The sequence below is a fragment of the Mauremys reevesii genome, linkage group 9 (assembly GCF_016161935.1).
Source record: "Mauremys reevesii isolate NIE-2019 linkage group 9, ASM1616193v1, whole genome shotgun sequence".
NCBI lineage: Eukaryota > Metazoa > Chordata > Testudines > Geoemydidae > Mauremys > Mauremys reevesii.
In genome coordinates this window covers 27,317,763-27,588,735 of record NC_052631.1, presented here as the reverse complement: position 1 = coordinate 27,588,735, position 270,973 = coordinate 27,317,763, and the positions used below count along the sequence as shown (strand labels likewise).

At 42.4% G+C, this 270,973-nt stretch overlaps 5 protein-coding genes, 2 long non-coding RNA genes and 1 pseudogene across 9 annotated transcripts; 2 read left to right on the top strand and 6 right to left on the bottom strand.

The window, feature by feature from the left end:
• Positions 1–2,480: 2,480 nt before the first annotated feature.
• LOC120372611 (ceruloplasmin) lies at positions 2,481–40,453 on the bottom strand. Its single transcript, XM_039489855.1, has 19 exons — positions 40,257–40,453; positions 34,274–34,518; positions 30,134–30,346; positions 28,089–28,262; positions 27,092–27,346; positions 25,591–25,756; positions 23,762–23,901; positions 22,807–22,947; positions 22,460–22,671; positions 21,658–21,808; positions 19,211–19,423; positions 17,197–17,404; positions 13,652–13,791; positions 10,871–10,999; positions 9,338–9,444; positions 8,359–8,575; positions 7,508–7,647; positions 6,663–6,825; positions 2,481–2,765 (listed from the first exon to the last, which is right to left on the bottom strand). The coding sequence occupies exons 1-19, from the start codon at positions 40,409–40,411 to the stop codon at positions 2,704–2,706; spliced, it is 3,231 nt and encodes a 1,076-aa protein (XP_039345789.1). The 5' UTR covers positions 40,412–40,453; the 3' UTR covers positions 2,481–2,703.
• A 7,199-nt stretch (positions 40,454–47,652) lies between these two features.
• On the bottom strand, positions 47,653–55,726 carry TM4SF18 (transmembrane 4 L six family member 18). Its single transcript, XM_039486883.1, has 5 exons — positions 55,339–55,726; positions 53,268–53,357; positions 52,448–52,590; positions 49,474–49,654; positions 47,653–48,035 (listed from the first exon to the last, which is right to left on the bottom strand). The coding sequence occupies exons 1-5, from the start codon at positions 55,513–55,515 to the stop codon at positions 48,021–48,023; spliced, it is 606 nt and encodes a 201-aa protein (XP_039342817.1). The 5' UTR covers positions 55,516–55,726; the 3' UTR covers positions 47,653–48,020.
• An 8,219-nt stretch (positions 55,727–63,945) lies between these two features.
• On the bottom strand, positions 63,946–72,355 carry TM4SF1 (transmembrane 4 L six family member 1). Its single transcript, XM_039486968.1, has 5 exons — positions 72,059–72,355; positions 69,454–69,543; positions 69,215–69,363; positions 65,888–66,068; positions 63,946–64,727 (listed from the first exon to the last, which is right to left on the bottom strand). Exons 1-5 carry the CDS (start codon positions 72,233–72,235, stop codon positions 64,713–64,715), a joined length of 612 nt encoding a protein of 203 aa, XP_039342902.1. The 5' UTR covers positions 72,236–72,355; the 3' UTR covers positions 63,946–64,712.
• An 8,666-nt stretch (positions 72,356–81,021) lies between these two features.
• LOC120372066 lies at positions 81,022–107,909 on the bottom strand (annotated as a pseudogene).
• Positions 107,910–124,364: 16,455 nt separating this feature from the next.
• TM4SF4 (transmembrane 4 L six family member 4) lies at positions 124,365–134,190 on the top strand. Its single transcript, XM_039486969.1, has 5 exons — positions 124,365–124,752; positions 125,039–125,128; positions 127,915–128,048; positions 132,826–133,015; positions 133,732–134,190. Exons 1-5 carry the CDS (start codon positions 124,579–124,581, stop codon positions 133,747–133,749), a joined length of 606 nt encoding a protein of 201 aa, XP_039342903.1. The 5' UTR covers positions 124,365–124,578; the 3' UTR covers positions 133,750–134,190.
• Positions 134,191–145,010: 10,820 nt separating this feature from the next.
• WWTR1 (WW domain containing transcription regulator 1) lies at positions 145,011–267,685 on the bottom strand. Of its 3 annotated transcripts, none has more exons than XM_039488953.1 (7): positions 267,546–267,685; positions 263,306–264,632; positions 194,371–194,507; positions 168,167–168,372; positions 152,848–152,981; positions 151,769–151,881; positions 145,011–148,732 (listed from the first exon to the last, which is right to left on the bottom strand). In XM_039488953.1, the coding sequence occupies exons 2-7, from the start codon at positions 263,719–263,721 to the stop codon at positions 148,548–148,550; spliced, it is 1,191 nt and encodes a 396-aa protein (XP_039344887.1). In that variant the 5' UTR covers positions 263,722–264,632; positions 267,546–267,685; the 3' UTR covers positions 145,011–148,547. The 3 variants fall into 3 exon arrangements, with proteins under 3 accessions (XP_039344887.1, XP_039344888.1, XP_039344886.1); XM_039488954.1 differs by lacking the exon at positions 267,546–267,685 and adding an exon at positions 266,458–266,483; XM_039488952.1 differs by lacking the exon at positions 267,546–267,685 and having other exon boundaries at positions 263,306–264,719.
• LOC120372143 lies at positions 176,815–185,668 on the top strand. The gene is made up of 3 exons (XR_005584744.1): positions 176,815–177,020; positions 182,610–182,744; positions 185,587–185,668. It is a non-coding gene; the product is annotated as an uncharacterized LOC120372143 (long non-coding RNA).
• On the bottom strand, positions 210,331–228,836 carry LOC120372142. Its single transcript, XR_005584743.1, has 3 exons — positions 228,781–228,836; positions 227,728–227,845; positions 210,331–210,665 (listed from the first exon to the last, which is right to left on the bottom strand). It is a non-coding gene; the product is annotated as an uncharacterized LOC120372142 (long non-coding RNA).
• Positions 267,686–270,973: the final 3,288 nt, after the last annotated feature.

Below are 270,973 nucleotides of genomic sequence, written 5' to 3'. Positions count from 1 at the left end.
TGTTGCTAGTGTACTAACAACTAGATATTTACATAAATATATTCCAGCTAGTACAGATAGAGCCCAATCTAGTACAAGATAAGCTGGTTTGACAAAATAATGAATAAGGATGTTTTATGCAAGATGTAATTAATTACATAAGGTGGTATGTAAACTATATTCCAATTGTTTCTCAGCCTATAAATATCAGGATACTTTGTCTAAATCCTTTGTCCAGCTGAGGGGGCAGCTGAAAGTCCTGCTGCTGATTTGAGCTGGGTCCATTATAATAGGCATACACGTGTGAGTGTACCTGTAACCATGGAGCCTGGGCACTAGTTCCATTCTTCATTGACAATAACCTTGGCTGAGCGCCTTCGTCACTGATCTGTGCCTGTGGTCTTTATGAGTGACATCAAGCTCTGCTGAATTAACATGTTGCACTGTCTCCAAGAAACAGAAAGCACTGAGCAGCCATAACAGCGTTACCGAGGCAACAACATTCCAGCCTGCAGCACTTAACAACACTGGGTAGTACTATCGAGGTCTGCTGAACCACCTATCTGTGCAGAGCTGGACAGCACACTGAAAGAACACACACACGAAAGCCAACTGACAACACATGTAACCAGTCTCACAAAAGCACTGACGTTGCTTAGGGCTGGTCTACACTGAAAACTTACATTGACATAGCTATGTCTCTCAGGGGTGTGAAAGATACAGCTGTCAGGAGTGTGAATTTTTCACACCCCTGAGAGATGTATCTGTGGCAACCTAATCCCTGGTATAGACAATGGTAGGCTAATGGAAGAATTCTTCTGTTCATCCACCTCCCTAAAATGTGGTAGGTAGGTCAACTGCAGCAACGGGAGAACCTTTCCTGTTACTGGAGTGAGTGAGTCTCTACATTGAAGCGCTACAGTGGTGTAGCTGCAGCTGCACCGCTGTAGTGTTTTAAGTGCTGGTGTACCCTTTGACTCCTAAATGGGTATTAGAAAGTATCCTCCAGATTCCAAATACTTAACTTAGGGCTTGTCTACATGAAATACTTCACTGCAGCAATGGGAGGGGCTCTCCAGTTGGCGTAGGTAATCCACCTTCCTGAGAGGTAGTATCTAAGTCAACAGAAGAATTCTTCCATCAGCCTAGCACCATTTACACAAAGGGCTAGGTCAATTTAACTACATCAGTCGAGTGTGTGGATTTTTCCCAGTCACATAGCTGGGTTGATGTAACTGCTGAATGGAACCCAGTCTAGTAGGTGCCCTCTGAGTATGCCTGACAGATTGAGTTCTGCCTGTCATTTCGATAGCTGGAATGCCTTTCTTCCCTGGGTGTGTGGATAGCTCTGAGGCTTAAGTAGGAGATAGGCACATGGATGCCTAGAGGGAGAAAGATAGGCACCCATGCCTGCTCGTACCCAGAAGCAGAAAGATAGGCACCCAGGGACCTTTTACCTTGAAAAACTTAGGTGCTGAGTGAGTTTAGGCACCTTCAGTGTTGGATGGGCATTTTGTGGATCATAGTGGAGCCAAAACTCGGAGTTAAATGCCTAAGTACTTTTGTGGATCCCACCTCACCTGCTTCTTTGTTATCAGTTCATTTCCAGTGATGCCTAAGACACCCGTGACTCTTGAACTCTGGTGAAAGCAGCTAGGACAGAACTCTGTGAAACAGATTTTATGTTTTAATTTGTAATCACACACTGTGGTGGGGTTCACCCCACACCAGGCCCTGAAGGGGTTAAGGTGGCTAGGTTGGCCAATTAACTGCCTAGCCTGCACCTGGAGGAGGAGCCAGGAGACATGAGGACCAATGAAAGGATGAGGCTTACCTGGACAGGAACAGCCAGGGCTTGTATAAAGCAAGGTAGCTGAAAGCAAAATGGGACTGCAAGGAGGAGGGCTGTGGTCTCTGAGGGACAGAGGGGAGTCTGGCCCAGAGGGAAGGGAATACCTGGAGGAGAGTGGGGAAAGAGCTTGAGGAGCATTTTCAGAAGAAGTCCAGGGAAACAGCAGCAAGGTGTGGGACAAAGCAGACCTTAGCTGTTGGTTGGGTTTCTGGGGTGGAACCCAAAGAAAAGGGTGGGCCTGGGTTCCCCTACCAGCCACTAGGAAGTTGCACAGGCTGGGCAGTGAATTGAAAGATTGCCTGGGACAGCCAGCACAGAGAGACTTTGGTACACACTCCGTGCCGCCTCCTCCCCCAGGGGCAAACTACAGTGACCTGGCCAAAGGGCCAAGCCACAAAGAGGGAGCCATCGAATCCTGAGACAGAGTGAGCCCCCAAAGGAAGAGGCATCAGACTGGCAGAGCTAATCCCCAGCCGGAGTGCCCCAATGGTGAGTAGAGCATGCTGTGACGCAGATATGCTGGGAGTTGTGATAAGTGCTTGTTTACATATGCCAGTTATTCAGGTGGTAAATGACAAATGCCATTCTTATGCAGAAGTAACAGAAGCAGCAAATGGCTGTACCAGGAACCTCTTTGAATGTTCAGTGGTCAATTATACAAGAGGGTTTTTTATTTATGCAAAGAGTAATTTATAGGCTATGTATTCACATAGCTGTTCCAAACTATGGTCCATGTATTACCAGGGTTCTTCTTGGTGGTTCAAATGAAGCCTTTTGTGAACCAAGTTGAGAAAGGAAGTGGTCCAGATGTCCTGTCTTAAGAAGTGCTTCAAGTGAAGACTTCGGAGAATCCTTGTGATGAGCCAATTCCTTCATTCTGCTGTGCTTTTTTGTGTGAACTGCTCAAACATCCTTGGGAAGAAAGACTGTTTCTCTGCAAAGGGGAAAAGTGTTTCTGTAAAACCTCATATCAATGCAACAAGCTATTTTTTGTGTGTAAGATAAGCCTAACAAAATGATTTCTCTCAGCGCACCCATTTTTGAGAGAAGTTAGGATCCAAATCCAAAACCCCACCTTAAAGTGCTGGGAGTTCAAATTGACTCAAGTCATAACATACAACCCAAACGCTGTACCATTATGAGGAATCCATTTTAGGGTAAAACAGATTTTACATATCTCACAGTATATTATGTAAATCAACTTTTACTTGCTGTACAGGTTTGGTATAAGCTATACTTGTACTCTGTTTTCTAAACAAGATTTATGTACAAAAGTTAGATGCATTTTCTGGTATTCAAGCTAAATCGTACACATTTAAATATCTCAGAGTGGTAGCCATATTAGTCTGTATCAGCAAAAACAACGAGGAGTCCTTGTGGCACCTTAAGAGACTAAGGGCTTGGCTACACTTGAAAGTTGCAGCGCTGGGAGTTACAGCGCTGGTCGTGCAGCTGTGCAGGAATAGCGCTGGTGTGTGGCCACACTCACAGCTACCAGCACTGGTGTGTGGCCACATTTGCAGCGCTGTTGGGAGTGATGCATTATGGGCAGCTATCCCAGTGTTCAAGTGGCAGCAACGTGCTTTTCAAAAGAGGTGGGTGGAGTGGGGTCTAGTGTGACAGGGAGCGGGGCGAGAGAGAGAGTGGATTTTTGGAGCCAACACTGTGTGTTTAGCTTCCTGCCTTGAAAAAATCAGAAAATGTTTCCAACCCCTTAGTCTTAACTCTTAATTGCAAACAGCCTGCATCCAACACGACTCCCCGCTGTTTCACTCACTTCCTGCCTGCCTCTCATTTGATTGTTTACAGCCAGGTACAGATTGATCACAGCAAACTGGAGCTCTGTTTGTTTTTTAGATAAGCAGCACCGGCAACGGAGCTCTGCGTGGAGCTCGTTCACAACAAAACAAAGAGAGGCTGCATAACAAAACAAAGAGAGTAATTTAGTTAAAAGCATTCTGGGATATCTCCTAATACCCTGGAGGCCAATTAAAGCACTGGTGTGTGTCCACATGCTTATTCCCCAAGCAGACCAGGTGTTCAGCCAGCGCTGCAGCCAGGGAGTTGCAGCGCTGGATGTGCCTTGCAGGTGTGGACAGTTACTAATTGCAGCGCTGGAAAGCCTCCACCAGCGCTGCAACTTGCAAGTGTAGCCAAGCCCCAACAAATGTATTTGGGCATAAGCTTTCGTGGGCTAAAACCCACTTCAGCAGATGCATGGAGTGAAAAATACAGACAGCAGTGTATATATGTTTTATAGCACATGAAAAGCTGGGAGTTGCCTTACCAAGTGGGGGGTCTGTGCTAATGAGGCCAATTTAATTAAGGTGGAAGTGGCCTATTCTCAACAGTTGACAAGAAGGGGTGAATATCAGAGGGAAAATTACTTTTGTAGTGCTAATGAGGCCAATGCGATTCAGGTGGCAATGGGCAACATCCAACAGTTGACAAGATGATGTGAGTATCAGCAGAGGAAAAATTACTTTTTTTTAGTGACCCATCCACTCCCAGTCTCTATTCAGGCCAAATATGATGGTGTCCAGTTTGCAAATTAATTCCAGTTCTGCAGTTTCTCACTGGAGTCTGAAGAAAAAAAATTCTTCAACAAAAAAAACTTCAAAAACAGACTCCAATGAGAAACTACCTACTTTCTGGTATTTTTGATTGCCGTGTTTACTATAAACTCAGCATCTTTTATCCCTTTCTAGCACAGGAAAGTTTTTAGGAGTGCTTTTTAAAAAATGGTGCTCATTTGATTTCAACATAAGATTTAATTATTCCTCAAATATCTATTCATGGTGTTTGTTTTAAATAGGAAAACTTGTTTTTAATGAGGGCCCATTCTGCAAACTCTTTGTCTTTTGTGAGCAATCACACGTGAGACAGATTTTTGTCTGAAGGCTCAGATCTCAACTCTCATATACTGTATCTGGGGAGGGGAGGGGAGATAGGAAACTTCCTTTTATTATGTTGATGGCCAGCCTTCTCCTTAACTAAAATACCCTCCCAAGCATAAGAGATTTTTCCTGTTTCTTTGATCTGTTCTTCTGCCCACTGTCATATCCTGTACTTACAGATCCCTCCCAGACAGTCATTTTCTCCAGTTTTTTTTTTGGGGGGGGGGGGGGAAGGTTGGGAGTGGGAATTGGAATCAGGCTTTTCGTAAAACAATTGTTTTAAAAGTTCTATATTTGTTACCTTCCAGGCCCAGGCTAACCTTTTCTAAATGATTAACACTCCCTTATGAAAACTTACTACTTTTAAAAAATATATTTTTATAGGAGCTTTTCAATTTTACATAACAAGCTATGGGAAAAAGATTTATATATATTCATGAGAGGGCCTGTAATACTATAGAAATGGCATTACTTAGCTATTGCAGCATTCTGTCTCATAAATAAGAGTGAACACTGAAGGGATAATGTTTTTATTCTCACTTTCACTGACATGAATCTGGTTTAATTTGACTGCCTATGGTCCTAATTCTTTAAACACTTCAATGGAATTATGCATGCATGTAGGTAAAGGTCATGTGCCTTGGTAACTGCAAGAACGGGGCCTTTGCCGAGATTCAAAAGTGTAACTGAAATGATGATCTAAAGTGTATTTTTACACTTTAGATCATAATGTGTGCCCTATTGTTTGTTTTGTATTACTGTAGTAACCTCTCCCTTTGATGTCCATAAGAGTTAGCAGGAAGATTTTGATAAACCTTAATTGTAAAAACTTCATTTAAGAGTTTGGATTTTTGTTAGAGATCATTAGAAACCAGGGTAACATTTTCAAAAGGGCCTAAATCTCACTGAAAATCAATAGGATTTAGGTGTCCAAGTCATCTAAAACTAATCAGCAGTGCTCATGTAAATACCTTTAAAATGGCACGTTTTATAAGACAGTTCATGAATTCTATGTGCTCCACCCAAATATTTGACTTTCCAGTTTACAGTAACTTTTTTCTTTTCTTTTGGCTTAGAACATTAAGATGTGAAAAAAATTATCTCACACTTGGGAATAAATAAGATATCGATTGATTGAAGGTTTCTGGTACAGGGCCAAAAATAGAAATATAAGTTTGTGGCCAATGGAATTGTACGTGTTCAGCTGCTTGTGGAATCAAGTCTTTTATCAGCTTTAGTTGCCCCTGCTTACACATGGAATGAGATTCTCATCCCCACTCTGGGCCTTTTAATGCCTGAAAAGACTGTCAGAAAGGCAAAAAGAGGTTTTAAAATCCAGTGATGCATCGGGGAATTCCTCCCTGGAAGTGAGAACGCCAGCTGCAGGCTGTGTTCCAAGGCTGCCCGTGTAAGCCTTAATGTAGGGGTTGTGCTGGGGCAGGGCCTTGGCATGTAGAGCTGTGGAGATTCTGGGCAGTGTTACCCATACAGCAACCCAAGGGGGCGGCTGTAACTTATTGTTGGTATGATAGTGCCTAGGAGTCCATATTGAACTAGGCACTGTACAAACACAAAATAAAAAGGAGAATCATTGTCCCAAAAAGTTTACATAACCGCCCCCATCTCTCCTAGGCTGTGTACATTACAATGGGGGCTGACCTGGCCCAGGTTTCTGGAGCACTCCAGAATCAGGAGTGCAGGGGTCGCTTAAAGCTACCTTTTCTCTGGTTGTGAATTCTGTGCTACACCTACAAGAGCACAGAATTTCACCCAGGGCTGAATTTGGTCCTTTGTAATACACTTAGGCCTTCTCATCTCTCTTCTTCCCCATGGGCCTGATAACCTGCTGCTCAGCACCTCTCGGGACATACCCTATATTCAGTAATGCATCCTTAAACATGTCCCTCTGATTGATCTAGGTTAGACATTCTTACCTTCTTTGGGGAGCACTGTGTAGGTAGTTTCCATGCCACCATGGATATGGTCAGTCACATGACAGTGCAGTAACCAGGTGCCAGGGTACTTTGGAAACATTTCCACAGTTTGAAATGTGCCAGGGAAAAGGTCAAAGACATCGGCCCGGTAAACTCCAGTTTGCTTCAAGGGGAAAAGTAACAATAGCAATTACACCTATGTAATGGATAAATACACAGTGCTGCATCAATAGACGGCTGTACAATGGGCTACATTCTCCTAAAATATTGCACAGGTGCTCACTCTCTCTCAGAAGTTATTCAGTGGTCTTAACAGTACTTCTAATGGGAATAAGATGACAAAATTTTGGCCCAGGATGTTAGAAAGACAAGGTGGATGAGGTTATATCTTTTCATGGACCAACTTCTGTTGGTGAGAAAGACAAGCTTTAGAGCTCTGTGTAAGCTCATTCTCCAAGTATGTCAACTCCAGAGCAACCTCACTTCACAGATCCATTAATTCATATGTTCGTAGATCTTCCTTTCAAAATTTCTAACTAAAAAAATGTAACTAGGACAACTGTGTGAGGGGGTGGGGGAAACAATTTTCATATCATGAGTGTGGCAACTTGGAGATAAATTATGGAAGTAGCATGAGACATGTACCTATACTAAATCCCATTATCAAACATTATCTAGCCTTCCCTCATATAAAGGTATTTTGGTCTGAGCAAATATTATTTTTATATATAAATACTGTAACTTGAATTTACAGGACTGTGGTTTAAGATTGTAACATCTCATTCTCTCATAATCCTCATGAAAAGAGTGAACACAGTAAGAAATGAACATAAAAGGAATTTTACCTTGTAATCAAAGCTATGGCCATGAAAATGTGCTGTATGCATGTCTACTTCATTCCCCATTCCCATCAGGTACCAGCTTACTTTATCTCCAACATGCATTGTAAGACCATGCAAGTTTCCAAACAGTTTTCCATTAATGGCTGGGGAGAGAGTGATACAAAACACATTTTGTTTTATTGTTATCTAGGTTTTAATGGCAGAGGAATTTGAGAGTTTAATGCTAGTGGTAGGCAACCAGAACTACTTTGATTGTCCCTTTAAAAAAAATAAAGGCACTGACTGAATGTACTGTCCCTATCAAATAAGGAAACCTATGAGGATAGGATCTAATGATATGCTACATCCCACTGTTGCTCAGTGGGAAAAGAGGCTAGAAGAGTGCTCTACCCTAGCATGGGCCTGATACTGCGAGGTCTTGTGAATCTTCAGCTCCTGTGGAATACAGAATCGAAGCTATCAGGAGATGCTCAGTACCTTTCAGGATTAGGCCTTATATTATCACTTGGCCCCACATGTTTGTTCGCTGATGAAATTTAACAATTTATGTTGATTTTAGGGATTAGGATTTCAACCTAGATAACCTTTTTATGGGTAAAAAATTAGAATATGATAAAACCATATTTTATATTTCAGTATTTTAATTAAAATGGAACTTAAGCATATGTTTAAGTGCTGTCCTGATGAATAAGGGTTCTTGCCTGTCTGAGTAAGGCTTGGGCCCGATAACGGGGCATCCATTAAAGCTTGGAAAGTCACATATACACCCAGAACCAAAAGATCACAAGACTTCAGAAACAAATTTGACAGCCAGAGATTTCAAAGATACAGTGTAATGAAATTGGGAAATGTACCATGCATTTTATTGCTTTCAATAAAGTCCTCATCTTCTTTGTTTACTGTGCCTGGATTGGCAGAATAAGTTTTGATATTTTCATCCAAGTACCAAGACTCGTTTTCATCAAAAACCATAAAAAGAAGAGCAAATTCAACTCTCTTTTGCAACAGAAATGTGGGCAAATACTTCTTGTGACAGACGACAAGCGTCCCTATTAATCCACTGAAGGTATCCTGAAAACACAAAAACAAAATTCTCATGGGTGCTTTATCTAAGTAGAATGAGCTTTAATAGCTGACTGAAATACTCAGTAGTAACAGCATCACTACTGAGAATGCATTTTTGGCATTTGGTAATTGACAACTGAACAAGGAAATGTCACAGATAAAGAGGAGGGTTATTCACAAGGTGTGTGGGGCAGCACAAGGTGCAATACAGCATAAACAGCAACTGTTTCTTCTCTCCGTATATTGTAATTGTTGCTAGAGTTAATGTTACAAAACAGCTTCAATTTTAATCCTGGTTTAACTTGCTTGTCTCTTTCCAAAACTTATTAGAGATATTTTTTGTACTTTGTCTCCATTCTAGGGTGACTTCAACTAAACACATATGCAATAACCTCTGCTTTCAGATTATTTTGTTGTTGTTTTTTGGCACCATTGTGCTCAATTTGCATGTGGCATTGTGACAGTTTTCCATGCAAATGACCAATTACATATTTGCTCCGTTAATTCTTATCAGAATTAATCAGCTCTTTCGCTTTCAAGGATTTTTAGGATGGTTGCTTTAAATATTAGTTTAGGCTAACCAGTACATAATAACAGGAATGCAGTGACTCAATATGGAATTATTATGCCCTTTAAAGTAACAAGTCTGTCTAAATAGCAGCAGTCACAGGGGCTTTGATTTTAGCAGAGAAAACAGAAAATGGAAGAGTTCAAACTCCTTTCCTTTTCACTGTAAAGGAATTTATTTAACTGTCATTAGAAATGTACCTTAACTTTATCCACAACTGAGTAATAAGCCCAAGGAATACAGGAGGGATCTCCTTTCCCAGAACCAGATCGGTCAGGGATTTTCCAGACATATGTTCTTGTTTCACCTGAATTAAGTAGATATTAGTGTATTTTAAACATGTATTCACTTTGTTCACCCTGTCCACAATTTTATTTATTCAAATAAGTTGATGGCAAGTGATTCAAAGGATGTTGTCAAGGATTTTAGGTCTAAAAAATTGACCAAGTTGATGGGTTCTCCTCCCCCCACCCTCCAGTTGACAATCAAATCATGCTTCCCAGGACATTTTAACAAACAACCTAGTGCAAGATACAATTCATTGCCCTTCAGGAAAAGTTATCATCTAAGAAGTAGTCCTGAAACAGATGGTATTTTAATTTTACAGTTTATTTTTGCATGAACTTCCTCCTCTTGAGTGCAGCTGTGGCTGACTCATTTATTGTTATTTCCCTTCTGCGGATACCTGAACTCTTGCTCAAATCCCTTTGTGTGATGGCACTATTCAATTCTGCCACTTCTTAGCAAAGTAACTCTGTTTTCTATGAAGAAGACAGAGACCCCAGAATAATTTTTGAAATAATATAGAAATTGCATAGGCAAAACCATGTTGTTCTTACATGGCCAAATCTCCCATTTTTTTCAATGGGAGACTTGCCTGTTTAAGGACTGTGAACTGTGACTGCAGGATCTGGCACTGTACTTCTAAGGCCAAGTCTACACTAAAAAGTTAAGTTGACCCAGCTACGTTGCTCAGGTTGTGAAAAATCCAAACTCCTTAGTGACATAGTTAAGCTGTCCTAACCCCCGGTATAGATAGCACTAGCATGAGGGAAAAAATCTTCTGTTGACCTAGCTACTGCTTCATGGGAGGTGGATTAACTATGGCAACAGGAGAATCCCTTCCATCACTGTAGTGCAGTGGTCCCCAACCTTTTCTGTGGGGCGGGCGCCAGACGACTAGCTGCCGAGGACCGTGGCTGCTGGACAAGCAGCCGCCGAAATGCCGCCGTGAAGCAGTGTTATCAAGAGGTGTCACCACCGAAATTCAGCCAGATTTCGGTGGTAGCCCTTCTTGACATTGCCGCTTCTTGGAGGCATTTCGGCAACTGCTTGTTTGGCAGCCAGTAAGCGAGCACGCATAGATGCCCCGGCGGGCGCCATGGCACCTGTGGGCACCGCATTGGGGACCCCTGCTGTAGTGAGTGTCAGCACTGAAGTGCTCTAGCAGCACAACTATAGTTGTCCCACTGTTGCATTGTAAGTGTAGCATAGCGTAAGATACAGTGCAAGAATTGTAAATGAGGAGCATTACATGCTAATTAACCAATAGTTCTATGAAAATATTATAACTGATTGTATTTTCGTGAAAGCAATACCAGCTTAGTAAAATTGCAGTGGCTGAGCGGAAGAAGGTTTTTTTGTTTGTTTTGTTTTTGTTTTTTCCCATCCTAAGCCTTATTAACCAGCTTGAAGTTTGCTGTGAGCACAGTAGAGTAAGTGATATAGTTTACCTGGCTGAGTTACAGCAACAGTGGAACTGTCCGTTTTCACTCCGTGGGCATGTATTGAATAAGGTCTCGTGGCCAAATTCTTAAAAACAATTGTAACTTTGTCGCCTACGTTTGCAAGAAGCAATGGACCTGTTGGGTTGAAAAGAAAGACAAATCTTTCCCAGCTCGAAAGATGGTCACACCAGTAAAAAGGCCGCTTCTTATGTTGTGTGAACATGCAGCAGAACTAGGCACGAGGTCTCCACTCTAATACCTAGCCCAGGAAAACTGAGTCAAAATCTGGTGAATTATTCATTACGGAAAGAGTAGATTCAATAAGCACAAATCATGTGTGTATAATAATTGTAAATTGTTTATTAGACTCAGATTAAGGCCAGAAGGAACCATCCTGATTATCTAGTTTGACCTCCTGCACATCGCAGGCCGCAGAACCTGTCCCATCCACTCCAGCAATAGGCCCATAACCTCTGGCTGAGTCACTGAAGTCCTCAAACCTTGATTTTAAAGCTTTCAAGTTACAGATAATCCACCATTTACACTAGTTATAACCAGAAAGTGACCAGCGCCCCATGCTGCAGGGGAAGACAAAAAAAACCAGGGTCTCCACCTGTCTAACCTGGGGGGAAATTCCTTCCTGACCCCAGGTATGGTGATCATTTAGGCCCTGAACATGTGGGCAAGACCTATCATTTGGACCCCCAAAAGAATTCTCTGTAGTAACTTGGAGCTCTCCCCATTGTGTGTCCCATCTCCAGCCACTGGAGATACTTGCTAATAGACACAAATGGTATATGCCACTGTAGGGAACCTTATACTATCTCCTCCATAAAACTGATCAAGCTCTGTCTTGAAACAAGTAAGACTTTTTGCACCCTCTGACCCCCTTAGAAGGCTGTTCCAGAACTTCACTTCTCTAATGGTTAGAAACCTGCATTTCATTTCAAACCTAACCTTGCTGATGGCCAGTTTGTATCCACTTGTTCTTGTGCCAACACTGGCCCTCAATTTAAATAACTCCTCTCCCTTCCTGGTGTTTCTCTCAGATGTATTTATAGAGAGCAAACACATAACCCCTTGGCTCGCTGAGCTTAAGTTTCCTCTAGTAAAGCATGTTCTCCATTACTCTGATCATCCGAGTAGCACTTCTCTGCACCTGTTCTATTTTGAATTCATCCTTCTTAAACATGGGAGACTAGAATTGCACGCAGTATTCCAGGTGAGGTCTCATCAATGCCTTGTACAGTGGTAACAACACTTACCTATCTCTACTGGAAACACCTCGTCTATGGCAGCCTAAGATTGAATTAGCCTTTCACGGGCACATCACATTGGCAGCTCATAGTCATCCTGTGATGGACCAGTATACCCACGTCCCATTGCTCCTCCTCTGTTGCTTCTGACTAAGTCCCCAGTTTGTAGCAAAAACTCTTGTTGTTCATCCCTAAGTGCATGACCTTGCACTATTTAAATCTTATCCCACTTCTATTATTCCAGTTTTCAAGGTCATCCAAATCTTCTTATATGATATTCCAGTCCTTCTCCATATTGGCAATACCTCCCAACTTTGTGTCATCTGCAAATTTTATTAGCACATGCTGTCTTTTTGTGCCAAGGTCATTAATGAAAATGTTAAAAAGATTGGCCCTCAGACCTATCTTTGTGTAACTCCATTAGTAACCTCCTTCCTGACAGTTCACCTTGCAGTATGACCTACTGTTAGTGTTACCAGGTGTCCAGTTTTCGAGCCATTAAAAGTCCAGGTGGCAGGGCTGGCAGGCTTCCTACCTGGCTGCATGCAGCTCCCCGCAAGCGGTGATATTTGCCTTGGCTCCTAGGTGGAGGGATGGCCACCCGGGCTCAGTACACTGCCCGGCCCTGAGCACTGGTTCCCATTGGCCAGAAACCACAGCCAATGGGAGCTGCAGGGGTGGTATCTGCAGGTCAAGGTAGCGCACAGATCCACCTGGCTGCGCCTCTGCCTAGGAGCTGAGGGACACTTCGCCACTTGCAGGGAGCTGCCTGATGTGAGCACCCCCTGGAGCTCACATCCCTCACCTCCTCCTGTGCCCCAACCCCCTTGCCTCAGCTTGGAACCCTCTTTCACACTCCAAACTCTTCTGCCCCAGCCCAGAACCCCCTCCTGGACCCCAAATCCCTCATCCCTGGCCCCACCCCAGAGCCCGCACCCCTAGCTTTTGCTCCAGCCTGGATCTACCTCCCGCAACCTGAACCCTCATTTCTGGCTCCAACCCAGAGCACGTACCCCCCCACACACCACAACTGCACCCAAAAGCACAGATTATAATGTAATGTGATAGTTGAATGTGTACGACAGCAGCTTAAGCTAACTGATAATTTCAACTAATGGACATAGCTGATGTATTACTCTGACCAATATTTTCAAACTTGTGTCTGAAGTGACTCACCTAAGTCGGTAGCCTAATTTTCAAAGGTGCTGAGCATCTGCAGCTCTCATTGAAATCCGTATGGATTTAGCTGTCCAATCTTAGGCCAGATTTGAAAATAGTGCTGTATATACCTTAAATATAATGCATGCGTTCATAAATTGGGATTTCCTCTTCTACTGCAAACACAGGTCCAATCTCACTTACATCTATGTAAATCAGGACTAATTACATTCAAGTCCTATGGAGGTATACTAGTGTGAGTAGAAGCAGGCCCGCTGTTGTTTTGCCTACTCTCTAGTTTGTCTTGTAGTCTGGAAATCACTGTATTCTGATAGATGAAGTCTGCATTTCTGTAAATTTATTATGACCATACCTAAAATTTCCAGATGCTGCTGCTCCTCTGCCCTTTCCTTGGGCGTGCTGAACGTCCTGTCGGTGTATTCTCTATAAACAACTTTCTTGTACTTCGAGCCAATGAACTTTTCTTCTTTATTTAAAAATGGATTTCCAGGGCTAGAGGAAAGGAAACAAACACAGGAATTCAGTAAAAGCCTCTTTCTGTGTTCCTACAGCATCCTTCACGAAGGTGTGTCAGAGCCCTGTACAGTTAACCATAATAAAGTTGCAAACACAGCTATATGCTACAGTAAATGTACCACTGAAATGGCTGTTTCTACTGTACAAATATGTTTTGTTGTGATGTGCCTCTGGCCCATAAAGAAAACAGCCACTGGGAAGAAGCTAGAACCTCAGCAGAGATTAGGAGGCCTACAACCACAAAGGTTCAAATTCAGCAGGTGCACATTGACTTAAATGGACCTGACCAACTTGTGTATTTAAACATTAGGTCCCTGCCCATGTATCTGGCTGAACTGAGACCTTGGTTATTTTGTGTGGGGCTAGGCTGATACAGAAGCTGTTCTCCCCAGAAGTGGCTTTGGCACCTAAACCGCCTCACTCTAGGAGGGGGGATTCCCAGCTTTGGATCACAAGCAGACATGGGTGCTGCCACATCCCTGGTTTGAAGTGGTTTCCATCATATACAGGGTTTACAGTTTGGTTGAATGGCTCTCGGCACCCCCACAATGTAAATTGTTCCAGCATCCCTACAAGCAGAGAGAGGTGCCTCACTGCAGCCTGCAATTTGGTGCCTGTGACACTTTCTCAGGGTATCCTGGACTGTGGGTCACCATGTCCCCCCAGCCCTCCGCCTCAGCGAGAGAGTCTTGCTGGTATTAAACTTAGGGTAGGTTTACACTTACCTTCCTGGTCGACGTGGTGAGTTCGACTTCTCGGAGTTCGAACTATCGCGTCTGATCTAGACGCGATAGTTCGAACTCCGGAAGCGCTGCGGTCGACTCCGGTACTCCACCACTGCAAACGGCAGTCTGGACGGGTGAGTAGGTCGAACTAGGGTACTTCGAATTCAGCTACGCTATTCACGTAGCTGAATTTGCGTACCCTCGTTCGACCCCCCTTCTTAGTGTAGACCAGGCCTTAGTGTATCTCTTAGCTCCCTGACAATGTCTGTTAGCCACCCAAACAAAAACTCCTCGGGGCTCTGCGAGCCCTTGCTTTGCCTTGGAGATTAACACTTGGTGTACTCTGGGCCCCAGACACCTCAGAAGTGTCTCTCCCCCTGTTGTGTCCAGTCCCCTCCATGGACACACTCAGTAATAATCAGGTTTGTTAGTATACACACACCAGCTTGTTCGATTCCATTATAACACCTCAGCACTGTAATCTGTTTATACTGAAAGCAAGTATAAGTTATGAACAAAGGTTCAGATTTTAAGAGTGAGACAGGGTAATACGTTACAAATAAAACAAGTATAACACACTTCACTAGATTAAAAATCATAACTCCTAGACAAGGTTAGCTTGTTAAAGCAAAGTCCATTGTCTAGAACCCTCTGTGGTTCTAGTCTCCAGTGCTTTGCATACACCATGAGCAGGTGGATGGGAGACTTAACTTACAATGCTTAATTTACAATTGACTGAGAGATGCACGTCTTACATTCTGTCTGGGAAAAGACCTGTTTGTCAGCTCTCCCCGGTTAGACTTTAAAGTATAATTACAGTATTTATACATAACTTTTTAAATATCAGTGCATGCTTTTCACAACAATATCCATGACCAGTGTGATACCAGCTTTCATTTGATACCTTACAAGATGCTATTTATGGATGAATGCCATGAAAGCAACATGTTGGGTGTAGTGAGTTTGTCAGGCCAACTAGGAGTTGCTGACAGAGTAATGCAGTTGGCACCAATGGGCCTCTGTGTCACAGCACTGACCCTGTGGGAGAAGCCAGGCTTAGGACCCCCCTGGTGGCATCTCCTATTGGCGGGCTTAGATGGCTCCCCACCTAGCACACTGGCTTTTGTGGATCCCATACTTAAGTATCTATCTCTTCCCATTCATTGTACAGGGAACCTGGGCATCTATAACTCAGTCTTTGTGGATTACAATAATTTTCAGGTATCAGAGGGGTAGCCGTGTTAGTCTGGATCTGTAAAAAGCGACAGAGTCCTGTGGCACCTTATAGACTAACAGACGTATTGGACCATGAGCTTTCGTGGGTGAATACCCACTTCGTCAGATGCCAAAAAGGTGCCCAAAAATTAGGTGTTGCAATTCTCAGTGTTCCAGTACCTAAATCCTTTTGTGGACCCAGACTCAAGTGTCCCCAAGGATAGGAAGAAACCTGCAGAGCTCTGCAGGGACTGAGAACTGCTGGAGGACAGGATAGTTAATTGAGAAAACAATAAAATGGGGGACAGGGGAACAGCTGAATGGAAATATGAACAAACTAACAGGTGTAAATATAAACAATTACTTAGTGTATTTCATTAGCCTTGCCTGGAACTGGAAGCTGGACAATTTTTAGTAGGCAGTGAATACCACGGCTGGGACTCAGTCACAAAACACCCTCACTCTCAGTGACATGAGCTCATAACTGGGGCAAAACAATCAATCAGCTGACTGAGACAATAATAGTAGTAGTAGTAATACATCTAGGCTAAGGCCTCATAGTGATGCAGATCTGGTTATGGGGTAACAGTTCTCCTTAAAATAAAGGAGTTTATACATATGTGGGAAGTAAAGAAGAGAAGGGTAATTAACCTTGGTAAATGTTTACCATCTAAACCCTGCGTGAGGTTCTCCAAGCAAGTAGGCAAGATGTTACATACAAGTGTTTGTGGCACTATATACCTCAACACCCCCATATTCACCACTGTCGTGTAATCATGATATGTTTTGTACAAAGTATGTCGTGAGGTATTATAGGAACAGTCATGATCCGCTGAAACCCATTGTTCGGTCAAAATATGTATATTATTAGTGGGTATGAAATTCAGATTTTGCTGTAGGGTTGTTGAAATATGTTGTAAGTTTGGGAGTCTCCATTGCTAGTTCTTTAGTGACAACAATGGCGGTGAGCCACACCCCACCAGGTGTTACAGGACCATTAATCAGCACGGGAGTTGTAAACAAGGGTTTTTACAATTCTGTCAGAGAAGCACCACACAATTGGGATTGCTCAACCCTGTGACTCAGGGCCCACCAGGAGATGCCAGGGCTAGTTTCCTCTGTGTCCCCCCCCCCCCCCCCACACACACACAAAAGTTAGCCCATGTCTACACTGGCAATTTACAGCGCTGCAACTTTCTTGCTCAGGGGTGTGACAAAACACCCTCCTGAGCGCAGCAAGTTTCAGTGCTGTAACATGCCAGTGTAGACAGTGTCCCAATGCTGGGATCCGTGCTGCCAGCACTGGTAGCTACACCCCTCTTTGAGGTGGGTTGTTGGTTTTTTTTGTTCGTTTGTTTTAGAGCACATTAGCGTTGCTAATGTAGACGTGCTGTTAGTCTCAAATATGTTGGTGATGGGGTTTTTGGATATTCATTATTACCTTTCCTCATGGAATTCATGCCTCTCATGTTCCCATGTCCTGTTGGGAGAATAATCCCATTCAACTTCCACTGCTGCAATATAATAAGTCTTTTCATGCAAATACAGCGATGGAGACAGATTCCACCAACTGCATTTTTGCACTTTGTATTTCTGTTTCATGCCCCCGGTGTAGTGATCTGTTGTCAAGCACTCCACTTCAAAAACCCCTAGAGCGAGACACACACATAAGAAGCAAGGAGATTAAAAGGAGATGACAAATAGGTTGAGGGTTCCTATGTCTGTGCTGTATCACCTGTGTTGATTTAGACTATAAACTATTGAAGCACAGACTATAAGCTCTAGCAACATGCAAGGTGCTTGTCCAATGGTCCTACTCATACTAGTAAACATGTGTAAATACTGGCAGAATTGAGGCCTTAGATTGTGCTGTCCTTCACCCCTCTCAGAGAAATAGGCACTGAAGGAAGGTGCCAATCTCTCTGTTTAGCAATTCCCAGGAGAGAAGTCAGTCAAATTGGGCACCTAAGTAACTTCTCACTCCATACACAACAGCTGCACGTGGCGGGGGTTCCCCCCTTATTGGTTAGAGCAGGTTGCCTAGGCTGTGGGAGACCCCGGTTTAGTTTTTACCCCTTCTCTGCCAGAGGCGGGGGAAAGGATTTGAGCAGGGGTCTCTGACCCCTCAGGAAAGCGCACTCACTAATCACTGAGCTATGGGATATTCTGATGTGGGGCTCTCCCAGTTTGTCCTGGTAAAGCTCTTTCCCTATGGCTAAATAATGAAAGAGTGATTTGGAGCAGGGGTACTGGAGCCCTTCTGAGGTACTGGAGCCCTTCTGAGGTAGATTTCCTAACCACAAAGTCATTTTTTCTCTCTCTTTCTGAGACCCAATGAGTGTTCCATTGTGAATAAATACTTAATAGCCAGAGGCTGCCTACCAGATCTGGCCCTGTGTCCAACATAGGCAGCTAAATGCCTGTCTTCCCCTGGTTTGTGGATTGCTCTGGGGCTTAGGTGGGAGATGCCTGGAATGAGGTACCAATGTTCCTGCCCAGAGACAGAAACTTAGGTACTGAGGGAACTTCTATCCTGACAGTTAGTCACTAGAGTTTAAGAGTTAATTGTGATTCCAAAAAACCCTGCTGGAGACAAACTGGGATTTAGGTACCTAAACCCAAGATTTAGGTGCCTGAATCTGGGCTTTAGGTGCCTGAATCCGGGCTTTAGGTGCCTAAATACCTTTGGATTTGGGCCAACATCTAAAACTGTTCTCAGCTTTACACCTTCTTTCAGTCGTCCTGTTCTGTAGTAAGCAATGCTCCCTAAAGTGGCGGTCCTCACACTTTCATTCTGGGGAGCACTTTGGAACAGAATTACCTTCTCTTTGCCTAGCAACTCATTGCTTGGCTCAAATTGACTAGATTGTGGCCTGACCTACACAGCCAGCCAGGCAAGGATACAAGGAGATTCCACTTCCTGCTCTTCTGTGTTACTGCATAACCTCCCAGCACCTTGGGTTTGGAATCAGAAGGACCGGCACACCCACTACCTCCCTCCAAACAAGAAGGCAAGGAGTGGGTAGAGTTTTGATTCCAGCTATGTGCTGGCCAGCACAGCCTAGCTGGCGCAGGGAGAAGTGGGGGAAGCAATCTACTACTAATAATGGGCAATAGGGAACAGGGAAAGACTTGTCTGCCTGAGGTATGATTCCTTCCCTGTACTGCTTCTGGGAAGCAAAACTACCCACACCTTTCACAGGGCATAATGTACAAGCATAATCTAGTGCTAAAATGTGTCATTTTGCAAAGCACTGGGAGGGCTCCACTGGCTACTGGTGGTCCATGGTTCATTGTCAGAGAACTACTGCCATAAAATGATCAACAATGAATTTCCTGGTCTAAGCTGCTAATATTACATTTGCTACGGTAGATGCCTATATCAGAGGCAATGCTACAAAGACCTGAGTTCCCACGCTAAAGGGGAAGCACAGTAAGGATGGTCATTTATTCACCTTCAGAGTCAGGCGTCATAATAGCTGTAAGAGTGGTGTGTGGAAACAGGTTTGTTGTGTCCCTTCTTCTTCCTTTAGTTAGGAAAGTGTTTTCGGAGAAGTAGATCCCATGGATATCAACCTCCGATCCCAAGCCAATCAAATGCCAAGAAACAGTGTTTCCTTTACACATCTCAAGGCCAGGCTGGTTTCCATACATATATCCATTAATAGCTACAGGAAAATTGTGAAAGCCAAAAGTATTCTGATTAGTGCATGTAACACATTTTCTGTTGCCCCCATATTTGGTAACACACGTTGGATAATGTGGTTTCCTAGTCTGGCAAAATGTAACCTTGTCCTCTTCTATTATTGTCAGAACATAGCAACTTCTAAACTTTCTATTTTTTTTATAAATAAAATATTCAGTAACTTTGAATTACATACTTAATTTTCTTTGAAAGTATGAGTCTGATGAAAAGCCACTGGGGAAATAGGACCTTTCAATTCAACAGATCAGCTTCCTCTGTGTATTCAGGAACCCATTTGCAGACTTTACTGACTAAAATACAGTTTCACTGCTTTTTACTCCTGCTATCACTTCAGGGCTAATACAGCTAAGAGAGAATGAGATGGATTCTATTCCGTCTTGGGTATTAAACGTAATTAAGTGTCAGCTACACCTGTGCAAACCTAGCAATGGCAATAGAGCTGCACAAGTGTCACTGACGGCCTAATTTCAAGGCAATGGGGGTTGCACAGGTGTCAATGAGACCAAAACTGGGCTTCCTGAATTTGGTGATGAGGCACAAAAAATAAACGAATGCTTGATGCCCAAATCCCAGCTAGAGTGTGCGGGGCTGGTAATTTGGGGAGGAGGAGAGGAACACATCTTGAAATCTGAATGTATTTGATCTAGACAATAAGGGACAATAAGCATGAAACTCCATCATGCCATTGTTAAAGACTCAGTTTGTGGAGTAGCCTTCACTTTAAGGTGAATTTTTAATGCTGTTGGAAGGTGCCAGAATCAGCCCTTGAAACTAAGATCCTTCATTTATCCACATAGCTGTCTGCCTCTGCTGTATGTTTTCTCACACTACCCAATCCATGTCCTTCAGCCCACCCTTGGAAGGACACCCCTTAGGGCACTTCACACTTCATGCTCATTCAGTCTTCTCTCTCTCTCTCTCTGCCGAGACTGCCATGAGGGGTGCATATCAGTGCTAGTAGTGGTGTAGATGCCTGTCTAGAGATCATGGACTTGTTCCCTGAGACACTGAACAACTGTCAGCTGGGGCTGAATTGTGAAGCGGTGGCCTAACAGCTTATTACTGTACATGAGGGGAGTTGTAGACTATAACTGAGTACAAACACATCCTCAAACTGTTACTTAAGTGACCTATATCCACCATACAATGGATCCACTATAAATCCTCAATGAATGCTTAATATTCAGTTTGCATTAATTAGTATACAATAATATTCTTCATATATCTACACCAGTTAGTTGAACTGTACTAAGCACAATCTTGTCCCTTGCTGCAATCTGCTAGGGCAGAGGTGGGCAAACTATGGCCCACGGGCCACATCCGGCCAGCGGGACCGTCCTGCCCGGCCCTTGAGCTCCTGGCCCCTTCCCCGCCAGTGCTCTGGGTAGCAGGGTTGCTTGCTCCTGCCAAGCAGCACGGCAGCGTGTCTGGCTCTGGCCGAGCGGCGTGGCTGTCAGACATGCTGCTCTGAGCAGCATGGTAAGGGGACCGGGGGGGGTGGATAAGGGGCAGGCAGTCCCGGGGGGCAGTCAGGAAACAGGGAGCAGGGGGCAGTTGGATGGGGCAGAGGTTCTGGGGGATGGTCAGGGGATGGAGAATGTGGGAGGTGTGGGGGTTGGATAAGCGTAGGAGTCTCAGGGGCGGGGATGTGGATAGGGGTCAGGGGACTGGGATCAGGGGGGTTGGGTATCGGGTGCGGTCCTGGGGGCGGTTAGGGGAGGGGGCTCCTGGGAGGGGGCAGTTAGGGGACAAGGAGCAAGGGGGGGTTGGATGGGTCTGGTGTTCTGAAGGGGGCAGTCAGGGGGTGGGAAATGGGAGGGGGCAGATAGGGGGCAGGGGCCAGGCTGTTTGGGGAGGTACAGCCTTCCCTACCTGGCCCTCCGTACAGTTTTGTAACCCCAATGTGGCCCTCAGGCCAAAAAGTTTGCCCACCTCTGTGCTAGGGAGACATTTTTCACTATATTTATACACTGTTGTACTGCAAAAGAGCTTGTTACAAGTAATTCCTTAAAAATAATTAAACCACATTTTCAAAATAGTCACAATGCAGCCTCTAACTTTCTACATAGAAACATGTAGCAGTGTAATTCTGCACACAATAGAACTTGCTTGAACTGAGATAAAGGTGTGTGTGATACTGACAACATGCTATATAAAGAATTTGCCTATTTAGTTATAATAAAATTAAGTCCTTACAGTGCATCTTATTGGACTCCTGGAAGTCCTCATCTTCCTTGTCAATGTCATTAGGATTTATTAGAAACATCAAAATGTTGTCATCCAAATACCAGCTCAGATTCTCATCAAACACTGTAGCAAGTAGGAAAAACTCCTTGTTTACATTTTTCTGTGGATAAGAACCAGCACACACAGAAAAAAAAATGAGTAAAATAAAGGACATCAAAGGGCTTCTATTGGTAAATTGCTTTGTGAATATATTTACCATAAAGGAGGCATACATAAATATGGATGGATAGATAGAACCTTTCATCTGAGGAACTCAAAACTCTCTACCACCCGACCTGGTCTGTAGCTACTCTTCTGCCAACCTGTCTCATTACTGACCTGCAGAGACCACCCCTAGAGATGAGGGGGAACCTCAGTATCTGTATCATTCAAGTCCCTGGCCTCCCTGCTGAGATTTGCCAGCCAGGATGCCATTTGGTGCCAGTGGCTTTGTGATATGTACATCAGCCCATCAGGGACTGGACTAGAATCCTCATTTCATACTGTCCAACAAACACCCATTAAATAGTGACGACAATCAATAGTCATTGCTTACCATGATCTAGAAATAGCTCATTCCCAGTTCTCTACTGAATAATCCCACCACCCCAAACAAAAAAGACACACATCTTCCCACCCACCCCACAAAAGCCCCCTCCCAACCCCCAAGAAAAGCATGTTTAGCCTGGCAGGCTTTTAAAGTCACAGTTCAGGAGGGGAAAGCAGATTGGGTTAGAGTGATGTAAACACTTTCACTTTCTCCCTGAGTTACCTGTTTCCCAGAGGGAAGCAGAGTTCCTTTCCTGCATACTAAGAGAGGGCCCACAAGGCCAGAGTTGGTGTCTTTGACTGAATCTGCAGCTGAATAGTAAAGCCAGGTTAAGCAGTTTGGATCTTCCTGGGTGGGACCCACATCTTCTGATACCTTCCACTCGTACATATATGTAGCACCAGGACTCACGTGTGACGAAGGAGCTTCAGTGCCTGTTATAAAATCAGCATTAAAAATCAAGTTCAATAGCTAACCTCCCGGTCATAAACACAATTACTTTGATCACAAATGCATCAAACTCTACAACTGCTCGTTCTCTGCAGGAATCTCCTGGTTTCCATAGTCACCTCCAGAGATGGTATGGTACAGTGCACCCTCGTTGCCCTTGCTGTAGCTCACACCATGAGGCTGAATGCTGAATGGGTGGCTGCCATTGTTCTTGAAGGTCACCCTGATGATGTCGCCCACTTCGGCCTTGATGACGGGTCCTTGTAAAGAGCACAGATTTCAATGGTCAGACTGTTTTGATCCAAATGTACCCTGATCTTAGCCAATTGAAAAGTGCTTTGGGATCTAGAATACACTGCTGCACATACAGCTGCAGGGGGCACTGTACTGGAGTCCAGTACAGGCAGCTGGGTTCCAGCTTTCGTTAAGGGAGAAGCTATGGGGACTGGATGGTTGTGGGGACAGAGAGAGGCTACTTATGAAGGAAAGGAAGGCAGAGGAAACTGAAGGGAAGATGGGTACAGCAACAAGAAGGGTTGTGGCGAGTATTCTCTTCAGCTAACCATAGCCCTAGACAGTACAGGGAATGAGAGAGGTACGGTCTGACCCCTCTCTCTTTTCCAGAAGGTGTAATTTGTCCTAGGCAACAGCACATATAACCCCAACCCTATAATCCTTTTGCTGCCCGAGCACATCCTCCATCTCCTGCTGGTATCCTGCCCATCACAGACATCAGCTCTACCGCAACCTCCCCCCATTAGTTCATGTACTTCTTCACTCACCCCTCAACAGAAGTAACCGAGTCAATGAAAGCACCACCTGCTCTCCTACCATTCATTCTTTTACTCTGTAGCAGATGCCAGGCACCACCTCCCTGCTCATTCATGGAGCTGACTTAACCCTCTCAGTGCCAGTATAAATGGTCATTTCCACCCTTTCTCCCATATGAAGCCTGTAGCATTTATAAGCTCTGCCAGTCAAACCAGTCCTGTTCAAGGGGCTTACAAATGCTGCAGGTTCAGAGAGGTACCAAACTCCACCAGCTTTGCCTTAAATTGTTTTAAACAGTCTCACCCAAGAGTCCAAGATGTTCTTCCTCGGGGAGCCTTTTCTTACACTTTGTGAAGGTGCCATCTGTGTACTCCTTATAAACTGCTTTTTTATAAGAACCGCCAATTCTTTTTTCATTTTGTTCAAAAAAAGTCTGAGATTCACTGTTCAGAAGAAATTTGATAGAAACAAACTACTTTTAATAACGCCGTGCTCTTAGCTAGTGCTTTCATCAGTCGCTCTCAAAGTGCTTTACAAAGGAGGGCAGTATCCTCCCCATTTTACATTTGGGGGAAATGAGGTACAGGGAGGTGAGGTGACTTGCCCAAGGTCACCCAGCAGAAGCAGAGCTGGAAATAGAACCCAGATCTTCTGAGTCCCACTTTAGTGCTTTATCCACTAGATCATATTATAGCTTGGTCCAGCAATTAAAGAATCATGAGTATGCAGAAAAAGCCTAGCAGACCCCTACATTAAATTCTGTACAGCCTGTCTTTCTTTTCTGAGATCCTGCCTTGTTACTCTTCTGTACACCGTGCATTAGGAGACCCACAAACAATAGTTTCTGGCCAGTGCTTTGTAATTTTTAATTTGGTTTTAGGAAAAAAGGTATTTTTATTATGAGTTACACAGGAACGCAGAGAAATAAGATGATAAAAACAATTCAACAGTTTGCAGATTTCATGAAAGCTTACTCTGTGAGGTTTTTTTAAATTATTCTTGCCCTTTTCATTCAATGATCTCACAGCACTTCACAGATTTTAATTAATTAAGCCTCAGTCCACGAAGGTAACAAAGTGTTGTTAAACCCATTTGACAGATGAAGACTAGAGATGTTAAATGACTTGACTAAGGGTATGTCTTCACTAGCAATGGCAGCGAAGTAGTAGTCGCAGCAGAGTGCAGGGAGAGAGCTCTCCCAGCACTGTAAAAAACCCACCCCCATGAGGGGCGTAGCTACTAGTGCTGGGAGTGCGACTCCCAGTGCTGGTGCACTGTCTACACTGCCACTTTACAGCGCTGAAACTTGCTGCGCTCAGGGGGGGTGTTTTTTCACACCGCTGAGCGAGAAAGTTGCAGCGCTGTAAAGTGGCAGTATAGACAAGGCCTTAGTCTTAGTTAGAAGAATCATATATAGAACAAGGGGTAGATTTGCAGCTGGTATATGTTGTCTGCTGATCAGGGCTGCCCGGGCAGGGGCAAGTGGGGCAATTTGCCCCAGGCCCTGCCGGGGCCCAGCGAGCCCTGGCTGAGAATCCTTTCTCTGGCTGAGAATCCCTTCCCGGGTCATCAGTGGCAGTTGGGCGGCGTGTCCTTCAGTGCTGCCGAAGACCCAGAGCAAGTGAAGGACCAGCCGCTGAAGACTCGGAGTGGTGAGTACAAGCAGTGCAGCGGGTGGCACCTTTTTTATGTTCTGAATCCTCTGGGCGGCCCTGCTGCTGATTTCAATAGACCTGTGACAACTTACACCAGCTGAGGATCTGGCCTCTGATTCGCACTCTCTTACCACTCTAGACTGATGGATGACCAGTCCTGAAATTTTCAGGGACCCTGACTGTTGTCTATATATGGTGACACAACATTTCTTTGTTCCAGTGTAGTTATTAATGCTACAATGAAACTTCCTTCAAGGTCTCAAGGGAAGTAACAGGCATAATTGTTATGGGCTATATATTGCAATCAATGTTTAAGAAGCACTGAAAACAAGGGGGATTTTTTTCCCTTAAAAATCAAGGGCTCTTTATGGCTGTGTATATTTAGCATGTTCAAACTAAATCTGTTTTAGTAAACAAAGATTGTTCACTTGTGGCCATAGTCTATAGCTGCTGTCTTATTTAATAGGAGGTATTTACCTGTCAATAATTAATTGTTGTCCTGTAAAATGGTTTATTGCAGATGGACCATAGTTCCAGATAATTTCCTCAGCTGCAAGGTAGTAATGTCTTATATTTGTATATTCATTGTGATCTGTTGTAGGTTTTTTACAGTCTTTTACTTCAAATATGGCCTGCATACCACCTGGGGGAGGGAGAAAAAAGGGAGATACAAATACAACAAACCTTAAGTGGCGAGGGAGGGGATTTTATGTGAGCCCTGTTTTTTTTCTTTTCTTCTTCTCCCATTTGCAATTGTCTGTTTCCTTCCCCTGGGACTCACTGTTACATGATATAAAAATCACAGACAAAAGCAAACTACATGAAACACCACACCCAAGCCAAATTAGTGTGTAGTATGCAATACAGGCTGCTATGTGGTGGTAAAGGATGTCTTTGTTTTATGAAGGTACTGTTCATATTAGTGACAAGATTATAATTGAGTGAAAACAGACTGTCAGATATGCTTCAGCTTAGGCAAAATGCTATTAGATTGGCTCTGCTTTCACTCAGAACTTAATCAGTGACTCATTTGTGAAATTCCTAGGCCTTGTCTAAACTAGAAACAGTTTGCAAGAATAACTGTACCGGTAAACCCTCCTACTGTAGATGGAGTTTATATCAACAAAAGAACTTAAACCAGTTCCCTGAAGAACTTAAACCAGTGCCCTGAGTGAAATAAGCTATATTGACAAAAGGATTTTTTGCCATTACAACTGCATCTACACCAGAGTGTTTACAGGCATAGCTACATCAGTTAAGAGTCTGTGGGGTAGGTTTTTTTGGGAGGGGGGTGTCTTCCCCCCCCCCCACACACCTGACATAGTTGTGTCAGCAAAACATTTAAGTGTAGACCAGGCATTAGATGGGAGAGAAGAAGGCACACAATGGGCCGTGCGGTATGGTATAAATTACTATGGCCTTGCCTGAACTTGGAATGAGACCCAATTCAGCCACTGGTGGCCAGCAACCAATGTAAATAAAAGAAGCTACGATTCACACTGGCTGAGGTTATCCCATTTGCAAGCAGAGGCAAACTTATCCAGTGTAAATCATGACTTTGCTCATCTACATTTGGAATTTGCACCAGTTCCTGCCCACATATTACTGAACCCAAGTAGTGACAATATGTCCATGGACTTCACTGGGCTTTGGTTCAGCCCTTAATGTAATGCATTCCTAGATGAGCTACTGGGAATGTGAGGCGGCTTTGTTAACTAGACTGTGATATATCAGATGACATTCTTCCTAATGTCAACGTTCATGCAAAAGTGACTCAGTAAAGGGTAAGCTCAGGCACAATTAATTCAAATGGTTAGATCATTCCAATTCTGACTGGAGTCTTGTATCCACTTATATAATATTTACTGTGGCTCTTCTGGTTTTTGTATCATGATTATGGCATGCCAAATAAAGCACTCAGGTATGCCGCATTCCCCTGTAGATTATAAAATACGATAGACGGTAACTTATTTCACACCTTCTATGTGATCGTTGACTTGGCAGCTAAGCAGCCATTCCCCAGGATTCTTCGGTACCATAAGAGCGTCAACAAAGGTAGCAGGGAAGAGGCTGATGGAGTCAATGCGGTGATTCCGTTCTGTAAAAACCTGTCCATGGAAATAGGCTGAGTGGACATCAGCTTCATTACCCATGCCAAAAAGATGCCATTTCACTTTGTCTTCTGCACACATGGTGAGATTGGGAAGATATCCATACATGTATCCATTGATTGCTTAAAAAATAAGAAATGCTATTTATTATATACTCACCATCACAGGGCTCATAGACCTTTGTGCAAAAACTTATCTTGCCAACCATGTAACACTAAAATAACTGCCACTATACTATGAGGTAGAGATGAGCTCTAACCAAAACTCTGATTCCGAGCACCCTTCACATTAGGCCATTGGGTTCCAAAACCTGAATCCATATCTGATCTGCATGGCTAGTATTTGTACTGTGGTTATCAGTCCTTTTCATGAATGTTTAGTTCAGGCCAGATTTAAGGCTAGCTTCTGTGGTGACACTAAGCAGCACAGACTATGTTTTGGAGTATAGTAGAATGCTTAGGGGGAGGAAACAAACCTCTGCCTGCAGTGGTCTGGGAAACTATGCTAGTACAGATTCAACAGCAATTTGAGCAGCCTAATAGGTGACTCAGACCCACTGTATATGCCCTTTGTCACAATTACATGGTTTGTGACACCTCTGGTCCGGCCAGATACTTGCCCTTTTCATTTCTAATATTAATAAGTATTGCCCCCATCCTGATCACACTAAAATCAGTGGCAAAACTTCCATTGACTTCACCAGGAGCAGAAGCAGGCCCTAAACCTTCACTTTTATATAAAAACATCTAAAAAGAATAAAATGCTTAATTAAACAAACAATCTAGCTAGAGCTCACCTTTTAAAGATTAGAAAAGGAATGTTAATGGGATACAATGATGAATAGTACTTTAAAAAAATTCTTACAGTGCATTTTATTGCTCTCCTGAAAGTCTTCATTCTCTTTGTCAACTTTGGCAGGTTCGGAGCAATATTTCTCAATATTGTCATCCAGATACCAGCTGAGATTTTCATCCATCACAGAGAACATAAGGATAAATTCAGCATCAATGTGTTTATCGCTTCCTCCATCCAGTGTGCCTGAAAAATAGTCATTTTCATACACTGGCTGGTGAAATGCTCCTTTCCTCAATTCTTAACTATAGTAATTGTGATGTTGCACTCTATATGTTTATGGAAATATGCTTATGAGTATGAATATAATGTAACTGAATATGCTTTATGCAAAAGGTCTCTTGTAAGAAATCATTACAAAGCTTATAATCTACTGAGTGTGTTCATCCTATTTGTATGTATGTATTATTCTTGTATCTAAAGCTAGAAATATGAAATATTACTCTGATGTCCTATTGTAATTATGCAAAGAGTGGGCCATTAATGGTGGTTTAGAATCTTGATAGATTTCAGTCTGTGTTCCATTCTATGCATCCGAAGAAGTGGGCTGTAGCCCACGAAAGCTTTTGCTGAAATAAATTTGTTAGTCTCTAAGGTGCCACAAGTACTCCTGTTCTTTTTTTAGAATCTTGATGGTTCCCATTGACTAGGACAATGAACTATGAATGGGTTTGTTTACCTACAAGCCTTCCTATGTATGTGTCTTCCAGCTACTAGGTAATGAAGAAGATGGTCTCACAGAACATGTGAACATGTCACATGATACCGGAATCCATCTTAAACCTGGTGCTTTTCCATTGAGAAGGAGGGGTGGGAATCCAGGGAGAGACAAAGGATTTCCGCCTTGTGCCAAAGCTATAAAAGGGGTTGGAACAGAACAAAGGGGGCTGCAGTCCTGAGAAATCCCCTAGTTACTATCTGAGCTGGAACTAACAAGGATTGTACTGGGGAAAGGATTGGGCCCAGACCAGGAAGAAGTCTAGTCTGTGAAAGAAGCCTATTGGAACATCTCTAAGGATAAGATTGACCTGTATTCAGTTTCTTAATGTATTAGGCTTAGACTTGCATGTTTTGTTTTATTTTGCTTGGTAACTTACTTTGTTCTGTCTGTTATTACTTGGAAGCACTTAAATCCTACTTTTTATACTTTGTTTATTGATAAACTCAGGTAAGTGATTAATATCTGGGGGAGCAAACAGCTGTGCATATCTCTCTATCAGTGTTATAGAGGGTGGACAATTTATGAGTTTACCCTGTATAACCTTTATACAAAGTAAAACGGATTTATTTGGGGTTTGGATCCCATTGGGGACTGGGTGTCTGGGTGCTAGAGACAGGAGTACTTGCTGAGCTGTTTTCAGTTAAGTCTGCAGCTTTAGGGGTGTGGTTTAGACCCTGGATCTGTGTCACATCAGGTTAGCATGTCTGGCTCAACAAGACAGGGTTCTGAAGTCCCATGCTGGCAGGGAAAATGGGCTCAGAGGTAGTTTCAGCACAACAGGTGACAGTCCCAAGGGGGGTTCCATGACTGAGCCCGTCACAGTAATATTAAGGTAGATTTATATTGGTTTCCTTTAAATACAAGTTGGTACGTCTGTCTCCTATAGATTTTTCTATGAGGAAGATAATGTAGAGTGACACTACCAAAAGTGTTTTGATAACAAGTTATTGCTCATTACTAAGGCCAAATACGATAGGAAACACCTTTCACCAGATTTTGCTTTTAAAAAAAATATCAAAATAACGTATGTGTAAGTGGTAGGCTTCATTTTACATTCTATATATGTGCAAACCCCCACATTCAATACCTTATATTCATATTATGCCTTTCATTCCAACTTATTCCAAAGCACTTCACAAGCTATATCAATTATTCAATATGCACAAATTCTCTATACCCAGGAATTCCTACTCAAAGGCAGCTGACTCTGGGATGAAATACAGTTGCTATTTAAAAGCATATAGTAACGTTACACAGCAATATCTATCTCTTATGAAAATAGAAACCAAATTTCACTCTTCTGCTTCCTGCTGTTTACATATTTTATATCTCTTACCTTTCCTGCAAGTTATCAAAGGTCCAACAAGCCCAGAGGCAACATCCTTTGGGGCATCTGTGTGTGAGTGATAAATCCTGGTTATACAATTACTATCTCCCTCAGCTGGACCATGATCTTCTGTCACATCCCATTTGTAAGTATACAGTTCTCCAGGCTTCACGGCATCATCTTTCTTTAGCAAATCTTTGGTATTGTCAGGATAAAAAGCACCTAGGGTACATAACATGCAATGCAGTCAATGGTAACACATCTCCTTCATGGTTTGGAATGAGATTGACAGGTTACAAGCAGGATTGTGTGTGCTTTAGGTAAAGCTACTGAAGATGACTCTTGGACATCTTGCACTCTGTAAAATGGAGCTTGTGCATGATTTAAAAGAAGCTGGTAACAATGCACCTGCAGTGCTTTGACATTGATTAATTGTGGCAATAACATAGCCCAGACTTGGAAATAAATAATTCTCAAAAGAGCAGATGAATACATCGTTTTGCTTAAGGGCCTAATCCTCCTCCCTCTGAAGTCAATGATAGTTTTGCCATTGACTTTAATATAACCAGGGACTAGTCCTGAGTTTATTAGAGGGGCAACGTGCTCTTCTGTTTGGAAAAATAACAGCTCAAAAACTTGTTAACATCTGTTACATATGACTCGATATGGCTACTCCAAATCGCATCATTTTTGCCCATCCCCATAACTTGACTCCAAGTAACAAAGCTACAACTAAAATGAGAAGAAGTAAATATTGCTTTGAAAATGACCCAAACTGTTATATAACTCACTGCTCTGCTCATCTGGGATATGTCTAAATCAAACCATATGCTAAGTTTAATGAGAAATTTCGTATAATAGAAAGTTATGGCTGAAGGGAATATCATTAGTGTTTTTGAATGAAACACCTGAGAGAGAACAGCATATTCACTTATAGCTTCTCACCTAGTTTATTCTTAGGGTTCACTAAGAATCTGGCCCTAGATAATGCCACTGTTGCTCATGTTGAATAGTACTTTACTCAAGTAACCTTATTGAAGAGAATGAGACCACTCAAAGTGGGGAACTTAGCAGAATCTAGCCCTTAACTTCTACAGCTTCATCACTAGCATGCTACATTATAGAAGTAGCTTTGCAAGGAGGAAGCCAAATTAGGGGCTAAGTATTATCCTAAAAACAAGTTCATATTGCCTTGAGGTGAATGTTTCGAATTCTGACAACTGACATTTATATGTGCTAATCAGGAGAGGGTCCAGAGAAGAGCAACAAGAATGATTAAAGGTCTAGAGAACATGACCTATGAAGGAAGGCTGAAAGAATTGGGTTTGTTTAGTTTGGAAAAGAGAAGACTGAGAAGGGACATCATAGCAGTTTTCAGGTATCTAAAAGGGTGTCATAAAGAGGAGGGAGAAAACTTGTTCACCTTAGCCTCTAAAGATAGAACAAGAAGCAATGGGCTTAAACTGCAGCAAGGGAGGTTTAGGTTGGACATTAGGAAAAAGTTCCTAACTGTCACGGTGGTTAAGCCCTGGAATAAATTGCCTAGGGAAGTTGTGGAATCTCCATCTCTGGAGATATTTAAGAGTAGGTTAGATAAATGTCTATCAGGGATGGTCTAGACAGTATTTGGTCCTGCCATGAGGGCAGGCAGGGGCGGCTCTAGGCACCAGCAAAGCAAGCACCTGCTTGGGGCAGCCCATTTGCAGGGGCGGCAGGGATCCAGCCTGGGAGCTGAGAACCAACAGGGGGCCCTGGGAGCTGTAGTTCCTTGGTTAGCTCCCTGCCTATAGAGCCAGCCCTGGAGCAGGGAAAGAACTACATTTCCCAGCATTCCCTTGGCCACTACCAACTGGAAAGGAAGGAGGGGGACCTCATGCGGCAGCGTGCTGTGAGTGCTGTGAATGGTAGGGAGACCATATTTTAACATTCAAAAAACAGGACACTCCAGGGGGAGGGAAGCCCCACCCTGCCACCATCCACTCCCTCCAACTGCCCCACACAGAAACCCCAGCCCATCCAACCCCCCCGCTCCCTGTCCCCTGATCACCCCCTCCCAGAACCCCTGCCCCTAACTGCCCCCCAAGACCCCACCCCCTATCTAAGCAGCACTGGTCCTTGTCCCCTGATTGCCCCCTCCTGGGACCCCTGCCCCTAACTGCCCCCCAGGACCCCACTCCCTATCTAAGCCTCCCTTCTCCTTGTCCCCAACTGCCCCCTCCTGAGACCCCCAATTTCCCCCTAGGACCCCACCCCCTACTTGTCCCCAGAAAAATCCCTGGGACTCCCATGCCTATCCAACCGCTGCCTGTCCCCTGACTGCCCCCGAACCTCTGCCCATCCAACCCCCGCTCCCTGTTCCTTGACTGCCCCCAGAACCCGCTACCCCTTCTCCAACCCCCCAGCCCCCTTACTGTGCCACTCAGACCAGCGTGTCTGGCTCCGTGCAGCTCCAGACACGCTGCTGCATACATGCTGCCATGCTCCCCGCAGAGCCCACAGCCCCCACTCATACCCAGCACCTGCCTTCCAGATTTGAACACCTCAAAATTCAGGAGTGCTCAAGCTCAGTTTGGGCAGCTGTTACTTCATTTCTCCCAAATCAAAGATATTGATCCACTGTAACTTGCTGTAGAAAAAGTAGGATAAAATTGAGCAAGAAACGCTTCCCAGTGGTTATTAGGACTGGAATTGCTATTTTCAACATCCAGTGCCTTTGTTTGTTTGTTTGTTTGTTTAAAAGGAAGACAGTGATACTGCATTGGCAAATTCAGCATAGAAAGAAAGAGTGGAACAAAAGAATAATAAAGGCACCTCAACTTTTCCTCATTTATGGAGGACAGTCTTATAATATGCATCCAGATATCCTCCAATCACACAAGATGAAAATTGTTCCACTTTACTGCAGCTCTGTAACCATATGGGAACCAATCCTGTCTGTTTTTTGTGCACATTCAAAATTCCTGCTGAATGACCCGCCCTGGGAGCGTTACCAGTGACCCAGGGCTGCGGTGGAAGGAGAGTGCAGGGTCGGGGTGGCAGGGCTGGGGCAGCAGGAGGTGTGGGGGGGCACTGGTGGGGGGGAAGGAGGGAGCCCAGGGCTGGGGCGGCAGCGGGGTAGGGGGTGGGCACTGGTGGGGGGGAAAGGGGGAAGCCCAGCGCTGGGGTGGCAGGGGGTGTGGGTATGAGGGGGGAGAGCCCAGGGCTGGGGCACCAGGGGGGTACAGGGGGCAGCCCAGGGCTGGGACGGGGGGCAGCCAAAATTTTTTTGCTTGGGGCGGCAAAAAACCTAGAGCCGGCCCTGAGGGCAGGGGACTAGATTTGATGACCTGTCTAGGTCCCTTCCAGTCCTAGAGTCTATGAATCTATTTCTGTAGCCCCTTTCATCTTTAAGCACTTCACTTGCAACATGAACTAAGTCATCAGCGCATTAATGAATTGACTGGTAGAGATCACAATAATACTATGGGAAAGATCCTCAGCTGGTGTCAATTGTCTTCAATAGAGCTGTGACAATTTTCACCAGCTGAGGATCTACACCTGTGGCTCTGTTCCAGCTCTTGAGTTATCTATGGCACTTGTCATGGGTTCTCTATTAAATAAGCACTGGTTGCATTAAAGTCACTACAGTACTCCTGCAGGATTTTGCACTATAAATCTATGTAATGTACAGTAATTTCTAGAAATGTCTTTAGTTATATGTTTATCATTACATATTAAAGAAATAAAATTCACATTGTATTTTTATTTGAAGTTAAATGGGTTTCCATTTAGTGTCCATGCATGAGGTGTTTATCATTGCTTAATGATCTCTTTTTCCATGTTAACATCAATTTTCTTCAAATTAACTTAGTAGCCCTCACCTATCGACCTTGTTTGCTGAAGTGTTGACCAAAAATTGTTCTCTTTGCAGATCGATAGGACCTTAGTGGGTTCCTATTCATTTCATATTTTGGCCCTTGAAAAACCTTCTGTGATCTCAGAAATGTCCCTAATTGAATCCTATCTTCTTTTAATTAAGTTCTCTCTTAAATCTTAATTCTGTAATCTTTACTTACTTGAGCAGTCTTCATTGCTAGAAGGAATCCCATTGAAGTCAATGGGACTTTTGAAGTACTGATTAAAATCTGGACAGAATCAGCTGAAATTTACCTTCATTTTCTTTAGTGTATTTCACACCATGTGGATGAAGAGTATAGGATCTAGAAGCAAAGTTTTTCAAGTAGACGATAATGGAATCTCCAACTTCTGCCTTGATAATGGGGCCTAGGAACCCCAACCAGTCAGGCTTCTCAACTGTTTTTTTAAAGGAGTTATCAGTGAACTGTTCGTAGACAGCTTTTTTGTAACTGCTTCCTATTCTGTCCGGGCCTCTTTGGAGAAAAACTCTGGCCTGCCTGCAGAGAAAACAAACACAACCTTGTCAGAATACACTGATTCTTGAAAAAGAATCTGTTAAAATGCCAGGGGTGATACTATTTGTATTGTGATATCACCCAGAAGCCCCAATCATGAATCAGGGTCCCATTGGCTAGATAATGTACAAATACATACCAAAAAGACAGTTCCTGCACCAAAGAGCTCACAACCTAAATAAGGGAGAGACTAAACATTTGATACTGAGACAGATTTTTCTACCTACTGTTTGCAGGGGGATGATAGTATCATTAGGTATATTCTGAGTTCTTCATACATGGACAAAGTAAACGAGGGACAGTTTTCAACTTTTTTGAATATATGTTAAATTAATTTCAAATCTTATACTGAAACGAGTTATTTTACCTTAAAGCAAAACTTGGCTAAGAAAAAAATCCTGCAGCTCCTTAACCCATGCAGGAATATAAATACAAGGGAGTTTGGCTCCATCTCTCCTCATGTTTCCATAAATACAGTGTATATGTGGCTCTCAAATTATACTGAAAGCGCATACATTTTATTGAAATAACACATTATATTTATACCTTAATTTCTTTAAATCTCATTACAAATGATAAAACTGTTACTTCCATTATTAAGTTATGGTCCCTCGAAGTGGAGAAGAGATATTACTCAGTTGTAGAAAGAACATTAAGGATATTCTTTACTGAGGTGGCTGATACAGGCTGTGCTAGTCAGGGAGAACTATATTCTATCTCCCTAAGTACTGGCCTGGGTCAAGTATTTACAGAAGAGATTACTGACTATAGCTGGGGAAATTTTGGCTGAATTAGATATTGTTTATGTGATGCAAGTATTAGCATTTATATACTCTTAAATTCACTCCTGTTGGCTCCACTGAATAAGGACTGCAGGACTGTGCCCTTTGAATTTGTGAGTTTTAAAAGGAAGATGCCCTTTTGCAGGTTCCCCATTTTATTAGAGATGATTCAAAACCTTTCATCTAATTCTCCTTGAGCTTTGATAGCTTATATTAAATAGGAGCCAGATCCAAGCTGTCCCTAGTTTTTTTGTTTTGTTTTGTTTTTTGTTTTTGCAAAATCATCCAAGTTAGTATGACTGGAGAGATGATATAAAACCTAAACTTGTTTCAGTGTAGACTGGCCATGAGAATGAGTGAGCCTGGCACACACAGAGAAGGTGTGACAACTGAAAGAAAACTGATCCTATCATCATAGAAGTTGGCAGGAGTTTTGCCATAGACTTCAGTGTGGTGGGTGAAAGGGGAAGCAAGCAAGCAAGTGTATTTTTTAAAAGGCCCTGTCTACAATGGCCAGGGAAATTGCTAGCACTGACTCATGTTTGATTGCATGGTTGTCAACATAGTGCTAATATTGTTAACCAGGATATTTAGGCCAAATGCTGTGACCCTTATAGCCCATATAATGACTGCTCATATCAATTGCCTTAGTTGTTTCAAAAGGACTAATTGCTGGAGTAAGGATTATTCTGTGAGGAATCAACCCCCTAATTAGGAAAATGTTGTTTAACATTCTGAAGTTCAAAATTTCTCTGATTTCTGCTCCTATGTGTAATTTGCTTGTACAAAATCCAAAGCATTTAGTGTGGGGTTGAACCCTGGGTAGGCACAGTTTGTTCAGTCTGTCAGCCACACAGCTTCAAAGGACTGATAAGGAGCTCTGTGTAATTTGGAGAGTACAGACTCAGTGCAAGAGGGTGAGTTACTGGAAGTCAGATTTCAGGAAGCTTTGCCAGACACAAATTAAAATCAGGGAGCATGTTATGGCTCTTCTTGGACTGTATAAATAATTAGTGTTTACTTGTAAGGCTTCCTGTTGATAGCTGCATTGTGTTCTTTTCTTTCTCTCCACTAATAGATAATAGGGTTCATAAAAACACAGCCTCATAGAACTGAGGGCTCAGGAAAAGAGTGAGAGTTAAGGAGCAGTTGAAAATAAAATGGAAGACATGATGGGCCAAATTCATCACAAATATAGCTCTACTGAGTTGAGTAGATTTATTCCAGGAATGGATTTAGTCCTCTGTAGTTTGTCACAAAGCAAATAAGAGGAGTGCAAACGCCTCATCTGACAGCATTGCTCAGCATTTTGCTCTTCAGACTCCAGACCATTTACTCGCATTCCATTTCCCATCCAGCTGTTTGTTGGCTCACTGGCTTCATGCCTAAGTGTAGTCAAAGCGCCAGCGCTGTCCGTACTCCACCTCCCTGTGGGGAATAACGTACAGCGCTGGGAGCGCAGCGCCGCAATTTGCAGCGCTGGAGAGGGTGTTTTCACACCCTGCTGCAGCACTGCAAATTTGTAAGTGTAGCCAAGCCCTTAGAAAGAGAATGAGACTGATCGATAGTATCCCATGGGGGTTATGTCTGAAGAAGGGATGTTGTTTAGAGTGAACAAATTGTAACCCTTCCATCAAAAACCCCAAAAGAAAGTTTCCCTCATTTTCTTTTTTGATTCATCTTTTTTTCACTGATTTGATGATCTCTGATCTCTTTTTAATTGTCCATATTTTTTGCTCAGTCTTAATTTGTCAGCCTTTTAGAATATTTCACTTTTTATTTTTTTCTCTAAAATTTTCTTTCTTCAAGACACTTAATGTCTTATTCTTCCCCACTGACTATTTATATGCTATTCAGTGTTTTCTCTTTCCTTTCTCCATCTGTCCCAATGTTACCTCACCATTCTCCATCCTCCTCATTCACCTTTTCACTCAAGAGTGGGGGCATTGCAGGGCCACCCAGAGGGGGGACAAGTGGGGCAATGTGCCCCAGGCCCCGGGCCCCACAGGGGCCCCCATGAGAGTTTTTCGGGGGCCCTGGAGCGGGGTCCTTCACTCGCTCTAGGGGCCCCAGAAAACTCTCGCGGGGCCCGGGCCCCTGGATCTTCTTCCCAGGTCTTCGGCAGCAATGCGGCGGTGGGGGGTCCTTCCGCCCCGGGACCCGCCGCCGAAGTGCCGGGTCTTCAGCCGCAATTCAGCAGCGGGGGAGTCGTTCCGCTCTGGGACCTGCTGCCAAAGTGCCCTGAAGACCTGCGGCGGGGGGTCCTTCCACCCCAGGACCTGCTGCTGTAGTGCCGGGGCTTTGGCGGCAATTTGGCGGCAGGGGGATCCTTCCACCCCAGGACCCGCCGCCGAAGTGCTGGGTCTTCGGCAGCAATTCGGTGGCGGGGGGCGGGCGGCCCTGGGGCATTGTACAAACACTCCCACTCTTCAGCCCATTTAGGATAGAGGGAACAGAGTACAGTACTGTTCTTCTGACAAATGAAGGTGGTGAATGTCTCAGAGAGTGACTGACAGTGAAATTGCAGATGTCACTCTTCAAATATGTATGAGTTTACAGCCCCATAGTTCTAGGATGTCAGACTTTTTGAGATTTATCTTTATCAATTAGGAGCATGAAATCATTCCACGTGCTTGTGTCAGTATGGCTCAGTTCATTGCATAGTTCATAGCCAGTTTAAGTCCCTCGTGAGGACTTGGGCTCCTAGCCAGTGCTGATGCTGCATTGCTGTACTTGTGCTAGCCTTTTCTTCAGCTGCAGCTCCCAACCCCTGGTATGTGCTGTGGTTCAAACAAAAAACACACATCAAAACTTGGCCAAAACTGCTGAGTTGCACTCGGTTTCAAGGCTAAAACCATACACATGCCCAGGTGCATTAGGAAGGTTCATAAAGTTCTCCATGAACTTAGTGTGAGGTTTCAAGTTTACAGCAAAATGTAAAAACAGACAAAATTTGACGTAGTCTCAGGATCTGTAGTGAAAGTTTCCAGATCCTGCAGAAGTAGGTGAAAGCTTTCATGCCCTGACAGTATCCCTTCCCTCATTAAGACAGGATTGAATATCTAAAGCATGTATATTATATACTAATATTATTTGTATGGCATTACTGCCCATTGTGTTATGCTCTGATCAGAAAGATGGTCACTCCCTCATAGAGTTTACAACTGAAGTAACTTGTAATCCTATATACTAGGATTCTGAATGACTGTGTCAAATAATCCATCATAATGGTCTATGTACATTACAAAATATGGGATGGTAGTAACCATATTAAGTCCTTGTCTCCATGGCAAAACCAACTTACTAAGGAAGAAGTTTGTTGCTGACCTGCAGCTGGTGGGTTCTTTTATTTCAGAGACTGTTTAGGTTCCAGATGTAGTTATGTGAGTGAGATGTATTCTCACACTTATGGCTGATTTACACATCTGTGTGTAATCATCTTAGCAACTATTGCATGTCTTGTGCTACTCTTATCTAACTCATCACTTCATGAATAATACCAAAGTGTCTGTGCCATGTGAGAAACAAATGTTTTTTCTACACTACCATGTAATTCTAAAACTGAATAGTACAGAAACTCTTATGGCCTTAGCAGAAAACCTCCAGCAAAATTGTGAAGCCATTAACCATAGGAATTAAAGGTGATCCAGAAGAAACATGCAGCAAATGTCAGGGGGTTGCCAACAAAATATACCAGCTTCTTAAAACAGTCTGCAAAATCTATTTACAGTAGACTTCTTAATACTCCTACTTCCATTTCCTCTCCTTCTGAGATGCTTTTCCGTTTCCCCTCCTCATGAATTATCTCTCTTTTTGAATAGACACTTTCTCCCGTATCTTTTTCACTGGCACAGACTAAGGTCCTGATCTTGCAGTGAGCCCTGTGTACATGGAACCTATGTCCACAGGAAGCCTCTCTCTGGAGGAATGCAAGGGTCTGCCCATGCAGAGCTTACTGCAGGATCTGCAGTTAGTTTCTCTCCTACTTGTACAGTGATTGATCCTGGTCTCTTAGGGCTGGTCTACACTAAGGGGAAAAATCGATATAAGATACGCAACTTCAGCTACGTGAATTATCTTATATCGATAACTTACCCATCGATGTCGGGCTCTCCATATCGACGCGCGCCACCGCCGTTGGGCGGTGGAGTTCGGAATCGATAGACTAGATGAGACGCGATATATCGATCCCTGAAAAATCGATCGCTACCCGCCGATACGGCGGGTAGTGTAGACGTAGCCTTAGTATCTTGATGTCACATACAGGAACAGGATTCCACTGTACTGACAGACAGAAAGAAGAGTCTCGATGTTAAAAATAAATCAACAGAAGAAACATCTACTGTGTAAAAGGAATTGCGAACAAAATAATGCGAAATTAAACCAATGATGCATATCTCAGTACAAATGGGATTAACTAAAATAGCCAAAGCTTAGAGAGAGCTGAATAGCACAGCTTCAATGCTGTAAAATTCTGAGTTTCCACAGCCACCATTAAAAAAAAAAATCCTACCTTTAAATAAATATATGAATACACAGCATCTCATCTATCTATTGACAGATCAAAATTACACATCATTAGACATTCAGAGCCTGATCCTGCCATCCTTAATCAGCAAAGCATCTGTTGTAATCGCACTGTATTCCAATGGAAGAGTTTTGCCTATGTGAATGGGTGCCTAGTCAGCTGAGAGTGTCTTCTTCCATAAATACAAATGAATTATTAACATGTTAGGAAAAACAGAAGACCCCTTGCAAGCCCTGTAGAAAATTACTAGGAATAAGGGCCCAATTCAAAGGCCATTCGGAGCAATGGGAATCTTTTCATTGACTTCAATGGGCTTTGGATCCGGTCCTAAACCAGCAGTGTCTACACCAACCATCATTGTAAAGTCAAGAGCAGTTATATGTAGTTAGCACAAACTGAGTGTTACTTACTCTTCTTCTGAAAAAAGCTGCCCAGATATTATATTTTTATTCCCAGGTGCGTAGTTCCAAGTGGTCTCTGTAATCCCAATGTAATACTCTCTGCTCACTGCCCTGACTTGGCAACCGCAACAAGCCAGCAAGCAGCTTAGTAAGAACAGCTTCATTTTGCAGGCAAAAACCTTGTTGGAATGATGGAATAAAACATGAGACCAACACTGTGTCCCTTTATAAGATCAGTTCCCCTCCCACCCACCCCCCAATATGCTTTGATCAGCAAAAGAAAAGGTTGCACAAGGCCCCTATGTTGTCACAGTAAACAGACGTTTGGATTCCAGTAACTAAGTTGACTCAGGTGATGTGAAGTAGGCAAGACAGCTCCTTCCTTCTTTTTTTTTTTAACCAATCTGATATTCATGCAAATTAGTTTATGTGCAATCCAGATGATAAGTTTTGTGGATCAATTTTCAAGTGTTTCTGATTTAAAGGAACCTTCGATGATCATAGTGACTCTGAACTCATTTAGTTCCTATGTCATCTAAGTAAACTCTTTGCTTTTCCACTTAGTTTTATTCCTAATACTCTAAGAATATTGGGGGAAGCTCCAAACGGGCATCAGTTTTCATTTTGACACCATCGACCCTGTGCTTTTCTTCAGTAATGCAATAGAAGAGAGCCAGAATCTATGGGTTGCTCATGTGGGGGCAATGATTCTGCTGTATGCCCCCCTACTCCTTTTGAACCTATGGGAGCTCCTCTTCCTCCCCTTTGTAGGGCTGGGACTCTATAGCCCAGGCTCTTGTGGAGAGAGTGGGGGAAAGAATTGGTAGGGGAAGGACCTGGTCCCCTGCAGGTGGCAGCTGATATCTGAGCACAGCACCACCCCTCCATTAATGTGGCACTAATACCTACAGTAGCATTAACCTACATTTCATGACTGCAATTCCCAAAAGATGTGGGTTTGTGCAGGGTTGAGAATAGCTAGCTAGCAGGAAAACAGCCCCTGCAGGAGCTATTCTGCCATGGGGAAAAACTAGAGTTTCCCTTCCTCGTGATTGCCCAGGATATTTGGGATTGGGAGTGTGGGCCCTTAAACTACTCTGCCCCAGAAGAAATATAGTTGTGAAGTCCATGAGCTGAATGTCCCGGGGTTTTCTGGACCCATTCTTTCTCCTGTGACCTTTCCATGGGGGAGGAGGGCTATATCTTTTGTTCTTATTTTCAAAAGTAAGGAAAAAAAACAATTCTGCAATGACAAGGAGCATAACACATAGCCCATGTGCAGGATTGCTTATAACTGCAAGATACAAAGTATGTACAGAATTGTCAAGATTGTCTGACCTAATGGATTAATCTAAATCTACATTTTTCAAAGGTTTGGCCCTGCAAAATTTGTACACGCACCTGTTGTCTGAAAATCCACAAAAGTGGCAGCTCCAAGTGTGTTTTTCAAAAGCACTTAAGTGACAGACCCATGGCTCTTGTGCTTTTATGTCACTGGAGTGTGCAAAAGAGGAGGCAAGCAGGAGCACGGGCCTCAGAGCGGTGGTGGGAGCAATGAACGTACCCCTCCCAAAGTGGTCAAATTTAAATTCCTGTGCACATCGTTGTATGTCATTTGGACATTTTTGAAAATCTCCCTTCACATGCAGAAACAGGCACAAGCACACACTTTAATAACAGCACTTCTCATTGCATAGAGGCCAAAAAAATTCAAATGAGATCTTATCAGAAGCTATTTTACTACATTACAAGCCCAAAATTATTTATACTCTTTCAGACAGAAAATTGACTACAAACAAGTCAGTATATTTGGTAAACCCAGCAGATTCCTTTTTCATTACATGCCAATCCAAACATTGCTTTACATGAACTGTTCATAGGCAGAGCAGAGTAGTCATTTTAATCACCATTCCTATACAGGAATTCAGATCATGTTTACACAAATAAAATACTCAAATTCACTTTTTGCAAAATACCTTAAATAACAGCTGTATTAAATGTAGGATTCATTATCTAGTTCTCTATATGGTACACAGCAAAAAAGCAGCAGCAACGTTCAAAGCATAGGTCAACCGATGACTTGGATTCGTAGGACTCACACAGCAGGGCTGGAAATCGAGTCCACGCTCCAGCCTGCACCTGAACATCTACACTGCTGAGACCCAGCTGACTTCCCCACTGGGTTGCTCTGGGAGCAGAGTGATTCTGGTGTTCTTGTGACACTGTGGAGCGCTGCTTCACTCCCAATGCAGGCCTGGCCTGTGCTGAACACCTTCAATTGAGCCCTTAGTGAGTGAGTCTCCATTGACTCAGTTTCTCTTACAGTGAATCTCTGGGGCAATAGAGATATATTACTGGACAATTTGAGCCCATCTACCTTCAGGTGCAACTTCCATTGATTTCAAGGAGAAATTTTTGTACCTATGCACCTGAGGCATATATTCCTTCAAAAGGGCTCAGCAGCAAATAATTGTGCTGGCTTTTTTACCATTAGGTTTCAACGTTACTTCTCCATTTATATGAATGGGGGCAATTTGCAACTTTTTTAGAGCTACAACCAGGATTAATTTAGCCTGTTGTGTCTATTCGCAGACTTGAGCAGTCTGTATCACATGTATCATTTTATGTTTAGTGGACATTCTTCACAAGGGAACAAATCTCTTCTGCATTATATCAACTTTGTTTGCTGACTCTAAGGTCCATTCTCCCGGCCTAGACCCAGTTTTTCAGCAGTCAGCACTGCAGAATCAACATGCTGCAGCTGCATAAACAGATCACAGTTGCCAACGTTCACACCGTAAATAAGCACCCTGACTTTCACAATAAGCCAAAAATCAAGGTAATCCCATTTTAAAACAAGCCAATCCCCAAGAACCCCAACACTCTATGTGACTAGAGCCCCCCAGCGTGCAGTCTGGGACTGTGGTGGGCCCACTGTGCACACCTGACGCTCTCCTCTCTTGCCCATGCTTCCCCTCTCCTTGCCGGGAGCTGATTAAAAAAAAAAAAAGAAGCAACAAGCAACTCACAAGCAACAAGCCAAAAACAAGCCCAACTTCAGCATTTTTTTTGCAGGTTTGGCATAACTGAAAAGATGTTTACTTTGCCTCCTGTACCATCAACAAAGTTACCAGCTATGTTTGGAGTTCAGAATTGCTGTTAGCACATTGAATAGGGGAATAGGCACAAAGTAGGAAGAATGCAGGTTGGGTTTTAGCTACCAGGCAGAGCTAGCAGTGCTGCTAGTTCAGGGGTTCTCAAACTGGGGGTCTGGACCCCTCAGGGGGTCGCAAGGTTATTACATGGGGGTTCACGAGCTGTCAGCCTCCACCCCAAACCCTGCTTTGCCTCCAGCATTTATAATGGTGTTAAATATATAAAAAGTGTTTTTAATTCATGGGTGGGGGGGTCGCACTTAGAGGCTTGCTGTCTGAAAGGGATCACCACACAAAAGTTTGAGAACCGCTGTGCTAGTTACAAAGATCTAGTTTGGGGTTGGTAATTGGTTAGAGAGGCTTTCACCTCTAGGTCACTATTCCAAATCCAGCCTTGGTTTATCATCTGGTGACCTATGTTTTAGCCTAGACCCCTGAGGACCATGACACAGGTAAGGGTCATTACCAAGGCAGCGTGGAGAGATGCTTGCATAGCTGCTGCCTATTCAGTGGATAAAGGGAAGATTTCATTCTCTAGAGCTGTCAAACCAGCTCTTTTCATGAGCAATAAAGTCAAACATCTTTGTTTGAAACTACATAGATGTGAAATGGAAGCTTCTGACAGAGTAAATATGGACCAACAAGATGTTACCATGCTGGAGGGACAAATTGAGAAACAAAGACAAGGGCTCTTGCATAAGCTTCTCTCTCTCGCCAACAGAAGTGGGTCCAATCAAAGATATTACCTCACCTACCTTGCTTCTCTAATATCCTGGGCCGGACAGGGCTGCAACAACACTGCACACACAGTGAGAAACAGGGGTGGCTCCAGGCACCAGCATGCCAAGCGCGTGCTTGGGGCGGCAAGCCACGGGGGGCGCTCTGCTGGTCGCCGCGAGGGCGGCGGGCAAGTTGCCTTCGGCAGCATGCCTGCGGAGGGTCCGCTGGTCCCACGGCTTTGGCAGACCTCCCGCAGGCTGCTGCCGAATTCGTGGGACCGGGGACCTCCCGCAGGCAAGCCACCGCAGGCAGCCTGCCTGCCGTGCTTGGGGCAGCAAAATACCTAGAGCTGCCCCTGGTGAGAAACAGTCAATCCTTCTCAGTGGTGCTAAAACAAACCATAACAATACCTACAAATAACATCATTGTTTCCTATGGCTTATGTGTCTCCTATCTGGCTTCATGATCTTCTAGTCTCTTGCTCATGTCTCTTCCCAGCCAAACCCATGTCTTTTTGTTCCATACTTAGAATAATTACAGGAGTGCTTGAGTGAGGGCGGTGTTCAAAAGATACCAGTAAACCATTTGCTGTAAATGTCCTTTAAAGTTTCTGGTCTCACTCAATTCAGTAAAACCTCTCTCAATAGCCACTGTGTGCTTAAGGATATAATACAGGCTTATCTCATTAATCAACCCAGAGCCTGAACAGAATAGCTTGTTTCTTGTCTTTCACCAGTACAAAGGAGCCTTTTACTTAATGAAGGCTTTGCCATGCTGGGGATTTCTGTTCTTGAGACACACCACTCATGTGATTTCACAATCAAAGATAAAGCATCAATAACTTAAAAAAAAAAAAAACCTCCAAAAAATAGCAATTCCGTTGCATCTAGGGTTGAAATCCAGATTAAATAAAACATTTGGTTGGAAAAGGTTTTTATTTTCTGCACATTGGATATAAATATTTGGGGGATCAAACACCTGTAACTTCACATATTTGATTGCTACAACAGTGCCCCAGTGTTACTCTAGTCAAGGGGGAAATGTTCCGGTCTAAGGAAATGCCAAGTGGGCAGCTTCTCATTTTGCCAACATTCCTTTCCACCATACACCGCTGACCTCCCATTCCATCCTGGAATGTGATCTTGGGGACAAAACCCTTTGTGACATTAGGCACTGAGACCCCTACATGATGACAAGCCCTTACGGTGTGAAGCCAAGTCTCTTCCCCCATTAAGAATGGCCATCCATCCGGTGCTCTTCTAACCCCCTCTTTTTCCAAGTATATCCCATTCCTCTGCTCTCTAATTACAGTAAGACCTCAGCTACGAACACCAGAATTACGAACTGATCAGACAACCACACACCTCATTGTGTATTTCCAGTTCCAAGTCAGGCAGCAGCAAAGACCACACACACAAAAAAAAAAAAAAAAAAAAAGGAAAGCAGCATTTTTATCTTCATAGTAAAGTTACAAAGCTGTATTAAGTCAGTTGTAAACTTTTGAAAGAACAACTCTAACATTTTATTCAGCATTACAAACATTTCAGAGTTACGAACAACCTCCATTCCTGAGCTGTTCATAACTCTGAGGTTCTACTGCAATTCCTCCTTTTATGGAAAATTTGTGTAGAATTTAATGGGAATTAAACTAGTAGCTGTCAAGCTGTCTGGAGTGTCTCAGGAGCATGAGTACCAACCTCAAGGCAGACTGTTAAGAAGCAGGCACAAACCTCAAACTGGTTGTGAGTTCTAGACTTACATTTGATCAATCAAGCGTAAACTCCTCAGGTATTTTAATGGCTTACCCAGGGAGTCACAGACAATCCCCTTTGAGCTGCTTTATTCTTTTTCAGAGCATGATGCCTTTCCTGCTGACTTTTATAGGCTCAAAATCTCCCCCCATCTCTGTAATGAGCTCTGTATTTAGAAAGGTATTTGTAAACTAGATTTTTTTTTTTTTTTTGCTCAGGAGGTTTAGTGTCCTAAGGCAGGGGTCGGCAACCTTTCAGAAGTGGTGTGCCGAGTCTTCATTTATTCCCTCTAATTTAAGGTTTTGCGTGCCAGTGATACATTTTAATGTTTTTAGGTCTCTCGCTATAAGTCTATATTATATAACTAAACTGTTGTTGTATCTAAAGTAAACAATGTTTTTAAAATGTTTAAGAAGCTTCATTTAAAAGTAAATTAAAATGCAGATCTCATCAGTTTAGTGCAGTGGTTCTTAACCTGGGATGCACGCACCTTCTGGGGGTGCGAGATGCCCTTTCTGGGGGTGCAAGACATGTGAGATTTTTTTTAGAAGGTAAATCATCGAAAACACAAATTAAGCACAGGTACATAAGTACAACTACTTTGTTTCATCAAACCTATGTATTTATTAAGATTATACATTTTTTAACAATTACTGTAATATACAAACAAAGTTTTCAAGATTTTAAGCTAATTGTAGTGTAATTTTTGATAAGGGGTGCGAGAACATATTTTGAGAACTCCAGACCATCAGCGGGCTGAGCAGGGCTGGGTGTAGTGTATTAAATTGCCCCCCGTAGGAATGTGCTACTTATGGAGTACTACTTCGGACTGCCAGTCCTGATGCTCTGAGTGGCATGATAAGGGGACAGGGAACAGGGGTGGTTGTATAGGTGTGGGAGTCCCGGGGGGCCTGTCAGGGGTCGGGGGTGTGGATAGGGGTCGGGGCAGTCAGGGAACGGGGAGCACCGTTCACCCAGGCCAGCAGTGGGCTGAGCGGGGGCAGCAGCCGGGACTCTGGCCAGAGTGCCAGTAAAAATTGGCTTGTGTGCCACCTTTGGCACGCATGCCGCAGGTTGCCGACCCCTGTCCTAAGGGCTTGTCTACTTGGTGCCGGGCAAAGCACATGAGAGGGGAGTGATTTATAAAACACTTTAATGTGTCTCGCTCTAACTGTCCCATATAGACTCTACTGGTGTGCTCAGAAAGGACTGTGTTAATGTGAAGTAGGTTCCTTTTTAAAGTCCATCAGCATTCAGCAGGGTCTACATGGGGCAGTTAGAATAAAACACACTAGTGTGCTTTACAAATCAGACCCTTCTGGTGTGCTTTGCTTTGCTGTGTAGGCAAGCGCGTTTAGTAATTCTCCTAAAATATGTTCTAAAGGGATTATTTGGCTTTGAGTATCTAAAGATAAAGAAACCAAAACCTGTTATTAGGTATGTTGGTGATACCATGTTGAGCGTAGCTGCCTTCCAAGCAGTTGACCCAGGGCTTTAAATCACGACTGGATATTTTTCTAAAAGATATGCTATAGCTGAAAAAGAAGTTAGGGATGCAATGCAGAAATATTGAGTGAGGTTTGTGGCCTGTGTTATGCAGGAGGTCAGGCTTGTGAAGATCCCTTCTGGCCTTAAAATCAAGTAATTTTCTACTGATCAAAAAATTGAGACCTGACCCTATACACTGATGTCAATGGAAAGACTCCCCTTGACTTACTGAGGCCCTTGGAGACCATTTGAAATATTTATAAAGTCTAAATAAGGAGACGAGACAGTGGAATCTATGAAAGCATGGCAGCTTTACAGCACTTTCTTTATTGAAAACGAGTTTTCTCTGTGAAGGCAGTTCCATAGCGCTCATGCAACACAAGCTGGATGGCACAGCAAAAGAGACACAGTTATCATTGTCTTTCAGGATTAGTTGTGGTTAAGAAATGGCTCTCGTTTTTACGAAAACATGGGAGAGCTTCATTTTTAGCTATCAAAAGCCATTTAAGTGAATATAAAGGTACATCTCATGAGAGAAGTGGATGTGAAAAAGAAATCAGTGGAAAATTCGTTTTAATGGCACCCACAGATCTGCTATGTAGAACAGTAAACGCTGGAGGAGTGAAGCCTGGCTGGCAATGAAGCGTTCTCTGCCACATTTAGATAATCCCCGGCTGTCAAAGGAAATGGGAAGAAGTAAGGAGACTTGTAGCATTAACTCTCAGTATAACTTACAATTTGCACAATGGAAACATCCACATGATACTAAATCAACAGAGCTTCTCAGGATAAAACCGGGCGCCCATCTGTGTTATCAGTGAAGACAGAAGCAAAGCTCCTATTGACTTCCGTGAGAGCAGTATTGGGGCTCCAGGTGAATCAAACCTGTTTATTACCTGAGTCCCCAGCAAGCAGAGTGTTATGCTGGGGTTCAAATCCCTGAAACAGTGACATCCCCATTAGAGGCTGTTAAAAGGGGATTTTTATCTCTATTTACTCCAGGCATCTTTTATTTACTGAATAATCCTTTGTTTCACTTCTAGTAAGTAATGTAAATTGTGTTGATTTCAACATTTCATAAAGGAAAACCTAATGATTTGTAGTTTCTCTATACTTCTGCTCAGACGTATAGAGCAGCAGCTGCTTTTGCTTTATAGGCCAAGGTAAACATGCTTGAGTTTTCCTTCCCTTCTAGAAACACTTGCCAGTGCATTTTGATAAGACAGTCGCTTGCTGTTTAATAAACGCAAAACAACCTGGAGGGTGTGCTGAATGATCTGCCCACGATGAACATTGGGGGCTGCATAAGAACACTAAAGGCTTCCAAAGCCTAATGAATGTGGCCATTCTTGAACTAGCACTTCCAGCTCTACCCAGCTGCCAGAGCGGACAATGAAACATGTCATACACTTTTATAACAGCTGGCTACCATGCTGAAAATGTTATTTCACACCATAATGCCTACTAGTGGCACCACCTATTTAAACTAAGGTCATTCAACGTTATTTTTTATTGTAATGTTGTTGTGGACCAGGAGCCCTTTGTGCTAAACCCCTCACTTCTGAAGCAGGGATTTCTTGGTCATTTTAATAGGGCTCTGCTGATATGTCCCACAGAACAACATTGTGCACATTGACATAAAATACATGCCAAGTTCTTGAGTGCCAAAACCCACCAGGTTGTTTCTTACTCTCTCAGCTATGAAACCCACTTGATATTAAAGACAAACTTGGACTTGTTCTTAGGAGATAGATGTTCAGTACTCTTCACTGACATCGAAGTCCTGTATTCTCTATATATTAAGTACTGATGTTTAATTTTCAGGGTCATTTTATTTAACCTTCACAGCCCCACATTTCCAATCAGATGCGTTTAAGTGAGAAGCCTGGGATCCCTGCATGTTGTATGGAATAACAAGGTGAATTTGAATAGTATAGTATGTTGTTAAATTCACTTCACTACAATGCCTGGTATCAGATTAGAAAGTAATGTTTCAAATTCATAAAAACCAATGGCCAGATCCTCAGCTGGTGTAAATCGGCATCTGAGTGAAGTTGATGGAGCAATGATGATTTACACCACCCTAAGATTTGGCACAAGGTCTTTTGTTACCTGTATAAAGACAGAGTAGGTCCCACAGAGTATCTGTTTTAATTCAGCCATCACTTTGAGAAAGCAGATGATCACTTGAAGTCCACTAAGGGCTATGAGAATAGAGAATAAAATGATGTTCCATTCCACTACATGCGCAGGCTCAGTGCACTGAGACCAGGAACTGTACTCAATGAGGTAACTACCAGAGAAACAGAAAAATGGGGAAATTAGACCAGTTTAATGCCTTGAAATTTAACACTCAATAATAATAATTCTAACAGTAATCAGACAAAATAATAAAACCTGTTTGTTCTGACGACCTGGAGCCAAATTCTGGTCTCAGTTACACCAGTGTAAATCCTAAGTAGCTCAATCAAACCCCGTGGTGTTACTCAAGACTTTCAATGGTGTAACTGAGCCCAGAATCCAGATCAGCGTTCACAGAATGCATATTCTTCATTCACTTCACTGCATTTTTGTCATAGAAGTGTCTGAAGTTCTGCATTTTCTGCTAATGATACAAACTGAATTTAAACATAGACCATTTAGAACCCGTCTATTTCATGAGTACCAGTCAAGCTGCAGCTGATTATACTCTGGCTGAAGTTGGGGTTTTTAAGCAGCATAGATCAGCAACGCCCAAATAATATTTCACTATGGCAAGTGGATGGAGTGGTGACTGAGGGCAATGCCTAAGGGAGTATCACCGTTTGTTATTCTCATTTGGCCTTCAGGCCACCTTCTGCCTCCCTGCTAGCCCTATAGAGTATGTCATTCACCTTCTCTGTTGTATCATCATAACAACGTGAAGGAGATGCAGTATTGCCATCCTCAAGAGATCAGAAACTGTGAGTCAGATGTCTCTCTCCGTCCATGTGTGATCATTTCAGACCGAAAAGCCAGTCTTTAACGCACACAACTGCATGCCTCTCCCTGGCTGCTCAGATGGAGACACCACTTACCCAGGGGTGGCTCTAGGTATTTTGCCGCCTCAAGCACGGCAGGCAGGCTGCCTTCGGCGGCTTGCCTGCAGGAGGTCCCCGGTCCCACGGCTTCGGCGGCACACCTGCGGGAGGTCCGCCGAAGCCACAGGACCAGCAGACCCTCCGCAGGCAAGCCGCCGAAGGCAACCTGCCTGCCGCCCTCGCGGCGACCGGCAGAGCGCCCCCCGTGGCTTGCCGCCCCAGGCACGCACTTGGCATGCTGGTGCCTGGAGCCGCCCCTGTACTTACCCTGTCCTCACCCTGAAGATAGGAAATGGAAGGCAGTTCCCCTATTGCTATCTTGAATCTCTCCCTTCCAAGTTTATTCCCTTTGATAAAAGAAGGGCTGGATGGTAAATAGTTTGAGAACCACTGACCCAATTAATGCACCATGATTCAGACTAGCACATAGAATTTATTGTATTTTTTAGAATTGATGAGTTACAGATTATATATCAAAGAACTTCTAACTTGTATCATCCATTCATACAGATGATGATGGCACAGTACAAACAATATAGGATTGTTCTAGCCTTTAGCAAGAAGCAGCACTTCCCTGATACCCCTCCCCTCCACAAGACTTCTCTGCCCAACACGGGGTAGCACTTTGGGCCCCCCTCTCCCACTGCTCCCTCTGCTTCCAGGGCCCCTTTCCACTCCCCTGCACCCTAGACATGCCTCCTGCTCCCCCCCATTCTTCCCATCAGTCTTTCACAGTGTCTCTGCTGCCTCTCACTGCCCCTGTGTTCTGTCCACACCCCTCTCCCCCAAACCATAAAATGGCAGGCATTTCCCTATGGGCTTGGCTTCAATCTCATTGAACACAGTAGGAGGTGGCAGCCTACTTTAGTAAGGGCAGCCTCACTTCCACATGCTGATAGACTGCAGGGACATGGGGGCCATCTTGCTGGCTTCAGCCTCCTTGACAGTAATGGGAGATGGTGACCATTGTGAATAAGGGAAAATTCCTGCATTGGCACCTTTCATCGTGTTTTGATAAGACAGATTAAAAAACCCATATCACTAGTGTGGTGATAAAATCATGAGAGTTGGCAATACTGGAAATGGCATGGTGTTATTATTGGTTCCAAGAACCATCACTGTAATCATATTTGCTGGCCTCCATTTCTCCTCTATTAATAAATTACACAGTTTGGGCTGAATCCAGAGTCCCTCACTTGGCATCTGGCCCTTCATGTTCAAATCAGGCTCTTTTTTATTTATGAATTAAAAAAACACAACAGAACATTGTCATTATTAGTACATATCTCAATGGTGTCACCATAACATAAAAACAGAGAATATATCACATGCGTATAAGGATCCACTTCTTTCGTCTCTTCTCCAAACTGAAGTCAGTAATTCCTATATTTTAGAGCCATGGCTTTCAACCTGTGGTCTGCGGACCCTTGGGGGTCTGCAGGCTAAGATTTTCAAAGGGGTCTGCACCTCCATTCAAAAAATTTTAGTGGTCCACAAACGAAAAAAGGTTGAAAAACCACTGTTTTAGGGAACAATTCCATACTTGCTGAGAAATTTAGCTTTTCATCTTCTATCTAGGATTTCATGACTAGTCCAATGCTTAGTGTGCTCCACTGGAAGTTGGAAGAACTTGACTTTATCTTACTTGAAATATTTGCATATTAAAAAATCTTATCCTTGAAAAGGAGACAGTTTCAAACTTCTGCATTCAAAGCAGTCACAGGTTGTAGATCTGTCCTTGACATATTCTTACGAGTTTTGATGTCTCACTGGAAGATAAGCCGAATTAGCTGAACATTAAACTTTCTCTGTAAAGATGCAAATAATTTTTTTCCTTTGTGTGTTCTTCTCAGAAACAAATTTGAAATATACAGTATTCATTGTGGAGCAAAGATTTTTAAAAGCTAAGAAAATACATATGCTGTGATAATGGGTAAATTTATTTTTATCTATAAATTACCTCCGAAAGGACATATTTATCTTCTTTCTGTATAGTTTCTTATAGTAGATATAAAGATGTTTCTTACCCCCCTGCAGTGTCTTTGAAGATATAACCCCAGCCAGCCGGCGTATTGCAGAATGGGCCTTGCACTAAGCCCAAAGTAGAAATGATGACACTATATCCAGAAAAAGCAATTCCAAGCAGGGCTAACACAACTGAAATGAAACTCTGTATTGAAGAAAGAATAAATGTTGTCAGCATGGGGGTTTCCCTTAGTCACCTAATCAGAGCCAACCACCAAACAATGTGCCCTGGCTCCTTTGCCAGGTTTGTACCTTAAAGGCATGGTTGTTCAAAATTCAATAGGAAATGGGATCAGGACAACAGTGAGACCATCCCTGGCAATAGCATTCTCTCTTTTGGGATTGCGTCCTCAGGGAAAATGCCAAATTTCTCCAGAGGTCAGACAGTTTTACTCCCATTGGTTTTTAAGCTGTACTTTTCCAAACACATTGTAGGAGGCCAGGAGGGCACTCAGAAGACTTGTTTGCATCCCACTCAGCATTTACGCAGATTATTTATTTTCCATCTAATCACTTCCAAATGTAAGAAGGGGGTGTGAGGAGGTGAAGGAGCAATTCAGCAGAGGAGAGAATTGAAAGATAATAGTCCAAGGCCATCAACTCTTTTGTTTCCTGGGAACATCACCTGTGCAGTTGGAGGAAGCAACTGGACTTGTGGTAACCCGTGGGGTTGTCTCTACCCTGACCCAGGGTTCTGTCCTAATACAGAGAGAGGAAGGAACTAGCCATAAAGAGGGAGTCAAGGTTTGGCTGGGGAAATGGGGGCGGAGGGGAACTCAGAATGAATGCTGAATAGAGAAACAAAAGACAAAACAGACTCACCCTGTATGTTTTGTTACAGCTCTCGCTCTGGCAGCATTGATAGAACGTGTCACGCTCCAATGTTATTAGAAGTGCTGCTAACAGAAGCATCTGTAAGGGGGAGACTGTAAGATGAGTGGAAATAACTGGAGATACTGCGCCTGATTCTCTCCTGCCCGTGCACAGTAAGTGCAAAATGCCACCAGTCTGAACTGGTAGCACTTTACACCCAGTTTGCACAGAAGTGTACAACTACTGCAGGTGCACGGCAGGGGAGAGTCAGGGCCACCGTATTTGTTAGACATGACTGGCAATTTTGCAGAAAAGAACTAATGAGCTTCACTTCTCTCTCTGCCAATTCTCCACATGCAGCTTAGGACTTTTCTCAAAGTGTTAAATTATTCGACATTGGTTGAGTAATTTCACCAAGTAAATCTTGGACTTTCGATCACAATAGTTTCCAACATTTAAAAACAACACATCCAAGGGGCTATGGAAAGGGCCATATGAGGAAGGGAAGGGATGGCCCCCCTAGGTTGGAGGAATGGGGAAGGTAAGAGGAGGAGTGCTAATGTAGACAAGGTGCTGGCAATACCAGCATTTTAAGCATCATGTTGTGTAGATCTGCTTAAAATACCAGCAGCCACCTGGATTTCTGCCTACACTAGGACTCTCATGGATTATCCCACCACTGGAACTGAACCAATGGTAACTACAATGGGAAATTTTAGTAAAAATATCCTGGTGTAGGCACAGCCTGAACCTCTTGCTGTTTGATTCTCTGTAAAATGAGGATAGTGGTAACTCTCATGAACTCCCATTAAGGGCTCTGAAATGGAAAAGTGCTGAATGGAAGTTTTGAAATCTCTGTATAGAGTATTTCTAATTTTTGTGGTTGGTGTTTCCCAAACCTCCAGCTTATCAGTGTTTCTCCTTTTGAGTTTTTGGGCCTTCAGTAAATTTTCTCTGATCACCACAAGTTTGACATTTTTTAAAGACTGACGTAGAACATACACAGTGATAGTTTCAAAATTAGGTCTCATCTTTATTCATTTAACATCTTTCCCTTTTTAATGCATCAGTAGAAAGACCCTACCAAATAGAATTGACATTAATAATATAAGGTACCTGTCTAAACACATTAGAGGGCTGTGGCTTTTTAACATTGTGCACTATGTTCATAGGAACTAAGGGTGCTGGGGGTGTTACTGCACCCCCTGCCCTGCAGTGGTTTTCACCATATACAGGGTTTACAGTTTGGTTCAATGGCTCTCAGCAACCCCACAATGCAAATTGTTCCAGCACCCTTGACTATGTTACCACATATAAGAATATTAAAAATCTATTAGGGCTTGGTTACACTCAAAGTGCGAGTGTGGCCGCAGTGCTGCAGGTACTCCACCTCCCCGTGGGGATTAGCTTACAGCGCTGGGAGCCATGCTCCCAGCGCTGCGGCACTGTTTACACTGGCACTTTACAGCGCTGTATCTTGCTGCGCTCAGGGGGGTGTTTTTTTCACACCCCTGAGCGAGAAACTTGCAGCGCTGTAAAGCGCCAGTGTAGCCAAGGCCTTAGAAAAAAGTTACTGTGCCTGATCTTCCACTGGCTGTAATTGATAGACTTGTCTAAGTTTTTACACAGCACCAGAGCTTTATTGATTAGTGGCCATAGCACATCGTGGTATAATATGTACAGCATCTACAGTCAGATTTGCAGTTACATATATAAGAATTTTCACTTTTAGCATAACTCCAAATCCAAGTAGATGGTTAGCCAATCCCCTCCCGCACACTACTGCACAAGCTTTGCATATGTGGCAAAAAGCATGCAAATCACCTCCCAAAATCATGTAAAAAAAATCAATCACATACATGCCAGTTTTGTTCAGCAGTCCATGATCAGTGCTCTTGATTTTTAAAGTTGATCAAATTTGCTGCCTATAAAATTAGCTAAAATAATTCATCTCCCCTTTAAAAACAAGATCATGACACAATCACACCTTCCTGCAGGGTTATCCCTGCTGATGTGATTGTGCTAACATCATTTGCACTAGCATTTACAACTCAATAAAATGCACAGAACCGACACTTACCATCACACCAGAGAAACATATTCCTTCAAAATACCACACGTAGTTGGTGAGCTGGTTACTGGTAGCGTATGATGTTTTCCCATTAGGGAAGTATAACAGGATATTAACAACAATACTCCAAAGTGCAAGAGGTATCAACAGACAACTCAAACAGCCTCTGCATTTTTGTAAACCCATCTCTTAAGAACTTTAAATCCTTTCGCTATTCTAAGCCCACACAGGGCTACTTCCTTTAAAACTGCAAAACCCTGCCACCTTCTTGTTTTGATGCAGTCATTTTGTATTCATGGGAACCTGGTTGCTGGGTTCCAGTGCTAAAGTGCTTTACTGTTTGTAGAACAAAGGGCAAAATATCACTGGCTGAAGGGCTAGTCTATCTCTTGTGCTGGAGCGTGTGACTGTTTCTTTAAGTAAGTTTTGTTTTCCTCTAAGGGCTATTCCTTGGGGAGCTTGAGATTCAAATGAGTGTCTAGAAGAATCAGGAAGGAACACAACACTGGGTTATAACAACAGCACATCAAGTGTGTGTATATCACTTTTTCATCTTCTAAAACACATGGTTTAGAAATATTAACAGAGTAATCCACACAGCACCCTGCACACAACATGCCTCGCAGGTAGGCCCTGGACTGTGGGACCTTCCAAAGTTTACTATGTTCTGAGGGGCAATGAAGTATTATCAGAACTAACATCTTTCATGTACTTTTAAGTTATTATCTTACAGCACTCTTGTGAAGTAAGTAGGTATCACTGTTCAAGAATTGGGTTCTATTTCTGGCTCACTTCTGTGTCTCCCCCGCCCCCCCTCGCTTTGTCTCTTCTGTCTGTTTAGATTGTATGCTTTTGGGGGCTAGGGCTGTTTCTTACTATATGTATGTTTGGGGTTTCTAAGTGCTAAGTAATATCAATTATGAAGAATAACTTGAGCAATGGTGAAAGCAAGGCACAGAGAAGATAAGGATGGTCTTGAGGGTAAGGCACTAGAGTGGAACTTAAGAAATCCCTGGGTTCACTTCTTGGCCCTGGGACACAGATTTCCTCTGTGATGCTGGGCGTGTCACTCATCTTCTTTTTGCTTCAGTTCCTCCTCTGTAAAGTGAGGCTAATAATGCTCCTTAGGGTTTCTGAGGCTAAATGTATTCATGTCTGTGATGGGGCCCATAGAAGTCTCTAGACAGAAAGGCCGTGTATTACCTATGGCTGCAGAAAAAGCCAGGATTATGGCTCAGCACGCGTTGGCCCCTGTGCAATAGCTTTATGCAATATCTGTAAACAAAATTATTTGAAGGGGGGAAATAGCAAATGAGTGGGCAGGGAACTGAAAACAGCAAACCTTCACCCAAAACACAGTTTGTTTGCAGTCCTGTCCCTGTAAATGAGGGATCTTCTCTAATAGCTTGTGTAACCCTTCTGCCAGGTGGAGCCAGCAGCAACTAGGGCTGGGTTCAAAATCTAGGGGTCCTTTTCCACTGATATAACAGAGAACCATCTCAAGCCTCCACCCAGTAACCTGGGAAATTTACCCACCATCCCTGGGCACCTCTGAGAGGCAATATTTCCCCACCCGCAAGCACAGAATCTGAATGTAGAAAAGAAACTTTTAATAAACGGAGGGAAGTAACTTGGCGTTAATTTGGGAAAACACTGCAAACAAGATTCATAAACAAACCATGAGTAAAAGACCCACCCCCAAATAGGTTGGGCAGTGTCCTTTTCCCCTCATGTTCTTAAATCCAGCAACCCAAAAGTCCCTTTCACATGCCCAATCCTTCTGACCCTGCTTACACTTGCAATGCTGTGCAAATTTCTCATGTACAATACAACAGAACATTTCCCAACCGGTGGTTAATTGTATTGGGCAGTATAATTGGGATCATTAGGGATTATAGAATTATGGAATTGGAGATTATCCAGTCCACCTTTGAGCCAATACAGGATATTCTCTGCAGAATGTTTTCTAGGGTTTTGTCTAATCCAATTTACAATGTCGTAAACAATGAGTAAGGCTACATTTTAGCCAAGGGTATTTTTAATAAAAGTCACGGACAGGTCATGGGCAATAAACAAAAATTCACAGCCCGTGACCTGTCCAGGACTTTTACTAAAAATGCCCATGAATAAAACTTGGGGAAGGGCTGCCTGGGGGCCCTGTGAGTGCTGGGGGAGGGTGGCGCGGGTGCTGCGGGGGGCGGGCGGTGGCACACAGCCCGGGACCGGGGTGAAAGTAGGCTGTACGGGCCGGTACGGTGTACCAGTAAAAAGTGACCGCTGGTACCGGCCTGTACCGCTGACTTAAAGCGCTGCCGTGGCAGCACTTTAAGCAGGGTCCTTTGCCATGACAGCGCTTTAAGTTCGTTGCTCCTTTTGCCCACCCCGGGTCGCCAACAGGGGTGGAAGGACAAAAGAAGCAGCTGCCCCAGGGCCAGAGATTTAAAAGCCCCCAACCCTTTAAATTGCTGCTAGAGCCCCGGGCAGTGCAGGCCAGGCAACGCGGATGGGCTGGCTGGGGGATGCTGACCACCAGCCCTCACCTTCCGCCCAAGGCCAGGCCCCGCCCATTCTGGGGGGAGGAGGGAGCAGAGCCGGCCACATACTGGTAAGAGTTCAATTTTACTTTCACCCCTGCCCAGGACCCCCGCTGGTGCTGGGAGGGCCCCAGGCAGCGGTGTGCGGCTGGAGACCCCCGCTGGCGTTGAGGGGAGGTTGGCGGGGCCAGCAGCCTGCCTACCTGGCGCCGCGCCTCCCCCCCAGCAGCAGCAGCAGCAGTTTCAGTGTGGGAGGGGGCAGGAGGTTGGGGCACAGGACAGGGTGAGGTGGGCTCTGGGCAGTGCTTACCTGGGGGGCTCCCTGGAAGCAGTGACATCCCCCTCGCTCAGCTGCTAGGCGGAGGCATGACCAGGTATCTCTGTGCACTGCTTCCATCCAGGGCACTGCCCCCGCCCAGGGCATCGCCCCTGCAGCTCCCATTGGCCAGACTGCTGCAGAGCTCCCTGGCCATGCCTCCACCTAGCAACTGAGCAAGGGGGATATCGCCACTTCCGGGGAGCCCCCCAGGTAAGCACCACCCAGAGTGCTCCTCACCCTGTCCAGTGCCCCAACCCCCTGCCCCCTCCAACACCCAAACTCTGCTGCGGCAGGGGAGGGCCTGGTGGCTCGAGAGTGCCCCAGCAGTGGCCAGTGCGCCTGGTGCAGGGGCTACCTGAGCTCCCCCTGAGCCAGGTGCACTGGCCACTGCAAAAGTCATGGAGGTCACGGAAAGTCACAGAATCCGTGACTTCCGTGACAAACTCACAGCCTTAACAATGAGGCATGCACTCGCTTCCTTGGAAGTCTATTTCAGAGCCTTTTAGCTCTGGGCTGTCTGGAAGCTTTAATAAATATACAGCATACATTTTCCCTGTTAGTTCAGTCCTATTTTGCCGCCATCAAGAATACTGCTCCATCCTCAATCTGTTGAATTGAGTCCTCATACACCCTGTGGCAACTCTGCCTTGTTTGATGGCCATTACATATCAGAATGAGGTTTCTGAGGGCTCCCTCTGGTGGATATTAAAACTCAACTTTTGATGCTTTTTAATATTAATAATAATAATGTTCTTTATTTGTATTATTTATCTTTGTGAGATTTTGGGTCACATTCTGCTCTGTTACACTGACACAAGCCTGGAGGAAAATAAGTGATGCAATTCTGCACTTACAACAGTGTAACTGAGGGCAGAATTTGGCCCAACGACTGCATGCAACTTGAAGAGGCGTAATAAAATGTGGTGCTGCAAAATCCTTTTTGATATTCACTAAATGTTTGTTTCACTGTGAAAAGTGTATAAAGCAAAAGACAGACTGTTTGCCCAACCTTACCTGGCCTTACTCAGACAGCTATAGACACCTGAGCATTCCAGGGTATTAGGGACACCACAATAATTGCCTTGTTTTTTTGGGGGGTGAGGCTGGGCCCCTGGTCCATTTCTGAGGCGTTATTGAATTAATTCATAAGAGCCAATGAAGAGGCTGAGGGCACAAAAAGGGAAGTTGTACTGAATAAAAAACAATTAAGTTTCAGGAGGTCGGGATGTGAAGATACTTTGGGGTATATTTTCCCTTTGCTCCCTAAAGCAAACAAATGTATGAGCTGCTTAGGCCCCAGTTAAACTTTGCCCTTTGGGGTCCTCTTTAAAGCTGATTCTGTTCTCTGGTTGGTTTATGCACCATTCAAAGCAGCGGTAGGGAAATAGCTAGGAGAGCACAGAAGGCAGATGTACAATACTAGTTTTGTGATCAGACCGTTCTCTCCACCTTTTCTCTGACGTGAGCCTCCTTTTCCTCGAGTCTTCCTCCTTTCTCCAGGATCCTCTGTGTTTCTTACAGGTCTCTGAGGATCCCTCATTTACCCCCTGTCTTAAGCCCAGATTCCCTACACTGTCTTGGGGCCTGCTGTTGCTCCTATTGAAATCAATTGCAAAACCTCCCTTTGCAGATCTTGGCAGCTTAACAAGACTGGATGGGACAGGACGTCCTTCATCGAGGCTGCTCCATAGTGACCCAAGGGGACATTGTTGATTAAAGCAAGGCATGTCTTATCCACAAGCTGAATTTTTATCCAGAGCCCAATCTGGATAAAAACCTGACAGCATCTGCTTTTTTTTTAAATTGAAGCCTATAGTAAAAAGTGGCCATCTGTGTTTGTAATCCAATTTGCTGCTGTTTCCAGCTATATTCTGTCCCAGTTAGACTACGCCTCTCTGAAAATGAGATTTCATGCACAGAACTTAGTCTGCACAAATAACAGTAAACGATGCAATTCAGATGCCTTGTTGCTCAAATTAAGTTCTGCAGATACCATCTTAAATTGGCTTGTTCCTTAGCAAGTTGTGACGCTAGAACACACAGTAGCCGTTTTATATGTGGTATTAGGCAAAATTGGTAAACTCCAAGGTCAGTTTCTCAACCATGTTGATCAATGTTGCAAGAGCCCTCCTTCTGTTCCTGTAAACCTCTGGGAGCAGATGCTGTTACCAAAAGACTTTGATTACTCATGGGGTGAGTGACTTCTCTGCTAACTGAATCAGACTTTATTTAAAGTCATTATTTTCCTAGGGTTTGATTGCTACACTTCCTATACACGCTTTTGTGCATCAGCCATTAATAAAGGATTTCAATTGGCTTTTTCGTTCTGAAGTGATCTCAGGGACCTAGCACTAATGCTGCGTACTACCACTACAGAGATCAGGGCTGAGTTCCAGTCAAACTTTTCTCCCTTTGTGCACTAATTCTAAAGCTGATTCTGTCCTCTCCTCTGTGTCCTGTGTGGATAGATAGTGCAAGGAGAAACAGCCATCTGAGCCCAAGGTAAAAAAACGTACAATTCCAATAGAATATTATATTCTGTGCTATTCCCCCCTACCCCCAGCTTCCCACCCTTCATCCTTAGCCTAAGGTCAGAACTTGGTTTTTCCCTCAGCTTAACTCCACCACTCCCCCCTCAAATAATTCTGTTTCACCACCAAAATATCAGCCTAGACCAGCAGCTAGAGAATATCTTATCCCATTACAGGGAGGACAAAAATGCCACAGCTACAGGAGGCACAAACATATAAGAGCTGCCCTACTAGGTCACACAAGTCCATCATGCCCAGTAGCCTGAATCTGATAGTGGCCAGTACCTGTACTCTACCAACTTCTTTCCTAGCCTTTATGCTAGGATATAGAGTTCACCTTTAATAAATTCATCCCTAGAGGATGTCTCCACCCTCCGCACCTGTCGGCTTTCCTCTAGTCCTTAGTTTACAAAATCCTCTACAACCAGCAGCGTGGTTCCCTTTTGGTTACGGTTGAGCCCATCTCTTCGGTAGAGGCTACTTCTTCCCCCCCCCAAAGGCTCCCCAATTCCTAATGAATCTAAATCTCTTCTCCCTACACCATCGTCTCATCCATGCATTTAGAGCCTGCAGTTCTAAAGGCTGAGTTAGTGACAGTTTAGCTTTAACAAATAGCATCTCTTGAGTTCATCCCATGGGAGTTGAACGAATAACATTGACTGTTAAAATGGATTAGGCACCTAGGCTCAGAGCCTCAAAAATATTTAGGGGCCTATCTGCTACTGAGGATCCAGGTTCTACAGCTGCGGGCAAACGTCCTCCGTCTGGGAGACCCTTCCATTGCCTGGATCAGTGAGAGAGATCAGGGCTACATGTTTAACAATTTCTTTTCTGTCTCAAATGTGCATTCTCAATGTGCAGATTTAGTTGTGAGGGATAGTGTGCTAAGCTGCACCTCAGAAATATGTGTTTAACTTCTGGATACCTTAAATTATAGTGATCATCTTCCTCGCTTGGAGTACTATTATATAATGTACATTTCTGTCTCTGTGGAAAGACTGTAGCAATGCAATGAATAATCTCCAGGATTATCCAGGGCTCTGAAATATCCTTTCCAAGAATGTCACACACACAAGTCAAATGACTTGTAACACCTTTGCTAGGTGAATAATGGTGGTCAGCATTTTGTGGCTTGAATCTCTTACTTCTAAGAGGCAAGGTGCATACCAGCTTTTCAGCTGAATGGCACCACCTTGTGCCAATTGATTACTAGCTTGGGGCACATCAATGTGACTTTGCCTTCCGAGATGATATTCATTATATGCTGTAAAACATATCTTGAAGGTCTGACAGATAGAGCATTTATTGCAACATCCCTGAAAGACCTTAATGTATGTATTATTGAGGGCCGGGATTGTGTATATAAGCTCTCTACAGGGGAAATGTGACAGATGTGAGACCTGGGAATTCAAAAGACTATATAGAATATGTGCCAGACATGTATGGGACTTTTGGGACAAGAAGTGTGAAATGGATTTCCTGAAAATCCCTAGGGAGGGGTTAATGCAAATTCACCAACTCCAATTATGCTAAAATTCAGCTGTTTGAAGCTATGGTCTGAGATGAGGGTTCTGGGGGCCAAGGTCAAAGGCCCAAGCGGTATAAAGAAATGGCTGACCTGCCCAGCCACTGTGCTGGTTCTGAGACAGTTGCCCTTGTAACTCCAGGAAAACCCAGTTGTGGGTTTCGAAGGACTAAAACCTACCAGAGCCCTAGTTTGGAGTTGGGATGACTTCCAGTAAGGTTTCTAGCTTTATTGTTTCAGTATGTCCTCCATAATGCGTCTACCTTAAGAATAAATATGCTTGCTTACAAGGAGCTGTGAGGTAACTTATAACTGCCACCATTAGACTGGTCAGAGCCTTCAGAGAGACAGAAAAATGCAAGTGTTGGCCTTTTTAGGCAGTCTTGTTTGCTGGGGCTATCTCAGTCTTGTTCATGGAGCTGTGAAGCCTTAAAATCCCTGTACACAATGGAAAGAGATGCTGATCTCTGCCCAAGAGAGGTTATAGCTGGGACCAGAAGACTAAAGCAGGTGTCCTTGGTTGGCCACAGAGGGAGAATACAGGTGCATTTGCCTGAACTGTGACAGAGCTTCTCACACATGATGTTGGAAGAAAGCTATCTCCATTTGCTCACTATTTACATCTATGATGTCAGGTGATGCCAAATTATCACAGTGTTTGGTGTTTATTCATGCTGCATGATGATCTTCTCTTCTGAGCGAATCATAGGACTGGTCTGAGGCAGACAGGATACATCAGCATGGTTATGTGTCACAGGGTTATTTTTTTTTTTAAATTATACTCAGATTCCTGCAGGGACTTGCTAATGTTCATCTGCAGTTCTTGGGTTGAGAAGTTTGCACCAGAACTTTTCCTAGTAAATAGGTTTGTACAAAAACACGTTGCAGGTCAGATCTTCGTTCTACACCTCCTTCTCCTGGCTGCATTCCAGGTTCTCCAGCATTTTCCCTCGGTCTCTCATTGTTACATTACCCCTAATGCAGCCGCAATGGTGGAAGCTCTAGTGTAAACATCTTTCAGGCATTTTAACCATCATGTTGTCTAAACTTGCTCAGATCAAGCTTAGACAACATGGTAGTTAAATGCTGGTGGCCAATGGCAGCTTGTCTACACTTGTGCTCCATTGGTACTACCAGTGGTGGATTTATGGCATTGCAGAAGAGAGGCAGAAAGAGCCTATTTATCTACCAGCAATAATCAGGGAACGGAAGGGACTGGAGGTTGCATCTTCCTCCCAGCTGGAGAAGAGGGTAAGTGCTCCGATCCTTCCTAACAGTGAAGAGTCGAGGAAAGAAATGTTGAGATCCCAGGAAATGTTGAGCTAAGGAAAATGTACATAGGAAAAAGTTTGACCACTATACCTCTACCTTTATAACCCCATGTGGACACTCTTCTCCTAGTATAAGAGTGACTTTGTGCAGATTAGGTTAAACCCCTTCCCAAGTGATACAAGCTTAACTACAAGCCACTGTTATGCTGAACTAAGAGTGGCCACGGAGAGTTATACTTAAAGCACTTTAGATACACACCTTAGCTTATACAAAAAAAATTCCCATGTAGACATGATCAAGAGAAACAAAACAGCAAAAGAAGGCGGAGGGGTTGGGGAGATATGGGGGTGGGTGGAGGAGAGGCTAAAAGGCAGCAAAGCTATAGGAGCAATAAAACTCTGGACCAGAAAGAAAACACTGACAGCTGGTGGGTGTCTATATTCTATTTTATTGGCAAATAGAGAGGGAAAGAAGTTTGAAACAATCCAAGTTACTACTCCCCTCCCAACTCCCCATTTTCCTTTCTTCAGACTTGTCTTTTTTTGCTGCTGTTCTATCTCCACCTCTTCCCTGGGGAGATAGGGCTCCTCAGTATGTGCCTACCCTTGTCTGTCCATTATTTGGCACCATCTGTATTCTCTGTTAGACTAGATGAATACCAGAAACATGGTATTCGTGGTATTTGGTTTGACCCAATTAAAGCAGCATTCCTTCCTTGAGTGACAGCTCCTACTGAGGGCTTCAAGGTCAGGATGGCAATGGAACACTAATGGAAAAAGCAGCTTCTGTATGAAAATCAAGAACTACCATGCCGGTAGTGAGAAACTGTACCCAGCAACACAATTAATCAATCAGTTACTTGCATTATGTTTAAATAAACCAATGAAATCCTTGTATGCTAAGTATATGTTTATAATGACAAAAGTCACAGTAGGCCAAATTCTGCTGTCAGGTGCAAACACATAATGACTATTGTGTTCTTCGGGAAGCCTGCACATCTTTCCAAGAACAGAACCTGGCCCAATCTGTGAATTAATGGTGACAGTGCATAGTTTGGCAAGAAGAAATGTAACATGAATAAACTGTTCTCTTTATAATTTACAGTATGTGCAATATAAAACAAGACATTCAAATACACGTTTTACAGAATACCACAAAGATATAATTACAGTGATTTTAGCCCATCTTCAGGTGCAAATGTTCTAGCAAACGTATTTCTGTGGGGGGAAAAAAAGAATATGTGTTAAACGAGGGAAAACAAAATCACAGAATCACATACTTTGTTCATTGTACAAAGTAAAGTTAATAGGCTGTATAATGTGTATTCAGCTTGTGGATCTATTTCCATGCCCGCTAATCCTCAAAAATCCATTTATGACAGAGCCAGAAATATGTCTCAATGTCCCCAGTTAGATCATGGTGGGGAGGAGGAGAGAGAAAGAGACAACAGCTTCAAAGGTACCATCATAATCTACCATGTCAATAATATCCATGATTAAAGCTGTGTGTAATAAACATGAAACATTTTCTCAAAGAAAACATTTTAAATATCTGCATAAAGAATGCCTTTTGAAACATCTTTGAGCAGACATCATTATGGCTTTTGTTGCATTTTAAGGGCAATCAAGTTTTACCATCATTCTGTACACAATTTCTTTTGTTTTTGAGAACTTTGAGCTTTTTCATTTTAAAAGTTGCCAACTTTTTCCTTTCACAAAAGAATAAAAGCTATGGAGGACGGAGAGTCACAGTGAGGGAATAGTGGATGCCAGGGAGAGTGGGTGTTTCCAGGATACTTGAGTGAACCTAGTGGAGCAGACTATAGACCAGCTTGTCTGGTATCCTCAGTAGGCCATATATCACTCCCACTGAAATCAGTTTGGCAGTTTAGCAGATGTTTCAGTGAAAGGTCAAAAACAAACTAAGCCGCAAACCTATCATACAATTGTGTAATGTTGTAAAATGGGGGCAGGGTAGGAGATCAGGACAGAGAATTTCTTCCTCACCACAAGACTTAGTTCATGCCTGATGCATATACCTTATTCCCTGCATGGCTAAGGTGACCAATAATTTCAAAAGGTAGAAAAGGAGATTTCCTTCTCATGTGCATATCTAATTCCTTGCATGTAGCTGATCACTTGCCCAAATTCACTCACATTGTATTACAGTCAAATGCCCCAGGGTTTTTGTGAATGATGTGGCTCAAACTTACTGAAACTGAGCTTCAGAAGAGGAGCCATGACAGGGAAATAATGGAACTGAATGTTCTCCTGGATTAGACCCTGATGTACTTTAGTTATGGACAATACATTAGGCTATATGCTTTTTATGGGAAGTGTGGTTGTAATCAAATGATCCCTTGAATAGGTGCACTTACCTCTTCCCGATTACAGCAAACCCCACATATTCCGCCGAGAAAACCGTTGACTACTTGGATGGAACACAGAATTAATTCAATCCCCCCCAAGACCAGAAGAATGGAAAAGAGGGTCAAGTTCCATTCCACGATATTCCTTGGCTCCCGACACTCAGACCACCTGTCACGCTCAAGCAGATACCTGTTCATATCAATTAAAAATGTATTAGAAACTCATGATTCAGTGAAGCGTGTCACTCCCTGGTATTTAATGTATATCAAGAGAGCAGTTGCAATATGTGGGCCTAATTCAGATACTACTAACCTTGTAAGTGGGGGTGAGGGAAGCAAAGGTTTGCTTCATGCAAAACTCCCTGACACTCTAGAATGCAAGAGCAGTTATTAGGTATAGACTTCTGATAAACCTAGTCTTGATTTTGTTTTTAAGTATAAATAGAGGGCAGGAGCAGGGTGGTAGGGGACAGAGGTAGCATTAACACACCTTTTTAGTCTCCGCAATTCCAGAGTCAGACAGAGTGACCTGGTCCCCAGCATAATTTAGAGCAGTCACAGGGCTGCTCTAAGTTATGCCTGGCCATGGCCATGCCCTGGCCCTTTTTCTCCTAGGAATGGCCGCTAGGATGGGGGCTAGGATGGAATTGGTGTAGAAGACAGCATGCTGGAGGTTGCCCTTTTGCAAGGGTGGTTACCCCGCTCCTGCCCTGCAGGGCTTAAAACAGCCCTGGGAAAGGGCTGTGGCAGGGGAAAAGCTGGGCTGATAGGGAAAGCAGCCACAGCTGCAGCCAGTGCAATCAGGGCCCAGCTGGCCCTTGTAAGAGGGCAGTGGGCCAGAAGGAAAGAGAGATACTCTCTCTAGCTTCCTAGAGAGAGAAGGACCTGGCTGCCTGGGAAGCTGAGGAGGGTACCTAGGGTGGAGCAGTGCTGGGGAAGGGCAGAGGGAGCTGGGGAGCTCCAGCCTAGCAAAGTTAAGGGCCCACAAAAGGGTACTGGGGCTGCAGAGGGGCAGCCAATAGATAGGCAGAGGCAGCTGGTCAAACCCCCCTTGCCAATTATGAGTGGTTAACAGACTGTCATCTGCTCCAGTGAACAGGGGCTAAATGGAGACTGGCAGTAGCCACTAAGGCAAGGTGGGGATATGGGGTTGGGGGTTCACCTGGGAAGGGAGACCTGGACAAAGGGCACCGGGGCCCAGGAGAGACATGGGGGCCAGCGGCAGATGCGACACCAGCCTGCAGAGGGTGCTCTGGGCTGGAAGGAGCTAATTCCCTGGACAACTAGCGGGAGGTGCTGTGCCGGTGAGTTGTTGCCCTGCCACAAAGGAAGTTAAATGATGCACAGCCTTCTGAATGAGCTGAACTCACTGAACTCTTCTCAGATGGGGCTCAGAACCGTGCAGGATCCAGCCCTTGTTTTAAGATAGTGATTGCATCCAAAGGGAACTTTGCTCTCCATTTGTCACTGTCTTACATGAGACACTCTACTTGGTATCTGCAAACGCCCTTGAACTGCTCTGACCACAGGATGAACTCACTGTGTCCTAAAAGTAAATGCCTGCAGCTCCTGCCGAACCATCTGATCAGAGTATTCAGCAAAAAATTACTCATCTCCTTTCTGTGCTAGTGAAAGCTAAAGAAACCATCATGACAAACAATAGCCAGGTGTGTTCAGATCAGATTCTCTGCTTCAGGGAGCCAGTGGAATGTAGGTGCGGCTTCCTGATTCTCAGGCCAGCCAGCTCTGCTCTGGCACCAGGCCTCAAGGGGCTACCCACCAGTAAGGTATTGCTGGAGTACGTCGTGCTCTGACCATGCATGCACTCCACACTCTTACTACGCCCCTTACATGGGGGATGACTTGGAAGTGATGTAGGACTCAGCTATGCCAACTCTATGTTTCATGGGGACTCACTCCACAAAAGGAGAATCCCAAACTAGGGAAATCCAGGGGCTTTGGGGCACTTTTGGGCAGACCAAATAGTTCTATTGTGCAAATGTATATCTGGTCACACTTTTTATATTGAGGGTACCTTCAGAAATAATTTGTTTTAGATGCACTGTGTGTAAAGTCCAGGGTTTAAGCTTGGGAACATACCTTGGTATCAACTTCAACAGCTGGGTAAATTCTACCACATTGAGTTGCAAATGCTCCCAAACCAAGATGTTCTAAACTGATTTAAAGATCTTTGATAGGTGGCTCCTGCATCTTGCTTCTTAACTCTAATAACCCTACTATTAATCACCCTCCATGACACATGGTTTCTCAATATGCTTCAGAATATTTAGGATTCAAAATTTATAGGATCATCAGGATAGTGTGTTTCTGGTCTCCCTTTTTAAAAACTGATTGTTAATAAAGTCCTAAAATTGTGTCGTCTGTCATTGATTTCCACAAGGCAGGATGGGGAAGGGGTGGGAATCAGAATTTGGTTTGTGGATCTCCCACAGTTGGGTAGACAGGAGTGTTACCTGGGTGATGCTCACAGCCCCTGGGAAGGAGGTTGTCATTCATACTGAAATACTAGGGGTCTCTGATGATAAACGCAGCTTCTGAAAGAAGCACTATGCTGATCACCTGCAGAATGCTAGGGAACGGTTGCTGGGCTGCTTGAGAAATATTTCCAGGCTATCGTGGCTAAAAAGGGCCATATCCAGAGGCCTGTCACGCAGAGTGTTTCCTATGATAAGGAATGATGCCGCTTTGGCCGTCATTTTGTAAAGCTTGGGATAGTTGTGAGTCCCAGTTTATATGGTCTTGAGACTTCTCTTTCAGCCTGAGGGTACCCATCAGCTTTGCTGGAGGGGGAATAATCTCTGAGCCAATTAAGTGGCGAGGCAGGATGAGAGCTGGAGAGGAAGAGAGTGTGTGTGTGCTGTTTGGAAACAAACAGTTTATTGCAAACACAAATAACTTAGTGACCACACACTGGTCCTGATTTCACAGGTGCTGACTCCTCTTGAAACTTTAGTGGGAGTTGCAGGTGCTTGATACCCCTTTTTATCTTGCTCCTCAGCTGTACAGGAGACAATTAAGCCCCCAAAATGAGAATACAGTAGATCCATTAGTGTCTACAAAGATCAACAGCCTTTCTCCCTCTTGACTAGTTTAGGGTCCAAAAGGCAGTCCTCATTCACCTGAGTAGTCCAATGGAAACAATGGGACTACTCATCTGAGTAAGGAGCACATTCATGGGACAGTTTCTCCTCTCATTTTACACCAGTGTAAACCTGTGTCAGCGTAATTACCCTCCTATAAAACACAGTAAGCAGTATCGGGTCCATGGTGTTTATATAGTGCAGTGCACAGCTTGCTGGTAAACAGACTACTCACCCTCCACTGGAGTTAGTGAAAGGATAGACCCAGTTCTGTTCTGCAGCAGAGAGGCAGTAAGGGCCATGGGATAAACCTAAAGCTGAAATGATGAAACAGTAGCCGGACCCCAGGATTCCGATGATGGCGGCCAGAACAGAGGACAGCATCTGCATAGTAAACACACAAGAGATTCTCAGCGCTCTGACCATTCCCTCTGAGGGGCCACCCAAAAACGATTACGCAAAAAGCTCACTTACTGCACAGCTTTTCCCACAGTTCTCGTGCCCGCAGCATCCACAGCAATTATCGTGTTCTAGTCCAATGAACACTGCAGCTGGGAGGAATATCTACATAAAAACAAATAATTGTGCCTGAGTGTTTGGTAAAATACCCTACAGGCAGGGCTGTCCCTAGGGGGTGCAGGGCCCAGGGCGGAAGTGATGGATTCGTCTCTTCTGGGACGGACTACGCTGGCCAATTGCATCGCCCCGTGGGGCCCAGACGGACGTCTACAGGCCGTGCCTATCAAAGTCTGTCCTCACTTTGTTTTTATTTAGATTTATAATTTCACTATTTAAAAATTCTGCATAGCCGATTCAGTATTTCTCCCATTCTGCTCAAGCGGAGTTCTCCCCTTGGCTTCAATAGGGGCAAGACTAGGCTTAGGGATAGACTGATAAACTATGAGAACTTCATTATTTTTTTTCTGTTTGTACAGTGCCTTACACAATGGGATCCTGGTCCATGACTGGGACTCCTAGATGCTACTGCAGTTCCAATAAATAATAGTAATAGTCTTCCCTGTCAAGCCAACACCGGTTTTGACACACTGTGGGTCAAATCCTGCAGTCCTCTCTCAGCAAAAGTGCTCAGCAAAGTAGATGGGAGTTTTCACTGAGAGAAGGGTGGATTATGGTTTTGTGGGGTTCTGGTCCAGAGTAAATGGGGGCCCCTCCACACCCCTTCCACCTGCAGTCCCTCCCACACCCACGCTCCTGCTGGGGAAATGGGGCTTGAACCACCCCATCCCCTCTCCTGGCACTCCTGCCGGGGAGCAGGGTCAGGGCATGAGGGCTTGCCCTGCTCCACAGGAGTGCCAAGCGGGCTGAGTGGAGCAAGCCCCCATACTCCGACCCTGCTCCCCGACTGGAGCACTGGGCAGGCAGAGCAAGCCCCTTGCCTCAACCCTGCTCCCCACCAGGGCAGGTGGGCAGAGCGGGTTGGAGTGTGGGGACACCCATTTTTCTGGGGTCTCCCAATTGGCCAGGGCCCCTGGGTATGGTCCTGTTGGCCCAATGGCTAATCCACCACTGTCCACACTACTAGGATCTTTTGATGACATCCATCATTTCAACTATAATGAGGTATGATGACACTAGTTACTGAAAAGTAGTTGCAAGTGTTTTGCTTATACAGGATATCTAATATGAATGGAGTCAAAACACAAGAAGTTTCTAATGTGGGTAGAACTGGGCAAAATATTCCACACAGAAAATGTTTTTCCTTTATTTTCAAGTTCACAACACTGCCATAGAATTGCAGAATTAGTGTGAAAACGTCTGATGAATTGACACTTCTCCGATTTTCCACTCTGAATCAGTTACAATAAAAAAATTCACACTTGCAAATTTTCAAGCTGCGGTGAAAAGGGAGTGAGCAGCATGACCTAGTGGATTAAACACAGGAACTGCTGAGGCCTCAGCCAATGGCTGGTCTGACTCATATTTTGTACTCATAGCACTTGATAAACACTATCCAGTGATTGCTCACAAAACCCTTCAGAAGGAGGTAAATATCTGTTGTGAGCACTACACACATACTTTAAAACATATGGAAAAGTAAAAAACAATTCTTTAATTGAAAACCACAACCATGCACCTGCTGGCTCTTAAATGACATACTAGTGCCCAAATCCTCCAAAGACTTGTTTAGGTTCATAACACTATGCACTAAGCAAGATCATTAAAGTCAAGCTGGAAATATTCACATAGTTAAGTGAGTCTTTTAATATAAACTTCAAGGGCCCCATCTTGCAATCGGGGTCTGCCCTGATGCAGGGTTCCGCTCACATACAGCTTATTTCAGATTTGGGGCCTAAATTAACCATCTGCTGTCCTGTAGTGAAAGTTTCAGTACTTCAGAAAAAGCAGTATATCCTCCTTCCCTATTTCTCCTAACACACTTGGTACGGCAACTCCCATCTTTTCATGTGCTGTATTATACCTCTCTATTGTATTTTCCACTCCATGCATCTGTTGAAGTGGGTTCTAGCCCACAATAGCTTATGCCCAAATAAATGTGTTAGTCTCTAAGGTGCCATGAGGACTCCTCATTATTTTTTCTAATACACTGGTGTGACAATAAACAACTGTTGAATTTCCCTGAATGAACACCTAGGACATGGCAGCAGCCAGTGCCTTCCAGAAATCTTAGGCACATTTGAAGAAATGGTTACTGCTTTTAATCAAATATTATCATTTTTAAAAGGAGAATAGATTAATAGTAAACTACTTTTATAAAATATAATACAAACCCAGGGCCCAAACCTGCCAACATTTACACATGTGAATAACTTTACTCACATGAGTAGTCCCACTGAAAGGTCAGGACCTTATTTTGCATTTCTTTATCATACAAACTGTGAATGCTCCCCAGATTTAAATCATACAAGATGGCAGATTAATAGTGTGATTAATAGTAATAATTTATATGGCATCACATATATGCTATAAAGTTACAGAGGTGTAACCACTTGCTAAAAAAGCAGTCAGACAAAAATCCTACAACTGACAGAGAAATATGAATCTTTAAGATGTTCCTAGTAAGAAAACAAAGGAAAAGGTGCTAGCTTTAGTTACTTACCAATATCCCCCCTCCTATAATGCCATGAAGGCACGCCACATACTTGCTAAGCTGATGTTCTGAAGCGAATCTTGTTTCACCATTGGGAAAGTAAAGCAAGATGTTAGCCACAATGCAGAGGAAGGCCAGAATGAGCAACTTGTACCCAATGCACCTAGCACACTTTCCAAAACACATGTCTGAAATTCTGTAGATCTTTCTTCAGCAGCTCAGCACTACCACAGACCAGCCTGTACGGTTCCCATCCAAGTGTAAAAGTAAGAACAGGTTATAGTCACACCTTCTTAAATACTCTGGGTTACTTAGTTACCTGGATGATGATTATATGTCTACATGAGTGTCAGGCCTGGTTGCAGAATGCAGGAGCAAGATGAGAGGAATATCACCACCCATTTCAAATGAAACATTTCACAACAAACGAAACCCAAGGCAGGGAAACAGTATTTTCCCACAGTGCTGATTTTGGCTTTAATACACAGTTTGGAATGAATTACAGTGGATGTGATTAGGCATGAAGAACAACTTTACGCCATAATGAAAGCTCTTTTGGGAATCAGAAAAGGGTCAAGAAAAATTAAAATTAAATCAACTTCTAGGTTTATGGCCTGATTCAAAACCCACTGCAGTTCGTGGAAAGACTCCAAGTGACTTCAGTGGGCTTTGTATCAGATTCTTAGTGAACATGTAAGAATAACTGAGCCTGCTGGTATTTAAGAATGTGTAAAACACAATCCCATGTTTTCATCAATGAATAAGAACTCATATGGCCTTGGGATGAAGCAGAAAGATGTCTTAAAAAAACAAACAAACAGACATGCTCCTAAAGATGTGTCCTTTTGTATTAATTGTCATTATAGTCTAAATTCAGGTTTAATTGAGATTTGTTAGCAGCCGTTTTTGTCACATCTATACAATGCAAATATCGGTAGAAAATAATAACTTATTACAAAAATATTATTGGAATGAAAATGTTTGGAGTTCTGACTGCAAGAAATAATCTTAGGAATAGATAATATGGAAATAGCACATGCTAAAACACACTAACTTGTAAAACAAAAAATTGTTCCTGACAGCGAAATATACTATAGTAAGGACATGAAAATTATTCTTCCTTTAAGCAGTACATGGCATGTAGAGGAAAAGGACCACTAAACTTAACATTTTCAGACAAAGCAAAGAACTTGAAAGTGCTTTTGTCTCTTTAGGCTACACGAGAGAATATCCTCAAACTCTGCAGAACAGGAGCAGAGAGAGACAGACAGACAAATGGTCAATTTAAGATTAAACAGGACTGACATGAATTTTACATTTTTGGAGACTTCAGTGTGAACTATTATACCCTCCGTGTCAGTGGAGTAAGGTGCAAAATTATTGTGTGAAGATACTTGTTTAAAAACATATGTAATGAATATTATATATCAAGATATGTCATTAAATCTTCATTTTTAGGGCAGTTGGTTTTTATTTTGTTTTTGTTTTTTCTCATTTCAACTCATGGAAGGTATCAGGCTGATACTGCTTCCATCTAAGAGTTATGGAGTAGATGTGTTGAAAAAGCAGTCCTAAAATCAATGTACTTAGAGTCAAATCCTGCTTCTTCACTCATGCAATTTGATTTACACACTTGACTTCGATAGGCCTACTCATGCAAGCAATGCAAGCAGGCTTTGAACCTTTAAAAAAACAGTGAACTTTCTTGTGCAGATGTGGAGGCATCATGGACCCTCCGGGTATTGTAACTTTTGGCCTTGGTAATTTCCTTCAGTACAAGATAATATCCTCTGATTGTCAATAATGTAGGGTTGAAGTTATTGTGTGTGTTATCTTTGAAGAATTTAAACCAAATGTAAACATCATCCCTTAGATTTCCTCAACAGCAGGAGAGTATATACTCTAACCAGATGAATCTTCAACTGAAAACTCCCTTAATTCTGTTATATTTAATATATAATCTCTGGAAACCAGATACAAAAATCTGTTCTGTTAATAAATTGTATACTTCCATATTCTTAAAAGTAACAAATTACATATGGTCAAGAATTTCCTATTTAATTTGATTTTAAAAGCATAATTTAATTGTGAATTGAAGTATTTTTTTCCAGACCAAAGGAATTAAGAATGACAGTCCTTTTAGCACTAGAGATATCTAGTAATTCAATATATTTCTTCTATCCTGAAGCCAGTATTTGGCTTGTCAAAAACTGGAGTTTCTATTCTTATTGTCATTTAAGGGACCAGTCCTGCATTTGGTTACAAGGACAGTCTTCCATGACACAACTAATTTACATGCAGGACAGGAGCAGAAAATACTCTTCTCAACAATTATACTAAGAGCAGGGACTGGATTGTGATCTCACTTCCACAGGTGTGTACATGATGAGCTGTTCCACTGAAGTTACACAACTGAAAGATCAGAATAAGACCTCAAGACTCGTATGCAAGAGCTACACTTTCTGTGTCCCAGTGAATTTCCACTCCTTTTTTTCTTACATGATGAACCCCATAACAATGTTGTCTGTCTTGAAGATGAGAAACTCATGCCAGAAAATTACATAACACGTGATGTCAATAGAAATGCATAATAAAAAGAAAGCACTAAGTGAATTCTAGATTATGGCCCCAATCTTCAGCTAGGGTTGCCAACTTAGTAATATATAGAAACCGGACCTCCAGCAGGAGTGTTGGAACCTTCCCTGCCCCCCCTGGTCCCCCTGCGGCCTTGCCTCTGTCCCACCCTTTCCTCCTGAGGACCCACTTCCTTTTGCTCCTTTTTCCCCTCCCCCCGTTGCTCGGTGCTCTTCTCCTCTCTTCCCCACTCGGGTCGCCTGCAGAGCCAGGGCTGGGACGGGAGCTGCAGCTGCCTGACACAGGTAGGAGGCAGCCCTGGGTGAGTAGGGGCTGGCGCAGGTGATGACTCGGTGCCTCTCTGCCTGCAGTAACCAGACTTTGGGTGTCTCGTCAGTAGATCTGACCTGACACTGTCGAGTTCCCTTTTTGACCAGACTTTCCGATCAACAACCGGACACCTCGACACTCTATCTTCAGCGCTTGCTAAAGAGCACTTGGCAGCACTCACTGCAGGGAGGATGGGTGAGACACAAAGTTGGCTTAAAATGACCCCACGCACATTTGCACACTTTGATCTATGGCAGCTGGGGCTCACTGGGGCACAGAGATGACCAATAGATGCCCCTTGTTTACCCAACTACACCCTTGTGCTCTCCTCGGGGAGCAGATTTGGTGCAGGAGCCATTAGCGCAATTGCCCTTTAGCCAATGACGTCCCTATTGTCCCAGGTCTGGATCAGCCAATGACACAATGCAAAGCTGATGTGGGACCGGGTATGGCTCTCGCGTGCCAGAGATCTCGCAATGCCTAAGAATAAAGGCCACTTACCTCAGTGCCTAAATGTGGAATTTGGTTTTTCAGAGACTCTGAGTACCCAGCAGCCCCTTATTTTTTTAAATTTAACTCAATGTTACTTTGTTCTTACAACAATAAGGGGCAGCTTGTTTTGTTCCCCCTCTCACACACTCACAAAACAATTAGAGACAGACATTTTGTGATGCTGAAAGCAGGCACCAAACCAAGAAATCACTGAGCTAACTTTACACTCAGGCTTTGAAAAGTTGCACAGAGTATAATAAAGTAGTAACTAAATCGGTGAAGAAATGAGCTTTACAAATCAAGTAGGAGAGGAAGAATGGTCTTGTGGTTAAGGAACCAAACTAGGCCGCAGGAGATCTGAGTTGAATTCCTGGCTTCGCCACCAGGCTCCCTGTGTGGCCTTGTGCAAGTTACTCAGTCTCTCTGGGCCTCTGTTCTCCATCTGTAAAATGGGGATAACAGTAAGAGTGCCTGTCTCCGGCTTGTCTAACAAGGGCATGGGCTGCATCTTACAATGTGTGTGTAGAGCACGTAATAAAAAGGGGCCCAATCTCAGCTGAGGACTGTTGGCGTTACTAAACAGTTATAATAAAGAAAAAAGGAACTGGGGATTTTGTTAAGTAAAACACATGGCACCTATTAAAATGATTAAGCTTCAGCTGCAATTGCAACTAGTAGCTCTGCTCTCTAGGGGTCAATCCCTTATTAGTGATGAGTACTTGTGACTTCCAGTTGGCTCCAAGTGAACCATTCCCATAATTGGCATCCTTGATATCAGCAGCACTGCAAAAAAATAGCTGACAAAATACATGGGTGGTATCTTTGGGCCTTGCAGTTCTGTTATCTGAATTCTACAATACTCTGTAATGCTCGCAACGATATTTGATAAGACCCATCACTCTGTATTAAAAATAAAATCAATGTCCAAATTAAATATAGGAAACAGGCCACCAGAGACATCCACTGTATCTGAATTAGAGAGGAATCAAGAAATAAATAGAGGGCCTCAAAGAAATTTGTGAGAACAAAACTGAACAACACGCAGGTTCCTAAGCAGGTCAGCCAGCCCATCTAAAATCAGTGGAGGAGCGATAAGAACTGGCCCTTGCTAAAGAAGGAGTCACACCCCTCCATATGTGCCTGGTTATTAGAATGAGAAAGCTGGAAAACACCCTAATCTACAGTTCTCATATTGCAAAACAAAATGATCTCAGCTATTCTGCATATGAATTGCTCTCAACAGCAGTGCATGGTAGACATTACCAGAAAACCTGTTCACCATCTCCAGGAAAATTCAGAATGGACATGCTTGAACAAGACTAAAGAAATTTCGCTTTCATGCCTCTGGCCCATATATACGTGAAGAGAAGTTTGTGACTCATTCTGAGGCCATGAACACATCCTGGTAATAATAGCAATGCCATACCATTCTGCACAACTCTGCTCTCTATTTAAACAAATGGCCCAGCTGATCAATATACCACATTCAGATACAAATAACTGCCCTTCTATGCACTGACGGATGATTCTCCATGTGCTCAGCCTTGCTCTTCATCGCACTTCCAGTGTACAACCGTGACACTTATACAGGAACTGTTCAGCATTTCAGCATGTTGCATGCTATGATGTTATACAGCCAGCTTCACCAACAGGCATACATAGCCAGTGTTCCATATATCATCTATAACAAGCAACTCCAATAAATAATACCATTTGGGCAGTTTTAAATGCAGATTGCAGATCATAACGTAATCTCAACTGGACCTGACATGCTGAACAGTGCTCTAGGGCAGCTGGTCATGCACAGCAGACAGCAGCAAGTACATATTAAACTGTGTGACTGGGAGTGTGCGCAGCAGTGCCTATCAGCCTCAATCACTGATGAATGCAGCCCAACTGGCTCTGAAAAATAGCTAATTTAGTCCTCGTGTTTATATGCCAACCACCTGTACCCTGCATTAAAAGTGATAAAAGGAAATACTTCTTTACATAATTTATAATTAACCCATGGAACTGATTGCTACAAGATACAATTGTAGTCAAGAGCTTAGTAGGATTGTGAAAAGGATTAGGCATTTGCATGAATAATGAGCTCTTTCCAGTTAGCTCAGAAAGAATAAAAACTTATAAGTCATGCAAACTGTCTTGGTTCATCAGCAAAGCCATTAGCTGACAAAGATTAGGAAGATACTTCCCCTTTGGGCATCTTTCCATCATAATCTCAATATGATTTTTCCTGCACCTTCCTATGTAGCATTGGGTACTGGCCACCAGTTGGTTGGGTGTTATGTCTGAATGATACATATCTGGGTGGTGTAGCTGGGGAAAATAATGCTGCTGCATAAAGGTGTTTTTGTGATAGGTTGTGGAAAACATGAGCAATGCATTATGTGCATATTGGCATGGATAGGCCACACAATACAGGAGTGTTTTTACAATCTAACCCTCACAATTTTTATTAGGGTTTATTATGTCAGTGGTTCTCAACCTTTCCAGGCTACTGTATCCCTTTCAGGAGGCTGATTTGTCTTGCAGACCCAAAGTTTCACCTCACTTAAAAGCTACTTGCTTCCAAAATCAGACATAGAGATGCAAAAGTGTCACAGCACACTATTACTGAAAAATTGCTTGCGTTCTGATTTTGTCTGTATGAAAATTTCATTTATACTGGAGCTTTTTATGTAGCTTGTTGTAAAACCTCAGTTCTGCTAACATCACAGCTGGCCAGGTTCTCCTGCACACAACTGACTGCAAAACTTCCATATTATCCATGGCCAGTTAGTTGATTCAGCCAAGGAATTCTAATGTGGTGGAGGTACCAACCAGCCCCAGTACCAGATTTCTTTGGCATGTCAAACAAAACTGGATAGCCATTCCACAAGTAACATTTAATACACACACATCCCTCTTGCGGGGACACAAAAGCTACTTTGAACAGCAGCACAAACCAGCCCCCACAAAGCCAGTATTTGTCAAATCACTGACAGCTACATTACATAGGAACTACATGTTAGTGTGCAACATCTATAGCCACACAGTACCATGGTGTGCGTGATATCCATATAATGTTTAGTATGTAAGTAGTAAAGCTGTTGGAAAATTGTCAGCAATACTAAAATTCAGCAAAGAACAGAAAAAATAATTGCAAGGTTTGTCTCACCAGCATTATTAACCAGCCCGTTTTGAGAAACCGCAAGGCTACTGCATTTTGCTAAAGGAGTATGATCGCTCTCTGAGTCTGGGCTCTAATGATGTAATGCTGCTAGTGGAATTGTTTTTGATAGCGAATTCTGTGAGCGGAGTTCTGTGAATCTTATTCTGGATCGGTCTTGATAGACAGCCCAATTCTCCTGCTTGGGCAGCTGAATTACACTTCTTAGTCATTAGCTGTTTTTTCTTTTTCTTTCTAATTTGCCTTTGTCCATTTTAATACTCTTACCGAGTGTTCTGTTGCATGTGATGATGCTATAGAGCCAGTTTCACTGATGTAAGAACTACATAAAGTGGTCATCACTGGACATTAACTAATGCCTTGGTACAACCGCCCTGGGACTCAGAATGCTCTTAGAGCCTCGTTCAGTGTTCTCTGGTCAAACTCTCTGTTTCAACAAGAGCTACTTTTTGACCGTGTGTATGTCTGGCTGTGATGTTGCATACAACACTGTACCTGTGCCAGTGTTTAAAAGATAAAAGCAGAGGACTAGGGTAGCTTGAGCTCTATTCCTATTTCTGCCACTGATTCACTGGGTGACTTTGGACAAGTCACTTAACCAATATGAGCCCATTTCCCTATCTGTAATACAGGGAGAGTAATACTTGCCCACCTTTCTAAATGGCTTTGAGATTCTCAGATGAAAGGGGCAATGCAAGTGCACAGCACTATTATTAATGTCCTGCAAGCAACTTGTACTGCATACCATGCATGGTAGTGGCAGCGTGTTAATCAGCACAGACTAGCATATTGCTGGCACCTCCTGGTTGTATAAACTGTGTTCCCCCAGTGCAAGTGGAACACAAATATGCTGATACAGTTTCTGCGTGTTCATGGTGGTAGCACACAGCACTGTGCAGAATCACTCCCTTTAGACTGAATTGCTCCGAGGCTAGCACAATGGACTGGGAGCAAGAAAAGCTGGGTTGTACTCTTGGCCCTGCCATTGATTTGGCAAGTCATTAAACCTCTGTGTGTCCATCTGTAAAATGGAGACAATATTAACAATGGGGCGGGAGGGGGACATTTACCCACCTCTGCAAAGTGTTTTGAGTTCTATAGTTTAAAAGGGATCGGTAATGTTAATCATATCAGATTTTAAATTATATTTTCAGAATCAGAAAAATGGTACCTGTGCTCTCTTTATTAGCATAGGCTACCTCAGGTAGTAGCAATTAATAAACAAGTTGTTGATGATAGTTAAATGTTTTTCTAACGATTTTTGCTGGATAATGCCATAACTACTTCTTTGCAGTGTTGTTGTAGCCCTGTTGGTCGCAGGATATGAAAGAGACAAGGTAGGTGAGGTAATATTTTATTGGACCAATTTCTGGTGGTGGAAGGTACAAGCTTTCAACCTACACAGGGTGCTTCTTCAGGAAGTTGAGAGTCTCAGCCAATTGCAAGTGAGGACAGATTGTTAAGCAGAAGGGGTAATGCATGTTGGAGGCAGTTACTTGAAATAAAGTGGGCAACTGCGGGTTAGATTGTTAGGCATGAAGGGTTTGAAGCAGGCAGTTTGGTGCGTTACAAACTGTAGTGATGAGCCATAAAACCAGTGTCCCTGTCCAGTCCATGGTTTTTGGTGCCTAGTAGAGTTATGAACATAAGTTCCCAAGCTTGCCTTCTGAAGGTGTTATGCAGGTTTCCTTTGAGGACAAGTATTGAAAAATCAGTTATGAAGTGATTGCTTTGTGAAAAGTGTGTGCCCACAGATGATACTTTTTTTTTTGTCTTTTTCTGTGTGAGTTCATTCAAGAGGGTAGTGACTGTCTGGTTTCACCCACATAAGTTGTTATTGGGGCATTTGATGCCCCAGATGAGATACACCATTATGTGCTTGCTACCCTTAACTGCCCACTTGAGTGTTATGTGCAGGGAAAGTGCTGGGAATTTGAAACATGGTAGCCACCTCCGTCTCCCACTTTCTTAAAACTCATGGAATTTATTTATGGCCATTCCTACCTCCAATGCAGTTGTGGAAAGAATATTTTATTTGTGTTAACAGACTTGGACAGATTGCAGGAAACTCCTAAATATTGATTCCATCAAGGCTGAGTTTCAAATTAAAAGTTAATTTCAATTGTACAGGTAGCATTTAATGAACTGATTTAAAAAAACAGAGGTATTGAAATTTTAAAACTGATAAGTACCATTTTAAACATTAAATCAAAGCTTATGATAATTGCATTCTATACTGAAGGGTAGCAGAAACGTACACTTGAGAGAAAAATACATGATATATTAATGGAAATGATGTTTCCCTAAAATGTCTCTTAAAATAAAGCATTGTTTCTTACTTTTCATGTACTTTTCTCTTATTTCCATGCAACAAAGGTGGTCACTCTAGACAGAAAACCAATTCTTAGGGCACTTTGGGCAATTCATTTTCCCTCTCCTTTAGTTTATATTCTCTTTCAATTCCTAATGCACCTGTCAAGGCACAAAACAAGATAATCAAAAATGAGTTACTGTGGTCCAGGAATGGACTTTATTTTATTTTTTTTAAACTCCACTGTTTGGGTGAGTGTAACTTTTAGAGCTCTTTAATTAGTTTTCCACAAATATGCTGCAATAGTCATCTGACATTTGCTGTTAATATTTTTACCATTGTTAACTAGAATAATCATAGAAAGTGAACACAGGCAGAGGGAATTCATTTAAAACTTCAAACCAAAGTTCACACAAATTGTAACTGAAGCATTTACCCACCTCTGCTTGCTAATGATTCCCCAAGCAGGCTTCAAAGAGATTATTAAAGTAAGCCAGATTAGACTCTAGGAAAACGTCCTCATATTAATTTTAATACACTTAAAATTTGCATGCAGTGCTTGTACACTGTCTTTGGAGAATGAGACCTTTGATATAAATTATACAGTGTTTAACATCTCAGAGTCCTTTGGTAGAAACAAAACATGAGGTTGATCTGAAACTGGCTGATGGCTGATCAGTCAGCACTAGGATAAAGCGCATAGATCAGCAAGACCACTGCTCTGTTGGGCTGCAGGTTTTCGTGGCCTGTCCAGAGTATACTGAAATGAAAGGCTCTTAAATAAGCAGTGAATCCTTCTAATGTTCTGCCATACATTCCAAAGGACTTACATTACTTATATCCTGCACGTGTCCTTGAGGCTTCATGAACCCACCCATTACTCCAAAGGAGCACAAGAGGTCCCCAGTGTCCGCTGCAGTAGCAAGGGCAAGGAATGATCATGTGGTACAGCCATTTTCTCGGGGTGAGGCAGTTCAGGTGACTTGGAGATAGTGAGAAACTGGATCCTTTATTCTAGAAAACAAATACAAACCCTTACTAATAGAATAGAATCCCCCTGGGATTGCCAAACACGATCCATCTGGCTGGACAAGAACCACGCAGCCTAAAGTAAACATGCACAATCGTTACTAGCTTTTCAAATTGTTGGCCAGCTAGCCCACTGACTGACATCACACATGGCATCACCAACATGTATCAAAAGCTGGGCAGCAGCGAGAGCAGCTCACCAAAGCTATTCCTATGCAAGACGTGGAGCACCCAAGTAGCCTCTTGGATATAGGCAGGAGATGAAACTATACACAGACAAGCCCACCCATGCACTCCTGGGGAAGATAGCCTGAGAAATGATCCTACTAACTACAGTGAACAGCTCTCCAATGGCAACATTTTAATAGTGACCACTGTAGCAACTGTTTGGGCCTAGCATCATCCCTCTGAAGTGTGGGGCCCGTGTCTGGGCCTCATCACTGAAGTCAGTGAAGGTCTGTGGAGCTCCTGTTCCCCTCTAGGGGTAAGTTTGGCCTGGGGACACAGTCAGGAAAGGGTCACACGTAGAACAGTTAGTGCCAACGTAGTCGATTCAAGAAAAATATATAAGTAGTATCATGCCAAGAAACAAGTGTATTACAAATGCCCTGGAGATCACAGATTCAGTCCTGGGGTAAAATTTTCAGAAGTGCCTAAGTCACTTAGGGACTCAAGTCCCATTTTCAAAAGTGACTTAAGCACTTAGAAGCCTAAGACTTCTTGAAAGTTAACAGGCGTGAGGCTCCTATGTGCCTAAATCACTTCTTAAAATGAAACTTAGACTCGTAAGTCACTTAGACACTTTGAAAATATTGCTCTATTTATGTTTTTATTTTTAACGTGATAAAATTGACCATTTTCTAATATACAAGCAGAGTTCAATGCAACCACTAAAAGCCAAATGGTTCTTTAATTATTATTCTTTAATTCTAGTGTGATAGGTAAGGAAGGTGGGGTGGAATAGGGCAGGGGAATGTGGCAGTGAGGGGCGTGGGGCACTGGGGGAGGAGGATGAGATATGGAAGAAAAGGGGATAGGGGAATCGTGGGGGAAAGCAGGAGTCTGGTATGCGGCATCCCCTTGGCAGTAGCTGGGGCTCCCCTGTTAAGCAGGCCCATTGAACTGGAGTGGAAAAGCAGACACCTGGCAACACTACCTTGCCCCCCCTCCCCACACACACACCCCCAGCTGAGCCCTAACCATCTTCACTTGGATCCCCGGCAGAGTTCCATTCCCCCTGCACCTGGAACCCCTCAATGAGCCTCTGTGCATCCAGAGCTCCCACTGAGCCGTCCGCACCCAGATTGCCCCACACAAAAACCTCTCACCCCACACCGGGATCCACCCACACTAATCCCCGCCACACTTGGATCCTGCTGGACTGAGCCTGCCCACCCACACCTGGTGCAGAGGAGACGGATCCCCGGGTGTTTCTGGGGCAGGCCCAGCCCTTGCACTGTGTCAAGGGCAGGTGCAGCCTCACTGCCGAGTCCCTGTACCACTGGGAGCTTCATAGTGATCTCCCACCACAATGCAACCAGTGGCCTGTGCATCCCCACTGCCATGCTGGAGCCACATTTATTTACTGACAAATAAAATATGCAGAATTTTAAAATATTGTGTGCATAATTTTTATTTTTTTGGCACAGAATTCCCTTAGGAGTATATAGGGCATGAAAGGTACTTTAGACAGCAAATTCTCGAAAACAAAATGTATGAAATAATTCCATCTGTCAATAGTTTTGGCAATATTCACATATATTTATAATTCATAATCTCCAAATTATTAATTTCTGAACTGCCACTTCTAATCTTTACTTCTGTTTAATGCATATTACTTAATGTGAGGTGGCTTAGCCATTTTGCTAGAGGAAAGAACAAGATATTTTTACATATTTTATCTAGGTATAACACTTACAATCTATTATGGTTCTGCTCATGTTCCAAAGACTTTTTATAATTCAAGTTCATATGAAAATGTACACTCTAATAATATAAAATTTGAATCTATCACAAATGTATAACAATTTTCCTTAGCTGTGGGGGATAAAATAAAAATTGAAAATAAGAAATGTTTCAATTCCATATCCATTGTTACTTACAGCTAGTATTAACTGGCCAAAAATAAATTAGCAAAGGCTAATTCATTTTCACTGCCCAAGAAATGATCCAAGGAAGAATGTATGTAGTTGTTTATGTAGGAGAGTACTGAAAAATCTACATGGGTCCCATTGTTCTACATCTACTAAAAACTGACTGGACATGTCATTACGGTGACCTGCTGACCATGGCCGTTTATGCTATTAACAGCAAGTGTCAGGCAAGTCTGAGCTTGAAGCATCAAACTCTGTTTATAGACAATTTATCATGCTAACTTGGTATAAACCCAAAGAAATACCTATGAAAATTTGTTTTTTGTTTTTTTAAACACTGGTCAACTCATTTCACAGTCTGATCTAACTTAATAAGAAAATATATATTAAGAAATGTAAGTTTAGGATACTGTATGGCAAAGCACTCTAACTGCCTTTTTAGAGAGTTTTCATGCAGACTAAACCATGTTATGTTTGGAAAAAAATTCTCACTTGTAAAGTAAATCCACAGCCACCTGGTTCCAGTCCTATGCCAAAGCCCATATAGTTGCTGTTGATGAAAGAAGAGGCATTGCCTTGAGCATCGACCACAGTGAAGTAAACTGTGTCACTTCCTACTGGTAGCAAATTTCCTTTATTATATTTGTCACTGGCTCTTCATAAAATAAAAACCATTAGTGTGCAACAAAAATCACTATTTTATGGCCCAATTTAAATTGCATCATAAGGGTGGCACGTTGCTCACCTTACTCCCACAAGTAATCCTAGTTGATGTCAATAGGAATATTCCTAAAAGTATGATGAGCAGCATTTGGCCCTGAATTTTTGGTGTGGGTTTTGTTTGTTAAAACAAAGGGCCAGATTCAGGTCTCTACTAATATAATCTGGATTAACTCCAAAGACAATAGAGTATAACGAAGATCAGAATCTGCTCCAAAAGGGCCATCATGTAAAATTCAACTGACATCATCGAAAGATAAAGCCCAGGAAGGATCCAAAGTCTGTTGTTCTTTTATGACCAGGTAATGCCTAGATCAATAAGTGGTTTCTCCTGTATATCCCATGTTTGGTTAAGTACAACTATAGCACTGCCAACACATTTAAGTAAACATTCTTATCTAAAGTACACAAAAACAGACTAGCATGCGTTGGTACTTTTTTTTTAAAAAAAAATCACATTTAGAAATACCCTATTTTAGTCACTGTTCTCTTGAATTTTGAGACCTATCATAAGTCTTTCATGCAGTTCATTACTTTAAGAATATATATTTAAAATACCCTTTAAAACCACCCTCAATCCCCTGGCTTCACTATCAACTAATGGAATTATTTCTCAGGCATTTCAACTAGAAAGAGCAATATGACAGGGTTGTCCCCTCATCCCTCTTTTTTAATGTCTCACTTGAACCACTGGCAATAGTCAGCACTCAGCTATTGAAGGTGTAACTATAAAGAGCAAAAAAATCCAAAATCGGTTTATATGCCGATGACATTTTTGTACTATTGAAGAATCCATCCTCATCAATCCCATCATTATTGAATCTAGTTGATATTTTTAGAAAGATCTCTGGTTTTTGCATGAGCTGGAATAAATCACAAGCAATAACAATATCCAAAAGACTAGCTCCTTCTCAGTTTCATCATTTTCCATTTCAAATATACAAGGAAATATGCTATTATCTGTCCTAATCATCCCAAAATAGATTTGCGACACACAGTGAATGTTGGAGATGCAAACAGTCACATGCCAACCATTCACACTTCCTCTGTACCTGTCATAAAATGCATGTGGCCTGGAACACAATATTCAGTGCTCTCTCAAAAACTTAAAGCATTATCTTTCCTTCCCCAAGCTTGTGTATTTTACAGGTGCTGGATGAGTTGGTATTACATTGCAGTAACTATTTTAATGGCCAAAAGAGTTATTCTGAGAAAATGAAAAACTGAAATTCCTCCCTCATGCACAGACTGGCTTAGTGAGCTCTCTACTACTGCGTTAATGGAAAAAATGACTGTCTAATAGAAACATTTGGAAAAAATAGGAGGCTGTCTGTTCACACATTGCATACTTTTCCAGTTTATTATATATTAATCCCTGATACTCATAGGTTATGTTCTCACTTATTTATCCTTTTAGTCACTTTAATAATTGATGCCTGCATGACCTCTATGTGTTCTGGTGGTGGATGGGGGTGCAAGGGAGGGATTGTTTGGTTTTGTTCTGTTTTTTCCAGGCGTTACAAATAATGAACACTGAATTTTGTTTTTGTATGGTATTTCCATGCTGCACATGTATTTATATATGTTTTATTTTGTGTTTATATTTTATATAAAAACAATAGAAATAATGTTTAAAAACCCCACCCTAAATGTTTATGCTTAAAAGGGCACTGTAGAGTTTGACCAAAATGTAAACACCTCCAGCCTCCAATGTGTTATTCCTCCCCTCCTGATACTAATAAAACTATCAGCCATACACATACGTACAAGAACAGTGTTAAAACTCCAGCTGGTAAACTGGATAAGCCACCAGCAATGTGCTCAGGGAGCCAGATTTGTTGCAGGTTTCAGAGTGGCAGCCGTGTTAGTCTATACCAAAAACAACGAGGAGTCCTTGTGGCACCTTAGAGACTAACAAATTTATTTGGGCATAAGCTTTCGTGGGCTAGAACCCACTTTATCAGATGCATGGAGTGAAAAATACAGTAGCAGGTATACAGCACACGAAAAAATGGGAGTTGCCGTACCAAGTAGGTGGTCAGTGCTAATAAGGCCAATTCAATCAGGGGGGATGTGGCCCATTCCCAGCAGTTGAAAGACGTGTGAGTATCAACAGAGGGAAAGTTACTTTTTGTAGTGGCCCAGCCACTCCCAGTCTTTATTCAGGCCTAATTTGTTGCAGCGGCTCATGCACTGCATGTCACACTGTCTCTTGTTTAGTCCCCTGCCACATTTATTCTATACTAGCTAGCATGGGACGAAACAAGAATAGATTTTTCTGCCACTCTGTCAGAGCAACAAAGTCAGAGCCCGGGAGTCTGTTTTGCAGAGGATTAGGAGTTTGAGTGCTGCAGGCCTTCTTTTGGAGAGTTGGCAGATTTTTCTGTATCGGGGGCAGTGGTGTATTTACATATGGAACAGATGGGCCAGTGCCCTGGACACCAGCACTTGAGAGACAGAGAGAAGGGTTGCACAGATGATTTTTCATACATTCTGTGTTTCACTATGGCCTCTTGGATGTCTCTCTGATCACAGGGATTGAGATACAGGGCCTTTTCTTAAATAGAGCAGGCCAGGGAAAATATTCTTAGTCTGGGCCCTGAGCAAGAGAGAAGATCAATCATCATTGGGTGAGTTTTACATTAAATTGTTTCAGGGATTCATTTTGAGGGCTGTCAAACTTATTTTAAGATATCTGGGCTGCTCTCCACTTTTTACACGCTATATATAGTGCATATTTTAAATAAAATCCACTCCTTGATTGTAATAAGCCATTATTGCCCTAATTAAAAGAGAAAACTGCCACTTTTATCAATTCATACGTTAAATCATGTTTGATAGTTTCCTATCACATTTCATTTTATCTTTTAGATACAAGCTGGGTTAACGACATAACACAAACAGTAAACTCTTTGTACTTTACACTGAGCAGTTTAACACAAGGACAGATTAGTGTTAAAATAAAAGGATATTCAGACCACAGCATATGCAGAAATAAACTAAAAACTCCAACAACTCTTATAAGTAGAGCCTACTTAATACTATAGAATGGACTTTTCTTTCTCACCAAGATCAGAAATGTACTTACACTAGTAATCCACAAAAGCAAGCGAAGGAAGAAGCCTTACTTTTGTAAATTAACTACCTCCGAGCATCCTTTGGCATATGTTTTAGAAAGAAGTTATTTTGTAGGTACTGGAACTTTGTCCCGGTCAGCATAGAACCAGAAAGTAACAGAGGAGCTGAGTTTTAAGGCTTCAATCAGCACATGTAAATAGTCAGTAGTGTTATGGCCCACGTCTAAAAATGGCAAAAAAATGACAACAGTTTTAGTTTATTTTTAACCTTTCAGTGTTTTTTCAGGCTATAAGGACATTGTTTACCCTGCTGTTATTGGACGACATTAATTACTGAATTGATTTCAACGGAGTATTATAAGGGATGGATCCGATCAATTCTTTCCAGGGATACTAGGGAAATAATCATTCGTTTTGGACTTAAGAATTCTTCAGAATTTGGCTTATAGTCTTCAATGGTATTAGGTGTTTTATACCACTTGACTCTATCTTAACAACTCAGAATTTTGAACTGGTATCAAGCTATTTACGAAATATCACACTATTTTTGAAGTTATATCAGGGCCACTCTTCAAAGTTGTAGTGTAATTTGCTAAATTTTCAAATTTATATTACATTTTCAAAAACATAAATCTCAGAGAGGCTGTTTCATACTAGAAAATGTCCCAGTACAAGTCCCACTGTACTCTGTTTACTATATTGTGATATTTAGTAGAGAATTATCCACTGTAGAGTGGAGTCATGTCTAGTAACAATTTTATTTCCCCTTCTGCTTGGCTTTGAGGAACATTTTCTTCAGCGTTGAAAAAGAACATTAACATGCCTGGAAATCTTCCTTTTGTGTCTTCTTAAATCATCCTCAAAGGAAAATTTCACAGACACAGAAAAATTCTTTCCATTGGACATAACCCAGACCTTTAATATTAAAATTGTCTAAAATGTGCAGGGCTATCGAAGCTGTGATTCCTTGTCCATTTGGAGGGATTTCCCAAACATTCACATCCTGGAATAGCAAGAGGTATTATTATTCCCCCCTTTTAAAAAAAATACTTTCTAAAGGTTTCCCGAATATTATGACATACTTATATACCAACAGTGATGTAATAAAACTGGGCATTTCTTCAAGGCAAAGAGAAACCAGGTAACATTAAGGTGGTATAGCTTTTCTTTCACTCAACCTTGTATAACAACAGTATGGCGCCCCTATAAAACAGTACAGTATTCTACATCAATGGCCCAAACCATTGTCATTACACTAGTGTAAGCAACGTTGTTTTCCTCTTTTATTGTTGCCATAAAGGATGAAATGCTGGTCCTCTGCCTGGGGGCGGCTTTTGCCCATATAGTAAATACAGACATTGGCTTTGTAAAACACTTTGAGAATTCCCATGTATAGTCTTTCCTAAATATATGTTGGCTCAATGGAGTATGTGGGAAAATGGGAGCCTATGTTTCAATTATCATAAATAAAACTTATTTTTTGAGTGCTTATGCAAACTTGTCCTCGTAACATTGAACTTATCCAGTTCAGCTTGTTAAATCTAATGTTAAAACCATTAAGTTCTATATCTGCTTTGAAAGGTTAAATACCTATTTATCTGAAAAGTTTATCAGCATTAACTGAGTAATATATGGAGTTGCCTGTCTTTGAATATTAAATTATACGCTATAACCCTGTGAGTTTATTTTTAAATTAATAACAAATGAGCCTGCCCTGTGTTCTTTGACAACACCCTCACTTACATCAATTGGAGTTTTTCCTGAGTAAGGACTATACGCAGGGATCTGCAACCTTTGGCATGCGGCCTGTCAGGGAAATCCGCTGGCGGGCAGGGATGGTTTGTTTACCTGCAGCGTCTGCAGATTCAGCCAATCGCAGCTCCCATTGGCTGCAGTTCACCGTTCCAGACCAATGGGGGCTGTGAGAAGCGGAGTGGGCTGAGGGATGTGCTGGTTGCCGCTTCCCGCAGCCCCCATTGGAACTGCGGCTAGTGGGATCTGTGATCAGCCGAACCTGCGGATGCTGCAGGTAAACAAAGCATCCCAGCCCGCCAGCAGATTTCCCTGACGGGCACCGGCCAAGGGTTGGCGACCCCTGGACTATAGGTTTGGATCTAGATTTGTCCAGTTATTTCAAAATAGCGTGCGTAAGTTGCTCTGGGTATGTTCCCTTGTATCTATATTTAGCAATATTACTCAGTATATAGTGGGTGTGTATCTATGACTAATGATTTTTTAGCAGGTCAGGAAGCACTGACTGTCGTTTGACATACCTTAGATAATAGTTGGGTGTGCAAGCACAGCGTTTGATTACGTACATACTCCATGAAAAATGCAAGAATCAACTGTTCATATGGTGAGAATAAAAACAATGCACTCAAAAAATGCTGCTCAGCAACCCTATGATATTGGATTAGTGGGAATATTAAACTATCCAAAATATAATTTCCAAATTCATGTGACATCACACACAGCCATTGAATACTGCATTTGAAAACACTTAGGGCCCAATCCTGTATTTTTTTATGCACCAACAGCTCCTGTGGCACTTAATGGGAGTCTGGGATATGCAAAGAATGCAAGATCAAGCCTAGGAAACCACCAATCCCTACCATTAAAAAAATCTTTGTCTTTTGCATTTTCAATGAACATCATACTTTGGGAAGGCTCTGCACTGACAGCAATGGAGATCTGTACTCACAGAACTGGTAAAAGCACATGCAGTCCTAGCATCCCCACACTGCATTACAACTCTGAAAGGACCATCTTTAGAGGTGAGAAAGTAAGTTGGTTTCCATGCCCATTCAGTAGTTGGCATCTCTGCTGAGACTGCCAACACAAGGGCCAGTGCTGTATGAGTTGTGATAGTGGTTTTCAAGGAGAGGAATCCCATCCATTAGGAACTGTGCTCAGGCCGCCCAGGTGGCTGGAATTTAAATCAGCAAAGTGCAAAAAGGAAATAAGATGCCCATTTTAAACAGGGAAGATAATTAGCCATTGGAACAGATCCCAAGGGCTGTGGTAAGACTCCAAATGATGGAGAATTTAAACCAAGACTGGATGTCTTTCTAGAAAATATGCTCCAGTTCAATCACAACTTGATGGGTGAGATGCAGGAGTCTCACCATGAAATTCTGTGAGTTATGCAGGATGTCAGACTAGGTGATCACTCCGGCCATAAAAATCTATGAGTTTCACAGCATATGAGTTTCATGTAAGTCACTGAACAAAGTTCAGGTGACAGTTTTCTACATTGCCTTATTAGTGTCCTCCCCGGACTTGGCTGAACTCACTGCAGCGGCAAAGAACAGCATGTTTTTGTCTCCCTTTAGGCTGAGGAGGAAGAGGAATCCGCTTGTGTGACAAGGGAGGAGAGGGAGTCAGATGGAAGGAGGGTGTGAGAAAGAGCATCAAGAAAACGTTGAGGTAGTAAGGAGGAGAAAGGGTACCTGGATATGGCTTCAAATGGTTCTGAAACTCCACTCTGGTCAATACTCAGTCTTAGTCCATCTCTTTATGCAGATGCTCAGAATAGTTCCTTTCCAACCACCCCACAGGTACACATTCCCAAATCCAACCCCTGCTGGAAAAGCAAAGAAGGGGAGGGTCTGATTGTGATCCCATTGTGTAAAGCTATGGAGAATCTTCAGGCCAGCAGTGGGCATAGGGGAAAGGAAGGGTTTTTATTTTGCCAGTCTGGCCACCATACAGAGGAGAAGTTGTGGGACAAAGGAAAGAATTCCAAAGATGATTGGCAAGGAAACCTCAGTTCCATTCCAGTCTAGGCTGCATGATAGAAAAGTCCTACTCTGAAGTATGAGGGAAAGGGAGGTAGGAGAATATAAAAACAATGAGCAATATATGGTAGCTTCTTGTGGAAAAAGCTATGAGTGGGGGGAGGGATAGAAGGCCCGGGAAATCACAAGGCTGAATTTTCTCCTAATGCTCCCTTTTCTGGCCTCAGGGTCCCATTCAGCAAGGTACGTAACAACTTGCCTAACTGTAAGCATGTGAGTAGTTCTATTGATTACAATAGGACTGGTGCTTAAGTTTAGGCACAGTCTTGTAAGTCCCTTGCTGAACTAATAACTCAAAATTCAGCATCTTTTTGGCATTATACGGGGACTCAACTCCTAAGTACTTACTCAGTGAGAAGTCAATGGGAGCTTTCCCAAAGTAAAGACTTCAGGAGGTGTACAAATAGCACCTAGAATTCACAACCTGAATGAGAGAGATTCACTGGCAGGCAGAATACTAGTTTGCTTTCTTTTTAGTATGAATGTTTTCAGATGGATCCCTGCTAAGTGGCAAAGCGCAGCTGCTGGCTACCTCAGCTTTGAATATTAAAACAAACTGCTTAGCTCCTGTAAGTCACGTAGAAAGTTGCACTGGACAGCAGATCTACACAGCTACCCCTCACTTCCCCCTTCCCCGATAAATACTGCAGCTCAGTGATTTCTTGCTGAATTCCTCAGATGGATGTAGAAGCTTGAAGGGCATGGAGCTTTTTCCCCATGCTGAACAGACTGTCCAATCTATATTCTATTAAAAATAATTACAAATAAAAGAAATAGTTTCCACTCAACTAAAAAAAATTGATTTGCTTTTTAGCCGTTCATTAGCTCATCATATTCACATTTACAGTAAGGCAAGCTTGAATCAAACTCATGGATCAAAACATTTCAAACCTCAGTGTTCAAAATCCAGATCTGGATCAAAATTTTACAGCTTGAGTCCATCTTTAATTTGTAATGAATTCATTAGCTAATTGCTAAGAAACAAAACAGGGCTATGTTTTCTATCTTAGACCTGCACACACACATTACTCATAAATAGCTGATGTGAACATATAGCTAGGATATTTGTATGCCTATATAGCCAGTTAGGCACCTAGATGGCCTTATGCACACAAATGGAATATGCATTCACAAGGACAAATACTTGACTTATTAGTGCATGGTGCAGATATAAATTAGGCATGCAAATACATAAGTACACTTCTTCATGCCTAACTTGGTAAACCAAACTCACGATCTCTACCGGGTTCAGAACACTGAACAGTCCAGAATACCTTGTAAATCGGTTTGACTTCATTGGTGACATGGCTTTTGAGATCTTCTAAATCCATTATTCCTCCATTTTTCTGAACAGTTTCTATAATAGCTTCTGCAACAAAACCTTCGTAGAATCTTTTCTTGCCAGATTTTGTCAGCTCCTGAAAGAGTTGTTGCACATAGCGTGGAAACTACAAAACAAAGGACATTCTAGCGCGGCAAGTTTGTCTTGGTCAAAGTTAAATTGGCATCTTCATGTGGATTAAACTATTTAACTCTACTGGTTATATCATTTGGATGATTTCGGTGATTTACATGGGCCAGATGTGTAAAATCCACTCTGAGAATGATTGTGCTTCTGGGAGAACTTTGACCCAGTTCTGCCCTGTCTTATATCCTATGCAACACATTCAAAGCATTGCATCTCTATTGAAATGGCAGTCTGTCAACAGGGGAGCACTTTGCTTGTTGTCCCTTTCGGTTACTTTAAGCCATCTCTGGTTGAGTTCAGAGCTTTTTGAGCAATGTCTGTTGTACCTAGTACTCCCTAAGGGTTAAATTTGTCCTGGCTTACACACTTGCAGAATTCACTCACTCACATTTGGTAATCCACACTGCTTTCTCTCTATCCATCACATCATTAGTTTTGATTAGAGAAGACATGACATATTTGCATTGGCAGCACATAGTATTTCATCAGCAATGTACTTTGCATTATTAATACATAGGCAAGGTATGGACCCAATCCTACTCCCCCTTAAGTCAGTATCGAGAAGAAACTCTCACTGACTTCAGCTCAACCATGACTGAGCCTCAAGTCAGAAAGTTACATTTCCATTGAATGGTGAGAATGGAGAGACTAAGCCAGGTTAAGAGAAACTAAGTTTATTAAGCTGAAGAAGCCAAGGTATCACAGATACTGGTGCTTCAGCAGGTAGGGCAAGTAGCTTTGTCTTATAATTATATGTGCATGTATGTGTAATGCAATTATTCAAAGAAGCAAGGGTGTGACAGATACTAAAGAACTAGCATATAGGTCACACAGCAATAGCTTAATGTTAAGAATTGAAGGGAATTCCATAGCTATATAAGTAAGCAAAATACAGGGCAGGGTGCATTTTTAAGCTACAATAATGAGATGCCTTAGGGGCATAGCAACAACCATAGCTTGTCATTACCAAGCCAGGATGCTTACTGTGACTTTACAATGTTAAATTCTAAAGAGGAAAACTTGCGATATGAAAAAAACAAATTTTCAGATTGAAAAACATGTAGCAGCCATATGGTTATATCTGAGAGAAATAGTCCCAGCTACTTTAAAAGTTTTAGTGATAAATCATTACCAAGTTTAAAAACTATTCATTAATTCATACACTGGACTCAAAATTACTGTGTCTTTAGGACCCTGATGTTTCTTCAGTCTGTTCCTGCCTTTCACAGAGTCTCTCCTATCACAGTTGCCAGAGATAGCAGGGTAAAATAGATAAGCAAAAGAACACTTTTTTGGCATACTCATTTAAGATAAAATAATGTTAGGCCTTGACTGAATGGATTTTAGCCAGTTTCTGAATCTGCGGAGTTGTCGCCCTGTTTCCTCACAGATGCAGGAGGAACAATATGCCCATTTAATGAGAGCAAATGTAACTCACACACCTTCTGGGTGTGGTGTTCTGTCCCATCTAGTGACACTGAGACAACTTCCGGAGAGAGATAAAACGAGTCTGCTCTACAGTCTTAGGGCTTGTCTACAGTGCTGTAACTTTCTCACTCAGGGGGGTGAAAAAACACCCCCTAAGCGCAGCAAGTTTCAGCGCTGTAAAGTGTCAGTGTAGACAGTGCACCAGCGCTGGGAGCCACGCTCCCAAGTCTGGTAGCTTTGCCTCTTATGGAGGTGGGTTTTTTTAGAGCGAGAGCTCTCCCAGCGCTCTGCCGTGACCACACAAGCTGATTGGGAGGTGCAGGGATGGAAGGGAAGGTGCTGATTGGCGGGGCTGCTGGTGAGCAGGCGGTACTGGCAGGGGAGCTGATGGGGGGCTGCTGACGTATTGATGTGTCTCTTTGGCAATGTACATTGGTAAATTTTGGCTCCTTCTCAGGCTCAGGTTGGCCACCCTGGCCTAAAGCTTAGAGGCTCCTAGGAAGCTAGAAAAAGTAAAGTCTGCAAAGCTACTGGACAAATCCTGCAGATTTCTATATCTATTTCTAACTGGCTGTTAGCTAAGGGCTAGTCTACACGGGCAATGTTAAAGTGCTGCTGTTTCGTGGCATGCAGGAGGCTCTGGGGAGGAGGAGGAGGAGGAGCGAGGGCACAGAAGGCTATGGGGAGGGGGCAGGGAGGGGTGGAGTTGGGGCAGAGCCTGTGGCAGAGCCAGGGATTGAGCAGTGAGCACCCCCTGGCACATTGGAAAGTCGGTGCCTGTAGCTCCAGCCCTGGGGTTGGTGCCTATACAAGGAGATTAACATTAATTTCTGAAGAGCTGCATGTGGTTCTGGAGCCACAGGTTGGCCACCCCTGCTTTAGGCTCATATTAACCACAAGGCTGTCAGAAGACAGGATACTGGGCTAGATGGACCTTTGGTCTGACCCAGTATTGCCATTCTTATGTTCTCTCAGGTGAGTTCCCTATGCAGGCTATGGAATATTCTGAATCAGGGCACCCTCAACTTCCTCTGTTTGAAGCTGTTCCACTGTGGATAAATAATCAGAGTCATTGGGCCAGAGAGAGAGCACAAGCATGAGAATGACTGTATTTCCTGGTGGTTCAAGCGTTCACCCAGGATGTGGGGGAGACAGCATCCAGTCCACCTGCTCCAATGATTCTTTAATTATTCATCCAAAGTAGAACTGTGGAGTGCCAGATCAAGGCAGAAACATGGTGTCTAAGGAACTTTACTAAAAATGTATGCACCAAGAGAGTTTAGGTCCCTACGAGGTTCGGCAGGGGATGTTTTGTACATACCAGAGGAGCTTGATTCTGGGGTTTAGATGCCTAATATGGCAGTTAGGTGCCTAAATCCTGTTGTGAATATAGTGCTTGGTGAACAAGCCAAGTAGAGAAAAGTCTGCGAACAGAAAGGGTTATAGCTGCGGGAGAACTGCAATCTATTGACCTCAGATGTCTGCATTATGTGCGCCTTTACTAGAGGGTTACAAACATTGGGTGGGATAGGGAATTTGAGGGCCTAATTCATTTCATTGCTGGTTAGCGATTGCTGTAGTTGGTGCTGACAGCACAGTTTACATTTAAGGATTTTTTAAATTTAAATTAATCTGCTGTGTTTTTTACTATAGCTTTATTTGCTCTATGTCTGGAATTTAAGATTCAGGCATACCTGTTATACCTTTATGAAGTTTAGTTTGTTCAGCTTTCAAGAAATATTATTTATTTGTATTGCAGTAGCACAGAGGAACCGATTGTGCTAGGCACTGTACAATCACAGAACAAAAAGGTGGTTTCTGCCTCAAAGATATTATAATTTCACTATAAAACAAGACACAACAGCTGGCTAGAGAGAGACAGGTGGAGGACCACAAGTGAACAATGAGACAACACTGGTCAGCATGCTAAGCAGTGGTCTCAGGATTAGAATTTAAAATTGTGTGCATCTACAGAAAGAACGGATGGAGAATACAGAAAAATGACCTCTCCAAATGAGAAATATGTTCAATGAGTTTTTTAACAGGTGGCATGGGATTATTCAGGAGAAGAATCTTCATACAAGACCAATTAGTACAGCTGTTTTCTTGGCCCCATATAAGTCAATGGCAAGAGTCCCACTGACTTTAATAGGAGTAGGGTTTCACAAGGCTATTTTCCACTCATACCAGTGTAACTCAAATGACTTAAAGAGTTACTTCTGGTTTATACCACCATTAGCGAGATCAAAATCAGGCCCTATGAATTTTAGCCGCTGCACTGCAGGGTTCCACTCTAACCTCTGTGTAGAGATAGAAGGCAGCAACCTGCTTTGATGTGACAGAGTTTTAGCATTTCAAAGGCAATGGTGAATCAGACGGGGCATTTTGCCCCAGGAGGTACCTGGTACTGAAGGGATGAAAGGACAAACAGTGGGATGAGGTGTGTCGTCTCTCTATATAACAAGGGAGTGTTCCCTTAAGTAACAGGTTACAATCTGGTACCAAGTTGTTAAATATTAACAGGAGACAACTAATCAACTGAAGCTCAATGAACTCCTCTCCTTAATCATCCAGACTCATTAAGAAACAAAAGGAAAAAATGTTAACCATTTACAAAAAATATATCTATTAGAACTGTCCCATTATAATACACACATTTCTGCAGGATATGCAGCATGGTAATCTGGGGGGCATAGTTGTGCAAATCATGTACTATTTGTAAAGAACACAATAAACATTTAAAGTGTTACTTGTTCATATTTTTTACATCTAGTTTGTCTCCTACTTCTGATCTCCTTGTTACCTGATCCTGCCGGACTCCTGCTCTGACCAGTAGGTCAGACCACCCACATCCCAGTTGTGACATTAATAAGGAGATGCATGCTAAAATAAGTTTAATTTTACAAACAAAGCAAAACACCTATTGGTTACTCAGTTGGTTCCAAATGTCCCAAGGACTGTAATCTAAACACAGATTTCCTTATGTCAAAGGTGTTGGCCAAAAATAGATTGCAGAACTCTTGTCCATGATGAGGAGCGTAGCCATGAATCGGTAGCTCTTTTCCAGGTTTGTTTCCAGGTGCTTGTAAAACATGAGCACCACATTTCCAATGATAGGCAGTAATCTCTGACACAGGAAAACATTTCTCAGCCAATTTGATAGCAGGTTGCAGAATCTGTCCCATGGAGAGCGGAATAAACAATTAGGAAAAATGACAAAATCATTTCCAGATTATTGCATTTGCAACTTGGGCCCAAAACAGCAAAATCTTGCACATGGGTTTAACTTTACACATAAGTTGTTCCACAGAAGGCAGTGAGACTACTCATAAACATCATGTTAGGTATTTGTAACTGTTTGTACGAGCAGGACCTTAGTTCTTACAAAGAAACCAACACATAGCGTACCAGACTGCATCAATATGGCACTTTACCTACAACTGTGCTTAAAGTGCTACATTTGTTTTGGAACTTCTGATTCTTATTATTTTACACATGCAATGCCCACTTGTAGCAGTTATAGGTAAGTAATGCCTGTAAGTGACACTTCAGTGGAGTAGCACGGTACCAAATTACTTTTTCCCTCCTGTTCCCCTGTAATGTCCTATGTAGTAGGGTTTTGCTCAGCTCAGTTTTTATGGCAGGAGAGTATCCAGATTTCAATGCTGACTCTTTATCACTGTTTTTTCTCACCTATTAACAATGAAAGAAGGGCAGGTCTAGGAGGATAGAGGATTTTTGCCATCCCTGTCATTCTGGGACACGATTTTCCCACTTTTCTTCTTGCTGACACAACAATCATTGCATGGAGCACAAGCGGTGCCCCGTCATGACTACCCCACTCCTCCCCCAAGAACTGAAAACATCCCATCTCTGCTACACTCTCAGCTGCTACCAGTCCAAGGAGCACAAATCCTAAGTATTGCTCCTAGCTCAGTGCTCAAGTGAGCTTTTGATTTTCAAGCACCTCTCAAATATTCTTGGTAGGGAAGAGTATTAGGATGGGATGGTGTCATGATCACTCCCCTAATGCAGTAAGTGGTTGGTAATATGAAAGGGAACTTTAAATGTAAACGGCTAATCTGCTTCTCTTTGGGATTTTCTTTATAACATTTCCCTCCATTTAAAAAAATGCACTACTGTAATTTTACAAATTAGTGTTTCCTATATAAAGGAACAAAAGGAGAGCCATCTATTTAAACCAACACCTAAAGGTAGCTCCTGAATTTTGCCTTCCCATTCCTTTAAAAATGAAAAAAGCCTAGGAAAGGACATAAACCAGAACTCGAGACCTAACCCAGCCCCTTAGGAAAGTTTAGATCCATATCCAAGCTTTGCAGCTTTGTCCCATTAGAGAAATGGGGCAGGAGCAAGGCCAGAGCCAGAACCACAACCCCAAATCTGAGCACATGTCTGCACTTGAACTCCTCGCCCATGAAAATTGTCCTTCAGTTGTGAAATTACTTGGAAAAGAGAAGACACAGACATCAAAAGGAAACAGAGCTGGATTAAACAGAAGATAATGGGTAAAAAACTCACAACACTGCTAGCAGAATTTCTATTTACATTGTACCTAGAATAATCTCTATGTGTATTAAACAACATTTTAAAACAAACATTTTCACTGAGCTTCACCTTTTTGCTTCCATATAGGGAAACAGCTTTGCACCAGCTAGCTGTTGTGCTTAGCACAGTGATATTATGAGCATGGAGGAAGAGGCTTTTTGTCTCATTCAAACTTGCACTTTTAACGGCTCAATGGTCAATGCCTCTGGAGACCTGCCACAGCCACTGCAAGGCAAACAGAAGAGCAACCGTAACATGACAAAATAGCAGGCCATCAGGTTCAGTTGACAAAGAGCAATAGTAACCCTGTAAGCACAGCACAGCAGTAACAGCATGCCCAGCAACAGCATAAAAATGCACCGGAACAATTATAACAAAGTCACATTTTTCACAAACCAGTTCACTGTGGCCCATATCCTGCAGGCCTTACTCTGCAAAAACTCCCATGAAATAACACATTATTTGCCAACCATATTTAAAAACAAGTTATTTGAATTGCCACCCTGACTTTTCCCCTATTTCATTTCTGTCAGAAAGTCAGCAGTCATCCTGTCAGGGACACTTTCTGTGAGGTGCCTTAGCACAACTGACAACTCAGTGGGAATGTCCATAGGATCTGAGAGTGTGTATCAGAGCCTCCCAGGATATAGCTCTTGGAAAGTTGGATTTCCCACCTGCATAAAATACTGGGTTCTAGCTGTTTCTGAGATAGTCACTGCTAAAAATAGATCAGAACTGAAATGGGGAGAAAGAAGGCAAGATGGTAATCAGAAAAATGTAGCTTTAAAGCCTGACATCTTATGAACCACTGGGAGTAGAAATAAATGCTGTTTCATGCTGGTCAGCAGGTTTTCAATGAGATACAGCATTTAGGACCAATCCTACAGACTTTGTAGAGCAAAAAAATTCTAGCCTTGGTGACTTGTGAAAAAATTGAACCTTCAAATTGCCACTGGTCCCTTCAGTTAGTAATGTTTCTGGGCCCTGTTCCAGTATTCAGTATGGCAAGTCCAGGATCCCAGACCAATGTAAATTTTTCCCTCTACCCTTGTGTTTTAAGTTTCAATCAGACTTTATCTCATATTTATTTCCAAGAAATTATCTTTATTTTGCTATCACTTTTATATCATTGATATAGTTTGCGCAAATTATTCCAATGAATAATGGAAAATATTTTCCAAGGGAAAGGATTCTCTAATGGTATTTCCAGCAGAGAGCCCAAGGGCCCTTAGTACAATTGGATATAGCTCAGAGTTATACCATTAAAATAGTTTCCTGATACTTTGCGGATAGGTGAAGAAAATCAGTGTTATCTGCATTAGAGTATTCATTGCTCTCCCTCATGACCATAACAAACAAGAATGTAAGGGCACCTGGAAGTGATATTCTTTCCACAGTAATACTCTCTGGTAGGCTATAAAGCCAACTGCCTGCCTCCTTTATAGCTTCTTGATTACACGTACAATAAACGTCCACTGTGGAATAACAGTTATTTCTTTGCCATTATGAATAATACATTTGAATAGAATTCAAATATAGGAAAATTAAACAAACAACTGAAAAGGAAACGAGGTGCAAATCTGGACTTTGACCTCTCCCTAACAAATGTCTCTCCAGTGAAACTGGCGCTGGAGACTGGCTAGCCATCTGGAAGTTCGACTGTAATTCAGAAAAAGCATTAAACAACTCAGCCTGAGGGCAGTCATGTAAAAACGAACAAAGAGGACATGGCAATGATGTTATGGATGTTGTCAAGCCTCGTGTAGACAGAGCCTAACTCTGTATGCCTTTTCTGGTGAAATTCCTATTGAAATCAGTCTAAATTCTGCTCTCAGTTACACTTATGCAATCACAGGAAAGCCTAGTGGTTTGAACTGGAGTTTTGCCTGTATAAAGGGCTGAAAGATCAAATTCATGGCAACCCTCTCATCTGAACTTGCTCACCCAAAACAATACCAGTCTAGGGTTTGATCCTGTGAAGCAGCTGAGCGCTAGCTGCTCTAACTTCCATGGAACATTCTAAGGCTCAATACTGCTGCCATTCAAGTCAATGGGAGTTTTCCTACTAATTTCAAAGGCAGCAAGATTGGGCCTTTATTTAGGCCATGTCTACTATAGCTGTTACAATGGCACAACTGTGGCGCTGCAGCTATGCCACTGTAGCACCATAGCACAGACACTTCTTACATTAACAAAAGAGGTTTTTCTATTGATGTAATTAATCCATCTATCTGAGAGGCAGCAGCTCGATCGTCGAAATAATTTCTTCCTTTGACCTGGCTGGGTCTTCACTGGGGATTAGGTTGACCACACTATGGCACACACGGAGTGAAATTTTTCACAGCCAGGAGTGACGTAGCTTGGTTGATCTAATTTTTAAACGTCAACTGGGCCTTACTCTGAACTCAACGGGAGCTCTCTCTGGAGTCATCCAGTCCCCAATAGATGAATAATTTTTAGTTGTTATACAAAGAGGATTTTCCCAACCTCAGACAAAGCACTTCTGAAAGCCACAACCATTCCAATCTGGCTAACAAATAATACTTCCCTTTTTTGTATCAGCCTCCTGTGACTTTTAGTAATGAATAAAAGTCTTTAGTTATTACAAGGAAATCCAAAAGACCTTCCCTTCCTCTCTGGATTGTGCTTTTATAAAATGAACCCTAGAGATGTGATTCTGAAAGTCTTCTGCACATGGAATCCCTTTTTAAGCCCATATGAGCTTTCCCCACACAGAGGGCTTACAGGAGCAAAGCCTAAATCAGATGGTAATTAATGTTATTAATTTTATTTTTAATTTGCAATAAAGTCAGGCCAGTGCCAAGTGAAAATTTGCAGAGACTCAGTCAGGAAAACATTTTTTTCTAATTGGGTGTGATGTTCTGTACCCAGAGACCTAATCTTCCCTCAAAAATCAGCATTTGGATCAGCAAAACTCACAGCTTCAAGAGTAATAAACTGGCCTCAATTCAGCTGAGTGGTCTGGAAAGAATTCTGTGCCTGACAGTAACATTTCACCCAGATGCTTCTTCCCAGAACAATTAAAGATCTCTTGCTGATACTGCCCTTCTTGTCCCTCGTCTTCAACCCACAGACACTCACTTTTCTTTCACACATTTGAACTAATTCCATGGAAGGAAGGAAGGAAAGTGCAAGAAGAAATATAAAGTGAAAGAGAGATTCTGGGCCAGATTTGCTCTCATTTATAACAGTGTAAAACCAAAATAACTTCCTTTAAGTCAGGAGTTACTCCATATTTATATATCAGAGGGGTAGCCCTGTTAGTCTGGATCTGTAAAAGCAGCAAAGAGTCCTGTGGCACCTTATAGACTAAAAGACGTATTGGAGCATGAGCTTTCGTGGGTGAATACCCACTTCGTCGGATGCATGTCCATATTTATACTTGGCTCAAAATCTGCATCTACATATGGATTAAATAGACAACGAACTCATGTGAGCATTTTTCCTCTCAATTGCATTGGACTCCAATACAGGATCGTAACTCTCTGTCCTTATCTTCGGAACTTACCTTCCACTGAGACCTTGCACCTTCTTTGTGTTTGCATCATAGCAGAGACAGAAACAGGCCAAACCTATGCCAGTACTTTATGGTTCAGTTAAATTTAAGGCAGCAGCTATAGCCACAGCAGCATCTACAGTATTGCCACCATTCTTTAAAACGTCTGCAAGAGAGAAGCCTGTTAAAATCTGATAGAAGTCTCAGAATTTCCTTCATAGTGCAGGGGAAAATCACAGCCACGCTTAAAATAAAGAGTCTAGTAAACACCAATTTAGCAATCACAGAACCAGAGGATTAGATGGAAGTATTTTTATCTGCAAAGTAGAATCCCCTAACTCAGGACTTTTCAAACTTCCTTGCACTGCGACCCCCTTCTGACAACAAAAATTACTACATGACCGCACGAGGAGGAGACTGAAGCCTGAGCCCGCCTGAGCCCTGACGCCCTGGGTGCGGGAGCCAAAGCCAAAGCCCAAGGGCCTCAGCCCCAGGCAAGGGGCCTGTAACCTGAGCCTGTCACCCAGGGCTGAAACCCTTGGGCTTCAGTTTGGGCCCTGGGCCTCAGCAGGTCTAAGCCAGCCCTGGCAACCCCATTAAAATGAGGTCACAATCTACTTTGGGGTCCCAACCCACAGTTGAGAACCGCCGCCCTAACTGTTCAACAATAAAAATTCTGAAAACTGTTTTCTTATTTTAAAAAAAGGTTTTGTTCCTTAGAAAGATAGAAATGCTAGGAACTAATTTCTAAAACAAAAATATGAGAATACTGGCATGTGAGGAGGGGAGAGGAGACTGAGAGAACAGAAGAAACAACATAAACATCCATCAGAAACTCAGAACAATACAAGGGGTGAAATCTTGCCTCCACTGAACTCAATAGAGTTTTGTCATTGACTTCAATGGGGTTGGATTTCATCTACCGAGCTTAAGGAACAGATAACAGAGCCTCTTGTTTTTTACTCATCCAGGGCTTTATATTAGTGGTTCTCAAATGCTTTCATTTATACCAGTTCATTAGAGGAAATCCTCTTGTGGACCATCTCCCCATCCTCCATCTTCCCAGCATCAATATGAATAGAACTCCGCAGACCATCAGAAAAGATCCTACAAATAGATACCAATGGCCCTGGGGGACACTTTATGGAGGTACATTCCATATTGCTACATGCCACTGAAATTTACTATGTCACAATGAACATTGTACCACTCTGAGGATACATGATGTTGTTAACCTCCTGCAACATGAATAACTCCAGAAAGAACAGGAAATTTACATGAGACTGAAAATGTTGACAATAGCCAATTACATTTCCTCTGAGGGAGATGAAAGACTTAATTTTGTTCCTCTAGTGAATGATCGAGTAGAAATGTTAAGCAGTTTCATGTAAATGTTTCTCCTGCTTAAAGCAAAGAAAAGCATTTTTTATATCCTGCTCTGGCAATATGTCTGACTCCATCATGTTGAATGGAAAGAGAAAAACTAAATTATACCAGGCAAGAGGACTGAGACATTAAACAGATAGCTGCTGGGCTCTGACACTGATGAGAACCCTGTTTGTGAGTGAATTTGTAACTAGCCAGACACAAAATCAGGGAAATGATTCTGATTTTTTTATAGAAATGGGTTATGACAAAATTGTAGTCATAAAACAAGCATTTAAGAAAGCATGTGATCACGCGCACACACACACAAATGTTTTACATCTAACCCTAAATGTAACAGATTTTCCATCTCTATTGTTTCTGATTTAGCCACTAGGTGAAACATCACCTATTATTGCTAATCCATTCTATTGTTATTCCAGTAATACACAGAGTTCAGAATCAGGATTGAGGCTTCTTTATGTTAAAAATGTACAAGCCTGGAGTAGAAAACACAGTCCATACCTCAAAGAATTTACAAGCTAAATAATAAAGATGCAACAAGTGAGTATAACAACAACAAAAAGGTTTTTACATAGGCACAGCTAGATGGTTTTGAATCAATTTGTATATTAACAAATTAGAGAAACATCTGAAAGTCCTGCTGCCCAGCTACCTGGCTGTTATTAGTTGGCAATTTCCTATAGAATAGGGGTTCCCAAACTTGGTTGGCAGCTTGTTCAGGATAAGCCCCTGGCTGGCCGGGAGACACTTTGTTTACCTGAGCGTCTGCAGATACGGTTGTTCTCAGCTCTCTGTGGCCGCGGTTCACCGTTCCGGGCCAATGGGAACTCTGGAAAGTGGCGCAGGCTGGGCCACTGCTTACCACAGCTCTCATTGGCCAGGAACGGTGAACCGCGGCCACAGGGAACTGCAAGCGGCTGTACCTGCAGACGCTCAGGTAAACAAAGTGTCTCGCGGCCTGCCAGGGGCTTACCCATGAATCAAGTTTGGGAACCCCTACTATAGAGCTAAGCAGGTTTTAAGAGTAGCCACTTTATAAGTCAGTTCATCAAAGATGTTTGGCATGGTGGCAGGCCCCTTTAAAAAGAGTCAGAGTCCAGTCTATCCATGACAGGCTTTTATAAGGAGAACAAGCCTTTCTTGGCCCATCTGTAGTAATTAACTGCCTAGGTGGCTGGTTGGCAGCTAAGTGACTAAGGAGCACCTGTACTTGATAAAAGGCTACCAGAGGTTAGTTAAGAGGGAGTGTTCCTAGCAGAAGAGGAGAATTATGAAGCGCTGCTAGAGAGACAGGCTCAGAAGGATTGCTGATGCTGTGCTTTCCCAATGCTAGGCTGGACGGCTGATTTACTAGCACAGAGCCGAAGAGGAGGGCAGTGAAACTTTTCAGAACAAGAAGGGTAAGCCTGCCTGGCTTGTAGTATGCAGGCCCAGGACTGCCAGACTCCTGGACTTGAGAGAGAAGGCCTGTGGGAATTAGCACCCAGGCTCCCAGAAGGATGAACTTCAGGGACTACAACAATTGTACCCTAAATAAGAATGAACAACTTAAGTCCTGTGTAGCGGGAAGCTTGTCTGGGAGAGAATCATTGTGAGATTGCACAGGAGAGGGTTCCAGGAAGACTTTCTACAATGTTTTCTTATAAAATATCTTCACTGGTAATGGAACAGGAAGTCCTCTTTATTGTGCAGTTTTGTTTTTAAAACTATGGGCCAACATACAGTCAGACAGCTAATGCTCAGATTCCCAGATGCTAAAATGATGGGTGTGGAATAAGACATTAAAGATCATCTTCCCCATCTGCTCTGCTTCCTTGCCTCAGTGCTAATATGGAGGGGCCATCCACTCCAGGGCTAACAACTATTTACGAGTAGTTTGGTCCCTAAACCAGCTCAGTCTTCAATGATAATAAGAACTAGACCCGATTTCTGTGATGTTTTCTATGAATGGAAATCATCTCCACTAGGGGCTGAGTCAAACCAACCAAACATGTCCCTTAGAGCACTGTCTGCTCTAGCTAGGCCCTACCTAGAGCATTTGTCTTTTCTATCTATAAAGGTTCCCCCAGCCTATTTCTTCTTTTAAATATTCTGAACACATCTGCTTTCCTATGTTCAAGCATGATGCTATTAATGTGTAACTCTTAAAAATATCTGTCTGAAACGACATCTGTCACAGACCCTTATCTGACCAGAAATGTCAAGAACAAAGGTTAAACAAGATATAGGGGAGGTGGTGCATGTTGCCAGCCTCTGCTGTAGGAAGTGGCTGGGGATAATCTAATGGTTAGTGGAGCCCACTGCAAGGGGAAAGCTAGTGATATCTGGCTTTCCCCTACAGATAATTTTATCCCATTGACTGTCCTCCATATGCTTCACTATGATAGCATCCCGTCTTGCCCTATGAGAACATCAGTCCCATACATGATCATCTTCCCCATACCCATGTTGTCTAGTAACCTGTATGACCCCTGCCCTGAATATAACTGGCCTCCACTATGGCTTCCCCTTCTGTGATAAACACCTCCACTTCTAATATGTGGCCCCTTCCCTCAAACATCCCTGTGTATGCTCCCCTCCTTTGTGAGCTGTGCAGAAATGGGCCCTTGGCCTGGTTCACCAACGAGGAGAAATGGGGTCTATCTCTGTGTTTACACATGCTCATTGTCTTGTTATGTGGGTGCCTAAAAGCCTGTGTTCCCTATTGACCTGATCCTTCCCCCTACTGAAGAACAGGTTGGCAAGAAGGGAGGAATGGTCCTTTGCCCCTCCAAGAGGCAAACCAATTACCTCTACTTCCCACCCAACCAAATCCCCTTATTGCCTAAACTGAAATGATGCCACAAATAGGGAAAGCTGTTGCCATGTGTACCTATTTTTTAAAACTTATTTCAAAATATGACACTACCCCCAGTTATTTTATGCAGATTTCCTTCGGTATTTCCTTTTTTTTTTTCCCCTATATATAACTTTTCAACAGCACAGGCCTAAATGGGTTGGGTTTTGGTGCTGGTACGCACCTTTGGTCCCAGACCTACTCCCACTGAAGTCAATGGCAAAACTCATAGGCTGGATAGCTGGGGAGGGAAGGGGAGAATAACCACCCTGGACATGGCCCAACCATTTTTTGGCCAGGCCAAACCTGAGTAGTGCCGTGACTCAGTGCCTGGTATTGCAGTACCACTCATTCAAATTGGGATTGGCCACCCTTCCATCATGATGGAGTAGCACGTGGGCCAAATTTGAATGAGTGAGTGTTGTGACCTGGCGCATGGGATCAGTGGTGCTGTGACCCTGTGTGACAGGTTGCAATGCCACTCACGCCACCCAATTTGGAGGGGATGGGTGTTGGAGGTCAGGCTGTTGGGGGTGGGGAGGGGAGGTTAACAGGGAAAGAGGAGGGTCAGGTGTGGTAGGGGGGCAAACCTAGGGCGCTCTGCAGCCCCTGACAAAACTCCCATTGACTTCAGTGGGATCAGAAGCAGGCGCTGAGGCAATCTGTGAACTCATGACACAGTGAAATTCAAACAACACACAGTGAATGGCTACAGAAACTATGGGGCTGATTTTTCACAAGTGCTGAGTACCCATAACTTCAGCTGAAGTCAAAGCAGTAGCAAGTACTCAGTTCCCCTGAAACTCAGGTCATAATTGCACAAATAGTACAATCATCTTGAGATCCGAGTTTAAAAAATGTGGGTTATGATGCGATAACTGACAGTTTGCTACATTTTTTTTAAAAGTGTGAAGTACGATTTTCTTTCTCCATCTATTCAATCATAGAACCAAAAGACTATTCCTAAGACCAGTATTTGTTGCAGGGAGCTGATTCCAAGCAACACAACCACTGATACAAACCACTGGGGATCTTCGCAAACAGAACTTAAGCTATGACATCGCCTCCAGGCCAATAAATGTATGTTTAGTCCAACAGAAAATCTAAAAACAAAACAAAAACATGCACCCACCCATTAGAGAGCTGATGACTGAACACAAATCTATCTGTGGTCATCTCTATTAATAAACAGGCAAAATCTTAGTACCTGCTCTCTTATATTTTAACTTACACACTGTAATAGTATTTTTGCCTGTCACATTTCCAGCTATGCTCAAAACTGCACAGCTGTATCCAATTGACTGCAAGTAGAATTTTTTGAATAAGTCTAGTTAGATTATTTATTCAACAACTACATTTTTCTCTCTGAACAGATTGTGGTTTCTCAAACTTGTTCTTCATTTTTAATTATTTGCAAAAATTACCTAGTGAATAATGCTAGATCTGTAACTTGTCTGTATATCGTTCATTTTTTAGACCAGGGGTTGGCAACCTTTCAGAAGTGGTGTGCCGAGTCTTCATTTAATCACTCTAATTTAAGGTTTCGCGTGCCAGTGATACATGTTAACATTTTTAGAAGGTCTCTTTCTATAAGTCTATAATATATAACTAAACTATTGTTGTATGTAAAGTAAATAAGGTTTTTAAAATGTTTAAGAAACTTCATTTAAAATTAAATTAAAATGCAGAGCCCCCCAGACCGGTGGCCAGGATCCAGGCAGTGTGAGTGCCACTGAAAATCAGCTTGTGTGCCGCCTTCAGCACATGTGCCATAGGTTGCCTACCCCTGCTTTAGACCGACATGCCAACCCTTAGCTGTTTTAGGTGGATGCACAAGTTGTGTAGTATGTTTCCACCTCCTCAGTAGAGAGCATGACTCTTTTCAGAATCAGGTTCCCAGTGTTGAAAAGCTGCAAATTTAAGTAATAATTGTGTGACAATTAGCCTGTAGACTTTATTCCAACAAGCTACTAATATAACTGAGGCCATAAGCGTCCTAGAGTTTGGCTAACAAGACCAGACACCGAGTTAAAACAGTATGGATTTTAAAAAAAACCTTGCAAGGGCTCATTCCCCTCAACCATAGCACACAGGCCAGCCTCTAACTAATGCTTGCATAAAACTTTCCCCGTGGCGAGGTTATTCCCTAACTACTCCTGTGTGGCTTCTTGTCCTTTCCCTTGGAGAAGCTGTACTGCTGGAGCAGATTCCAGCCTAGCTGGACCACATGGCTCCACTCTGGTATGGCAGGCCCCAGCATCACAACTCTGAAGGGTGCTGTCCATTGCTGGGGTGAGGGCTGCCCTATGCTGTGCCGCCTTCTCCAGCAGAGGCCTGGTGCATGGGCAGAGACAGGGTAAACCCCTCAGCGCGTCCACACTCAGTCTGGGCAGAAGCTTCGTGCCACCTCTCCCAGCTTGCTGCTGCAGCGGTGAAGGGAAGGGAGGCCCTGGGCATGAGGGACTGCGGGGCTGATAGTAAGTGGCTGCAGGGAGGAGGGCGCAGGCGAGATGCCGGGCCACCCTGCCCCATGCTGCGTGTGGGACGGGCCTGGGGAGCATCCAGCCAGGCCCTCGCACACTGGGAGCCTGCATGGGTAGCAGGGCCAGAGGGCAGGGCGAGCCCCGGCAGTTGGAGCAGTTACTCTAGTGCCACGAGCCGCAGCCAGTGGCCCTTCCCTCCCTTCATGGGCTGCTGCAGTCCCCTGGGGCAGGGAGCAAAGGACTGGTGCTCTTCACATGACAGAGCAGGTGCAGAGTGTCCAAGGAAGCTTGAGTATCCCTGGTGCAAACTAGAGCTGTCACTTCCCGAGGCCCCCCATCCCACTGACTGCCCCTGGAACAAGCTAGGGCCAGACTAGAGACCTGCCAATGGGACCCCCAAATCAGGTGCCCAGAAAGGACAAGTGCAGCCAGAGAAAAATAACTGCTTTGACTTGGTCTGTTTGGAAAAACCTTCATTAGAACATGGGTTTTGGTAGGGTTCTTTGTAGACCGTTGGAGAGAGATCAGGTAAATTAGCTCACTCGGGTTCTTTTTTTATTTAAAGACAAAACAGCCCAACAGGGGAAGGAAATGTGCTCCAGTAGCACAACTGGTTAGTGCACAGTAATTATAGCGCTGTGGAGTGATGCTGGTGTTGTGAGTTCAAGTCTCACTTAGCACATCAGTTCGGAGAAGGGATAGCTCAGTGGTTTGAGCATTGGCCTGCTAAACTCAGGCTTATGAGTTCAATCATTTGGGGCAAAAAACTGTCTGGGGATTGGTCCTGCTTTGAGCAGGGGTTTGGACTAAATGAACTTCTGACCCTGATATCTTATGGAAGGATTAATGCTTTGTTTCCCAGGTTGGTAAAGTCTGGCAGCATTCAAATCTGTTCTGAAATTATGAGTTACACACACACACAGGGTTAAACACATACTTAACTCATGTACAACAATGGAAAGTTACACATACTTTTTGATCAATTTCTTACCTTGTTTTGAATATAGCTTTCCAGAAGTCGGCAAACCCAGAGACGACATGCTCCAGCACTAGGCTGGTACAGATTGCATATCAGTACAGCCTCCACAAAATCATCTGACATCTTCTGTGTGAGCTGTATCTAGCACACTGTCATATCTGGCAAGCTTTAACAGAACATGCAGCCCTCTGACAGGTTCTACATGTACAGGGAACTGGGGGAGCATACAGTTCACGGCAAGCTTAGCATAAGTAAAAAGCATGCTGGGAATGTGATTCAGAGTTACACACTGTTATCATAAGTAAAAAGAATACAAAGCCTTCTAGAAATATATATTGGCTAACAGTTTTAACTGACTGAAGTTTTCTAGTGCAGTCATGTACTGAGGATCGCTTAATGCTTAGAATTTATCTCGATAACACACTTCCCCACTAAGGGCTTGTCTATACCACAGCAAGAAGTTATTTTTAGAATTTGGTGCTAACATTTTTTTAAACACAACATGCCCTGTCTATGCTAGATATGCAGTTGTCTTTTAAAATCAATGTTTGCCAAAGAAAAAAAGGGAAGTTGGCAGGGAAACAATTGCCAAGAACCAAATAAAGTATTGCAAACATTTGAGATTATAAAAATAAAGTTCTGAACAATTACATCCCAGTGCCCTTCTAACTCATGTTATTGTTCAGATCCAGTTATGGTGAGTTTGGCTCATAGCAACAGAGTGAGATGGCAAAAGGGAATATTTTGTCATATGTTGCTTGTGCATTGAGAACAAGAATATATTATCAGGATGCTTGTTTGCAAAAAGCAGGACAGGATTGTAGCAAAATTAGGTTTTCATTTTGTGGTATCAGCATTCGGGATATTTTCACTCACCCTCAAGGAATCTCCTGCTTGTAAATATGGTATTTCTCTCTGAATGTACAGTTCAGTCAGGAGGACAATTTTAGATGTGTGGGTATGTTGCTACATGTACAATATATAGGATCTTTTGAGGCGGCTTCATTGATGAACCTTGATCCATTATTTTGAAATGTTTTCATTACTTATCCTTAACCTTTTCCTGTTGCTCACAGAGCCCTGATGAGTCCAACATAAATATATATGCTAATCTGCCTTTAAAAGAATTCAGGAAACTTCTGCTCTGGCTCTGAACTGAGGGCATGAACCTTAAAAGAATACTGTGCTCTAAGATGGCCATATGCTCTTTCCCATTACATAGCACAAAGGGACGTGCAATGTAGCAGCTAGTTACCAAAAGTCTGGGAATTTCCTATGTGAGTAAGCAGTCTCTCAGTGCCAAAGTCCAGCAAGAAATACAATGTACGCTAATCAGGCAAAGGCACGGGAAACCCACAAATCTGCTGCCCCCATGTGAAGTTGAAGGTCATGTATGATTGAATCATGGATTGCCTAATCCTGGCCTCATGTTCCAAAAAGACGCCCAGATTTGGAAAGAATGTTGGTTACAGCAGAAAGCAAGACCCTCTTCTAGGGCACATGAGTCCGCCCTTTGCTGTGGAAAAACAAGAATGAGTTTGGAGTTCTGCTTTTTAGCTCAGTCTGGATGTCACTTAGCCTTAATGTATTCCTGCTCACAGGCAGTCATAACTGAACACGTAGGGGCTAGCAACAGTGGAACCAACCAAGGCCTTGCATAAATTCACGTTTAGATGAAGAGTGAAGTCAGTTCAAGTCACTCAGTAAGCACCTGGAACAGAAGTATAAGGGGTCTGATCATGCTAGTTGGCCTGCAGGGTTATTGACAGAGAGGGGGAGCAGGAGAAATGGTGTCCCTTTTTTTTTTTTTGTAAAGTCAGCATCCTCAATCTAGACCTGGAGTAGAAGATTTAGGATTGTTCTTAGAGGAGAGGGTTTGTCAGGAATCCCAACAAAATTTTATCAAGTCATCTGCCTTTGAGTCATATGTCAACTGGGGGTGGGTTGTTGAAAGCAACGCAATTTATACCTTTGTTCCTCTCTGCCGTGCCAGCATTCACAGCTGGGTGGAAAAGAGTCGTACTCTTGTATTGTTGTTACTGTAGCACCGAGAAGTCCCAGTCAGGGGCCAGGTGAGCTAACTGCTGTACAAACAGAACAAAATGATAGTCCAAGCTCCAAAGTGCTCACAATCTGGGGTGATAGCTGAGTGGTTTGAGCATTGGCCTGCTAAACCCAGGGTTGTGAGTTCAAGCCTTGAAGGCAGGGCCGACCCCAGTGCGCCAAGCACACGCTTGGGGCAGCGTCCCGCCGGAGAGCAGCAGGCAGATCCAATGGTCCCGCAGCTTCGGTGGAGCATCCGCAGGCACACCTGCAGGAGGTCCACCAGAGCTGTGGGACAGGCGACCGGCAGAGCGCCCCCCGCGGCGTGCCGCCCTGCTTGGGGTGGTGCAAATCCTAGAGCCGCCCCTGCTTGAGAGGGCCATTTAGGGATCTGGGGCAACAATCTGTCTGGGGACTTGTCCCCCTTTGAGCAGGGGGTTGGACTAGATGACCTTCTAACCCTGATATGCTATTATTCTAAAAGATAACAGAGGGTTACAGACAGGCCAATGGGGGAGTACAGAGAGACAGTGATGGTCAACATGTTAGGCAGTGGGCTCTGCCACTAGCAGCCAAAACTGACAAGTTTTGCCTCAGTTTCACGCCCAAGGGCAGGTTTGAGTAGGGATTTGAGGTGGATAATACGGTAGCTGTGTGACTATTGATGGGGAGCTTCTCCCAAAAGTGAGCGCTAGCATGGGTGAAAACACAAAGGTGCTTGTTTAAAAATGTAACAAGTGGGCAATGGAGGCTGACGTGGGCTGAGCGCAAGCAGGGGCTAACCTCTGGATACTGAATGAGAGCCAATAGGTAGGGTGGGGATAGGTTGTGAAGGGCCTTGAAAGTGAGGACAAGGGGCTTGGCTGCACAAACAATTAGTTTGTGGCAAGCTGGGGTGTGAATCTATTTGCAGGATCCTGCTGCAGACTAATTATCTATGTTCACCTTGTTGATGCGTATTAACAGCTTGTTAATGTACTTTGATATAGTCCTCTTTGAAACAGGACAAGAGCACAGCAGGCTAGTGCAGGCTAGATTCACACCCCAGCTGGCTGCAAACTAAGGGTATGTCTACACTGCACAGTTGTCGCCAAAACTTTTGTCTTTCACCCACAGGAACTTTACCCCTGTGAAAGACAAAAGTTTCACCCCACCCCTGTGAAAGACAAAAGTTTTGCCAACACAAGCGGCAGTGTGAATGCAGCTTTATCGTCAGGAGCGCTCTCCTGACGACATAGCTTATGCCGCTCACAGGGCTGGAAGTATTTTGTCATTCACACTCGCTGACTTTTAGTGACAAGGCTGTGTCGACACAGCCTTGTTGCTAAAAGCTCCATAGTGTAGACAAGCCCTAAATATTCATGTAAACAAGCCCATGGAGCTTAGAGTTGATACAATAGAGAAAAGGGAGGTAGTGAAGGGATGCAAAGAGAGGAGGGGTGATGCAGTCAAAGTGAAGAGCTAGCAAAATGATCTAAGCAGCAGCATTCTGCTGGGATATCAGTGGGGCAAGATTACAGGCAAAGGACCAGACAGAAGGATGTTGCAGGAAATGAGATGTGAGATGAGCACAGGCAAGAGTTTTTAGGTGTGTGGAGGGATAGGAAAGACTGTGTCTCAGCAATGTTATACAGACAGAATCTGCAAGTCTTAGACATACTTGGATGTAAGGCCTTAGGGGGCCTAGTTGAAGATGGCACCCAGGTTATAGCCTGAGCGACAAGTGCAATGACCCCCAAAACTTTTAAAAAAAAAGATTTGCTCCATCTACAGTAGCTGTGTACTATCTGACCATCTGCGCCCATTGTACTATCTGAATTACACACACCCTCCACCAATGGGGAATGACATGAAAGTCAATGTAATGTGGTGGAGGGGAGGAGAGTGGAGACTTTACACTTTGGAATTTCCTGCCTGTGAAGGCAGTTGGCAGGCTGCAGAAACCCATGGCCACTCTGTCTAAACCAGGGGCGAGCAAACTTTTTGGCCTGAGGGTCACATCGGGTTTCGTAAAGTGTATGGAGAGCCGGTTAGGGGAGGGAGTCATGGTCCAGCCCCCACTTCCTATCTGCCCCACCCAAGACTCCTGCCCCATCCAACCCCCCCGTTCCCTGACAGCCCCTCTGGGACCCCTGCCCCATCCACATACCCCTGCTCCCTGTCCCCTGACTGCCTCCAGACCCCTGCTGCCCCATCCAACCCCTCCTCCTTCCTTCCTGACTGTGCCCCCGGGATCCCCCATTCAACCCCCTGTTCCCCCCCAACTGCCCCCACCCCTATCTACAGCCCTGCCCCCTGACCACCCCCCTAATTCCCCTGCCCTCTATCCAACCCCACCCTGCTCCCTGCCCCCTTACTGCGCTGCCTGGAGCACCAGTGGCTGGCAGTGCTACAGCTGCACTGCCCGGCTGGAGCCAGGCCACGCCGCCGCCCAGGGGCGGCTCAGACACCAGCGCGCCAAGCAGGCGCTTGGGGCGGCTGCCGGGGCGGCATTTGGCTCGGTGGAGCTCCGCGGCATGCCTGCGGCAGGTCCACCGGAGCCGGGACGAGCGGACCTGCCGCAGGCATGACTGCGGCGGGTCCCGTCTTCCCGCGGCTCCGGTGGAGCTCCCGCAGGCATGACTGCGGCAGGTCCGCTGGTCCCGGGCTCCGGTGGACCTGCCGCGGGCATGACGGGACCCACCGCGGGACCGGGGAAGGGCGGCGCAGCGCTCCGCGCTGCTTGGGGCAGCCTACTGTCTAGAGCCGCCCCTGCCGCCGCCACCGCACAGCACAGAGGACCGGGTCAGGCCGGGCTTTGCAGCTGCGCTGCCCCAGGAGCTCACAGCCCTGCTGCCCAGAGCATTGCACCAGTGGTGGGGCGAGTTGAGACTGCGGGGGAGGGGAGCAGCAGGGGAGGGGCCGGAGGGCAATCCACCTGGGCCAGGAGCTTGGGGGCCGGTCAGGACGGTCCCACGGGCCAGATGTGGCCCACGGGCCATAGTTTGCCCGCCCCTGGTCTAAACCCACCTAACGCTGGCCTGTGGCTGAATAGCATATGCTGAGTGTGCTGCCTAACATACAGAACTTCCTCCAGTGGTTTTTGTGCCTGTTTGCTGTGTTGTAATAAGCCTCTTATCCAAAGCGTTTGATTTGACTAATGGATGATTAAAGAGCACATTTCTTCCTGAAATGCTCCCCCTTAGGTATGAACACATCCACGTAGGCACACCGGGCGAGATTTCCCCTCTCTCTCAGTTAGGGCCCCATCCTGCTCCCCTTAAAGTCAGTGGGAAAACTCCCATTGACTTTTGTTGTGTGAACCTGGAAACAGATACATCACAGATCCAGGTCTGAGTAATGACAGGAACATGTGTAGCTAGGCATGACACCGAATGGAGGCACTTATGGCTGCCCCAGGGGAACTCTCTGGGCACTTAGAGCCAGAGGGAGCCCTACAGAAAAAAAGGCACACAGTAGTGAGGCTCTGAAAGAGGCAGGTACCCCAAACAATGCATGTGATTCACTACACTCCCTGCCCCCAGCAACACAAATATCTGAGGGGTTTTATTGACAAAACCAGCAACTAGACAAGTGACCAAATAGCAAGTGTGAAAAATCGGGACACTTTGCGGGGAGGAGGGGAGGCATGGGAGTATAGTTGCCTATACAAGACACAGTCCCTAATATTGGGACATCTGGTTACCCTGTTCTAGAACCAGTACCCTGAATCACCACCTAGAGATGGATCACAAGTCCCACCTATCCCGAGAGCACCCAATGCACTGATATAGCTCCACCAATTCACTGGGAACCACGGGTGTTAAATGCTTTGGGTTTTGTATGGAGGAGGCAGCATCCCATCCTCAGCCCAAAAACTCGTGGAACTATGTCAGTCCCAGTATTTTAGGTGCCTTCCCCAGCTAGACTTTCAGTGGTATGAGACCAGGTCCTTACGCTGGAGTGAGAGGAGAATCAGACCCATTGTATCTTTAATTTCAAGTTACTTACTTTTTAAAGCAAAGCACTGAAAATTCCCATGGCATCAAATCCTGAGGCCATTTCGTGACACTCTGAGCCAAAATTCTCAGTGCAGCCAATGGGTGTTTGACTGACCAAAGGCTGTGTAAAAACTGAGTTTGCAGATGAAGGACCTCTGCTAAACTCCTCTTAGGAAATGCTAAGCACCCTGAAACTCTACTGAAGTCAGTGGAGACGCAGGCATTCAGCAGCTTGCAAGAGTTCATTCCAATATAGGAACAGGCCCTCACATACTTTTTTCCTGAGCACACAAAGTAAGGTATGTGGTTATTCTGGGAATTCTGCTGAACCTCTTTACTGAATTTAAGACGGATTTTATATCATGTAAAATATATTTTCCTTCCAAAGCAAAAAAAATCAGAAAATTGAATGAATACCACAATTTTAAAATGTATTATCTATTTAAATAGCGGTGAGGATGTAAGATAGAGTTGGAGCTTTCATATCTTAATCATATGATCTGGCAATTGATAAAAATGTGCTGGGGTTATTAAAAATATGTGATTTTCTAATTCAGTCTTTCCTGGAAATGGCCTCATATTGTGCAGCACAGCTTCCAGAGGTCACAAAATAAACATAAAAGTCAGCCTTTCAAATACAAGTATGGAAAAACGCAGGCTCTGTGGCCCAATCTGCAGAAAACGTCTGCAGTCTTCTGGGCAATATAAGCTCAGGAAGGTCATGGACGCCGGCACCACCACACCCTACTCTGTCAGGGGAAAAGGTCAACCCACTGTGGTAGGCACAATGAAAAACAATCTGTGGCTCCATGGCAGGGAGTGAGACTTACAGAGCTATACAGGGGAGAGAATGTCATGTAAATAAGCTCCTCCTGGTAGCTCTGCATCTTCCTAGTCTCAGGGTCTCACAGTTTGTGGAAGTGAGAGCATCCCTGGTCATGCAACTCCTATCTGTCTATCTATTTACATGGCCCTCATTACCAGGATATGTGAGCACCACAAGTATTTAAGAGAAATAATAACAATTGCAAAATATAAACTTTCCCTTCATAACCTGTCAGAGAAAACTTGACCGGACAGTTGATTTTTTCTGCCTGTGAAGGAGAGTAGGATGTTGAGGTTGATTGTGTATGTGTATGAAGAGCTATTGAGGGAAAGCTAAATCCATTAAATAAGTTTTGAAGCTGGTTGTGAACATTGTGAAGTTTGGGGTCATCCTTTTCTTTCATGGGAATGAATTTCATGGGAATGAATTTCTCTGGCACTTACAAGCCGCTCCCCTCCTGACTTCAATGGGAGTCCCACGTGCAGAGCTAACAGAATGACCATGCCACTTGGATTTCAAAAAGAGCCAGGAAAGGAACATGGCAAACTAATAGCAATATTACTACCAGGACTGCTGCTAAGAGTAAAGTAATATGAATTCATAATAAGGACAATACTTTGTTGTTCTTGTGCTTGTTGCAGTCTTTGACCAAAAATGACTACAATGTTGTGTACAGTCAATTCTGTGTACATTGCTTGGAAAAAGCCACATAAAATACAAATTGTTCTGATGGGCCTTCTCTGTGCTCCTGAATGAGTGTGCTAATGGCAAAGGTGGCATTTATCCTGGTATAGACAGTGGGCCAAATTCAGAGGTGATGTTTAAGGTGGCATAAATTAGATTTCTTTTATGCTCAGAATCTCTTGCACTCCCTGAGACATACTTACATTCTACTCATGTGTAAGAAGGTATATGTTAAAACAACCCTTACACTACTTTACCTGCTTACCGCATTTTACAGGTCCTGAGCATGTTAAATGCACTGGCTTGGGTCCCATTACACATGGGTAAATTAGCTGTAAGTTGGTCTAATGGAATCTTATAGATTCCAAGACCACAAGGGAACATTGTGATCATCTAGTCTGATGTCCTGTATAACACAGGCCATAGACCATCCCCAGAATAATTCCTAGAGCAGATATTTTAGAAAAACATCCAATTTTGGCTTAAAAATTGGCCGTGATGGAGAATCTACCATGACCCTTGGTAAATTGTTCCAATGGTTAATTACTCTCACCATTAAAAATATATGCCTGTGTGACACATGGCTAGAAAGGGTTAAACATCCTGCAAAATAAATAACCATCAAAGGACATGTAGGGAGATAATGTTTGTGTTTTTGTGTATTTACATATGCATGAGAAGGGTACACAATGTAATCTACAGTCGCTGTCTATGCTGTATTCTGATAATCAGAGGTCAAAAGAAGATCCTATCATTTAAATGAATTGTAAACACGGGATATCTATGCATTCATCTCTCTTTGAAATGTACTGTGAGTGGTGAATGAACAAGCAAATGGTCTTATGTTAATTCGTATAGCTAAGTACTGGTGATGGACCTCCTTCAAAGTCATTCTAATTATCTTTTGTTCCCCGAGGAAATCCCAACTTGTCAAAAAGGACATGAAATTGTATAAAAGATCATTGGGTCCTGATTCTGACATCTCAGTTCTGCTTAGGCTTCATCAGAGGAAGTTTGAGTCACAAGACTGAGGTCCCAGTTATGCTGGCACACCCTGAATACGATATTTGGACATTGGACTATAAACTATGAACTATTTCTGAAAGAACTCTTTGCAACTACAAAGCTCACCATCTCTGCTATGAATCTGCACCTAAATGAATTGAACTCTTGTCTGTACGTACATTGATCTTTTGACCATACTCTCTCTCTTCTGTTTTTTATAATAAAATTTAGTTTAGTTAATAAGAATTGGCTGTAGTGTGTATTTGGGTAAGATCTGAAACATTCATTAACCTGGGAGATAATGTTTCCAATCCTTTGGGATTGGCAGAACCTTTTCTTTTATATGATGAAATAAGATTTACAGAAATTTTCGTCATATTTGATGTGGGTACCTGGATGGAGGCCTCAGGCTGGATCACTTTAAGGGAACTGTGTTGTTTGAACTTCTGAGTAACCAGGGAGGTAATAAAGAAGCTGTTTTATGCTGGTTTGGTAAATCTAAGTATTGGAATATCCACCAGCTTTTTGGGGTTTGGCTGTCCCATTCTTTGCAGTTCACCCTAATTGAGTGACCACAGCTGGCCCCCACTAGGACCCCAGTCACATCTTATTTCCAGTGTGAGAGGGTCTAATTTACACCACCTTCTGTATCTCCTGTAAATTTCAGTGAGCACCACATAGGAAATCTATGGCCTTATTAAATACTATGTTCCTCTAGTTACACAGGACAAGATGAACGGTTTTCACTTGCAAATCCTAAACAAAGCCTAAAATTGATTGGGAATCCTTTCTCCCCCAAGAATTCCTTCCTATAGTAGCACATTTTCACCTGTGTTATTGTTTCTGTTTGTTTTCCTAGTTTATTTCATTTATATAGAATGTATATATATATATATATATATATATATATATATATATATATATATATATATATATATATAAGTTTCTATCCATAGTTTAACTGGTGTTAATCCAGAGAAATTCCATGGACTTCTGTAGAGCTACTTAAAATTTAACTTGTAAAACTTGAGAACAGAATTTGAACCAGAGAAACATTATGGAAATTCTTACTGTTGATAGAAATGCGGATTGAAAACTAATTCTAGTAGATCTTAAAGCAGAGGTGGTCCACTGAAAAGCCAAATGCATCAATATTTTCTTAAACGGTACCTGAATAGTCCTTCAGATCTGTCTCTCTCTCTCTAAGGGACATATTCAGTTCTTTTGCTCTTACATACGCATATCTTTATCAGGGTATATGTCTCATCATTAGTTCAATTTCCCCTGTACTTTATCCATCTGACGTTTAAATTATGTCACCTTATAATGGCATCTAGAGCCAAACCCTGTTATGTATGTCTTATCACACATTCTATGTAGTAAGGAGCAATTAACTTATCAACTAGTAAATGCAAGAAATAAATACTGTGAATAATTTAAGCAAGTCCCTTTTTTGCAGTATGTAAGCATCTGATTTAAAGAGACCTTCTTAAACATCCGATTCTGCCCCGTGATGGAGACATTATGCTGGATTAGATGAACCACTGATGTGATGTAGCGTGGCAAATCTTATGTTCCTACTAAGAGTTCTAGCACAGAGAAGAACTTTCCCAGAATCCATTTCCAAAATTCCATATGCTGCTATCACTGAGAGCTTTTGAGTTTTACCTTCTGTTGTTTCCAATGTTTCTTAGTAGACCTTGTACTGGCCCTGTCTCACAACCTAGGGAAGAGCTGACTTGCTGCTCCCGCTGTTTCTAAAACAAAGAAGAAAGAAGAAGAAACTTATTTTACTGTATCATGCCTTTCATCTGAAAATGACCCCAAAATAGTGTTATGGAAATGCATCTGCCTCTGCAATCAGTGGCATGCTAGATAATGGAAAGAGTTGCCGAAGGACAAGGGAACAAATTCCTACTTGGAAGAAAAATGCCACTGGATCTTTAATATCCGTACAAACAAGACCAGACCTTGTTTATTAAGGTATCATCTAACAGCTCCCAATAGAATAAACAGTGTAGGAACAAATCCTGATCTCATTTATACTGGTGAAAATCTGGAGTAATTCTACTGAAATCAATGGAATACCTCTAGATTACTCTGGGGTAAATGAGAGCAGAATTTGGCTCCTAAAATCATCTTCTCAACATTGAAAGGATGAAAAGCTGATTTTCATCCTTGTCAGTTTGTATTCATGATTCTACGTAGTGCTCATATGAACTCCAACCTGGTGATAACCACACTAAGCCATCCATACTAACAGTGGTCACCCCTCAGCCTTTTTCAACCAATCTGATTTGTGCTGGAGTGCTGAAGTATAAAGAGTTTGGAGACTAAAACACCTCAGAGAACAGAAGGATGGACCTCTCTGTGATCAGGTCTTGAGTCAATCAAAGGCTTCTGTATCAGCAGTGTTCAGATTGAGAAGCTCTTCGGGGAGCCTAACACAAAAAGAGCAACCATCCAGAATGTGGATAGCATCCTTCACAGCACCACAGAGGCACAGTGGGCTGTCCTAGGCATGGTTGGTCTTGATGCAGCAAACCATGCCACACTGGAATTAGTTAAGCTGACTCCACAGGGGACATGGGAGTTCACAGCCAAGTAGTATTTTCATCCAGCCTGACGTAGGAGCTTCCGGTAGATTGTTCCATTTCTTGTAACATGATCTCGTTTCATGGCCATGTTATGCCATGAAACAGCTACTCCATGGAGAATGTTTGAAACAGGAAGTTGAATGGAGCCTTCCATATTGAGCAGGCATCTGAATGACTGTTTTTTGATTCATGAGGTCTCTTCTATAAATGAACTTGTTATTTTGTGCCTCAAGTTATTATAATTATTTTACTCACCAGTTCTTGGATTTCCATATGCTTCCAATAAAAAACAGTTTTCAGTGGGTATCTGCAGTTTCCAGCTATATACGTAAGCATGTTAATTTCTCTTAATTAAGGCAACAATAGGCATATTAGAAACATATGATTACCAGTTACCAGCCAGAATTCCAGACTGAATGCTCAGTACTTGCCTGGCTGTCAATATCTCATGGGCAGCACTGTGTGGAAAAATCAGGAGATTGTTCCTACTATTCACTCAACCAGGGGAATAGTTGGCTCAGTGGGTTAGCGCACTAACCTTTACCTGCAGAGGTTCAAATCTTGATGGTTGGACATATTCTGATAGCCTTACACATGCTGAAGTACATTACTCCTCAAGAAGGCTCACTAAAGTCAACTTGAATAAAGGGATCAGAATCTGGCCTGAAGTCAGATGTGAAAATGGGTTTTGTAGTTTCCTCCATTAACCACCTGCATCACTGAGAGAAGGACTGTACTCAGTTCTACCACCAATATTGTTCATGATTAAAAATTAAGAATTATGATGTGTAATGTTTGTTTATTCCTTGTATTGCAGTAGAACCCAGAAACCCCATTCTTTGCTTAGTAGAAGCAAAGGCTGGAATAGCAGAGTTATACCTCAGTAATGAGTCATACTGGGGAAGCCTACACAGAGCCTGACACACCTGCTCACATCTGTGCTGCTTGTCCCTCGCTTATATAAACATTACATTTAGCCACAAAGAAGATTTCTAACATCACAACTTTTGCCTTAAATAGACACTGTCAGGCTTGGCATATGTGAAACGTGACCTATTTTTTGTTTTTGTAAACAAGTGCTGTTCTTTATACACGCTAGGGCAGATCCCCCAGTACAGTAAAGCTACCTTACTACTCTGATGGTGAAAACAGCCCTAAAGCTGACAGATTCTGCCACTTGAACATCCTCTGCCTAAGGAAATCTTTGGGTTGTGCTTGTTCAATGACATGGTTAGTGGCCTTTATGCTACCTGCCCTTCTGGCTTCTGATGCAGGGGACTCAGCAGTTGAAAAGGCAGGTTGGCTGGGTCCCTTTGCAGTCAGCAGCAGCCTGTGTAAATTAGAGCCGCCCTGAGGCACAAAACTACTATGAGAAGAAAACTTGTTCCAAGTTTGAATGAAAAATACTTCAGTGGTATCCTTTTGGGAAAAGTCACCTGTTTATGAACACAACTCAGAATCTAAGATGTCACCTTGGCGACTTGACTAGAATGGAATCCTTGTCTTCCTACCAGTGCTGAGCATTAGTGTGAAACTCAGGAGAAGAGGGTCGTATGTAGGGGCTAAGTGTGAAGGAAAAGGCCTAAAGTTTAGCACATGTATTAAAAGTCCCTGAGGTCTGTTTTTAACTGAGGCACTTGTTTGAGGGTCATTCACTTTGGTTTGTTCCACCACATTTTGCACATGGCCTAAACCCTATTTGTAAGCTGTGCAGCCTGTTGTGTGCTAGGTTTCCTGGAGTGGGAATTAAAAAACGCTAAGGACCAAATTCTGCACTGTTACACCCAGGAAACCCCATTGGCTTCATTGACATTTTCATGGATATAGTTCAGAGGATAGAGCCAGATTCAAAGACCACTGAAGTCAAAGAGAGTCTTTCCATTTCCTTCAATGGACTATCGATCTGGCCCACAGTTTGACTCCACCACTCAGTATTTAACTGAAGAGACTAGCAGCTTTACTGAGGTCTGTATAGAAAGTCCCACATATCCGGTGTGAGCATGAACTGGGTGTTCTGTGAAAACAGGTTGGATTATTTGGGGGCTCCTTACTATGATTGCCCCAAAGTCCTGCTAAGCGGCGTGGAGGGGACATAGTACATATCACTTTTTGTAATGGGCAAGGTTCTCATACTACACCTATAGTCATATCAATTTCAGAATTATAACTATGCACAAATGATATCTCAGCACTAAGGCTGTGATACTCCAGCTTGTGCAGATACACACCTGTGCCTGCATGGAGCCCACACAAAGTCAACGAGGCTCTTCATGAGCTCAGGGATCTGCCTGCCACAAGTCTGCTTGCAGGATTAGGATCTAATGCCTATTTCTGTTTAAAGGGCTCAACCTTACTTTCGTCACACAGACAAAACTCTAACTGATTTTAAATGTAAGTTTTGCCTAAGTAAGCAGTGTGGTGTCGGACTCTAAGAAATCCTCCTTTAAGACAACAAAGAAAATCAAAAACACAAAAAAGGAGGACATTCAATGACTCTTTTCTAAATGCCCCCCATTACGCCAGGATGCTAATGGCAAAAGATGCCTATGCAAATGCTGATTTTGATTGTGCACTAATTCTTAGGAGAGTTCAAAATAAGAAATGCTTATTAGCTTGACCATCCTAAGCCATTTTCTGAGGGGGATTCCTGACTGCAGCTGGCTACAACCATCACAAACTGATTAATGACATGTTTTTTATTCAATGGCAGCTAAGAATTATTTTCCAGTGTGGGCATGGACAGTGTGTTACAAAAATGACCATCCAGAACTGAACAAGATATTTTCCAATAATTGGACTCCGCATAACTGACGGTCTAGTCTGCGCTGGTAGAACATTAACAGAGGCTATTGGTTGTCATGGTAAAAACAGAGGTTGGTCTGACTGTAATCTCATTTATGGGGGGGGTTTCAGAAAATTGACATCGTGGCAGGGAGAGCTTATAAGTAACCGGAGCACTGGCTTACTAACAGACTGCAACCTCTCCGAAGGAAACATTCTATAGGCTGAATTCCCCAAGGGCAAAACAGAATTGGATTTTGTAAATTATTCTGAGACCCTCCTGTTTAAACATTGACAAGAATAAGGGGTTTTCATTTTTCTTTAGTTTCGTTTGTAATTTTGTTTAGAAAGTATGTGCTCCGGTGGTTGTGCCAAGTGCCTGGGAATCACCCTCATTCCTCTGGCTGTGCTATGTACTCTAGCTAATATTTTGCTGTTTTTCCCCGGAGGAGAAGTCGTCAACAATAATGACCACATCACAGATGAAGTTTGGTACTTTGGAGGGATGTTGGGATCCGGTGTATTGGTGAGTAGACATATCATGAAATTTTCACTTTTATTTTCTAAAGTAAAAGGTTGGGTTTTACTGTAATTCCCCAGCACTTCAAATACAGTACAACCAACATTGCAAATGACTCTTGATTGTGCACTTTGTTTAATAAGTAAATGGGCAATTTAAAACTTGTTTTGATTTAGTCATTAAAAATTCAATTTAGTGATAAGAAAAATAAGACACCGGACTAATGGATTAAAACATAAGGTTAACTCAGAATGGTCCAACCTAATCGAACTGTATTTTTTATTGTTCGTAGATGATCTTTCCTGCCTTGGTATTTTTGGGCCTTAAGAATAATGATTGTTGTGGATGCTGTGGTAATGAAAGCTGTGGAAAGAGGTTTGCGGTAAGTGGAAAAGAAGGATGCGGCCAAAAAAAACAACAACAGCCAAATGGTTACAAACAATGACATTTATATCATGTCTGTCCAGATATATTTATGATGTTCTAAAATGTGAATATGTAGTGCATGTGTTTGTTGCCCAGAGCACAAAGTGAAAAATCCTGGTATCCTTTTGTGCCCTAAGCCAAGGATTATTGATGTGCTAAGATGTTGTTGTATCAGGACCTCTTGATGGTACCAAGACCACATTTATCATGCTGCCTTGTTGGGATGCCAATGCAATACAGCTGTCGCCCTGACATGGCTTGTTAAAAATAAAACAAATTTCCTAAAGACCCGCCTTTTGCTTTTCTCAGATGAGGGGACAGTTATTTTTTTTTCTTTTATGACAGGTGTCTTTTGCTCCATTACAGTCACTGTATAGCTTTACTATGGACTCTACACAATATGTAATGTGGATCTTCTGTAAAATATTATAGCCATTTCCATCGTACAGTTATTTCCTCCTTTTAGCAAATCCACAGCACACCATAAGAAAGCCCCTCACCACCCAACAATATTAAGCAAAGGGTTGAAAAGGGTGGTGGTATGGAATGTATGATAGCAAAATAATAGGTTAAAGTAACAGTGTGTTGAAAGCAGTGTTGCTGTAGCCGTGTTGGTCCCACGATATTAGAAAGACAAGATGGGTGAGGTTATATCTGTTATTGGACCAAATTCCGTTGGTGTGAGAAACAAGCTTTTGAGCTACGCAGAGCTCTTCTTCAGGTCTCAGAGAAGAAGAAGAGTACAAGAAGAAGAGCTCAGTATAAGCTCAAAAGCTCGCCTCTCTCACCAATAGAATTAGGTCCAATAACAGATATAACCTCACCCACCTTGTCTCTCAGCGTGTTGAAAGGCAGCTGACAAGAAGCAGGTGGGGCATATAGAGTGGTTGCTTCAAAATAAGATCCAGCATAAAGTGTGCACCTCAAATTGAAGTTTAAAACTTGACTCGGAATCAGTGCCAATTATAGGGCACGCTACAGAAGCACTCTGCAGGACAGCATTTTGTTTGGTAATAGTTCTCCAAACTTTTAAGTATTATGACTTTTAAGGTGGGGGAAAAGTGTGTTTCAAATGGAGACAGGTCCAAACACCCCCCCCCTTCAGCTCCCCCAGTCTGAAAATCCCTGCACTGCACCACCAGGGGTGGCTCCAGACCCCAGCATGCCAAGCGCGTGCTTGGGGCGGCATGCCGCAGGGGGCACTCTGACGGTCACCGGGAGGGTGGCAGGCGGCTCCAGTGGACCTCCCGCAGGCGTGCCTGTGGAGGGTCTGGTGGAGCCGCGGGACTAGCAGACCCTCTGCAGGCACACCTGCGGGAGGTCCACTGGAGCCACAGGACTGGCGACCGGCAGAGCGCCCCCCGCGGCATGCCACCCTGCTTGGGGTGGCAAAATGTCTAGAGCCGCCCCTGTGCACCACCACCACATTTTGGGGAGCTGAGATGCAGAGTCCAGTTCAAACTTTTTCTATAATGGGCTAAATTAAAAATATGGATCCAAACACCCTGAAAACATTGAGGAATTTTGGCGCTGGAGCCAAATGTGGAGCTGAACTTTTTGGCTTAGGCTCATTTCTAATTTCAAATGCCACTTCCTCCATCTTACACAGTGGAGGGGTGGAGCAGCTAGCACAGGAGATGGTGTAGCTGCCTCCATTTATTCTATGCCTGTGGAGACTACCTCTACTTAGGGATAGCAGACTTAGCGGGCTGGAGAATTTGATCCAGAATCCTTTGATCCAGAATTACTTTGCTGATAGATTCTACCATCATTTCACCTGAGCAACTCAGCTGAATTTAGCTGGATTGTATACCTGCGAACAGAATTTGTCCTTTCATGTTAATTTGAACACAAAGGCTTATGTTATGGAATTCATATTGTCTTGGAATGATTTAAAGATTTGATTATGTGAAGGTAACAAAATGTTTTCGAAGTGCAAGCAAAGGCTTTGGTTCCTCAGTGATTTTCTTTTAAATAGTCATGAAGAATGCCAGAATAACATTCTTGGAAAACAAAGTCTTTGTTTAGCCACAGAATAGATGCAGCATGAGTAATAGACGTATTCCCACCTACGTCCTTCAACTCTGGTCTAAAAGGTCCTTAACCTTTTGGTGTAATATTGTAGTCCATACCTCATGTCCACTCAGTCCTTTGCCTCTCCACTGAAAGTGCCATCTCTGCATTAGTGCCAGCTGTGACGTTGGTTATGATGAGCACAAATACACAATAGGAAGTAAAAAATGTGAAAAGGGAGGGGAAATTTACAGAGGCAGAATATAATTAACCAGACCAAAATTTGATCAGGACACCAAAATTAACAATTCTGCTCTTGCGAAATGTGCCATTGCATCTTCACAAAGGGTTGGGACTTCAATTTTGGCCATGATCTCATCTGACAGAACATTCAGTGTGGCACAATGCCCCCGAACACCAGACAGGGTTAGTACTGATTGAGGGAAGAGTGCCATATTCTGAATCACCATTACCACTTCCTGTAATATCAAGGTGTTCCTTTGAGGTCTTCTATGCAAATACTACTCCAGTCTGACTTGGTTTAAGCTTCTAAGGACCAATGGGAATTGGAGCACAAAGTGGAATGCCTGCAGACATGCAATGTACATTAGAGTCTACTTACATAATGCATTTATCTTAACTGTTCAGAAGTTAGGGTTGAGACTGTACTACACATTCTAATTGTTTGCAGAGGTCAAAAATAACTTCATCTTTTTCTGTCTCTATCAGATGTTTACTTCTATAATATTTGCCGCAGTTGGACTTCTGGGAGCTGGATACTGCTTTATTGTGTCAGCAGTTGCTCTAAATAGAGGCCCTAAGTGTAACGATGGCAGCAAATGGGACTATCCATTTGAGAATGGGTAAGATACTGCACTGCATCATGCATGGGTTAGCTAGAAAATATGTGATATAGTCACTCACTGAAGCGGTACTGCGATAAGGAAGTTTGTGATGTCATTTCTAGCTTTGTAAAAGCAGCAAAGAGTCCTGTGGCACCTTATAGACTAACAGACGTTTTGGAGCATGAGCTTTCACCCACAAAAGCTCATGCTCCAAAACGTCTGTTAGTCTATAAGGTGCCACAGGACTCTTTGCTGCTTTTACAGATCCAGACTCACACGGCTACCCCTCTGATTTCTAGCTTTAATTCTGTTGTGTAAATAGGGAATCACACACAATCACATTACTGAGACTGCAATGTGGCTGCCTGTTGGATGAAGTGTTGCCGTGTACTGTGACAGTACATGGCTACACAATATTCTAGAATAAGAATACCATCCCCAGCTGAAACTAGAGGTTTCAAAGAGCCCCAATTAAGATAAATTTACCACTTGTCAGTTTATTCCTTAGATTTTTAAAGCAGTATGGGGGCGCTAGACTATAATCATGTGATTAAGAGTGTTTTTAGTGGGAATCTCCGATCTGAAACTGAGGCTGTTAATATTTAAGAGTTAGTCTTTATGTAATTTTATTTTGGTTATGGAAATTGGAGGGAGTTGTCCACACTATGCAGCTGAAACTTCTTTGGTATCATGCATATGTGTCACTTGTACATATATCCCTGAATTCCCTGGCAGGAGTTTAAGTCATCTAAGTTCAAACTGGAAATAAGATGCACATTTTTAACAGTGAGGGCTGTTAACCATTGGAACAGATCGCCAAGGGATGTGGTAAATTCTCTGTTACTTGGAATCTTTGAACCAAGGCTGGCGCTCTCTCTGAATGATGTGTTGTGGTTCAGCTGAAGGGTGTTGGTCAAGGTGAAGGAACCACTGGATGAAATCTAGGGCCTGTGTTATGCAGGAGGTCAGATTAGATCATCATAAACATCTCTTCTGGTCTTAATTCTGTTACTCTCTGAATTAACAGAGCATTAGGAGTATCCAGAGGCAATATTAAAAAAAACAATCACCCAAACTGGGTTTTAAAATAACCTTCACATTTTGATTGAAATTGGCAAAGCCTAGAAAATGGCAATGAGATCTGCCATTCCATCCTTATCGCATTGTACTGTGCCTCAGGACTGGCTTTTAGAACAGCCAGGGACGTGTTTGTGCTGCTGTGTTATCTAGGCACGAGATGAAATACAGGTGACTTGTCAGCATTTGCTGGTTTGTTAGAAATGTTATTTCCCTTTTCTCATTGTAGTAGAATTTCCTTTGTTTTGTTTTAATAACAATGTAAAACCATAACAATTAAGAAAAATATTTGAGTCTGAAAATTTACCATTGTTTCCATGTTTGCAACTCCCATTGAAGGTAATTTAACATTTTGTAGCACTGAAGTCAATGAGAGTTGCATCCTCTAATCCAAGGTCAGACTTTGGTGCTTAAAGCGTTGAAATCTATCTAATCTATCCCTGAGATGAAATGAGAGCAAGCGATATACACTAAGGATGAATTTGCTCCCCGGGTTCTAAATGTAACCCTATGATTAATGATACGATTCTGTCATGGAGGTCACAGATTCTGTGATTTTCTGGGACCTCTGTGACTTCTTCTAGGGCAGGACTGTGGAGTAGCTGTCAGCCCCAGGGCTGTCAGAGCAGGAGCCAGCCCTGGAGCAGTGGCCACCAGAACAGCTGGCCAATGGCCAGCCTCAGGCCACAGAGCAATGGCCACCGGAACAGCAGGCTTGGTCAGCCCTGGTGCCACCAAAGCAGTGGCCATCGTGGCCAGCCCCAGGCCCACCGGAACAGCAGCTGTCAGAATAGCTGGCCAGCCCCAAAGCCACCAAACAGCTGACTGGTGGCCCACTGCCATGGTTCCCGGTCTGCTGGAGCAGTGGTTGGGGCTGGATTAGCCCCTCCTAGGCTGGAGCAGCAGCAGTCAGCCCCTGACACAGGAGCAGTGGTGGGGCTGGAGGAGCTGTAAGCTCTGGCAATGCTCTGTTTGTCCCCCCATCCCAGGATATTTTTAGTAAAAGTTATGGACAGTTTGTGAGCTTCCATGAATTTTTGTTTATTGCTCACTGTGACAGGTTCCCCCCCAGGGAACCTGGAACTGGGGGACCACTGGGCCCTCTGACCCACCAGCCTGGGCTCCCTCTCACACTGTGACAAGCTGCAAAGCCCTCCAAGCTTGCACTTTCACCAGCATTCACCCAGGTAGGGACACACCAGCTGCAGTTACATGCAGGCTCTCTAACCACCAGCCTCCCAGCCTAGGACCCCAGAGCAGTACCATCTTGCCCTGGTCAAATCTATCCAGTATATGGGTTTAATACCCGGTCCACCTCTCCCTCAATGTGAAGAGGACCATGCACATTTGTGGTAACCAAGCTGAGATTTCCCCCAGAAACCTTAGTCAAATGCACAGTGGTTTGGATTAAAACATAAAATAAGTTTATTAACTACAAAAGATAGATTTTTAGTGATTATAAGTGATAGCAAACAGATCAAAGCAGATTACCTAGTAAATAAACAAAAATACAAACTGAGCTTAACATACTAGATAGGTAGGATATGAATTAGCAAATTCTCACCCTGAGTGATAAACAGGCTGGCAGATTCTTAAGGCACAAGCTACATTAGCTTTGCAGCTTGGGTTTCCCAGCTTTACATACACAGCTGCACATTCCATCCCAGTTCAGTCTTTGTTCCTCAGGTGTTTCCAGGTGTGTTGTGTAGGGAGAGTGAGGTACCATCATGATGTCATTTCCCCCATTTATATCTTCTTCCCACTTGCTGGAAAGCTTTTTTGCTGTGACCTGGGTCAAACAGTTCCCATTGTGCAGTGCTATCTCTGAGAGGTTTCTATGGTACACAGTCTTTGGGGTAACCCTTGTGTTTATGTGCATTTATTCAATAAACCATTAAGATTGTTTGGCCTTTTTACTGTTGTACCTGAAAAGCTGCTTGTGGGTGTTTTCAACCTCACATATTTCAGTAACACATACATCGCCAAACTTCATAACTTCACATATGATGACAGCACATACAACCCAATGAGATATTAATGTCTAGCAGATCAAGACTTTTAGAATGATACCTCACGAGGCATACTTTGTACAAAACATATCCTAATTATATAACAGTGGTGAATAAGGGGGTGCCAGGGTGTCACACCTGCGCCTTGTCCCTGACTTTTACTAAAAATACCCATGACAGAATCTTAACCTTATCTATGATACGCATATGCATATATAGATGTACTGAACTTACCACTAGATGTCAGGGTTGCTCTATACAACTGCATAACTAGAACTGTGTAGTAAGAAAAAACACTTGACTTTTGAAGAAAGAAGGATACAAGTTTGTATGATCACTGAACAGGCAGATCTTTGGGATGGATCTTATTTGATGGTCTTTCTCATCTTCTTCCTTGCTTTAATCCCATTAGCTGGAGGCCACCCTACAAGTCCTCTCCCTCCAAAGTGCTCTGTTTGATGCCATATCCTTAATCACACCACATGCTAATATGTCTTCTTTTATGACATCCCACCACTTCTTGGGTCAGTGTCTCTGTCTTTTTCATTCAGTCTTGATCTGTTGGGCCCTCTTACCCACATTGTTGTCAGGACCATGCTTTACGTGACTCAAGCCATCTGAGCCTGCACCCCCTCATTTTTTCATTTATGGGTGTTACTTTGACTTTGTCTCTAACTTACACATTCCTCACGTATTTTTTTTCTGGCTTACACCACTCAGCATTTGCAGTTCTGTGGAACAGATCATTTGCTCAAGTTTCTTCTTTGTCCAGCACTCACCACCATACATTCAAACTGGATGGACCACCATTTACTAGACTTTCCCTTTTACTCTTCCTGGTATCTTCCTGTCAAATACTACATCACTTAGCTCTCTCCATCTGAGCCAGGCATTTATTATCCTATCTCTAATTTCAGCCTCCATTTCCGCATTTTTCTGGATTCTGGAACCCAGACACTTGAAACTTTGCATTTTTTGTATTGTCTGCCCAGCCAGTTTCAAGGATAACTCTTCAGTGCTCACATTACTGAAATTACAAGCTATATACTCTGTTTTTTCTCTCTGCTTATTTTGATCCCTTATCTCTCCAACACATCTCCCTGTTTATTATCTAGACCATGTTTCTACTCACTGCATAGAACAATATCTACAGCGAACAGCATGCACCAAGGTGTCTTCATTTGTGAGTTTGTTCTGAGGGTATCCAGGATGAGGATAAGAAAGAAAAGGTTCAGTGCTGATCCCTGATGTACTCCCACCTTCATAGATAGTTCATTCATTTCACCACTAGAAGTTTTAACTATAAATGTTGCATCTAGATACTTTGCATGAACAAGCTTCATATGAAGTTCTGGTACATCTTATTTGACAGTTCTTTCCTGACAAAATAAAATGAAGTATATAATTGCCTTCAGAACATATTTATTCTTTCTTTACCTGCTCTTTGTTCATGCTGTAGTCAGCGAGATAATGTCCATGTTTATAAATGCAATGGAATTATTTGAAATCAAAACTATTTCATTATTCCACAAGCAGAAATATAAAGTACCATTAATAGTGACGTGGAAATTATTTTAGAGTCAAGTGGAATACAGTGACTCACTTTTCAGATTATGATAATAACAAACTAGTAGTAACACTAGTACTGCATTACTGATTTACATTGACTTCTATTGTCTTTCTCATATGCTCTTTTCTTTTTTACACAGGAATTATCTAAGCAACACCACCATGTGGACCTTGTGCAAATCACCTGAAAACATAATTCCCTGGAATTTGACCCTCTTCTCCTTGTTGCTGATAATGAGTGGAATTCAAGTAGTGCTTTGTGCTATTCAGGTTGTCAATGGACTCATTGGAACAATCTGTGGGGACTGCACCTGTTGTGGATGCTGTGGGGTAAGCAAATTTGTGTCTTCCTCATGTGATTACATTAATCAAAAATGCATGTCCATATTCTTGCCCCACGTAATAGCTTAATGTAATTGCAACACTCCCAAGTGTGTTATGGAGAAAGGATTTCAATGTTGTTTTAAGTGACATACTGTGGAAGATTTAAAAGATACTGGGCCAGATTCTCAGCGCTGCTAAGTTCCCTTTGCAGTGCTCTTGTGGCTTAAAGGGGACTTAAAACTGCCCTAAGTGGGCACCTGGGGATTTCCTGGGCATAGGGGAATCCCTAAATGGCATAAAGCTGCATCACCCCCTACCAGCCCTCCTGAGGTACAGGGCATGTCAGAAGCATTTTGGCGATTGGTAATGGGTGAAGCCCAAGCCCACTGCACTCTAGTGAGCTCTACCAGCACAAAAGTTCTAAGCTGGATTTTGCAGTTGGTGCAATTTAGACCAGCCCTGAATCTGCTCTAAATTGCAAGAGAGGCTGAACCAGCCTCGGGATAATTTGTTCTGGAATAATTCCAGTTCAAAACCCCAAAGCATTTGCACTTGCTGAAAACATAATCTGAGTCTCTGACAAATTACAACGTGTGAAACAACACATGTTTACAGAGCTTATCTAACAGAGTCCCATAGGGCTTGAAAATAATAATAAAATCCATTAAAACTCACATGAATATTAACCCATGTAAGTGATCTGTGTATTTTTATCCTTCTAGAGCAATGGAGCTATTTAAAGAGAACGAAGCCTGCAGAAATCTCTTCATATGAGGAGAATCCCTTTAGAGGCACTTCTTTTGTATGTTACTTGGTGAGCCATGTTCCTCTGCACACACTCTGAGGACGAAGGTCTAGAATGAGGGGCATTTCACACTATTGCTATGAAGCCCTGACTACCCTTCACATGCCATTTAAATCCCACGTCCCAGAATGAATTAAGTGGCTGTTCAGCTATTCCACTTATATTTATTTTTGTAAAACAGCTTCTATCTGAAAAGAGCCTCTTCAGAGTGGACATTCATCATCTCTTATGAATTAGCTCACTGACTGGGGACTGATGAATGCTTCTAATACAAGTTCAGTTGTAATTTAATTGTATCTGTTTCTTTTTGACACTGAAAATGCAACAAAGCTGTAACTTTCTTTTGGACTCTAGAATAAAGTTTTATTTGTTTCTACATAGAAAAGTGAAGATTTTTGTGCTCCAGACCTGAGATCTTTAAAATGCTCTTTGTAAAAAGACTGTGTGTTATTAATGATTTTCATTTGAAGTCTAATGGGATTTTCCTTTTTGTTGACTGTGATTGACGCACGGCATCGATCCTGCACAACATGATTATTGTGCATATAAATACCAGGGTAAAAGCGATGAGGCAGCATGGAATGCAATCCTGCAGGAATGAGTGTGTTGTTACTAAGCCCTCAAGTTATTCCTGACTCATATCAGGAATTAAGCAAAACAGGGAAATACACAGCAATTAATTATGATCTTGCTTATGCCAACATTGTCTTAGAGTCACCCACTATCTGTCTTACTTAGAATCATAGAATATGAGAGTTGGAAGGGACTTCAAGAGGTCATCTAGTCCAATCCCCTGCTCAAAGCAGGACCAATCCCCAAAAAGATTTTTGCCCCAGAACCACAAGTGGCCCCCTCAAGGATTGTACTCACAACCCTGGGTTTAGCAGGCCAATGCTCAAACCACAGAGCTATTCCTTCCCAGTCATTTCAATCAGAGATGTAACCGCAGACACACCTGAACTAGTTTTAATCTCGCTAGCTTGAATAACTATAGCAGTGACTCTGTGGCAGCACCTGCTAGTGCAGGCTTGTACAGCCCCTACTGCCTGGCTTCATTTCTATTCATTTCTGTTATTCAAGCTAGCTAGATGAATGCTAGCTCGGGTACGTCTACACCCATGCTGGTGTCATATCTCTAATTGCATGGTAGACATAGACTATCAACTAATGAAGTCCGCACATGGGATTGGAGACTTACTGCTTACTGTGAGGACTTGTTCTTTTTTCTACTTGCAAAAGGCAAAATTGATAACTACAAAGATAGTGACAACTCTGCATGCTGGTCATAGGAGACCAGTACTTCCCTCAGATGCAACTCCCATAGAAGTCAATTGGCCAAATTTTGTAGTCCTTGTTCAGTCAGAACTTCCACTGAAATCAAGAAACCAAGCCATACAACTCTTTCTCAGTCAAAACTCCCACAACAGTCAATGGGAAGTTGATCTGAACAAGGACTACAGGATGTGGCCAGTAGGAGTTATGTCTGTGTATGTGGGCTTGAAATGTTTGCAGAAGGAACTATAATACTCTGCATAACCAATAATTTCATTTCACTAGAAAAAAAGGCTTTTGTTTTTTTCCCCTCAAAGATATGGCAGAAGAAAAGATCCCACCTTGTCAGCTACTTTTAATGAGTATTCTTCAGAGGCCAGGTCTACACTATAAACTTATATTGGTAGAGCACAACTGGTTGCTGAGCTCTGTGACTTTATCCTCATGCACAATTATTTCAAATTTGGTGTTAATATATACCTCCAGACCAGTGGTACTGCTTTGGGCACCTGCATGGCCCCACAATATGCCAACATTTTTTATAGCTGACCTACAATGCTTCCTCAGCTCTCATCCACTCACCCTTCTCTACCTACACTACATTGATGACATCTTCATCATCTGGACCCATCAGAAGGAGACTCTGTAAGAATTCCACCATGATTTCAACAGTTTCCACCCCACCATCAACCTCAGCCTGGACCAATCTACACGGGAGGTCCACTTCCTAGACACCACAGTACAAATAAGTGACGGTCATGTTAACAGCACTCTATACCAAAAACCCATTGACCTCTATGCTTACCTCCATGCTTCCAGCTTCCATCCCGGACACACCACACGATCCATCGTCTACAGCCAAGCACTGAGGTACAACTGCATTTGCTCCAACCTCTCGCTCAGACAGAGACTAACATCTACAAGATCTTCACTAAGCATTCTCAAAACTACGATACCCGCACGAGGCAATAAGGAAACAAATCAACAGAGCCAGACGTGTACCCAGAAGCCTCCTGCTGCAAGACAAGCCCAAGAAAGAAACCAACAGAACTCCACTGGCCATCACCTACAGTCCTCAGCTTAAACCTCTCCAATGCATCATCAGTCATCTACAACCCATCCTGGACAATGATCCCTCACTTTCACAGACCTTGGGAGGCAGCCCAGTCCTCACCCACAGACAACCCACCAACCTTAAGCATATTCTCACCAGCAATCACACACCGCACCATAGCAACTCTAACTCAGGAACCATCCATGCAACAAACCTCGATGTCAACTCTGTCCACATATCTACACCACCAACACCATCACAGGACCTAACCAGACCAGCTACAACATCACTGGTTCATTCACCTGCACGTCCACCAATGTAATATACGGCATCATGTGCCAGCAATGCCCCTCTGCTATGTACATCGGCCAAACTGGACACAGTGGCGTAGTCAGGTTCTACGTGTTGGAGGAGCAAATATAAAAAAGGTACCCCCCCGGCTCCTCCTCTGGCCAGGCCCCCCCTTGGCTCCTCCTCTTCCCCCCCCCGAGATTAACCCCGGGGCCCGGCTCAGGACTCTTGCGGGCTTCCCAGGGGTGCAGATACCCCCATCCCCCTGCGGTCCCGGGAGAGTCTCTCCTGCCCAGTGCGCTCTGCAGGTGTCCCCCGCCGGGCTATGCAACCCGTCCCCACCCACGGGGTCCCGTCCACCCCAGGCTCCAGGCTCCTGCACCGCACCAGGGCCCCCCGTCTAGACAGCGCAGCCTGCACCCCTGCCCTGTGGGCCCGGCCCCGGAGAGCCCCTCGCCCGGACCCCCCAGTGGAAGGCACCAGACCCCCACTGCTCACCTTCCGTCCTGCGCCTGTCCCCGGCCGATCCTGGCCCCGTGCCGCAGGTGGATCCTGGCTCCGGCTCGTGAGTCGCTGGCCAAGCCTCGCTCCATGGTGCTGCTGGGCCGGGCTGGGCCCTGACCCTCCCGTTGCCGTAAACGCCAGCCCGGATCCACAAGCTCGCCCCGCTCCCAGCGCTCAGTGCGCTCCACACCGGGCTCGTCAGCCAGGTGGCCTTAAAGGCGCAGGGGCCCTTTTTCCTCCCCCCGCCCGCCACGATGGGATGCGGGGGCCGTGGAATATTTCACTGGGCTGCGAGCCGCTGCCGGGAGATGCTGCTGCTGCCGCTGAGCTTTGAGCCGCCCCAGGAAGTGGCTGCAGTGATGTTGGGGCCGCACTGAGCGTGGGGCGTGATGGCCGAGGAGCCAGCCCCCTCACTTCTCCGGCTGCGCCTGCCGCCCCCCCCGCCACGGCTCCTCCAGCCGTGCTGTCCCCAGCACCGGCCCAGCAGGTGCCGCTTTTGGAAAATGTGCTGAGGGGAAGTGGCTGCTTTCCCTGCACCCCGCTAGCTACACTACTGACTGGACAGTCTCTACATAAAAGGATAAATGGACACAAGTCAGATATTAGGAGTGGTGATATACAAAAACCTGTAGGAGAACACTTCAACCAGCCTGGCCACACAATAGCAGATTTTAAGGTAGTCATCCTACAGCAAAAAAACTTCAAAGAGAAACTGCTGAGCTTCAGTTCATTTGCAAATTTGACACTATCAGCTCAGGATTAAACAAAGACTGTGAATGTCTAGCCAACTACAAAAGCAGTTTCCCCTCCCTTGGTGTTCAAACCTCAACTGCTAAAGAGGGCCTCAGCCTCCCTGATTGAACTAACCTCGTTATCTCCAGACTGATTCTGGCCTGCATATTTATACCAGTTAGTCATGAACTCTGTGAGAGAGCTCATCTACTGGAGTTCTTTCCTGGGCCAAAATGATAGTGGACAAAATGAAGGCCTAAAGAGTTGTGACGGAGGAGACATTGGGGGCAATAACTTACCATAGAAAGCTAAGTGGTACTGCACAATGATGGTTTTAACAACTACTGTAACAGAGATCCAGTTGCCAGAGGTAAAACTCACAAATAAGCTGATGTAACCCTGCTATGAACAAAGTTCTTTAGGAGATAAGATCTTTATTTTAAAGGAACATTGCAATGTTAGACTAGCGGTGGAAAGGCACAGTGTTCCAGTGCCACTTACCTCTTCCCCAGGGACCTGGTGCCTTTCCTACCAACCCCCCCAAAAAATCTCTGATAGGAGAAGTTGCCCATTGACCTTAAAACATCAGGGAAGGAGAGAGAACCAACAGCCACCAGGCTTCCATCAAAGACATGTGACGGAAAGGAGGGGGTTCTGTGGCCTTGCGGCCTTAGAATGCCTATCAGCAGGGGTGAAAGTGAGCTGGTGTGGGCCAGTACATCACAAGGTAAGCTGGTTTGGTTTTTTGGGGTGGAGGGGGGAGAAGGGGAGGAAAGATGGAGTCAGCAATTTGCGTGAGAGAACATGGGGAAAAGTTATTCTGCTCTCCAAATTGAAGATAGTGACTATCTTTTTCAGCTCCCATTTTTTTCCTTATCAGTATAATAGCAATATTAATGTAGCTGGAAGCCTGGGATCCAACTTTGCCCCAGCACTGCAATAATGAAGTGCGTATGTAAATCCACATAGGAACCAATTTTGTCTTCGCTTCTATGGGAGCAGCTCAACAGGACTTCGATGGGAGTTTCATGTAACTAAGAACAGAACCAGGCTCCTGTGTATAGAATATTACAGAATATAGGTAAACATGCCCTGCCTCCCCCAGCCATGCTGGAAGACTGATAATTAGTGTCTAACCTTGTTTTGAGAAGCAAGTTTGTTAATTCAGGAACATTAATCAAGTTTCTTTGGCAGAAACCTTACATGTGTGTTTGCTCAACAAGGTCTTTCAGCTGAGTCTTGAAGAATATTTCTGCTTTAATTCCATGTTAGGCTATATTGCTCCTATATCTTCTCATGCCAGACCTGTTATAAAACTGTTTCTTGATGAGTCATCTCCAAAGATTGTGATCTATGGGAAGCCTCATCCATTTAGGAGTGGGGCAGGCTCAACATTTTGGCCTCCCCAGATGGCAATTTAATAGTCCCACTTGCTGGCCTTCTGTGCTTGCTTTTCATCAGCTGCTCCACTCTAGGCCACACCAAGAAAACTATGTCACACATGAGAATCCTACAAGGGATTCCATGGAAATGCTTTGCCTCTGTGCAACTGTTAGTCCCACTTTTCCCTTGAGAATCCTTACTGGTAATGCTTATTGCCCCAGAGATCATGCCTAGAGAAACTTTGAAGACATTCCTGTGAATCCTGCATTTCAATTGCAATCTTTCCTAGCAGGGCCTCAAAGTTCATCTTTATCTTTAGCATCAACAATAAAAGCTTTTTGCTGTTTCTTCTCAAGCTTTTTAAAAAAGAATTCTTTCAAGTGTGATGACTAGAATTGTGCATAATGCTCACACAGCATAACCGCGTCTGAGTTTCTTTGCGGGGTTTGCCAGATTTGTCTGCCTGCGCTACCCAGATTTTCAAATTTCATGACAAGAAAACTAGGCTAATCACAGTTAACTTCAGGCCGGCCCAAGCACTCTGTTCCTCTGTAGTTCTAGTCAGTGTCCCTTTCACAGCTGTGCCACTTGCAGCCCTGGCACCTACAGTTGCAGCCACACTGAAAGAAAGTTCTGAGATTTTAGCGGAGGTTCTACATGTCTGTCTCAGGAAGAAAGGCTGAAGTTAAGCAGCCATGAACTGCTTCTTTGAACAAAGATGGGGGAAGGCTGCAAAATTGGGGTGTGTGTAAAAAAGAAAAAGGCACCTCTTCCACCCACTAGCCCTACTCACCCAGTGCTGTCAAAACCTTGCCCTCCCACTCACCTCTGACAAACACATATGAAAATGCTCCTTAAGGAAATACCCAGAAAGGCCCCAAACCAGTTCTTTTCAGTTTACTCCTATGCTATCTGCATATGCAAATCTTTGTCTCAGTTTCATTTCCAAAGCTGAGCTGTCACCAGAGGGCACCAGGTAATTTCTTTCCAGCTATGTTTGACCAGTGTAGACAAGATGCCGCATTCTATGGACCAACATGTCTGTAACACCACGGCATCCATTTCCCAATGCTCAGATGAAAGCCTGGGGCATGTGTTAGTAGCACTTTTTTAACCTGCGGATTGTTCTGCTGCCATGTTTAGCTTGGTAACTTTCTGGCAGGAAAGGAAGAAAGAGAATTGAAAGTGTAGTATGCGTGAAAGTGCAGCGGGGCAAGTCAGCGCTGCAAGGAATGGCCTGTAAGGGCTGAGTGTGGCCATAAGAAGTGAGACACTAGGGAAGTGACACTTGCTAGGGAGCCTTTGGCTCTCGTAGGTGGTGCTTCACTCACGAGGGGCCTTTTCTTCTTTGTTCGTCTGCTGACAAAAAATGGATTTTAATACATTTATTCAGGCTGTTGTGATCAGTGAGTGTACATAATTATTGGGTGTCATTGGGTTTACTATCTGGATCACAGCAGTTCTTGCCACATATCCCACTAAAAGGGCTGGGGTGTGGTTTTTGGTTTGTTTTTGTAAACCTTTAGTGCTGCCAGAAAACACTTCCACGGAAACTTGTCAGGGACTGAGTCATCCCGGGACTTCATCTTTACCCCACATTCTGTTGTATCACACTTTTATTCATGGAGATAGCTATGATGCACATTTGCTTGTTGGTCACAGGTGTGCCTTAGGGCATGGCTGTCAGGCCATGAGACGTTTACAAGCATAACATACACTTTAAGTGTCATTTCTTTTGCAAAAGTCCTTTTGCAGTGATAATGCAGTTACAAGTAATATCACATGCTGCTGGACACAAGCCCCTTCTCCATTCAGGGTGAGAGGCTTGTGCCCATGTTGTGTGAATAGAGGGTCCATCCACATAGATCTCAGGCAGACAAGCTCGGTCTTAGCTCCTGCAGCTCTCTGGCAACACAGCTCAACTATGTTGCCATTGGCTTCCCCACTGCAACCTACATCTCTCCCTGAGCAGGGAAGAAGTCATGAATGGGAACTAATGCCACACTAGATTCTCAGGAATTAAGGCACTGTAAAATAAGAACATTAGCCTGATCTAACAGATGTGAATGACTGGAGACTGATGCTTTTGGCTAACATGGCCATTTTGAAGGAAATACAAGCATCTTTCGTTGGGTAATTGTTCCCTTCGAACTTCAGAAACAAAACTTCTGAAAAGACTCACCAATAAAGTAACGTATAGATCGTCTGATAAATGACATTATGCTGATTATTGTATTCAACTTGGTGCACCTGGAGTACTAAATACAAATGGAGAGATACAGCATTTGACCATCCCAGTGTACCAGCCTCTTAAGACTGAGCTTGAAGTTAGACTCAACTCACCAGTCCTGTAGTCACTCTGAAGCAGGCAGAGCCTGTTATGTACTTCTGCACCAGACTGGCTACAGAGCTTGCTTATACACACCAGATGTACTCATCATAAGATCTTTTAATGCTCTCCCAGGTACAGCTGAGGTTCCTTTAAATAGGACATTTTACATACATTACCACCTACTGGTGGAACAGAATAATACAGTTTAATATTCCATTACAGAGTCAATGAAACTCAGAGACCAAACCATAATCTATTAAATATATTTGTGCATTTTCCTTTTAATAAATGTTTCACATTAAATAATTCCAAACACCTCCCTTCGGCACCCTAGACAATGATCCACAGGGCAACCAATTTTTCCTGAAATGATGAATCATGATTCATCAAGCTACAAAATGTCAGGGACTCATCAGTTAACTAATAGCAATGGTTTTGTTCCACTGTTAGCTGTCAGCGTTTCTACATCCCCACTGCATTGTGCCATTCATATGTGTTTAAATGCTTTCAGCCACTGTATAATGACTCTAGGGCAGGGATTGGCAACCTTTGGCATGCAGCCCACGAGGAAAATTGGTTGGCGGGCTGGGACAGTTGGTTTACCTGCAGCGTCTGCAGGTTCAGCCAATCGCAGCTCCCACTGGCCATGGTTTGCCATTCCAGGCCAACGGGGGCTGCGGAAAGTGACATGGGCTGAGGGATATGCTGGTTGCTGCTTCCCGCAGCTCCCATTGGGCTGGAACAGCGAACCATGGGACCTGCGATCGGCTGAACCTGCAAACGATGCAGGTAAACAAACCATCCTGCCTGCCAGCGGATTTCCCTGACAGGCCGTGTGCCAAAGGTTGCCGATCCCTGCTCTAGGGTATAAGCTGTCATTGCTTCTCCGGTTCTTCTGTGCTCCCATGTCCTCCAATTCTCTGACTACTCTTTCTTTCTGCTCCTCACATCTTTGTTTCTCCTTGCATTTTATTCTTGTCTCATAGTTCTATCCATGTCTGAACTAAAATCTGCCCATCCCCTTCCTTGCCTTAATTTTACCTGGCACTTTTACCTGATCAGCCCCCAATTGTTACTGAATTTACATTAGAAATATTGGTGCAATTCCCTTAAGAGGTAACTTGAGGTGAACCACACCACAGAAGTCCAATGGACTGCCAGTTATGACATATGCCATAAGGAACTGGAACTAGGCACCAAGAAGCATGGATACTATGTTCCCTTGGAAATCCAAAGTCAACTGGGTCACCTGTTTCTTATCTGTGTCCTGTAGCATTGATGCATTTCCCATGACTTTGAGACCCCCTACGGTCAAATGCAGCTCTGATTACAAAAGGAAATGCAAGTGTGAGTCTTGTCTTAGTCTCTGGTGGAGATTAGCTCACATCACATAATTATCACACAATTGGGCTCATTAGGAGCTTCTGCTCATGATGAACTAGCTATTTTTAGACACCATCTACAGTTTCATGTAGGATATTCATTAGTCCAACTCAGATTTATATTATTAATGGCATTAAACATTTGCACTGTGCAGTTACCCATCACTTTACAGCTCACAGATAAGACACATTCCTTTCTCCCAAGACAAGACCTATCAGGCACAGGACAGCTGTTAACCTTTAATGAAAAGATACATGTAAGAAAGATACGTGTAAGATAGTTATATCAACAGGTGCTACAGTAAAGGATGATATCACATTCCATAGTAGCATAGTGGAGCAGATGGATGCAGCAGCTGTTTCCAACTACCTTTGATGTCATAATTTTATAACTGCTTGTGCAATGCATTATTAAGGCCCCTCTTTTTTATTAATGCAAGTCACAGTAAATGGATTCTATCCTATCTGACATCTTTGTGAACAGCTTACCAGGCTACAGTGCTTGTAAGTCCTTGAAGTACTTTACATTCCTCTGGTGTAGCATTAGAGTACATACGTAGTATTTGCTGTAGACAAAGGGCACAGAATCAGGGTTTCAGGAAAACAGCCTTAGGAAATAAGATGTGGTTGAGATTCAGAAAGGCTAAGGGATTTGAGAAAGCCAGTCTAACAAGCAAATTGTTTGGGGAATCCTTCTGTTTTCCTTCACCCCGTGGTCAGCATGTATATGTTAAGTTCTAACTACTTTTTAAAAATTATCACCATCAAAGCACCTTTCCAAAATAGTTCCTTAAGCCTCACAACAGCCCTGTGAGATAGAGAGGAAGATAAATTGTTTACTCAGCTGTTAATTAGGGAAAACATCATGTGATTTGCCAATGAGAGAATCTGGATTAAGTCTCAGGCGCTCCTGGCTCACAGGCCTGTGTTCAGATCACTAGTCCAAATCATCAACAGCACTTCTGTTATAGTTGGTGGCACAATGTGTTAATGCATTAGCCAGTCACCCAGGGATCAAATCCTGATTTCATTCACAAATGGGGTAGACTCGTAGTTCCTTTTGTGAATGTTTAACCACATCATAAAGTAACCCCCACGTTTTCCAAAACTGGTAGTCTTTGACCAAGAGTCTCAGGATTAGAATGCAGTGTTTTGCAGGTCATGTATTAGCACAGGGGTAATTTGGGGAAATTTGTATACTGCTTGTTCATAATAGGATTATAGCCAAGCAAGCTATAAGGGCTTCATTTTCATGAGCACTGAATTCAGATCTGGCACTTTGCCTCTGTCTTCACTGATCAGCCCTTACATTACAGATCTTCAATTTCATTAGGTTGGCTGAGCTGTAATCATTGGAAGGTACGGCTTCATTTTATCTTTAAATATTGGATCTAACTAATGGCTAATGAAGGCAGCGCTTTAAGAACAGTCCTTTGCTGTGGCAGCGCTTTAACGTTGCTGCCCCTTCCCCTCCCGCCCCCCACCGCCCGTCGGCGGCCCTGCCGGTATGGACTCCATCGTATGAGAGCAACATACGCCACAACACAGTTGTATGAGTGCAGTAACTGATTTTACAAGATACACGATGTTATGCACTTCACCCACATATCAGAGTGCAAGATATATGGCCCAGAAGCATGGGGAAGTCTAAGTTCACAAGCATGCGTTTAGGATAATTTCAGTATTCGTCTTAACAACACATGGTAGATAAAGGCCAGATTTTCAAATGTAGGCCTGGAGTGTACACAAGCTCATTGACTTGTTTTCAGCAAATGATGAAAAATATTCTGTTAATGTGAAATTCACGTCCTGGGCAGAGGGGCAGCCCCAGGCCAATGCCCCACTTATACTGTGTTGTGAGGGCTTAAGTGGTACATAGACCTTAAGGTGGTGGTCCTCTCCGGAAATGAAATTCATTGAGTGACATTGTAGTGAATGCACTAATAGTGGTGAATTAGGAGGTGGTGTGGGGACAAATGAGTAGGGTGCCTCTGGGATGCATGTTGGATGGGTGGGTGTAACCAGGATATCTATCACCTAATACCTACTCATAGCTATTAATAACCTGAACCATAATTCTGTATATTAAGGTTTCTTTTGCTAAATGTTGGCCACTTAAGCCAAAGGTAATCTCTTTCCACAGAACTTTATTCCAAGTGGAGTTACACAATGCTCAGTAAGTTCTAAAATCCTCCAGAAAAATAATAATAAAAAAAATGGTACGGAACAAAAATGCAGCCAAAAGCTTTCATTCATTTATTTATTTTCTCTTGTATAAGATCAAAGAAATAAAAACCAGAACCAAACTCTGGGTACAATAGTTTGATCTGATTGATTCTGATGCATACCCTCTGTATGCAAAATAACCTAAATTAAAAACAACTGCTCACACATCATAACATAAAATTAGAAAGTAAATAAAAAAGTTAAAGTATTAGCACATACATGGATGCAGTGTATTAAGAAACAGTTTGTTTCATCACCCATTTTCCCATATTCAAAAGACATTTTAAACTCTCCCAGCCCCCCAAAACACCCCAGCATTCATTTTCATAGTCAACCCACCCTCCCCAAAAAGTTACATTCTAATAGTGTTATCAGAATACAAGTTGTAATTAACATCCTATTACTCCGTAGCCCCAACATTTATGTATGTCACGCTCAGTGATGGTCAACAGTACAACTGTCCCACTAGCATATTTACTGTATTGAGACAAGTAGACAGTGTGAATTCAGTAAAATAAATGTAATTTCACAAATTGAAATAATAGTGAAATATTGTAAAAAATTAAATTGTTTCAATAGAATTACAAATACATATGCTTTTTGAATACTTATACTTCTGTCACAGCCTGTTTTTAAAGTCAGAAAACTCCTGGAAAGGAGGACTTCACAACAAACAGGATAGTATGGGGGTGGGGGAGAGTGTTTGTGCATGTGATCCAGCTAGGACGACCAGACAGCAAGTGTGAAAAATCGGGACGGGGGTGGTGGTGGGGGGGGGGGAAATAGGAGCCTGTATGAGAAAAAAGACCCAAAAATCGGGACTGTCCTTATAAAATCGGGACATCTGGTCACCCTAGATCCAGCACATACTCTGTAGAAAAAAAGAACACGTTATGGTGTAAAAAATTACTTTATCTTCACCATCATTTGGTTCAGAATGAAAAAAGGTTTGACCTAACTTACGGGCAGTTGCTTTACAGTAGCAATAATGGTTTCCATAGCACCTTTCCATTCAACTCTGCTGCTGTTTTATTATCAAAGGAATATGAAAACAATTACAAAATATAATGTTTCTGGGCCTTATTCTCTTCACTCAACCCTCCCGACCTACACCAGTATACATGTGGAGAAGCAGGCACCAGCTTTAGAATTCTGCTCTGTGGATCTTTGTTTGTTATGACAAAAAAAAATAAAAATAGAAACATTGACTTACTAGTAAATGCTTACACTAACTTTTCTAAACTTTAATTATAAGATTGACTGAATCATGGTAGGGTTCAATCCCTTGGTTTAAATTGTACTATTAAGCCAGTGACTTCAATGGAGCTTAACTGATCGTACAGCAGCTGAGGACTTGGCTTAAAAAGTTTTACTGTCAAAATAAGATACTATAAATCCCAAATTCTCTGACTATATAAAGCCATTTGTGTAACTAAAAGAACAAAACCATAGGACCATCTGATTTTCATTTAAGTTTATAACCTGAAACATGATAAATGATACTACAGTAACAACGTTCAGCCCCACTCAGTCCCTTGTTTGTTCAGAAAGATAATTTCCAATATCTTAACGCTTAGGTCTAACATAAGTGGGGGGGGGGGGGGGAGAGAGAAGGGGAGAAACTAAAACAATGCCCATTCATCAATATTCTGTGCAGATGCAACTCTGCCTCCGCATCCCGTGTTATATTAAAATATATATATAAAGAACTAGTCTTCTCTGTATAATAGAACTTCATTGGGTAGGTCTCTCCCCTCTCCTGCTTAAAAGACAAGACAGCTTCCATGCCACTGTGGTAACATGCAACCAAGCAGCTCTTCTCTCACAAGGAAGTTTCTTGTATTGGGTTCATGGTATGTTATTGTTTAAGTGAACACGGCTGGTTCTTCTTACATGTGTGTCCCTATCTGCAGCCATCCTTCCCTCTCAGGTACTGTTATTATTTTCTGTTACATAATCATTCACCTTTCCAATCTAGTCCGTATTACTGCCACTTCATCTCTAACCCTTTCACCTGCCTCTTTCCCAACAAGATAGAAAAAATTCTTTAGCGTCCAATATTCTGGTGCATAGATAGGATCTTATGGATTAAACCTGACAGACAGACATTTACACTGAGTGCTACATCTCTTGCTTTCCCCATATAAACTGGATCAAGATCAGAGACTTGTATTAATGCCTTTCATAAGATACATTTTTTTCAAAATAAAAAGCTTAAATTCATAGATTATAAATAATAAATTCAAAATACTTAAGAATTTCAGGACTTCATTTGCATTTCAGGGAAACTTTGCATGCTTTGTGTCCTTGATGCTTTCTCAGCCCCAAACATTTGAAAAAGAAACCTTTATAGGATATACAGTAGATATGAATATACAGGATAGTATGCCATGTGTCTTGTATACCAACTCTAGCAAGCAACAAGGATTAGGATTTTAGCAACTTTACCAGACATACGAGCACCTGCCTGGTTATCACTGATCTGATAAAGTGACCATCTGTTTACAAGTATTCAGTGACCTGTACAGTTTCATTGATATTGTCAGTTAAAAAACACTACTACTGAAAACAAGAAGAACAAGGCTATTTTTTTTTAACTGCTTATGGTATTGTCAAGTTGTGCCACTCTTCTGTCCTGATTTTTAAGTATATTTTTGCAGTTGTCAAAAATAGAGTTGCCACAGATTTATTTAAAAAAATGTGTTCATGTATTTAGTTATAAAATTGTAGTGCTTAATAAAATAAACATCAAAATCTAAGATGCATTTTTTTAAAATGACATGTTTATGATTTTTTTAACGCAGTGGTTAGTACCAATCTGGTTATTTTACAATATTATTGTAGTGTAAAACTGTTACTGAGCCACTCAGCTACTTTCAAATTGGAAGTATTTATCTGGAAGCTATACAGTAATATACTGAAAAATAAACTGCAATAGTACGGTTTGTGCCTTTGCAAATGTATAATAAGGATTATTATAGTTGCTCTGGAATCAGAATTATTCTGTATTCCATACTGCACAATCTTACTAATAATACAATGATTTTAAAGCTCAAAGCTCAAGTTAAATAGATAAAAAAGCATTTGGTACTATTGTCATAAATATAATTATAAAACTGCACTTGTGGTCTGATTCTGTGCAGATTTTTTTGAACCAAGCTGCCTATGTGTGGTCAGCTTTTTTTGTTCATTACGAGTCGTAATTTTAACTGAGAGCCCATGAGTTTAATCATGGACACAGATCTCTATCCCATACTCTGCCCATCTGCGATTCCCATCCCCCCAAAAAGAAACACTTCTATTTGATCTGTAAAGGAAACACAGGTTACAGATGTGTAGAAGCAGTTCTTGAAAAACAGAAAGAAATATATATTTTATATTTAAATTACTGTCAATCAAATTCAGGCACAGGTTAAATTGACCATAAAGGTGATATAGCAAGTCATTAAGGCAGCAAGTGTATATCTGAAGATTTTCAGATGCTCTACCTCTATTTCAAGAGGGAAAGGAAATGTTGGCTTGTAGTAAGGGCTGAATCAGCATTGAGTGATTATTAATTACAGCCAAGTGAGGAACGGCTCACTCTTGTTGAGTACAGACTCCACATCATTGAGGATAGGGATCAGGTCTTCAGACTCTAAAGTCCCAAGGTCTACATTTGTTCCTGGAAGACAGTCGAGGAAATCAGGGAAACGTGTCTGTTGCGAACTTACATTCATGGGAGTCTGTGCCACAGTTTCGCCTGTAAAAGAAAGAAGAATTGTAGAGATGCTGGCTTCCTTCTAAAAATGATTCTAAAACAATGCACACGCTGAAAAGTGTAGGCACACTTCCCTCTCCTCCCCCACGCCTCCCACAATCACCACATTACAAGTATCTTCTATAAACACTACTGTCGAGCCTCCTTTGCTTACAGAAAAGCATATCCAAAGAAAGATTTCTCTTTTGTTGTGCTGTCAAAAGCACAAAAAAGGTCTTTTGAACAGTATTTGAATAAGCAGCCTCTGTCTCCTCACTTAAGCAGTACAGTGAAATTCATCCCTGTGCAGAGGGCTAATGGAGTCAAATACCACTTGAGCACTGTGCTCTGGCTCTCTGCACAGGAGTCAATTTCATCCTTAGCCCATAGTTCAAACTAAGGCAAATGACTGTTTTACAGGAACTTTCCTTTGCAATGTTATTACTCTATTTTTGGGGCTCAATTGACAATAATGAACAATAAAATAATTAAGGGCATGACTGTGTACTCACTGCACACCCAGAACTCCCACTGATTCCAAAGGGAGTCTTGAGTCCCATGGACTTCACTGACTTATTTCAGTAGCTGAAAAGAACTGGTGTGTTTACTAATCATTTACTTTCATCTTTTAAACAATGTGAAGAAAGTAATACCAAAAAAATCAATATCTAAATGAACTGGACACATGTTTGGAAAGGAAATCCCAATGCAATTGCTCTTCTTGGGAGACTGTTCTCATGACGCAACGAATTCCCATAGAACTAGACAACACAGAGATGTGGAAGAGCTAAAACCAATTCACCTAGGATTAGATTCTGCCATGCTTACTCATATGGGGTAGAACTTTATTCCCAGAAGAATTCCACTAACTTAGTGATGTCACGTATTAGGCCAAATGAGTAGAGGAAGAATCTGGTCCTATATTCCCTGCAAATCAAATCTGGGCCAGATACACAGGAAATCCTTCCGAAACTCACTGGCTCACTTTTGGGCTATATCTTCAATTTTCAGTCAGGGGGATTTCACACACAACTCTCTATACTGACAGATGAAAAACAGGGCCCCCTTATTGTGCTCCCTTTTTCAAGTTGCCACTGAAGAACTTGGCCCTACACATTCCTTGCATGCCCCAAATTCCCACTGAAATCAGTGATTGACGTAGATAAAGAAGGCTGAGAAGGGGGCCAGTTGCCCCACAAAGATGCCAGTCTGGGAGCTTGAATTGGGTGCTGTTTGTATCTGGAGTCAGAATATTAGTGCCCGCATTGTGAATCTCACCCATATATGAATAGCAACCCTGCAGCTAACCATATAATAAAGTGGAATCCTGAAGTCACTAATACTGTTAACAGAAAAACTATAAGCAGAGTTCACTCTAACAACAACTACAATTGTTCATTTGCATGACCAGGGAAACAATAAGCAGGTTTTATTCTTCACTATAAATAGAGTTTTACTCTATCAGATTCCACTGCAAGCAGTTGAGTGGTATATGCTTGCTGGAAGTTATTTATATTGTGATAGCACTCACAGGCCTCAATCATGGATTAGGGGCCATTGTGCTAAGTACTGTAGAAGTGCAGCACTGTACTATGTTATATTAACTTTTCAACAGTCCTACATACATTTAGATTGAGGCCTTTCAAAGCCACCTAGGAGATCTGGTTGACAATTTTAAACTCTCACCCTTAGCATCCAATTCATCATTCCTTGCATACCTCAGAGTATTGGGAGGGCAAGGAATGCAGGACTGGGCTCTCAATTGGTAGTGCATGCTCCAACTATATCTTAAAGCATCTTTTTATTAGTTAGGCTACGATTTTATCACAGAGGTAGTGGAAGTCACGGAATCCATGACTTCCAAAGACCTCTGTGACTTTATCCCGCAGGGGGCTGGGAGCTGCAGTGTACCACTGCCGCCCAGGGTAGCCAGGAGCCACAGGGTACTGCTGCCACCCAAGGCAGGGGGAGTACCCCACAGCTACCAGCTGTCAGAGGTGGTGGGGGACCCTGCAGCTCCCAGACACACAGGCAACTGGGAGGACCCCGCAGCTCCTCAGGCTGGGGGTGCCGGAAGGCTCCCGGCAGCCATGGTCAAGGGGGGACCCCACAGCTGCCGGCCACTGACAGCGGGGAACCCCACAGCTCAGAGCTGCGGAGGGGGGTTTCCCTGGAGCTCTCAGCCCCCATGGATGGTGGGGGTCCCTGGAGCGCCCAGCCAGGCCCCTGCAGCTGCTCAGCAGCTCTTCATTTTGTGATGGATATTTTTAGTAAAAGTCAGGGACAGGTCACGGGCTTCTGTGAATTTTTCTTTATTGCCCATGACTTTTACTAAAAATATCCATGAAAAAAATCTTAACCTTATTTATTAGTACTGGACAAAATCAAAGCCCCAGTGAAGTCAGCTGCAGAAGGTCTATTTATTTCAATTAGGGATGTAAATAGCGGTTAAAAAAAGTAACCATGTAACCGATTAAAATTTTATTGGTTACAAGGTTAGACATTTAACCGGGGAACTAGTGGTGCGGGGGGTGCTGCAGCACACCCACGTTTTACATGGGGCCACATTGCCGGCCCCTGCACCCAGGTCCCGGCTGCCAGCCCCAAACCTGGGACTCTGCTGCTGGCTGTGCACCCGGAATCCCTCCTGGCTGCCACCCCCAAGGCGGCAGGAGTTTAATCATTAACCATTAACCAAAACCGATAAGACTGATGCTTATTGGTTAACCAGTTAACCGGTTAATCTTTTACACCTCTAATTTCAATAGGAGGAGGCTTTCATGCATTATAACTTAAGGGTTCCAGTAGAGACAATAGTCTTCATAGGCCCCATCCTGTGAAGTGCTGAGCACCTTTAACAAATGCTGGCATAAATGTGAGCGAAGGAACTGAGCACCCTGCAGGAGGGGGCCCCATGGCCTGTCTATTCCTATATGTGGAAAGATGAGAGATTATTACTCACTTCACACAATTAGAAATTTGGTTATAAAACACAATTTATGAAATTTTAAGCAAAATAAGTATATTCCTTGTTCCTACCTGTGTCCATCTCATCTACATTGCTGAGGAAATCTTCAGGTGTTGTTGGTATACTGTAGCATCCTAAGCCTAGGCCACTGTCTGTGCTCTGTTCCCTGGAATGGTATGGCCCACTATGAATTGAAACATGAAGAAGCCTCAGTAAAGATATTCTTGTCAGAAATAATCCCTGAGGGTGGTGGTTGAGAAAAGGAGAATAGTCCAAACACTAGACTTAAATACGTTGTTAGATGGGCACCATGTGTGGTCATTTGCACTAGTACACAATAACATAGAACAAGGCCCACCTATGTAACATTTTCAGCTATCTCAGAAACTGCCAGGCAGAAATTTTCAGAGCAGTGCATAGGATTTGGGCACCATCTTCCCCATACCATTATGTAAATATTGCCCTGATATTTAGTCAAGCCTCAATTTAGCTTCCAGTATTGCAGAGACAATTTTGTTTCTGCAACTGCACCCATTTGGAGATTTAAACACATGATTTGTGAATGCAGTCAGGCTTTTAAATGGGTGCAACTGTAAACATGAAACTCAGCCTACAATTGGAGGCCATTTTTCTAAAGTTTAGAGCCAAATATCTAGTGGTTGCTGTAGAACCAGTTTTTATTTTGAAGGGAAAAAAACCTAAAACTTTCTCTAGATATAAAAATTGCATTCCAATAGTTCTGCAGTCTAAAAGAATGTAATCTACCTGTAATACTGTCTCCAACATACTTACAGTACATTATACCACACAGCTATAACCCCCTCTCCTTTATGCTTGACTTTTTTTTTTTTTTTAAGGTCCTCTTCTGTCATCTGAAGCATAAACAAAGTTTTCATCTCACTTGGTCTCTCTCACTGGACAGTACTACTGTCCATATAATTTTCATAAAATAAATGTCTGAATGGTTAAGATGTGGCCAGTTCCTTCTTGAGACGACACCCCTAAGTTTTCAGAGTTACATTAGAATTTTGCCAATCCTTATAAAACTTTGAGAATTTAGGAGTTTGCTTGGGAAATGCATCTGCAAAACAATCTGTGCCACAGATAAAACAACAGAACCAAACAGTTGATGAAGAGGACATTAACTTGCCTGTTCAGGAAAGGATCCGATCCATTATTTGTAATAGTCCTCATGTCTTGTGTCATGGCAGGTGTGTTCACAGGAGTCTGAACTGGGGCCATATTCTCTGATTCCATGGGAAGTTGTCTGCATAGTGCAGCTTCCTAAATAAAATTTAATAAATAAGAGAGTAATAAAAAAGGTAAAGTTACTCAAACATCTCAGATCCATGGCAGCAAAGTGCCCTTACATCTGAAATACCCATTCTAATAAGAAGTCAGTCTACAATTCAATTGTTTTTACTTGGGAACTTGATTCCAAACACTATAATTATGATTGCTGGTTTAAGAAGTCATATACTGGCTACAGGGGCAGATGTTCTCCAAAGCTACAGACCAGAGATCGGCAACCTTTCAGAAGTGGTGTGCCGAGTCTTCATTTATTCACTCTAATTTAAGGTTTCACGTGCCAGTCATACATTTTAATGTTTTTAGAAGGTCTCTTTCTATGTCTATAATATATAACTAAACTATTGTTGTATGTAAAGTAAATAAGGTTTTTAAAATGCAGAGCCCCCCAGACCGGTGGCCAGGACCCAGGCAGTGTGAGTGCCACTGAAAATCAGCTCGCGTACTGCCTTTGGCACACATGCCATAGGTTGCCTACCCCTGCTACAGACCATGACTAGGTCTTCACTGCAGTTTTCAACACCCTTTATCAAGTGAGCACTCATGCTGCAAAATAACACAGAGCTGCCCATAGCAACTGAATTACTGCACAGCTATTGCATTAGCACCACAGACTGATTGTGCTAGGTAGCAGCTGACAAGTTGTACAAACTTGAACTGTAGCCTATGAACTCCCCAATGAGTCAATCAACTTGAGTTAAAAGCAGCACCACATTCGAGTTAAGGGGGTTTTGTGTGTGGCAGGACACGAGTCAGGAGACGTGCCCAACTTATAACTCGAGTTAACTCTGTATTGAAGCCAAGCCCTTTGAAAGAATTAAAGCATGACTCAAAGTGGCAATTATAAAACTTTTTAAGAATCTGTTTTTGATCTCACATTTGTTTTATAGCAGTGTAATTCCATTGATTTAATGGAATTATTCCTGATTTATATTGGTATAAAAGAGATCAGAGTCAGGGGCTAAAAATAGTCTGTCAACTACTAGACAGACTAATTTATTAGCTCTTATAACAGCGCCATCTGGATGAGTAACAGAGTAGCTAAAACATTATCCAGGAATCAGGAATTTGATCCAACAATCTTTAGGGTGAACTGCCTATGTTGTTAATGATCTGTTTCATGTACATTGTACAGAAGATGATAAATCAGTAATTAGAGCTGAAGCAAACATTTGAAACTTGTTTCTAAACTCTCTTTTTAAGAGAGAAATCCAGAGAAACACCCTTGTGACTGTATTTCTGTGGAACAACAGTGACATCTAATGGTAAAATGGATGATTACATAGGGTGTATTATTCCCTAGAGATGGCCCAAAGGAATACGTCTCCTATTCAGAGGTGTAAGAATCAATAAAGTCATATCAGTTATTCACCTCAATTACTAATTTTTTTTAAAAATGAATTAAAGGAGCAGTTTCTACAAACCCTGGTAGAAAAAGCTTTCTCCATTCAACCAATTTCAGCCACTTTAATAGGAAAATATTTAACTCCTTTAATATGATTGTAACTATTCCCACTGGTTTTGAAATTAGTTTAGTAAAGACGACTTTATGAAAAGCTAAAATTAAGATTGCCTCAACTAATACCATAAAGATGATGTAACAGAATATTCAGAGCTTCTTTGCCCTAGGACAGGGGTGGGAAAACTTTTTGGCTCGTGGGGCACATCGGGGTTGCGCAACTGTATGGAGGGCCAGGTAGGGAAGGCTGTGCCTCCCCAAACAGCCTGGCCCCCACCCCCTATCTGCCCCCTCCCACCTCCCACCCCTTGACTGCCCCCCTCAGAACCCCCAACCCATCCAACCCCCCCGATCCTTGTCCCCTGACTGCCCCCTCCTGGGACCCCTGCCCCCATCTAACCCCCCTGCTCCCTGTCCCCTGACTGCCCCGACCCCTATCCACACCCCAGCCCCTGACAGCCCCCAGGACTCCCACTCCCTATCCAACTGCCCTCTGCTCCTTGTCCCTATACCACCCTCTCCTGGGACCCCCATCCCTAACTGCCCCCAGGATCCCACCCCTTATCCAGCCTCCCCTGCTCCCTGTCCCCTGACTGCCCTCCCAACCCCTATCCACATCCCCGACCCCTGACAGGCCCCCTGGGACTCCCACTCCCAATCCTCCCTGTTCCCCATGCCCTGACCACCACCCCAGAACCTCTAGCCCATCCAACTGCCCCCTCCTTCCTGACTGCCCCCCAGGACCCCTGGCTCCCTTACCCAGCAGCAGGAGCTTGCAGTCATGACACCTGGCCAGAGCCAGCTGCGCTTCCCATGCTGCCCAGCGGGAGCGGCAGGCCAGAGTGTGGCCTGCGTGGCTGCGGGGGACAGCAGGGGAGGGGCAGTGGACTAGGCTCCCCAGGCAGGAGCTCAGGGACTGGGCAGGACGGGTCCGTGGGCCCACATCTGCCCTAGGACAACCAACAACCCTTCTCTACTGGTGTTTGAGGAAAGCAGAGTCAGTCCGGATTGCAGTGAGGACCTTTTGGTGTTTTAAATGGTTGTTAATGACGTTTATTGCTGTTTGCTCAGACCTCTAATCTCACATGACTGTACTGTAAATTACTCTTTACCTGAAGCCAAATTTTCTCTTTACTTAAGGCCAAATTCTTTCCTCACACATGCAACTCCCTTTAACAAGTATGTATACCTGAGGGCAGAATTTGGTGCCATGTGTTTTATTGTACCTGCAGCTTACTCTTCCAGTGATACCGGCCAATCTGGACTCTTCACTTGTAAGTGAGTAACTGTTACCTTAACATCACATTTTAGGACAGACGCTTAGTATTATGTTTCATTTAATTGTCAAGATATGAGTTAAGTATGCGAAGAGTAAACAGACTCAGAGCCTTTTTGTAACACCATGTCATCTTGTCTGCCACGCTAAAATTAGTATAAAGCCTGCTGGGCAGCCTTCCCACTTCCAATTCAAATCAGGTGGATGACAGCAGATACCCCTAAGTTCACTCTCACGTGAGTGACATATGTGACACTATTACATCTGAATCCTAGAGCACTGCCAAATTTCTACTACTGCACCAAAGCTTATTGAAAAGGATTTTTTAAAAACATAAACTATAAAGACCAACAAAAAAAATCAAGCTGGGAGAATAATGGGGCAGAGGGAGGAAAGAAGAACAAACAAAGATGCAGGAGAAGGTTTGCTAGGCTCTGTTTTGCTACAATGCAGTCTTTAAGCCATTCACGGCCATATTTTAGCAATTTGGGCAATATGTTTTCCAGTCCTAACTGGGGCCTTCATACATTATTAATGATAAGATTTTGGCAAGGGGCAGAAAATACTGACTCAATATGGGAACTATTTATTCTGTTTGCAAGGATGTAAGATAATTTTAAAGTAAGTATAGCCAATACTCTAGAGTAGAACTGTGTCTGAGGCCAAATAACTGTAAATATTAATATACTTCTCTCCCAGGTATTTGGAACCAAGTCCTATTCAGAATGGATGGCATCTTTATACTGGCTCAGGCTTGTGTCACTGCTCCTGAGGTGTTCCCCCAATTAAAGGAAGGGCAGAAGGCAATAGATGAAAAGCATAGGACATGACTTGCAGGTAACTTATTCCGTCACTGCCAAGCAGAACAAAGACCAAACAACTTTTGATATCTATTTCTCAGGTAAAACACACAGGACAAAACACAAACTTTTTTTGCTCCTGCTGCCATTGGGAATTTTGTCACTGGCTGCAATGAGATCAAGATTGGGACCTCATTGTGTGCATCACCAAAAATAGTGAAGGATTAAGAAGTGACATTTTTTAATTTGGTCACCTTCATTACCTAAATTTTGTTCCTGCTGGATGTCATGCCAGTTTTGCAATTTCCAGAATGCAAAATAAGTTCATTGGAACTGTAAGGAATATCAGACTGAATAATCTTATCTGTGCAAAGGTGACTGGGAAACCTTCCTTTATGCAGCAGCCTGAACTCTCAAGGGACCACACTACATAAAACCAACATTTTAACAAGTTCTGGCGCCACTTATAATAGCAGAAGTCCTTGAATATGACTAGAAATAGAGAAAAATGAATGTCGAAAGAGATTGGTCTATAAAATGTACTTTGCTGGAAAAGGTGATATTAGTGATGAACCAGCAATGACTGTGAGTATCTACCAATTATCTATCACAGGGAATCTGCATCACAGCCTAGCCAAAGAAAATCTACTGAGGTAAGAGGTCACATGCTGGTACAGGAGAAAGGCCATTACTGAAGTGAATGTTTGTTTACAATCAGTAGGTGGATGCACAGCAAGGGAGTTCTGCAACTCTTTTGATTAAAACTGTCAGATGCCTAGCAGGTATGCTATTCCAGTCTCCTGTGTTTCTACAACAGGTAATGACATACTCGAAGCTGAAAGCTCTCTCCAAGTAATTTTCCATAATTGTTCTCAAACACTGTCAAAGACATAGTTAATTCAGAGTAGCTAGTGAATTCCATTACTCAGAAAGATGTCTTCACTCCACTGGTCTACCAAGTCATTGGGAAAGTGTTATGTTAAATCAAAACGATGGGCAGGAGGGAAGCGGGGGGAAGGAGTCAAATAAGATTTTGAACAATCCGTACACTTCCATAGACTGTTTTAAGTTAAATGGAGGATGGAGATAAATACCTTCTCTTTCTATGGAAGACTTTCTAATTAACCTATCTCAGGAATATTGAGGTGCCTTCTTTTCCCACTTTCTGCCTTCTTACATGAAGCCCCATATGATTGGAGCTGCCTCCCTCTTTTCAAAGACACCAAACAACCTCCACCTCGTCCTTCAAGACCCTGATTCCTCTGGTAGCTTTCCAGTGTTGCAGTCTCCAAGGCTATGCAACGTGGCCACACATGAGATCAGCTGCTTGTTAAGGAAATGCAAAAGGGTCAAAATAAAAGACAAGCAGCCGTCTAATTTGAGTTTGAGGCACCTATATAAATGGCTGTTGCTCCAAAGGCTGAGGAGAGAGGAGTTGCAGATGTAAGCCAAGTAAATTCATCATGAACCAGATGAAGTGTCAGGTTATTCATCTAAAGTCAGTAATGACAGCTGTGCTACTAATGCAGTTCTCTCTCATGAAGATAAGCCAACTCCCAACACTCTCCAATTGTAGTCTGTTCCAGGGGCTGTGGAGTGCCATTTAAAGTGTGTGGGGGGGAGCACAGATTCCCTCCCAACCTGACCCTCCTCTTCCACCTCTCCGATACCCTGCCCACTAGCAGCTTAAACCATCCTATTAGTCCCTGTACCTACCTACTTCAAATCTGAGCAAGTGGTGTGGTGACTTGATGCATAGGGTCACAGAGCCACTCAGGTTTGGCTTGGCTGCCCCTCCGTCAAAGACAACGCCTAACTGTTGATAGTTTGGGGGCAGGGGGTGCACAAATTAAAGGTTCTGGTGGTATGCAACAAGGTTCAGGGAAGGGCATATAAACCCCGGCATAAGGGGCTGACAGGCCAATTTGAGTGAGTAGCATTGTGACCTGGTGTCTGGGGTTGCCATGCCAGTCAGATTTGGCTTGGCCAAAAAGTGGTTGGGTCATGGCCTGGGTACCCCCCACTGGCTCCACAGCCTATAGTCTATTCAACACTGGTTTGCTATACCATACTATTACAACCGAGCCCAGTTCTCCTCTCTGAATAGACCAGTCTGTTAGTGGACCCATCTGATGAATACCCCACGGTTATAATAACCCTGCTGGTTCCAGGCAGAGACTGGCCACAGTTTATAGCTCTGGGTCTCACAGGCATGCTCTTGGGTGTAAACCATGTGTACGATATCCTTCTTGGGCAATGGGCTCCTTGCAGTTGGGCCTTCTTAAATCTCGGAACCAGGGCCTCAGCCCACCCATCCTAAGATCTCAGTTGCTTAGACAAGATTCCCCAGAGTCCACCTGGCTGTGGGAGCTCCAGTTTCTAGTTAAATCCAAGACAGGTGGCTGGAAAGCAAGGAACACAGGCTTAACAAAGACATTTGTTTAACAATACAGTTTATTCTTAACAGAGCACACTACAGAGTCACAGACCAACTAAATCCTGAACACAGCCCGTTCTGCCCTCTCCCCCATGTCTGATCTCACTCCTCCTGTTTGCCCTGGGTTTGAGCAACATCCTTAGGCTAGGCAACCCTTCCCTGCCTTCATTATCCTGGTCGTCTTCCCTGTGTTCATGGTTTGGCCCTTTGCATAGTGAAGCATCCTTCTTTTAAAACAGTCTCTGTCCCCTTTTTGCTCATGTGCTTCAGATGGGAGATTTTTGGGGTCCACTCCCCCACCCGCGGTTGGCTTCTGTGTAGAGATTAATTAAAAGTCAATGGGCCTACCAGTAGAAAAGAGTTATTCAGTTTTGATGGCCCTTTATTGCTCTGTCATAGTTTCTCAGACATAGTCTTTCCACTAGGTGTCAAGCCCCTGCTATAAAATGGATACTCTAATCCACAAAGGAAGTTGCAATTCAAAATATAAGTCCCTGAAACAAATTGGGATTCACAAAACAAAATGGATTTCACAATTTGACACAGACATATCCCCAACCGGTCAAGACAAATTCTGCCCTTGGCACTCTCAGGTACAGAGAGGCTGCACTGCAAGTTTGATTCCCAAAGAGAAATTCTATCTGGCTCAGGCCCCTGTTCCTGCCATGGTTCCCAGAATGCACATGCCAGAGCAGTAGCAGCATCAGCCCATGAGAGGGGTTAATGTGCTCCTTGCTCTTTACTCAGCCAGCTCTGTGAACTGGTACAGAAAGGGTGGTGGGTGATGTTCCCTTTGGGACAGCAGCTAGAAGGAAGCAGGGGCTGCACTCCCCAGTGCAATGCTGGGCAACTTGTGCAGAGGCAAAAGAAGAGTGAGGAAGAGCAAGGCTCCCTGCTTTGAATCCAGCCTTTGATCTTTCATGAGAACTATGATGCAAAATACTTTACAGAGCTAAACTGTATTGAAGAGATCAGACAGTATATGGTATATATGGCTGTCTGCTACTATCCCTCATGCATCTCATTAATAAATAAAATAAAATAAAATAATAATAATAATAAAAGGGTTCACCAGTATAACCTATGGTGTAAATGTAAACAGATATCGTTAAACTGGTGCAAAAGGCTGTGTGAATGCTATCTGTAGTGGCTTATTTCAATTTAGTTAAATTACTTTTCCATGAATATAAGATTATTCACACTGCCTTTTGCACTGGTTTAACTGTATCAGTTTAAAAGCTGATTCAAGTTACACAGATGCAACTTTCTCATACAGACAAGCCCTAGCACTGTCTCCATGCAGAAAGTTACAGGAAGGCTTTTCTAGATCAGTGGTTTTCAAATTGCAGGTCGCGACCCAGTACTGGGTTGCAGAATGGAAGGCACTGGGTTGCAGCGGCTCTGGTCAGCACCATCGACTGGGCCATTAAAAGTCCCATCGGTGGTACTACCCAGCTAAGGTAGGCTAGTCCTTACCTGTTCTGACACCATGCTGCGCCCTGGAAGTGGCCAGCAGCAGGTCTGGCTCCTAGGCTGGGGGGTCACGGGGCTCTGTGTGCTACCCCCGCTCCAAGCACCAGCTCTGCACTCCCATTGGCTGGTTCCCAGCCAATGGGAGCTGGTGGGGGCAGTGCCTGCGGGCAAGAGCCACACGGAGCCGCTTGCATGCCTCCACCTAGGAGCTGAATCTGCTGCTGGCCGCTTTCTGGGCGCAACGTGGTCCGTGGTGCTAGGACAGGCAGGAAGACTGCGTTAGCACCCCTGCTGCGCCGCTGGCCGGGACCCGCCCAAGGTAAGCCCGCGCCCCAACCCCACGCCCCAATTCCCTGCCCCAGCCCTGAGCCCCCCCAAACTCAGAGCCCCTTCCTGCACCCCAAACCCCTCATTCCTGGCCCCAGCCCAGAGCCTGCACCCCAGCCCAGAGCCCTGACCCTCTCCCGCAACCTAACCCCCTGCCCCAGCCCAGAGCCCCCTCCCACAACCATAACCCCTCATCCCCAGCTCCATTGGGTTGCGGGCATCAACAATTTTCTTCAACTGGGTCGCCAGAAAAAAAGTTTGAAAACCACTGCTGTAGCTCCCTTGCTTTGTAGCTCAAAGACAGCCTTGATACTCAAGGCCTGTCTAAATCCTGGAGTGGAGTAAGCAATCCTCAAATAGATTGCTGACTATGCTAGCACTCTGAAGTAGAACAGCCTGAATCCAGATACTATATCTGGCTACATAGTCAATTAATTTGGGCATGAATCTCTCCTAGTTGGACCAAACAGTAGTTGGCACCACATTTTCCAGAGAGTTCAGTATCTGAATTCCCTGGCTAAGTGATTATACCAGTTCAGCTGCAGCACAGAAAACACCCAGACAGTATTAAATTCCAAGTACATGTTGCGAGACTCTCAGTAGTTTATGCAGGAGCAGTGAGTCCAGTGCTCTGGAAAGAATGGCCATTTTGTCAAAAATTTCTTATTTGTGGGAGGAATGTTTTGAGAAAAATTTTCTGACATAGCTGACCACTTATCATATTGCCCACAAACTAAACAGCCTGATGAACATGAGGTACCATAGCTGTTCAACGCTTTATGTTATTTTGTTAAGTGTACTCTTATCTTCTCCCAAAAATGAAATTACCATAATCATAGCCACAGGGAGAGAGTTACAGAAGTTAAACCAAAATAACCCCACATTAACTGAAATTTATATTAGAAGGTTTGCGGGTGTGGTTGCAGTGTACTAAAAAATTACAAATACAGTTTAAGAAAGTGTGACTTCTCAAAAATGTCTTCTCTTTCTACCAGCCATGAGAGCGCTCCTTCCATATGCCATGCTGGTGTCTGAATTTTCTCCTTTACAATGACTGCCATCTAGAACGGTGGTTTTCAAACTTTTTTCTGGCGACCCAGTTAAAGAAAATTGTTGATGTCCGTGACCCAACAGAGCTGGGGATGAGGAGTTTGGGGTGTTGGAGGGGCTCAGGGCTCTAGGCTGGGGGTGCAGGCTCTGGAGTGGGGCCAGGAATGAGGGGTTTCAGCTCTGGGAGGGGGCTCTGGGCTGGGGCAAGGGGTTGGGGTGTGGGAGGGGGGTCAGAGCTCTGGGCTGGGGGTGCAGGCTCTGGGCTGGGGCCAGGGATAAAGGGTTTGAGGTGCAGAAAGGGGCTCTGGGTTTGGAGGGGCTCAGGGCTGGAGAAGGGAATTGTGGGGTGGGGTTGGGGTATGGGCTTACCTCGGGCAGCTCCCGGGCAGCGGTGCAGCGGGGGGTACTAAGGTAGGCTTCCTGCCTGTCCTGGCACTGTGGACCGCGCTCTGCCTTGGAAGCGATCAGCAGCAGACCCGGCTCCTAGGCGGAGGTATGCAAGCAGCTTGGTGCGGCTCTCGCCCACAAGCACCGCCCCCCCAATTCGGAACCGGCCAATGGGAGTGTGCAGCTGGTGCTCAAGGCACGGGCAGCACACAGAGCCCCATGGACCACCCGCCTAGGTGCTGGACCTGCTCCTGGCTGCTTCTGGGGCGCAACACAGTGTCAGAACAGGTAGGGACTAGCCTGCCTTAGCCGGGCAGCAACACTGACAGTACTGGGTCGCGACCCACAGCTTGAAAACCACTGACCCAACAGTCCCATTTCCAATCACAAATGGGGTTAAGCAACAATGTGTCCTTGCTCAGAGCCCTTTTGGTCTATTCTTAGCTGTGATGCTATAAAAAGCCATTCATAGCTCTTCAAATGGCATCACAGCTATAAAAACAAGTCTTACAGTCCAAATTAAGCGCTGGCATTATAACCATTGAGAGCATATTAAACATTTCAAAGGCACTCTGACACAAAAACTGCACAAAACCAACATTTCTGACTCGACCATTGAGCAACTGGTGATGGATCTTATTGCAGAACACCATGTCTTAAGGGTGGGTGTCCACACTTTTGAGAAGAATTGCACTGAGCTGCTGGAAACACAGCATCAGGCATGAAAACAATGTGCAGCTCAATCAACACAACTAGGCAAATGGCTCTTTGGCCAGTGAGGTAAACACTGTTCTTCCTGATTTGTTCGATGGAGTCACGCAATGTCCCATTAGTACAAACAGTGATTGTCGACGTTGTCCTTGAAATCGAGGTGACTAGCTTCATTATCATCATCACTCGTTCCCTGCTCTGGTCCAACTCTGCTTTCTGGTGCAGGGGATGCGGTGTGGGGCCCCTTTATAAGCACTGCTGTCAATGATATACCCTCTTGTTTCTTGGGTGACAATGCAACAAAGACCATGACTGCCTGAACAATGCACAGGGGCACAAGGAAAAAAGGCTCCTGATGCTCCCTCCTTCCTTTTGCACAGCACTGCTGGACTAGTTACTATCTAGCCCAGCAACGCAGTATTAGGCATCCTTATAACTGAAGTGCCTGGCAGTGTGCTGTTCCAATGTCATATGGATGACAGGTTTGGAGACCACATGCTGTAGGTCTCTAGCGTTCTAGACAGTAAAAAGGCAAAGGAGGAATCCCTCCTGCTAACCAATTCAGGCAGCCTTTGGCATTCACTTCAAAGAGAAGTGAATGCCCATAATAATCTGCCTGGTATTGCAGTGGATGTTGTCAAAAAGGGAAGGGGATGGGGAATCAGTGGAAACAAAAAGAAAAATAAATAAATGCAATATCCTGAGATTACAACATTGTCAAAATACCTGCTTCTTCGGTGGGTATTTGCTAAAGCTGCCAAAATCTTTAGAGGCTTCAAAGGGGTGCAGCATATTGAATTATTCATTGTATTTGTACATACTTCTGATGTAAACCTCTTTTCAACTGTATGCCAAAGGATTCTAGAGCTCCACTGTCACATTTCCTGCAACCCTCCCTGAGAAATATCTCACTGCACATGCTCAGGTTCCAAACTGCCCCTTCAGAATGGGAAGAGAGAGTGGTTTTATATTGCTAATCATTATAATTCCTCTCCTGCTGATCCTCTCACTTATGGTAGAAAATCGAGCATTTAGACACTGCGTGTGCTTTCAATACATAGGGCTAATGGCCAGGCTGTGCACTGGGTATACCTTCGGACTGCTGCTGCAGCCCCAGACTCTAGGAGCCCAGCAGCCAGTGAGCGCCCATCCCACAAGGACAAAATGCTGGTGGATCTGCATCTGGAACTCTCCCACGCTGCTTCTCCCTTGTTCAGGCTTCCCATACCTTCCCTTTTCTGAATTAGAATTGCAGAATTCTGCCAGGCCCTCTGCACCCATGAAAGTGACATCTGGGATGAACCCTATGGGAAACATGACTTGGCTTGGTTTCCCCTGCACTTCATGACAAGGTGAAAAGTTTCTGAAGTTCAACACTTACACAACCATTCAGCTCATCAAGAGAGAGTGGAAACAGGGCACTTTCTCTGTGTGAGCGTTTCAGACCTTTCCCACTGACAGCTCCTCTAATAACTTCCATCTCCAACGGATTTTAGAAAGGCTGGTTTGCCTTTTTTCTCTGCAAGACTAACAAAAATAATCGGTGGGAAAGAAATTGGGAAAATGAAATGCTTCTGAAATGACAAGGCAAGGCAAGATTCAAATGAAAGCTGAGTCACATTCTGCTTTTTGAAACAAAGAACGCTTATTAAACATCAACTGCTCAGCTCCCCACTCAATTGCTGAAGGAAAGAGAATTGTTACTTTTTCCAATGCTAGCCTTCACCTACTAAAATGAAGGGGAAGGGAAAAAAAACAACACTCTAACTAGAAACCTCCTAGAACTCTGTATTCCTTCACTGCTGGGTGTGTCTCTCCAGCAGAGCAGCTGCAGAGACGGGAATGACTGGAAAAAGCCAGCCAGCCAGCCAGCAGCTGCTGTCAAGCTGAAAAGAGATTTGAGGGACCTGCCAAAAGAATTCCACTCCCTTTCACCCAAACCCTTTTCACCTCATTTCGGTTGCCTAGCAGCAAGCACATACACTTACTCAGCATTTTTTTTCTTAGACAGGTTGCATTAAAAAAAGCAAAAGCAGCAGTGAAGGATTAGGATAGGAATAACAATGTTTCAACAATGAAGCCCCTCAGGGGTTTGCTACACTCCATCATCCTGCTAGGCCTCCATACTGCTCTGACTGCTGACAAGAAGTTTATAAAGTTCCTGTTGATTAAGCCTACAGGCTGCAAAGATACTTTTTTTCCTCTACACTTTATCTTCTAGGGCAGTGGTGGCCGAACTTTTTCTGTCGTGCCTCCCCTTACCAGTAATGGGATCTGTCTGTGCTCTCCCTCCATTACTGCACAGTTGCCTCAGCACAAGAGCTTGTGCTGAAGGCAAAGCTGGGGGCAGAACTGGGTATGGGGAAGAAGCTGGGGTTAGAGGCGGAGCTGGCCTAGGGGTGGAGAGGGAATGAGGGCAGAGCTGGGCTGCGGGCGGAGCAGTGGGCAGAGTGGAGCTGGGGCCAGAGCTGGGCTGGGGGCAGGGCACAGCTGTGTCTGGGGCTGGGGGTGGGCTGGGAGGGCAGTGGAACTGCAGCTGGGGGTGGAGCAGACTGCTCAGTGTGGAGGACTACACCTAGTGTGTCATCATACTTGTATTCACATGTGAAGAAGCATAATATGACTCCCTGCTGCTTGCCACACATGTACTTGCGGCATCAAAGGGACTTATATGAGGTGTGAGAGTACAGAATTTGGGTACAAGATGTTTGCAGGATTAGGTCTAAACTTTAAGGGCCAAATTCAGTACTGGCATAAGCAGATAAAATTCAGTTGGCTTCGGTGGAGTTGTCTCTGCTTTGTGGCCCCAATTCAGCAAGGTACTTAAGCATATGCCTAACTATAAACATGTGAGTAGTTCTACTGAAGGCACTGGAACTATTAACTTAAAATTTGGCACGTGTTTAAGTGCTTTGCTGGATCCAGGCCTATAACAGGACTGCATTTTGATCTTTGATTTTTTTCTTGTTTGCTACAAATGTAACTAGACGGTGTTATGCAAAGTTTCAAAGTGTCTTGATGCAATCTTTTTAAAAAAAAATTTAAAGTGGGGTCATACAAATATTTGTAGAAAAAAGGATGAAAGGAGTTGTAAACACTAGTGAGGCAAATTAGCATGTTTTATTAGAAAGGGTATTTGCAAATTCTCTTGTGCTATATTTGTCCAGCTCTAATCTTTACATCATATAGTTAAAATAGGTGTCCTTTCTTACTATGTTAGCAATCCTTCCTGTGCTGGTACAGAACACCAGTATTTGATAGCAGAACCTGTAACTTTGAGCCAAAATCTGCACTAACAGCTACACATAGGAAGTCCCAAAATAGAGGAAAATTGTTGATTCTTTGCAATCCATCTGTAGATACTATTGTTACAGTGATAATTCAAATAAGACTCCAAGAAAAAAGAACTCCAGACTGGAGACATCCCAAAGGTTTGATGGCAGAAATACATGGTAAAATATTCTGGAAAGACCTTGGACTTCTTATTCCTTTTATCAATAATGCTCCTAGGCACTTTGAGGCTAACAGAGGAAAAGGAGGTAGTCACCATTCATTACATTTTTGCCGCATATTGGCAAGGAGAAACGAACCAGCTTGCTGTTAATTTGTGGCTTTGAGGAAACTTTCCATCTGTCCTAAAATAAGTTAGGTCCTACATGGGCAGGCAAACATCCCTTTCTGGTAACATCTGCTTTGATAATCCAGATCTTGGTTTCCCTCTTAAAAGCTTCAACGACATGATGACGCTTTTGCTCCTTGCTCCCCACAATATGTTCTAAACATTCCAGTCTGTTGTCATCACTAACACATCTCCCCTCATTAATTCCCCTCCCTAGGTAAAAAAAGAAGAAGAAAAAGTAGATTCACTTAATTGTGGCAAGATAGTCAGAGGCCAGATTCTGCCACAGTCTAGGGGCGTTTACACAAGGAATTTTGATTTGAGCTCCTCTTTGCTACTTGCACCAATCACTATAAAAGAAATATCTAAGATCAAAATAAGGAATTTCAAAATTCAAAATTATATTGTGATAGCGACTATTACAAGCAAACAAACACTGGTACATTTACAGTACACTAATAAAACACCAGAAATATTATGTCAATTGGTGTCATTACCGTAAGAGAAAACATACTTCTATTTGCTGCCAAGAAATGTGATACTGTATTTAGAAATACAGTATAAACAAATGTTACCCTGAAATAACCACATGTATTTAGGCACAAATCCCAAGTCAAGAAGACTGTAATCATGGAATAATAATTAAAGCAACAGATTTCTAAGATTTTTCTTTGATGAAAATGCACCATTTTTTTAGATGTTTGGAACTCTGACTGCCCATTTACAAGGCTACAGCCTATGACCATAATATCCTCAATAAAACGTACTCAGCTCACACTGTGTTCCTAAGGGAAACAGGTTATTTGTGTTCTCTAAGGAAGTTGATTAATATACTATATAAAACATAGCAGCAGCAGAGTACTCCCTAACAGAAGAAACACATCCTTTGCAATTGTTAAAACTGTTTATTTCCTTAAAGCAGTGCAAAGGAAGCTACATATCTATTTGTATTGTATGAGTCATTATAAAGCTGAGCCTTAAAAATAAGAATACACAAAATGTAAAAAAAAACCACACTGCCCCTGGAAAAATTACCAGCCTGACCACATTCATGTGAGATGTAACTCAAAGTTGTACTGTAATCAAAGGGCAAAATGCCACCAGTAACAAAATTTGGCCCCAAACCTCTAAGACAGATTGTTGGGAACAAATTCTGGGAGTTTTGCCATTGTCTTTAATGGGACCAAGATTTGGCCCACTGTGTTGTGCTAGAGCCAAATTCTGCTTTCACTCAAATCAGTGTAAATTCAGCTGAGATCAACAGAGTTACTTTGGATTTACACAGTTGCAAAAGAGCAGAATTTGGTCTCTATTCTCTGCTGTTATAGCTATTGTGTATTTAGTTATGAAACTGTCAGGACTTCTTTTTTTTCCCCCATATACTGCACATTTAAATTTCTAAGGACTTTTAAATGCAGAAATAAGTAGCCACTTTGTGTTCTGTTCAGTGCAGTTTGTGAAAAGAAACACAAACATCGTGTACTTGCTAAGACTATTTCCTTTTTTTGTTCTCTTTATCTTAAAAAAAATTAATTCTGGCTGTACTCGTTTGTGGTTTGTGCATAGAAAAAACATAATTAGATGCATCAAATGAAAAATGTTTGCAGAAAGAGTAGCAGTACCTGTCGCAGGAGCTCCTCCTGGCGCATCCTAATTCTCTCCCTTTCCATTTGGATCCTTTGAAGCCTCAGCTTCTGTTGCTGCTGCTGCTGGGTAGTCAGTGCATTGGGCATGTTCAACAACCCACCTTGAGGGTTCTGGGTAGGATGGCTCTGCTGGGACATGGTTGTACTTGGTGTCATTTGTTGCTGGTGTTGGTGATTCATTACTATGAAAGAGAATGATAGACCTGGTTATGTTACAGTGTCTGAATTCTACTTTAAGACAACAGAGGCCCAGTACATATGTTCTCCATCTGTGTTCAGTGTACAGTTATTGTTCACACATGGATAAATAGCAACTTCTCCCTCTGATGAGATTTGACATACGTAATTATTTAATAATTAGTTGTCATTGTTTAAGATTCAAAACCAAAAGTTCAGTTTAGGTTAAGCCCTGATATGTTCCAATACTTATCTAACGTTATATAGTAAAGTATATACATTTTTTAAAATTCAATACATTCCCTTGTACATGACTAAGTCTACAGCATGTAATGACCTGGTTGAAATATTTTCATTATTTACATGTTTATTTTCTTGACGAAGCTAATTGAATCATTGTAGAACGAGTCAGTGGTCTTGACAGTTTTGTAACAGTGGTGTTTTTCCACAACTAGTGGAAAAAGAACTTCTGTACATCATTAGTGGAGCTAATGCTGTCCCATGAGTTAGGGGCTAGCCTGTGATGCAGGAGACCCAGGTTCAATTCCCTGCCTTGCTACAGATTTCCAGCGTGACACAGGAGAAATCACTTAGGCCCAGATCCTCAAAGGTGTTTAGGTCCCTAACTTTCATTGATTTGAAGCCTTACTCTCTCTCTCAGCCTCATCTGTAAAATAGGAAATAATAGCTTTTCCCCACCTCACAGGATAAAATACATTAAAGATTGCGAGGCACACCAATACTAAGGTAACGAGGGCCATAAAGTACCATAGAGAAAGAGGGAGTGTTATATGATGAGAACCAATGACAAGCGTGGCTCTTAGAAGTAACAAAATTAGTTCAGCAGAGGATGATACCAGATACCAACAAGAGCTGCAGTGAAGCTAGATAGCCTTTTAGTCCATTTATTATAGCTCTGACAGTTTCAAGGTAGGTGAAGCAATAATAAATAAAGTACAAACAGAGTTAATCTGAATTATGAGCACTTTCATAAATAAAAAAACAAAGAAATAGTAATAAATACAGATCAGCTGGCTTTTGCCCACTTTTCCTGACAGATGTTTTTGTGCCTTTTGAACAAAGAGTACCTCTTTTTTCCCACATGGCCTCAGCCATTTTGTTTTTCGGCTGCAGTCAGTGGAAAGTTAGCCATCTGTGCTTACAGTATGAGAACAGTTATGAATAGCAAAACAGTGTAATTTACAAGTTGCTGGTACATTAAACCAGTGGTTCTCAAACTTGTTCCGCCGCTTGTGCAGGGAAAGCCCCTGGTGGGCCGGGCCGGTTTGTTTACCTGCCGCATCCGCAGGCTCAGCTGATCGCGGCTCCCACTGGCCGCGGTTCGCTGCTCCAGGCCAATGGGAGCTGCTGGAAGCGGTGGCCACCACATCCCTTGGCCCACGGCGGAACAAGTTTGGGAACCACTGCATTAAACCAATCTCTTTAGCAAAATTAGGAGGGAAAAAACACCCTGCATTGAGAGAATATACCAGGAATAAACTGGATTCCATGTGCCTTTCAAAATGCAGACTTTTAAAAGTTTTTACTAAACAGAATAGCCCAAATTTATCACTGCTGTAACTCCATTAGGCCAACTGAGTCAGATAAGACTGACTTTCCAGTCCACAGTTAAAGTCATGGTGTACACTACGAACTTATGTTGGTACAACTAGGTAGCTCCAAGTTGTGGAAAATCCACACCCCTGAGCAACACAGTTATACCAACCTAATCCCTTGTGTAGATAGTGCTATGTCGATGGGAGGGCTTCCACCACTTGGGGAGGTGGAGATCTATGCAGATGGAAGCAGCTCTCCCATCAGTATAGGGAGCATCTTCATTAAGCTCTACAGTGGTGCAGCTGCACTGATGCAGCACTGTAAGTGTAAATAAGCCCTTAGTCTCTTTTCAAAATGAAAAGTATAATCAATTAGAGATTACAAAGACTAATTTAGATCTGTTTACAACAGAGGCATATGTAAATCTTTCAAGATTCTTGGGTTGTATGTATAGAATGTCTGATATAGTTAATGTCTTACGAAGATCTAGATATTCCTCAGCAAACTTTATTAATATTAAAACCTTATCTGTGAGAGCATTCAGATTTGGAGTAGACCCATCAAACCGCACCCTTGATGGAGTATTCAAAACATTTGCCTTTGGAGGATAGCTCTGCAGAGGGAAGATGAGGAGAGGAAGCTTTTTTCAAGTAAAATTGATTTAACTGCACTGAAACTAACTGAATGCTCCCCAAACAACACCAGAAACAGACTGGTCAGAGAGTTAGGCTGTGTCTACACTGCCAATTTCAGTGCTAAAACTTTAGTTGTTCAAGGGTGTGAAAAAACATCTCCCTGAGCAATGAAAGTTTTAGCACTGAAAAGCACCAGTATAGACAGCGCTTTATCGCCGGGAAAGCTACCACCCCCTCATTCAGGGTGGGGTTTTTTTTAATCACCAGGAGAGCTCTCCCCCAGCAATACTGCCCACGTCACAGTGCTGCCACGGCTGCGCTGTAACGTGGGCAGTGTAGACATGCCGTGTCACCAGGGCCGGCTCCAGACCCCAGCGTGCCAAGCGCGCGCGTGGGGCGGCATTTTGCCGGGAGGGCGGCAGGCGGGTCCGGCGGACCTTCCGCAGTCATGCCTGCGGGAGGTTCACCGGAGCCGCGGGACCAGCGGACCCTCCGTAGTCATACCTGCGGGAGGTCGGCTGGTCCCACGGTTCCGGTGCACCTCCCGCAGGCATGACTGCTTGGGGCGGCCAAATTCCTAGAGCCGCCCCTGCGTGTCACTCAAATCAAGGTAGGTTGTTCTGTTCAAATTCAGGGACCACCAATCAGGGGCAGAATTCTTGCTCAGCTGGTGGCTGTTCAATGATATACGTGAAATAAAACAGTAATCTCAATGCAGCTCCTCAGTTGAGCATGTAATCAAAAGACAGTCAGAACAGGCACTCTCAGCAGTGCGACTGATTTGGGCCTGGAGATTGAACCACCCTCTCATCCCTAGACGTGGTTCTCTCCAGGACTGGGCTGGGGCAAAGAGGTGCTATAGAGCAAGGTGGGGAAGCCTGCACTACCGTTTGTGCTCCATATTATCCATGGGTGGAATTCTTCAGTTTCCAGTATTGTCAATCCAATACTTTACATGAGCACTAAAACAGTGCACTTAATTTCCCCTGTCCCCACAAAAACAAAACAAAAAGCCAACCAACGAACCAAAATAATAACAACTAACAATAAAGTTCTCCACATGCATTATCTGAATCCAGATTGGATAATGGTTGGCAGCCACAAATTTCCTTAAAAGTTTATTGACCTTCTCTGCACTGTTCCATTGCCAGTCCCGTAAGTAAGGAATAACCCAAATAGACAAGCTTCCCTCTCCAAACAAGAACACCCCTAATCTCAAAACACCGTCTTATACGGAAAATGTTAAAGAAGTTTTTCCTTCCAAAGAAACAGGGATTTTTATCTCTTATCTTTTTCTCATTGTTGCTCCTATCACAAAGAAAGCCAAAATTTTAACTGGTTTCTCTTCCTGTCTGCAGACCAGGATGAGTTTATATTATGTGGATGTCTGACCTTCAGAGTATCTGGTCTTGCAGTACTGTAGATAACAATAAAGACAGAATGAGCAACAGGGACTATTGCAAAACAGCAAGCACTACTCAAACTAGGTTTCTGAGGCCTTGTCAACACTATACAGTTTTGTTGACTCAAGTTACACAGACAATCAGAAACTGGTTTAATTACATCACTTGTGGGTGTCAACAGCTGGTGCTCTAGCATCAACAGTGAGATCAGTGCACTGTGGGTAGCTATCCCACTGTGCTACTCGCCACCTTCTGCAGCTAGGAGTTGTGGGATGGTGGAGTGGATCGCAGTGCATCATGGACGCAGGCTCAATTTCCTACGATGCAGGTTTTTCTGTCCCAGGATTCCATGGGCTTTCGACTGCATTTTATGGCATTTTTCAATGGCTCCTGTTTACTGCATGCCAGCCATCTCTGTCTGAAAGGATGAATCCTGAACTGCTCTCTACTGTTGTGGTCGCTGTTCTGAACATGTCACAGATGGTCATGCAGTAGATCATGAACACCCAATCTGAACAGGAAACAGAGTTGCCTGACTTGCTGTGTGCAATGGAAAGAAATGACATCAGATTACTTTTGGCATTCAGGGAGCAGCAGAACACAGTGGAACATTAGTTCTGGGCTGGGGAAACAAGCACCAAGTGGTGGCATCGTTATGCAGGTCTGGGATGACAAGCAGTGGCTGCAGAACTTTCTGATGTGGAAAGCCACCTTCTTGTGCAGAACTCGCCCCAGTACTGCGGCTCAAGGACACCAAAATGAGAGCTGCCTTCTTGGTGAAGAAGCACATGGCGATCACTGTGTGGAAGCTGACGACTCCAGACTGCTACCAGTCAGTCACAAATCAGTTTGGAGTCAGGAAGTCAACTATTGGGGCTGTGTTAACACAAGTGTGCAGGTCCATTAATCACATGGACTATGAAAGACCGTGATTCTTGGCTATGTGCAGGAAATAGTGGATGGCTTTGCGGCAATGGGAAACCCTAGCTGCAGTGGGGCAATAGGTGGGAGACGTAATCCAATTTTGGTCCCAGACCATCTTGTGATGGAGTATATCAGTACAAAGGGATACTTCTCTATGGTACTGCAGAATAACCAGGGGTGTTTCATTGACATCAACGCAGGGTGGTCCAGGAAGGTGCATGACAAATGCATCTTCAGGATCACTAGCACGTATAGAAAGCTCCAAGCAGGAACTTTCTTTCCAGACCAGAAGATTCCAGTGGGGGGATGTTGAAATGTCCATAGTGATCCTGAGAGACCCAGCACACCCCTTACTCCCATGGCTCGTGAAGCCTTATATGGGGAACCTGGACAACAGCAAGAAATGCTTCAACAATAGGCTGAACAGGTGCAGAATGACTGTAGAATATACCTCTGGCAGATTAAAAGCATTCTGGTGCTGCCTTGATGGCAGGTTAGACCTAAATAAGGAAAATGTTCCTGTGGTCATAGAAGCCTGCTGCGTGCTCCATAATATTTGTGAGGCTAAGGGTGAAAAGTTTCCCCTAGGGCGGAGTGTGGAGGTGGATCGCCTGGCTGCTGAATTTGAGCAGCCAGGTACCAGGGCTATTAGAAGGGCACAACAGGGAGCTATCTGAATCAGAGAGGCTTTGAGGCGACATTTTGACAATGAGCACCAGTAATCTCTCTTTCTGTACAGTACTCTGCCATGCTTTTGTTAGCTTGCTGCCTTGCATGAAAACTGTGATGATTCCTGCCCAGAATTTGTAGTCAGCAAATGATCACATTGCTACTATGTATTACTCCCAGCAGCAACCACTACCTGTAGGAGACCAATAAAGATTGGTTATCTTCAGAAAGTTTGTTTTTATTTAATATCAATTAACAACGCATACAAAAAGTTTGGTGGGAAGAGAGATAAGAGTGCAGGGCAGTGTAGGCTCTCACAGCTGGGTGTAAGTCCAATTATCATTTTGGAAGCTGACTGAAGGGGTGGAGTGAATGGCATACTGAGCCGTTCCGGGAAGTTGCAAGGAATGTGTGGGAGGAGTTTGGGTAGGGCATGGAAAGCAGTTCTGTATCAGCTGCAGGGGGAAGCGAGTACTACCTGGAGCATGATTAGGGAGTTCAACATCTCTGTTTGCTCCTCCATCACTTTTATCATCCACTCATGACCCTTTACAATGTGCTCCTCACTCTTCTTTCTGTCCTGCCTTTCTATTTTAAATTTTTCCTTAAGGGTCTCTCTCCACTCCCTGTGTTCTTTTTTTTCGGACTCTGAGGATTGGAGTACTTCTCGGAACATGTCCTCTTTGCTCCTCCTTTTGTCATTTCCTTATCTGGAAGAGGTGTTCCATCGGTGTGTAGAGGGTTCCCCTGAAGATCACATCTACAAAAGCATAAGAAACATGATTGTAAGTTCACACACTGAATCATTATAATAAAATACACCTCTTTTTACATACAAATCACTTTCTCACTGTCCCCTTGGCAAGCACGCATCTCGGCAAACACCCTAAACACCGTGAGTTCGGCTGGGGAGGAGTGGGGGGGTTCGGTGCTCAAGATGGGGCAAAGCGTCTAGGTCTTTTTTAAGGGGATCACTGCAGGTGACTAGGGACAATATTGTAAATTCTGCCACCATTTTCCACAGGCAGGGTCATTGAAGCAGATATCTCACTCCTGAGCATTAGCAAGGATGCATCTCCTGCACATGTGCAGCTTCAGATCTGGTCCCTATGCTGCTTGCCTGTGTGCCGCTTTGGTCCCTGCACAAGTGATTGCTGATTGGCAGGGGAACGTTTCCTACAATGGGGGAAGGAACAAACCAGCTCTGCCAAGGAACCTCCAGCAGAGGATTGGTGAGTACCTCCCGGACAGTTTCCTAGAGATCTCTCTGGAAGATTCCCATGAAATCTCGGTGTGCAGTAACACTCTGCTCAGCCGCACAGCGAAATGTGGAGCACACAGAAACACATCTAGTCTTGTACATTTCTATCCCTTCACCCACTTCTAGAATATACAGAGCAAAGGACAGCTCTACCTCATATAAACGAGCAGCATCAACTCAAAAAGATCACTCACCAGGGCTCTCCTCTCCTGCATCATGCACGCCAGAGACGGACTGCTGGGACTGGCTAGACCCTGCTGCATGCTCCACATCATCCTCCAACTCGACCTCCTCGTCCATGACTCCATCCTCGGGGTTGAGTCCACTGTCTGCTGCCTCCAGCCCCAATGAAGTATCAATGGGGCTCATGAAGGTGGGGTTGCCGCCAAGAATGGCATACAGCTCCTTATAGAAGCGGTAGGTCTTTGGCAGAGCACCAGAGCACAGTTGGCCTCCCGTGCCTTCTCGTATGCCTGCCTCAGCTCCTTTATCTTCGCATGGCACTGCTGCATGTCCTGGTTGTAACCCTTATCCAACAAGCCATGGGAAACCTGTCCATAGGTATCGAAGTTCCTATGGCCGGAGCATAGCTGGGACTGCACAGCCTCCTCTCCCCACAGACCCAGCAGACCCAACAACTCAGGTGTGCTCCAAGTGGGAGAGCATTTGCTGCGTGGAGCCGTCATGGTCAGCTGGAAAGATGTGATGTGAGCTTTCCACACAGAGCAAACAAGAAGTGGAATTTAAAAAACTCCGAGTCTTCCAAGTGGGAGGGGCGGATGCCTGTGTACCTGAGTGCAGGACAGTGGAGTCTGAACTGCTGACCAGAGCGTCCAGGATGTGGCATAGTGGAACATCTCCTGGAGACCACTTACAACGACATAACCAAATGCGGTGTCTACACTGACACTTTGTTGATACAACTTTGCTGCAAAAAGCTCTATACCTCTCATCAAGGTGGCTTTATTTTGTTGGCAAAGCAGGAGAGTTTTGCCAGCAGAAGGAGCATTGCAGTGTGTATGCTTCCACTGTTTTGTCGACAAAACTGTGTAGTGTAGACAAGGCCTAAGACACAGAGAGGGTCTGTTTGTCTTCTTATGTAAATCAGGAGTAACTCCGCTGAAGCCTAATGAGTTACATCATGTAAAACTGGGGTAATACTGCAAAAAGTTATGCAAGCACTTAACTTTGCATATGTATGTAAGCATGTGTTTAAAACTCTGCAGCATCACTGATCTCTTGAGGAAAATCACAATATATTAGATTCTTCTTAAGTGCAAATCTTTTAAAAGTATGGGACAAATGTAAAATGCTGCAGCAGAAAAAGGCTATGAAAATATCACTGGACAAACACCCTGCCTGTGCAGATTCTCTGGGGGAAGAGCAGGGTGACAGCCTGCATTGTAGCAGTCTTATGGAATGTGTTAGTCATGGATGTCTACTGGCACAGCTACACTGGAGAGTTTACAGCAGCGCAGAGCTCTCTAATATAGCAGCTCTAAGCTGACAGGAGAGAGCGCTCCCGTCGGCTTAACTACTCCAGCCCCTGCGAGTGGCAGAAGCTATGTCGGCCGGAGAACTTCTCCCGCCCACACAGTGCTGTCCACACCGGAAATTCTACAGACCACAGCTCTCCTGCCTCCAGCAGATCTCAATTCTCTTTTTGCACCACAGATGGGCTTCTCTGGGGCTAGAGAAGAGAGAAGGGGAAGAATAGGACAATGCTGCGGAGGTGAACCTCCTAGTGTTATGCCCCCCATCATCCCTGCAAATACAGCAGGGAACAAGGAACAGGTAGGACCACTCCACTGCCTGTGCTCTCTGGCCCTTCTCCACAGATGGTTCTGTGGATCCAAGTTCTGCTGGACATCGGTCGTTGCCAGGCAGAACTTGGATCCACAGAGCAATGGTGCTGTTCTAGAACTGTCACTCCTAGGATGGGTCTTTAGAAGGGCCTCCAAGTTCTGGATCACCTGGAACTATTCCTGTAGGCCAGTTTGAGTCTTCGGACAAGTCCGTTTTTCCAGCCTACATTGCTTGTGCAATGGGGATGAGATAATTATGTATCAGCATAACTATCAGTTCTACAGGCATACAGTTTTTCCATAGCCATAGCTCACCAGACACATTGAAAATGTTAGATATAGAAGGTTGTTTGCAGTGTTGCTATAGCCGTATTGGTCCCAAGATATAAGAGACACAAGGTGGGTAAAGTAATTGGACCAATTTCTGTTGATGAAAGAGACAAGCTTTCAAGGTACACAGAGCTCTTCTTCAGGTCTAGGAAAGATGCTCAGAGTGTCACAAGCTGGAGCAGATTGTTTAGCATAAGTAGTTAACACATATTCTAAGAGCCCATTCAAGGTGAAGTGGCACCTTTGCAGTCATAGGACAAAAAAGGAGGGTTACCGGGTTACAGATTGTAATAATAAGCCATACATCCAGTGTCTTTATTAAGGCCATGTCTATACTACAATATTATGTCGACCTAACTTATAGTGGCATGCAGCCACCAGAGTTATTAAATTGCTTGCGTATGTGCACACTTGGCTTCTTGTGTCGGCAGAGCGCGTCCTCACCAGCTGTGTTTGTATTGACTGTATTGTCAGTAACAGTCGACGTAAGAGTACACTTATAAAGTCTGCATATGATACCAAGCTGGGAGGGGTTGCAAGTGCTTTGGAGGATAAGATTAAAATTCAAAATGATCTGGACAAACTGGAGAAATGGTCTGAAGTAAATAGGATGAAATTCAATAAGGACAAATGCAAAGTACTCCACTTAGGAAGGAACAATCAGTTGCCACATATAAAGTGGGAAATGACTGCCTAGGAATCGCAGAAAAATATCTGGGGGTCACAGTGGATCATAAGCTAAATATGTTTCAACAGTGTAACACTTGCAAAAAAAAAAGCAAACATCATTCTGGGATGTATTAGCAGGACTGTGTAAGCAAGATACGAGAAGTAACTCTTCCACTCTACTCCATGCTGATTAGGCCTCAACTGGAGTATTGTGTCCAGTTCTGGGCACCACATTTCAGGAAAGATGTGGACAAGTTGGAGAAAGTCCAGAGAAGAGCAACAAAAATTATTAAAGGTCTAGAAAACATGATCTATGAAGGAAGATTGAAAAAATTGAGTTTGCTTAGTCTGGAAAAGAGAAGACTGGGAGGGGACATGATAACTGTTTTCAAGTACATAAAACGTTGTTACAAGGAGCAGGGAGAAAAATCGTTCTTCTTAACCTCCGAGGCTAGGACAAGAAGCAAGGCTCTTAAATTACAGCAAGGGAGGTTTAGATTAGACATTAGGAAAAACTTCTTGATTGTCAGAGTAGTTAAGCAGTGGAGTAAATTGCCTAGGGAGGTTGTAGAATCTCCATCATTGGAGATTTTTAAGAGCAGGTTAGACAAACACCTGTCAGGGATGGTCTAGATAATACTTAGTCCTGTGATGAGTGCAGGGGACTGGACTAGATGACCTCTCGAGATCCCTTCTGATCCTATGATTCTATAAGCAATGCACTGCCTCCACTGATACCACATCAACCTAATTACATCGACTGTGACTCTACGCTGATCGGGGAGGTGATGTTACTAAATCGGCATAGAGAGGCACTTATGTTGGTGGGAGCCAAATGTAAGTGAAGACATTTCCACAGCTAGGTCGATGCACGACATCTTATGTTGACCTGACCGTGCAGTGCAGACCAGGCCTCAGATCATGATTTTTAGTGTCTAGCAAAGTTATGAATTTAAGCTCCCAGGCTCAACAGATATGTCAGCTTCCATTTGTTTAACTGCACTTTTTACCAGGGTATCAGTTGGCAAGTGTTCATGGACAAAGTCTTAGGGTACGTCTTCACTACTGGCCGTATCTGCGGGTAGCAATCGATTTCTCGGGGATCGATATATCGCATCTCATCTAGACGCGATATATCGATCCCCGAACACACTCCTGTCAACTCCGGAACTCCACCAACGTGAATGGCGGTAGCGGAGTCGACAGGGGGAGCCACGGACGTCGATCCCGCGCCGTGAGGACAGTAGGTAACTAGATCTAAGATACTTCGACTTCAGCTATGCTATTCACGTAGCTGAAGTTGCATATCTTAGGTCGATCCCCCCGCTACTGTAGACCAGGCCTTATTTAAAATGGGGAATTACATCCCTATGACTTGAAAATCAGTTTTCCCTGGTGAGAAAATTCCCTTCAAATTCTTAAATGGTTCATATATAGACAAATATGGGCCTGATTCTTATTGAACCAGATTTATGCCAGTATAACTCCATGAGAGTTACCTCTGATTTACACTAGCATAAATACAATCAAAATGAGGTCCCATAAATAAGTTCGAGACATGCTGTGTCTTACTTTTGTGAACTCAACTCAGAGATCTAGCTCCTCAGGTTTTATGTATGTGCAACTTGCACACACAGCATGCAGCTTTTTTTCATTATGGAACTTTAGCAAATCAGAAATCTAAATCAGATCAAAACAAATATCTCCCTGGAATAAACAAGAGAAAATAAGGATGCTTCCAGTATGTTTTTAATCAGAACCCCTCAAACAAAAGGATTTTGTACAACCATTTCACTTACAATACATAAGCATCCTCCAGAATCACGGGAGAAAAACCTAGTCTACCTCCTTGCCAATGGGAGAAACTACCCTCTCTACCTGAAGAGTTATCACCCATTCAGAGAACACCTCATACCACCTCCAGACCTGCATCTGAAATTAAAACTTCATTCTGCACAAACCTTGCTGGGCATTGTTAAAAACATGAGACATCTGTAATCCCACCTTACATTTCAAATGCTGAAGTCAGACTCACCTCAGAGGACCCTTGTGGTGGGATTCACCCACTATTATGGCTGGTGGGATTTCTGCCAGAGGAAGGCAGCTTTAATTCCTGCCAAGGACTCTGCCAGTTGGGGCTTCTGAGAGGATAAATTGAATCAGTACATTCCCCATACACCCAGACTTCCTTCCTGGCCAGCACCCAAATTTTCTGAGCTGTGCTGGCCCCACACAACCTCTCTGATGCAGAGACAGTAGTGGATGCTTTCTGATGCCTCAACATATCCTGGTGCACTTTCTGCCTCTCTTCCAAAGTCTGTGCTGGCAAAAGCCAGCAGAAATGATGTAGTGATTCATCTTCTAGTAGGCATGAAAAGAGCACTTCATCCAAAGCCTTATGGTGGTCTCAATTTCCCTTATTATATAAAACATCTTTGTATGCCATAAAATCAGATGGTTTGCTCACATTGATCATGAATAGTTTCTCTTTTGTCTTATGATGGAGAAAAGTAATCGCCTCCTATTTTTACTTGTGGCAACGTCTATGACTTTCCCCAATATATTATGTATTTGCCCTGTCACTTTCACTATTGTTTAGATCTTCAAGAATCTAAACAATTACTCAACTCATTATGGCTAAAGTCAAAGTTCATTTTCCCAGGAAACGTTTTATTTGGGGCTGCTGGATGAACCCCAGTGTATACTTTTACCAGATCTATACCAGCAAAGCTAATTCTCAGCTTTACAAATATTTACAAATTAAATATTGCAACGGATATGGTCTCTACAACATCTAACTCTTCCAAAAGTAAATCTCTATGGGTATGTCTACAATGCAATTAAAAACCCAGGGCTGGCCCGTGCAAGCTGAATCGGGCCAAGGGGCTGCTTAACTGCAATGTGGACATTTGGGCTTGGGCTGCAGCCCAAGCTCTGGGACTCTCCCACCTAACAGGGTCCTAGAGCTCAGGCTCCGGCCCAAGCACAAATATCTACACTGCAAGTAAACAGCCCCTTAGCCTGAGCCCCACAAGCTCAAGTCAGCTGGCATAGGCCAGCTATGGGTGTCTAACTGCAGCATAGACGTACCCTATACAATCATTTATAACAAATGAAGTGCTTCCCCAGAGAAGCATTTTTTTAGCAGTTTCCTTTAAAGGGTCAACAGCAACATGAAAATCACATTTCCATCCAAAAATCTTTTTAAGTGCTATTTTATCAAAACCTCAGATTACTATAATCAAAAGATGAGAGAATACAAATGTATTTCTCTCTATTATTTCAGTTTGTTTACTCTGACATTTTACAGCACATGGTATACAGTCAGTTTCAAGATTTGCCCTGTATAGTCAAATAGGTGCCTATCTTGCAATGAAATCAATTTGGGCAAATCCCTGCTTGCACTCATGCATAAATTACTTCAATGCCAAGTTTCTCCTATTGTTTGTATGGGGCATCCACAGAGCAACAGGGGAAAGAAACATTAGGAGGCTGGGGAGCAGGGCCGGCTCCAGGCACCAGCTCAGCAAGCAGGTGCTTGGGGCGGCCAAGAGGAAGGGGCGGCACGTCGGGCTCTTCGGCGGCAATTCACCGGCGGGTCCCTTGGTTCCTCTCGGAGGAAAGGACCTGCCGCTGAATTGCTGCTGAAGAAGAAAGCAGCGTGGTGGAGCTGCCGCCGATCGCAATGGCAGCTTCCTCCCACCGCCGTTTGGGGCGGCAAAAACCCTGGAGCCAGCCCTGGTGGGGAGTGGGAAGAAGAAGGAAAATGCAGGTGTAGCAGCTGAAACTACTTTGAATTCATTTGTTTGGTGTTGGCTAGATTTCAAGTTGACAGTGTCCCATTAAACTGGCAATTCAGTATCAGAAACATAGTTCTCATGGAATACTAATCAATGGATAAACAGCCCGTTTACCTACAAATCTGAGATTTATTTTGAAAAAAAATGCCCACCAGCTTGTCTTTCATCAAACTTGGATTACTATTCAACTTTTCTTGGAATGACCCCAAACTCTTATGGATTTCCTATCTCCTTTCTCATGTGAACCATGTAGTTGACCTCTTTTTTACTAAGTAGGTTACAATACGACTTTTGTTGCATATATTTAATGCCACTCTCACTTATGGCCTGATCTCACCCACTGAAGTCAATGGAAAACTCCCTCTGATGCCAACCAGCATTGGATCACTCCTTTTCAGTATAAGTATATTCTATACATGGCTGATCTTTAGGATATAATCATATTATAGTACAAACACTTATTGTAGTACTTGCTTGATTTCATTGTCACAGTATTAGTTTTTGTTTTTATTTATGTTCATTTCCTACTGTGCATTCTTGTTCTATGAACTTTAAGAACAAACTATTTTTTGTAGATGGTTTATGGATATATTAAGGTTTTACTATGCAGAAAAGGACAGAATTTGCGTCACAAAGAAGAAAAACCTCACAATTCAACACGAATGCTGGTTTTAGTCCAGTGATATTCATCTGGCAATCCAGTGGTGTTGTATAACATAAAATGTGCAACAGTATTCTACCCTGACATGTTCCAAAAGGCAAGTTTAAGGTGGCATTTCTAATTTGACTCTCTTATAACAAACAAGTTTGCTTTGCAGAATGATGCAAGCCTGCTCAATGGGCAGCTATTATACAACTGACCAGCTCAAATAAAAGTGAACAAAATGTATGGGACAAACTGAGACCTGGAGTAAGTAGCTATACATTCATTAGAGTCAATGGAGTTGCAACCACTTGTCCAGGTCTGAAGTTGGTCCAATGTGATTTTCTTTATCCAATTAATAAATAAGTTAGATTTTCAGACATTGGCAGAGAGACTTTTAAAATAACGTTCTTTGCTGGATATAAACAAAGCAGAGATCATTTTGTGGTCAAAAGAATCTGCAAGCAGCAGAAGCCAAATAATGCAGGTGTAAATTATTTCTGTCATATATGTCGAACTGATTGTACCAACTTTTATTTATTTCAGTGTCAAGCATCTGGGTGCAGCTGTGGATTTCTTTCCCCCACTCTGTTTATAGGCAGTCCATAGCCTAATTCATATGAACTCGCCAGCATCAGGTGTCACGCAGCACAGTCTGATGAAAAACATATGTCTGCCGAGGTAAAAGAAAAATCTAGCCATATTACAGTTTTGACTTAGTCACGACATTGTGAAGAAAAAAAGACCAGTCTCTCCCTTCTTCTCTCTCTCTCTCTCTGCTCCTGCCAACAAAGAACTGCTTGTTTTACTTATTTCCCAGAAACTGCATTAGCCTTCCAACAAGGTCAGCAAAAATGCTGCTTTTCAGTTCAGCGTGCATTTCGTTCCAAAAAATCTGTAAAGTATTAAACAAAAAAGTTGCACTATCCCATTGCACACAGAGCACCTTCACTCAGCTTTCTGGACTGAGAGTGACTATGTAGAAATTTCTCAACAGTTCCAGCTGTATGTAGAGGGGTCTGTGATTTGTACTTTTAGCAACACTTTCCTGTCTTCATTGCTTCAGGTTTAAAACAATCTGCAAGTATAGCATCAACACTGAATTTAACACAAAACTGTCTGACATCTTTTAGAATAACTGAATAAATACCCGGAGTGTTAGCTTTTCTTTAGCACAGCTGGTCTTAAAATGGCAGAGGCTGGTTAGAACTATATCTTAAATTCCTTAGCAGTGTTACCAATAACAACTCTTACTTAAAAATTAATAATTATACAAGTGTTTTTTATTCTTCCTCATTTTTGTTGTTTCTCTGCTTTTGGCATTTCGTTCTGTTTCTCTGCTTTTGGCATTTCATTCTAGGAAAATGAACTAGTCAATTCCACTTTCTGGTTCTCTTGTACTGGCACAATGCTCAAATGTTTGGGTTGCTAGCCTTGAATGCTTACATCCAAACAGAAACATGTTTTCATTTAAATTAAAAAATAGACTTTGAAAAATATTCTAGTGTCTTTTGAACACATCGTTCTTTGAATGTTCCAGGTTCATGCTACTGAAGTTAACTCCTGTTGGTCACTACAGCTTTGTAGCTGCTTCTCTGTAAAATGTGAAGAAATTACTCTCATCTAATCTGTACTAAATCTGCCTAAATTGCGTCTCGGTGGATTTAATTTTGAATAATCTGAAAACGTGCTTTCCCAGAAAGAGGGTGGCACAAGCCTCATTTCCATGTAATATGCAGGGTCCTCCAGGAAGGATTCCACCTCTCAGATAAATCATATTTCATTAACCATAAACATCTCCTAACATTATTCACTGCAGCCACATCTGACTCCTGGCTATACATTTCAGGATATCCAATAATCAAAAGTTATTTGAAACAGAAAGCACTTCTTCAGTGCTGGTGATGTATGGATACAGCCCAACTGGGGAAATAACAAACTCTTCCTCTCAATATTACAGATTTCTAGCCAGATTTAAGCAAACTAAGTCTGGCTAAACACAGACAATTCCAAAACACCAAATATTATGTTGGCTATCACTGAAATACATCTTGCCGGTCTTAAAATCTTGGACGCTTGTGTAGCCTTCTCCCTGGAGTCCCATAGTGATAATGTAACCACAATGACATTTTATCATCATCTTCAACAATAGCACAGTTACACCCCCTTTTATCATGGCAGGATATGGAAACTTTGGTTCATGCCTGTATTACTGCTAAAGAGAATTACTATAACTTTTTATTGATTGGACTTCCTGGCTGATTAAAAACACTAAAGCAGGTGCAAAATACCATAAACCACATTATTACCAGGCCCAAATTAAGTTACCACAAAGCACTGTAGTGGTAGGCCAAATATTTTAGTTCACAAGTGAATTTCTGTAATACAAGCCATTGCTAGTATAAGCTGCTTTCCCTGTTAAAATTTACCCTTTTAACATATAATGTCTTCAACTCCCTAAGAACAATTTATTTAAGCTGCTGAAGCTGTACATCTCATACCACTGGGCTCACACTTGCTGGTAGACCTTTGCTCAGGGAAAGAGCTCTCTCTCTTCGTAGTGAAATTCTGAAGCTTTCTTCCTCCAGAGTTTAGTGCAGCTCTCTTTCATACAGAGAGGGAGAATGGTCTAATGATCACAGTACAAGACTGAGGGTATGTCTATACTACCCGCCAGATTGGCAGGCAGTGATAGATCCAGCGGGGGTCGATAAATCAACCCCCGAGCGCTCTCCCCTCGACTCCGGTACTCCACTGGCAGGAGAGGCGGAGGCGGAGTCGACGGGGGAGCGGCAGCAGTCGACTCACTGCAGTGAAGGCACCGCGCTGAGTAGATCTAAGTATGTCGACTTCAGCTACGTTATTCACGTAGCTGAAGTTGTGTAACTTAGATTGATTCTCCCCATCCAGTGTAGACCAGGTCTAAGAGTTAGTGTGGATATAAAAGTCAGAAGTTCTGGAGTCTGTTCCCGAGTCTGCTACCTGCTTTGCTGTGTAACCTTGGATGAGTCACTTAGGGCCTGATTTTCAAAGGTGATGAACTCTCACAGACAATACTGAATTTAAAATCAGGCTCTTCGCTTTTCTGTGCCTCAGTTTCTTGATCCATGCCATAAGGCTAATATTATTTCCCTCCTTCAAAGGTGTTTTGAAGCTTAGTTAGTGTGTGTATAGCACTTGAGATGCTTAGCTGAAAAATGTTCTACAAGCGCAAGCAGAAGCACATATAGAACTACCTGCCCTGCTAGTAATTGATCCCTTAAAAATATATATTGTATGCTCTGTAATTCCATCTTCTGAAGCTCCTTGTGTAGAATCTGTTTATTTGTGATGCCAGAATCTTGTATTTGATAAGGAAAAATGTGTGAGGAATTATTCCAGGCTGCCATGAACTTAATTTTCACCAGGCCCATTTCTGTGGAAACCCATCTAGTTTCCTCCCCATGTTAGACCAGGCTGCCTCACCTTTGCATACCCACAGCACTTCTTATCACCTTCCAATAGCTTTCCCTCAATTCTCTAGGTCTACATGAGTCCACAGCCTCTGGTGACCCTCCTAACTGGTTGACAATAGCATGTAACTGATGAAGAAAGTGGCAACAAAGACATAAATAACTTGATCCAGATATGAAAGGAGTGTGAGAATACAGAAATTCAGTTTCTCAGGAATGACAGTATTTACACAGTTGTAATACTACATATGTTCACATCAATGCATTTATATTGGCGAATTAATCCTTACAAAACCTGTGAAGAAGGTATGGTAAGTATTATTACATCATTATTCTCACTGAACAGAATTCCATGAGGCAGCCTTTCTGTAGAAAGGCTAGCGGGCAAAGGTGGAGCTAGCTGGGTCCCATAAATACTGCAGATCAGGGCAGAATTCAGAAGTCTGGCAAAGCACAATAGAAAATATGTTACGGAGGAATAAATATGACAGCAGGAGTAAGAATAAGTAGGCAAGACTGTCTCAACACGGATGCAGGGGGTTTGAGACCCACAGGGACACAGCTCTGCTCCAGTTCTCTCTGCGTGACTCTGCTTCATCTCGCTGACACTTCTGGCCTGCCAGACAGCCTGTATGCGACCGCAGCTTTTGCACTTGCACCCATCAATCACATCTCAGGGCAAAGATTGCTGAGGCATACAAGCTGTCTGGCATGCCAGAAAAGGAAAATTCCAAGTGGGGAGGGTCAGGCAGGAATTCCATTTCTGGGGGTGCTGCTGCTGTTAAGATTGCCAACAGTGAAGAAAGAGACACAGAGGATGGTCTAGCGCGCTAGAGATAATGATGGGATCATCCAAAGGCACTATTGTTTTACTAGTTTATTTAGATTGATCAGCACATTTTAACAACACTCTCTGAATACGTATATGGAACGCCTAAATAATTAAACCCAAAAACATGTACAAAGTGACAAAATGCCACCAAACTTCTCCCAAACTAACAACCCCAGGACCCCACTTAATAATCCCCGTCCTCTAGAAAAAGCATAATAGAACAATTGGGCCTTGCAGTATGCCCTGAAGGTCATAAAATCTAGGCTCTGACTGACCAAAGCAGAAAAATAAAAAATCTAGATGTCAAGACTCCTCCTTGAACAAGACCTGCCATCAGCTTTTCTCTTTCAAAATGGAAGAGTACAAGCTGGAGCACCTTGGTTACTTTCACTACTGTGAATTCATAAAGAGAGACATGGTCTCTGAGGAAGGCAGGCCCATGAATATTATGGGATTTTGTGTTTTAAGGCTGTGCAGATCATGGAGCATAGCAATAACACGCTCCACTTAGAAGATAAACACACAGATTCTGTATTAGTTGTACTTTCAGAATAGCCTTGAGGTGTAGCTCATGTAGAACAAGTTACAGAGGTTCAGCCTTAAACTAGACAAGGTAAGGATGACTATGGTGAGGTCCACATCTGAAAAGAAAAATCAACCCCTCCAGGTTGTATATCTGATAGCAAGCGGTAAGCATATCCTCTCAGATGAGGGTGCCAATATTATCTGTGCCATTCTATAAAAGCACCTCCATTTTTCCTGGGTTGAACCTCATCTAGCAAGACCATAGCCACCTCCCAGTCTCTGATAGTGGATAAGCTATCCCACAGCACTAGCCAGCACTGTTGAACAGGGGGATTGAGAGAATAGATTGCTATCATCATAAGGTCCTCAGGGCACATGTACAATTACCCCAAAAACACTCTGAGTTCTCATACAGAAAGGACAGGAGTCACTCAGGAACAACTATCCCTCTCCTCACTTGCTCAGTTAGAAACCTTTGGAATACCACTGCGAGGACAAAGCAGGCGAAGAGAGCATTTAGAAGCCACCATATCATTTTATTAGTCAAAAAGAAAAAAGAATTGTAACACTTTACAACAGTGTTTCTCAAACTGGGGTCGCTGCTTCTGTAGGGAAAGCCCCTGGTGGGCCAGGCCGGTTTGTTTACCTGCCCCACCCACAGGTCCAGCCGAATGTGGCTCCCACTGGCCGCAGTTCGCTGCTCCAGGCCAATGGGAGCTGCTGGAAGCGGCGGCCAGCACGTCCCTCAGCCCGTGCCGCTTCCCGCAGCTCCCATTGGCCTGGAGCAGCGAACCACGGCCAGTGGGAGCCACGATCGGCCAGACCTGCGGACGGGGCAGGTAAACAAACTGGCCTGGCCCACCAGAGGCTTTCCCTACACAAGCGGCATCCCAAGTTTGAGAAACACTGCTTTACAAAGTCATTGATAGTAGTCTGTCTGCAAAACTATCCATCCTCAGAGTCCTCATAGCTATCTGGTTCCCTCATCAAAACAGGCCTTTTGCCCAAGCACTGTGGCTGAGGGCCCGGTGTGTGCACATAATACCCTCTGCAACCATTAGGGATTCTAGGGCAATGAATGCCACTGTCCCTTGTATGGGAGTAGAAGTTATGCTGACATCCTCACCACAAATTATTTAGAAAAAAGCAGGCTATAGCAGTTGTTACTGATCACTGCCAATTAGCAACATTCACTGGGAAGTATTTTAGCTCTACAAAAGAAGAAGATAAATTACTCTTTCACTTTAAACTGGGAGTAGAGGAAGAAAAGAACATCTGCACTCATGAAAATTCAAAAATTGTACAGGAATAATAAAATTGGGGGTTCAAGACATGGCTCAAAGAAAGTTGTGGGAACTTCACTGGGAGTGGTGATTTTGTTAGTGAGCTATACAAATGGCTGAATGACAGGACATTTCAGCTTCACCTTTCTTGGATAGAGCATTGCATTACGAAGCCCTTCAAACTCAGAGCAACAAAGAAGTTCCAGTGGGTCAGAAAGGATTGAGCCATGCAAGAATTCTAGTCATTACATAGACAAAACTATTAATTTATCACAGTAATTATTTTAATCGGTGGGTAATACAAAAGCTCCAGACTGAGGGCAGCATTCACAACTGAGCTGTCTTACATTCTGATGAGGCCATTGTGGAAGCACTAGTTATGGGAAGATAAAACAGTCCTCCAAATATATCTGGGATGTATGCAACATAAGGATGCAAATGACAATATACCATGTCAGAAAGGTGCAAAGCCATGCCTTGAATAAGGTCAGAGATGTTAGGGGAAGCCCATGCTTGAATATCTGATATTCATAATAAAGTGGACTCTTAAATAACTAAGTAAGAAAAATCCTTAAGAATTTTAAAAAGGTGATTAAAAAGCAAAATGTACTGTCATTCATCTATGACCTTCTATATCTAAGCATCTTTGGAAGGATTAATCAAAAATTCTAAATAGAATATTAAAGACAGAAATAGAGACTGACTTCTTTTACCAGTCATTTATTCCAAACGTATCTAGCATTTGTAGTAAGGCCTCAGTCCTGCAGCTGACAGTACACAGCTGTGTGCCTGTACCTATGCTGAGCCCCACTGACTTCTTTGAAACTTAGCCTAATTTTGGTTAGATATGTTCTAAATAGCAGCTACTCAGCCATATAAACACAACTTGAATTATATCAAAAAGTGAAGCAAGTCATCTGGTGTGTTTTCATTACATTTCATATTAAAGCAATTTGCATAATGATAAATCTGTGCAATATTTAATTAAAGGCCAGACTGTGTTCAGCAACTTCAGTAAGAGTTGTACATATGCACCAAAGTAGTCCGACTGAAGTAGCTCCAAGGAACCAGAGTGAAAATCTAAATGATTCTGTGTGTTGCATGATGCACAGTATACAAAGAAATCAAACATTCATGAGGGTCTACTTTAAAAAAAATACTTGTCTACATACAGGCTAAAACAATACTCAGCAACCCTCTTACTCCAGAGATTGCTATTGAGACCACTGCAGATCATATTTCTTTACAACCCCAAGTTTCAAATAATCCCATCGGGGGTCACAATTTATATTCAAGTTCCGTTTAGAAATGGTTTATAAAAGGTTAATAACTGATTAATAGATGTAATGAGCATGATACAGATGTAAGTAATGTGTGATATACATTGTAAACATCATATTTATCTGTCTGAGTATATAACAATCTATTAATATTTTTTTAACCGTTTATAAATGGAACCTCAATCTAAAGTGTGATCTCCATGAGCTAAACACTTGGGGCAACTTATTAAGAAATAATACAAACAAATAATATACACTTAACAAAGAAGGCTGTATCCTGTGCCTAGACGGATGTTAGCAGATAAGAAAAAATAGCAGACTTGTGTCTCTAGTCCTAATGAAGGTATTAGGCAGGATTCATAGACACATGTCAGAATGGTTCACTGTAAGCCCTTTTTTATTGGGGCAGATCAGTTTGGAGACCACTTTTTGCTCACTCTGGAGTAACATTTTTTTTTCTTTCAGTCATTTGAGAAAGACAGCTAGTCTTCTTCACCTGATCCATTTATGTTAGGTTAAACAGAAACTGGATTCATGTGCAGATTCGGTATTAAATAAATGGGGTATATCAAGTGTTGATGAAAGGAAAAGAAATACTATCTTTCACTGAGGCCATGTCTACACTACCACTTATGTCAGCAAAACTTATGTCACTCAGGGGTGTGAAAAAACGTGAATAAATGTGAATAAATGTGAGCGACATAAGTTACACCGGCGTAAGTGGCAGTGTGCACAGTGCTATGTTGGTGGGAAAGCTTCTCTTGCCAACATGGCTTACTGCCACTGATTGGGGGTGGCTTAATTATGTCAACAAGAGAGTTCTCTCCCATTGGCACGGAGCGGCTACACAAGAGATCTTACAGCAGTGCAGCTGCATCGGTACAGCTATGCTGCTGTAAGTTCTCTCATGTAGACATAGTCTCAGGTCTTCAGAGACACTTCCTTTGCTCCACACCAAGTAGAAAAACCTTCACCCTATAATTAGAAAACTCCTCCTGCTAAAGTAATCTGTTCTTAGCCAGATACTAACAATTTTCGAGACACAAATGAGTGAGAAATTTAGAAATGCCAGGCTTAAAAAAAAAACCCTAACATTTGCTAGCCAATTATATTGATTTTAAGACCAAATTCTGCTCTCAGTTACACATGTGCAACTTCATTGACTTCTGCGGAGTTGGACTAATCTGACCTAGCATATAAGCATATATTGGCTTTACATGAGTATGTCTAGAACTAACAAGATCCACCAAAGAGAGAAATGCCTTCAGTTTTCTATATTAAATAGCATTTATAAAAACAAACTTTTAAAAGGTAGTGAGAGCATCAGAACTGGTAAAGCTACATGAAACCGCAGATGTGTAGCTCATAAATTTATCACATAAACCATAGTTAAAAGGGGGGGGGGCAAAGAAAAGGGCTGCAGATTCTTTAAAGTCTGTCTTCAAATTTCAATGACTGTTCACTATAAATTTCTCTATGCCCGATGCCACGAGCATATTAGGATGTGCTATCATTTAGTCGCACTATTTGCTTTTGATAAAAGGTTTAGAAGTGCCTTTGCACATTTCACAGAAAATATAGCTGAAGGGACGTTATAAACCAGTACAACAAGCTGTACAAAACAGACCACATTTTCCATATCATCACAAGAAGCACAGCAAGAAAAACACATGTTAGTAATTGGAAGTGCAGACCAGGACTCAGACCTGGAATACTTAAACGTCTTGCTTGTAGGTGGCATATCTTCAAAAGAAAAACTTATTTTTTAATTCCTACAGTGTTGAAAAAGGCAACAGACAGAGGCGTAGACTGCTTTTGCTAAAAGGTTAGGAACCGACTATCGCCAGAAGGGCGGTTTATCTTGTTATCCAGTTTTCATTTTTCCTGTGATGTCTGGTAGGATGTTGGCACAATAGCTTCTGGCTCAGGGGCCGGAGCACTATTCCAGCAAACTGATCATTAAATGTCTGACATGAACCCAACAAAGCAGGTTTTATAACAACACTGGTAGTGTCACAAAATAGCAAAGGGACATGTCATTTTCTTTTGGCAAAAATGATTTCAAAATAGAGACACCTGATATGGAACTGAAAACTGGTTATGTGTACATCCAGTATCCAGAGTGTGTTTGCATGAGGATAGGTGAAAGTTTTGGGGGGGAAGGTTCAAATCACAATTTTGCAGTCTCTGTAAGTATGAACACTTTCCAATTAGACCAGGGGTCGGCAACCTTTCAGAAGTGGTGTGCCAAGTCTTCATTTATTCACTCTAATTTAAGGTTTCACATGCCAGTAATACATTTTAATGTTTTTAGAAGTCTCTTTCTATAAGTCCATAATATATAACTAAACTATTGTTGTATGTAAAGTAAATAAGGTTTTAAAAATGTTTAAGCTTCATTTAAAATTAAATTAAAATGCAGAGGCCCCCGGACTGGTGGCCAGAACCCAGGCAGTGTGAGTGCCACTGAAAATCAGCTCGCGTGCCCCCTTCAGCACGCATGCCACAGGTTGCCTACCCCTGAATTAGACTAAATTGAATTATTTGTTTTTAAATAAAATGCTGTTCCTGTTCTTATTTAGTAAGTTAATACAGTTTTCTTTTTTAGGATTTTAACACATACATTTCAGTGGTCTATCTAGATCAGTACTTGGATTGTAAAACCAGAAATCATGATACAGAACCTGATACAGAGCTGATGAAAGAAAAGAGTTATCCTACTGTGCAGCCAAAATTCCCAAGGACTTGCTGTACCATCTCACAAAGAAATAGCTAGGCCCAGTATAACCCCTGTAATTTGTGTTGAAGAAATCACCAAGTCAATTAAATTAATGTTGACACTGTGGAAATTAATGTTTTACTTCTATCGCAGTAGTGTCTAGACCTAATAACAGACTAGGATCCTATTGTTCTAGACCCTGTACAAACACAGAAAAGATTGCTCCAAAATATGTGGGGGTGGGAGTTTGAATAAAGTGTACGGAGTAGCTGAAGGTGAAGTCAGTGGAGTTGTCCCAGGGATGAACTTGACCCAAAGTATTTTCCTTTCACTATAGTATGGCATCCAAATCCCTTCAAGGAGAAATCCCCAACTAAACCAATGGGCGGTGCCCCACCTGGCTTTTATTTTTAATCTCTTGAATCCTCATTAAGACCCCTCCCACACCACCTTTAATTTAAAAATACTTTTTTTGTTTTCTTTTCTTTTTTAAATCACTACTTAATGGATTTGACTCTCTGCCTTTCCCCAAAATCTTTGGGGAAATCCTGTCTTAAAAGTTATAATGTGTGGGTTTTCTCCCTCCTTTTTTTTTTTTTTTGGTACTATATGGTGAAGATAAAGGTGGCAACATCAGCTAAAGTGTTGACATGAGCAAAAGAAAAACATGTCCCATCTTTTTCCTTTTGAGCCTTTATTTTAGGATTGCTATGAATACACAGTGAACCACAGGCAGCTGTGATTTTAAATAATATGCACAGAGCAAAGTGTTGGTATTACCATTTAGTGTGACTCACTAGCCTTTTGGAGTTTATTCAGGTTTCTTCTTCAGATGTCCATTCTCGTGACACATCTGCTACTGTCCACTGACATGCATAGCACAACCAGTAACAGCTTTGTACTGTAAATATCCAAGCAGTGACAGTTGTTAGGAAAAAAACAAGTGGTGAGAGCGTGGGGTGAATTTACCCTAGGTAGGGGCTGGTCATCAGTAAAGTACTTATTATAAAAAACCATGAAAATGAGTATATCTTTTGTATTGCTGCCATAGGTGACTCTTTACAACTTAAAGATTTCTGGAGTCTTTTCAATGTGTGAAAAGAGATCCCAGCTGAATTACATATGCAGAGAACATATACACACAAACTCAATGGCCAGCTCTCCACTAAAATCTGGTTTATACCCCCAACCAGACCTCTTTGATCTAACTGTCTGATCTTGGGCAAGTAACCTGACCTCTCTATGCTTCATTTTCTCCACGTGTAAAAGAAGTTATACTACTTACCTTTGTAAAGAACTTTAAGATTCTCAGATGAAAGGTGCAATATAAATCCAAAGAATTATTAATTATTATTCTTATTATTTCTTAAGCATATAAGGAAGGCTTTTATTTCCATTTTTAGTTTCCTCTTAAATCTTCATGGCTGTTATATTCACTAAGGCTCAGATTCAGCAAAATCGAGAGGACTTACCGTAAGCACATGCTTAAAGTTAAGCACATTTCTAAGTGTTTTGCTGACTCTGCAGGTACCTAAGTATCCAAGCCATTCAGCAAAAGTATTCAGATTATTTATTTTTTTCATTCTTGAAAATCTAGTATTTAAACTGTTTCTTTTAAAATCCATTCCATTTGTAAGTGGTTCTCACATCCCTCCACCTGACATAGATCAATGTAAATAGAATAGCTTTGTTTTGAAAGCATTTAAGCAACTGCTGCTGCAGAATCTAACAATCTAATACATGCAATGGACTTGATCAGATAGAGGAAAGGCTCAAGGCAGATTTCTTCTACCAGAACTTTGTACTGCAGCTTTGAGAATGATAAAATGTAGTGGTGGTGAAGGCATTTTTAATAGCACACTTGAATGGAAAAGTATTGGGGTGATATATTTTTTCTGTCCTCCTCAAAGGGATTTGCCATGGAGGTTCCAAAACAAAAAGCCTCTTGACAATGTCAGAACCTTATCTCAAGCAGTAACAATGTTATTCCCTTGTTCCTGAGATTACAGAAAGAAATAATAGACAGACTTGCTTTGATCCACTGGAGTGCGCAGCTTCCCCCCCGCCTCCCCTCCCCCCCGGAACACTGCTTTACCACGTTATATCCAAATTTGTGTTATATCGAGTCACGTTATAGCGAGGTAGAGGTGTAGTATAATAAACAGCCAGTTCCACTCCTTTTTTTTTTCAGTTAGGAAATGACTTGCAATACTTACCCAGATTTGGCTGGGACATTGCCATTGATCTTTGCGGCACTGGTGTCGAAGTCGCTGCAGGGTGATGGTTCATATGATTCAGTGGCTGATTCATGGTCTTTCGAGGGTCTTGCCATGTCGTAATTTTTTCAATATGACTGCAAAAGGGAAAGAAAGGGTGATCAATTTAAAAGGAAAATCTCAAGCATACTATGCAGATTGTCAGAGCATAGGTGCCATAAAAGGAATCAATTATTCCTCAGATCCTTCATTTATCCATCCTTCTCGATTCACCCCAATCCATTTATAAACACCTATAATGCTGTCCTTTACTTTTACTCTTGAATGAATTGCAGCCCTCCAGTCTTCTATCTGCTGTGACACCACTTTGCTTACCTTTCCGTATGGATCACCTTCACAAATTTGGACAAATGGTGGCACTCACAATGATATCTTTGACAAATTAGATGTCTTCAGGTCATAGGACCTGATAAAACACAGCCTAGAATACTCAAGGAACTGAGGGAGGAGATATCTGAGCCATTAGCGGTTATCTTCAAAAAGTCACAGAAGACAGGAGAAATTCCAGACGACTGAAAAAGAGAAAATATAGTGCCAATCTATAAAAAGGGAAATAACAACAACCCGGGGAAATACAGACCAGTCATCTTAACTTCAGTAACCGGAAAGATAATGGAGCAAATAATTAAGGAATCAATTTGCAAACACCTAGAAGATAATAAGGTGACGAATAACAGTCAGCATGGATTTGTCAAGAACAAATTGTGTCAAAGCAATCTAATAGCTTTCTTTGACAGGGTAACAAGCATTGTGGAATGGGGGGAAGCGATAGATGTGGTATATCTTGATTTTAGTAAGACTTTTGATGCTGTCTCACATGACCTTCTCATAAACAAACTAGGGAAATACCTTATAATAGCTCCATGTAGGTTGTAAGTGCATAACTGGTTGGAAAACTGTTCCCAAGAGTACTTACCAGTGGTTCACAGTCAAGCTGAAAGGGCACACCGAGTGGGGCCCCACAGGGATCAGTTCTGGTTCCGGTTCTGTTCGATATCTTCATCAGTGATTTTAGATAATGGCATAGAGAGTACACTTATAAAGTTGGTGGACAATACCAAGTTGGGATGGGTTGCAAGTGTCTTGGAGTATAGGATTAAAATTCAAAATGATCTAGACAAACTGTAGAAATGGGTCTGAAGTAAATAGGATGAAATTTAATAAGGAAAAATGCAATGTACTCCACTTAGGAAGGAACAATCAGTTGCACACATACAAAGTGGGAAATGACTGCCTAGGAATCGCAGAAAAAGATCTGGGGGTCACAGTGGATCACAAGCTAAATATGAATCAACAGTGTAACACTCTTGCAAAAAAAGCAAACATAATTCTGGGATGTGTTAGCAAGAGTGTTGTAAGCAAGACACGATAAGTAATTCTTCCACTCTACTTGGTGCCGATTAGGCCTCAACTGGAGTATTGAGTCCAGTTCTGGGTGCCACATTTCAGGAAAGATGTGGACAAATTGGAGAAAGTCCAGAGAAGAGCAACAAAAATGATTAAAGGTCCACTACAATTTTCACAGAATCATAGAAATGTAGGGCTGGAAGAGACCTTGAAAGTCCAACCCCTTGAGATAGGACCAAGAAAGCCTAGATCATCCCTGAAAGGTATCTGTCCAACCTGCTCTTAAAAACCACCAACAATGAGGATTACACGACCTCCCTTGAAAGCCTATTCCAGAGCTTAAAATACCCTTATGGTTAGAAAAAGTTTTTCCTAATATCTAATCTAATTCTCCTTTTCTGCAGATTAAGCTCATTACTTCAGTGAACATGGAGAACAATTGATCACAGTCCTCCTTATAACAGTCCTTAACATACCTGAAGACTCATCAGTAAGGCTATGATATAGTCACGGTTATTTTTAGTAAAGTAATGGACAGGTCATGGGCAATAAACAAAAAGTCACAGCCAGCGACCTGTCCATGACTTTTACTAAAAATACCCCTAACTAAAACTTACGTGCTGGGGGAGGTGGCGGGGGCACTCCAGCAGATGCTGCTGCTCTGGGGTGGGTGCTCTAGTGGTCACTGTTGCTTCTGAGGGGGGGCCCGTGGCCCCATTGCTGCTCCTGGGGTGGGGCAGCCCATGGCCCCACTGCCATTTCTCCGGCTGTTGGGGTGGGGAGGCCCTGAGGCACCGTTGCTACTCCTAGACCACTGCTCAGGGGCAGTCCAAGCAATGGCCAGTGTGGCTGGCCCTAGGCACACCGGACCAGCGGCCAGTGTGGCTGCAGCTGCGGAAGTCACGGAGATTCTGGAAAGTCATGGAATTCCTGACTTCTGTGACCTCCGTGAAAGACTCGCAGCCTTACTCATCAGGTCCACCCTCAGTCTTCTTTTCTTAAGACTAAACATGCTCAATTTTTTAACCTTCCCTCGTAGGTCAGGTTTTCTAACCCTTTTATCATTTTTGTTGCTCTCCTCTGAACTCTCTCCAATTTATCCACATCTTTTCTAAAATGTGGCACCCAGAATTGGACACAGTATTCCAGCTGAGACCTCACCAGCGCCAACATGACAGTTGCCTCCCGTGTCTTTCACACGACACTCCTGTTAATACACACCAGAATGATATTAGCCTTTTTTGCAACTGCACCACATTGTTGACTCATATGCAATTTGTGATCCACTATAACCCCCAGATCCTTTTCAGCAGAACAACCACTTAGCCAGTTATTTCCCATTTTGTAGTTGTGCATTTGATTTTTCCTTCCTACAAATACTTGCATGTATCTTTATTGAATTTCATCTTGTCAATTTCAGACCAATTCTTGATTTGTCAAGGTCATTTTGAATTCTCATCCTGTCCTCCAAAGTGCTTGCAACTCCTCCCAGCTTCATGTCATCTGCAAATTTTAGACCCATACCCCACTCCATTATCCAAGTCATTAATGAAAATATTGAAAAATACCAGACCCAGGACTGACCCATGCAGGATACCGATATGCCCTTCCCAGTCTGACGGTGATTGACCATTGATAACTATTCTTTGAGTACTGTCATTCACCCACTTGTGCACCCATCTTATAGTAACTTAATCTAGACCACTTTCTTAGTTTGCTTATGAGAATGTCATGTGGGACTGTGTATAAAGCCTTACTAAAATCAAGATGTATCATGTCTATTGCTTACCTCCTATCCACTAGGCCAATAACCCTGTCAAAGAAGGAAATTAGACTGGTTTTGCATGATGTGTTCTTGCCAAAACCATGCTGGCTAATCCTTATAACTCTTTTATCCTCTAGGTGCTTACACACTGTTTAATAATTTGTTCCTGTATCTTTCCAGATACTGAAGTTAGGCTGGTCTATAATTCTCTAGGCCCTCTTTGTTCTTGTTTTTAAGGATAGGAACTATGTTCGCCCTTCTCCAATCCTCTGGGAACTCACCCATCCTCTGTGAGCTCTTGGTTCCGAGACTGCTTCAGCTAGTTCCTTAACTACCCTAGGATGAATTTCATCAGGCCCTGATGACCTGAATATATCTAATTTATCTAAATATTCTTTAACCTGTTGTAACACTTTAGAATGCTCTACAATCACTTCAGTCTGTGACTTGAGTGGTAAATCCAGCACTCCAGCCCCACTCAAAATCCTTGTGGCTTGCCTCATTTCAGATCTTGACTGCATAGTCTGCGCAGATGTCTCAGAAGTGGTGGAGAAGAATGCCCTGACACTGTTACTAAATATGAATTGGAAACACAGCAAATTGGTATCAGACTGCTATAGATTTGCTGTGTTCACAATTCACACACACACACACACACACACACACACACACACACTGGCTTGTCTGTTGTCTATGGGCCCTCTGTGTGTGTTTTTGCATATTTACAGGAACGGGGGTGCCCCAGGCCCTGTATACAGGACCCATCACTGGTATCTTCACTGGACTCTATTCCAGACCAATTGTCACCACCTTCCTGTTATCACAGTCTCCACCCCTCATCTTAAGACTCCAGATGCCTCTTCCTCTCTGGGAGAGCTGCAAATCAGGTTACAGCTGTCAAGCTATCTGGAGTGGCTCACAAACGCGACTGCCAACCTCAGGACAGACTGTTACAAACCAAGGCACAAACCCCAAACTGGGTGTGAGTTCTATACTTAGATTTCCCCAACCAAGTATCAGGTGTGAACTCCTCAAGCACTGTAACAGCCTTAACATGGAGTTACAGTCAGTCCCCTTGGTCCGGCCTATCTTGCCACCCAGGCAAGCTTGTTTTTGTGATAGATGGCCCCTTGCACTAAAAATCACAACAACATTCAGGTTACTTCCAGTCCCAAAGGACCAGTCACCTACCCTGGGCCAATTGTATGTGAGATCTCATACCAAAGTCAATGCTTGTAGCCAATCCTATAATAATCTAAAGATTTATTAACTAAGAAAAGAAATAGAGTTATTTACAAGGTTAAAGCAGGTAAACACAGACATGCATTAATTTCAGGCTTAGGTTTTAAAAGTAATAGAAGCTGCTGTAATGTGCAAGCTCCTTATGTCCTTTAGAGCTAAACCAAGCTAAATAGCTGGGGATCCCTTGCTTATGCTTAGAAGTCTTGCCCTCTCCTGAAGTCCAAGGGATAACAATTTCTTCTTGGCAGGGATTTTTATTCCCTTCCCCCAGAGCTCAAGCTGATGGGAGGGTCTGTGCACATGTCCTCTTCATAGTTGTGGAAGTAGCAATTAACTAAGTATTTTGTCCACTGATGTTCCACAATGGCTTGTCTGTTGTCTATGGGCCCTCTTTTGTTGGAGAGGAGGTGACACCTGTCATGGTAAGCTAGTATTTCACAGTTGGTAATGCTTCTCTCCTGACTGTGGAGAGCTTTAGGGCAAACATTTTTAGTTACAGACAATATTAGCTTATAACATGGGGTACAGGTGTTATATGTAAGATTAATACATGGAGCATCCTACAAGCATTTCATTAAAATCGAAACACCAAACACATTCTTAAAACTCTAATATCCACTTTAACAAAACTAACACATAGATGAGCCACACTGGTTTCCAGCTATGTAATTGTCAGTGTTCATTGAGGCCTAAGGAGCCGTGGCATTAGCTAGCACCTAGTTTGCCAAGGTCACAACAGCCTACTGTGATGGTACCATCCCACTCCTCCAAAAGCTCTAAAGTCAGGTTTGGATATTGCCAGAAATAATATAAACCCCAAGCAGAAAAAATCCTTAGCAAAGTGAACAAGTAGTTTTGAGGCTGTCTTTATACCTCTGATAATTGTTTGCTTGCTTGTTTTTACTTTTCATTTCACATTTAACCTACTCCCTCCAAGTCTCCACAACTGTAGATCACACACCTGAGTCACTTCCTTTCAAGCCTCGCCTTAATACTTTCTCCTTAGCTGATCACAGGCTATAGCAATACACCTCACTCATGTTTCCCTTCCCCCAGTATTTCATCTTTCCATCTTGCCCTCCATGCAAGCCTTTACCACTATTAACATTTCAACTTTTTCCTTGTATTCTACTTCACTTTCCCTTTCTGTCAGTATAAGAATCATTGTAGCCAGTTCTGTGAAATGATCTCTTTCAAGTCTACCTCCAACTCTAAAGTGTTAGAAATGTTTTGTATGAAAGATGCAGTTATAAAAATAAATTTGACAATGTTCTCTAGTCAGTGTATAGTCCAATTTACTTTTAAATAGGGTGGGGGGTAATTATAGCAACTGTTAATTCTATTTAAAGGCCCACCATTCTGTGTGAACTGGTGCACTAAATTCAAGTAAAAAGATTAAATTTAATCAGGGTTGTGCATTTGGGATTTCTAACAAACATATAGGGGGAAAATGTACTATCCAAGTAGGGATAAGCATGTATTAAAACATAATCTTTAGAAATTACTGAAATACTATCTTAATCTTATGTCAGAATAAATTCTTCACTTTCAAGTTATTTTACAATCCTTTAAAATGCAGTCAAGATAAAAAAATTAAGCCAGATTAAATTTTCCTTCTAAGTGACTTTCAAAGGCAGATACAGCTTTATAAACTGGAAGCATACAATCCTTTAGAAGAACTTGATGCACAAGTTAAAGTATTTATGAAGCCAGTTGTATTAGGTAACCCATAACTTGTCAGAACGTGCCTGTGATTCTTACTACAAAACAGAAACCTTAAACTGCAACTACCAATTACGTACAATAGGAAAGTCTCTTAACAAAAAGAAAAACACACAAGAATACTAAAATGCCTAGCTTTAAAATCCTCCTCTCTTATCAAAGTTCCTTTCAGTATTAGCATTCTTGCATTTCAATGATTTCCTGCAAGCAACAGGCACTAATAGACTAAGAAACATGATTACTTTTTTCTCATTCAGACCAGAAGCAGTGATCCCATACAGGCTTGCAATACTTGAGTCAGTATTGAAGATATTAATGATATTTGCAATTTATATGTTTATTTTACTTCTTTTGATTCATGTGTATAACAAAGGTACTTATCCCAAGCTCTTAGTAATTTGTACATACTTTAAAAGCATCATTATATAAACAATACATGACTATTAAATAAGCCAGCAATTTCTACCCACCCCACACAGGAAAATCAGCAAGAAGAAATAAAGTCAAACCCAAACTGTACTCCACTTCATCCATAAATACCAGGCCTTATCATGCCCCATCTCTTCTCAAAGCCTGGGTAAATAGACTGGCCTTGCAGAATGCCCTGGACTATTTCAGACCTTGCGCGTGGGGACCAAGCTCCAATATTACGGCACTTTAGGATGAGACAATATATTCTTACAGGTAAATATATTTTTTAGTTTAACAAAACAATGGAATTGAAACTCTTTGTTTTTATTAATACATCTATCCTAGTACTATCTGTGATATACTATAAATGCCACGGTCAAGTGATAGCTGGTCTTTTGGAAACATTTGTCTGTCAGAGCACTGGATTTCTGAACACCAAATTAGGATGAAATGAGTTGCCGTTCTGTAAAGGAGGTTTTTTCCCCCTCTTTGTATCATGAGCCAATTCTCCGCCCATTTCATGTTATTTAAAATATGCCCACTGAAGATGCCCTGCCTACAAGGGATTACAAGGAACAGCTCTGCCATTTGCTTCCTATGAACTTTGTGCCTTTTCTTAGCTATTAGTACAGTCAGGATTAAAACAGCACAAACCATGAAGAAACCAAACAACATCTGATATAAATAAACAAAGAATCATTTTTAACCTAAAATATTTCTAGAAAGTATTATTGCAATCTTACACAAAAATCAGCACAATCTGCACATTTTGTCTTTACTAACTGTAAGTTAAAGATGTAAAACAAATTTAATCAAACAAGCCATGTCACTGCAATAAAACCCTTCTCAGATAAAAAGACTTACAAAAACTGATGATAAAAATGTTCTGCAAATTGCCATGCAAAGCAGCTAGTCACAAAACTGTAGCTGCAACTAATACTGGTATTGTTCAAAAACTTTATCCTGTTTACATGGACAACAATAATCTGTGCCTTAATTATACATGTGAGAAGTAACGCAATGATAACCATGTGACAAGGCTTCTGAACATCCCAAAGAATTGAGAAATTGATCCAAAAATGTAGGGATCACAGATCTAAAACTATCCAACTGCATGAAAAAAAAACCCAGGAATGCTCTATGTAAATTTGAAATGTTCTCAATAGCCTTAGCCAAAAGCCACAAGTGCCCTGAATTGCCTGTGTTGGTGCCAATCTAGCAGTGTACAAACATATCTACTCCGTTCAAAAACATGAAGACAGAGTTTCTAATATAGGGGCTGAAGTATGATTCTCAAAATCAAGGAATTGTTGATCACTACTGGAACTTTTAACTAAGCCCACTAGACAGGTTTTTATCCCATTATTCAAGGAAAAGACTGTGATTGACCGACACTGTTTATTTAACATTACTAGATGTGAAGAGTTATTGTTAGGAAAAAACAAACAAACTAGTACCAGTACAGGTTTAAAACTAACACCAACTCTAAAAATTAGATTCCAACTCTAAAGGATCTTGTAAAAAAAAAAATTATATGGCATTTAGAGAGGTAGCAGCAAGTATGAAAACAGGAAGATGGTTCATTTTCCACTCATATCCAATGCTGTTTTTTAACATAACAATAAATCACAGCTCTCTGGATAGTTTTTGTTAACCTTTTGGAGACCAAACTAAGCTCTTGCAAAAGCAGATACATCCCCCCATTCCATTGAAATCAATGGATTTATACCAGGGTAACTGAAATCAGAATTTGGCCCAATGTCTTGTTACCTGGACCAGAAAGGTCTAGGTTGGACACTGAAAAAGCTGTATGGGGTGAGCCTTATACCAATCCCAATGACCAATCCCAATGATTTGGTTATCAGAACTGACAAGTTTCAATTCACAGCAATCTCTTTTATGCTAAAGGCTGATGAGCAAAACATGGAATTTCATGAGTGGATTTCAAACTTTCTTGTAGCTCCTTGTGTTCAGTCTAAAGTTCAAACACTCCTTTAGAGGAGAATCCAGGCAACGCATGACATTCCAATATCAGAACCAATTAAGACAGTGGTTCTCAAAGTTGGTCCACCTCTTGTTCAGGGAAAGCCCCTGGTCGGCCAGGCTGGTTTGTTTACCTGCCGCGTCCACAGGTTCGGCCGATCGCGGCTCCTGGCTGCGGTTCGCCACTCCAGGCCAATGGGGGCTGCAGGAAGCGGCGCGGGCCGAGGGATGTGGGAAAATTTTACCAGTTAAACCTATATGGTTATACAGATAAAGCACCTTTGCAGATACTTATACTGGAATATAACTATATTGGTTTAAATTTAGACCTTAGGTTATAATGTAAAACTTCTTTGGAGTAGACAAGGCTTAAGAGGTAAGACTTGTTTCGGCAGTGTAGTTGTAGCCATGTCAGTCCCAGGATGTTAGAGAGACAAGCTGGGTGAGGTAATATCTTTCATTGGACCCACTTCTGTTGGTGAGAGAGACAAACCACTCAAAAGCTTGTCTCTCTCATCAATAGAAGTTATTTCTATTTCTAAATTACTGTGAGGCACTCACATATTACAGTGATGCGGGCCATATAAGTAGACAGAAAAGACAAAATGCAAGGGTAGGATTTTCAAAAATGCTCAGCTGTGGGCTAACACTCCTCTCCCTGACATCAAACGGAGCTTTACCATTCATGACTTCAAACATGAGCTCTATGCCCATGAACTCTGGGATCTTAGTGGCTGTCCCATCTTTGTAACATGGTAAAGCAAAAGTCCTTATCTATTTTTAATAAGATTTTTATGATTCTGTTCCATCTCTAACTCCTAGTGCTTTGTGACAAGTTTCCTATCTGAGTGTGGGCTTCCCACTTTAAAATGTTAAAGTTCTTTAGAATTTTGAGCTAATTCATGTATCATATTTTCAAACTGTTAGGCTCTAATCCCTGACTTCCACTGCTGCCTTGCCAAGAGGGATCAGTTAGTTTAAATTAGCAAGCACTAGCATGAAAAGTCTGTTAGTCCTCCTTTTGCCATTACCCACTCTAATGATAAATTGACCTCACTGGTTTCTATTTCATGGATTTTTTTTTTCCAGCCCCATGAGATTCAAACCTAGTCATCAAAAAAGACGAAGGGGAGAGGAGGAGGGATGAACTAATCTGAAATCTATTATTTTGCAAGTGTGCTGTCACATAAAATAATACAAGTTTACAATTTGGCTATCACTATAGTAATCGTATGGGCTTCTTTACCAAAGGTTTGTCACAGGGACGAAAACAGTGGATTTTGTGACTGAGCCACATCAAAGTAAATCTGCTTTAAGGCAAGGGAGAAGCTGATGACTCATCAACATCAACAACCCACATGTTCTGACTCATTTACTGCTCTTCACAGGGTGACAGCTCACATTGTGCTAGAGAACAGTCATCCACTTCCGGCTATACAACCATTATTAAACATTGGGAAATCTGTTTACATCTCTGTAAGCAGAGCCAAGTCATTGCCCAACTTTTTTTTCCTTCCTGTTCCCTGAAAGAAAGGAAGAGGGGGGAAAAGACGTCTTTTCTCAATTCAGAGTAACTGCAAGTGCTTTAGTATTGTACCATGTGGTGGGCAGAGTTTTATATAAATGGATAGTTTTTTTGTTTTGTTTTTTAATTTAAAAAGCTGACCTCGGGCCACAACACTGTGGTCTAGTGATCTCACTCACTGAGCTACACTGCAATTTCTGGTAAAATTACAGCCAGATCCAAGCCACACAAAAGTTCAATGACCCCTAGTATGAAGGCTCCAGTAATGAAAGAGTAACTGTACATCAGGGAGTTAGAGTGTAATGGAACTGCCTTCAATATGTTAGTGTTTCAGGAGCTTATTTTAGAAAACAATCTATTTGCACAGAACAGACATACGGCAAATATCTGCACTAAGAGCTTCCATTTACTGCCCAGCCAGTGACCTCCAACGTGCTCTGAAATAAACCACTCTTTCATGCAATAAGGTAACAGCTCTTTCCTCCCTAGAGCGATAGCTGCTACTTTTGGCAGATTGTTATGAATTATACATTTTAATCACCATTTTCCCTCTCTCTAAGTGACATTGTTTTAAGTAACTGTTAATGTCAGAAGCAAGCTGACCAAGTATTCTCTCAAGATCAAGGTGGGACACACCTCACATTCAGAAGGCCTGCATTCAATCAAGGCTCTCGCTTTGCATGACCAAAGTATATGCATATGACCAGCAGAAATCAAGTACTAATTTAAATGTTCTTCACCCTAGTTATTGTCTAAACCTAAGCTGCAGGCCTGATCCTGTGAGGCACTAATATTGAGAGTGTTCATTTTCTTGAGTGCTATAAGGGGTTAAGCTTCAGCAGAGCATTTAAAGTTGCCTGAATGTCCTGCAGGACACTCCCCAGTGCCACACTTCTTGTGAATTCTCACAGACTCTGTCACCCTCAGGACTGACTAGGGAATTTTAGGAAAAAATTCCCACCAGTAACAATGGGAATGGGAAGCCTATATAAAGATAAGGCACCAGCAGCTTTCGATATTTCTACCACAGCAGTTAAACCTGTCCAGTAGGGTTCCCACTGGTATCACTGGTATGGCTGAACCTGAGGTAGCACTAGTGGGATTTGTTTCCTAAAATCCCAGTATAGACTTGGCCTCAGAGATGGGAACTAGTTGCAGGGACAGAGACAGAATATAGCCAGGCTAGAATTACACAGCACTGTGTTTAATTTATAAACTTATTTCTTGTTGTTAGTTAAGGGGTTTGGGTGTGGGTGCAGAAGGGGGCTCAGGGACGGGACAGTGCATTGGGGTGAGCAAGGGGTATGGGCTCTGCGGGTGGGGTCATAAATAAGGGGCTCAGGGTGCAGGAGGGGCCTCAGAGCTGAGGCAAGGGTGTAGGAGGGGGTGTGGGCTCCAGGTGGCGGAAGCGGTGATGTGTCCCTCCAACTCCTCGGCAGAAGCATGGCCAAGCAGCGCTGCACTTGCTCCCCCATCCACAGGAGCTTCCCCAGCAGCTCCCATTGGCTGCAGTTCCCAGCCAATGAGAACTGCGGAGCTGGCACTCAGGGCAGGGACAATGCGTGTGGAGCCCCCCGTGGCTGTGCTTCTGCCTAGGACTCGGAGAGACGTTGCAACTTCCAAGGAGTCACACAGAGCCAGGTAGGGAGCCTGCCAGCCTCACGCCAACCAGACTTTTAACGGTCCAGTGAGTGGTGATGACCGGAGCTGCCAGGATCCCTTTTCGACCAGGTGTTCCAGTCAAAAACTGGACACCTGGCAAGCCGATCTAAGGTCCCTTTACATCGCCAGAGTGGTGTAAAGGCACTTTACTGCAATTGAGACTCAGGCAAGCCTCCATCTCTAAAGATTGAGCCCAAGGTTGAGATGTTTGGTTTTGTTTATTTTTATGTGTATGAAGTCCTCTCATTTACTGGCATTTCAGCAACTGTCTTCTATTATAGAGTACTTTGATTTAGGGTACAGATGAGGAGGAAACCTGTATTATTACCTTCCTAGCTGTTGTTTCCTTTTGCAAGACAAGTTCTGGCCTGCTGCAGCTACTGTTCCCCCAAGCTCTTTGGACACTCCCTACCCAAAAGGAAGTCCAAAGGCTCTCACCTCACCAGATGCTGAGCAAATGCTATACAGAATTCTCTTTGTTTGTGTGTGCTCTTGCATGCACATGTGTATTTCTAATAAGAAAAAGAAGAAAGTCTATCCAATCCTTTTTCTTTTTCTAATCTAATTTGCTTTAAGGTTTCACTACTTGACTACCATATTATATAACAACAGTGCTAGGAAAGGATTCACCAAACCATATGAAAAAGCAATATTTAATTTTATTAAGTGAATGTCAACAGCAAATCAACATTTCAGCTGGCATGGAGTATATAATGTCACAGGGAGAGAGAAATAATATGATTTCTTTATCCATTTATTATGGTGGCACCTGCAAGTATCACTGTCGTTCGTGGCCTTGTCAGTGTTTCCATTAGATGTCTTATTTTCAGGGTTTTGTAACAGAACAGTAAAAATTTTGCTCCAGACAGAAACGTGGCATCCCAGATCTCAACCTGGGAGTAGACTTTATTGCACAACTGAAGGGGCGATGAGGAAGCAAATTATAACTATTTTTATATTTAAAAAATTTACACCAATTTAGGATTTTTTGTTGTTGTTGCTCTCCTAAAACTACTGTAATGCTATTTATATACTTCTGATGTTCCACTCCTTTACTATTAGTTTTATATTATTTTGTTTAGAAAATGAAAGAAAAATTTCTGGTGCACTATTCATATTTTGTCTTTTAGTTAAATTAATATCTTTGGCACATTTAGGCCCCAATCCAGCAAGCATTTAAGCATGCAAGTAGTCCCACTGAAGGCAACAGGACAACCCATTTGCTTAAAGGTAATAAGATGTGCACATCTTATTTTTGTTATCCTATCTTCCCTATCTCCAATCCACCTGTTTATATCATCCAGCTGTTATATCTGATCTTTAGACTGTCAGAGCTTTGGGTCAGGGACTAAAATTTACAATATGTTTGTACAGCACTTAGCACAATGAGGCTCCGGCCTGGATGGCCTGTAGGCTGTACCATAATGTAAGTGTTAAATAATTATGAGTAGGGCCCTACCAAATTCACTGCCATGAAAAACGTGTCACAGACTGTGGAATCTGGTTTTTTGTGTGCCTTTACCCTATACTATACAGACTTCACGGGGAAGACCAGCGTTTCTCAAATTGGGGGTCCTGACCCAAAAGGGAGTTGCAGGGAGGTCACAAGGTTATTTTAGGAGGATCATGGTATTGCCACCCTTACTTCGGTGCTGCCTTCAGAGCTGGGCAGCCAGAGAGCAGCGGCTGTTGGCCAGGCACCCAGCTCTGCAGGCAGTGCCCCACCAGCAGCAGCGCAGAAGTAAGGGTGGCAATACCATAGCATGCCATCCTTACTTCTGCATTGATGCTGGTGGTGGCTCTGCCTTCAGAGCTGGGCTCCTGGCCAGCAGCCGCCTCTCTCCAGCATCTCAGCTATGAATTCAGCACTACCTCCAGCAGCAGCGCAGAAGTAAAGGTAGCTGAACCATCCACAACTCCCCCTCCCCCGACCCCACACACCTCCTTTTTGGGTCAGGACCCCTACAATTACAATACCATGAAATTTCAGATTTAAATAGCTGAAATAATGAAACTTATGATTTTTAAAATCCCATGACTGTGAAATTGACCAAAATGGACCATGAATTTGGTAGGGCCCTAATTATGAGAGTGAGCGGGCAAAGTGTAGTGCTTGAACACAGAGCCAACTTTCAAGACAATGGGGAGACGAGAACAGGATTACTTAGATAAACAATTCAAGACACAGAAAATGAATCAGAAATTTTACTTTCTTTTTTCAAAATATCTGGTATCTTCTCTCTCCAAACTCCCTCCCCAACCCTTTCAATAAGTACTTTCTCCTTCACCTCCCCTCCTCTTTTCTCTTGTCTCTCCTCCACAAACCTCCAGACATTTCTAACATAACCCATTACCTCAAGAAAATTACCTCTCTTGACTCACTTTCTTCCCCCATCATTTGGTCCCCATCTTAATGTCTTATAATAATTGTTATTTGTTTATTGTGTAGAATTCTTTTGCCCCCGATACCTTCACAGCTCTCTAAAAATGTGCTCCTGCCCACGCCTTCCCACTTAAAAAATCCTCCACTAACCACCACAATCTCTACTCTTCTCTTTCTTAGCAAATATCACTCCAAATACTTCATATACAAAACAGTATCCTTCACCAGATCTCTCCTGTCTTCAAACAACTTCACTGACTTTCCATTTATTTCAGGATCCCGTTCAAAAAAGCTTTCTATGTTTTTAGAACTCTCCAGGGACTTGCTCCAGTCTATTTCACAGTACTTTTCTCATCTTACTCCTGTCCCTGTATCCTCTGCTCATCTAGTGTTGGCCTTCTTTATGTCTCCTTGAACAATTCCATTAGTAATGGGTATGAGAACATCCTCTTCTGCAGCTCCTTCTACCCAAAAGAACCTTCCTATATATCTCTACCTTATCAACACCCCATCTGTTTTCAAATCTCATTTGAATACACTAATGCAAGATAAACTCCTCATAGGCCAGGCAGGGAAGACGCAAGTGGGAGTATGTCAAGTTATGCTGTACTGGGGAGGAGGGACATCTCGCTAATAATTAAAAGAATAAATCTCAGTTCTTAGTTAATTAGGCCTTGGTCCCCTCTCAGATAGATTGGAAAACAGCACAGTGTACTTTCTGCATCCTCAGTGACGGAGAGATGTCCCATTTCTTTTTCAGACTATACTCTAGTCCAGTGCTTCTCAAACCCAGTCCACCGCTTGTTCAGGGAAAGCCCCTGGTGGTCTGGGCCGGTTTGTTTACCTGCCCCGTATGCAGGTTCAGCCGATCATGGCTCCCATTGGCCGCGGTTCGCCACTCCAGGCCAATGGGGGCTGCGGGAAGCAGTGCGGGCCGAGGGATGTGCTGGCCGCCCTTCCCGCAGCCCCCATTGGATTGGAGCGGCCAACCGCTGCCAATGGGAGCTGCGATTGGCCGAACCTGCGGACGCGGAAGGTAAACAAACTGGCCCAGACCACCAGGGGCTTTCCCTGAACAAGCGGTGGACCGGCTTTGAGAAGCACTGCTTTAGTCAATCTAGCCTATCCTAACTACTAAAAGCTGTGAGAAAGTTGATTTATTCAGGCTGTTGATAGGTTGCTACACCACATCAACAAGTTGTTTTATTTTTTTAAATTATTGTTGTACTGATATTAGCTTTTCAAATGCCTGGAGATCCTGTTCCAGCACTATATGATAAATATTCCACATACAGAGCTGTTTTTCCAGCTGCAAAACAGTTTTTGACATTAAAAACCATTTTATAAGAAGCTGTTTTTCCAGTCACTGAGCTATGCTAAATGTTAAGCGTTTTAACAATTGCTTTTTCAGGTTCTGTGTGGCTGTACTTATTTTTAAAGTTATTTTTCCAGTCATGCAGTGGTTCTAAAGGTAACTGTTTAAAAGCTGATTTTCCGAGCCACTCCAAATGCTAGTTATTTTAAATCAGTAATTGCGCCTGCATTTTTTGTTCATTTGCTTGTTTGTTTGTTGATTCCTTTATACACAGATTTATATAGTGGCACAAAAAGGAAGAAAAACTTTGTTGAAAATAACTAACTTTTTTGCTTGGTCTTTTACCTGAAGTTAACAACTGTGTAAAAATATATTTGAGTTTTTGATATGTGGACTCTAGATTCTGGGCAAGTCACTTCACTTCTTTGTGCCACAGTCTCTCCACTTGTACAATGGTGATAATATTTACCTGCACTGAGCTATTGAGATGAAAAGTGATACAGACAGAAGTGCAAAATCAAATTTATTATTTTAATACTGTTTCATGATGGATTGTAAGAGGCCATGCAGCTGATCTAGATTGATCCATATGTAAATGCAAGTTCTGTTAGCCTTACAGAATCCTGCTCGGCGGGGGGAATTTATGACCGATGCCTTCAACTTCTTCAGGATCTAAGTTTTCTTTTTCAAAATAGTGGCCTCCTAGTCCATATGGTTAGGGAAAGAAAAGGTGCTTAAAACACCGACTGAATGTAACTGGTCTTGCAGCTGCTGTTATACTGTCTGGCCTGTAGTAGGAGCTCTAGCATCCTGCCTCAGTTCAGCAGTGGAACGAATGAAGGAGCAGCTGCAAGGGCTGCTGCTCCCATCACTCTTAGACCTATGATAAAGGAAGTAAAGATTAATGATTTCCCAAGGAACCTGCATAGGCCTTTCCCTTCAGACTTTATGAGGCTAGGGCCAACGCACTTCTGCTCTGGTGCCCTACAGGGTCCATCACTGTCTTTCCTTCTGCCCAGTTATGGGCAAGCTTATGGGCAAGACACACTAGGCTAGTAAAAGCAGCAAAGACACACTAGGCTAGTAAGTTTTCTTGACAATTTTAAATAAATGCAGTTACATCTCTGTGTGGCCCTTATGCTTTCTAGGCTTTCGAGCAAGAGAAAGGCCAAAGATGCTGTGAGTAAGAAAACTTCCCCCTCCAGTTCCGTTGTCAACTGTCTGGGGAACAGAGCAGGAAAATAAAAATAAATAAAATGAAAAGGCCCAAACCCACCTCATTTACTTATACTACCATTATACTACTAAACTATATGGAAATATCAGTGGCACTGCCTATTTGGTAAGAGCTGTGAGAAATTTCCTGAGTTCTTGTACAATCACATTTGAGGAAAGGAGAAAAATGAAAGGCCAGAATGGAAAACCCCAATTTCTTAGCCTTTGGACATAATCAGAATGCTGGTGACACTCAGGACAGAGTTTCCTACAATTTTACAAATTTAAAAAAGGATTAATAATTCCTGAAACATGAATTTTTAAGTTTAAGGAATTTCTAAGTAAGCTGTTATTGAAAAAGATTAGTGAATAGCTGCAGCAGAGTGAATTGTTTATAGAATTTGGTTTTGCATTATCACTGGTTAACTTCATTTAACTGAAAATTCCTTTTAATGCTGGAATAAAATGATAAATCAACTGCAATTGTAATTCCTCAGTTATAAAAACAATGAGCTAAATTGTATCTATGGTCACGTAGCCAGTTCCCACGGAAGTCAGTGGGAGTTGTGTGTGTATGTCCATGGACATCCAATTTTGCCCTACTGATAAAATTCACCTCTATGCACTACTTAAGTTCTGCTTAAGCCTTGATTTCTGACACTATGCATCTGAATATGAAGAAACATTACTGAATTAATGATGGTAATGATTTACTATTTGTACCACGTTCAAAGATATGTAAGGGGCTGGCAAGGCCTTTCAGCCTCAATTCAGAAAATGTCCCTCTTATGAGAGTTTGGGTGTCTTTGTGTTTTTTTAATTTTCCATCTTAATGTGCTGTAATTTGAATATGTACTGTGACTCTAGTATGGTTTTCTGAAGGGATGGGAGCTTTTTTATTGCGGTATGGGAAACATCAGTATTCTACAAAACATCATTAGCGTTTATGGAGTCAAGACTTAGTTAGAACAATCTCTGTTGGTAATTACTAGACAGTAATGAATCCGCAATAAAATATGGGATCAAACTCACCCCTGGAACAAACAAGTGAAGTGAATTCAGGAGTATGTTTTTGGCTCTTTACAGTTAATAGGAGTAAATGTGAGTAATAGTCTGTCCACATGCAACATTTTGGATGAAAGAGTTACTACATGTGTAAAATAGCCCTTCTTTCCTTAAGGAGAAACTTGGATTTCAGTTTTTCTCCTCTAAAAGAGGAGATACAGCTATACATAATACTCTCTCATGGCCTGTTTATTCTCTGCAAAACTCCCAAAAGACTTCAGTGAGAGAAAGATTGGGCCCATGTAACTATGTATAGAAAAATAAAAAATAATTTAAAAAGAAATTTTGAAACTCACAAGTAGATTAAAAAAACATGGTTTTAGCCCACAGCAATGATATTTACTGGCATGGCTCAGCATGGGAACACCAACAGATCCCTAACTACAGTGGCATAAATGGCACCACTATAATACTACCATGAATGCCTTGCCTGAAGGCGGTTAGTTTGAGCAAGGGTGGGGCCAAAAATCTCTAAAGGGGATAAAGAGGATCAAGGAAAATTCTATAATTAAGCAATATTTCACAGCAACCGATGGCAGCTGTTAAAACTAGTGGGAGAATTGGGTGGGAGTTTCCAGATTAGCTAGTAACATTCTCCCTCACCAGATCAAATGTAGCCTATTACTCTTCAGTAGTGTGTATCACTGCTTCACAGCACTACCAGGGACATCTTATATCCAACACCTGTCAGTGCTGGAGACTCATGGCTGCGCTTCAATTATTGCTGTCATCTTCCTAATCCAGACAGGGTGGGGGATTTATTGTGTTCAGTAAAAAAGATTAAACTGAAAATATGTTTGATTGTCATTATTAAGAAAAGTACATTCTCAGTGGGGCTTTTTATTCCATTTCAGCATTAAAGGGAATCACACTTGTGAGCATCCTTCTTTATAAATGTCCTTTTAATGACCGAAAAAACACAGCATGTTAATTACATCTCCACTTCAAATAGTTTGAAATTGCTAGCTGAACCACCACACAGGGCCTTACGAACATACCATCCGTACTGCATGTGCAGAGACACCCCCTGATCTGTACGGTTATTCCATGTGCAGAACGGGGGCAGGACACAACTCAGTAGTTGTAGGAGGAAACAAAGTTCTCTCTGTCAAATTCGGCTTCCTTTTGTACTCCCATCCCCCACTTTTGAGGCCTGGAAATTTCTGGTCAACTCCTGAGTTCAGATTGCAAAGTGAAAATGCAGAGAGACCGCCTTATAATGACAATTTTTTGGTTACTGCTGGAATACCATGACACAGTGACTAGTGTAACATATCCCAACAATACTCACTGGAGCCACTGATATTACTGTTATTCATTAATTAGACTGCAGTAGTTCCCACAGTGTGGGGGGCACTTTCCAAACAAATTAGACAACAGCAGTCATTACTCTGAAGAGATTAAGATCTTTTTTGGTTTTCATTAGGAAATAGGGTGACCATACATCCCATTTTGGCTGGGACAGTCCCCTTTTTAAGCTCTGTCGCAGCTGTCCCAACTTTTTTTTTTTTTTCCTAAAGGAGGCACTTGTCCCATTTGCTCTTGCTGACTTGCTCAGTCGGCAAGAGCAAACAGGACATATGCCCACTTTTGTCAAAAAAAAGTGGGGTGAGGTATGGCGGAACATACAGGTTGCCAATTTTGATTGGATGAATTCCTGGAGATTTCATCAAATGACATAATCTTTAATTAAAGATTAATCTTTAATTCCTGCAGACTCCAGACAAATTCTGAATGGTTGGCAACACTAGTGAGAGGGTGAACATAGATGCCAACCGCCCGCCCCGCCCCCCCACACATACATACACAGCCACGGAGGCAGAGCTGGGGAGGGGAGGCAGCATTCCAGCATGGGGGAGGGGAGGCAACAGGGTTCCAGCAATTCCACTGAAGAAAATGGGGTTTCACAGAATAACTAAAGGCAGACCACAGCATCTATACATTTGCCTTGACTGTCTCATTACCACACCTAAATTCAGAATCATAATTTTGCCAACAGCCAGTTTTCCCTCTGGCCTCCACACAATTAAGGTCTACTGTTAATTGGAAGAATGCATTCTCACACATTGAGAAGAGAGTAGATTGCGGGTCCTTACCTTATGTCTACATTCTAACGATAGTAAGGTGATTGCCACATGCGTAGGCATACTTGAGCTAGCTTTAATCCGGCTAGACTGGGTACGAATATCAGTGACGTCACAGCAGCACAGACTGTACAAGCCCACCTGGGACCCTGGGTGCATTGAGTGGCTACACTGAAGTCCCTGCTGTTGCAGCTTCACTGCTATTGGTACTCATGCTATCTAGATTAAAGCTAGCCTACACATGCTGCAATCACACCTCCAACTGAAATGAAGACATACCCTTAGGTCTTCTGAGTCTGTGAATCTGTTTGGTATTCCCTCAATTGTGTTGGGACCAGAAGTAAAATTTGCTTTTAACGAAATTATAATTTAGAATGTATGTCTTATTTACATTAAGGAAATTCACATACACAGCTACCTCGATATAACGCCACCCGATATAACACAAATTTGGATATAACGCAGTAAAGCAGTGCTCCAGGGGGGCAGGGCTCCGCACTTCAGAGGAACAAAGCAAGTTCAATATAACACAGTTTCACCTGTAATGCAGTAAGATTTTTTGGCTCCCAAGGACAGTGTTATATCGAGGTAGAGGTGTAGTTAACAACCTTGCAGACCCTTAGAATAGATGTGTTACACCATTGCAAAGCAGGGCTTACTTATACCAGTGCAGCTTGGTCCAGCCAGTAATGACAATCAAGCCCCATTTACAGAGACTACAGTCCACACTCTGCCCTTGGCAATACCCATGCAATTCAACTCCCGTTTTCCTCAGTGGAAGTGAGGTGTAATCACAATAGTGACTTGTGAATTAGAAAAGATTGTCAGTTTAAAGGATGCCCCAAATGAAGATGAAAACTGTGTCATAGATACAGAGGAAGCTTAATATTTTGGAATCAAGGGAGCATCTCACACACTCTACTTCAGATAATTAGATGGGAGTGGAACATCCTACCCACAGATGCCCAGCCAATGGGATATTACCAAAAGTTAAAAGAGCAGGACTGTAATATAGACAATCTTATGTATATGCAATAAGCCATTAGAGTCTTTTAAAAGAAATAAATGGTGAGGAGAGAAAAACAGTTTTCCATGACCCTATTCTTTACAACAAATTTTCACTATAACATTTTGTATCTGTACCATAGTATGGAAATTTGTCAGGTCAGCAGAATAAATGTTTTTCTACAACCATTCTTTTTTTCTGCATCATTTAAAGGAAATATCATAGGCCTGGTTTAACTTCAGATATTCCAAAGAAGAGAGTTTTATGACTTTTTCAATATACACAACTGCAACGTTCAGTTATTTTAGGCTGCTCCACCTACCCACAGATGACAGGTGAGAAATAATGATAGTCCCTGTGGAAAATTATCCAACATCATGTTCTGACACCACAGTGATCAGTGCTGTATAGGACAGATTAGACTTCAATACATTACCTTAGGATAGACATGGATAAATTTACAGAGTGTATTCACATATTGGTGCTGATCCAGGGTTATGCTGCAGCTTCTTTGCGCCATCGCACTGGCATAGAGTAGCCATAAGCCTGGCAAACCTGGTCACTGGAAGATTCCTCCTGCATAGTGCAATCCTGTTATGCTGTAGGAACACTGCAGCAGCTTCTGTGTGAAACCTTGCTCCTGACACAGGGGGCTGGAAATAACACTGCTGTTTCTTGCTGATCTTTTGCCAGCTGAAAGAGACCTGGGGGGGGGTGTCGGCTGCTGGATGTAAAACAGAATAGCTCTGAGGGCACACTAATTTACAGTGGCCCTGGAACTGTGAGAGCACAAGGGTGATTTAAAGTTACACCTTTGCTGCCACTCATTGCATCCCTGGTCCTGTACTGAGCACAGTTCACCTCTAACAAAGGGGCTGGCCCATAATTTTGCAAACAGTGTTCCTGTTTTCTATAATTAAATTCCTGAAACAACAGGTAATCTATGGGTGGATGCTACACAGAATAAATGGGTGAGTTTAGGTTTGCAGGGCAGTGTATGCTTCATTTCGAGTTCAGTTGTGGTCATGACAATTTGAAAACAAACAAAAAAAGAAACAATCTAGTTAATTTACTACAGGTAGATTAATGGAAATCTACAAACAAGTTTTATCTTCGATATCTGAAACATTTTTCACGAGTGAAAGGCCATTTTACTTCATGAGTTTAAAAAAATAAGCTTTTTCCAATTACACCTTAAAACTCCTACCTCCTAAATGTAACAGATTGTGTCTATTCTTAGTGCAGTCTCAAAATCCTTGTTGGCACTCACAATAAATGAGTTTCCCTTAGCCCATATATACAGCTGTTGCAAAGCACTATGGGTGGCTCCTCTCAATAACCTTGAAACAACTGGTGAGAATGGAGCACCAAGCAGTGAAAACAGCTGTTAAATCTTATTTTCTAACTTTAGCATGTTACTTATCTCCTGATACTAACCACTCACTGTAAATCAGGAAAGCAAAAACATCTTGTGTTACTCAAAACCAAAGTATACTAACAGCATTTTACAGGAGGATATATGGAGAGAGATTACCTGATAAAATGAAGAGTTTAAATCTATATGCTAGTGATCTGATTTATACAAATTAATTTCAGCAACTGGAATGAATGAGATTTTGTCCTTTGTGAGACCACTAGAAGCACAAGATCAGTATGTCTCAATCTCTTCTCCTTTACAACTTCAGTAATTAGGATTATGCCTACTACCATCATTCAATAGCTCAACTATTCATTTCCACTTTCTACCAGAAGATGACATTATTGTGGGTTCAAATGACTGTATACAGTATGTTAGCCTGCAGACTTGTCTAATAAAATTCGTGTCACTTGCCTCTGTGAGCACTGTTAATGTTTCATGAAAATTTCATGAAGCTGTAACAAGGGGACACAATGTAATTATTTGTATTTAATTGATTGAGCCACAGTTCCTGTTTTCCTATTGCACGTTCATTATAATTACTAATCCTGAAGCTGGAACATTACAGAAATATTTGAATATTTATTATCCTATGTGAACTACTAATTAAAATAATTTCTTCACTGAAGAGTTGCTCTTTTTCCTGAATTAGTTTCAACAGTGTTTGCTACTGTGAAGAGAACTTTAAGAATGTCTTGCTAAGCCTCCCTGTAATTGACTGATTCCATTGTTAGTATATGCTGTGGACTTAAAAACATTAAACTAGTTATACAAATGGAAACAAAACACCCTTTGAGTTCTATTGATAACTTAACCTTTAGAGTTTGGATGAAATCCCAATTCTTGAGAGAGGGAAAAGAGTACATTGAATGAAACTATTCTATACAACATTGTCGTGGGATTTTTTTTTTTTAATATATACAGTACATAATGGTATAAATGCATTTGTTTGATATGGTTTTACATAATTAATATTTAAAGATACATATGGTTCTTTTACATTTTTCCCATATTTTTATATTGTCTATATGTAATAAATAATCTGAACACAAATATGCCTTTTCTCAAAGATTCTTGAGTGTCTCTGATTTATGAAGATAGAAAAGGTGTTAAATACATTACAAAATGAAAAATAAGTAATTGTTCTTTGTTTGGGGTGGAGAGCCAGACAGAATTTCCCAGTGATCACTCCTTGCTACTTACAAGTACAATAACTGTGTCAAAAAGAGAAACATCTAACAGCAATCAAAGTTTAAATGAAAAAAAAGGGCTGAACTGTAAAACCAGAAGCATTAGAAACAGTAACTGATAGTTTACTATAGTGTTGATTAGCATGCAGATTTTAGAATTGTTGCTATTAAAAATGGATTAGTAAACATTTTTTTTTTTGTAATCGACAACTACATAGCAAGAAATTCACCTTTCTAACCAAAGAGCTAAATTCTGCCACTAAGTCAAAGGGAGTTGTGTGTATACATATCCCAAGGCAGAGAGTGGCAAAGTCTTTACAAAGTTAGGGCAAAATTCTCCTCCTAAAGCTGTACTTCAGGGACTATTAATGCCACCAGAAGTTGTGTATACGGCAGCATGAATACAGAAAATTCAATGCCTTTCCAACACCATTTATTTCTGGATCAGATAAGTAACCAGGGTTCAGTATATTACTGTACGAGTAATTTGACTAAAACTTCAACACTTGCTATATTTATATAATTTACAATGGATGAATTATTTTTGATCTGTGATTAAAAAATAAATAACTACAAACATTTTTACCATTATTACAGTATTACCAAGCACATGTTCTGTTTTGGCTCTTTCTTTCTTTGTTGTTGTTACAGAAACAAAATTTGTTTTCCACTTCAGAACCTCATGTTGGACATCTTTTTGTTTTTGACATATTGCAGAACTAGGAATTTCATAAAGGGGACAATAAAATGGCATTACAGGAGCCTCTGGAATCTTTAAGTGTGCATAGAAGTTGTTCTAATATTTTCCTATGACAAGTTTTCTTTTTCTTGCTCAGCTCAGTCAGAGTTTCCAACTGATAACACAAAAGGCTTTCAGGAATTCATTTCTCTAACGGACAATTCTCTTCCACTGGAAAATTAGCACTACAGTTCAAAATGCACACACTTGTGTAAAGTAAGTCCTGGTACTGCAGCTCTCACTCAGAGTTCATTCTCATAACCTCAGCTTTCAGGTCAGCACATTGATTAACTTACAAAAAAGAGGTAACAGCTTCTGGTCTGTAGCTCTCTGACCTTGAGAAGCAGTAGTCTTTAGATTTTAATACAAATGGCAATTGCAGTAGTGCACTAGACATACAGAGCTGGACTAGGCCCTAAAATATATTTTCTCTGTTGTCATGGCAGCAGCTTGTTTTTCCTTAAAGCTCAGCATTCCTAATTCTTCAGGACATAAAGACTGTCAATAAGCCTTTAATTAGTTTGCCAAATTTACTTTGGCTACAGTATTTTCCCCAAAGATTTATTAAAAATTAAGATGTTAATAATGTATATGGAGAAGAAGTGTCATGCATTAATGGGTCTGCTCCTGGAACTACTCACATGAGTAGAGTTAGTCGGGTGTATATATATTCGCCAGATCAAGCTCTACACTGTAGTTGGAAATATATAGAATTGCAAACACATACCTAAACATTTTAGAAAATATTCTGTGGGTACTAAAAAGATAAATGCCAAGAGAAACTCTGCAGTAGTAAACAGTAGACCAGGGGTAGGTAACCTATGGCACGTGTGCCAAAGGCGGCACGGCACGCAAGCTGATTTTCAGTGACACTCGCACTGCTCGGGTCCTGGCCGCTGGCCTCGGGGCTCTGCTGCTGGCCTGGGGTACCGGCCGCCAGCCCCCTGCCAGCCGGGGTTCCGTCCGCTAGCCCAACTCAGCCCGCTGCCGGCCCCGGGTCCCGGCCACCAGTCCGGGGGGCTCCGCTGCCGGCCTCGGGCTCTGCTCCTGGCCTCAGCCCGGGGTGGCCCACTGGCCCCAGCCCAGGGCAGTGAGGGGTGCAGACAGGGGCAAGAGGGGGCACAGCTCAGCACCCCTACCTTAAAATTGTTTCAGGCCCACTGTACTGGGATATTTTTAAGTCCTGATTTGCTGCATACATCACTATCACACCACGTGGAACGGCGCACTGCGTTTGACGTTGTGTGTGCCATCTGTCGCAAAAAAATTTGCCTCACTGTAAGTTAAGGGGTACATTTGACAAAATGTTAGCTCCTTAGAAAGCAAAGTTAGATGTCCGTTTATTTCAGTGTTCTTGGACAGACACATCTGGAATTATTCAAAAGGACTATGCTGTTTGTGCTTTCTGTTGTGAAAGTGTTGTTTGTTGCACATCAAGTGTTTGACGACATTTTCAAACGAAGCATGAGAAAATCTTTCTTGACGAAACAGACAAGACTGAATCGATCAAAAAGGCAGTAGCAGGGTATGAGAAGCAAAGTAGTGTTTTTAAATGCTTAAGTGTAAGTAAAAATCAAGCCACATAAGGAAGTTACAAGATTGCACAGTGCATTGCAAAAAACGGAAAGCCGTTTACAGATGGGAAATATATAAAAAGTTTTTCTCAGCAGTTCAGAGGTTTTGTTCAATGATTTGCCAAATAAAGATATGATCATATCTAGAATAAAAGAGCTGCCTGTCTCTGCCAGAACAGTTGAGAGACACGTAAGTGAAATGGCAGAAAACATTAACAAAAAGCAGGCGACTGCATTAAAAGACACAGCAACGTTTAGCATTGCAGTTGATGAGAACGTGGATATAAACGACGTTCCACGCTTAGCAGTTGTTGCAAGATATTGTGCTTCCAATGAAATCCAAGATGAGCTTTGTTGCCTAAAACCCCTGCATGGCACAACAAAGGGGGAAGATATAGTGGAAAGTTTTGTAAACCATTTTGAAAAACAAGGAGTTGACATCAGAAAAATATTTTGTGTGACAACAGATGGTGCCCCTGCCATAGTTGGAAAACAGAAGGGATTTGGAAAGTTACTTGAAGATCAAATTGGTCACCTGACAGTAAAATTTCACTGTATCATCCATCAAGAAAACCTGTGTGCTAAAATTTCTAATTCAGAGCTTAATAATGTGATGAATACAGTGGTGCGAATTGTGAATTTCCTTGTTGCTCGGTCTGCTTTGGCTCACAGACAGTTTCAAGCGCTGCTAGAAGAGATGGACAGTGCTTATAACAACATTCCACTTCACAACAACATTTGGTGGCTAAGTAGTGGCAAGGTTTTGGTGCACTTTGTAAACTGTTTTAATGCAATCAAGGCCTTTTTGTCGGAAAAAGGACAAAACTACCCCGAACTGGATGGTGACAAATGGATGTGTAAGCTCATGTTTCTAATTGACATCATCACTCACCTAAACGAGCTCAACCTCTGTCTCCAGGATGCAGGGCAACCAGTTCTGGATCTTTATGAAACCTGGAAGGCATTGGTTGTAAAACTAGCAATTTTTTCTCGGGATATTTGAACTTCATCTTTCCGCTACATCCAACACTTAAAAGAGCTATCAACACGTTGCACTGTCAGTGTCAATGAGACTGGAATGTACATGCAAGAACTGGAATCAGAATTTTCTGACAGATTTCAAGATTTCCAGCGATTTGGCCCAATGCCTTATTCTAATTAAACCTGAAAAGTTCAATGAAAGCGACTTGGATTTGTCTGTATTTCAGTGGATGGGTGTTGAAGATTTCGAAATGCAGCTCATCCAGTTAAAAAGCTCAGAATTGTGGGCATCAATGTTTGCAGGCAACAAGTATTTTTACTCATGAAATCTGTCCCCTGTCCCTCTTGGAGCTGGTTAACAACTGATCACTCAGAAGCCTGTGGGCAGGGCCGGCTCCAGGGGTTTTGCTGCCCCAAGCAGCAAAAAAAAAAAGAAGAAAAAAAAAAGCCGCCATCGCAATCTGCAGCAATTCAGCGGGAGGTCCTTTGCTCCGAGCGGGAGTGAGGGACTCTCCGCCGAATTGCTGCCGAATACTTGGAAGTGCCACCCCGCTCCGGAGTGGCCGCCCCAAGCACCTGCTTGATAAGCTGGTACCTGGAGCCGGCCCTGCCTGTGGGCAGCTTAAAGTATCCAAATACGTGCCGGACATTGGAAAACTCAGCAAGGAAAAGCAAGGGCAAGGATCACACTAAACAGATATGATCTGCATTTTTATTTAATTTTAAATGAAGCATCTTAAACATTTTAAAAACCTCATTTACTTTACATACAACAATAGTTTAGTTATATATTATAGACTTATAGAAAGAGACCTTCTAAAAACGTTAAAATGTATTACTGGCACGCAAAACCTTAAATTAGAGCGAACAAGTGAATACTTGGCACACCGCTTCTGAAAGGTTGCCGACCCCTGCAGTAGACAAACATTAAAGTTTATCCATTTGTCACTGCTCCAATACATGAAATTTTTGTTCTGCAGATATATTCAATGAAATAGACAGACATATGAGGTACATTGGGTTGCATTTCAAGATCACCTACTGCTTACGCAGGCAAAACTTCCATTGACTTCAGTGGGAGTTCTGCTTGCAAAGGAAGTATGCGATCAGCCCCTTAGGTGGCTAAGAAAGAATTTCAGCTTTGTGCTTTTTCCAAGTACCGTTCCTCCTTTCAGTGTCAGACAGTCAAAAATAAGACATTCTTTCAAACCTATATGTGGCACATCTCAACATGTAAACTAAGTTTAAGAAATGTTTCTAAATTAGTTTTATAAGATATAACAACATGCACTTCAGCAGATGGTATCCAGTTTCTAAACAGATCCATGCTGCAGCTAGGGTCATTCTCCGTCTCTGCCCCCCCCCCCCCCCAATTTTTCCCTTGCTTTGCATATCTCCCTCCAGCCTGTCTGCTTTGGTGTTGGTTTGAGAATCCTGCCTTCCCACACTGATCATCCTGGGGCCTGAGCCCTCATTGGCCAGCAAGTCAGCAGCAAACCACACAGAGATTAACATTCTTGAGGCCAATCATAGCTTGGGTGCCAGGTTTAAAAAAACAAAATCGACAACCAAACAAACCCACAACACTCGTAGCTCATTCAGATTCAGAAAGAATGTGATTCACACCCTGTGGATGATATGGGCAGAGAAAGGGAATACAAGAATCATTCTTGTGCCTGGTGTTAACAATTCCCACTAATCAGAGAGATGCATAGTTACACTTCCTTTTTTCTATGACTTTTTGTCCAAGTGCTGAATGCCCTAGAATCAAATAAACTCCATGAGTCAAATTCTGGGCCCATTCAAGTCCATGGTAAAGCTTCCATGGACTTGAATGGGGCCAGGATTTCATCCCATGTTTTCACCATTCATTGTTTTATCCTGTACCTCTAAGAGTCTCTTAATCATCAGGGAGAAGGTAAAACCATTATAGGGGCAAAATCGCTTGGTATAAAGAAAATTAGAGGGATCCTAAATAATAAAAAGTGAGAGAAAGATCCTGCCCGCTTCAAAATCCCACACAGGGTGAGAAAAAAATTTAAAAGTCCACAAAATTGGGGTATTCGTTGCTAGAGAGATTAGACTGACCCTAAGCATCATCAGCCCCAACCCCTATGCTGTTCCACTGACTTTATGAGTTGAGGCCACAGGGATTCCTGCTCCCCAAGGAATCACCCATCCCCTAAGGCTTGTAGAGGTTTCCCAATAAAAGATAACAGTGATACTTGGCCACCACATCCATTCCCCTGGAAAAACCCGAAAACTTCAGAAGGCCTGAAAGTTCCACAAGTTTCAGATTGAGACTTTTCATGGGATCATCCATTTGAGTGGGTTGGAGGCTTCTCGGACTTGTGAAAATTCCAAGGGCTGCACCCATACTTGTTTTTATACACTTTTATTATCACTGTGCCTTTAACTGTGGTTGTCAGTTGCTATGGAAAAAAAGATTAATTTTCAAAAAAATTAATTCCTTGTTATTAACAGAACTGGTCATCAATTGCTTTTTGTTTATGTAACTCCTCCTCCTGATAGCCTGATCTTGTGAGGTGCTCAGCACTTGTTCAGCTCAGCACCTCACACTATCAAGCTAAATGAGAACCAGAGAGACTACAGAATTTCAATTTCTGGAGTTTACAGATTGATTGTCGGTCATTCACTACATTCTAAACTTCAACTTCTAAAATGCTGGTTACTGCACTTTAGAGAGTCTTAGTTCACCAAATCCGGAGACATCCAATTTCAAGAATGTTTTTGTTTGTTTGTTTGTGATGGAGGGGTTCAGCTAGCAGATGGGTTATTCTTGGACCCCATTTCTACCTTCTAAATGATAAGCTGATTAGTTCTCATGGAAGAAAAAGCAGTACAAATAACCAGGCTAATCGCTAAAGTTCAGAAAGTTGGCCTTTAACAATCTCAAACTACTGTGTATCCAGGAAATCCTGCCAGACAGTTGCTGTTTGCAAATGGCTGGGAAATATGGTCTTTTGCCATCAAAAACAGATGAAAAGCAGGATCTGGTTAAAAGACTGTCTTTGCCCAAAGGAACCCTTTCCAAAATAAAGAAACAGTGTCTGCTAGCTGCTAATTGACCTCAGCTGAAGAAGGGTGACAGTTCTGCATTGGTGCTCATTTCAAGAATTTTAAAATGGGGCCAGGATTTGAAATGAGATTTAGTTGAACACAAGGAAGTGCTGCCAATTCTGACACTGTGGTAAATCCAATGTAAAGTACTCCCTTCTAAAGTAAATCTGCCTTTTTTTTTCCCAATCTAAGAAAAAACATAGACTAGGAAGACTTCCATTAAGCAGAGAATAATGAGCATACTAAAAAAAAAAAAAAAAATAGGGAGCTGCAGTTGGTTACAATTGCGCAATTATTTTTAAAAAATAAAATAAAACCCCAAAGGTTTTCCGAATTATTTTGCGCTCGTGCAAGTCTGAGAAGATGCATACCCTGAAATACAGCATGCAGCACTTAAACAAATTAATGCTGTGATACACAATATCACATAATGATTAGGATAGAAACTCTGGCTCTAAATCTGTTGATTCCATAATGCTAAAACAAATGTGGTCTGATCTCACAGAGCCAATGTAACATCTACAATAAACCTGAAAATTGTTTTTTCAGTATTTATCTAATCAAACCAAGTTCTGGAAGACCTAACAAGAGCATTTGAATCCATAGTAAAAGTGTGACCAATCTACACTTTCAATGTTAGAATACAGCAATGTAACTTTGTAAAAATAATATTTTCAATGATTGTGAAGGGTATTTATATAATAGATAGTGTTAATGTTATGTAAGGTTCATAAGTAAATTAAAATCTGATGCTTAATTCATATATATATAAATAAAACACAAAAAATTATTTGGGACAGATTCATGTTTAGTATTTTACTCAGCAAATACTGAGCAGGTACTTTTGTGGGACTACTTGCAGAACTGAGAGTGAGTAAATACTTTTGGTAGATTGTATTATATTGTTTTGGGGGCCTTCAAAATCCCTGTTTTAGTGAAAACATAAATAAAGTGCAGTAATAAAATTCAATAAAATATTAAATGAAAAATTGAATCCCTGACTGCAATTAAAGTAGTAGGCGGCATAAAGACCTCTTTGTCAATAACTCTACAAGAGAATGGAAATGAAGATAGGTTCCACAAGGAATTTTACCATCTTAACAAAAATTAATGATGATTTTTTGGCATGTTGAGCTCAGACAAGAAGAATAGATCTGTTAAAAAAACCTTTTTGAATTCAAATTATGCTTTTTTCAAAAAGTCAGCCATGTTAAGACACTTTTAAAACTAACAATAAATCTAATAATCAGCATGTCAGCTAACAGAATGATGTGAATTATAATTCTATTCTTTTCTAATGTACTGTTTTCATATCAGCTTCTTTCATTCAAACCTAAAATTACAGTCTCTTTCATTAGTTAATCATGACCTGGGATATAGATAATTTCTGTGCCTTTAAGGCTATGATCTAACACCACAGATGAAGTCAGAGGGTGTTTACATTACTGTACTCTACACAGACAGTATTATATTACGTATCTTTCTTTGTCCATGAATTTAATGATGTAGAACAATAACTGATAGTTTCTTCAAATAATGCATGAATCATACGATATTAACTATGGAATAAAATGCTGTCATAGTAAAATGGTCTGCTGCATAAATATCAAGGCAAAGTCAAATTTTCTGAAATAAAAATGATGAGGTGAAGCAGTCTCATTTTCAAAGGAGGAGATGATGCTGTAGCAATGTTCAGCTGCAACAACTTATATTCAATCAAATGACTGGTGCTGGTTTAATTTTAGGGATATGGACCTTTGCACAGGGAGATATTACTGGGTAAGATTCTGCTCTCAGTTAACCACTATTAGTCCTCAAAACTGCCATTACAATCTTCTGTCTGTGTGTTCAATTCTATGCATCCGAAGAAGTGGGCTGTAGCCCACGAAAGCTTATGTTGAAATAAATTTGTTAGTCTCTAAAGTGCCACAAATACGCCTGTTCTTTTTGCGGATACAGACTAACACGGCTGCTACTCTGAAACATTACAATCATTAGAGTTTCTGAAATTTACACCAGTATAACTGAGCTCAAAAGTATCTCTATTATACTAGTCTGGATGCATTCAGATGGTTTACAACACTAACAAGACCAGTTTAACTATATACAGTAAATTATTTATTTTTAATACGTTACAATTTGATTAATCTGCTGGATGCAAGTGGATGAAATTTTATTTTTATATATTACTTATTGTTAGACAGTTCAAAATGTTCCACTACCAAGCAAGTTGTTCTGACAGGGCCTGGACCTGTTTCCATTAAAGTCAATGGTAGTATTTCCATTTACTTCAGTGGAAAAAGGATAGGATCCCCTATGTGCTATAATACAGGATAATGTGTTAGCTTGATGAAAAAACATTCAAATAAAACCAAACTTTTACAGGAGGAAAAAAAGAGGCGGCATCTTTTCTTTAATAATAATAATAAATAATAATAATAATAATAATAGTCTGCTTTCACAAAAAACAAAATTTTGGGCACAGGTGGAGTAGCGCCCACTAGAGCTGTGTGGATGTTTCATACTCTACATTTATGGAGGTCACTACATATCCTAAGTGAGAGCCCCTTCAGAAGTGACCATATAAGGCTTCTTCAACTGCCCAACTTCTCCCCATGATTGATGCTCCCTTTGGGCCATGGAAGATGACTTTTGAAAGGCACCATATGATTAATTAAAGAGGAAGAATGTGTTAGATTCAAAAAGAAAAAAACAACATTACACTTTAGGTATTTTCTTACAGCGCTCTACCTCAATAACATGCAAATGTATCTTCTGCTGTTAAGTGCCAACAATACATGGAAAAAACAAATCTATTTTATATGGCATATCCTTGGGAGACCTTACTGACTTAAGTTTATGTATGTTTGAGGTCCACTGTATTCAATGAAAAGGTTATGTATTATTGTGTGCCAGGATTGCATGTAATATCTCTCTGAGGAAGATTTGTGATGTGAGGCCTAGGAGTTCAAAGTACTATACTGAAAATGTGCCGACAACAATGGACTTTGGGGACAATAAGTGTAAAGTGGAGTTCCTGGAAAATACTTAGGGAGTGGTTAATTCTAATTCCCAATTTTCGGTTATGCAAAATCCCAAGCTTATCTGCTACCTGTTCCTGAAGACTGAAGATCCAAGGCCTGAGCTGAATAAAGAAATGGCTGAACTGCCCAGCCTGGTTCTGGGTCTGTATCTGAGACAGTTATCAACCTGTAACCATGGAGGTTCTTTTATTGTTTTTAATATGTTTTCTCTGGAATGCTTTCACTTTAAGAATAAACATGCTTGCTTATAAAGAGCTGTGTGGTAACTAACTCCCAGCCATACACTGAGGATAGCCTCTCAAGAGAAAGCAAAGCAGAAATCTTTTATACAGTCTGGTTTGCTGGAGACATCACAGTGCAGACAGGAAACTGTGCAGCCTTAAATATCATATCCCCCAGTCATGAAGGAATAAGATGCACATCTCTGCCCATGAGTGGTGACAGCTGAGAGCCAGAAGCATGGATGGACCACAGAGGGGCAATACAGATGCAGTTGTCCTGCAAATATGACAAGGCTCTTACCTCCAGTATGAAAAATGTACATACCTATATGTGGCCGCTATTGCTAGGATGCCAAGGTCTCAACAAATAGTCCACAGGACAGTCACATTATGGGCTTGATTTTGAAAGATAGCCTTTAAACTTTGTGAATGCAATTTTGCACCTGCAATTAATGAGACTACATTTTGGAATCCACAAATTTCAGGCTCAAATGAGAGGGATTTAGATACTATCTGACTGAGCCCAGAGATAAGGAAATTAGATTAGGAAATCCTTTCATAATTTAATCAGATCTAAATTTGTGGGCATAAATTTGCAAGCCAACTGAAGGGCTGATTCATTATTTTATAGTCCATATATCATAACTAGGAAAAGGACTTTGAAACGATCTATAAATCAGTTTCAGACTTTAACAAGCTATTTGTAGGTTAACTGTGAATACTTGATATTTTTGTTTCAGTATTTGATTATTATGAAAATATATATTTTACACCCACACACACACAAAAACCCTACACTAAAACAACATTATTAAGGTCACAAACTCAAGCACTCAAAAATTAGGAAATGCTAGAATGAAGGTTGTCTGTGCTTTTTGAGGAAGTTTTTCCTCCAAAATTCAAAATGTGGAATATTTTGATCAGCTAGAAAAATATCAATGAAAATGTTTGTCAGTATATTTGCGGGTTTTTCCTCCTCAGACATCAAAAACTTTTGTTGGGAGTTCAGAAAACTTCTTCTAGCTCTAGTGAAAACTCATAATCATTGCAATTTAATAAGGAATATTTGCTCTTATAATAAAACTCAGGCATCTGTATCCTTTGACCAAGTTCTTTCTTTTCATCTCTTCTTAACACTTGTCTTCACTGACAAAAAAGTGTTTTTACTGTGGGATAACTAATATACATTGGCTATCCCACTTTAAAATCACAGTGGAGACAAGGCACTCTGTTTTACTTACTGCGAAGTAAACTAGCCAAGGTCAACCCTAGTTGGGGATATAATGCTGACCTTGGCTAGCTACCTTGCAGTAAATATCACACATGTATTGTTTCCACTTAGGATTTTACAGTGAAATAACTATGGCGGATTTGTTACCTTGTTGTTTAAGCAGCAAAGACAAAGCCTGAGCATCACGGTGGCCCACCTCTGAGTCTATGATCAGCTGCATGACCATTCTTATTGTGAGGTCATCATTTGTATTACCATATTAACAATAAGGTTTGCTCAGGTTTAAACACCAAACACATTCTTACCACTCTAATATCTATCTTAACAATACTAACATACAGAAGAGCCAGACTGGTGTCCAGCTATGCATTTCTCAGTGTTCACTAAGGCCTGGGACCTTGGCTTGAGATGGTACCAGGTCTGTCAACGCCACATGTAGTGTCTACGCTAAAGTGATAGAGTGGCACAGCTGCACCGCTGTAGTGTTTTAAGTGTAGACATACCCTTATTCTCCCTTTAATTACAGTAAATCAAGCACGTCAGCATCTTGCAGGTATAATGTAAACAAAACAAAAAAAAAGGATTGTTCCAAATCTTTCTCATTTAATGAAGGCCTTGTCTTCACTAAGAAAAGATGTGCTTTTAACTGACAGAAGTTAGTTAACACATGACAAACCCTTCTGTAAACATGGCTATTTGTATTTCAAAAATGCCAGTATCTTGACATTTAAACAACTTCAAATGTTTGATTGTGCATTGCAGAGGAAGGAAGCAAAGGACGTAAGGTGAGAAAGATTTGTATGTGGTGAACGTTGGCCAGACACTAGATCAAAATTACTTAAAATAAAATGACAGTTCTTATATCTTAGGTAGTTAAATTAATACTAAAAGTATGTAACTTAGTTACTGCTATTTCAAAGCATTTTTTTAGTAGCCATCATTGTTTTATTATCTTGGTCATATGAACAGTTCTGGTATGTATCAATGAGTACTGCCATTTTACTGTTTATTGCCTATAAAAAGTCCAGTCTGCTGGCAAATTTTTGACAAAGGAAATTCTCAATTGTTTTAAACAAGTGCTATTTACTAGAAATATTATATTTTGTGTATGTGCGTGTATCCTGCATGTTACCACAAATGAAGCTCAAAGTGGCACTTTCCAGCTTCATAGCTCTATATTTCTTGTGGGATGTATGTCCCAAAGAGGGTATGAGTCACATTCTTTTTTTAAAAGAGTAACTTGGAATATAGATAAAATTGCAAATAGTCTCTCCCTAAAAAAATAAGGGTTTTAATATCATGTGTCCCATACGTAACTTAAGTCTTTAGACTAGGACAGATTTAAAGACACACCATCTTCTTTCTTGCATAATTTTGGCACACCTTAAAATGAGATTAAAATCTAATACAGAAGAACATGCCACTTTAATTTCTAGAGACTAAATTTACCTGCATCGTCCCAATTTACATCTGCAGAATAAATGAGATGAGGAAGAAATTGGTAGAGCCAGAGTCCTTCAACAAAGCACTTTTCCCACAGCAACAGTTGAATAACATTGCCCTGCACTTGAGGAAATCAATAACATAATCCCCAGTATTATGCTTCATTGTTTTAGAGGGGAGCATTAGAGAGAGGAGCTGGAGCAGGTCTTCAAATGGGGTATATGTGTACAGGTTTACTTATTTCAAAATGGTTAGAGAATGAGGACCCTTGTATACTTTTGTCTTGAGTTCTCCTACAACACAAGAAGATTACAAATATTTCTGAGCTGTTCTCTCTAATGGCCAAATATTGCAGACCTTTTTTCACCTAAACTCCCAGTGACTTCAGTCAAGTTTTACTCAATTAAGGTAGAAAGAATGTGACATTAAGTCATTAGATGAAAGTTGAACATTTTTAATACAAGAAGTATCAGTCATGGAAAAGAAAACCCTTTTGATCATTGTTCATAAAAAGCCCTATCCTGATTCTACAGAAGCAAGTGGCAAAATTCCCATGGGCCTCAAAGGGAGTAAGAGCAAAGGCTCGTCTGCTGCAGGACAGCAATGCATAACATGTCTAACAGCTATTCTCTTCTTTTTGAGAAGTAACTATTGTACGTAGTCAGGAGACTACTCTCTTAGGGCTTGGCTACACTTACAAGTTGCAGCGCTGGTGGAGGCTTTCCAGCGCTGCAATTACACCCCATCCACACTTGCAGGGCACAACCAGCGCTGCAAGTCCCTGGTTGCAGCGCTGGCTGAAAACCCGTTCGGGTTGGGGTATAAGGAATGCAGCGCTGGTGATCCAGCGCTGCTCATCAGGTGTGGACACTCACCAGCGCTTTAATTGTCCTCCAGGGAATAAGGAGTTATCCCAGAATTCCTGTTCAGCCACTCTGCTCATCAGTTTGCACTCTACTGCTCTGGCCTCAGGTGACCCGCCCTTTAAATGCCCCGGGAAATTTAAAAATCTCCTTCCTGTTTGCTGCAGCCAGGTGTGGAGTGCAATCAGTTAATCTTTACAGGTGACCATGCCTCCACGCGGCAAACGAGCCCCAGCATGGAGCACTGGCGAATTGCAGGACCTCATTAGTGTTTGGGGGGAGGAAGCTGTGCAGTCCCAGCTGAGCTCCAGCCGTAGGAATTACGATATCTTTGAGCAGGTATCAAGGTCCCTGCTGGATAGGGGCCATGATCGGGACGCGCTGCAATGCAGGGTTAAAGTAAAAGAGCTGCGGAGTGCCTATTACAAAGCCCGTGAGGGAAACTGCCAATCCGGAGCTGCCCCCACGACCTGCCGTTTTTACAGGGAGATGGACGCGATACTTGGGGGTGACCCCACTGCCAATCCCAGGACCACGATGGACACTTGTGAGCAGGGTGGGGGACAAGAGGAGGAGGAGGCGGCGGAGGCGGCGGGGGGGGAGAAAAACGCGAGTGAAGCTACTGGGATGGGGGAAGACACCCCAGAGTCCCAGGAGGCATGCAGCCAGGAGCTCTTCTCAAGCCAGGAGGAAAGTACCCAATCGCAGCAGCCAGCAGTTGCAGAAGGACAAGCAGAGGAGCGGGTTACCGGTAAGCGGCTTTTATTTTCTGGGTGGAAATGTTTCTGGAGAGGAAGGGGGGTTAGGGCTGCATGCATGCCAGCCTAGATGTGGAATAGCCCATTGATGTGGTCTATCACGTCGCGGTAATCGGCTGCAGTAATCTCCTCAAAAGTTTCAGCCAGAGCGTGGGCAATGTGCCTGCGCAGGTTTATAGGGAGAGCCACTGTGGTCCTTGTCCCAGTCAGGCTAACGCGTCCGCGCCACTGTGCCACGAGGGGTGGGGGGACCATTGCTGCACACAGGCAACCCGCATAGGGTCCAGGGCAGAATCCACATTGCTGTAGAAGAGCCTCCCGCTCTTCCCTAGTGACCCGCAGCAGGGAGATATCTTCCAGGAGTAACTCCTGTGAAAAATGTTGGGAGACTCTTTAGTGAAGATAGTGATAGAGATAGGGAGATAGTGAAGATCACCCCTGCAGCTGCATCTTCACTCAACCCCTCTATCACTGCAGCTGTTCGGTGCACTTCCCCGAAGCAACCAGCACCCCTCTATCACTCAAGCCCCACTTCTCCCTCGATGCAGCACCCCTCACTCACCATTTCGTGGCTTCTGTTGTGTTATGTGTGTGGTAAAAGAATGCTAAAGTGAGGACTAAGAACTCCTTCAGTGTGTGGGAATTACTGTCTGGATGAGATAATGAAAACAATGCTACCCTGTTAAATGTTGCCATTTCTGCCTTTCTAAAGTGACCTTGACTGCTGGACTGACCAGATCTACCACAGCACAGAGACTGCAGAATTTGAGGAAAAATCCCCGAAAGAGCAAGGAGGACATGCTGAAAACTGTTATTGATCACTCTGCTAGAGAGAGTAAAAACTTGCAGGAGTGGAGAGAAAAGGAAAGCAGGATCCGCCAGAGGGAAAGCAGGATCCGCCAGAGAAATGCAGTGGCCAAGAGGAAAAGCACAGAGCAGCTGCTAAGCATCCTGTCGCGCCAAGCGGACTCTATCGAGTCACTCGTAGCCATGCAAGCAGAGCACTACCGTGCTACTCCCCCACCCCCCCCGTCCCAAAGCTTTTTGCCTTGTGCCCCAATGTCAGCTCAAACCCCCATTCCCCAGCATCCAGGTTCTTACCACCACCAGCTGCCTCCAACACCTGTACGTTCACCAACCAGCCCTGATAACTACGACCCTTACCCTCTGCACTCAACCCCCATCACCATGCAGTATATGCACCCTGAAGTGCAGGATTCATTGCACAGCACTCCAGACAGGACATATGCAAACTTGTGACTGTACAGTTCACCAACCCACACCCCTGCCCTCTTGTGTTCATGAAATGTTGTGTGTCTGTCTGTCTGTCTGTCAAGGAAGTTTTTTTCTTTTCAATAAAACAATTCATGTTGTGTGTCTGTCTGTCTGTCTGTCAAGGAAGTTTTTTTCTTTTCAATAAAACAATTCTTGGCTTTGAAAACAGTCTTTATTATAGCAGATACTGAAAGATACTTTAGCACAGTAAAGAAACAGGCACTGCAAATCATTTTAGGGATAATAGAATAACAGTGTAAAAACTCCACTTCACTCCCATGCAAGGCAGCAAACATTACTGTTGGCTTTCAGCCTCAAATTCTTCCCTCAAGGCATCCCTAATCCTTGAAGCCCTGTGCTGGGCCTCTCTATTAGCCCTGCTCTCTGGTTGTGCATATTCAGCCTCCAGGACTTGAACCTCGGTGGTCCATGCCTGACTGAATGTTTCATCCTTCCCTTCACAAATATTATGGAGGGTACAGCAAGCGGATATAACCGTGGGGATGCTGCTTTCCCCCAAGTCTAGCTTCCCATACAAGGATCTCCAGCGGGCCTTTAAATGGCCAAAAGCACACTCCACAGTCATTTGGCACTGGCTCAGCCTGTAGTTGAACCGGTCCTTGCTCCTGTCAAGCTTCCCTGTATAGGGTTTCATGAGCCAAGGCAGTAACGGGTAAGCAGGGTCTCCAAGGATCACAATGGGCATTTCGACGTCCCCTACTGTGATCTTCCTGTCTGGGAAAAAAGTCCCTGCCTGCATCTTCCTGAACAGGCCACTGTTCCGAAAGATGCGTGCATCATGCACCTTTCCAGGCCAGCCTGTGTAAATGTCAATGAAACGCCCACGGTGATCCACAAGCGCCTGGAGAACCATAGAGAAATACCCCTTCTGATTAACATACTCTGATGCTAGGTGGGGGGGGGTGCCAGAATAGGAATCTATCGCCCCTCCACAGTTAGGGAAACCCATTTGTGCAAAGCCATCCACAATGTCCTGCACGTTCCCCAGAGTCACGGTCTTTCTTAGCAGGATGCGATTAATTGCCTTGCAAACTTGCATCAACACGATTCCAACGGTCGACTTTCCCACTCCAAACTGGTTCCCGACCGACCGGTAGCTGTCTGGAGTTGTCAGCTTCCAGATTGCAATAGCCACCCGCTTTTCCACCGTCAGGGCAGCTCTCAATCTTGTGTCCTTGCGCTGCAGAGTGGGGGCGAGCTCAGCACACAGTCCCATGAAAGTGGCTTTTCTCATACGAAAGTTCTGCAGCCACTGCTCGTCATCCCAGACTTCCATGACGATGTGATCCCACCACTCAGTGCTTGTTTCCCGAGCCCAAAAGCGGCGTTCAACGGTGCTGAGCATTTCCGTGAATGCCACAAGCACTGTAGTGTCACACGCGGCAGGCGAATCGATATCGATATCATCGTCAGACTCCTCACTGTCACTTTGGAGCTGAAGGAATAGCTCGACTGCCAAACGTGTTGTGCTGGCGACACTCATCAGCACAGTCCTCAGCAGCTCGGGCTCCATTTCCCACAGAAATTGCGATTCACACACAGAGAGTAAAACAGAAAGACACTCACAATGGCGCCAAACGTTGCCGGAAAGACTGAATGCTGGGATGTGAAGCGATGCACCACGGGGCGTTGGCACAGGAAGCTGAATGACCCACACACTTCCTTCCCCTTCCCACAATACTCAGCGCCAAAATGGGACGAGGTGCTCTGTGGGATAGCTGCCCACAATGCACCTCTCAATACAGCGCTGGAAAGTGCTGCAAGTGTGGCCACACTCCAGCGCTGGCCCTACACAGCTGCATGACCAGCGCTGTAACTCCCAGCGCTGCAACTTTCAAGTGTAGCCAAGCCCTTAGACCTGATCCTACAGCTTTCACTTGAACAGTAACTCCTATTCAAGTAAAAGGGAGTTTTGTGCGTGCAATGCTGCAGCACCAGGCCCTAATACAGATTTGTTTTTCTTGTTTGTAAAGTCACAGTGTGGTAAAGATTTTAAGTATATATTAATAACTCTTTTACTAAAGAATAGCAATCAGCTCTGAGTAAATATGACAAGTGAAAGGAAAATAAAATTGAAGAGGGATGATATATTATTTTAGTTCCCAGTTTAATGACTTCAGTGTAAAAATAAAGTACTGTTTACAAGTAAACAAGCAAACTGAATTGGCAAATTAAATTAGCATTTTGCAACTTAAATTATCCTGTAAGAGCTTTCTGCAAAGATCTATGCAGGGTTGGTCTTAAAAACAAAGCTTTTCAAATGAGTAAACCTCGATTTTCCCCCTTCAAGAATGACTTTAAAGGCAATTGTATTCATTTACGTCACTAGCACAGCTGCTAATGCTGCTAGAGTTACAAAACACCACATTGTATTTCAGTGGAGGTATGATTAGTGAAGCCTGAGAACCAGTCCTCCTACAAATGTTAGCTAGAGATGGGTAAATTATTTCAAAAACTGTGTAAATAAAGAGTCCTTTTGGTCACAATAGTAATTGTTTAAAGTGGACAAATATGTTTTAAAGGGATCTTCTCTTTCTCTCACTCTCTCATTACGTAGTGTTTAAGTTAAAGTATTCTTCATGGGCAAAACTATTCTTCCTCTGACATTTAGTGAGACATGATCAATCTCTCATGGGTCTCATATTTTACCAACCTCAAGGAAGATATTCTTGGAGGCTTTTAATAGTAGAATTTATTTTTCTTTCTTATGACTCTTGATGAACTGCCCATTTAAAAAATATTCAAACAACAACAATATATTGGCCTCCACATTAAAGTGATCACACCAGGAGATCTGGCCGTGATTTTCCATTCTCAACTGGCAGGATGCTGGGTTTGTCTGCACATTCACCAGTACTCGGCCTAAATTTGCAGTCCCTTCTCTGGCAGAATTCCCACTGAAATCACGGGGAGTTTTGCCTACACAGAGGCAGCAGGATCAGGCCTAGTGTGTGCACTGGCAGCTGTAAACATAAACACATGCTTCGATATTAGCTAGCTTTAAGTTACTGGCTATTTCAGCAAACACACACTGGTTAGGAGATGAAAATGGGTAAAAAAATCAATTCTGCTGTTACGTGGTTCATGGAATGTTTGCAAGTCTGGTGTATGCCACCGCTGTGCCCCACCCGGACTGCAGCCTCTGTAGTAGACAAGATTCACCAGTGCTGGCACATGGAAGTGTAATTTAGACCTCCTTGCCAGCTAGGCCCCCCCATAGCTTTTCTCTGTACCCATGAAGGCTAAAAACTATAGCCTGACAAACTTAAAAAGTTTTACTGGTATAACTACGTCCATTAGGGTTGTCAGTTTTTGCTGACATAGCTAACCAGTAAAAGCCCTAGTGTAGATACAATTATACTGTTATAACTGTGCCTACATCTTATTTTGGTTCCTGAAAAGGAATAATGTATACCGGAATAAGCATTGTTAGAACTGTATAACTGCAACTACACTGGGGATGGGGGAGTTGATGCTTTAACTGTATTGGAATAGTTAAAATGGCAACACTTTCTACTGTAGACAAACTTTTACTTTTTTAAATTAACACTGAGATGCTCACCTAATTCCAAGATGGCAGGAGCTGAATTTTTAAGACAAACACCAAATATCATGAGATTAGTAATAAAATCACAAGAGCTGGCAACACTGAGTATCAACGGTGAAGCTCTCCCAGTGATTGGAATATCTTTTATTATTACACTGCTGTTTTCCACTAAACAAATCACAAAGCATATCAATACAACTCTGCTGACACTGCGTGAGAAAGTTTGGGGAGGAGCATGCCTGCTTAGTATTTACTGATTTAGTTAAGTTAGACATGATGTGAGATGCTTACCCTTTCTAACAGATGATCAGTCGAAACAATAATAATTTACTCTGAGATAGTTAACAAAAAATAGTTATGGAATGAATGCAAGCAGGATTAATAGCTCTGTATTCAGAAAATAAAACAACAACTCACACATTACTTGTAGTAATGGAAGCCACGCATGCCATTTGTATACAGACATAGAAATCTCTGCAACTCCTAGAACTGCATTTTTTGCAAATTTCACTATGGAAACATTGTTTTATTTTTCCAATTTGGACTCTTAAACCCCTATTTTTTAGTGTTCATAAAGCAACATATAAATATAACCTTGGCTAGATATTGGTATAATGCAGACTAGAGCTATGCTATATTGGCATAATACTGACACATGTAGCTCTGCCAGTATCCCTCCTTTTTTACCTGCAATACACTAACCTTACGGTAAGCAGCACAGACTGCTGATTATGCCATGCTGGTTTGTGGATGTGGACAGATGTCAACAATGGAGAACATAGAGAACTCATGGCACTTTGTGACCAAGCATGCATGAACTTTGGTCCACAGAGGCTGGAAACATGACTGAGCATTAAACTCTTGCGAAACATACACTAATAACCCTTTTTCCCCTCAAAAACATTCTGATCTGGAAACATTTGTTTTCTGTATTATTCTGAATTGTTTTTAAAGAAAGCTATAACAGTAGCTACTGTAAAAATATTAATCTCAAGATTTCCTTTCATAAATTTTTTGAGTCTAAACTAAGTTTTTCCCCTAACTTGTCACCATTAGCTTTCATCCAGAGGCAAAAAACCATGAAATATAAACTGCCATCCACAAGGGGTTTTATTACATTATTTTTTTCACAAATAAGCAGTTTTGTAGAAAATTATATCATTTGGAACCACTCTGATCTATTTTGGGTGATTTTCTGAAACAAGTATGTAACAGAAAGCTTTCCATGTCTACTGGGCTCTTTCCAACACTGATCCTGCAAGGCAAAGACATGGGACCTCACAGGATACGACCCCTGAACTGTAAGCTCTTCTGGGCAAGAACTGGTGTTTTAGGGGTCCATAGAGTACCATGCTGGGGCTGCAAAAATAAATAAAAACTTCACTAACAGTAAAGTACATATTGCACAGAAGTCAGAAGTGTGGAGTTTATTCTCTTCTCTGATTCATATGGTAGAATATGACTCCAATACTCTGTTCTCCGTTTATGCATGTTGTCATTTGGCTTCCTACATGTGTTTGCAGTGGGTGTTTTGCAGCATGCTGACCAGAATGGTAGAGTTGAGGTTTCTATGCAGATCTAAGGGAATTTTGCCCTCGGAATGAATGATGTCCATAGCAAAAATCTTTTAGTGCATATGCAGTAGCTATTTTTTAATAATACAATAATTCATGTTTTCTTTTTTCAGAGGACCAGAAGCAATTATAACATATTGTCAGCTAACAACCTTGTCTCATTCCATTTATAAATCAAAGCTGTTTTTTTAAACTAATATAAGTGCAAACCAGCATCTTAAACTGGTAAATTTATTTTCACTTGTTCAGTCTGAAAACATTTAATCATAGAAGTGCTGATACTACTGTATATATGACCAGTGCCATTGGTTGTTTTGCCATTATCTAAAGTGGGGAACTGATTCGAGCAACCTTTATTAACACAAGTAGTTCCACTGAATTCAATGGGACTATTCACATGAGTAAGAGTTGCAACAGGAGTTCTGTAGTTCGTAAATGTTAATATAGCTGAGGCCTCACAAACTTATACAGACTGGATGTCCTCTAAAGGTAATCCTTTATTTGCTCACAATTTATTCTGACCATTGGTTTAGTCAAGGTTTTGTATACTTTTATTTAAGGTGGACTACACTGTGCATAAAACTGTTTTATATATGGTTCAGAGGGGTTCTCAACCTTTCCAGACTACTGTACCTCTTTCAGAAGTCTGATTTGTCTTGCAAACCCCAAGTTTCACCTCACTTAAAAACTACTTGCTTATAAAAACTGACACAAAAATACAAACATGTCACACAACACCGTAACTGCAAAACTGCTTACTTTCTCATTTTGTTTGTATGAAATTTTAGTTTGTACTGACTTCGCTAGTGCTTTTTATGTAGCCTTTTGTAAAACTAGGCAAATATCTAGATGAGTTAATATACCCCCTGGAAAGACCTCTGCATACCCCACTGGTTCAGACAATATGGGAGAAAAGGAAACAATCACAACTCAACATGGGTAACTGACACACATTTACTCTCATATTGTTTGGTACCTGTATAAATGTAATTGTGGGTAATGGAGTCTATTTCACTGTCACTTAGGGTGCTTAACAGCATCCTGTTTTTCTAGGAAGATGAACCAGGCATTTCTGTTTCTCCAAGATTAAAAAAAAAAAAAGACTGAGAAAAATATTTTTCTAATAGAGGCCAGCCTGACAGAAAAAGGAAATGTACATGAGACAATATCCTCAGCAACAGCCATCCCTTTAGTAAAGTAAACCAGACAATATTCCAACACTACTCAAATAAATGCAAACATCTGATTACATCTACAGGGAAAATTTTCAAGGTAGCACAAAATGGAAACTGACAAAGCTCCTATAATAAGGGATATTCATTATACTGGTTTATATGCAAGACCATGTCTTCTTTTAGCCCCTTAACATACAGCTTTCTCTAAGATTCATATTGCAGAAAGAATGAGGAAGACAGGATAATCAAGATGCCCGATGTCAAAAATTCAAAGTGAAATGGATGTTTTAAGAGAGATACTTTGCCAGTGCCATACTGCACCAAATAGTAGGAGCAATTAGAGTGCCAATTTTGGGCATTCATTTGAATAAAAAAATCAATATAAATGCCTCCATATGACTTCTTTTCATATGAAAGCCCAATGGCTTTTATTTAAATTAAGTTCAAAACAGTGTTAATTAAACAACATTCAGACTGTGGCAGACTACTGTTTTTAATAGGAGCAATCGCAAATCATGAAAGAGCTGCTTGCTGGACATTCACAAGTCCTGAAATCATTTTTGGGGACCACAAACTGTCAGCACATTATTATGCTACATCACAAGGTGATGATATTGCAGCACAGCATGATCTTCACCCAGATGTGATAGTAATGCAATGACATGATGGCAGAGTTTGGTCCATCAAACAAATTCATAGAGGCGGAAACTATAGCTTGTGACACAAACCAATACAAATTACAAAATTCCAAATTAAGGCTCTCTCTCCATCCTTAGCATATGCCATTGTGAAAAGAGAACAAAAAGAAAAGTATGAATTGCTCAGGGATATATAGACAACTGGATGAGGTAAGAATAAAGTCAAGCTTTCAGTGCTCTATGTCAAGAATGTACAGTAACTCACTTAAAAGTCGTCCCGGCTAACATTGTTTCATTATTACATTGCTGATCAATTAGGAAACATGCTTGTTTAAGTTGTGCAATGCTCCCTTATAATGGTGTTTGGCAGCTGCCTGCTTTGTCCACTGCTTGCAGGAAGAGCAGCCCGTTGGAGCTGGTGGGGGCTTGGAACAGAGCCGGCTCCAGGGTTTTTGCTGCCCCAAGCAGAAAAAGAAAAAAAAAAGCCGCGATCGCGATCTGCAGCTCTACCGCCGCTTCAGTCTTCGGCGGCAATTCAGCGGCTGGTCCTTTGCTCCGAGAGGGACCAAGGGACCCGCCACCAGATTGCCACCAAAGACCAGGACGTACCGCCCCTTACAGTTGGCTGCCCCAAGCAGCTACCTGCTGGGCTGGTGCCTGGAGCCGGCCCTGGCTTGGAACCAGGATGACCGGCAGTCCCCTATCAGCTCCCCACTGCCCTAAGTTCCCTGTGCGGCAGCCGCCTAGCAGGCTATCAATTGCCGGCAGTTCAGTTGTCCCGCCCCCACTGCTATGTGCTACTCCCGCCCTCTGCCTTGGAGCTGCTCCCAGAGACTCCTGCTTGCTGGGCGGGGGAGGGGGGGAAGTGGGGGGCTAATGTCAGGTGTCTCCCTCCCCCCTGCTCCTGCCCCCCACTTACCCCTTCTTCATATAGAGCAGGGTGGGGACACGACAGGGCTCAGGACGGAGAGAGCTTGCTGGCCCCAGCTGCTGTCTCAACTTCCTAATCTACTTAAAAAGGCAATATACTTAGAGTGGTGTCAGCATACTTAAAGGGGCAATACGCATCTCTCTCTCCCTCCCACACACAGGGTGTGTGTCTCTGTCTGCCATGCTGTCTCCCCTCCCTCCATTCGTGCTGCCTTGTAGAGTGTGAGGCTACATTAACAACAGTGTGTTAACCCCTGAGGGCTCAGCTGAATTCTAGTTCAGCATTTAGCTGTAAGGCATTCCCTGGGAAATATCCCACCCTCTTCCACCCTCTAAAGACTAAAGCTTCACATTCATCATTGCTGTATACAGTATTAAATTGTTTGTTTAAAACTTATCCTGTGTGTGTGTGTGTTTGTACATATATAGTCTTGTCTCGTGAAAAAAATTTCCCTGGAACCTAACTCCCTCTGTTTACATTAATTCTTATGGAGAAATTGGATTCACTTACATCGTATCATTTAAAGTCTCATTTTTCAGGAACATAACTACAACATTAAGCGAGGAGTTACTGTAATAGCTTGCAAATGTAGTTTTTGCCACACATTATGTCTCCATCACTGCCACTCTTTCAGTAGGGATTCTGAGAAGTTCTATCCTTGGTACTTTTAGGAGTATAGTTAAACCTTTTCTTTGCAATTTACAGTATGGATTAGAGATATTGATTTACTTTTGATGTTATTGTACTATACAGTAGTTTGAGATGTTTGTAGCATGAGGTTCTATAAAGTATATTATATTGTGTATTGTAATATTTTAATTGCATGCACAGCAAAATAAGGCTACAAAGGCAACAAACAGTTTGTACATTATGCATCCTTAACACTAAAGGTTTTTGCAAAGCTGTTTAAGAATTAATTACTCAACCTTCCCACTCCCAACAACATTTTTTGGGGGGAGGTGGAGTGGGGGGGGTTGTGTTTGTTTGTTCATTTACATTGCTGTAAAGTTAACGAAGATCAATCTTTGTCAGGATTTGCTTACACAGAAAAATAACCTTCACTTTTCTGAAGTTATCCCAGACTTAATTTTTATGAGCAAGGTATAAAGCCTTCAAAATAGGTCATTGTTAGTTTGAAGTTTAATGACACTTCCCATAACTCTAGAGATGTCACAAATTGAAACCTCATTCTATCTTCGCTATTGTCTGCCTTCAGTGATTTGATAGACTAAAGATGCAGCGAGAAAAATAAATATGAAACCACATCTAATAACTTCTGGTGATATAGTACTAGTTATTACGAGGGATTGAAAATCATGCTTTTATTAAATTTGCCATATACTCTTTTCACTCTCACCATTTACTTTTTGAAAAAGCAGGAAGTGTTTCAAATCACAAAAGTCTGCATAAAAAAGTTACAGTTCAAGAATTTTACAACAATTATGTAGCATTAAAGGAGAAAACTGTACTGCGAACATTTCAGAGATTAATCTTGGGATAATAAATTAAGTCATTCAGACTAATTAGCTATTGAAGCATTCTACTTTTTGCCAGTCAAGTTCAAAGTGTTGCTGCAACCATAATTTGGGAATTTAAGTTTTTATTCCCCCAAGCTAATATGATGATCAGCACCATAACCTGCAGGTGCACTCATAGGGTGTTGCATGCTAAAAGCAGTGGCCTGCCATTAAACTCTCCACATTCCTGTACTACTGTTTCAACATGTTGTTGGCACAGATCCAGTCTTGATCACGATTCTGCTGCTGCACTAGGATGATTTTATATTTGCTCTGAAACCTAAAGAACAGAAATTTTATGCATAATATTTTGCCTCCATTTCATTCTACTTTTACTTAATTTTTCTTTACCTTTTATTAAATAGTCACAGAAAAACCCTGAAAATAAAGTCTACTGAACAAAAAAATACATATGATTGATCAAAACAGTTTTATAAGATAGTATAATTGACATTATTTCTCCATTAATATGAAGTCTTCACTTTAAAACAAATTTTAAAAGTGCCAGTTAACATTTTTAGGCCGATCTTTCAAGTAGCCTAAAATAATTAAATTAATTACTTATTCTTGGTTCTAACAAACTAAGTGGCGTCCATATGCTGTGTAACACTCCTTTTCTTGGGCCAGTGCTATATTCTTAGTACACCTCTACCACAATATAACACAACCCGATATAACACAAATTCGGATATAATGTTGTAAAGCAGTGCTCCAAGGGGGGAGGGGGCGGGGGAACTGCGCACTCTGGTGGATCAAAGCAAGTTCGATATAACACAGTTTCACCTATAACGCGGTAAGATTTTTTTGGCTCCCGAGGACAGCGTTATATCGAGGTAGAGGTGTATTAATGAAGAATCATCCCTGTTACATTAGGAGTAAGTCAACTGTGTGCTTGGATTTTCTTTTTTTTAATTTTATTTGAAGATTCCATTTCAAAGAGAATTCTACTGGGGAAACGAGGAACACAGACCCCACCAGAAAAAAAAGAAAAGCTACAAAGGTAAAGGGAGCCAAAAAAATCTAGATAGCATCCTTCAAATCAGAGTAGTCCTGCTTAGATAAGCTAGAAACCAAGAAAAAGAAAATCTGCATTCTAACCATCATTGAATAGGAGTAATCTGACATATTCCAAGGCTGGGGAAGAAGGAAGAAGGTCTCAGTGACAAAGGCAGCTCATTCATCTTGTCCACAGGTATATTTAAATTAACAACAAAACCTGGTGAACAGCCAGGTGAAGCTTAACCATCCCCAAGAGAGGAGCATTATTGTTCATTTTCCTAGTTCAACAGCTTCTACGAAATGGAACCAAACACTTCTATTGTTACAAAAAACAATGAAAAAACAGAAGGGAAAATTTGATTTTGAAAACTATACTTTGTGCCTTATCCTGACAAATGTTGAACCCCTATGACTTTAGCTGTAGTCCACATTAGGTATGAGGCTCAAAATCACTCAGGATTACGTCCTATAGCCTACATTTTCAAGAGTGAAAAATGATTTTGGGTCACCTTAGAAGACCCTGATTATTTCCAGAAAGTGCTGAGCACCTGCTCGCTGAAAAACAGTCCCCTTTAAGATGTATCATAGAATCACAGAATATCAAGGTTGGAAGGGACCTCAGGAGGTCATCTAGTCCAACCCCCTGCTCAAAGCAGGACCAATCCCCATCTAAATCATTCCAGCCAGGGCTTTGTCAAGCCTGACCTTAAAAATCTCTAAGCAAGGAGATTCCACCACCTCCCTAGGTAACCCATTCTAGTGCTTCACCACCCTCCTAGTGAAAGAATTTTTCCTAATATCCAACCTAAACCTCCCCCAATGCAACTTGAGACCATTACTCCTTGTTCTGTCATCTGCTACCACTGAGAACAGTCTAGATCCATCCTCTTTGGAACCCCCTTTCAGGTAGTTGAAAGCAGCTATCAAATCCCCCCTCATTCTTCTCTTCTGCAGGCTAAACAATCTCAGTTCCCTCAGCCTCTCCTCGTAAGTCATGTGTTCCAGCCCCCTAATCATTTTTGTTGCCCTCCGCTGGACTCTTTCCAATTTTTCCACATCCTTATTGTAGTGTGGGGCCCAAAACTGGACACACTACTCCAGATGAGGCCTCACCAGTGCCAAATAGAGGGGAATGATCACGTCCCTCGATCTGCTGGGAATGCCTCTACTTATACAGCCCCAAATGCCGTTAGCTTTTTTGGCAACAAGGGCACACTGTTGACTCATATCCAGCTTCTCGTCCACTGTAACCCCTAGGTCCTTTTCTGCAGAACTGCTGCCTAGCCACTCGGTCCCTAGTCTGTAGCAGTGCATGAGATTCTTCCATCTTAAATGCAGGACTCTGCACTTGTCCTTATTGAACCTCATCAGGTTTCTTTTGGCCCAATTCTCTAATTTGTCTAGGTCTCTCTGTATCCTATCCCTACCCTCCAGTGTACCTACCACTCCTCCCAGTTTAGTGTCATCTGCAAACTTGCTGAGAGTACAGCCCACACCAGGGGGGAGAAATAGCTCAGTGGTTTGAGCATTGGCCTGCTAAACCTAGGGTTGTGAGCTCAATCCTTGAGGGGGCCACTTAGGGATCTTGGGCAACAATTTGTCTGGGGATTGGTCCTGCTTTGAGCAGGGGTTTGGCCTAGATGACCTTCTGACTCTGATATTCTATCCTCCAGATCATTAATGAAGATACTGAACAAAACTGGCCCCAGGACCAATCCTTGGGGCACTCTGCTTGGCTGCCAACTAGACATGAAGCCATTGATCACTACCTGTTGAGCCCAATGATCTAGCCAGCTTATAGTCCATTCATCCAGCCCATACTTCTTTAACATGCCAGCATGAATACTGTGGGAGACTGTATCAAAAGCTTTGCTAAAGTCAAGGAATAATACATCCACTGCTTTCCCCTCATCCACAGACCCAGTTATTTCCTCATAGAAGGCAATTAGGTTAGTCAGGCATGACTTGCCCTTGGTGAATCCATGCTGCCTGTTCCTGATCACCTTCCTCTCCTCTAAGTGCCTCAAGTTGAACGCACACACCCCACAAGAAACACTGCCTTTGTCAGGAATGGGAATTCAGCTTGCAGATGGGTTGCTTCAATGGATTCAGGGAATCCAGGAAAATAAGTATTGCATATAACTCATGCATGACCTAAGGATTAGGCTATCTGTAAAACTGGTAAATAATTAGAAGTACATTAGACATTATAGTTTTGTAAGACAAAGATTGAGTCCAAGTCTCCTGTAAGCCCAATGAAAAACTGCCACATGAGTGTATTGTGGGTGGATCCTCACATATCGGTATGGATCAACCCTTTGCTAGGAAGAAGGTAGATCTGGAGCAAAGCCACTCTTGGAACAGCATTGATTTCTACTCTTTTGTCTTCATCCCACATATGGAAAAGTGAACGGGATGAAAAGACAGTGGGGGAGCCAATGGCAAAGACAGTGGGGGAGCCAATGGCAGAATGGATCATCAGCAAGCCAAACCTTTCAGCCAGGATGGGAATAGTAACTCAGGGGACAAAGCAAAGGGTCTAGCCCCTCCACTGGATATCTTCACAGTAACTCAGGGTCCATGTATGAAGCCTAGATCCATAGACCCTCTGTGAAGCCATAAACTTTTTTCCACCAGGGGAAAATATGATGCTAATGCCATATATTCAAACTCAAAAGTTTTGGAAGCTATATTCCACTTCTGGAAGGAGAAGGGAGGAAGTGCTTTCTATGGGATACTGTATCCCACCCTGGATTCAATCCAGTAATCCCTTATTCAGGTGAGTAATTCTTACTCACAGGCGTAGTCTGAGTAGATGAGACTACTTGCCTGAATAGGCATAGCTCACTTGAGTAAGGATTTGTGGAATCAAACTCTTTGTTGGTAACAGAAAAAAAGCTACAACACACTTAACCAATTTTATTTTGTAATGTAATCCTTCCAACATTAATGTTTCTTGGTATCAAGAAGTTTATCTAGTTAAATGTTTTACAATACCTTCATTAGATTGTAGGTATGATAAATAAATTTTAAAAACCTATCAGATCACATGATTTGTTAAGGCGGTGCCTTACTATTACAGCTTGTTTTTTTCCACTGCCTTTTAAGATAAACAGTCATAAAGAATGAGAAAAAGTTCAGCAGCACTGATCAAACAAAGCCCCAGCTGATAGTGTCTTTTAAAAAAATACTTTAATAAAACCTCAACCCCTAAATAGGACTATTAATTCAAAAGTAAAATGTTGAGCAACTAAAAAGAGGACTTAAAAGAAATTACAGAGAGACATTTGTCAATTCATGTCTTAAACTTTCCACATAGCTTTGTTTCCCCTTTCCAGATGTAAATTAAATGCAAGGTAAAAACAATAACCACTGCTCCCAAGGGTGGAAAATGTAATATCTTATTGTGTAGTATTCCTGCTGAGTCAGATGCAGCCAAGTCTCTGTTATAGCTGATCACGTCAATAGTCCTTGAACTAACAATTCTCTACAAAGGCCTTGACAAGATAGAGCAGAATAACTCTGAAACCCAGATTTAACTCTCAATTGTTTGGGTTTGTGAATAAATTGTCAATAAAGAATTGAAAAATACTTGCATTTTACAGGGACAGAATATACTCAAAGTCAAAAATTACCCAATAGTACCAAATAAATATATCCAGGAATTCTCACCAGCCAGACTTTAAAGTTGACCTGAAATTTTTTTTTTATATAATTGGGCTTGTGCCTGTCTCTGTTTCAATATTACGTTTAAAGAAGGTGTTTTATTGTTGCTTTAAAGTCTGGAAGGTTCTTTCTCTCTTTCTTTTTAAACTTTAGGAATATCAGGAGTGTCAAGTTTGGTCTTTCCTGGCTTTGCCAAAAGATCTCCTAGATGCTCAGTCTACACGGTTGCCAATTTTGGTTGGACGTTTTCCTGAAGGTTTCATCACATGTCATAATCTTTAATTAAAGATTAATCTTTAAATCCTGGAGACTCCAAGACAATCCTAGAGGGCTGGCAATCCTATGCTCAGAGCATGTATACTGTGAGCTCTTCTTACACATTTATTAAATGAGCATAAGTGTTGACTCTTTAACAGATTTAGTCTCTGGAAAATGTTAGTCAAGCACTGGAATTAAATGTGTTATATAAAGAAAAAGTGTTTTAAACACCTAATTCAAAATCCCATCCCCTCTACTTGCTCAGTTTCATACTCTTGATTCTTCTGATGTCATCTTTTCACTGATTCTCCAGTCATCATAGTGTCGCCCAAGCATAGACAGAAATCTGAATTTTTAATGTAAAACATGATCCAACAAAGTAGAACCTGACACCCCTTCTTAAAAAAAAAAGTCATATAGATGATAGGTACAGCCTACACACTGGGTGAGGCCAAGGTGGGAGACACTGTGGCCAGGCTAGCTGGGAAATGAACTGATTGAGCATGTCTCCAGGAGAGACTTATCATGAAGCACTGGGCTGTTAACTAAGCTGCCCTCCACCTGGGCCTGGAGGGAAAGAAGCAGAAGGGTCAGTGGCTCTACCACCCTCCATTAGTAAAGCTACCCCTGCTGGCACAGGGATTGTATATTGCACATGCACAAACACACGTGCCTGCCACATGTGCTGAATCTGGCCCATCATTTTTTATTCAGGTTAACTTCACCTTGCCTATTCATTTTTAACCTGGGCATGGGCAGTGAAGTAATATGAATGTGCATAAAAGCATTTTTCCCATCCTTATTTCTAAGCACACAGTTAAACTTCTGTCTGCGTAAGCATGCAATAAGATGCATAAAATGTCAAAACAATTAGGAAAATGTAGTGTCAAAACCAAAATTTGGAAAGAATAAAACCTTTTGTAAAGAACTCCCACACTAAATTCTAGTCTTGTCAGCTTGAAAATCTTGACCTTTTAATGTAGTCCAAGACAATGCTGTACAGTACTGGCTATGTAATGCAGGCTGTATAACGTAGTAAACTCATTTACTGCTGCAAAGCCCGCATTGTTTGAGCTCCCCAATGCCTATTCTAGGTGGATTATGGGACAGGAGCTGCAAAGGGATGGTCCAGAGAACGTCTATATCAGACTTCCTACAAGGTTTAGGCAATAGCACAATTTATACAAGAATTACAAGGAGTCCGGTGGCACCTTAAAGACTAGGACTCCTTGTTGTTTTGTGGATACAGACTAACACGGCTACCCCCTGATACTATGCAAGAATTGACCTTCAACTGGAAAAATTACTTTTGTCCAACTTGTCCAATTATCTGGACAAGCCACGCCTGTCTCAAGTGGAAATGACTGTTTCTTTGGAAGTTTTTAGAAATCCCATATTTTGATAAAAGTTTTGAAAAGCAGACTCCTCATTGACACCCACAACTTGATGCATACAGAAAACCACATTTATGCACATAAATCACAAATCACATATTTAGATGACTAACTACCCAGTTTGGGTACCCCAAACTAAATTCCCAAAGTTATTAGCCAGGTACGGAGTCCTTTAAAAATATAATCCATAATCAGCAATGTATTTTATGATCCTATTAAATACCAGTGGTATAAACATATTTTATGAAAGTGCCTTCCTCTTATTTCAGTCAAGTCTCTTCCTATCACTCTGAATTCAAATAAGCAGTTTGTCTTATTCTATACCAGGATGCATTCAGGACAAGTATCATAGCTTGCACAGAACATGCTAAAGCTTCTAAAAATAATCCTACAGGAGGTGGCTCCGGTGGAGGAAATTTCTGTCCTGTCAAGGAAGTGCCACCTTCAGGGAAGGCCATGAGATCAACCTCATTGAGCCCTGGGGATCTAGGTTAGGGCCATTCATGTAGAAGCACCAGCTCCACCTCCAGGAATCCTGGGATGGGGGCTCTGTGGAAAAGGTACTACCACCTCAGGCTGCATTTTATCTTTTATAACAGAGACAACTTACCAGCCATTGTGTCTGTTTAGTTTTCCTTAGACAAGGACACTGGGCTAGTCAGTTTCTAACCCATTCCAATTTCTGATACTCAAGCCCTTGCTCAATGCTATCTGTCTTCTATATCTTTCTTAGGTACTTATGCCCCCATCACATTGTATCTTAGTGCTTCCTAATCTTTAATGTATTTATCCTTACAACACCCCTGTGAGGTAGCGAAACACAATTATCTCCATTTTAACAAATGGGGAACTGAGTCACAGAGAGACTAAGTGACTTGCCCATGGCAGAGCAGAAAATAAACCCATGTTTCCTACAGCCCAGGCTAGCACCCTAACCACTGGGCCATCCATCCTCCAGGATATTGTTGTATTTAGGTTTAACCACACTGCATGTGAACACTTAAAGCTAAAAAACATATGATTCAGATCTGTACAGCTGACAGTAAATGTCCTTTGAAGTTTTAGGAAGCAATGAGACATCTTACAGTTTACCAAATTAAAAACATATTATACTCCAATTAAAAAAATACAGACTTAAAAAAATATAAATTACTTCTTGATTAAGAACTTCTATTTCAAGTTCATTTTGTGAGGCCTTTCTTTTTACGGCTCACTAAACACTTGAAAAATGGAAATGAGGAATATTGAATAGAAACGGTGAGAGTGAGTGGAACAGGAAAGCTGACCTTGGAAGAAAAAAGATGGAGTGGAAGAGTAGGATTAATAATAGTGTGGAGCGTAACTGGGCCACTCACTATGACTCGGTGACTTTTATCCTCTACTGGGTGAATTATTGAACAGTCAGAGAAGCTCAATCCATAGAGGAATTGGGAAAAGTCAGTATTTGGAAGAGCTCCATACAGAAATGAAAACCCTGCCCCAGAAAACTAAGGAGGCATCAGCACAGGTGCTGGAATTAGGGGTGCTGTTGTACCCCCAGCTTGAAGTGGTTTCCATCATATACAGAGGTTTACAGCTTGGTTCGAAGGCTCTCAGCACCTCCACCATAAAAACTGTTCCAGAACCCCTGAGCATAAGGAGATGTTACTCTAAAAGTTTAGTCTAACTGCAATAAGCTCTGTTCAGCTTCCCAAACAATTGTGCCTGTGCCTGTATATTCTTCCCTTATGTTCAGAAAGCAACATATTTAAAAAAAAAATGAAAACAAACTAACAAAAAATAAAAAAACAGGCTCTCCTCAACTGCTGGAGCCACATCTGCCTTTTAAAAATTATCACAGGAAAGAAATACTAAAGTACAGTATAATTCCCCTGAGATTTACATTATTTAAGAGTTCATACACCGGGCACAGGCATAACACTGGGTCTGGACTTTGATTTAACCAAATGTAAAAAAAAAAAAAAAAAAAATCACTCTCCCTCTCTATATAAAATGAGAAAAAAATTAATCAATGCCACAAGTCTGTACGTTTAAATTCAGCCCACATGACATTTCCTTGTAGTTTAATTGCTTCCATACAATTTATATCTGCTAGTCACGCTAGGCCCCAGAGTACTATATATGCTTTGTTACAAAGAAGCTCTTGTCCTATAATAACCTCCATAATCAAAGTAAAGGAATTATGGGTAAGGCTGAGCCGACTGAGTGAAATAAACAGGTTTTCAACTTCATCCAAAGCATACTTAAAACAGGAAACGAGTCAAGCCTAACCACTGGCTCTTCCATCAGGATTTGAGAGAGAAAACAGCAGAAAGCTGCAAATGACAGACTGTGTAGTCTCTACATAGTCAGACAGTTGAAATCAGACACATTTATCATTTGGGTTCAGCAGATTACCCTGCATACTGTAGCCTATTTATGCATTATAGAGTTGAGGTGTTCAGGGAGCTTTTCTTTTCAATTAGCTCATATCACTTTAGTGAGTTTTAAAAGTTAGTAACACCACCAACTCACTAAAAAGATTTAAAAAAAAGAAAACCAAGAAAATCCCAAACTGATAGTTCTCTCTTCTTACGCTGATCAGCCCAAACAAGTTATAAATCCTTTACTCCTTTAGTTAGGCAAGTACACATTTTCTGGAATGATCCCAAACAAAAAGTTTAGTGTTCTAGGCTAATAGTATGAAAATATATGTAAAAGGTATTTAAATAGCCACTTTATTTTTGTTACCCTTCGGCATACAATATCTATTTGCAGGTTTTTCCTCCTCTTAAAAAAGTACTAGTAACTAGCTGATATTTGTTTTGAACATTACTGTATGTGGAGCAATCAAATTTCCTGCTGACACCAACAGATAGATACATAGGTGATTGGTGTCATCCATTCAATACACCCAAGGACTTTGGGCCTATTTCAGAGACGAAGTTGCACTAAAATGTGCAATTTTATACCAAGTTAGCTAAAGTCATGCAACTCTGCATGCGGACACTTAAAATCATATAAATGTAGGACTGGAAGAGATCTTCTATTCATTAATTCACAGTTTTGCTTGTGTCATTACATTTACAGGTGCAAGCTAAACAGATATAACCAGTTTTAAACTGATAAGATAAACTGATATGAGTATCCACACAGGGATTGCATTGGTTTTAAAATCACTTTTAAACCAATTTAAGTTAAACTGGAGCAACTTCTGAATGTAGACAAGCCCTTATTGATAGGTTTCTCACATATTTCACCCGAGAAACCTTTCTTGGCAATATTTCTGAGGCCTACCGCAGGGCTCATGTTTAGCCATCTTCAGCTGGAACTTCCAACACAGTCATAAATAAGCCTTTTAGAGCTGGGGCAAACAATCATATTTGCGCCCCCTAGAGGCAACATGTGGGAGGGTCACATCCCCCCCCCTCCCGATTTCTGCCTCCCATTTAGCACAGCGGTTTTCAAATTGTAGAGTGCGCCTCCCTAGAGGAATGTGCCCCACAGTTTGAAAACTGTCGCCTCCTGCCAGGAGCCAGCAGATCGGAAGTGATGGAATGGCTTAGTCCACGTAGTCCACTCAGGCCCCCAGCGCTCCATGCTCTGGGAGCCGGAATACTGGCTGGCTGCCCGCTCAGCAGACCTCCCTGCCCTGCTCCCTGAGCCAGGCCACCTCTGCGCAGGCTGGTGCTCCCAGATAGAGCTGGTGGCACAACTTCAATCGGCGCCCCAACGTGCTCTTGCCTCAGCCCTGAAGAAGCTCGGTGCTGGCCGGCAACACCCCCTGAAGCCAACCCCTGCCCATGGAGCCTGGCTGCCATGAGATGCTCCCCAACATGCTCCCTAGAGTACTCATTCCTCTTGGGCATCTGGCTCTCAGCAGCCCAATCAGACCCCGCTTGCCACCCGGGAACTGGCCATTGCAACTGGGTTACTCTCCCCACACTCTCTGCACACAGAGCGGAATCACCCCTTGCTCCCGTTGGCTGCCCTACCCCAACCCCATGGCTTCTGGTCACACAGACTGAACTCTGAACTTGGCCATACGAGCCCGATGCCCAGCCCAGGGGGCAGGTGGCTGCTGGCAGAGTTGACTCGCTTACGCCAGCTCCAGAAACCAAGGCCATGAGAACAGAGCAACTCCTAAAGTTACCATATTTCAAGCTCCCAAATAGAGGACACTGACAGGGAAGAGGAACTGGAGATGGCATTTGGGGGGTGCTGGAAGGGTTTTTTGGAGGGCACTGAAGGAGGTACCTGTGGCAGTGGTACCCACTGGAAGTGGGCTGCCAGTGCTGGGCCGGCTTAACTGGGTGGGCCCAGCTGCTGCATGCAGGCTCCTGCTTCCCACTCCCCATTTCCTCCTCTCCCTCCCTTCACATCCCCCACCCCATTCCGCTATCCCCTTCTCTTCCCCTGCCCTATCCCATCTCTCTTCCTTCCCCACTGCCTCCTTCCCCCAACACCTCACCCCCTTGCCCCTCTTACATAAAGAGAAATGAATTATCTAGTCAGATCACATATTTACAATTTCCTCCAGTGAAACAATCTGATTTTAAAACCATCTACTCTAAGTACTCACATATGCCTTTGGAAAAGAAACTTTATATTACAATGGAATTAGATATTATTTGTTATGCATATTCCTTCTTTTCATTTCACTCTAAACTATAATTGTGTGTTTAATCTTACATTTGGCAGCCCTTGCTCTTAGTATACAAAACAGACATTGTTAAATAGTCCATTTATAACCAGTGTCAGTAAATATGATCTGTCACTTCAGCTGCAGCAGCTCTGTGGAGTCAGCTTACAAACACACTAACTTAAAACTCCAAACTCTGCTCTATTCAGCAGCTCTCAAATCAAGACCCAAAATAGATACTTATCAGTCAACAAGATGTCAAACAGCTCTCAAAAGGACTTTCCAAGGCCTGGTCCACATTTACAATTTAGGTTGATATAGCTATCTACACCCCTAAGTGCTGTAGCTGCACCGACCTAACCCTCGGTGTAGATGCAGCTAGGCTGACACAATAATTTTTCAGTCGAACTAGCTATTGTCCCTTGGGAAGGTGGCGTTCCTATAGTGACAGAAAAACCCCTTCCCTCATTGTAGGTCGTGTCTAAAATACAGGGTATACTGGAATAGCTACAGCTCTGTAGCTATGCCACTTGTGCCATAGTGTAGACATGGCCTATGAACGCTAGACACTGTGTCTTAACTGCCTCTGAGTTTCTGCTATAAGAGTATTGCCATTATAATTCAATTTACATGATTGATTTATTCTTATACCTTTGCATACAAATTTCATAACTAATGGTAACAAATTTCATAATATGCTTGTATATTCCAATGATTTGCCAATTCAAAATATTTAACCCAAATAATAGTTTATTAACTAACAACTGGTGAATTATGAGGTTAAATTAAACACACCGATGCACATTCTGGAATTGATAAACTCTTGGTAATAATTACAAATCCTAAACCATAATGTTTTCATCTGCCATTTTTCATTTAGTTTGAAAGTCTGAAAAGTTTTTAAGTTAACCTGAAAATGTTTTTGTCTCCCATTCGAGCAACTGAAAGTATCACATTTCTCTTAATGATTTTTAATCCACTTCTACACCTACAGTTAAACATAAGCTTGGTTAATAATCACCGCAGCTCAATAATTATTAAAATGTAGCTACAGACTAACACAAAGAACAATTACTTTCGCATGTGTGATACTGGTGGAACATGTTTCTGTGAGTATAGCTTTTTCAAGGTTTCAACACAGGCCCTGATCCTGCAAGATATCAAATGGAGAAACCCCCAACTCCACTGAATTCAACGGGAAGTCAATGAGAGTTGAGCGCACTCAGCACTTCACAGGATCTGGCGCCTATAATGAATTTAGGTCCGGTCTATATTTGAAGTTGCATCACTTTAACTAAAGGTATTATTGGAAGCCTATTTAAAATTAAATTAGTGCACCTTTGAATATAAATGTCCTTTTTTCATACACTGAGTGTAAAGTTCAATTTGAGTGCCACAAAATTAATATAATTAAATGGTGCATGTGCTAAATTAAAAATGACTAAAATTTAGAGATTTTACATACACAATAGTTCAACAGGACAACTCACCTAAAGCGAAGATATAATTGAAGACAAATTGTTACCTGTCCTGTTAAGCAACTCTATAACTTACAATAGTGAAGCCTATCCAAGCTTATACCCACTTGACTGGATTATAACAAATAAAAATGAGCTAGCTGATACCTGATGTCCCTGTATCTTACATACTACTTTCTACTATTTTCTTTTATATTCTCTGTAGTTTGACTAACTGCACACCTTTGCACCAATACAAATAAAAAGGGCCTAAAAATTAACTATATTTGTAAAATATGTTTTATTTCTAATTAATCTATGCACATGGGAGATCCTACTGCAGTTTTTCAGTTCTTCAATTCAATGTTTCGGAGGTAACATTTGGCATGAAAGTTAATTTCTTAAGACTTGGAAATCAACCAAAGCAACACAATTAGCAAACTCACAATTCCCTGCCAATCTCCCTCATGCAATGCACTTTGTCATTAATTGTATGGAAGTTTGCATGTACCATATACATATATTGTATACACTGTGTAATACATTTTAAAACTACACAAACATAAAAGAGACATATAAAACGTAAAATGACTGCACTCAACAACTTGTCTTCAGGAAACTAGTGTAAGCTTTTGAATAATCATTCATGAAGTTTCCTTCCTGTTCTATTCTATTATTCTTGACCATCCCTAATAACTCACATGTTTATACAAGCCCTGCATGCAACCCTGGCAATGTACTCTTTGTAATTTGTCAGATATATGTAGACTACCTTTAAGCACCATTATTTGCTGGGAAAAGTACCTAAAACTCCCAGAAAGTCAGTTTTACCTTCATGTAACAAGACAAGGAGTTTAAGGACTTTGTACTAAGAGTATTTAGACTGACATATTATACCTACAATTTTTACTACTAAATGTATCTGCCCAAAGACAATAATTAGGCTTGGCAGAATTCAACTTTTTTTTTTAAAATAATTTTGATGGATAATATTGATTTTACTTTTACGCATTTTTTCAATTTTTATCAATTTTCACATTTGTGCAAAATTATGTTTAATTTGTTTCAATTTTTAATCGATTTAAATTTTCACAGTTACATGAAATCATGGGGAGGGTCAGATGTTGTTATATATAATTGTATAATGACAGATGTTAAGACTCAAAAAGTTAAAGATTTATAACCATTAAAACAAAAAAATATCAGTGCTACATGTCAAAATATACAGAGCCTTATATCAAACTCTAACAAGTTCTCAAGCTCCATATTTCTTACTTTGCCTATCTGTAAATTTCAATTATCAATGGAAATATTTTTTGTTGGTTTGTGTGTAAGATGAAATTGACATTTACCTCTATTCACTGATAAATAGGGTGACCAGATGTCTCCTTTTTAAAGGGACAATCCCGTTTTTTGGGACTTTTTCTTATCTAGGTGCCTATTAGTCCCCCACTCCCTGTCCTGTTTTTTCACAGTTGCTATCTGGTCACCCTACTGATAAAAATCAATTTATTTCAAGTCTAACTATAATCTAATTAAGCGCTCAAACTCAAGATGTAAACCGTGAGTATGTAGGTGAAAATATAGTTTTTCATTTTTCTGAGCAGTGAAATTCTCATTTGTTACCAGTAAAACACAAAAAGCCAAATTTTGCTTTCAGTTACTTGTGTACAACCACAATAAACACAGTAGGGTTCCAAATGTGTAACTATCAGCAGAATATGGCCCACCATCTGCAGCTTTTATTAGTATTTTCTATCATAACTTTCAGCACCAATGTTACTGACCTGCAAAAGAAATGTACTAAGGTTTCTCATGATTGATTCCCAATTATTATTTCTACTGAATTTAAATTACATTTTTCATAATGACTTTTTCAAACCAAGTTTAAATGTGTATGTGCATGTATGTGTGTGTATATATACACAGAGAGAAAACTCTTCATGGCTGCAAGTGTAAAAGATATTTTGTTTGCATTGTAATAAAACAATCTCCTTCAAATAATACAGAGCCAAATCCCGAGTTCCTCATTTAGTCCTTAATTAGACAAACCATAAAGGACTTTGCGATTTGCACCTTATCAAACTTTGATTAAGAGAATCAAGTTTCAAATTCCACTTGGATTTTCTTTTGTATATGGTACTACAAATGACCAAATCAATGGAATATATAGACTATGCAGTTCCTGATCCTTTAAGTGTTCTCTACGTGGAACTGACTGCGGGGCTATGTATGACCACCTGCTTCTTTAAACTGTATCAATGGATTTGTTTGCCTCTCCTACTGGATTGCAATGCATCTCCCTTAGGCATAGCCCAGTCACTCAGGTTTTGCACAGGAATGAGGGTTTGACCCCCAAAAAAGTAATTTAAAAATCACAGAAATTAGTAATGGAAAATACTTAGTAGATCAAGTCCATCCCCATGAAAGTGGAGAGATAAAGTCAAATTCTGTTCTCAGCTACACAGAAGCTATGGAAGTTACTCTGGATTTACACCAGTGTAACTAAGAAAATAATTTGGTCCACAGACTCATGATAAATAATGCATGAGACATTAAAGTGGTACTGTTAAACCTGATCTTAAATTAAAGGTACTTTAGCATATATTTAGGAAAATTACTGTAATGGTATATATTTCACCTGTTACCAAAATCATCAAATTTGTTTAGTTTTGATGCGTACATTCTGACACTCAAATTCTCTGTTAATAAAAGTCAGACATAGTTGAATTGTTGTAGAATAAACTTTGGTTTTGTATCAAAACTTTCATACCGACAAAGGACTTTGTAAAGTAGTTCAATACACACATTGATTGTACACAGCAGCCAGTGTGGACTCAGAAAAAGATACGATATACCCTTGGACGTTATAACCCTTTTTTATTGAGCGGGAACATTGGCAAGGGGACCAGGATTATCCCCTATGCACTTAGAAAACTGTCATGGAATCACGACCTTCCACCTGGACAGTCACTAGAGATGGGGAAAAGGCACCTAGATTCTAAAGGATGAATGAAATACTCTAAAAGGCATTGCCAAGTGAGTAGCTTTCTAAATCATAAAATTAAAAATAGTGAAGATGTATGACTTCTTGCCTAACACCATCACACTATACATTAATACCAAAGTAAGCCACACTGTTGCTGCGCTTTTACATCAGTGGTTGGCAGTAGTTCAAATACATTTATGTAGTTCCCAGTTTATATACTGAGTACAGCACAGCACTGAGTACATTGTCTGCACTAAACATTAATAAATAGTAATCCCTATGGCACTTTCAGAAATTACTTTGGAATTTGCTATGGAAAAGTAGTATTAGGAAAATATGTATGTATAATAATTGTCTTTAACACTATACATCTTGTTGGTCCTTTTTGGAAACAGCATATTCATACTGTCTCCTTTTGCTTCCTATCTCCTCTCCCTTTCCCTATTCCATGCACATGCTCAATAATATAAAACGGACCAGATGTGAAACCAAGCTTCCAGCCACCCCTTGGCACTAGAAGGAAAACTTGGGGCATGCCAAATAAACAAAACACTACCAACAATTACACTGCTTTTTCCCTGAGCAGGCTTTTACTAGTAAATTTTACTTTAAACTGCTAGCATTTACTATAACATTTTTTAAAAATACACAATGGTAAAGATAAAAGTTTCAACCAGTTCCACAAATTTGTTCAGTACAAATACTGCACTCTATGCAGACCTGTTTATCCTCTGGAATGAAATCACAATCCAAACAGAAACACTGAACACACAAAGAGAAAACACTTGAACCTTAGACTTCATTTGAAATATTAGGCTCTGCCTCCTATAAAAATAACACCGTAAGTGGTAATAAGTATTAGTTGAAGAATCCTTATTACTACAGACACATTTCTGCATGTTGACTAATATGAAATTGATACTGTCATATACCAAAAAAGGACCATGCATAGGCATGCCTATCTTTCCAGAAATCCTCTTTATTAGAAGAAAAATCACATTTAAGGTTTTTCCACCCATGCACACACAGCAAAAATGTTTTAGATAACATTACTGCATGAGTGAATGTGTTTATTAGTCTGCTTTCCATCCCCCCACTTCTGTGGTTCGGTATTTAATTACAGGGTGGAGCGGTCCTGAGGCTACTTATGTTTCTTCCAGTCATAGCCAAAACACCCCTACAGGAATTAACATGCAAGACTGTGATCTCTGCAAGTTATAGCTTTGCTGACCAAGAACTAGCTAACCAAAACTTATTGTTCATTAACATTTCCACCATTACTTTCATTTAATCATCTTGAAAATAAAGATAGATAGATAGATAGATAGATAGATAGATAGATAGATATGCTGAATTTACATTAAAAATCTTAAATACAAAAATGTAATGTGCTTTGATAAAAGTAGGACAACTTTATTTTGCTGTTTGAACTTCCTTCTGCTCCTCTCCCTCACAACTGATTTATGCCAATGACTCTGCACAAATAAATGTTGAAGTTTGGATGACAATGTAAACTTTTGAAAAGATAGCCTCTAAGAATACACAAAGTTAACCTTATATATGTGGTCTGACTCAAACTGTTTTTAAAGTAAATTAATCTGATTGACCAATCTTATTACTTTTCTCTGACATTACAGATTATTTTTCACTTGGCTCTTAAGAAACATAATTTAAGACTATTTTAAATCAGGATTTCTCCAACAAATATTATTTTCTCTCAAATATATTATACTCAATGGCAATATTTGATAGTTTAAAAATTGATTATTAGGTAGCTAGGTGTTATCCTCAAAAAAATAATACCGGTTTTCCGTATAACAAAACTTTCATTCCACACATTTTTAATTATAATAAAAAATCCCAGCAATTTAATGATTAACAAATTCTGTTGGACAAATAAAACCCTAACAAACAAACAAACAAAAAGTCCACAACACACACACAAAAGATTCCAAGTTAGACAGCAATTCACACAGACAATGTCAACCTTAATTAAAGAAAAGAATAGTAAGACACGCCCATTTTAAAAAGTACAGTAAATAAAGCACAAAGTAACATAATAAAACAAAATTCCCCAAAACCTGTCCTGATTTTTTTTTATTATTGTTATGGGAGAAAATAAAGAAGATATTTTTATTCGGGCTTACCTGTGCAGGAGATCAGAGGGCCGTACTCTTTTGGCCTATACAGCTGGAATGCATCTAACTTTGTGGGGTTTTCTTGGCTGAATATGAAGAGTTCTGTGTGTCATAACTGTGTGACATGGGCTTGGAGGTATAGCTGACAACCAATTTTAAGATCAGATGAATGAAACGAATAATGATAAGTAAGTACTGCTCCTGGATAACTAGGCCACATAAATGACACATACCTTTTTACACTTGATCATATCTTTTGATACTTCTTTACCAAATGGAATGTAGAATACTAAAGAAAAGGAGTGCAATTTAAGAAATGGACAATCATCTGCAGCAAATGGACTTGTGTGCTCCCATGTGCAATTCCCTTTCCCAGGTAAAAACAGAAGCATGATGGGAAATTGTAAATACTGGTTTTGCAGCTGGGCCAGCATTATGCGCACAGCGCGGGTGAAGGTGAGAGCACAGGAAAGCACTTTGATCTTAACCAAAAGCCAGATTGCTCACAAAAGTATAGTAACTCATCATGTTTAATGCCACCATCAGCCAAACCCTGCAAATACCTGTTCGCTGAGTCCTAACAGGTATTAACAGAAAAACCTGTATTTAAGAGTGATTGTTGACAGTGCTGTTATCAGTCTCTTTTTAGTCTTTTCCTTCTTTCTATAGCTTTGTCATTGCTCTCTTGGGGACTAATCCTGAAAGATACCTAGTGACAAAGTCTCCCATTGCCTTGGGTGGTAACTCAGAGCACTCAATAACTCACAGGCTCAGACCTTAGAAGCATGCTTATTTGATCCATCAGAATGTTATCATCAATGTAGACTAACATAAAATGGCAGAATAGGGGAGGTGTATTTTCATATTTCACAGTAACCTGGAATACAACCAAAGGCGGGACCTCAAGTTCCACTGGGGAAGTGCATAGATGGTTTGGGGTTTGAGTTTCGGACTCATCCTCAGGTTGCAAAGTGGTCAAGTGATGAAATCATCATAAAACCATGTCACTGATTTTCTTCAGAATACAATCTTCACTAGCTTTACTTCTAGCCCTCTCATACATTGTTGATGCAGATGGCATATATTATGTCATGGCTGGGTTCAAGCTCAAGGAGCTTCCTATTTCCCTTGATGGGAAGTTGTGCTAAATGAATATAGATCTCCTGCAGCCTGAACAGTTGAACTCCCACTGTTACACTTATGTTTTTGTTACACTAACAAGGTTTTCTGTCACTGACTGTTTACAAACTGAATATTCTACCACATTGTTTACAATGAACTCTGGAGTACAGGAATAAATCTATTAAAAGAAATTTACCAAAATAAATACAGTGATTATCAGGCCTGCTTCACTGTTATGCACCAGTTTGATGTCAATGTCAGAAATTAAATATAATACTCTTTTGGCCAGAATTATTAACCAAAACAGTACTGGATGATGTTGCCATACATACATCTTTAAAAAAAAAATAGATGTCACTAGTATAAGGAAGCATCCAATGCCACTAAAGATATGGAAGCTAAAAATATAATTTACACCGGTTGCACTGAAGAATTACATTCCATTTTCAAAAGCCACCTAAGATATGAAGGATGGCCTTGTAACTAACGCCAGGAAGCCTAGGTTATGTTCCTATATCTACCACAGACATTCACCTTAAGCAAGTCACAAAACTGCACTATGCCTGTTTCTCATTTCTGTAAAATGGGGATAAAAATTCCCTCCCTGACAGGAGTGTTGTGGGGCTTAATTAGAGAATGTAAAGTGCTTTTGGATTCTCAGATAGAAAGCAGTACAGAAAAGCACAGTAGCGCAGCCAGTCGATAGAGCACTGGACTAGGCCTCAGGAGACATGGGTACTATTCCTGGTTCCCCTACTGGCCTGCTGACCTTAGGCAAGTGACTTCACCACTCTGTGCCTCAGTTTCCCCACCTAAATGGGGATAATGAGGCTTACCTCCTTTGTAAAGCCCTTAACACTTTCCATCAGTATATTGCTATCAAACAGCAAGGTACCTTTATTATTTTTGTACAGTGTCACAGAACTGTCTAATAAAAGGATCATGTTGTTGTGACCCCATGGCAATAAAGGATTGAACTAAAGACACTAAAGCAGCTTAATCTGAAGACCTTCATTTTTGTGAGTTCTATCTCAGTTATTTAACCTAGTTTACTTGAATGAATGTGCATTAATACTAATTAATGTGGAAACAATGGGAAAAGATAACCTTATATTTCACTGAAATAAATGTTAATATACTGCAACATTTAACCTGTGACATCATTTAGATCACATTTTAATGCCTGCAACACAGCATATACTCACCTGAGACCATGAAAGCAATCATACCTATATTTTTCTCTTGCTATTTAAAAAATCATGTGACAAACCATGACAATTGTATTATGGTGGAGTGAACTGACTATAGTAATCTAACTAAATTTCTCTTTTTCAGTACTAACAGTCAAGATAATTTGCAAATCAAGGAGATAAAACAAACAAGTAACTACAGGATACAGAAACTTCACAAATGGCATATTTTCTCCTATCCCTATTCGTTTCAGCCTTTAGTCAGTCAGACTCCATCATTCTTTATAGACGTGCCCAGGTCCTCCTAAATTCCTTAAAATGGAGTGATCAATAGAATGTTTCTCTGTGATTTCTATGGTCTCTGTGTATGTGACTTGTGAGAATTTCATAAACTTCTCCATGGCACCCACACCAATTTCTGAGTTTCAACAACCTACATAAGACCATTGGCATCCATCCCATACCATAGCCTCTGCTATCTCCACTTCAGCATCAACATGTGAGAAATATGGTAACCAGCCAGTTAACCCTCCCCCCTTCACCATCAAGCCCTGGCAACTACCTTATAGCCCCCATAACTACCCCCACAACCAGCTTCAACCTAGAGGAACACAGCAATGACTAACTTCACTTTCAACTGTAGTAACCCCAAGGCCCCTTTATGCCCACCCCCTGCCCCAGTGCAAGAGTCTCCTTTGCCCTCATCATCAATGTTCTATATAAGGAACCTGGTAAAAGCCCTCATTTGCCCCACACATCTGGCCGAAGTCCCTTTTACATCCATCTGTCCGTCCGTCCCCCCCTCCCCAGCCAGCTCCTGGTCCCTTTCACACATCCCCTCACACAGCCAGTCCCTTTTACACCCCTCCACTCACACTGCCGGGCCAAGCCCCTTTAACACTCCCCCCCCCCCACAGCCGGTGCAAGGCCCCTGTAACGCCCACCCACAACCGTCCTGCGGCCCCTTTAACCTCCCCCCCTCCCCAACACACAGCGGGCCCCAGGTCTCTTTCAGCCCTGCCCTTACACCTGCCCCCAGCCCCCCTCGCTCTGCAGGGCATGCGGGGGCGCGGCCGGCCCCCTGGGCCCCACTTACTTGAGGAAGTATCTCTGGCCCGTGTGGGTGAGGGCCATCTCCCAGCCGGGCGGCAGCGGCAGCTCGTCGGTCACGTCGTAGGACTGCTGGCGGAGGTGAGCGTGCTGCTGAGCCGGGCTGGGGGTGGCCCCGGCCCCGGCGCCTAGCAGCGAGGCGGGCGAGGAGTGCGAGCGGACGTGCTGGGCACCAGCGACGCTCAGCCGGGGCGGGTGGCTGCCTGAGTCAGTGCTGGACTGGCGGGAGTGCGAGCCCGAGTCGGGCTCCTTGAAGAAGGACTCGGGCAGGATCTTCTTCCTCCAGGAGCTGGGCTTGGGGTTCATGACCGTGTTGAAGAGCGCTTCGAGCTCCGTGTCCAGGTCCTGGGTGACATGGATCACTTGCTGCCCCGGAGGCGGAGGGACGGGAGCAGGGTTCATCTTCTGCACCGCAGCACTAGCTCAATGCAACAAACTTCCCAACGGGAGGCAAAGAATCAGCAGCGGATCAGGGATCAGGGCAGATCTCCCCTAAAAACGCGTCTGTATCCTGTCAAGGGGCGGGCAGTCAGCAGTGAATGGGGGGGGGTCCCAGGAAGCACCCCCACAAACGAGGGGATGGGCAATCAGCGAATGAGGGGTGCAGGTAGTGCCTCCCAAATGCCTGTATCCTACAAGGGCCTGGGCGATCAGCAGCAGATAAAGATACTTCAAACCAGCCCCCCACAAAACGTCACTGCACCCCTCCCTGGAGTGCCCGGCGTCGGACACTCAGCAACAGACCAAGCAAGGGGTCCGAGCCAGTCCCCTCAAACACGAATCTGTATCTCGCACGATCGAGTGCATCCGAGTCAGTCCCCACGCAAAGTTATGCAACTTTCTCTGAAACTCTGGCTACTTGCTGCAATTCCCTGGGAGGAGGAGGAGGAGGAGGGGGCTCCTTTAAAGGGCGAAGGAAGAGTTCTCGCGGCTGTCACCGGGCGAGAGCTGGCTGCTGTCCGGATTCCAACGGGGAGCAAGGCACGCGGGGGACGGGGGTCTGGGACGTTCCGAATCCGAACGTGGGGACCCAGCGAACGTTCTATCTGCCACCAGTGTCCGGATCCGGGCCGGAGTCGCTCGCTCTCCGCCTCCTCCTCCCCCAGCAGCACAGAGGCGGGCAGGATCAGGACTTTGCTTCTTCTGCGCTGGCACCGCGCTGCAAAGGCGAATTTGAAGGCCGGGGGTGACTCTGTCCTCACATCCTCGCAATCCAGGCTGCCTAAGCCTGACGCACAAGGCGCTTTGCGCTGCGCCGCGGCTGCTCCCAATCCCGGACTGTCCCAAACAAACTTTGCGAAAAGTTCTCAACCCTGAGAATAAGGCGGGGCAAAAAGTTGGGGAGCGGCATTATTCATGAGCAGGGTGCCCCGGGCAGCCCGAGCCCCGCCCCCTTCTCCTCCCTCCCGAGCTCCGGCCTTCCCAAAGTGGAGTCTCAGCTATGCGAGAAAAGGCTCTGGGGGGTGAGGTCTGCGGGGCTCTCGTCACTCAGCGTCCCCGGCGGCGGGGCTGGTTCAAGTTGCAACACTTGAAGGCACGAGTGGCCTTATTAGGCGGAGCAAAGGTGCCGCCTGGTCGGCTGTAAAGAGAGATCGGCCGCCGACCGCCCAAGGGAGCCGCAGAAGGGCACAGACTCCCCCGGTCTGCTGCACCAGCCCCGATTGCAGCGTCGGGCCAACGTCCCAGTAACAAAGCCAAGCGGTGCCGTTTTCCCATTGTTACCATATTTGGTATCCTGAAGAGGAAACTCGATCTCCCACCCCCGCTTCCCAGCTCTGTGAGACACACCCGGGCGGGTGGAGCGAGCTTTGACCTGTGGGAGGACCCCTGCCCTGGGGGGCGGAGGGAAGAACCCTGGTCTCCTGTGTCCCTGTGGGGAGAAGAGCCCTGCCCTGCGGGATCCCCTGGGAAGGGCTGTTCCCCATGGGATCCCCACAACTTGGGGGAGGATGGAGAGTGCCAAGTCCTGCTAGGGGAAGAAGAACCCTGGCTTACTCCAGGTCCCCCAACTCTTTAGAGGAAATCTCTTAATTTCCCCTAAAGGAGTGAGGTGGCACCAGCTCTCCATCTTCCCGGTAAGGCTTCTCACAAGAGACCCCAACTCTCCCCTCTTCCCTTTAACTGTTGTAGTCTCCTGGGGCAGATACTATCAAGAGAGCCTCCCCTGCCCCTTGGAGATGGAGTCCATCTGCACTACAAACACAAGTGTCTTTGGGGACCCTGCAGAGTTAATTAATCCAACAGAGTTAATTCCTTATTGTAATGAGGGGACCATGGGTATATCTTCAAACAACGCTGAAGGCTCCAGCTCCAGCTGGAACATGATCTGAGGCCACAGTTAAGGTCTCATCCATTCTTCAAGATGGGGGTTAAACCATTCTTTAACAGAGGTGAAGAAAACTGTGTTAACTGGTTGCCTTGACAGTTGTAATTTAGTTGATCTATTTTTTTAAAATTGCCCAGTCTGAACCCATGCTTTATTTATGTGGGGAGGGAGGGTGGAAACTAGGATGTAACCGGAGCCCCCAATATGGATGTCATATTATGAACGGGGGGGGGGGGTTTGCATTTTACCTAGCACAGTTTGGTATAAAGGTGGCAAGTTAAGGTTTGTGTCTCTGCATTTATTTCATGAAACAGATATTTTATATTAAAATGGATTCTGAAACTTCCTTTCCATTGACATTCTATATTTCATTCAAGGTTGCAGTTCAAAGAAATTTCTATAATGCTAGGAAACAGTTTTTTAAAAACTGATATCTAAATTGTTTCCTCAAACAGCATTTTGGTTCTAATGGAGACAGATTACTACTTTAAAACAATTCTCAAGACTGTTCAAAAACTGTAATTCAACTCTCAGAGCAAAAATTTCTTAGATGAAGCCATTTTTAATGGCAGTTTCCTAGCATAATAAATTTAGAGCTGAAATGCTATGATGACCGGTGCCAATATAGGAACTAGACTGATAGAAATGGATGGCAGTGAGATGCTGAGATCCATAATGGCACAAACTATCTGCTTCTAGCTGCACTTTGTCCCATAGCTACACAGAATCTATTTTAAACAGTTTATAAAGAGGTTGGCTTTATGACGACAGGTTAGATCTGAACTTTCTCTAAAATTTTATCATAGACTCACCTCAGTCTGATACATGCATAAGTAGTAACATTTCAGCTATAGCTCTGATATTCTTCTGCATCTGTCCTTACCTCTATTCAGGGGCGGCTCTAGGCACCAGCAAACCAAGCTGTTCCCTAGGGCGGCCAAATCTAGGGGGCGGCAGGCTGGGCCAGTGGACCTGCCACAGTCATGCCTGCGGGAGGTCCACCGGAGCCGCGGACGACCGGACCTGCCGCAGGCATGACTGCGGCAGCTCAAGCGGAGCCGCCGGACCCGCGAACCGTCTGCAGCGGTGCCCGCGGGAGGTCCGCTGTTCCCGCGGCTCCGGTGGAGCTCCCGCAGTCATGCCTGCGGCAGGTCCGCTCGTCCCGGGGCTCCGGTGGACCTGCCGCGGGAGCTCAACCGGAGCCGTGGGAAGAGGGGACCCGCCGCGGGACCGAGGAAGGGCGGCGCAGCACACCGCGCTGCCTGGGGCAGCTTATTTTCTAGAGCCGCCCCTGCCTCTATTCATCAGTCATATATATCCTACAGTAAGAAATAGGTTTGTCAGAATACATTTTGCTCCATTTAATTTACATCCAATAGCCTAGTTGCCTTCAGAACTTTTTCCTCAGACTTCCTATAAACTAAAAGGTCATTCATATAAAGTTCCACTGCCTCCAGGCCTTGCAGCTTCTCACTCATTTTCCCAGTGAAGATTCATGAGGTACTTGATGCTCTAGCTTGTCTTTGTAGCTTTTAAGCATACTCTGATAAGGTGGGCATTACTGAGCTATTTGCACATTTCACAGGTACTCAGAGACATTCAGCCTTTGGCTTTGTGCCTCACAATACACCCAGGGTGTGCCCCAAATGTTCTACTATTGCCCACCCTGATGTGGTTTATTTAGCATTATAACAGCCATGTAAAAACACTTTCTAGCAGACAAGCTAGCAAAGGGCAACCTCCTCCCTTCCCCACCACCACATGAATGCAACTATGGCCATGGCTACACTTGCAGATGTGCAGCATGGAAAAGTGGCACAAGCTATATCAACAAAAGCACATTTTTGCTAGTCTGAGCTATGCCTACATTAGCTATACTCTTGTACCTATAATGGCAAACCTTTTCTAGTATAGACCTGGTCGTGATTCAAAAACCAATAGATGCAAAATGCAATTTGCAGATGTGATGGAGGAAGGCTTCTCAAGTTTGGATTTCCTTCCTTAAGGAGGTTATATGACTTTCCCAAGATCAGCTGGTGAATGAAGAGTAGAGCCCAGATATCCTGACACACAGGCCTGTTTTGTATATGTATTGTACACCCACTAGGGTTGCTGGGAATATGATGTCATAAACGATGGCAGTATCACATTTCCTAAAACATCTAGAATGCACATTTTTGGTTACAACTGAACAATCCAAACATATGTTGTCAACCAACAGTAGGGTGATCAGATGTCCCGATTTTATAGGGACAGACCCGATTTTGGGGTCTTTTTCTTATATAGGCTCGTATTACCCCCCATCCCCATCCTGATTTTTCACACTTGCTGTCTGGTCACCCTAACCAACAGAATGCAGCAATATTTTCTTCACTTCCTGTCCTAAACTGTTGGGTAATGTTGTGCACCATTAAGCAGATGCTATGGTGCACCTCAGAAATAGCTGCAGCTATTGAGTGTGTAAAATTGGTAAGGTGCTTTGTAACTGTTGGGGTAAAAAGCTACAATATAAATATTAAAGGATTGTTTCTAATACACTATCCAGCAAATCATACTTTGATTTATACCTGATTTGATGCTGTGATTTTCAATAAATTATACAAAGGACCATAAAGAAAACCTTAACTATTTTGCTTTTTTCCCCCTGTAAATGAGAACTAGACAATTTTTAAATCTAAGTATATAAAATGCTAATCACTCACCCAAAACAGTAATTAAAACAATTCATCCCTCTTTTAAAAATACATGTATTGCTTTCTCCTGAATCATCCTTTGGATTAGGGCTTGATCCTGCTAACCCTTACTCAGGCAATTAAGGGTTTCCAGATTTGGGCCCCAGGATATGTGGTTTATAACTGATTTATATGCCATAGCATCTTTCTTCCCAAAGAACTTTACAAATTGTATACATCCAACACATCTAAAATGCAGTTATCATTGAGGGTGCATGGTGATAAACTCATCTGTACGTGGGACATCACAACAGTTGTGCAAATATGACATTTTTGCAAAGGACACTAAGGTAAATGTCTATAAAAAGAATACCATGGAATCTTTAATGTTCAAACAGGACAGGCAGGACCTAAATTTTTAAGTTATCTTTGGAGAACCCTGTCTATATAACTCTGTATTAACATTTTATGGATGAAGGCCTGAGTCAGCCTTGTTGGGATTTGAACCTGTGATTCACACAGTCTAGATAAGTCAGACTGCAACCTGAGCCTGTAAAGAAGCCAGCATTTACTAATGTACATTGCCAAAGAGCCATAGCGATACATCAGCAGCCCCCAATCATCTCCCACCTCCAGTGCCTCCCACTTTGCAGCCCCGCCAATTAGCACCTCCCCATCCCTCCCACCTGCTGTGATCAGCTGTTTCACAGCATGCAGGCAGGGCCGGGGTGTGGCACCCAGGACACCCTCCCACCTCTGCCCATTCCTGCTGTGGAGCCACAGGTTGGCCACCCCTGCCCTACCATCCCCTGAAGCAAGGAGAGAATTGGATTAAGTGATTCAGCTATATGGTTTCTGGAAAGGAATGGCAAACTTGCAACATTTCAGCTTTTTGCACACCCTAAAACCCAGACATTTAAAAAAAAAAAAACCCAGATACATTAAGATATCAGGATGAGTAAAATAAGGGTGGCTTAGAAAAGCCTTTAGCCTCTCACTTCAGGACATAAACAAACCACTCATTCCTGAAGTTAGGAAGAAACCTTTCCTATGGGCAGTTTATTCCACAACTGTCCACTGTGGATTTTTTTCCAGGTTTCTCTGACACAGCTAGTACTGACCACCATCAGAGATGTTGACCAGATAGAGGATGGAAATTCCTAGGTTTCTACATCATGTTGGGCCAATGAAGATGACAGAACATGCAGAAAAGGCAAAACTGTCAAAATGAGAGTGAAATGCTAAGGAAAAGGTTATATGAATGACAGCAGTGCAAGCAATTCAACAAGTGAATCAAACAACTGAATGAAAATATATTTTATTTATTAGAATAAAAAAATGTTTGGGGACTAGTTTAAGTGATGCCTGTACTTTGAGCTTGCATAATTAGAAGCTATCTTGATTGCATATATGGTTTATATAAAAATGGCAACGTTTTCCATACTAAAGCTATCATTGTTTGCCATAGGTTCAGGGAGTAACATTAGCCTTGTGCAGATGTTTCCTGACTTTTGCATCCATGATGTATTAGCCATCTGATCTACCATTAACAAGGTAAATAACTTTTTGCACATTAGTTTATAAATATACAAACATAAATTCCACAGATTCTATTTAATGAAAATTATGCTATTGCCAGTGAAAGTGTATTAAGCTTTACAAACAGCAGGGTAGGCAAACTAGTGTGTGTGGGAGGGGGGGGGGAATCTTACACCATGTGAAGTGTGGCAGAAATGTATTCCATATGTTCTGAAGCATGCTTGGTCATGGTGGTTTGTATCTCAGCCTGCATGCTATTTTCACTTAGGTAAAATTGGGTGTATATATTTGTTGTTTCTCTTGAAACAGGAGCTTCTTGCACTTTGATAAATGGATTGAAAGGTTGATTGGATTGAAATCTAATTCTCTAATTCATACAGTCTGTAGTCAAATTGAAATTCTTCATTACACAAATCACGTAAATGGCATTTGTTTGCTCTTAGCAGTCTGCCCACTAAACCATCTCCAACAGGACTACTAGTAATATTTTAAGCTTCTGAGCAGGTTTCAAACTATCAATTTAAAACAAAACCTGCCACAAAAATGTCCCCTCCTCACCATCCACACCCGGGGTCCCCAACACAGTGCCTGCGGGTACCATGGTGCCCGCCAGGGTGTCTAAGTGTGCCCACATACTGGCCCGCGGACGAGCATCCGCTGAAATGCCGCTGACAAGCAGCGTCATCCAGAAGCGTCGCCACCGAAATACCGCCGAAAATTGGCAGCATTTCGGCAGCGATGCCTCTGGATGATGCAGCTTGTCGGCGGCATTTTGGCAGATACTCGTCTGCCGCCACGGTCCTCCATGGCTCATCGTCTGGTGCACGCCAGACAAAAAAGGTTGGAAACCACTGATCCACACTAATATGGATCAGGTAAAAACAGAGATTTAAAATTATAGTGGGACAAGTTTCACTTGCTATATTCAATCCTCAACCAAAAAAAGCTTTTATGGTCCAGTACCTCCCAACCTGGACATAACCTGAAACAGGAGTAGAGTCTCCACAGAGCTGGGGCTGTGCTCCACACCAGACCCAATAGGGTGAGATAGGAGATTTACTTCCTCTTACTTAGATAAACTAGAAAGGCATAATTTAACCTATAAACGTCATGCCAG

Bases quoted from the DNA above. Each gene is read 5' to 3' on its own strand.
- TM4SF18 (XM_039486883.1), bottom strand. From the start codon at position 55,515: ATGGGTTTACAAAAATGCAGAGGCTGTTTGAGTTGTCTGTTGATACCT. The intron at 53,358-55,338 runs GTAAGTGTCGGT...TCCCCCTTACAG, and splicing joins TATGTTTCTCTGGTGTGATG to ATGCTTCTGTTAGCAGCACT. The intron at 49,655-52,447 runs GTAAGAAACATC...TTTCTCTGGTAG, and splicing joins TTCAAAGACACTGCAGGGGG to TTACCTCATTGAGTACAGTT.
- LOC120372611 (XM_039489855.1), bottom strand. From the start codon at position 40,411: ATGAAGCTGTTCTTACTAAGCTGCTTGCTGGCTTGTTGCGGTTGCCAA. The intron at 27,347-28,088 runs GTAAGAATTTTT...TTATTTTTTAAG, and splicing joins GGAGAGCAATAAAATGCACT to CAATCAATGGATACATGTAT. The intron at 19,424-21,657 runs GTAAGGACTTAA...ATTTTCCTGTAG, and splicing joins GGAGTCCAATAAGATGCACT to CTATTAATGGATATATGTAT.
- WWTR1 (XM_039488953.1), bottom strand. From the start codon at position 263,721: ATGAACCCTGCTCCCGTCCCTCCGCCTCCGGGGCAGCAAGTGATCCAT. The intron at 194,508-263,305 runs GTAAGTGGGGCC...TCCCTTTTGCAG, and splicing joins GGCCAGAGATACTTCCTCAA to TCATATTGAAAAAATTACGA. The intron at 168,373-194,370 runs GTAAGTATTGCA...TCTCTTTCATAG, and splicing joins AATGTCCCAGCCAAATCTGG to TAATGAATCACCAACACCAG.
- TM4SF1 (XM_039486968.1), bottom strand. From the start codon at position 72,235: ATGTGTTTTGGAAAGTGTGCTAGGTGCATTGGGTACAAGTTGCTCATT. The intron at 69,544-72,058 runs GTAAGTAACTAA...GTTTTTATGTAG, and splicing joins TTATAGGAGGGGGGATATTG to ATATTCCTCCCAGCTGCAGT. The intron at 69,364-69,453 runs GTAAGTGAGCTT...TTTACTATGCAG, and splicing joins ACTGTGGGAAAAGCTGTGCA to ATGCTGTCCTCTGTTCTGGC.
- TM4SF4 (XM_039486969.1), top strand. From the start codon at position 124,579: ATGTGCTCCGGTGGTTGTGCCAAGTGCCTGGGAATCACCCTCATTCCT. The intron at 124,753-125,038 runs GTGAGTAGACAT...TATTGTTCGTAG, and splicing joins TGTTGGGATCCGGTGTATTG to ATGATCTTTCCTGCCTTGGT. The intron at 128,049-132,825 runs GTAAGATACTGC...TTTTTTACACAG, and splicing joins GACTATCCATTTGAGAATGG to GAATTATCTAAGCAACACCA.